Source organism: Aythya fuligula, chromosome 2 (assembly GCF_009819795.1).
Source record: "Aythya fuligula isolate bAytFul2 chromosome 2, bAytFul2.pri, whole genome shotgun sequence".
Taxonomy (NCBI): domain Eukaryota; kingdom Metazoa; phylum Chordata; class Aves; order Anseriformes; family Anatidae; genus Aythya; species Aythya fuligula.
In genome coordinates, this window is record NC_045560.1 from 1,416,029 (window position 1) to 1,695,484 (window position 279,456).

Here is a 279,456-nt window from a genome sequence, read left to right on the forward strand (position 1 = left end):
GCTGGGGAGGGCGGCGGGCGGCTCCCTGCACACCCACAGAAGCACTCGCACCGTTAATTCCCCCCAAAATAAAATAAAATTTGATCTTTCCAGAGCTTCAGTCCGAGAGCCGAGGGGGCAGGGGATGGTTTTGTCACCTCGTGTGTGGTTGCGAACGACGCCGGAGCACCCGGAGCCGCGCTTCTCTTCGCCCACCCCCCTCGGGGAAACCGTAATCCCGGGGATGGGGCAGCCCCAAAACCTCTCCTCTCTCCCCCCCCCCCTCCCCCAACCCCAAATCCCCAAATCTCCTTCAGATGGTGAGGAGGGGGATGCAGCCCACCCCCACCCCTCCCTCGTGGCACACCATGGGAGCCATGAACGTCCAGCGGTTGGTCTCCGGGTCGTACATCTCCACCGAGCTGAGGTTGGACTGGCCGTCGTAGCCCCCCACGGCGTAGAGGCGGCCGCAGTTGGCCACCAGGGAGACGCGGCTGCGCCGGGTGTTCATGGGGACGAGCAGGTACCACTGATCCGCCACCGAGCTGTACACCTCGGCCACGCTGAGGAAACCCGAGCCGTCGTAGCCCCCGCAGACGAACATCTTGCTGCCCAGCGAGGCGGCGCCGTGGCGGCAGCGCTTGTTCAGCATGCTGGCCACCGGGTGCCAGGTGGCCGTGTGCTGGTTGTAGTACTCCACCTGCAGGCACCAGGCACAAAGACAAAGGGACGGAGCTCAGGAAAAGCCAGCGGCCCCCAGAAGAAGCAGCCCTGCGACCGTTTTTAATTGTGCAACCCCCAGCGGGTCGGGATGCTCCCGGTTCGTTCCTTGGTTTCACCCCTTTGGGTGTTGTAATGTCTGTAATGAGCTGTTGCTGCACAGACCACAAAAAAACTGCCCCCCTAAACCTCCCCTCCCCTCTCCTCTGCTTCTGGGATGGGTTTTGAGGAGGTTTCTGAGCCTCCCAGGTGGGTTTTAGTGGCTGCAGTTGCCCACGGCCACACCTCGGCCTCTCCTGGTGCAGTCTGAGCTCCCTGTCCTGCACCTCAGCTCCGTGCCCTCCTGTGCAGGGAACTCCTCCACGTTTGGAAGTGGGTTTTTTTTGCCCTCAAGGCAAAACAAAACGACCCAAAAAGCAGAACACCAGCATTTTGTATCCCTTATCCTTCTGCAGGGACCATCAGAGAGACCCCTTCCGCAGGAACTCCACACGTGGCCAGCTCAGGGCTGAGCCCAGACGAGCAGAGCTGTCATTTTTGGCTCTGGGCTGCACTGCTGCAGACAAAAACCCACCCCTGAGTGAGGTGGAAGGGCAAATTGCTGCTCCCTGCAAACCCCTGAATTAAAATTTGCTTCCTGAGAGCAGCACATTAACACCAAATCCAATCTTGACACGGAAGGAGCCTTCCCTGTGCCCCACGAAATCCTGCCCTGGGGAACGTGCAGAGCCTTGCACCAGCAGCTCCCCCTGCTGCGAAGCTCATTTCTAAGAAAATCGTCCTGAAAATGAAGCCACCAAACAGGCAGGGAGGAAGCAGGGGAAGCGCCTGGCATCTGGGTCTCCAGAGCTCAAGGGAGGCCAGGATAAAAGTAGTTAAAAAAAAATAATAAAGGAAGCAGGGAGGCAACAAAATGCACGCACTCAATGCTTTTGTCCCCTTTTGTGGGGAACAGGAGACACTTTAGCTCCATTTTCTGCGGGTTCCTGGCTAGCTCCTTTCTTCCCGAGCTGGAATAAAAGGCTCTGGGAAGGCCAAAATCTGATGGTGCGAATGCTCGAGGCATTTTTGGTTTCGTGGGGAGAGGGCACGGAGCCATCCCCGACCTGAAGCTTCACCTCCCAGCTGCCTGCAGGAGACCGATTTCAGCACGAAGCCCTTGGGAAGCGACTTACACTGTTGAAGATCTGCAGCCCGTCGTGCCCTCCCGACACGTAGATCCTGCCCTCGAAGACCGTGACCCCGGCGGCGCTGCGGTTGGAGCTCATGGGGGTCACCACCGTCCACCTGGGAGGGAGAAAAGAGAGCTCAGGAGGGGCTCTCCACGAGCAGCCACCAGATTATTGCAGCTCTGTCAGCTTTTCCAGGACGGGGTTTTGGTAATTCCTCTTCCACTGCCCGTTTTATTTTGATTTGTATTGAAATCTTTGCTTTCACCTCCCTGCATCAAGGCGAAGCCCTGCGGGGAGGGACACCGCACAGCCTTAAACACCTCAACCACCTCACCACGGGGTTTTTTTGATCTCCCAGCGGTGCCACGTCGCTGGCAGCGGCAGGAGGAGAAGCTGAAGGGCGCAGAGAGCTCTTACTTGTTGGTTTCTGGAGAATAGGCCTCCACGGAGTTGAGGGAGGAGTTCCCGTCGTACCCGCCGCACACGTAGATCTGGCCGTCCAGCACCACCGTCCCCATCGCGCTGCAACGAGCAGAACCCCGTCAGGTGGCTTTAGGAGGGGGCCACGCGGCCTAAAACACAGCAAAATCTGCACGGCCTGCCTCGTTTGCTGCCTCCCGGGTGGATTGATTCACCCTGTGGGACCAGCGGGGTGATTTCAGCACGGGGAACAGCCCGCACGAGGCACCTGGAGAGCTGAGCAGCGTCCCCATCCCAAGCAGGATGGATCTGAAGGCAGCAGGACGCCAGATGTAGTGGTTGAACCCCTCTTTAACCTCACCTGGATCACCAGCACACCTCCCTTCTCCCCCTTTTCCCCGACTGGAGGAACTAAAACCAAACCCCGAGGAGTAATTCAGCCACGGGTCAAAAGCCCACTGGTCCTGGCTTCCCATAAAGACCTTGAAAACGAAGTCACAAAAAAATCTCCTGGAGAAGCTTGGCAACAACAGCGGAGCCCCAGCACCACAGCAAGAGCCAAGGGGTTTGTACAGTAACAGATTTGGGCAGATTTGGGCAGATTTTCCTCTGCACGAGGGCATCTGACCCCCAATTTGCTTGTCTTTGAGGCTCAGAAACCCCAACGTGGAAGAGTGACTGCCTCTCGCCGTGGGAAAAGCCCCCAGGAACCTCGCTGCTGGGGAAAAAGGGAGCTTTCCTGCCACAAATTAACCCCGCGGGCGATCTCCCTGGAAAGGATTCCAGGAATTTCGATGAGCTCTGCCTCCCAGCCAGCCCCAAAGCTCTGGATAAGAACCAGAAGGGTTCAGGGGGCTCGTTTCTGTGCTCCCCTGCAGGAGGGAGACAGCAGCAGCTGTAGGGATGCCGGGTGCCTGCCCACACTCAGCCTCTCGCAGCCCAAAAAAATAAAACATCCCGGACCACAGAAACCAAAGCAGGCAAACCACGCTGGTCAAGAAGTGCTGCAAAGCTCCCAGGGAGCAGCCACGAGGGGGAAAGAAAACCACAGCAAAAAGCCCTGGAAGCCAAGGAGGACGTCCAGCCACGGCAGCAGCCACGGTGTTGTGCTGGGGAGGACGGGCTGACCGAAATCGCATTTTACCCACATCTAGAATCAAAATCTGAAGAAACGGGGCTCTAAACTCATCCTTTGGCACTCCAGCTGAAGCCCTTACAGCCCTGATGAGCAGAACATCTCTGCTCTTTTGGTTTGGTTTCACTCCCTCGTGCTCCAAGAGCTCAGAGACCTCTGGAGATTACAGCTCGGTTACTGCTCAGCTGCTTTTAACCTAGCCAGGTATTAAAGGCTTTCCTGTGGATCCGTGCTGTGCTGCACAGGTGTCACTTTGTGGAGTTTTAATAAAAGCTTATAGAGCTGCTGACAGTTCTCCCCTCTTACCAGAAAGCAGAGCCCAGATTTCAGCACAAACGCCCCCAAAATGGTTAGGGGAATCTCACCTGCTCCCACATTGCTCCTCTCCCCTCCGTGTGTTTTTTTTTTTTTGCTGCTTCCCCACGCAGGAACCTCTCTCCCTTGGCACGCCAGCCTTCCCCAAACCCCATTTTCACCCCTCCAGCTCCCCATCTCCCCTTCTCACAGCCCGTACCTTCTCTTGCTGTTCATGCTTTCCACTTTGGACCAGGAATCCATCTCCGGGTTGTAAACCTCCACCGTGCTCAGCCTCAGCTGCCCGTCGTAGCCGCCGATGGCGTAGAGCAGCCCGTTGACCACGGCTACACCCACCCGGCTCCGAGCCGTCGTCATGGGCTGGCACTTCTCCCAGCGGTTGGCGATGGGGTCAAAGACTTCCACCACGTTCAGCGAGTCGCCTGCGTAAAAATTTGCTACTCAAATTAAAAGGGGGAGACCCATTCCTCGGGCTCTGCCGCGCCGTCGCCCAGCGGAGGGGCAAACCGTGGCTGCCGCGACCCCAACAGACAGGGCTGGCACGGGGACTGCGCCCGCTGGGCTCTTGGGAAAGCAGCCAGGCTCTCTCAAATCCTGTTGCAGCCCCCCTGCTCCCCCAAAATTAAGCCAGAGGCATTTCCCAGCCACGTTTCTGCTCGTTCACAAAGAGCCCGCTCGGAAAAATTCGTGTGAACTGCACCCTGCGATGCAAAGGGTTTGGAGAGGGTTGAAAATCTTGCACGTCCCCGGTGCAATTAGGGCTGCCAAGTCCCAGCCATGTGGAAGCGGGGCCTTTGATAGCCTCAAAGGGGCAGCAGAGACCTGCTCCCTCACAGCTGGTGGTGCTTCTGCTTTCTGGGAACGTTAACTTCCCTGGAAATCGCCCACGGGGTGAAGGCAGAGTGGAAATCCCACAAGGCAGAGCCCAGCACGGGCCCGCTGATCGGATCCTTCATCAGCGAGCTGTCTTTTGGCAGCTTTAAAAATCAAGTTTCCCAGGTTAACGAGGTTATCTGAGACGGGCAGATTATCTCATTAACATTTTCTGTCCCCTTTTTGTGCTCTGACACAGCAACCCTCACCAATTCAGCTTCACATCTCCAGGTTTTACATTGTTATAGGAGAGGATGCTCTGATTTACACAAGAGCTGTCCTAAATAAGCCTGACCTACACCGAATTCCTAGTGGGCAGATGTTAAACTACAGGCACGGCCACCTGCAGCACTTCAGTTCCTAATCCCACGGCCCTAACCAGCAAACCTGACAGCTCTCCTCGTCAGGGAGTGGATGTGCAAGGTACCTGCTGAGTTAAGTCCCCCGACAGCATAAATCAGGCCCGCGATCGACGTGCAGCACCGGGGACGGGTCTTGAACGCCGGGAGGTGCGGCCGGCGCTCTGGCATGAGGTGATAATCTTTGGCCTCGTCAACCAGATCCCTGAAATCCAAGAGAAATATTTCATTTGGTCAGCAGTGGCTTCCCCCGTGATGAGAGCTGACTGAAGTCGGATGCGGATTTAAGCCACTGACTTCCCAGCTATCATTTGTCCGGACAGAACGCCCTGCTGGCAGGTTAAAACCGGGGAGTTTTTCACTCTATCCACAAAGAGGATGAATTTCCCTCTCCAGGACAGCCACATCGTGCTCCTGCTACCTCCCCGTGGGCTCAAACCCCCCGCCAAGCCTCACCTGCACTTGTGGCAGCAGCGCACGAGGTCGTCCTGCTGCACGCGGTCGGCGAGGAACTGCGGCCGGCACAGGGGCAGGCGGATTTTGGCCAGCAGCTCGGGCAGGAAGGGCTCCCTCTGCTCCCGGTCGTAGCGGATCCAGGCTAAGGCAGCTTCAAACACCTGCCCAAAGAGAGGCGGGGGAAGGTGGATTTTATTTTGGGCTTGGTTTTCGCTTGTTTTTTGCTTTTCCCCCCGCCCCGAGTTCCTACTGCTGCGGGTTGTCATTTGCAGGAAGATGGGAGCTGGGAAGAGTTTTGTCAGGCAAAATGCAATTTATTTTTTATTTTTTTAAAGTGTTAAAATTCAGTAAACCTGCGAAGAAAGAAGAGAGCACGGTGCTGCTCTCTGAAAACCAGCAGGCAGTTTTGATGGAGACAGTTCTTCCAGCCTTAGTTAACCACGTGGTGGATGCCTACAGCCGAGCTGGGCTCTCTCAGCTCCCTCTGTGGTCCCTGGAGAGGGAGGCCACAGGTTCAGCTCAGCTGTCCTCTGAGCCAGACCACGCCACGTGCATGCACACAGCCCTGGGTGTCTTATATTGCAACCTGGGGCCGTGGAGAAAAGCCCACGGCAGCCCAGAACAGAATTATGAAGTTTTTCCCCGATGGAGCAGATCTGGAGCCTCCCACATCGCCTCTCAGCACAAAAAAAAACTTCTTCCCCAGGACCACGGGGAGCTCATCTCCCTACAGGGAGGCAGCGGCAGCGCTGCTTTTGGTTAGTCACCTCCTCGGAAAGGGCAGGACGGCTTTTTCTGGCTCGAGGACAGGTTCTGCTTCTCCTGCAGGCTGCCAGCCCCACACCGACAGGTTGGCGAGGCTGCCGACACGTCCTGAAGCGGCTCAGCCCTGCTTTCTGGCTGTTCTGGGAACACGCCTGTCCAGAGGCGCTTTTTGATGCCAAATTCATTCGTTAGAAAATCTTGGGAGACTCCTCGCACCTCCAGAACCTTCTGGGCTGGAGCAGGAGCTCTGCAGGGAAGGACTCCCTGCGCCCTCAGCTGAAGCAGCAGGGCATAGCTGCAGCTCCTCCTCTCTCAGAAGTGAACCAAAACACCTCGATGCAACTTTCTGCGAAGCCTACGCTCCAAGAAACCCTAGCAGGCATTTCCCAGAGCAAAAAAAAAAAACCTCTCCCAGCACAGACAAGAAGCCAGGCAGCACAGCTCTGCCTACCTCTCAGGGCTCCCACACTCCAGGGCAGCTTCCCAGCCCCGCTCAGCCCAGGAACGGGATATTTCTTATCATCCCATCCCTCCACCAAGCAACCAGAAACCCCCCCCCGAGGAGGATAACCACCACGCAGGTACCTGCTCCTCGGATTTCACGTTGAGCTCGTCCCTGGAAACGAGCTCCAGGACGTCTTCGAAGGGCAGCGCCAGGAACTCCTCGGACATGGACACCTCCACGAAGTGCTGGTGGATGAAGCTGTTGGCGGCGTCGTAGAGCACCGCGCACATCATGGTCTCCGCAAACTGCCGCACGCCCAGGCAGTTCTTGGGGTGAAGCCTGGGCAAAGGAGAGCAAAATTGAGTTGAATTTCACAGGAGGACGGATGGAATTGCTAAGGGGCTCAGCGAAGCACCGGAGGATACGCGGAGCTGTGTCCTCTGCCAAGAAGGGTTTAGAATAAAAGGTTGTGGCTCAGAATGAAGGCACCTGCACGGAGATTTGGAGCCAAAGGATGGAAACCACGACTTGAAATCTCCCCTTAGACCTGCCAAGGAGCCTCTGGGCAGCCTCTGCACTAAGAGAAGTTGTCAGTGGAGGGGAAACGTGAGGCTCGCAAAGCAATCCCTCTCTCCCGCTTCTCTGGGCTCCTGGCACCTTTGTAATTCCGGTGTTGGACGCAGCTGGGTGCAAGGACACAGCACAAATAACCCAGAAAGCAACAAATCTTTCCTGAGCGCTACAGAACAGCACCTGCTGCACCTCCCCGAAGCCGTTTCCTGCCATAAGGAAGCTTTTTCACCAAAGCTGCTTCTGCAACGAGGTTGGGCAGCGAGGAGCAGCGCTGCAGACCCCAGCTCTCCCCAGCACAGCCACTGCAAAGAGCTGCTCAGCGCCAAAAACGTCCTTCAAGGACACCCAGGAATGAATTTCAGGCACCCTGTGGCTCCTGGTGGATTTGGGCTAACTGCAGCAGCCAAACCGCAGAGAAACCAACTCACCTTGCTTAAGTCCAGGTATAAATATATAATAAATTATTATAAAATATAAATATAACCACCTACAGCTCGCTGGGACTCCTGAAGCAACACAAGCCACCTCCTCCCAGCTTGGTGTCACATCCAGCGCCCCAAATAAAATGTTTTGGCAGGAAAATTTAACACCCTGATCTTATATAACTCGATTTCAAACCTGCAGAAGCTCAGGATTCACCTGGGACTGTAAATTGAAGCATTTCGTACGCGGAGGAAATGCACTTTTTTCTCCCCAAACCGAAATTCTAGGACAGCTCTGTTTGGAAGTGAAATAACAGCTGGATGAGACGTTGCATTCGTTTGGGATTTGTGTTTAATGTCCCACGGACACACAGAGCAGCTGAGGGGAACCAGGCTGGGGAGCAAGGGAAGCGGGTCAGGTTCCTGGCGCTGCCTGAAGCGGCGTGCGGGATGTTCCCAAGGAATAACCCGGCTTTGTGCTTTCCAGATCACGCTGCTGGAATGAAACTGGAGGCAAACACCAGCCAGGGGACTGGAAAAACTGGAACCAGTTTAACGCTGCCAGAGATTCCCATCCAATGCCTCACTGAGTCCGTTCCTCCCCTTTGCTACGGGCGGCAGCAGGCAGGGGACGTGCTGCGATGGGTTTGTTAGGGGCACACACACATCGTGCTGGGCTAGGGTCCGAATTTTTGGGTACACCTGCGTGGTGCCAGGAGTCGATGATCCTCGTGGGTCCCTTCCAGCTCAGGATATTCTACGATTTCCGTGATTCTAACTCTAAAAAGGGAATTGTTCAGCCAGTTTTGCCCCTTACCTCTCTCTGAGGAAGGTGCAGCAAGCATCCTTGATGTTCTGCAGCTGGAGGAAGCTCGCCCCCATCAGCAGCGACTGGACGTTCTGCTGGTCTATGGCCAGGTGCCCGTTGTAGGCAAAGTTGATCAGAGCCTCGAGCGCGCTGGACAAAGGGGAGAAAAGGCAAAAAATAAATGATTTCAAGCCAATTCCACCAGCCGAGCACAGCACACTGCTGAGAGAAATCCCTCCTGGTGCAATTCACGGAGAGGGCAGGCTTCAAGCCTTGCAGGTACAATGCCAAGCCCTACAAAGCACTCACTCTGTCAGGATCAAACCCGCTGAGGTGCCCGGGAAGTTACCTGGGGTCCATCCCTTGCATGACAATCTCATCCTGCTTGCACTCCATCATGTCGTTGGTGAACATGGCATGGAAGTACGGGATAGAAGCCGCCAGCACGATCCGGTGAGCGCTGAACTTGTGGTCCCCAACCTAAAGGAGAATTAAAAAAAAAAGGGAAGGAGAAGATCAGCACCATCCACCACCAACCAAACGATCTGGATGAATCGCTGCAGCACAGCTCTGCCTGTCTAGCAGTAACCCAGGGCTGAAAGACAATTTCCAGAGTTTTTGTGGACAATTTTTCAAGGCAAGACAGCTGACAGTGTCTTCTAAACTCAGACTTTTGAATCTGGTTTTCCAGCCTTCTGGCAGCTCACCTGGGTGGGATGAAGCAGGGTCAGCTCCAGACTGCTCACAAAGAGCCACAACCACGGCACCCCGTGCTGATGTAAATCATTGTTCAGCTGCATGCACAAGCTCCAGATGCTGTGCAAGATTTTGTCCTCCTCACAGTAACACAGCTCTGATCATTACTCCTCTCCGTTGGCTCACAGTTTTTTCTTTTCCCCTCTAATTTCCAGGCTGACCTGACTCACACGAGTTGATACCTGAGCTTGTACCAAACTGCCCTTTTCTCCCGCTTCAGCGCTTCTCAGTTTTCCCACTTTCAGGAGTTTTCCTTTTTCAGCTTTGTTTGGCTGGGACAAACAAGCTGGCACAGCAGGTCCTCTGCTCTCCGGGCCATCCAAGCAGCCCTTCTCTTCTCTGCAAAAAGCTTCGCTGCCTTTTCATGTCTAGGCAGCACGTTAGCAAAAACGTTGCCTGTTTGGGGTTTTATGGTTACCTTGAAAACACAGCCCTGCCTCTTCCTTCAAGCCCAGAGCTACCACGCTCAGTAAATGTGATCCAGAAGCGAAGCTACGAGCCCAGCAGAGCACAACGCACACCACAACCACAGCTAAAAGCATCTCTGCTTCAGCATTCTCCTTGCATTTCATCCTAGGAGGGTGCAGGGGCTCCTCCTCGGGTCTCTGGCTGGCAGAAAGTTTTCCTATGCAGGTTTTCCTGGGCACAGCCACAGGCTGGATGACCGGGATATGGGGCTGGCTCCTCTGCTACTCATCTCCCTGCCTGTTGGTCCCAAACACCTGACCTGCTGGATAAAGCCAGAGGAATAAACACCCGAGACGTGTTTCTTTCACGTGGTTTTTGCTGAAAACATTTGGAATTAAGGCAAAAGACTAAGGTGCAGGGAGTCACTGAGCACAGGGCAGGATGAGAGCCCAGCGGGCACACGAGAGACACAGGAAAGCTCTCTTTTTGCTGCCCGTATTCACCAGGCTCAAGACATTAAAGAATAAAGTGTCTTATCTCTAAAACGTTGGAAGATGTCGTGGTGCCTGGCAAGAAGTCAGCCCCACAGCCGCGTTGCTTTGCTTTACCAGATAAGTACAAGATGTATTTGGGTGAGCCTTCCCGTCCAGGCAGCGCGGAATGTGGTTGAGCAACTACCGAAGTGGGCATGAAAAACAGAGCTGAATTTTGCTTCCACCCAGACACAAACTTGCCAAAAATCACAGCTACTCAAATGTCATTTCACCTTTTTTTTTTTTTTTTTAAATAACAAGTAGGATTAAAGCTGACTAGATGTGTATTAAACGCTACAGTTATACCTGCTTCAAATGCGAGCTGCTATCCTCTAGATATAGCTGGAGTTATAACCAAAGTTAACCAGCTGTTGCAACTGGTGTTACGTTTATTCAAAACAAGCCTACCATGCTAGCCAACGAGGAGAAAAGCCCTCTGCTTTGGAAAATAACCATAAAGCACAAAAGCAACACAGGCTTAAATTTATTTTTAAAACAGATCTGTGCCTTGGACATCACTTAAACCATGGTGCAAGCCCCCAGTTTGACAAAACGCCCCGTGCTGTCACCCTGAGCAGCACTGAAGGACCATGGCATGCAGGCAATCAGTGATAATATCCTAATTGAACCAGACCAACCCTTCTTACAAGCCATCATTTTTACAAGCCCGTCGCTGCGGCTCCAGACCTCCGCGTCCTGCTGGCAGCACAAGCCTTGATTTGCCTCAAATTTTACATCAAATTCTGTCTCCACTGCCTGCACCTCTCCCTAGGAAAGGCAGAAAGGCCACAAACGAGAGGTGTTTCACGCTCCAACCCCAATTACACAGGACATGAGCACATTTTCAAGTGTCTTTGTGGAGCCGTGCTCCATCCCCAAGGGCTGCACAGCTTCAGGGATGGACGTCCCTGGTCCCCCAAAAACAGCCTCGCTGTAAACAACACACCCAGTTATGACAAAAGCAATCATCTGCAGCCATTCAGCAGGATTCCAGGCGTGTTAATTAGGCTGTGTCATTAGAGGGAAGGAAAACCCCGTGTGGGCAGCACCGGGCAGCTCTGAGGGCCAGGCGTCCTCCACCCTTCTTCAAGGGGAGGATTTCACCTTGGGAAATGCCCCCTTTGGGGGCATCCCTGGTTATCTTGCCAAAGGGGGCATTTTTTTCTTGCCAAAGGCAGGGTTTGAACTAATCAGTGTGTTTTAATTCATTAAGAGCGTGTTTTAATTGCGACAGGAGGGACCTGGGCTCCCCACGCGGGGCTAGGCCTCGCGCAGGCCCCGGCCCCGATGCTTCCCACACGCTGCCCCTGCCTGACCTCGCAGATGGAGGAAATAAAACCGAAAGGAGCTGGGTGAAAAAGGGAATGGGTTTCTGCTGGCCTAGCAGGGGAAAGGAGGGGGACAGACACAGCCCCTGCCCACAGGGGCTGCATCAGCAAGAAGCTGGGCTGGCTCCACGCTGCCACCGCCACCAGCTGAGGCATCAGTGTCGTGGTACTGGGCACGATTAAACCTCTACTTCTATTCCTTTTATTTATTTTTTTTATTTTTTAACTTGCTCACGTAATGATAGAGGGCCCCGAGGGAGATTTCTAAATCGGGATCTCTGGTCAAGAAGCCAGCGTTACGTCCGTACCATCGCCGCTTCACGCCGAGTCCCGCAGGAAGGGCTGAATTTCTCGAGCCCTGGTTTTCCTGCCCAGGACGAGAAATACTCCAGAGGATGAGCAGACAGCACACATCCCCTCCGTTCAGCCTCACTTATGATTCAATAAATGCTCCTCGTCTCTGGAGCTAAACGATCTGCCTCCCTCCTGAGGGAACCAACATGCTTTCCTATGTCTGCCACATGTCTGACACTACAGCTCGTGCCCTTCTTGCCATCAGCTCCACAACAGGCTTCCATTTGCCCCAAACCCACCACAGACCTGCCCATTAGCTCCAGAAGTACCAGCAGAACACTAAAAAAGAAGTAGAAAAAGCTTTGTGGGGTTGAGTAACCCCGTTTTTGCCCTCCGAGCCCTCGCGCAGGCACAGGGACGGTCTGCTCAGTTCCTGTTTTGATTTTGCAGAGCAGCTCTCGCTCGGCAGCATGGCACTGGGAACCCACTGCCCTTCCTACATTCACCAGCTGCCTCAAAGGAACAATTTTCCTTTTGGTTTTGCGTTCCTACACAGCTGCATTTGCTCCAAGCGAGCGAGTCGGGGTCTCCTGCAGCAGCAGCTCCCTTCTGAGGTCTCAATCGCCTACCTAATGCCACAGGGCGAGCTGCTGAGGACCTGGGCTGCCTTTTGGGGTCCAGCCTCTCTCACATCACGACCAGAACCTCGGCTGGGGATGTCAGCCTTCAGCTGAAGCTCTCGGTTGCCCTACCAGACCATTTTGTGGCTGTGGTTTTACAGAAATCAGGCGCTGCTGTTGGGTTAAGCACAGCTCGGCGCGTTTACCTGTCACTCCGAGGGGCTGCAGCCCATCTCCAGGCCCAAACGAAACTGCTCAGATGCGATCGCATCCCCACCACGGAGCCGGGATCAGCAGAGCTGTTACAACTCTGTTTACACGAGTGTCAAAGAAGAGAAATACTCCAGGAGCTCCACGTCGGCAGGGGCGCTGCGAAAAGGCTGGAGGGCAGCTCCTCGGGGCAGCACTCCCACCCCTTCCCCAGCACGAGCAAAACAAAGGCTTCCCGAAGCCTGAAGGCTTCCTTTAAGGCACAAAAACCCGTTTACCAGAGGCACGAGCAGCACCGCTGCTCGCAGAGCATCTTTTCCCACCATGAAGGTGACAGAATTCCCTTCCTCACGCTGCTTAATAGGATGCAGGCTCTCCCTCACACTCCCACACCCCAAAAACCTTAGCAAGTCGCAGGGCACGCTGAAGCTCCCTCCACAGCAAAGTGGTGTAGGTGGCATGAAGGCATCTATTGTTCTCGTTACGCTGCAGAGCTGAGAAGTCTCTCGAGCTCTCTGCTGCAAAGAGATTTTTTTTTTTTTTTTAAGGAAATGTTCATCTTTCCTGACACGCCTCAGAGTGGGAATCCGAGGCATCGTGGCAAGATTTTGCGAGTCAGAGGGCACCGAGGAAAAGGCTCAGCACAGAAACGTGTGGGTTCTGCGAAGGCTTCAGGTTTAGTGCCTGCGTGAGGCTCTAAAAATACTCGTCTTCATATAAGGGAAGAGCAGCGAGAGCGGCTGGGACGTGGGGACGGAGGTGAGCGAAGAGCTCCAGCTGTAATCCAAAGCAGCTCCTTCCTCCTGGGCGACAAGATTTCAGTAAGGTCCTTAGCAGAGAGGCTTTGAGTACACCCCAGATTATCTGATTTTCACATCTGCCAGCTGCCCGAACGAAGCGACAGCCTCGTTGTGCTCGGGATCTCCCCAAAAACAGGCCCTCACGTCCACGGGGCAGCCAGGGACGGGCTTTTCAAGGACTGCTGAAGCCGCCGAAGCCGCCTGGAATTCCACTTCTCTGCCACGGCAGGACCAAGGGAGGCTCCTCCACCTCTGCTCTGCTTGGCAGCAGCTCTCCCGTGCATCTGCTGGAGCCTGGAGAGTTTCAAACCAGCAGCCTGCTTTGGAAAATTTGGTCCAAACAGTCTCTTTATGGGAAGCCAACGGGATTCTCACCTGTCAGGCCGATTCGGATGGTGTATAAAATAAATAATAACCCCCCTCTGCAGCTTGAAAGACCATTCACTTGCCAGGCTAGCGTTAATTTTTGAGACCTTTCTAATTAGTCAAGAGTTAATCGTGGAAATGCAGCACTCGAGCTGCTCCAAGGGAGCGCTCTCAGCTCCGTGCCGGCTTCCAGGAGCTCAAAAAACTTCTGCTTTCCCCGAATTTCTCCACGAGGAAACACCACGAGCGCTGCTTCCCCATTTTACGGAGCGTGAGAAGCAGAGGAGCGACCCCCAGCAAGCAGAGCCGTCCAAGCAGCTTTCACCCCTTGATTTGTGTACTCAAAACCGGTATTTGGGAAGGGCACAAACACCGAGGAGCTTCTCTCAGGCAACAAAACTGCAAATCCCTGCAAAATGAGGGGAAAAATCCTGCTGCACTATTGTTAGGTGCAGGAAACTGAGGTTATGAGAGCCTAAATCTTTAATGTGGAGCTCTTCTAGTGCAGCTAGCTTGGTAAAAAGCTCATTATTTCCACCAAAAAGGTAAAAATCAGCGGCAGTGCTGGCAGCAGAGGTGGCTGAACACTCACAAGCCTCATATTTAGAGGGGAGGCGATGCAACGTGTGAAGTGCCTGGGGAAAAAAGAGCTCCAGGGAGAGCAGAGGGAGCTCAAGAAGAGCTCAAGCAGCACTGCAGGCTGAAAATAACCCCCAGATCTGCTGGGGAACTGCTTGAAATTCAGCTCCCGGGGGAAAAGCCCCGACATGCAGCTATCTTGGAGGGGATTTCTCAAACCTTGTCGCCCCAACCAGCTGCACACGAAGGCTCCGGGTGGCTCCGTGCAGCCCCAGGGGAGAGGCATGGCTCGGCTGCAGCCTGGTGAGATGTGGTTTCCACGTGGGAGCAGGGCTGAAGGATTTCCCTGAGCTGAGGCAAATAAATAAGGGATGGACAGCGCCGGCAACATGCTCGTGGCTCGTAATCTCCTCGCCCCTGTGCTGCCACGTGCTGCCCAGGGGCAACGCGAGCAAAAAGGGGAAGGGATCCCAGATCCCAGCCCCTGCTGGATGAATTTCCAAGAGGAATAATTAAAAGAAGCCGGAACGACAACGCTGCCTCCTGATTTTGAGCCCGCGTGGGCCGAGGGAATCGCACAGCCATCGACCCCAGCAACCCGAAAGTGCCGCAGCATCTTCCAGGCGGGGTTTTTTAGTGCTTTTTCATCCTTTCCCTACCTAGCCGGCGCCCAGAAATCCCATTTCCAGAGGCAGAGAGGCAGGATGCTCAGACCTGAGGGCGAGGAGAGAAGCTAGAGGGGGATTTGGGGGCTGTGGCGTGCAAGGAAGGCGAGGCTGCTGGTTTAAATCGACGTGGGATGGGCTGTTTTGGGGATCTCTGCTAAATTATCCCGGTGGAGGAGAAAGCTAAGCCTCGTTTTAAGCAAACCAGACCAATTTTAAAACCGATTTTAAACCTCTGCAGAGCCGACAGGCTCCGCGCCCTCCCGGAGAGGGAGGAACAAAATATAACAGCAGGAGGGGAACAGCAAGCGGGGCCAAGGCTGCGCTGCTCCCGCTGCAGTTAGCGGCTCAAGGTGCCTCGTTTTGCCAGGATTTGGGACAAAAATCAGCAATCGGGCAGTTCCGGGGAGCGTTTTCCCCAGGGATTGCTCTGCAGGGGCAATTTGAGCTGAGTCGGCCGGGTGACACCTCCCTGAGCAATCCCACTGCGGGGTGAATGGCAGGGAGGACCCCAGCCCCCACTCAGGACCCCTCAGGACCCCTCCTGTAGCCCTAAGGACCCCCCAGGACTCTCCCTACAACCCTAGGGACCCCTCAGAGCTCCCCAAAACCCCAAATACCTCTCATAGCCCCCCCCAAAGACCCATCAGGACCCCCCCTCTCCATCCCCAGGGACCTCTCAGGGTCCTCCCACAACCTCAAGGACTCCCCAGGGCTCCTCTTGGAGCTCCTAGAACCTCCCCAGGACCCCTCAGATCCCCCAGAACCCCCTCAGGTACCCCCTAGGACTCCTCAGATCCCCTCCAGGACCCCCTCAGGACCCCTAACATCTCCCCTAAGACCCTTCAGACCCCCTCAGATCCCCCCTAAGTTCCCCCTCAGATCCCCCCTATGACCCCCTAGACACCCTCAGATCCCCTCTAAGGCCCCTCAGATCCCCCCTAGCACCCTTCAAAATCCCTTAAACCCCCTCCAGGGCCCTCCAGGACTCCTCAGACCCCCCCCAAGCCTCTTCAAAACCCCTTAAACCCCCCCCTAAGACCCCTTCAAAATCCCTTAATTCCCCCCAAGCCCCCCTAGGACCCCTCAGATCCCCCCTAAGACCCCTCAGACCCTCTGAGATCCCCCCCAGGACTCCTCAGACCCCCCCTAGGACCCCTCAGACCCCCCCCAGCCCCCCTCAAAACCCCTTAACTCCCCCCAAGCCCCCTCAGGACCCCTCACATCCCCCCCAAACCCCCTCAGATCCCTTTAAACCCCCCCCAAGCCCCCTCAGATCCCCCCCAGGCCCCCTCAAAACCCCTTAAACCCCCCCCAGGCCCCTTCAGATCCCCCCCAGGCCCCCTCAAAACCCTTTAACCCCCCCCAAGCCCCCCCAGGACCCCCCCAAACCCCCTCAGACCCCCCCCAAGTCCCCTCAGATCCCTCTCAGGACCCCCCAGGCCCCCTCAGATCCCCCCCAGGCCCCCTCAAAACCCCTTAAACCCCCCCCAGCCCCCCCCAGCACCTTGAGGGTCACGTCGCACAGCTTGCCCTGCCGCCGGATCTCGCCCATGACGCCGTAGCCGCGGCTGGGCAGGTCGCCCACCGAGAAATGCACCAGGTCCTCGGCGTCCAGCTCGGCCTCGGCCGCCTCCAGCATCCTCCCGGTGGCCCCCCAGGACCCCCCCGGGTCCCCCCCCAATTCCCTCAGCCGCCGCCGCCGCCCCTCAGCCTCAGCTTCGCCTCCCCCGCTCCTTGTCCCTTCCCGGCCTCCGTAGCGCCGCCCGCCCGCCCGCCCGGCCTCAAAGCCGCCCGACTTCCGCCCTCACCCCCCGCCGCGCCTTCACTTCCGCCCTCCCCGCGCTTCCGGCGCAGGCGCCGCGCGGGAAAGCGGCGGTTGCCATGGCAACGGGCCCGCGGCCTGGCCGGAGCTGAGGGGGCGCTGAGGTGGGGGGGGGGAGGAGGGGCCCGGTCACCCCCCCAAGGCTTTGTCACCCCCCCCAGGGTCCTGTCACCCCCCCAGGGTCCTGTCACCTCCCCCCAGGCTTTGTCACCCCCCCCCAAGGCCTTGTCACCCCCCCTAGGCTTTGTCACCCCCCATTTGGGCCCTGTCACCCCCCCTCCAGGGCCTTGTCCCCCCCCTCAGGGCCCTGTCACCCTCCCCCCCGGCTTTGTCACCCCCCCAGGGCTCTGTCCCTCCCCCCCCAGGGCCCTGTCACCCCCCCCTTGGGCTTTGTCACCACCCCCCCCCCCCGGGTCCTATAACCCCCCCCAGGCTTTGTCACCCCCCCCAGGCTTTGTCACTCCCCTCAGGGCCCTGTCACCCCCCCCTTCAGGCCCTGTCACCCCCCCCAGGCTCTGTCACCCCCCCCCCAGGGCCTTGTCACCCCCCAGGCTTTGTCACCCCCTTCCAGGGTCCTGTCACCCCCCCAGGCTTTGTCCCCAGTGCCACCTCCAGCCCCCAGCAGGTACCTGGGGGGGCGTGGGGGTGCCCTGCTCAGGGAGGTGCTGGGATACGGGGGGGGGCTTTTGGTGGGGGATTGGGGGTCCCAGCTGAATTCTGGAACATTCCTAATGGTTTCCCTGGTTCCTTCCAGAACAATTCCGCTTCGCCTCCCACCTCCGGACCTGGCCCAAGGCGTAGAGGTGAAGCTGCCCCCCCCACGTCTGATGTCCCCAGGAACTTTCTGGGCCACCCCCGACCCCAAATCCCCGCCTAATGCCTCCCTCAGGTCCTAATCTCGGTGTGGGCGCGCTGCTGCCTGCCCCCGCCGCGGGGCTTTGCTCTGCCCCCATCGCCTCCGAGCACAAATTGGCCCCGAGACCTCAATTAGGGGAGCCCCAGACGGGGCCAAATGAGCAGGGGAGCCCCAAATTAGCAGGGGAGCCCCAAAAGGAGCCTCAAATTAGCAGGGGAGCCCCAAACGGAGCCCCACGTTAGCAGGGGAGCCCCAAACAGAGCCCCAAAAGGAGCCCCAAATTAGCAGGGGAGCCCCAAAAGGAGCCAAATTAACAGGGGAGCCCCAAACAGAGCCCCAATTTAGCAGGGGAGCCCCAAACAGAGCCCCAAATTAGCAGGGCAGCCGCAAACGGAGCCCCAACAGGAGCCCCAGATTAGCAGGGGAGCCCCAAATGGAGCCAAATTAGCAGGGGAGCCCCAAACAGAGCCCCAAATGGAGCCCCAAATCAGCAGGAAAGCCCCAAACAGAGCCAAATTAGCAGGGGAACCCCAAATGGAGCCAAATTAGCAGGGGAGCCCCAAACAGAGCCAAATTAGCAGGGGAGCCCCAAATGGAGCCCCACATTAGGAGGGGAGCCCCAAATGGGGCCAAATTAGAAGGGGAGCCTCAAATGGAGTCCCAAATTAGCAGGGGACCCCCAAATTATCCGGGCTTTCGCTATCCTGGGAGGCACCAGATTAGGGATTTTTTGCCAGAATTTTCCCCTTGCTCCTTTCTCTCTGTTTTCCTTCTCGCTGTGGCCTTGGAGCAACAAGACACGAGTTCCTCCAATCCTTGGGTAGGGAAGAACACTCTCCTTCTCCATAAAAAACCCGAAATAAACCACCAGCAGCGTTCCCACGGGGGCTGCACCTCTCCCACTGTCTGAATTTGCTGATTTTGGACTCTGGGGACGATTTTGCTGCGAGAATCTGGGAAAAGGGCAAGGAGCCACATTTGGGTTCGTTAAACGCGACGTTTCCCTGGGTCTTTGTGTATTTATAATTAGTTAAACGGCGCGTGGGGCTTTGTCAGTCAGTCACTCACCTCTTATTCAAACAGAAATCTTGGTTCAGATCACATCTTTACATTTCAGGTGATGGAGAGCCTGGAAAAAAGCGGTTAATGCACGAGAGAGACCAAAAATCCTGTCCAAAAACAAAAGCTGGTGCTGGATCTCGCCTGCTGAGCACAGGCTGTAGGAAACAGTGAGAAAATACAGGACCTGTGTGCTCCAGGGATTAAAAAAGACTCACCCGTGTGCCTCAGGTGGGACTTTATGAACAGGGGATAACAACATAAAAAGGGGAAAACTGCATAAAAAGGGGATAACTGCATAAAAAGAGGTTAACAGTATAAAAAGGGGTTACAAAGACACGAGAAATACAGGTTCAGGTTGCTCAGAGTGCTGGATTTGCTGGCACCCCAAAGCCTGCAGGGCCTTTTGCCTCGCTTTTGGGGCATTTCGGCTTCGTTTCGCCTCAGGTTTCTTGCTCAGAGCCTCGGGAGCAGAGATTTGGGTGAGCTGAGGTCACAGCCGGTGCTTTTTCTTGGTCCTCTCCCTGCAGGATGGATGCAGCAGAGAAGAGGGTCCGTACGTTTGCACGAGTCAAACCAACGGCCGATTTTGCTCAAGACATGATCAAGTTTGGGCCAGACAACAAGGTAGAGAAAAAGAAATGGCGGGTGTGAAAGGTTTGGAGTTTGATTTCAGTTTTGCTGATAAAAACACAGAATTCCTCCGTTCCTTGGTGCTTTTTGGTTCACGGTTTCCTTGTTCCTCTGTGCTGACAGAGCCTCGGGGTTTTCTATCAGTACCTTTGGCAAACCCACTTCTTGTAGTGCAATCACTAAAGAAAATCCTATAAAGGACCAGGACCTTGATCCCTGAGGAATCCCAGCTCATCCTTAGGGGTCCCCTTGTGGTGGAGGCCGTTTCTCTTCCCCATCCACACCTTCCTGACTTCACCCCACAATCCTTGTGTTAACACCAACCCAAGAATTGCCCTGGCCCACCTCTGAAAGCCAAACGGATGAACCTTTCTTCCTTTTTTTGGGCCTCCTGCTGCCAGAAAATACCAGCAGGAGCAGTAAAAGCAGTCACAATATTTTGTGTTCCACCTTCTGCTTACCTGCAGCTCTCCAGTGGGTGGGTTTTTTTAGATGCTAACTGCTGGAACTCTTCACAACTGCTGAAATTAACCTTTTGTTTCTTGTTTTGGGGGGGTTCAGAGCATAGATATTTACATCAAAAAAGACGCCAGGAAAGGAGTTGTGAATAACAGACAGACCGACTGGTCCTTCAGGCTGGACGGGGTCCTCCACAACACCTCCCAGGAGCTGGCCTATGAGACTGTGGCCGAGAAGTTGGTGTCTGATGCCCTGCTGGGCTATAACGGTGATTTCTTCCTGTTTTGACTCTTTTGATGGCGAGGGGAGGGTTGGTCTGAGGGAGATTGAAAGATTCCCTCCTGGGTTTATTTCATTTTGATTCTTTTCCAGGCACGATCATGTGCTACGGGCAGACAGGGGCTGGTAAAACCTACACGATGACGGGAGCGACGGCCGAGTACAAGCATCGAGGAATCATACCCCGAGCTATCCAGCAGGTACTGAGCATCCTGACGGGAAAAGAGCCTAGAAGAAGTAATAAAAGCATCACTTCTGTCAGCTTTCTGCTGCTCATAAAACCGTTTTAACACTGGATATGTTTTATTTGGTTTCCACTGCTCCTTTTTTTTTTTAATTTTATCTCAGTGATGGTCATTAAGGAGCTAAAGGATCCCATAACACACAGTAGTGGTGGGATTTCAGAGCATCGGGAGCGTGTTGGGTAGCTCGCTGCTTCCTGAATGTCAGAAGAATGTAAGAAGAAACCTTCAAGGCTCTCAAAAAACATCATTCTGAGGAATCCTACTAAAAACATGGACTTGGCCCTGTCAGCCCGCAGGCAGCCACGGTTCAGAATTAGCCGTAGATGAGCTCAGAGCTGTTTGAGAAGTCCCAAACAGCTCCTCTGAAAAGCCATAAACATTTCTGCTCGTGAACGAGGCCTGCCACCGCCGTCCTTTCTTCTTTCTGCAGGTCTTCAAAGCGATTGCGCGCTCGGTCGACTCCTTCATCACCGTGCGGGTCTCCTACCTGGAGATCTACAACGAGACCTTGTGCGACCTGCTGGCCACCACCACAAACAGCGGGACCGGCGACGTGCAGATGGCTGTGGTGGACTGCCCGCGGGGTGTTTACGTCAAGGGTTTGTCTCTACACTCCGTCAGCCACGAGGAGGATGCTCTCAATCTCCTTTTCGAGGCAAGCCAAGCAAATATTTCAATTCTCTCGGTGGCTTGGCTGAGGGGAGAGGCAGTACAGCAAGGAGCGGGTGGCCAGGAGTGCCGGAGGGAGCTTCAGCCCTCTTTGTTCTCTCTCTGCTGTGTGGGAGAGCTGGTAACTCCTTGCAGTCCATGCTCTTGCAAGGAAATAATCCGTGGCAGAGAGATTCTGGAAGATCTCTGTGGAGAAACCCAGGTTTTAGGGTATGTGAGAACAAGACAGGTGATGGAGGAGATAAATTAGGGGTGAGGCCACGGAAAGCAGCAGCGCTGGGGATTCCAGGCAGCACTGAAATAGTTGTAGCCACAGATTTTGTCTTCATTTCGCAAGGTTTGCCTGAAATGCCAGCTGCCTCACCAGCCCCTTCAGCAGACCGAGGTGCTGAGCAGTTGAAACGACCTCTGTCCATTACCCTGGTCACCTCACGCTGCCTTAACACAAAGCGTGGGGTATTTGGGATCCGTTTCGACCCCCCCAGCCAACCTACACTGGAATTCCTTCCTGAAAAACTCCCCTACCTGTCCTGGCTAAGTCAGAGCTCCAAGAAAAGAGTCTTAGCACTGACATCTCTGGCAGATGGGGTGGTCACAGCACAGGCAGTGTGTGTCAGATTTTACAGCAGGGCTGCTCACACCGTGCTGTCTTTGTGAAGGAGGCTTATTCGGTTGTGGCTGCATCCTTCTTTTACCTGCGGGTGCTTTAATTTGTAAGGAAAACGTGAATAAATCGTTGGTGCTGTTGGCAGGAAGGGTGTCCTTACCAGGAGCCCTCTGGTGTCCTTAAAATCCTTGATTTGCCTTTTTACTGATGGGACTGGTGTCCTAAGCTAGCCCCTGTGACTCCCAGGAGCTCCCATTTTCCTCCTAAAGAGTAGCCGGATGGTGAAAATGAGCCTTGAAAGTGGAAATACAGAGAATACATCTGGTAAGAGGCACAATTATGGCACAATTATTATGATTATTAACCAACCGTGCTGTGAAATGCCTTTTGAGTGAGAAAGTGACACAAATACCCTGCGCTCCTGCACTGGAGGCTCTAACCACGTGAACAACAGTCTGCAGAATGAAGATTGAACCACTGTTTGTTTACCTGTGTGGATTTCCAATTTCCCTTTTGCAGGAGCTTTAAAATATTGTCTTCAATTCTGACTCCCTTTACAGGGTGAGACCAACCGAGTAATAGCAGAGCACTCACTGAGTAAGAATTCCTCCAGATCCCATTGCATCTTTACTATCTACATCGAGGTAAGAGCTCCAGCAGTTATTCCGGGGGCTCAAATGACTGAGGATCTTTGTGTGGCTGGTTTTTACTCTTCAGCTTTGCCTACAGCGAAGCACAGCCCATGCTCTTTTCCCCCTCAGTCTCGTTGCAGAGCTTTCTCAGACGTCAGATGCATTAATTCCAAGATCAACCTAATCGACCTGGCAGGCTCAGAGAGACTGAGCAAGACCGGGGTGAGTAGTGGAAGAAATATTTGGTGGACGTGGTGGAGAGGCTGGTAATCAACACGTTGGAGGTGAAATTTGAGGGTTTTCCACAACAGAATTCGGCCTGTGATAAATAGCAGAGGCTGTGACAAATTCTAAGTCACATTAATGCACGGGAGAGTGCCCAGATGTTGGCAGCTGCTGGATACCTTTGCCAAGTCCCCGTGGACGTGAGTCCCATCCTGCGTGTGCCTCCCAACCTGATCCAGGTTCAGTTGGTTTATCTGACCCTCAGTTTATCCATCTATCAGTTCTCCACCAAGGAAAAGGCCAGAGCCATTCGCTCTTAGGACAAAGAACTTGTGCTTTTCCTCTTCATTCCCTGAGTGTCAGTGCAAATCTCACTTCTGGTCACAGCAGGAAACTCTTGAAACTTTCTCCGAGCATTAGATCTCAACAGCTGAAACCTTCACAGGTCCCGTGTAGTGATCAGAGCAGGGTCCTGTGACAAATGCATACTCTCCTGTTGTGAAGGACAGCTAGCAGTCCTGGGAGACTCATAAGGGAAAACTGAAGTCTCTAAAAACTTGTTTTCAGGCTGAGGGGAGCTCTAGATGAGAAATGTTTGATCTGGATTAGATCCCTGTCCTCACGCTTTGGGTCTTGGTTCCAGTCTGAAGGGCAGGTTCTGAAGGAAGCCAGCTACATTAACAAGTCTCTGTCGTTCCTCGAGCAAATCGTCATCGCCCTGGCTGACCCGAAGAGGGACCACATCCCCTTCCGACAGAGCAAGCTCACTCACGTCCTCAAGGACTCGCTGGGTAAGAGCTGTGGGGTAAACAGCCCCAAAGAAAACCCGTAGAAAATCGTGTTTCAGGGAGCCTATCAGCTGTTCAAACCCTTCTAAACACATGGAACTAATCGTTGTTCAAAGGACGCCTGGTTTTCCTCATCAAAAAAAGCAGCAGGCACAGACAGTACAAAGGCCAGGCTGATCAGGCCAACAGAAATTCGCTGAACTTCCCTCAGCTGGAACGGTTGAAAAACTAGCCAGCACAAAAATGCAGCACGTTACAAACCTCTCCAGCTGCTGCTCCTTTAGCATCGGGCTCCAGATGAGAAACCCGAAGCTGAGGTGGGTCCGGAACGTGCAGGAAAGGCTGAGGAGAAAGCAGCTGAAGACAGGCTGCAGGCATTTGTGTGGAGGAACCGAAGTCATCAAAACTCAGAGGGATGTTTGATGTACTCATAGATCATTCTGTTCCACCAGATGGGAACTTCAGAGGGGCAGTTCCCGACTGGCCACGTTCTTTGTTGCTGCTTTTTCTGTTTTTCAGTCAGCACGTAACCTAATATTTTCCAGAAAAGGGAAGAACAGCAACCAAATGATATTCTTTGCCTTTTTTTTTTTTTTTCTTTTCTATTGTTCCAGGAGGGAAATGCAATACTGTCCTAGTGGCGAATATCTGCGGGGAAGCTTTGCACGTAGAAGAGACTGTAAGTTGAACTGATTTCTGCAGAATTACAGCCTTGTTCCTGCTGCTGCTGCAATTGCATCAGCCCTGACTGCGTTCAGAGAGTAGTCTCTGGAGGGCTGTGGCTGGAGTCCCGGAGAAACATCCTGTCTAATTCTTCAGAAACATTGGATAGAGCTCATCTTATCTCAGAGGCTCAGAGAACAGATTGATCTCACCAGTCTGCTTTGTGATGCGGAGTGGTGACCGGCCTGGTTTACAGCAGGCCCCAAAATTTGAGATCGAAGCACACTGGACAGTGTTAATTGTTATTGTTGGCTCAGATCTACAAGTGTGTTTTGAATGGTAAATTGTGTAATGAAATTGATGGAATTGTAGCAGGTCACATCAAATCGGAGCTGGCTTTCAGCTGGTTTGGGAGGCTGGAACCAGAGCCATGAAAGATTAAAATGGGTGAAAGCCTAAGTGGATCGTCTTAGCCATATTTGTGACACTGAGCAGGGAAACACCTTGCTCTATGCCAAGGAACTTTTGCATAGCCAAACAAATGCAAACACAGGCAGCTGCTACGCAGTGGTGTTCGAGGCAGTGTTGTGTTTGTCAGCTCCCACTTGTGATAGCATCTAGAAATGGGGAATTGCAAGGAAACGGGATGATTTTCAGGCTGCAGGGGCTTATTCCCGAGAGATCACATTGCAGGAACTAAGCCTGGAAGCCATCGATCCGTGATTTGGAGGTGTTAGGACGTGTTATTTTGCTCAGAACTGTGTGTGTGTGGGGGGATGTTTTCGAGATCACAGCTCTTTCACACAAAGAGCCGTCCACATGCAGGACAGAAAGCACAAGGAGATGGTCTGAAGCTGGCTCATCACACAGAAACCAGTGAGCACTGGAGGATACACTCCTGGAATCATGAACCCTGTAATTCCCCGTGTAGTTAAATGGTTTTGCTTTTCTGTGTGCTGGGATCTGATCTGATTTAATAGTAAGGGATTATGAAAATGAAATCCTCACCGATATCCCTTTCAGTTACTGTTTAACAAAAAAAAACAAACCACGTGTTTTTCAGTTGTCTTCTCTTCGTTTTGCTACCAGAATGAAATGGATCACGACAGAGCCAGTCATCAATGTGACGTGTGACCCGGAGGTATGGAGAGAGCAGCGTTATTCCTGCTCCTGCTGGTAAAATGATATTCCTGCCACAATTCCAGGCAAAAAAAAAAATAAAGCAATTGATGGCAGTGTTTTAGATGTCCTGAGTGCGCTTCCACAGCTGAAAGGGAGCTGGCAGCAGTCAAAGCTGAATGAATTACTGGTAGCCCCAAGAAGAAGTTTAGAATTATTGGATCCGTGACACGTGGGGTGTGTGAGAGCCCTGCTGCTCTTCACGGCCTGATCTCACTGGTGAGCAGCGAAGCAGCTGGGGAGTTTCCTCCAACAGCTTCCAGAAGAAGCTGGGAGCTGTGCAAAAAGCTGTCATTTCCTCTCCAGTCCCTTCGTTTTCGTTGGGAGGTGTGGAGTGGGAAAGAGAAACCAACATGTGTTTAAGGAAGCTGTTGTGCTTTGATGCTCCAACAGGCCCCTAAAGCAGCTCAGTGTCTGGTTTGCACCAGATCCCAACGGATTTGGGTACTCCCACCTTTCTGGACACACATTCTGAATCGCCAGCGCTTATTTTATTTTCAATAACAGCATTTAGTTACTCGCTCACCTTTTTTTGTTTTCCTGCTAGGAGACAGTGAGGGCTTTGGAGAAGGAGATCGTTCTTCTGAAGCAAGAACTGGCAATGCACAACAACCTGGTGAGGAACTGGCTGCACCATCTTACACGGCACCTAGTTAAGGCTTTGCCATAACCATCATTTTGCAGAGTCACCACCTCCTGTAGATGCCTGGTTTCTTTTTTTTTGACTTGTGAGGCCCTCCTCTTGTTTGGTTGAAACACGAGAGGGAACGCATTGCTTTCAGCATGCTCCCAAGTCCCATGTTTTATTAACTCTGATGACGAGAAGTTACAATCAGAAATTAAGCTCAAGGCTTCCCTGGGCACAGCAGGTGTTTGCCAGACTAGTACTTGCTGTGCTTTTTTTAAATTTATCAATACTTATTCACCTTTTCTCTCAGGCAAATCGATCTTTGGTGACTTACGACCCTCTGACTGATGTCCAGATAGCAGAGATTAAGTCTCAGATCCACAAATACCTGCAAGGAGCCATCGATGAAATTGAGGTAAATAGCTTTTTAAGCAGAGAAAGACTTGGATACTGCTTCCATCCCGTTTTATCCCAGGGCAGGATCAATGAAAATGTCTTCTGAAGAGCTGTCTTTAACCCCAAATCTTTGTTTTCATACAATTTTTGCTTTTTTTGGAAGCCTGTGATGGTTTTACTCAGGTAAAACCTTGCCGTGTAAACCCACTACAAAGCTCGAGGAGACTTTTCCTCTGTCATGAAACCCTTTGAATTGGTTTGTGCATTACTTCTATAAATAAGTAACGTCAAAAATTTGCCCTGTCAACATCATACGAAATCTTTTGCGAGGTGTGTTGCCAAAATACGTTCGATCTCTTAGGGACAGGTTTGTTAGGACAGTTTCACAGCCTGGAAGTACCAGTCGACAGCAAAATGATTGCCAAAAGAACCAGCTGAAGTCCCCCATGCACAAATATTTCTGTGGGGGCAAACAAGAAAACAACCCCATGCAGTACAGGCTTGGGGAAGGCTCTGGGTGCCCACAGAAAAGGCCCTGGGGTGCTGTCTGTGAGGTGATGGGACTTGGTAGGCCAAGTTGATGGTTGGACTTAATGATCTTGAAGGTTTTTTTCCCACCTAAATGATTTTGTGATTCGAAATGAAGCAGCTTGAGACCTTCCCTCTCATTTCATGTCATCGTTACCCTCTCCTGCTCAGTTACACCCTCCCCATTACTTGTCTGCCTGTGTCTTGGCTCCTGGTCTCTAAAGCAGAGACAGTGACAAGGCTCAACTGATTTGGTGTCGTGGCTGAGAGGGCTGCAGAGAGTGCTCTGGCAGTCCTAAGTAGACAGTCTTGGAGGGTAAAGAAAAGAGAAGTGACAGAATCTGCAAAGTCAGTGGATGCCATCTGTGTAATTTATAAAATTATTGTAAAAAATTAATTATCTGGCTGGCTGGGCACTCCGTGGAGCCTACCTATCTAGGTCTGGCTCTAAATCTAGGCCTATCAGCTTCCTCTCTCCCTAAAAACCTCCTCAGAGTGAGCAAGGTGTCAGCCTCCAGCCAAGTACAGGGTAAAGGTAACTCCCCGTGAGTGTTGATAGCCACCAGCTGGAAAGCAAAACCCTCATGGGCTGAAATATTTGAATCAGTAGCTGATCATGGCCTGGAAATGCTTACTTTTGTCTTCACTGTATGCATCTCTTCCTCAGATAACGAATGTCAGGCAAGTCCAGGAGGTATTTAAGCAATTCAAGCTGATTGTAAGGTAAGATATTCCCTCCCCACGCCAGCATCTAAAGGCCATCAGTGTGTATGTATTTATATTTAAAGGGGAGAAAGTGTGAAAGTGCCTGTTGGGAAATGTCACGGTGGGTGCTGAAAGCTGTGCTTTGGGCTGAACGAGGGAAGGTGAGTGGCAGGCTGGAAGAAAAAATGAGGACAGGCAGTTCCCATGATACGAAACACAAAAGGATGAAGAGGTATGAGGGTGTCATCAGACCGGGCAGTCAGGATTTTCAGGGACCCAGGAGCAAAATGGTAAAAATCTTGCCCAATAATTGTCATTTTTTAACTTGTGACTCCTTTTATTGTGCCAAAGCGCTGGCCTTTTTTTTTTTTTTTTTTTTCCTTTAACTCGCAGGTTCTCTAGCAATCTTCAATCTCTTATAGTGTGCTTCACCTGCTCTCTTTCAGTGGAGAAAAATCACCATTTAATAATAAGTAGATTAGAATAAGATTAGATATTAAAGTGATATAACTGAACAGATGCGATATTATTCGATCCGGACCATTGAGAGGTTAAGCTCAGTATTTAAACAGATATCAAAAAACTTCCATAGCTGTGAGGCCTGAAAGGACATAAGAGAAAAAAAAAAAAAAGGATGAGGGGAATGGAAAAGGTTCCAACACCACGGGAAGAGTGGAAAGAGCAGAATGGGGTGTTTGGAAGTGAGATCTCGGATAAAAGATGTTTTCTTTGGAGATGTGATGTTGGCAGGTATTGCAGGTTTTGCCATATGAAATAATCCTCTGGGAACACGAAGGTAAAGGGCTGCTTTCTCCCCTAGGGAACAGGAACACGAAGTGGAAGCCAGATTACGAAGCAAATATGCTCTGATAGACAAAAATGACTTTGCTACTATTGCTGCTGCTCAGAAGGTAATTCCCGGTGCTCGGGCCTTGCCCAGAACCCATTTCAGAATTACTTCTTTGCTGCTGAACCCCGAATTGCCTCAGGTTCTGACCTTCTCCCTGTTGAAATCTAAAGCTCAGAAATATTAACGTGATGAGCGGGCCAGGAAACTCACACAGAACAGAGGGGCACCAATTAACAGGGAGTTTAATTCCTGGCAGCAGGGCGTTAGGCCCGCTATCTGAACAGAATAATTGAGAACATGGTAATGAAGCAAATACAAATTAATAGAAGGAGGTGACCTGCCTGGCAGCCAGGTGGCTGTAAAAGGCAGGGTCAGATCCCTTGCCTGTGCTGAGCTCCTCCTTTTAATCCTTACAATTTCCGCAGCAAAGTGAACGCTAAAAACCAGAAATCTCTAAACCAGAAATGATGTGAACTCCGACCTGTGGTTATAACCTGTTTTTCCTTGCTCGTTTCCATCTGTGAAATATTTTCTCTCTGCAGTGGTCGTTTCCTCGCCTTGCTTTTCCCAGTCAAGCAGAGAAAAATAATCATTATCGGCTCCGCAGAGTCATGCACTCGTCCTGTGGTTCAACTGTAGATGCTTTGAATATTTTGGAAGACAGGCGAAAGGGAAAAGGCACGTTATTTGCATAACAGCAAAACAGATGGTCTCTAGCAGGCCTCTTCAAGTCTTTATTTAAAGACCTGGAAACCAAAACCAAACCCTAATACGAGCGGATTTTAATGCTCAGTGCCCCCTTCTGTATTATGGTTGAGGCAATTTGAGAGGTCCTGCAGGAAATGTGATTCTCTTCCGTGTCCCCCTTCCCTGAATGAAGACTTCTGAGGATGCTTTTCCTTTGCATTGACGCCGTGGTGCTGTAGGAGTTTGCTGTTTGTGTTTTAATCTGGGATGTTACCAGTCAAACCCTGGGAGCGCTGTCTGAATTACTCAGGGTTCAGAACTGTCTAAAATCGGGAGGGAAAATTTACAGTAAAAGCTTGAGCTTGGTTTTGTGACCCTGGACCCAAGCTATTCTCTCCCCGAGTAGCTGAAATACTCAGCATATTAATTTAAGGATAATTTAAGGATTTTTGTTCGTGCTTCATTTTTATAGAGGTGTTTCCCTGCAGTCCTTGGTAGTGAACAAAGATTTTGGGATTCGGTTGTGTGACAAGATGAAGGGGGTGTGGGCTGTACAGCGTGGTTTGGTCATCTACAAAGCTCACGCCTCCTGCTCTGTCTTTTATTTCTCCTCTTTCCAGGCAGGAGTGGTCGATGTGGATCGCCACTTCTTGGGGAAACAGCACAGACGGGAATTGGGGACTAGAACGACGCCGATTTCACCCAAACCTGATGGGAAGAAGAAGAAATCCGGGAAGGGCAGCGAGCACTCCAAGTGAGTGAAGCAGGCAGGCAGCTCTCCCTTTTCTTTGCCATCAGGAGCCGCGTTAAACCTGCAGGTTTCCTTTAAAGTGCTTGGTGCAGTGAGGTCCCCTGAGAGAGAAGGGGGAACGTGCAGCCGATGCAGAGCAGAGAAAGACCCTTGCTTTGATTCCAGTTCCCTGTTTAGGAAGAAATCACCCTGCCTCCTCTTTTTCCCCCCCATGTCAGGAAGGAAGAAACTAGGAGCTACGTTTCTGGGAGAGAGCTGGAAGCTCCTTTACTATCCAAAAGCCAGGTAACGATTCCCATCAAGGATTTGGACGTGAAGGAGAGAGCAAGGAGCGAGGATACAACCAATATTGACACGCAGCCCTCGAAGCCAGCCTCTGCAGAAGGTTCCCAGCGGCCCAGGTAAGCTGTCCCTGTGAAGGGAATGTAACTCATTTCCCAGTTTTTAGTGGGTGCATTGCATTTCCCCAGTACAATTCCCTTTTTCAAGGTAAAGAGGAGAGATTCAGAGAGCTTCCTTGCTTGGGTGGTGACACAGCAGGGTTTTTATGGACACCAGTGGACCAAAAATGCTGGTGGCTTCCCCACCTGCCCTGAGCTCTGCCAGTTGCTCTGTTAAGTGATCTCTGCTGACCAAGAGTCAGTTCCTCGTTCAAATGTGATTTTTTTTCCCCTCTCTCTGTATATTTTAGAGCCAATATTCCTGTATTTACACTCCAAGCATGCCTGCAGGTTTTACCTTCTGCCACTGAGCTATCCCAGTTCACTCCATCACCACCTGGTCCCCTGTGAAAGTCGCAGCACTCCTCACCCCTCGGGCAGAGGCGCCTCGTGAGCAGCCACAAAACCCCAGACACTCGTAAAAAAGGGTCAATATCCGCGTGAGGTCACGGCAGGAAATGCCGTAGCAAGAGAGAATTGTGGAGAGGGGCCCAAAATGCAGCAGCGTGCCGGTTATCTGCTGGTACAGCGACCAGAACTTAGCACAGGAGGGCAGCACTGAATTGCATTTCCTCCTGGATGGTGTAGACGGGGTAAAAAACACTCAGGGTGCCAAGACCACGGGCTCGATGCGCTCATCAGCGTGCTGCTGCTCAATCCCAGGAGCTCCACCAGGACCCACAGCACGGGACACCACTTTTCCCTTCATCATTTCCACCCCTCTGTCGTTGCTGAGCTCTCAGGCCATGAGTGAAGCAGCTCGGAAGTCTTACGAGCGCCTCCGTGGCCGTGCTGTACCCGAATTTACTCCTGAAGCACCTCGCTGTGGTACTGCCTTCCTCCGTGCCCTCTGCTCGCCTGGCAGTATTCCTCCCAAATCCAGCGGGACTGACACGTGCCAAGGGCTTTGTTTGGCAGACGTGGCCGCTCTGTGCTGGGAATCCAGCAGGAAAAGAGCAAAAAAAAAAAAAAAATCCTTAACACTATTAGCTATTTTTTCTGAAAATTCAAACCCTTAGAGATCCTCTTTCCAGGGAAAATTCAATTCTGAGACATCTCCTAAGGAATCCTTCCTTCTGGGAGCAATGCAGAGGGCAAAAAGGGGCAGGGGGCTGTCGTGGGGAGGGCACCAGGGTGCAGCCAGCACGGCACGAGCCCTCGCTCTTTGAATTTTTGTTGCAGCTCCCCTCCGTCGAAGCCGGCGGCGTTTGAGCAGTTCAAGGAGGAGTGTGGAAGGGAGATCAACCGGATCTTTAAGGAGAACAAAAGCATCCTCCTCGCCAGGAAGAAGAGGAGCTGTACGGTAGCCCGGAGGATCAACTTCATCAAGCAGGAGATGGAGGACATCAAAAAAGCTCTGGAGGCCCAGAGGCAGGAGCGGTGGCAGCAGGGTAAGTCGCTGCCCGGGAAGAGTCTGACACGAAGAAGGAGCCCCCGGTTGCAGCGCGGTTTTGCTGGAGGATAACTCGGTTCTGTGACACCACAGCCAAAACTGTGGCTGGGGAAACAAGGAGGAGGGAGAGAAAAGGGAATGGCCAACAGCAAGGAGGCCCTGCCTAGTGAATGACGGCCTGGGAGGCAGCCCCAAGGGATTGCAGAGCTGCTGGTTTCCATTTCCCTTCTCGAAGAGCAGCTTTGAGCACTGTGCTCTGTCCATAGCCCCTTCCCTCAGGGCCAGCAGGATGCGGAGCTCCTTTGGCTTCATGATGAGCAGCATCAGCTTGAATCCGTATCAGAGGGAGGCTTTTTCTTCTCACAGACTCACTGCTTTTTTTTTTTTGGGCCTCTTTCTGATGACATCTACCAACTGTGGGTGCTGGCAACCACAAGGACAAACTGATTTGAGGGAAGCTGACAACGCGAGATGTTTATCCTAGAGAAGCAGCGTTGGCTCAGTGGTCTTTTTAGCAGCCTTTTGTCCCCCAAACCCTCACCACAGCTGCCCAGGGTGGTTTTTTTCCAGCAGGAGCCAGGAAAGCCCTAAGCAATGCCCTATTTGTGCATCCTTCCGTGGGTCCCAATCCCTCCTCTTTGTCTGCACGTGTCCCATCTCACGTGGGACTGAACCCTGAGTGATTCCAAGCACAGCGACTGCTCCGTGGCCCTCTCCACCCGCGCGAGAAACCTTTGATTCCTTTCCCTACCCTCCAGGGGAGTACGTCGACGAGATGGGACACCTCATAATCGACGAGAAGGAGTTTTTACTCATCATGAAGATGAAGGACCTGAAGGAGGAGTACCGGGCGGCTTACGCTGAGCTGCAGGACCTGAAGGCAGAGATCCAGTACTGCCAGCACCTGGTGGACCAGTGTCGGAACAAACTCATCGCAGGTACGAGTTTCTGAGCAGCCTCGGGCTCAGCTGGGGTGTGTGAGGGCAGCTCGGCACCGAAACACTTCCCAGCCGTGCTGCCAAGCCCCCGTCGTGCTCTGTTGTGGTTTCCCTTTCTGCCTTCCAGCCTTTCTCTTTTTTTTTTTTTTATTGACGATTCTTGTGGTTTCTTTGTGGCGTAATCCTGAGCTTCGGCGGATTCTCTCTCGCAGATAACGCCACGCTGTCCCCTGCTCCCTGGGCACATCCCAACAGTGACCGTGCAGGAACTTGGCCACGGGTTTTTCTCTTAGCTCTGGCTTTGGCTTCTGCCAGCTGCCTGTGGCATCCCGGAGCAAAGAGATCTCGGAGCTGAAACCAGGGTGAAAAAATCAGCAATATTCATCGTGTCCACGGTGCCTGTGTTCCTGGCTCCCGTGCCACGACGCGTTAATCAGGACAAATTTCCTGCAGCACCTGCTGTGGGTTATCAGCAGCTATTACGGGCTGGAAAGCGCCTGTGCTCCTTTAGCATTTGGGATTGAAATGTGACCCCGAAACGTCCCGGCAGCTCCAAATCTCCTGCTCCAAGCTCCCAGCGGGTGGGGAGGATGGCTGCGGGACGCAGGAGCACTGCCATCTCGTGGCCGTTCCCCTCTCGGGTGCACAAGCCCAGGGGACTGTCCCCACGTCCTGGCCACCTCCTGGGTCTGCCGACCTCATTAACTGTCTTTATTGCCCCCCTGTCCTAATTAACGAATTTTTCCAGTAGATTGAAACAGAAGAGCTCGGAGCACCCATGGCCTTGCGTGATTTTGTGAGCAGGGAGCCCGAGGAAACCCAGCCTCGCCTCTGGTGGCTGCAAACTCGTTCACTGCCCCCTGTTTTTTTTTTGCCTTGCAGAGTTTGAGATCTGGTACAGCGAGTCCTTCCTCATCCCCAGCTACGTGCAGAAAGCTCTCAAGCCCGGTGGCAACATCAGGCCTGGGATGATTCCCATCGACAGAGTCACGCGCCTGGTGAGTCTCGCCGCGCGGCGAGGGCGCAGCTCAGCCCCCGGGAGGAGGAAAAGAGGAGGAGGAGGAGGGCATTTTGGGGCAGCTCTGCCTTTTTTCTCCGAGCAGAGTGGCTGGCAGCGAAACGCCGGCCGACGGGACGCAGAGAGCAGCTGGCTGCTTGCTCCCACCTTAGCTTTATTGCAAAGAGGCCAAAATAGGGCACGGTGCTCGCAGCGCCCGCTCGTCTGCTGACTCTCCGCGAGCAGGCACGGTGCCCAGAGGTGCTGGGGGTGCTCGGGAGGCTGGCAGTTGGGATCTGTGATGGTTACAGCCAGGCTTTTGTGCTTCGTGTTGTGGCAACTGGTGCGTGGCCAGCCCTCTGGTTAGCAACCGCCGCTTGGGGGAATCCATCAGCTCTTGTTCCTGACAGTGGGCGTTTCTCTCGAGTTTCTTACTTACCAGAGCTTCTTCTCTGCATTATTTCCCTCCAAAGTCCTTCCAGGTTTGTTAAATATCAGCCCCAGAGCCTTAATGCTGTTCCGTAGGGCTTCCACCCTGCTGGCACCAAGAAGGGGAGCGTGGCGAGGAGAGAAATCCCCTCCTGGCCGCGAGGGGCAAGTCCTCTGTGCCACACCACGTCTCCGTCACTGCTGCCTAGCCCCAGAAGCGTCGGGGTTGGGAAAAGAGAGGAGCAAAGAGGAGCAAAGAGCACCTGCAGGCGGGTTGGGAAGGAGTGGAAGGAGGGTGTGAGCTGCCTGACCCCTGCCCTAGGTGCACGGCCCCGTTTCTAACCCACGTGCGCTGCGGGACTGGAGCTCCCTAGAAAGAAAACCGAAACTGAGACCTTTCGTTTCTCGGTGTCTGATCGTTTGGACCCTAAATCTCGGTTCAGCATTTTCTTTCCTGCCTTTCTAGGAAGGCGCGTGAAGAGCTTCAAGGCTGGTGGCAGACAGGTTCTCCCTCTCCTCCGGAGCGAATTCCCTTGGGGCTACGACTAACAAACGTGACGTAGGAAAAAAAACAAAAGCAGAGTTTGGTTTTAAGCGGGATGCTGCGATGTGCCAGGCTGGAAGGCTGCAGACACTGACCCTATAAAGAGAACAGAAAAAAAAAATAAAAAAAAAAATAAAAAAACAACACCAACCCAAAACTGACCCCAACCCCGCTGGGTAATGGGGTCAGCAGATGACGTTACAGGCAGGAATCTTCAGGCAGGGAACCAACAGCGACCCTGTAGTGCTGCTCTGTGCAGGTTTCTCATTTTCCTTTCCCAGCTGCAGCCTCCCCCTCACCACCACTGACCCCATAGCGGGTCCGTGAGGGCACCAGCACCTTCCTCTGGGGGTTTCATTCCAACTCTGAGCCACTTTCTCCTTCTCCAGGCTGATTCTTCATTTATTTTCTAATGCACTGCTCCACGGTGCTCACCTTTTACTCTTGGCTCGAGTCCTTTACCTTTTATCACCCCAGATTTTCACTGTCACCTTCTCCAGGCTGCTCATTGAGGGAAGGTAACCAAAGGAAGCCAGAGCTATCCTCAAATCTGCCATGAAAACACCACCAGATAGCTGGCTGCCGTCTTAAAAACCCGTGTTTCCATCCCAGCTGAGCTCTGCTTCTCCACAACGTGTGGTTTTTGCATGGATCGGGGTCTCTCTTTCTCCCTGGCAGGAGGAGGACGAGCAGGAGAGATTTGAGCGGCTGCAGGAGCTGGAGCTGCCGGCCGGCCCGGAATCGGCCTCGTTCTACAAGGCAAAAATGAAGCAAGACCAGAGGGTGAGCTCAGCCGGGCCCAGCTCCTGCCCGGTTTGCTGGGATGCTGGATTAATTCTGCAGCTAATTCTAAGCTCCTGGAGACGTTTTTCCCCTCTGCTTGATGTAGAGACCCCATCCCGTGCTGGTCTCTTCTGCTTTAAAGCGATCCCAGCACTTCTCACCTCTCCTCCCTTCCTGGTGGCCAGGGCCGTGTCATGAATTTGGGTTTTTACTGGTAGCTCTGCTCTGAAAGCAGCATTTTGTTAATCACTTCTTGTTTTTTTTTTTTTTTCTCGCCAGCACACCTACGCCAGAGCCATGTCGTCCCTCGGGCAAATGCAGAAGAAGCCCGGGCACATCGCAGCTGCCAGGAGCAAAGCCCCGAGGTCTCTGCTTGTCACCTAGCTCGGCCTCGGGCTGGAAGCTGGCAGGCAGCTCAGAAAACCCCCCAAATTCCTCCCCGTGATCGGTTTCTCCAAAATAAACGGTGGGAGATCGAAACAAGCAGCTTGCTTTCGTGCTGCTCCAGTTACTGGAAACAAGGTGGGGTGTTCCACCAGCCCCTGCAGGACGAGGTTTCAGGGCAGAGAGGTTTCACAGCTCCTTCTGCCCTCCCTCCTGGTGTAGGGTGGCGTTTGCCCGGTGCTTTCCGGGGAGGCGATTCTGCTCCAGGGTGAGATCAGCTGGAAAGCTCGGGGAGTTTGTGCTGCTGTCATCTTTGAGGGCCCGCTGGGCGGAGGTCCTCCTGCTCGCGGCACCTCCTCGGGGTTTCCGCTGCTTAGGATAAGGAATAAAACTCAGTGAGCTGCTCCCCCCGTGGCCCCAAATCTGGGAGAAAAAATAAATAAATAGGGACATCTCCATTTTTAGGCATTGGGAAGGTTGTGAGGCTCCCACCCCCAATGATGCGGGGAGGTTTGCACCGCACCCCGAAGGCACGCGGGTGTCTCGGGGTGCTGCAGCAGCCTCATCTTTCCAGGAGCCCTCCCCAGGGTTTGTAAAATCAATGAAATAAAAGGATTTTTGAAAGGGCAAGACCGTTTGGGGGTAATTTTGAGGTGTTTATCTCTGGAATGTGGCCTGGCCGCCAGCAGGACCAGGGCCACGTGTCTCCCTTCAAGGAGGGGGCTCAGGGTGGGTATGGGGCGGGGGGTCTGGGGTTGCCAGGGTCCCGGGTGTGATCCTGGGGTCATTCTGGGCTCTGAATTTGGGGTTTCCAGATGTCCTTGGGAGTCCCAGTGTCCTGGAACTGATCCCAAGGGATGCTGCTTGTCCCAGGGGGTGCTGGTAATCCTGGGGAGGTGCCGGTGTCCCGGGGCTGATTTGGGGGATCCCAGATATCCCTGGGGACCCCAGTGTCCTGGTGCCAATCCCACGGGGTGCTGGTGATCTTGGGGGTCCCGATGATCCTGGGGGGCTCCCGGTCGTCCTTGGGGGTCCCAGCATCCCGGTATGGATCCTGGAAGATGCTGCTTGTCCCAGGGAGTGTTGGTGATCCTGGGGAGGTGCCGGTGTCCCGGGGCTGATTTGGGGGATCCCAGATATCCTTGGGGACCCCAGTGTCCTGGTAGCAATCCCAGGGGGTGCCAGTGATCCTGGGGGTCCTGATGATCCTGGGGGGGAGTCCCAGCTGTCCTTGGGGGTCCCAATGTCCTGGAACTGATCCCAAGGGATGCTGCTTGTCCCAGGGGGTGCTGGTGATCCTGGGGAGGTGCCGGTGTCCTGGGGCTGATTTTGGGGGATCCCAGATATCCTTGGGGACCCCAGTGTCCTGGTGCTGATCCCACAGGGTGCTGGTGATCCTGGGGGTCCCGGTTGTCCTTGGTGGTCCCAATGTCCTGGAACTGATCCCAAGGGGTGCTGGTGATCCTGGGGAGGTGCCGGTGTCCCGGGGCTGATTTTGGGGGATCCCAGATATCCTTGGGGACCCCAGCGTCCCGGTCCCAATCCCTGGGATCCCGCTGATCCTGGGGGGCTCCCGTTTTTCCTTGGGCACCCCAACATCCCGCTACGGATCCCTGGGATCGCGCTGCTCCCGGAGGGGGATTTAGGGGGGGGCTCCTCCCGCTTCTCCCCATCCCAGCACCTCTCGTAGCGCTCCGATGAGAACCAAAATCACCCCCAGTACCCCCAGTACCACCAGTACCCCCAGTACCACCAGCACCAGCGGCGTCGCGGCGGTGCTGGCGGCAGAGGAGAAGAAGGAGGAGGAGGAGGAGCCGGGGCGGACTCGGCGCTGTGCTGGGCGGGCAGGGCCAGGGCCAGGGGCTGCGAGCGGATGGCGGGGCCCCAACGGAGGCCGCTGAAGCTCGGGGCCCTGCGGACGATGTGAGGGGGGGGAAAGGAGGCGGCGGAGCCGAGCCCGAGCCCGAGCCTGAGCCTCCCCCCCCCAGGCCGGGCTCGGAGGGGGGCGGACAGCGGCCTCCCCGTCCGTCCCCCCCCCCCCTCCCCTTCTCCCTTCTTTCTCCTCTCAGCCCCGACGGCTTCAGCCCGACCATGGGGGACTTCTACGACCCGGAGCACCCCACCCCGGAGTAAGCGAGGGCAGCACCGGGGCTTGGGGGGGGGGAGCAGCACCGAGCCCCCCCCCCCTTTCCCCCTTGGGGCCGCCGCTTGCCGGCCCCGCGGCCCTGAGGCCTCGGCGGGCCCCGGGAGCGGTGGGGAAAGGGGAAAAAAACCAAAAAAACTCGAGGAAGGGAGGGGAGGAGGAAGGGAGAAGGGTGAAGGCTTCTTCTGCTTCGTCTCCCGGTGGTTGCTCGGTTCCCGGTGCTTTTTGTGCCCGCTTCGGAGCGGGGAAGGGGGGAGGCCGGGGTAGGCCGCGCATCCCCGGTCTTGCGTGAGCGCCGCGGCCGGGAGGCGGAGGGGGGAGGCCGGCAGCGGAGCGGAGCCCACGGAGGGGAGGAAGGGAAAAAAGGGGAAGGGCTCCGGCAACGCTGCCCTGCTCCCTACCGACCCCGGTTGGGCCGTGCGGGGGGTCCCAGGGTTTAGTTTGGTGGTGGAGGTGTGCCAGGGTGTTTTTATTTTTTGGCCCCTTTTTGGCTGTGGGTGTGTGGGGCAGCGCTTGGGATCCTCAGGGTGCTGCCCCTAAAGCTCTTTTCGCCCTCTCCTCGCTGTCTGGGGTTGTTTGGAGGTGAGGGGAGTGAGTCCCTGCCCCGTTTTCGGACAGAAAGGGCTCCGAAAGGAGGGGGAGCTCCTCATGGCCGGTGAATTGTGGCTCTCCCATCACGGGGCTTTCCCCTGACCCCCTCCACCACATCGTCCTGCTTTCCTTGCTGCCTGTGGAAGAGCTGCCCGTGGTGTTTTTCGCGTTGTATTATTATTATTTTTGTTGTTCTCGTTGCTTTGGACGCTGTCTTTGCATTTGTAGACGTCCCCCTCCCACCCCAAAGGATTCGGGGCTGCTCCGTAACCGGGACCGGCGGCCAGCTCGGGGCTGCGAGGAGGCAAACACCCGGCACGTAGCGGCCCCGTGCCGCTGCTGGAGCAGAATTGAAGCTAGAAACAGCCCCTTTGGAGCAAGGACAGCAGAGCAAACCTCCCGAGCGAGCGCCCCGAGCCGTGCGCTCGCCCGCCTGGAGCAGCCGGGGAGCTGTTTTCAGCTGCAGCGGGGCCTCGCGGAACGATGCCTGCGGTTTGAGCCTGCTAAAATTAGGGAGAGACGGAGGATTTGGTGCTGGGCCGGGCTAGGACTGCTGGCTGTAGTTGTTGAGGTTCTCTGGGATGTGTTTGCCTGCTGCGGGAGGGTTGTGTGGGACAAGGAGCGAGCCCTGGAGGTGGGCACCGTGCTCCTGCTTGTCCCGAGCTTTCCACCCCGTTGCTTTCAAATAGCTCCACTATCAGCCACCGAGTTCTAGCCTGGTGTAGGTATTTTGCGTTTTGGGCTAATTTAGAGTGAAATGAGTGCTGGTCCCCTGCCGAAACAGCCTCCGAGCGTGCAAACCGGGGCTGCGGGGAGAAGCCAGGGTGCTTTCTCCAACAGCTTTTATAAAAAAGCGCTCTGAACGAAACGGTCCCGCCGTGGTGGGACCTTGGTGAGGCCCCACGCTGAGGTGGATGGATCCAAAGAGCCCCAAATTCCTGTTTTCTGCTCGCGCCGTGGGCTTTTTGTCGCTTTGGGGCTTTTGTTTTTTGGCTTCCTGTAGGGATTTGGGTTCTGCCTGCTGCTTCTGCCCCCAGGATCGCTCTCGGTGCCTCCCAGCGCCTCGGCACAAGGCAGAAGGTGGGGATCGGAGCCTAAAATCCCAAACCCAGGTCCCCTGGTGTGTTGTCAGCAATGGGGGGATGTCAGCTTCTTTAAGGAAAAAGGCTTTTTAAGCCCCAAAACGCCTCTCTGATGAGCGAGGGCCTAACCCGGATTATTTTTCGGGTCTTGTTTCAGCTGGCAGGCCGGGCTCTGGGTTCGGAGCCCGAATTTGGGGCTTTTTATGGCTTTCCGGGCTCTTCTTCCCCAGGTTCTTCCGCAGCTTCCCCCCAGTGCTCTGCCGCTCCTCCCTCGGCCCAGCAGCAGCAGCTCCGCGGGATTCACAGCGTTCACCTTCGGAGGCGTTAGGAAAAGGGGAAAAAAAACCACCACCAGCACCAAAAAAAGGGCGTCGAGCAGTCGAGGGACCCGTGCCTTCACCAATTCGGAGCGGTTCGGGATGGAGTAATTAAGGCCGGAGCAATTAAGGCCGGAGAACAGAGCCGTCGGCGGCTGCAGGCTACCGGGCAGGAGCTTGTGATTTCCAAACAATTCCGGGAGCTTTAATCACCTGCGGGTAATTAATTGCTCCGTGCTGAGCCTGCAGGAACACCTAACACATAAACTCAGCGCCCCCAAGTCCTGGGGGCGAGGGGATGGCTCCAAAAAGAGGCCGAATACCCGGATTTTGGGTTGAGGAGGCTTTCAGAGAGCTTCCTCGCCGTGTTTTTTGCTTAATTCTCTCCCCGCGCGGCTCGACACTTGCCTTGGAGTGGCTCGGAGCGGGCTTCACGTGGCCACAGCACGAGGACGAGGACGTAACACGTGCCACCAGCCTTCGATCAACGCGGGCACGGAGCAAGCATCCAGGGCTCTGCTGTGTTTCTCTGCTGTCGCCGAGAAGTTTGGAGAAAACTGTTTTTTTTTGGTAGTTTTGGAGGGCGTTTGCTGGACCAGATTCGGTTTAATTCAATTTTTTCTCTTCCTCTGCCTCTCTGGAGGTGGTTTGGGCTCTCCAGAGGGTGCTCCTCTTCCTGCTGCTGCCTCTCCCCGGCACGTTTTACGCTTTTGGGATCGGCCCCAGGGCTCCAGGAGGAACGTGCCCGGAGGGCAGAGGCTGGGGCCGAAGAGAAACGCGGGTCAGGAGGCAAAAATTGATGGGAAATCCAGGTCAGGAGGCAAAAATTGATGGGAAATCGTAAAGGAGGAGGAGGAGGGGAGGAAGAGCCAAGCTTTGCAGCCGTGCCCGAGCAAACCCGCCGCGTGCTCCGTGCTCCAGAGCTTCCCACAGCAATTCCAGGAGTTTTTACGGGACGGAGAGCAGCAGGACACAGCTGCCTTAAAGCCTTGGGGCTCCAAATGCACCCGCAGAGGTTTCGCATCGAGATCCGAGCTCCAAAAAAACCCCGGAGCCTTGTGCTCCTGCTTCCTCTGGCAAAGAAGAGGAAGAGAAGGAGGAGGAGGAGGAGGAGGAGGAGGAGGGTGGGTGGAAGCCCCTGCTGGAGGAGCTGCCCCCAGGACCTGCCCCCCAGAGGAGGGGCCACCTTGCTTTTCCTTTTGTTGCTTTTTTTTTTTTTCCCCTTTTTCCCCTTTTCCCCTTCTTCCAGCACCCAGCCCCGAGTGCTGCCCAGGTGAGGTGGAGCCGCGATGACTGTAAGTGAGCGCAGGACTTTGCTGGGGGGTGGATTTTATTTTGTAATCCTGCCTTTTCCCAGCTTCTTCGCCTCCCTCGGGGGCGGCGGTGTCCTCCGAGCCTTGTGCTCGGGGGCCAGGAGCTGATATTTAAGCAGGATTTAGGCAGGATTTCCCCCCAAACTGCGGTTTTAATTCCTGGCGTTGAGCTCTTTATAACTCAGTGGGGGCAGTTGGTTTCAGCACTTGCTGAACCAGGCTTTATTGATGTGCAGGGATGGATTTTGAGCAAAAAAAGGGAAAAAAAGGTTGCTGCAGAGCCTCTTTCCCCCGTGCTGGGGGAGTTTGTGGTCAGGAAAGCCTGCCTGGCGCGATGAATTTGCTGTTTTTTTGTTTTTTTTTTTTCATATTTCAGGCCAGGAGAGGCGGTGTCTTCCCCTGCCCCGACCCCAGGCACCAGCACCCAAAGGTGCAGCCCCAAACCCGTCCCCAAAAGCGGGTGCTGGGCTGGGGATGTGATGGGGGCCACGGCCCCGCTCGCAGCTGCTCCCACCTCAGTTTTGGGAGCAATTCCCCGGATTTCCAGCTTCTGTTGGAGCCAAACGTTTGATTTCTCCCCCCTCCTGCCTTCCTGTGCCGTGTCCCTTCCTCTGCGGGGCTTCTCGGGGGAAGGAGCGGGGTCGCCCATTAACATCCCTGCCTTTTTTCCAGATTCCCCAAGCAAGCAGTGTGCTAGAGCTTCAGACCCGTAAGTTTTACAAACCCACTCGCTTTCGAGCACCAGCAGCAGAGTCGTAACCCGGCGCTGAAACCTGCAGAGATTTTCCCCAAATTTGTGTTGTTTTTATTTTTTTGCAGTCCCCAGGCTGCCATTTCCTCCGGGATTTTGGCTTTTGCCCTCGGTTTCCCTAAGAAAAGGAGGCGATTGCTGCCCAGGTAGCAGCGAGGCTTTCAGATGGACCTGTGCTAATGCCTGCATAATGCCAGGCTGAGGCTTTTTTTTTTTTTTTCCCCTCTGGCAGAGTCGTTAGCCCTGCAGGTCTTAGATAAAAAGAGTTGCAGGCTTGCAGAAAATAAAAAAAGAAAAGGAGCTAGGGGAGATGAGGCTCTGCTCAGCCCCCACTTTTGCCCTGATGCATGCCAGCGTTTGGCATTTAGGCTCCAGGAGCCCGAGGGCGTGCTCTTTGCTGGCTTTTTTAGCATAAGCAAAGCCCACAAAGCCCCACAAAGCCCCACAAAGCTGAGCTTGGGTTGTGGGTTCCGCCTGGAAAAGGAGAGAAGTCTACAAAGGAGAAAAGTCTCATTCACACCGATGAATCTCTAAGGGATGCTGAGCCTCGGGAGAAAAAATACACCTGTATTTTTCTTATTATTGTGCCCAGGACGAGCTGGGGAGGTGTAAACCGTGTGCAGGGCGTGGGGAATTTGGGATTTCCTCGCTCCGGGAGCAGTGCGGGTTCGTGGTGTGTTTGCAGACCCATCCGTTGCGTTTTATTTCGGGTTTTCGCCAGCCCTTCCTCTTGAAATTCGCAGAAAAACGCCGGTAAAAGCCCGAGCCCGTTGCTAATTTTAACAACGATTTGTTTTACGTGCCTGAGGATAGCAAAGAGCTGGGTGCTGGGACGGTGTCCCCGGCTCGGGGACAATCCTGCTTCGCTTCCTCTCTCTCTCTCTCCTATCGTGGAAAACCCGTGTGACTCCCAGCCCGGCGTGGGAGGAATTTTGGCAAAGCGTTCCCGGCGCCTTGCCTCATTTTGGCAACCCGATTTTTGTGTTCGAGGCTGGGGCAGAAAGGAAGAGGCTGCGGCCCCGGCTGCCTCCTGGCTGCTCCTCTCGGAAACCCCTTCCCGGCGATACAGAGGGGGAAAAAAAATAATTCTGGTTTGCCTAAAAGTGGCTGCTGGATGCTCTCGAGGAAATCTCCGTGGCTGAGAGCTGCGCCCGGGACCTGATTATTGATTGCATCTGGTTACCGGTGTGAACGTTTTGGGGTTGGGTCTCGGCCGTGCTTGACCTTGGTGCTGTTCTCACCCCCTCCAGTGCTCGCTTTTGAGCTTTTAACTCCTCCTTCCTGATGGCCGTGCGTTTTGGGCAAGTCTGGGACTCTACTTTTTGAGATCCTAAAAAGGGTTTGCTCCTTTTGGGCAGCAATTCGTGCCGAAATGCTGTTCCTAAAGGCTTCCGGCCGCCCCGTCGGCACGGCGCTGAATTACCGGTGTTCCCAACCCCATTAAATCACCTGTGGTGCCCTTTTTGTATCCACGGCTTGCTCAAGCTGCCGGGTCTTGTTTCCTCAATAAACACAAGCCCTGATATTGCTGCTGTAGGGGTGATTTATACCCCGTTAATAAGCTTTATCAGCCGGACCCGAGCCTCTGCCGTATTTTTACTGCTGGCGATCGGGCTTTCGAGCCGGTTGCTCCTAATTCTCCGTTGCTGATTGCTCAAATGGGGAAATACCCAGTTGGTTCCGTGCTGTCGCTGCGGAAACGTGCCTGAAACCTCTGCATCCCTTCGTGTAGTTTCCATTTAGGGGCCAAAATATTTCCCGAGGCTCTCCAGGTGTCGGGCACGGCGAGACCGGAGCAGCGCGGTTCGTCCTCCTCGCTCACGGAGGAGCTGCTTGGCTGTTGAGGCAGGATCCTGGCTGGCTTGCCGGCCGTCAGCATCCTTCAGGATGCTTGGTTTTGGGAGATTTGCTCTGGAAAAGCAAATTTCCTTGCAGAATTGTCCATGTTCAGATCCCCGAGGTGCCCTCCGAAGCTGCCGGTGGGCTGGGCGCAGGCTGGCGCGGCCACGCTTGGGGTGACAAAGGTCTAAGGGTGAGTTTTGTGGTTCTGCCTGATGTTCACCCCTTCTTTCTGTGTTTTCTTTTGCATGTTTTCCCGGCTGGATTGCAATAGAGAAGAAGAAAATGAGGTGAGTAAAATTAATTCCTTTCTTATGGCACTCCTGAAACAGACTTTAGCCCAGCGTGGTTGTTCGGAGTTAGGGATTTCCTGAGCCTTGGGGCCAGATAAACCAAAGGGCAAAACCCAACCCTGCCTGCTTGGACAGGGACGAGAGACACCTTCATGTTTTATCCTGTTTTTTCGGGGTGTTTTCAGGTCAATGGTCAGGTCTGGAGGGGCAGGGATTGCCCTCAGTGCCACCTCTGCATCTCTTTGCTCGTGGCCGCGGGCAGCAGAGCGCGGTGGTGCCTCTGAGTCACTGCTTTAGGTAGGTTCTGCTCTCTGCACCACGACAAGATGAATATTTAAGGACTTCATCCATGGAAAACGAAGCCTTCTGCTGCATTAATGTGTGGGGAAAGGAGGAAACTTTCCGGGACTGGAACTTTTTATGACACCCCAGCTGAGGGAAAGACCGCTGCTAATAATTTTTGATGCTTCAGGACCACGTCTGCTCTGGCTGAACGTGCTGTGCGTGCTTCTGCCTTCCCAGCGGCTGGAGAGCTGCAGGGGCACTGCCTCGTGCTGCTTCAGTCGTTCCTCAGCAGTCATTCATCTCCGTGGAGTACGCAGAGCGAGCTCCTGCCGCCTTCCCCCGCTGCACTACGCCCACAGCAGCGTGCTGGGGAGCGTTTGCTGTCTGTGAAACATGAAAGGCAGGAGAACTTTTCCACTACTCTGCCAGTAATTGCTCCCTCTTACATTTCAAAAGCTACCTGTGGAATGTATTTTACATTTATGTAAGGCATGTTTTTTAAACTTGGTGCTATTTAAGGAGAAAAAAATATCCCTGGAAGGGTGAGCATGTGAGGTTGAAACATTTGTTCTGAGATGCGTGATCTCTGCTGAAGAGATATGAAAAGCAGTGGAACGAAGCTCAGCAGCTCCTTTTTTTCCCTCCAGTCCTGTGTTTTGTGCAAAGGTGGCTGGATCCAAACCCTGTTATTCGTGTGCGAGCTCAGGTTTCAGCTCTGTTGTGCTTAGAGATAGAAAGGTTGTAATCAAAACAACTGGCATAGATTTCTGTAACTGAATTTTGGACATAAATAATTTCAGCAAAGTTCTACTAAGACAACTCCAGAATGCTGATGCACTGTATTTACTGTGATTTTATATATATATGTAGTGTATAATTGATATAACAGGTGAATCCAGTCCATGATAACAGTTTGGATTCAGATTTGTGGAGACTTTTTCCCTTAGACATCCAGATACGTGTGAAGATAGGAACCTGATTTCTTACTCTTAGGTTCTTCCGATGCATATGCCCAGGTCAGGGTAGAAAGGTGTCGATTTCTGGTCACGGAAGGAGAAGAAGTGACCCGACAAACTCACAAAATGATGTTCCCTTGCTCTCGGAGGACGGTCTCGGTAGCGTTCAGACACGTAGAAACTCCAACCGAGTGGGCTGAACTCTTGTTTTTGTCCTTTATGCTTCGTGAATTTGGTTGTGTGCACTTAGTCTGTTGTCTAGGTTCAAAAAATAGATAATTTCTAACGTGTTCATCCCTTTGAAAACAGTATTTTCAGCAGCCTTTCTAGAGATGAGTGTGGGGCAGTGTTGGTGAGGAAGACAAGCACGTGGACGTGCCTCTTTTCAAGAAAAGAGGCCCTTTCAGCATCTGAGCTCGTTTCAGAGCACCCGTGAGGTGGCACCAGTTGTAAAGGAGTCAGCTTTTTGCCCCCAAGGCGTGCGTGGTGCTAGGCTGGGTAGCCAAGACGATGTCATATGGAGGCCGTGACATGGTTCACACAATGAAAATAGTAAACCCACATGTTTCGTCGGATATGAGGTTATATTTGTTTAAATTACATCTAGGCATGCAAGCAAAATGGGATGGGGCTTCCGTTCCACCACCCTCCTTAATAATTTACCGCGGTGCCTTTAGCCTTAGCAGCTGTGCGTTGTGTTACAGAAGTTAAAGGATAACTAAGCACATCGTAAGTCACCGTGGGCAGCAGGAAACCTCTGCTGCTGCCAGCGATGTGTTCATGCAGTAGTTACGGGAGGGAAACCTCGCCGTGTACGGTGTTCCGACTGCTAGGACTGTTTGCTTTGGAGTCATGCTCCTCGCCCAGAGTGTGATTAGAATAATGCAGTTTGGGTTTATGGGGATGAGGGAGATGGAGAGGAGCAGCCCTTTAGCACAGCGTGACAGCATTCATCTTTGGGGATCGTGCTCTCGTTCCGCTGCGGTGGATGGCGATAGAGCTTCTGCGGGGACAAGCCCGGAGCTTTAAAATAAGTGGACAAACGCCAAGGCAAATAAACACGCTCTGCTTTTTGCTCTGAAAGCTGCTAATCTTGGGCTTTGATAACTGCGTTCTGTAAGGTGAGAGGTTCCTTACTCTGTGTTGACCTGCTTGTTAGCCCGAGACTTGTCGGGAAGGATGAATGCCCGAGATAAAGCAGCACATGGGAAAGGACGGGGCCTAAAGCTGTGGCTGTAGCTCTTGGTAGCCTGACTCACCCCGAAACCAAACGCATCCAGGTGCAGTCTGCCGGGGTGTGAAAGCAAACACACCTAAGGCTTAAAAGTGCAGGGTGTTGGGTGGTGTGAGACCATAGAAACAGAACAAATAAAGTAGCGCTCTCTCTTCGATTAACTTAGTGTGTCGAACCCCTTCTTTTTTTTTTTTTTAATAAGAATTAAAAAAGAACTTTCAGCTTGGTTATTAATAAGTCAGTTAAAAAGCCTCAGCCTGAATCCCAGAGGAGGTACTGTTCGAGACTCGAAATGAGCAGATAATTGATTTTGATCAAAAGAGAGGCAGGCTCAGAAAAGCAGCGTGGCTGTGCTGTCCCAGACTTCAGCCCAGGATATCAATTTCTATTTTATAATCATAAAAAATTCACCAGGTAGAAGAAAATTGCTCAGTGCTCCTGTAGAACAGAGTTGTTTTTTTTTTTTAAAAAAACCTTCTTCTAACAGCCTTTTTTTTTTTTTTTTTTGTCTTTTCCAGAGCAAGACTGAAACCGTGCAGAAAGCTGGCTTTATCAAAGGCCCAGTGTTCAAAGGTGTTGCTTCTAGTCGCTTTTTGCCCAAAGGCACCAAAACAAAGGTTAACCTTGAGGAGCAGGGAAGACAAAAAGTGTCTTTCAGCTTTAGTTTAACCAAGAAAACCTTACCGAACAGATTTCTGACCGGTCTCGGAAACGAGAAACAAAATGAAACTCAGAACTCCCCAGCAGTACCCCTTCAGACTGACTTTAACCCCAAAATTAAAATGGACCTTGGGGATGCTGCTGGTTCAGCTGAGGAGTCCTCGCCTCCAAAACCGAAGGTAGAACTGGGGAAGATCCATTTTAAGAAACATTTACTTAGCGTCACTACCAAACCACCGCCACCAGCTGCAGCAGCGACGTTGCCGCCGTCGGCTCTGGCACCGGTAACGGAACCGGTGGCAGCGGCCGCGGACTTCCCGTCGACACCGCCACCGCCTCCTCCACCTCCTCCAACAGCATCACCAGCAGCATCCATGCCAGTTCCCGCAGCAGCAGCCTTGCCACAACTGCCCGTAACGCTCATGTCGACGCTGCTGCTGTCGCCGCCTGTAGAAGCAGAAGTCCCGGCTTCGAAGGAGCCGTGTCGCGTGGTGCCGAAGGAGGCTTTGGAGCAGGACGTCAAGCAGGATGCAGTATCGCACGGTTTGGAAGAGCACGTAACCCTACACACGGCCGAGCAGGTGGAAATAACTCCACAGAAGGAAGATTCCCATATTGGGAAAGACGACGAGGTGTCAGACAGCTCGAAGGGTGCTTCTCTGGGCTCTAGGAAACAGGGTTCGAAGAGGAAGTTCTCCCAGTCCGACGGCACGTTGCTGGGCTCCGAGTCTGACGAAGACTCTGTGAGGACTTCTTCCAGCCAGCGCTCGCACGAACTGAAGATATCCAGTGCGGAAAAAGAGAGAGATCCCAGGAAAAGCTCTGCGTCGCTCAGGGGAGAAGATCTGGTGAAGTCCTCCTCGCGCTCCAAGTCGGACAGAGATGAGAAGTACTCTAGCTATTCCAAGTCGGAGCGAGATTCGCGGTACTCGTCCTCCCGGTCGAGGTCAGACAGGGACAGACGGCGAAGCCGGTCTCATTCTCGTTCCCGGTCCGATCGGGGCTCCCGAACCAGCTCTTCGTACTCGAGGTCGGAGCGCTCGCATTACTACGAGTCCGACCGCAGATACCACCGGAGCTCCCCTTACAGAGAAAGGACAAGATACTCTCGTTCGTACGCGGATTCGAGGGCGAGGGAGAGCTCTGATTCGGAAGACGAGTACAGGAGGACACATTCCAGATCTAGTGACTCGAGGCGCACGTCGTCCCACTCCTCTTCGTACAGAGATTCAAGGACTTCTTACTCTAAGTCGGACAGGGACAGCAAAATAGAGTCATCTCATGGTGACATGGAGAGGAGAGGAAAGTCTTCTTCAAAAGCAGATAGAGATTCAAAACGGACTTCAGAAAGTGAAGTAACCAAAAGGTGCTCTCCCCTTAATGAGCTCGGGTATCGAAAGGGGACATCCCATTCTAAGCCTGACAGTAATGTGAATTCCTCCCGTTATAAGTCCACCCCTTCAAAGACCCCTGCGCCAAAGCCTGATAAATTTAAAAGTTCTTTCTGTTGTACAGAATCGGTTGAAGAAATAAAGCAGCAGTCTAATTCTCTAGATTTAGAGACCTCTTGTCTAAAAAGCAATGAGATCCGAGTGTCCATTGCAAAAAGATTTGAAAGGGAAAAGACACTTTCTCCATTAAATCAGTTAAATGATTCACCCACTTTTAAAAAGACAGATGAATCAAAAGCTGGTTTTCCTCATTCAAGGTCTGAGGAACTTGCAGGAAATGAATGCCATGACAGTGTTAAGGAGCAAGAGACTTTAGTAAAGGTAAAGCACGAGCAGTTAAGAACGTGTTTCCCTATGGAAATGAATATAAATGGGTCCCCAGAGGGTAGGTCTGATGACTTGGCAACTCTCAGTGCCTCCAAAACAGAGGATGTCGCAGCGTCTTCTGACGATAGCCTGTGTAGGTCGGAAGTGTCACCCGTTGTAAAGACGAGTAAGTCATATCCATTGCCATCGAATGGATTTGAGAGCACGTATGCCTCTAAAGAGCACGAGCTAGGCGATTCTCGTGTGCAGTCCAGCGAGTGTAGCAGCCTGTTTAAGGAAACGGAGGCTCCGGTCCCAGAGCAGCAGTGCGAAGCTATGCCTTTGCCAGTCGTGAATGTAGATCACTCTAAAACGTTAATTAAGAAGCTGGATGATCAGGCGACTCCATGCGACAAAACCAAAGAATCAGTTTTTTGCTACATTTCCGATGATGCTACCCCTTCTTTGTACCATTCGGAGGTTGAAATCGAAGCAGAACCAGCAGAGCTAAAAGTTACCTCTGAGGCGTTTCTGGACGTGCACGTCGAACCGCAGACGGTGACGTGCGACTATGAAAGCCCAGAGGATCAAAATTCCAAGTCCGCCTGTGAAGACGATCAGTATCATATGAACCATGCCCATAAAACGAGCCTAGCTGTGGACAGCTCGAGCAGGGATTCCTCCCAGGACGGCTATTCCCCCCGAATCAGGTTGGACAATCCCGTGGTCGCGCAGCATCCCGAGGGCAACGTCCCCTCCAAGTGGGACAGGGCCCCGCCAAGCCAATGCGAGAGGCCAGCACACCATGTGGAAGCTGAGGAGATGCTGGAGGTGGACACCCGGCACGTCGACCTTCCTTTGGCGAAAGGCAAGCTGTCGTTCAAGGACGAGCATTCGTATTACTCCGAAGTGCCGCTGGAGCACCGCAGCAGAGAGGTCGCGGTGGAAGAAAGCGCGGTTTCTACCGAGGGACTTGGGTCTGATGACCTGAAAGAGCAAGGCCTCGGCACCTCAGTTGAGGACGCCGGGAACGGGCCCTTGGTGGCGTCGGCTTTTCCAGACGCTTTGTTTCCATCTTGTGACGTTGTGGTCACCGCTGAAGAAACGGAAACCCTAACGCAGGCCCCGACGTGTGACAGCAGCGGCGGCGCCTCCGACTTCGTTCCCGCTCGCCATGACGATTACTCGGACACGGCCGAGAGCGACAGCGAGGCGGGCAGCGACGACAGCGAGACGGAGGATTCCGATTCCGACGACGGCGTGCCGCGGAAACGGCTCCAGTCGGTTGTGGTGGTCCCCAAGAACTCCACCATCGCCATGGAGGAGAGCAGCCCGTGCTCCTCGCGGAGCAGCCAAGGCAACCGGCGCTACTCGGACCACTGGGACGACGAGAGGCCGGAGCCCAGCCGGCCTTACTACGAAGAGAGGCCGGAGAATATGGCAAGTAAGAACGGCCCGCAGGCAGAGAGCAGGTGCTCCCCTCGGGGCATGGAGAAGAGCCCGGCCTCTTCCACCGAGCTCAGCAGGAAGGAGCCCGAAGAGCTTCGTCCAGACGCTTGCCAGCCTCAGAGCGACGGCGTTGACAGCACGAGTCAGGCAGATCTGGCGGCAGATTCTGATGGCAAACCCAACCCGGACGAGAGGCTGAAGGAGCTGGTGTCCGCGGGTAGACCTGTTGGCCTGCAGGAGGAGCGGCCATTTTGTCTGCCCGAGAGCTTGGAAAGCGCCGATAACTCTCGACACCAAGCCAACGCTTCCCAGCCGGACAGCAGGCAGGGGAAGGGTGGGCTTAATCAGTCTGGCCTCGGGGAGTTCTCCAAAGTGGACGGTTTTCATACAGCGGAGGATTTGGGTGGTTTAGGCTGGGATTTCTCCCAGCCGGAGAAGCCCAGTAGCACCTACCAGCAGCCGGATAGCAGCTTCGGGGTCTACTCAGGCTACGTTTACCAGCCAGGTTCGGGAGCCTACAGCGGCTCTCAGAACTACTGGCAAGGCAACGGTTATTGGGACGCGAGGTCTGCTAGCAGGCCGTCTGGAATTAATTACGAACGGATTCAAGGGCAAGTGCCGGATTCTCTAACGGAGGATCACGAGGAGTACGAGGAGGATGACCGCTGGGATGATGAGTGCAAGGCTCGTTTTGCCAGCTCCCCGAGTAAATTCCACGCTCCTGAGCAGAAAGAGGCAGGTTCTGTGCAAGCCCACGAGATCAGCAGCAATTCCACCAAGGAGCCGGGGTCCGCCGGGGAGAAGAAGGAGGAGGTGAAGGCTTTGGAAAAAAACGACGTGAAGGAGCGAGGGCCGCCAAAAAAAAGGCGCCAGGAGTTGGAGAGTGACTCTGAGAGCGATGGCGACTCGAGGGAGAGGAAGAAGGTAAAGGCAGAGGGGGAGCAAGCGGAGGCAGCACCGCAGGACTCCTCCATGGTCGGTCGCTTGTGCATCATGGACGACTTCCGAGACCCGCAGCGCTGGAAGGAGTTTGCCAAGCAAGGCAAAATGCCCTGTTACTTTGACCTGATTGAGGAAAACGTGTACTTGACGGAAAGGTAACTGAGTTTTCTTTAATTTTATTTTTTTACCTTTACTTTCTTAATTTACTTTGAAAATTTTAAAATTTTCTTCAATTTTATTTTTTTTACTTCTAGATTTCAACTTGTATTTGATTCTGTGATAGCTTTTTTTTGATTTTTTTCTTCCTTTTTTTTTTTTCTGTGTTTTCTGCTGTCCACCATTCATATGACCCCCCCCTCCCAGTGGTGAGGCTGCAGTAGAGCCCAGAGCAGTGCAGCAGCATCACCCCCGGGCTTGTCAGATCTCATTTTTTTCAGGGTCCCCAAAGGACAACCCTCAAGACAAAGGGAAATCTGGGCATGGGAAAGGTTCTGGACACACGTTGGGTGTTTTCAAAGGCTTTGGGTGCTTGCACGTAATCATTTATCATCTCAAACAAGTTATTTTAGCTCTAACAGCTGCAATTTGAAATACCAGAAGTGAGCTGCTGATTGATGAGCCCTTCTGCATGGGAATATTGACCAGGATGTGGTCCCTTGGAAAAAAAAAATCTGTTTATGAGCTTTGGGCTTCAGTAAGTGTGTTGCTTCAGAGCTCAACAACCTTCATCCTTGCCCCAAAATATTAAATCCTGCTTTAATGGAGCTCTGTACCAGTTTGTAACCAGTCTTTATTTCTTGGGCAGCCTGGGGTAAGGCTTGCTCATCATACATGCCTGTTAAAGCTCCTTTCTCACCTCGGGATGCCTCCCTCTCATAGTCTGAGGCAGAATAAAGCAGGGCTGTTTTTCAAGCACCCAAACAAACACCAAACCCTTCTGCAGCGAGGGCACGGCAGCGGTGCGGGGGAGCTCCACGCGTGTGGATTTACACACGCGCTGGGTTTTTTGTAGCGGGTCTTGATACTCAAGTGTTTGTTGCTTCATTTGGCTGCTCTGAACTGTGTTGTTCGCCAAAATGCTTTAACACATTTATATAAAAAACATAATTCTTAATTCAGAGCCTGAATATAGACCACTTACGTGTAGACAAAACTTGCTGTTTATTTCAACCCAAGTTTTTTTTTTTTTCTTACGCCTTTTTTTTTTTTTTTGTCTTGCTGGGATCCTCACTCCAAAGCATTTCCCTTGCAAGGGCTAATTATCTTATGGCAACTAAAATATCACTTAGTAGATGCCTTTGGTGCCCTACCTTTGCTGTAACTCCAGTTTTCATATATATATATATTTAAGTCATCTTATTTGACAGTAAAGCAGAGGTTTAAGTAGCTAAACCCTTCAATTAATTACTTTTTTAAAAGAATGCTTTTTAAAAACGATACACGTGCTCACTAACGTTTTATGTGCTAATATTTTAGAACATAGGTTTTCTCCTGGCCTTTGAATCGGCGAAACCAAACGGAGCATTGCAGGATAGCTGAGCTTGGAGGGAGCTCTGGAGATTGTCTCCGGAGCATTACGTCCGATTACAGAATATAGGATTTCAAAAGAGGCCAATCAAAGCCTTTTATCCTCTTAATTTAAACCTTTTAACTTGTACTATGTGGTGAGAAGTCTTTTAGCTGTAAAATTTAGACGTTTCTCAAAATGGGCTTCCTTACTGGTACGACGAAATAAAGGGTTTTTAGTCCAGCCTCTGTGTGCAGGTACGTACGTGGGTGCACACAACTATCTCAGCTGTGTTTCAATGACTTGTCTTCCGCAGAAAGAAGAACAAATCTCACCGGGACATCAAGCGGATGCTGTGCGAGTGCCCTCCTCTCTCCAAGGAGGAACGAGCTCAGGGGGAGGTCGCTTGTGGAGAAGACTGTCTCAACCGCCTGCTCATGATCGAGTGGTGAGTCCTGCTTCTTGAGTGGCCACCGTTGTACGTGGGATGAGTGGGGAGCCCCTAAAAGTGTTCAAACCTTTCTGGTCGTTGGCAGCAAGTTGTCTTCACGCTCCCATTTCCAGTGGCTGCTGTGGATTGAGCGTCAGAGCCCGTGTACCAGCGTTTAGATCTGACCTTAGATCTTCTAAGCCAGTGCCTTCCTCAGTAACCTCCTGCTAAAAACTGACTGCAAAGGCCTGGAGTCCTCTGCTCGTGAGGTTTAATTCTGCTCTGTCGTAAACGTGGTTGAAGGGAGAGAGTGAGAAATGCAGGTGTAGCTCTGTGTGAGATCCTCATCTCCTTTCGCTTCTCCTTTGATGTCCCTGCTCTCCCCAGAGCCCTACCAGCCTTCTGCTCTTGTCTCCTCCTCTCCTGGAAGAGGTTTGGAGGCCAAGGAACCTGGCTTGGCATGAGCAGGAGGCAGGGCTAGGTGCATGTGGCTGGGACTGATGGTCACAGCAAGGGATTGACACCCTGGCATGCGGATCATTACCAGCTGGGGTGGAAGGAAAGGAATTACGTGGCAGAAGCATTGCCCTTTGGTTTTAATTTAGCCCAGGCAGCAGATGTAGGGAAGGGAGAGATCTCAGGGGAAGAACCCATAAAAACGTGGAGAGAATTGGCCACTTCAGCCCATTTGGATTATACGACGTGCGAGTGCAGTAGCATTTGGATTGAAAATGGTTTTTTATCTTCTTTCCAGAAATAAATTGTCTGCATTTGCATGTTGACAGTCAGATGGTTATGCTTTTTATAGCAAAACACATTTGAAAGTTTTACACTGAATTTATTATGGCTCCTCAGTATCTCTTCCCCATCTGAGCTGTTGCTGTTGCCGCTGTCGTCCTGCTGGGAATTGATTTGTTCCATTTCCTTCCCTTAGTTCTTCCAGGTGCCCAAACGGCGACTACTGTTCCAACAGGCGCTTCCAGAAGAAACAGCATGCAGATGTTGAAGTGATCCTCACTGAGAAGAAAGGTTGGGGACTCAGAGCTGCCAAAGATCTCCCATCGTAAGACTTTGCTCTTCGAATGACGTAGCTGTGCTGTGTTACTCCCTCGCGAGCGGAAAATAACGTGCTTGCAGTTCCTTAGCTTCGCCGCTGTTAGGAGATGTGCTGCATTTCCTCCAGTTTTCTGTGCTGTCCTTGCTCGCTGTCGTGTGTTCCCAGCAGTTACCTGCATGTACGTACCCTAACTGAGTATTAGATGGGGTTTTCCCCTCGTCCACCAACCTGTTCCCAGCAGGCTTTCTGGCAGACGTGCCTCTAGCTTCCTCTTGTGTTTAATCTGTGTTCCCTCCTCTCCGTGTTTGGCTCCGTCCCACCGCTTCAGAGGAGAGTCTGTTCTTTTTCTCTTCCCACCTCTGTGGAGCTTTTCCTCTTCTGGAGTCTTCCTCCTCCTGGCTGCACTGCACGGAGAACCTGTGGGGCTCCTTCCTCCCCCGTTAGCCTGTCGTTAGCCAACTGCTGTGCTTCGGAGTGCTGGTTCTCCATCAGTGATGCCTGCAGACCCAAGTCTGCTTTTGACTCATCTCTATTTAGCTAAACTTGGGTATTTCTTGCATTTTTTGCACCTGGATCGATGCCTTGGTGCACAGAGGAGCTGGTTGGACGTGAACACAAGTGTTGCCCTGCTCTTGAACCCATCAGCCTCCTCCTGAGGTGGCAGCAGGATGGGTGCCAGTGTTGGATAGACCGAGGAGTTGCTGGGAGCCTTCTGCCACACCAGTTGTTCTCATAATCACGAGAAGAAAAAGAGCTTCAAGTCCTCGGGAGAAGAAATAGGACTGCGTGGTTTCAAGGAACTGCTTGGGGCTGAAGCACAAAGGTGCAGCAGGGAGGAGCAGGACAAACAGGAGGCAAATCTAGGGGCTTGGTGGGAGCGTAGAGGCTTTGCCACGGGAGAGTGGCTGCATGAGGAGCGGTGCTCTTACAGGGCTGCGGGACATCTGGATGGTTTTTTTACCCCAGGTTCAGACAGCATCATTTGTCGTGCGTGTCATCCGGGTCTGGGTCCCCTCTCGGATCCTTGCAGGGCCTGCAGGAGTCAGCTGTGAAGCTCTGCAGATGAACAACAAAAGGCTTTGGAGGATAAATTGGTGGCGTGCCTTGCTGGGAGTTTCACCAGGCGCTGTGATTTACATTTCAAAAGGCTGCGGGATGGGCACGGGGAGTCTGCTCAGTCTCAAGTGCATGAGAGAGGCTGCGAGCTTGAAGTCTATCTGCCTGGAATTTAATTGTGCAAAGATTTTCTCTAACTCGGGGTATTTCAGTGAGTTTCCGTGGAAACTGATTTTTTTTTTTTTTTTTTTGCTTCTGTGGAAGACAAAGATTTGTGTTGAGGAATCCAGCGATGGGTTCTGACACTCCTAAGTATGCTGTAGGTCTTACAGCAGCATCTTTTAGTGCTACATCAAACACCCGAGGCTAATTCAGAGGGGAGATTTGGCTGCTTTAGGGGAATGCCAAGTTATCTAAGATGCACTGGAGACAATTCTGCTTATGCAGAAAACTCCTCCTTGCTTATGCAAAAACTCCTCCTGGGAGGAGACAGCCTTCTCCTGGAGGTCATCCCTGTCTCTTTGGGTGGAAAACTGCTTTTTTTGGTGAACAGGGAGATGGAGGAAGGTGGACGTAATTAATAAACGAGGGCTGGAGGGGAAGGGCTGCGAGGCCACCGTGGTTCTGCACAAAAGGTCCCTTCCCATCCAAACCATTTTCTGATTCTCCAGGCCGGGATGGAAATAGGATGGACACAAGGAAAGAGGCGATGGGTTCGGGCAGATACTAAACAAGGAAACTTGGGACAGGCAGCAGGAAAACCCAACAATTTTTTATAGCAGACTGGAGCATGCCGTGGAAATGGCAAGGAGTGCAGTGGGTGAGGGTTGAGCTGGCCCGTTGCTGTGTTGGGGTCAGGGTAATTGGTGCTTCTCCTCCATCTCTGCTTCCAGATTCACCTTTCCTAAGGCTAAAAAATAAAAAGTTTTATTTTTTATTGACCCTTCATTTCACTCACCGCATCAGCAAGGTGCAGGCAGGCTTTCCATCGCCATTTAGGAAGCCCATCTGCCTGCACCTTCTGGGAATCCTCCTCATTTTCCTCTTCACATCACTTACAAAGTCTCATTCTTGTAGAGAACCAGTTCTGCTCGAAGGGAAGCTTTGTTCTTGCGTCCGGGCCTTTCTCTGGGATGTTCCTACCCCACCACAGCCGTGCCATGGTGTCAAAAATAAATCAATCTGAAGTGCCTGAGACGAAAGCTGCAGTACGATCGTAGCTCTAACCAAAGGACTCGTCTCAGTGGCAATTATTTTCTGTTAATTGCTCGTGGCTGAGCGGAGTTGATGCTTCTCCCTCGTGTGCTTTGCAGGAACACCTTTGTGCTGGAGTACTGCGGGGAAGTGCTGGACCACAAGGAATTCAAGGCGCGTGTGAAGGAGTATGCCCGCAACAAGAACATTCACTACTACTTCATGGCCCTAAAAAACGATGAGGTGAGCGGTGAACCCACCAAAACTCTGCTCGGTGTTGCCTTAACCCTGCCTGCCTGCAGCCCTGGCTCAGTGTGAGCACACTGCCTGAACTCGGCGTTATTTTTCCAACACAAACCACTCCAGAAACCCCAAGAAACCAAATTTCCTCACTCCCCCAGCTCACAGAAATAGGCTAAACCGGGCCACTTTTAGCTGGCGGACTCCCTCCGTGCAGAATTACTGTCATTGCAATATTTAGATACCAGAAGTCCTTAATTATTTATCTTTGCTCCAGCTTATCAGCTATTTTAGACCCACGGAGCTGTGGAGCTGCAATGCAGGGAGCTGCAGCGCTGCTTACCTTGGGCGGTGGGCCCTGGCCTGCTGCGAGCGAGGTGTATAAATAGAAATTTAATACCCTATTCTGCTTGTCTCTCCTCTGAAGATATATATTTTTTTTTTTGGGTCTTGGTAGCTTTACAGTAAAGGAGCTAAAAATACACCCAAGTGCTTTTTTCTTTTCCCTCCACGTAAGCGATTTTGGAAGCTGCCACGGGATTGTTACGTGATCCCAAGGGAGCACAGGGATGTATTTTGCCCAGTTAGGGAGGGTGCAGTGATCCAGGAGGCAAATCTCCCATTAAAACACAATCTGCGTGGCAAAAACGTTCGGTTTCACCAGCCCAGATACTCGTTGTGCCACGTATCAGAGGGTCAGAAACCGATATTAAAAATTTAGGATCCCAACCACACCGAATTGCTCTGTATTAAGTCGTAATGAAAACTAAGAACCACAGACCGGTTGCGAAGTGTTCTTCTGGGGGGGGCTTTTATTATCCCTGTAAGATCCATTCTCTCCAAATCAAACAATTTTGATAGCTGAGGGAGGAAAGGTTGGTGACTTGTGCAGTTCTCCTTCATGGTGTGCACAAACATTCCTCGTTCCCGGGTACACTGCCCAACATTTCTGCCTAGAGCACGGGGAGGAGGGGCAGTTCTGCCATATTTGTTGTTTCTTTCTTTCCTTTTTAGATAATAGACGCTACCCAGAAAGGAAACTGCTCCCGTTTTATGAACCACAGCTGTGAACCAAACTGTGAGACACAAAAGGTAAACTGCTGGTTCGAAGCTGCTGCTGCTGGCTTCTCAGCTTCCCTGGCCTGCGACTTGGCAAGCTCAGAGTGACAAGCATTTCTCCTTTATCTTCGTGTCTTTTTTGTGTGTGTTGTTGTTGTAGCATCTCATTAGGCAAATGTAAACCTTTGAAACGGGCAAGTGCAGCTGATTCACTCAGCAGATTTAAAACTTATCACCCTTGCTTTGTGAAGGATTAGTCTTGCTAATTTAATAGGGAAAAGAAATCAAGCCTGGCTTTTGCGGTAATTGTTGTCATCTTGTTTTCTCCTTGCCTTAGTGGACTGTGAATGGGCAGCTCAGAGTTGGGTTTTTCACCACCAAACTCGTCCCATCGGGTTCGGAGCTGACGTTTGACTACCAGTTCCAGAGATACGGGTAGGTCTCCCCTCTCTCTACTTAAGCTGCTGCAAGTGGGTTTTGTGAGTGTTGAGGAAATCCTGCTACAAAACTGTTTGAAAGCCTCACCTAGCAGAGCGGTTGTAAATGAGCTGGAATTCAACTACATAAAAAATTACCTGGATAAATTTTCATCCATTACAAACAACAGATTTTAAGAGGAATTTTCTGTTTTATTTAATATTTATTTTCCAGTCTCGCTTTATTGGCTCTTTCTTACCCTTCATACCATCTCCCTGCAGTGGAAACTTCCCAGATAATTACCTGACTGTTTCTTTCTTCTGTCTATTAATTGGCCAAGCTCTAGGCTTTGCCATGCTCTTAAATAATGTTTCTTCTTTCTTCCCCACCCATTACTGTTTTACAACTTAGCAAAGCTTGCAGGGGCTGTAAAAGCCTAGCAGATAGCACGTTTCCTCTTCCTGCCTGGCTGCAGCTTGGGCTTTGCTCCCTTCTCTGCACTTGAGCTGGATATTTTCTGTTACTGCTCGTCCAGGTGAAACATTTCCCTCTCTTCAAAGTGATCAGCACAAAATAGCATCTGACAGTCGTGGAAGGACTTGCAATTAAGAGATTAATTGTGGATCCAATTTATAATCCCTAGGCATCTTTACCGAATATAGCAGTTTAATGAGTGCCTCTTCCTTTTTCCTTCTGGATCCTGCTTTCTCTAACAGCACGGCTCTTCCTGTAAGCAGAGGCTCAGAAATGCATTTTCAGTTGTGTTACACATGGATTCATGCTAAAATGTCAGACACTGTCATGTCGTGTTCTGTTCCAAGCATTAATCAGGCACGGATCTATGAAGATGAGGCAGTATTTGGCCTGGTAGCTCGTTAGAGCCCCTAGGTGGGATTCATCAGCCTGAATTTGCACGTCACAAAGTTAGTGCCTCGTACCCAGGCAGGTCAGCACAGAGCTGTCTCTAAAGCTGGGAAAGTCACTATTCAATACGCAGTCTGTAGGGCCATAATTTTATTCGTGCCTGTATTAATTTGGCATCGCCCAAACCACTAGGCTTGGTGTTACGCCTGGGCTCTGTCTCCAGGGAGTTTTTTAGCTCTGATCTTGTTCGTACCCTTCCTGATCTCAGCTTCTGCTTCACACGAGACCCCGCAGTTTGGCTTCTCCATTTACCATTGGTACTGCAGAGCCAACTTCCTCCACTCTGATTCTAAAAAAAAAACCAAACAAACCAAATAAAACCCTGCACACTCTCCCAAGCAGTTTTGACATATAGTTTAAAATTTATGGCATGTCAAGTAGAAAATACAGAGGCTTTGTAAACGTATTGGCTGAAGACAAAGCACCTTAAATCTCTTGTGCTGTCCATTGTTGTAAATCTCTGCAAAAAAATGTCTTCCACTTGAATCTTCCTACTTCCACGAACCTTCAGCCCGTTCTTTATTTCGTTTTGAGCAATAAAATGCAAGCCTTTTTCCTAAGGAACGTGTGATTTTGGTTGATGGCAAAATACGGTAAGAGGTTCAGACCCAACACCCCCACCTTCACCTTTCTGGTTCTTGGTTCTTGACCTAGGAACTGTACCAGGCTTTGGTTTCTTGTGGAAATGACAGGATCACAGCAGCTGTTTGAGGATTGAGGGGTTTGTTTGAATGTTTAGTGGCCAGAACGAAAAACCTGGGCATGCAGAAAGTCTCTGTCCCCTTTCTTCTGAGGGCAGCTGGTGAAAAACCCACGTTCGCTGCCCTGTCCTTGTGGTCTGGGCAGCCTTGCTTTGCAGCAGCGTTGCAGGGAGACTCCAAGACAGAAAAAAACACCCGAGAAAACAGGGATGTGATGGCTTTCCGTGTTTTCTTGTAGCTGCTTAGCAGGTATTTGAAAAACAACGGAGAGGAAAGAGAGAGAGAAGTGCCTGGGCAGTGCCGTAATGGCCTTTTCTCATCGCAGTAGCGGGATGCACTTAGGAGTAAGATGAAGCAACTGACTGGAAATGCCATCAATTCGTTCTTTAACTGGTGTGTTGCTTCTGCCCACGAACAGCAAAGAAGCTCAGAAATGCTTCTGCGGCTCGGCCAACTGCCGGGGTTACCTGGGGGGAGAGAACAGGGTCAGCATCCGAGCGGCAGGAGGGAAGATGAAAAAGGAACGCTCCCGGAAGAAGGATTCGGTGAGTGTCGTTCCCCTCTGGCTGTGAGTTTGTTGTTTGTTTTCTTTTGTTTTTCCCTCAAGAACAGCAGCAACAGAGGGTTGGCTGAGGGCATGATGCTCTCTTCGTGAGTCTTCGGGTCACCGTTATAGTAGAGCCTTCCTCTAGGGTCCGTGACTCACAGCAACCTCAAGGCTTGGTCTTCATGAATGTGTTTTTATCATTTTATTTCACATGGGGCACGTTGAACACCTTGGTGCTTTAGTTAAATCTTTATTTCCTTGCTCTGGAGAGAGACTCTTGCAGTCTTGAGTGCATCCAGCACCGTCGACACCGTACGCTTCCCGTTCCAGGACGAGGCTGCTAAATTCCACGTGGGTTTCACAATTTGTTGGGTTGCGTGATTTTTAAATTCTAGGGAAAGACAAAAACAGCTCTGGCTTCACTGTGTGGGACGTTACCTGCAATTTGACAGCTAAAATGGTGCAGATGTTTGCCATCCACGGGCTAGGATGTGAAATTGGAACCTCTAATTGCTTTGGCCTAGAGGCAAGTCAGCGTCGAGGAACTTGCATGGACGTGCGTTGTGTTTGCTTTGACTTCAGCTTCAGTTGTGTTTGCAGATGTATGGGAATGAAATGAAGTAAGCTAAATCCAGACTTTTTAAAGCCTTTTTATAGCTCCTCATGCATATAATCCTCTCCAAGTGGTTACGTGAGCCTTCAATTTACGTTGAGTTGCAGCGATGGATTTGTGTGGTAGGTGGAGGAGGAAAGTTTGCAGAAAAGTGGTCAAAAGGAGATTTTTTCCTGAGTGCAAAGACGTGATTTGCGCTCTTCTTACTCTCTACTAAATTGAATTTTTCTGTGCTTGAAGCAAAGCCCTATTCCTGTAAATAACGTTACCTCTTTTTTTGGGAGGTGCTGCCTTCGAAAAGGCCAGCTTCGTTTCCCTTTGCTGCGTCTGAGAGTCAGGGAGGCAGGAAATAAATCATCTGTAGGTGGGTTTGAAAGGCAAATTGGTGCCACCGAGCAGTAGGCTAATCGTGGAGGTTGATGTTTCGGTGTCTGCGCGGAGAGGAATGTGCCTCTGCTTGTAAAGGATGTAGATACGAGCTAGGAATTCGGAGAAGTAAATTTCTCTGCAATTAAAACGAGGATAATCTTCTCGTGCACATCTGTTTTTCCCTCCACGAACAGGTAAATTTCCAAGCAGAAAATATTTCGGGGGCATCCGCCTGGAATTTCCCCTGCAGAGCGTTCTGTGCGTGGCGTAGAGGCGTGCATCTCGAATGCTGGTGGCAACAGTGCAGCTCTGCGTGGCATTTAAGGCCTAAACGACGTGGAATGGAAACCACAACGCAGCAGATAAACGAAACCCAACCAAATTGGGGCAAATTAAAGCCAGACTTCGCCCTTTTGCTATGTGAGCAGTGGTCAGGAGGGGCTCTCGAAGCCAGGGAAAGGACTTCTCCTTAGCGTCGTGTAGGTAGGGTGGTGTTTTATCTGCCTGGCCTGCTCGGAGGATTAATTGCCTCGTCGTTTTCTTCCTCCTGGCAGGTGGACGGGGAGCTGGAAGCCCTGCTGGAGAACGGGGAGGGCCTCTCGGATAAGAACCAAGTTCTCAGCCTGTCCAGGCTGATGGTGCGCATCGAAACGCTGGAGCAGAAGCTCACCTGCCTCAAGCTCATACAGGTGGGAAGCTCCCAGGGAGGGATTGCTGATGAAGGGATGTCATTTTAGAGCTCGTTAGAGGAAGAGGGGGATAATAGAAAACGGTGTCTGAGTTGTGCCAGCACGCTGAGAGGGAGCTCGAGCAGTTCTGCTTGGTTTGTAGGCCATGTGTGGTGTAGCCCTTGCCTTGTGCTTGGTGGAATTGATGTGCCTGGGTCATGAAATGCCCATTTCTGGAAGCAAATTATGTTGTGGCTGTCTTATCTCTGAGCCTGCACGTTGCTTGCCGCCAGATTTCTGCGCAACGCCTGGTGCAATTCTATCCTGTAAAACGAGCCGTGCAGCAGGTAGTGGTTGTAAACCTCCTGCTGCGTGTGTTACTGCTCCGAGGGCAGCAGCCACGTCCCCTTCAATCACATCCGACGCGTGCTGGGCTCGGCAGGTGCCTCGCTCTGGCTCCCTGCTCCAGGCTTTTTCAGCAGCGAGGGTTTTGACGAGCAACACATGCCCGCTGCAGCATTTAGCCCTCGCGGCATGTGGAACCCGAATTCTTTTTGCCTGTGTGTCTCTGACCCTTCCCGTGGCCTCTCTGTGACTTTGGCCCATCCAGAACACGCACTCGCAGTCGTGCCTGAAGTCCTTCCTGGAGTGCCACGGGCTTTCTCTCCTCTGGATTTGGATGACGGAGCTGGGCGACGGCCGGGGGAGCACCGCCAACAACCTGAAGCTGCAGCTGGAGGTCAGTCCTTGCCTCAGGTCTGAGGCTTTCCTCGCCGACCCTGCTAATTGCTTTGGGTTTATTTTGATTGCAGCTGATTCTTTTATCGATAGGCATGCCGCATGCCAAGCCTCCGTGAAAACAAACTGCAGGTATCCGTGCAGCTACGGTCTAAAACTTCGGCTTTAAGGGGGAGTAAATACACGGAAAGAATTTGCCTCTGTGGTTTTCCTTAGATTTCGGAGTTAGTGACATGAGCCAGACTTGCACAGCAGCGGCAGCGATCTTTATTTCTTCCATACTGCACGACAGAGGGAATCTGAGGTATTGCTTTGACGGGCCCAAGTGGAGCTTTTAAGGTTTCTGTTTTCTGTACGCGCTTCGGCGTCGCACGCAAAAACCATCTGGGAGTTCCTTCCTTAAAGGGGCTTCTGCCAGCCCTTTTGCTGGGCCTTTTGAGAGGCTCACCCTGCCCCGAATCCAGCCAGAAAGCAGAAACTGCCCAAGCCTCAGGGCTTGAGGGTGCCTGTCCTGCTGCTGACCCCCTTTTTGTTTTCTGAGCCTGCTCCCGTAGCTCCACGCGGGTTTTCTCTTTTAGCCTTAGTGTTTGGGTCGTGCCACGCTCATCTCGCCCTGGCCCCAAGAGGAACGATGTTTGACGGCCCCGTAACCCAGTGATTTTTTAAAAGATGGCATGGCAGAAGGCAGCCCGGCCATCAGGGACTTCTCTTTCCTTCCCTAACTTCACCGACTCACAGGTTTTGATGAGAACGTAGCCGAAGTGTCCGGCACTGTGGGTTTAGATGCTCCCTCCACGAGGCAGCCACTTGCACGAAGTTCTGCCTGTAAATCCCTGGAAAACTTTTTTTAGGGGTCTCAGAGTGTACCAGGACTGAGTTAAGCGTGGCATCTCCTGGAGGAACCGCTCCTGCACTGAGTTTTCCCTTCCACGACCGCAGCGTTATCGTTTTAGGGCAGGCAGAGCCCCGCATAGGTTGCAGTTACTGCTCTGGGGGATGAGGCAAGACCTTTGGCCTCCAGCTTTGTCTGCATAACCCAGTGCTCAGGTTAGCATCTGCTTTTCCCCTGCTGCATCTGGAGTGGGTTCAGGCACTCGGCGTTGTTCTCAAAGCCAGAGCTGCTCCCCACGAGCACTTAGAGGGTCCCCGAGAGCGTTGACTTGCTGGGGCTGGGGCTTTGTCTCCACTCCTCATGCATCTGGTCACTACACCATTAACTTTGGTGTTTTTCTAGAAATCAAACACATTCTTTTAAAATCTAGATCATTCTTCACTGAGTTGCAAGTCAGGCTTGTCATAGGGGTCAGATCACACTTTATATTTTTTGCCTTTCCTCTTCGTTTTTTTTTTTTTTACAGTCATTGTTTTAAGAGTTGGCCTTTGGGCCATCAGATGGCAGAAATCAGCATAATGCCATAAAACCATCCCCTGTCCTTCCTTCCGGAAGGATTGGTTTTAAAAAAATCAGTAAGTTGAAGTGCTGCAACAGGACTTTCTGCCTCTCGCTTCAGAAAAAAAAAACTGTTCACTGGGGATCTGGGCTCTGTTTTTGGGCGAGGTTTTGCACCACCATGGGATTGGTTTTAATTTTTTTTATTCCGTGGGCTCTTAAACTCATGTGTACAATGATGGGAGCTCTAGGTAGACGCAGATTTTCTCTACTCCAGCGTGCCTGACTGCGTGCTGGTTTGAGAGGCTGGCTCCTGGGGCAGCGTGGATCATCCCAGAAGCGGCTGTGGCCACCTGTAGGTGTCTGAGCTCGTTGAACTTGATTTAATTGCAACCCACTGCTTATTTTTTCTCCTCTCGGGGTTTATTTGCCCTCTTTAGAAGCTCACCACTGCGGTTCAGCTGTGGCTGTCCCCTCGTGACCTGTCGCGCTCGTATTCACCTCGCTTTTCTCCCTGCAATTAGATCATGAAGACGCTGGAGCTGCTGCCTATTCCCACCAAGAACATGCTGGAGGAGAGCAAAGTGCTCCCCATCATTCAACGCTGGGCTCAGACCAAGACTGCTGTCCCGCAGCTCAGCGAGGGCGACGGCTACTCGAGCGAGAACACGTCGCGGGCTCACACGCCGCTCAACACGCCCGATCTATCCGCCAAGCAGAGCGTGGAAGGTGACACGGATACCCCCAAGAAGCTGGTGTTTCGGAGGCTCAAAATTATCAGTGAAAACAGCATGGACAGCGCCATCTCGGACACAACCAGCGAGCTGGAGGGGAAGGAAGGGAAGGAGGACCTGGACCAGCTGGAGGGAGCCCCGACGGAGGCGTCGGAGGAGCAGCAGCAGCAACAGCAGGAGATGAAACCCGCTGCCGACGTGCCGGTGGAGAGCAGCAAACCCCAGGTTGTGGAGCTGGAGGCCGAGCCTGAGGTGGAGGTGAAGGAGAGCAACGGGGCGAAGCTGGAGGAGCCCATCACGATGGAGACGCCCTCTCAGGACGAAGAGGAGGGCGTCTCCGACGTGGAGAGCGAGAGGAGCCAGGAGCAAACCGACAAAATCGTCGACGTCAGCGACTTGGCCACCAGGCTGCTCGACAGCTGGAAAGACCTGAAGGTAAGAGGCACCCCGGGGTACCCGCAGCCCCACCACCTCTGCCCCTGCGAAGGCCAACGCGGAGTTGTTGGCCTTAAACGCGGCGCAGCAGGGCTGAGACGTGGTCCTGCTGGTAAATCTTTGACACCTACGATTGCTTTTGGCTACTTAAAGGGCTTTTTGGGTGCTTTCTGTGTGCATCCTTTCACCGCAAGCTCCCCCGTCCGGGATTTCAAACAGATTTCCAGGTGGTTTTGGTCCAGGTGTTGTCCGGGTGGTGGTGTCCGGGGTTTTTGGTGTTGCACACCAAAAGGTGTGCGCCAAAGATGGTGCAGGCTGGCCACCACAAAAACACCTCAGTCATCTCATGGTGGTTTTGGGGTGGTTTTGGGGCTTTTCAGGGGGAGGGCAGCTGGACGTGGGTGAGAGCCACCTCCCAAACGATCAGGAAAAGGAACTAGCGACAGCGTGGGAAGCGTTTCTGGTTGGAATGCCCAGTGCCCAGCTCGATGCCCATTCAGCAGCCGTATCCTCTTAAATTAAGTTACGGGAAGCTCGTCAGCGTTTCCTGTTCCGTTACCACATGCTCCACATCTGCAACGTGCAGAGCCTCCAGAAAAACCCATCTGTTGGCAGCATTTTGGCCTCTCGATACCGCTTTTAATACTGGGATAACCTCTAGATGTGCGTAGCTTGCATATAAACCCATAAATACTCAGTTTTGGGGTGTTAATCTAAGCCTTTAAGGGCTGCTAGAACATCCATCTGCTCGCTGGTTCGCTTCCATCAAGATCTTCCTGGAGCAAATGATGTAAGAGTAGGGTTTGGGGGCTGCTGGTTGCCTTCTCTCCTCCCTGAGCAGCGCAGGTGGCCTTCTTGGCCACTTGATCTTTAGCTGACATCAATCTTTGATGAGATTTGGGGTGAAATTAGGTTCTGTAACCTGTTGCTCACCGCTTCAGGTATTTTCTGGGGGTTTCTTTAGGTCTTTGGAAACTCCTGGTGGGTCTGGTGCTCCGATAGGATTATATTCTGGGGAGAGCAAGGAAGGTGAGAGCCTTGCTTGGAAGTGTGAAAGCATTTATTGGGGATCCAGCAGAGCAAAGGCACTGCCCTGAGGCTGCGTCCACACCAACAGAACAGGAGGAGGGAGAAGAAAGGGACCTCTGCACGTCCCCGAGCATCCAGCTGAGACGGAGCTGGGTCCCTGCTGGCTCTGCAGAGCTTCCAAACGGGGCAGCTTTGGTGGAAAAGGTGGTGGAGGAGTTCTGCCCTTCTCCTAATCAAGCACCCGCCCGCTTTTAATTAGAGCTCTTTAAGCAAATTGACATTTTAGAGTGCATCACCTAGCCGAAGAGCTGCTTTATGCACTGAAATGGGTAGTGGAGAACAATTCGGAGGGGTGGTGGTGCCCGTGACGCTGTGCCACGCGCAGGTGGAGGAGGCCACAGGGAGCTTGGAGTCCCCAAACCCCTGCCTGTGTCCGTTCACTACCCTGGCTGCAAACATTATTTGATAAAACGTAGAGTTTTGTGTAAGAATTAAGGGAAATCTTGCCTTAATTGCTGAAATTTTCAGAAAAATCAGCTGCTCTTGAACAGAATTGTTTGGGCGTAATCATTTGTGCCATAAATCGTACCGGGAGAGGAGGCGAGACTTTACCAAACAGACCATGAGCTGAAGGGTCTTGCTGTAGAAAATCAGGCTGAGGTTCTTCTTCCTTCCCTTCTTTACCGTGTGGATGTGCCAAAAATTGCTCACCAGGTTTTAGTGTGCAGACTTTTTAGCTTTGCTTGGCTCTTACGGTTCCTTTCTGCGAGCGGCACTGCCAGGTTGGGGTTGGGGCGGGACTGGAAGCCCTTTTCCTTCCTGGAAAGGATTTTCCCTTCCAGGTGGAACTGGAAGTCCTGGATCCCTGGGGGTGTTTAAGCTGAAAACAACAAAAAAAAAGCGAGCTCCTGCTTTGGAGACGCGCTCGTGGGGATCCCCCAGCCCCGTGTTTGCAGCGCGAGGTTTTCACGTGCTGCAGGGCTGAAACCTGGAGCAGCACAGGGGAAACACGGAAAGGCACTAAGGAAAAAGTTGCCCAAAACGGGGCACTTCTCCAAAATTGCGCTGCGAGCCCGGATTTGGTCTGACACTTGCTGGTCCCAGGAGGTTTGGGGTTTTCTCCGGAGCTCGGAGGAGCTCAGGGTACCTGGGGAGCTCGTGCTGAAGCCCGTGGTGGAGCTCTGGAGCTGTCACCCGTGCGAGTTGGTAGCTGGGACGTGGCTTCACGTCCCCCTCGGTGATCTTTTAGGCGTGCTCAGGACTTTCCTCGTGCCGTGGCAGGGATGCAAAAAGCCCGTGGGGCACGGCCCGAACAGCAGAGCGCTCTTTTGGGGAAAGCCACCACCCCGTGGGTGCCTCCTGTGCCGCCCTCGGTCACGAGTTAACTGCTTCTGTCCGCCTTTCACCTCTCGGATGCTGGTTTCTGGTTAACTGCCCTCTGGTTAACTGGTTTCTGGTTAACAACAACCCAGCCCCAGGTGGCAGACGCCTGAAGGAAAAGAAACGGAGCTGGCAGGAGGGTGGCCGGGAGGGGGGGGCCTGCAACCTCGTGACTTTTAAGCTATGTCCTGCTCCGGTCGTGCTGATGACCCCCCTGGTAATTTCACCCATTTCCATCCAGCTTCTCAGGGCAGCAAGGAGCTTGTTAACATCACCAGCTGACCATGTGTCTCCTTGTCCCAACTCCGTGCTGAAGAAGGGAGCGAACGTAGCGTGCGCGCCGCGAAGAGACGGGAAGATGGTTGGGAAGCTGGATGGTGATGCATGAGCAAAGTGATTAGGTGGAAAGAGGACAGAGGTGTGGTTAACTCGGCGCTGCCGACGGTATTTTGCTGCGTCCGTTGCCGGGGGGAAAAAAAAACCAGCTCCTGGCATGAAAGGATTAAGTGAGCTCTCTCTTTTCTCTACCTCTACACACGGGGACGGCTGCCTTGGCTTACGGGGCTCGGCCACGCCGGCCCCGTAACCCCCAGGGAGCTGTGGCCGCTGCTACATCCCCCCCTCCAGCACCACACACACCCCTCACACCCCCCCCCCAAAAAGGGGGACGTTTTCAGCCTGGGCTCGTGCCCGCGGATCCCAAGCTCCGGGGCCGTGGTGCATTTTTCCCCCATGCTGAAAACGGACCCGACCACGGGGGCTGGAGAGCGCGCGGGGCTCTCCGGGTGCTTTTTCCCCCTCCAACCCCAGGATTGTGCTCCCGTCCCGTGGCAGGTAAGGTCCCCGTGGATATATGGCCAACGGCTCCGCTCTGCTCCCCTCTCTCCTCTCTCAGCATCTCGGCGTGTTCTGGCAGCACCCGCACCTTCTGCTGTAGGGTCGGCGCCGGAGGACGTGCAGCACCCCTCTGGTGCTTGGGATTTGCGGGTGTGAAGCCCTTAGGGAGCCACAGTGGTGGCTTTTTGCGGGGTGACCTCTCAGTGCTGAGGGGCATCGGGCGGGTTTGGGGCTGAGCGCGGCGTGCTTTCCTAATTCGGGCCCCCCAAAGCCAGCCTGCGGGTCCTACAGCTCCACTGCCCATCCCGTAAGCGTCCTGCAGCACTCTGCTACCCGTCACAGCTCAAATCCATCCCTTAGACAACCAGAGAGCTGCAGCTGGGAGGCTCCAAACCTTCTCCTTACTACCTGAAGCCTTCTTTTTTTCATAAATAGATTTATTTTCTTTTAAGAAACCCCTTTGGAACGAACCAAACGCCTTGGATTTGAAGGGTTTTACCCGAACACTTCTTCCCAAACAATTTACCAGCTCAGTGCCAAGGCGATGCCCAGGCTGTTTGATTTTATCAAGGTGGACTTGCCCTCCTTCAAAACCCCCTTTTGGGAGCTTAATCGTTTTCCTGATAGGAAACAGCAGAGCTTGGGTGGCCCCGAGGAGCCGAGCTTTGCATTTCCCCCCAGCTCACCTCTCCAAATCCCGTCTGACACATCTTCAGAGGGCAGCACGGGGAAGCTGCTCTCCCTCCTGCACGCTCTAATTAGGGCTCTTATAATTTGTCAGAACTTACAGCTCGTGGAAACAATGGGCGCTGGTGAGCGGCCAGGCTGTTGTTTTTTTTTATTTTTATTTTTTGGCCTTTATTTAAGGAAGTTTTGGGCTCAGTCCTTGCTCCCCTCCCTGCCTTAGCATCGTCCTGTAGCTTCTCGCACGTGCGCCGCGGGTGGGGACGCGCTCGGGACGCGCATCCTGCTGCACCCACCCCCCTCCTGGGCGTGCCTGCAGCCCGCCGGCCTCCTTTCGGGGCTTTTTTTTCTTTTCCTAAGCACGTAGCAGACCCGAATCGTGCAGCTAATTCTTGGTGTAACTCGTTAAAAGCTGTTCTCCAAGGTAGAGAACCGCCTGGGGGCTCCGCCGGCGGCCCTCCCGTCGGGTCAGCAGCTCCGGGCGCTCCAGCTCGCGCCTTCCCTTTCCCAAAATAACCCAGCCTTGCTCTGCAGCTCTCCCTGCCTCTGCTTTGGCCACCATCTGCTTTCCATACAGCCGATCCCAAACGCTGCTCTCTGCCCCTTTCAAAGGCTCTGCTGCCTCTGCTCCTCCCCGGAGCAGTGCTGACGGTTCTGCTGCGTGCAGAGCCGTGCTCCAGCCGTACCCAGCTCCAGTTCACCATCCTTTTGGACCATTCTTTCCCCTATTTTCACGTTGCGTGCCCTGCTGTTTATTTTTTTGGAGCTGGGAGGAGCCAGCACCTCCTCTCCTGCCCCTGCTGCTCTACCTCGGGGCTCATTCTTGGCACCTCGTGCCCCCGGTGGCTCCTCCGCAGTCGGTGTCGGTGGGAGCGTGGCGTGGGCTGCCCGAGGTGCTCTGCTCGGTTTTAGGGCGTGCTGCTCCCCTCTGCATCCGAGGAGGGGCTTTTAGGGGTGCTGGTGCAGGAGGGGGAGAAGAAAAGAGGAAAATCCAGCACCAGTGGGTGCTTTTGGGGCTGCAGGAGCAAGGCAGGAAGAGAAATCCTCCCGCATAACTTGGTCGCTTGTGCCTCCGGGATTCAGCGTGGAGAGGGCTTAAAGAATTGATTTTAAGGACAACTTGGGGCGCTGCTGTGCCACACCTCTAACCTTCCAGGGGAAGTCACCTCTGTCCCACGCAGGGTTTTTTGGCTTATAGGTTTAGAGCTGTGTAGGTTTTCCTATCCCAGGGGCGTCCCTCCCACCCCAAGCAGCGAGGTGCCGCTTTGTTTCCCTAGATTTAGTTCAAAACACGCCATAAACCTCAGTTTTTTTCACCCATAGCGAATGTGTGAGCAAGAAAGAACATTAAAAAGGGCGTATTTACAGATTATAAATGCCTCTCAGGGCTGAAAGAGGTTGGGGCAGGCGCTAAATTCATCCAGCAGGTGAAAATGGAAATGAAGCCAGGGGAGGGAGCAGGATCACGGCGGTGCGGGGAGCCTGGCAGAGCCCAGAGCAGGACAGAAGCGAGGTGTGCACCAGGCTTTGTTTAAAAAGGGGAGAATTGAGGGGAAAAAAAAGAAAAAGGGGAAAAATAAATAGGTGTTTGACCCTACTTTAAGACAAATCTCTGCCCCAATCCCTTCGTACAGCCTCCAGGAGCACTTTGGAAGGGGCTGTGACTTGCGACCAGCCCACAAGAGGATCCCTTATTCCTTCCTTTCTTTCACCGAAGGAAAATTCATGTTTTCAGCCCACGGGGCGCGTGCTGATTTCTGGAAAACAATAAAAAAGCAGGGCTCCCCAAGCCCGGGCTCCCTCCTTAACCACAGCCCTGGAGGTGGGCGCGTTGCTGAGGGCCGAGGTCAGCCGGGGCGACCCTCGAGTCATTCCCAACCACCTTTAAAAAAAAAAAAATCAGGGCTGAGAAGTCGATGTTTTTAAGGGAAAAGGTGGTGTTTGGCTCGGAGGGCTCCTCCTGCTGCCCTAAGCTGCTGCTAAAGCAGGCGAGGAGCCAGAGGGACCCCCCTGGCACCGAGGCACCGTGGCCTTCGTGCCCTAAACTTGGCAGGGTGAGCACAGCCCTCCTCCCGAGCTGCTTCAGCAGCAAATTTCTTAAAAATAATGAAGGTTACGTAAAGGTGAGGATCCTGCAGTCACGCTGAGCTGGAGCTCTGTGCTTTCTGAGTTCAGGATAGCTTTGAATCCCAAAGCTGAGGTAGGCAGCGCTCAGCACTGGTGGAATAACACAAGCAGCCTTCGTTCCCCCTGTAAATCCCCTTCAGCCTCATCCATCCCCTCAATTAAAGGATATTTTGGTGCTACACAAGCACGGTGTTTTCCCCCAGGGCATCGAGGTTGTGTTGATGCCTTTGCTGTTGCATTGAGGAGAATTAACTCCGCTCCGAGGCTCGTGGAGCAGGTTTTGCTCAGGTTTTGCCTCTTTTTGGTCTCTAACCCTAAGAAAACACCCCCGCTAATGAACTCAGAGGTCTGGGATCTCAGCACGTCGCACCACAGCACCCTCTTCCCTAGCCCTAATGCTGTCTTCTAGGAATTAGTCTCCTCTTCTGCGAATTCATCTCCGAGTGCTCCTCTTTTGGGCCACTTCTACATCTCTGTGGCCTCCCAGCCCTCTTGTCTTTGATCTTATTTCCTTTTACCTGGTTGTGCTCGGCCAGAAAAGAACAGTAGGTGCTGCTGAAACTGCTGCTGAGGAGGGCAGAGAGCAAGGGCACGATCCGAGGTGGAAATAAAATGAAAAGGAGCCGTGTCTTTTAGGAGATTGGGACTCGGACAGTCAGTTTTCCTATTTATATATGTAGTGTGGATGTGTATATGGTGTATGTGCACATGATATAGTGTCTGTACATCACACAGGTGGCACTGTTGGCATTCCTGGTAGGATACAACGTTATTTGCTCGCTGTGTTTCAGAATATTTCATGGAAAATCACAGCTGAGAGCACGGTGGGGCGTGAAGCGCTCGGTTCGTGGCCAGCAGGGACCCAGCTGGGTAACGTGCCCTCCGCTGACAAGCCCCACGTGTGCAAAACCAGGACTCTGAGAAGTTTTTCATCCTCCTTTCCAGGTCCTGCCCCGTTTTGCCGAGCTGATGGACGTGTTTTTAAGTCATTCCCACTCACGAGGGTGCTGTAGCTCGGCACCACGTGGCGCACACTCCACAAACGTGGGCTCTGCCTCCAAGCCTGAGGTCACAGAGAATTCCCCCCCAGCCTGGCACGGTGCACACCCTCTTGGCTCTTTCCTCGAGGCTCTTTTCCTTTTATTTCTGCCTTTATTTTTGTCTTTAAATGAAGGGCAGAGCCTGCTGGCTCCACCACCAGCACCCCCCGAGCCCGGGGGCAGGATGAGGACCGGGGGCTGTCGGCCGGTGCCAGCAGAGAGGGTTCAGAGCAGCGCCTGGAACCATCAGACAGGATGATTAAAGGGCAGGAGGTGGCCGGAGGATGTTCCAAAAACCTTTACAAGGCACGAAAATCCTCCCTAACAAAGCAGCCGTGTGCTGCAAGCTCCCCCCCAGCTCGGCAGAGCCTCCTGCTGCCTGTCTGAGGGCTACAACGGGTGGTGCGAGGAGCTGGGCAGCGTGACCTGCCTTGAAACACGTCCAGAAAAAACACGCAAAAAATATATTTATGAATTTTTTAAATCACAGAATCGTGCAGGTGGGAGAAGAGCTCTAAAATCACCTCGTCCAGCCTTTAAGTTGGCACTGCCAGCTCCACCACTGAACCGTGCTTGCATCACACGTGCACACCTCACTCTGCGTGCCTCTAAATAGATATTTTTTGCCTCCCAGTGCATCATTCAGCACTGGGAATGGCATCAACGCTCAGATATGGGTCAGGAAGGCTGCAGGCAGTGGGCAGCAGTGGGGGTGGACGGGTCGGGGGTGCTAAAATCGTTCTTTATTCCAACAGAGCTCCAAGCTCGTGGCGTGGGGGTGGGATGGCCAGCCCCGCTGGCACAAAAAGCCCACCAAACAGGGATTGCTGATGAAGGATAGCACACAGAAAGCACCACGATGGTTTGCTTAAAACCAGAACTTTGCTTCAAAAGACAGTTTTGCAGCCCTGCGGGCGCTGGGGGTGTTCTCCCGTGGCCAGCTGAAAATCTGACTCCGGCTTGTGGCTTGTTTTGCAGGAGGTGTACCGAATCCCGAAGAAGAGTCAAGCAGAAAAGGAGAGCAGCGGTACGTCCTGATGCTTTTTTTAATTAAAAAAAAATCCTAGAAAACAGATGGATGTTCACAGGGTATGGTGTCAAGAGCCCCGAGTCCAGCGAAACCAGCCCGAGATGCAAAGAAGCTCACTGAGCTTCTTTGTCGATGTGTTTGGGGAACTTTTTGCTTTATGAAGGAGTTTTTGGGTGTAAAAACTCCTCGGGAGACGCGTGCTGAGGGTTGGAGCCACCACGTTTCCACCCTGCAAGAGGTTTCCTGCTGGAAGAACGGGAGGAGGGGAAACTGGTGGGGTCTAAAAAGAAGCGTGATGCGTTTTCAGCCACTGGGTAACAGCTCAGGGGCCGGAGAAGTACCTAAAAATAGAAATTAAGATGGAAGTTTTCTTTTAACCACACTGCAGGCCCGAGGCTGATGCGAGGCAACCTGTAATTTGCTTGAATGGAGACTCTGTTGGCCGAGACAGAGGAGCCACTGAAACTCCCGGCAGCTCGAAACGCGCTGAATTGTAACAAAATTCTCTCTTTTCACCCCGTTTTCCCTAACAGCCGACCGTGGGAGAGAGGCGTCTGGCCACAGGGATCAGACTCCCACCCCGAAAAACCCCGTCCTGAGCCGGGAGCGGGATCCCGAGCGGCAGAGCCAGAGCAAGGAGAAGAAGAGGCGCAGGGACTCGCTGTCCCCGCCGTCCTCGGCGTACGAGCGCGGCACCAAGAGGCCAGAGGACAGGCAAGTGGTCCAGGGAAACCTCCGTGGCACGGCTGGCACAGGTTTTGGGTGCTTGGGAGCACTGCCAGGGCTAAACGCTGGGGAAATCAGCCCGGATGGTGTCCGAAAACACGCAGGGATGGGGAGAAAATCTCCTCTTGGGGGCACGGCGAGCTGTGCTCCCCGACCAGTCGTCGTTTTGGGGCTTGTGAGGCTCCTTGACCCTCTGGTGAGGCTCACCTTCATCTTCACAAGGTGTTTTGTACCTCTGGGGGATTGGGTGTTAAAGGGATTTACCCGTGGCTCTCAGTAAAGGGGTTTTCAGAGTCCCCCAAGCCTGTGCCCTGTGCCACCTATCCCCCCCCTGTACATTTTAATCGTAAAATTGAGCTTGCAGCAAGCCCACGCCTGCACGAGGACGTGCAGCACCCACGCCAAGCAGCATTTTGAGCACAAAACACCAAGAGGACATCCCCCAAAAGCCACGAGCCAGCTGAAAGGCACCAGGAGGAGGGACGTTGGGCACCACCACCCCCCTGCTCCTGTCCCCTTCCCCGTGGAGGAGCAGCAGGGTGGTTTTGGAGGCTTTGAGATGGGTTGGAGATGCTCGGGGTGAGGATGTGCCTCTGTCCCCAGGACACTTTAAGTGACCTGAAGAATTTCTAGGTTGGACTCGATGATCTTGAGGTCTCTTCCAACCTAGAAATTCTGTGATTCTGTGTGATTCTGTGATTCTGTGACCCCGCTGGCACTTCCACCCTCACTATTTTTGTTTCTCTTGCACCCGTTTTCCTTACCCGACAGCTCTTTATTCATTAAGAAAGGGAAAACACGACAGGCAGTGCCATTAGCAAAGGGATCTCCTTTACAGAAGGCGGGTTCCTCTTGTCCCTCTTCAACAGGATCTGAAGCAACCTCGTAATTACTGTGTCCCCTAATTAGGGAACAATCGCTGGTGAGTCAGCCAGGCGAGCCTACCAGGAGCTGCGCTGGGAGAGTTCGAAATGGCCGGGTAAAAAAAAAAAAAAAAAATCAACCCCAAAGCCACGATCCTGTGATTATCCCTGCGGGGCACGGAAACCCCGAAAACGCCCCATTTCTGCCCTCCAGCATTTTGTAGCCCCTTCACCCCCGCTCCCAGCGGACCCGACGTGAGCGGAGCTTTGGGGAGCTCTGCCCCCTTCCCTCTTCCCTCCGTGGTGCACGTGCCCCAGGTTTGATCCAATTTGGGGAAGGAAAGGCTCCAAATTCTCGGAGCACACCAACAGGAGCGCAAGAGGAAGAGGTGGAAAAGGAATAGGAAGGATTGGAGCAGAGAACAACCAGGGGAGAGGGTTTGCACTCCTCGCCGCCTCCCCAATTTTCTCCTGCCCTCCCCTTCACGCGAGCTGCCTCTCGTGTAAACTCCCGAGGCGGCGCCAGGAAGGGACTTGAATTCTTTAAAGGAAACTCTTCCTCTCAATGAGGTTCCCATTACCAGATGCTCGCAGCTACTCTGGGAAGGCGAGGAGACGAAGGAACATCTTAAAGGGGGGGGTGCGTTGGTAGCAATGTGCTTTTGATATGTGAACCCAGCGCATGAACACGGAGTTGGGATATTAAAGCATCGACGGGATGCTTTGTAGGATCCCTTCTCCTTATGGCTGCAAACCATTTTTGCTTGTAATCCCTGTTTTACCACACTCGTAACTTCTCAAAATATCTACCTTTGATCTGAAATTTTCCATGCTTGAGGTCTGATCAAAGTCCTTCGGCTTTTTTTTTTATTTTAGTTTTGTTTTGTTTTGTTTTCAACTCCTCGGAAAAATCCCTCCAGCTGCTCCGCGTCGCAGGACGAAAACTCTGAAGCCTTCCAAAAAAAAAAAAAAAAGAAAAAATTAAAAAAAATCCACACTTTATTATTTTTTTTTAAGCTAAAACCGCGGTCTAGTAAATAGCATAACCCCAACCAGCACCGTGCTGCTTGCCATTCCATTGTTCTTCGTAACGTCTGCATTTTGGGGCCTTGGGGGGGCTCGGTCTGCCAGCAGGAGGGATGGGGCACAGCTCGAAACGAGCCCCGCTCACGCCCTAAAAGCCAAAAAAAAAAAAAAAGGAATTGAGACGTGGGCAGCCCGCCGAGGGGATAGGAGTTTTGGGGTTTTTGGGGTCTGTGTTGTTGTCCGAGGTCCCTTGCTCGGTGGTGCCCACCCCGTGCGGAGGGCTCCTCGCTTCTCCGCTCCCCCCTGGGTTCCCTTTTGGCCCACGGGGTGGTGGATGTGGTCCCCCCTCTCTGCTGCTGGGTTCCCCAGGTTGGTTCTGCTCCAATTTTGGACCTCCTGCAGCAGGGTGTGGGCATCTTCCTCTTCTCTTCCTCCTCTCTTCCTCCTCTCCTCCTCCTCTCTTCCTCCTCTCCTCCTCCTCTCTTCCTCCTCTCCTCCTCCTCTCTTCCTCCTCTCTTCCTCCTCTTCCTCCTCTCCTCCTCCTCTCCTCCTCCTCTCTTCCTCCTCTCTTCCTCCTCTCTTCCTCCTCTCTTCCTCCTCTCCTCCTCCTCTCCTCCTCCTCTCTTCCTCCTCTCCTCCTCCTTTCTTCCTCCTCTCTTCCTCCTCTCTTCCTCCTCTCTTCCTCCTCTCCTCCTCCTCTCCTCCTCCTCTCTTCCTCCTCTCCTCCTCCTTTCTTCCTCCTCTCCTCCTCCTCTCTTCCTCCTCTCCTCCTCCTCTCCTCCTCCTCTCCTCCTCCTCTCCTCCTCCTCTCCTCCTCCTCTCCTCCTCCTCTCTTCCTCCTCTCCTCCTCCTCTCTTCCTCCTCTCCTCCTCCTCTCCTCCTCCTCTCTTCCTCCTCTCCTCCTCCTCTCCTCCTCCTCTCCTCCTCCTCTCCTCCTCCTCTCCTCCTCCTCTCCTCCTCCTCTCTTCCTCCTCTCTTCCTCCTCTTTTCCTCCTCTCCATGGCTCACCACGCGCAGTCAGGCAGCTAAAAACCAAAGAATCGGGGCAGCTGCTGCTGCCGGAGCACCTTTATTACCCACCACAAGCAGCAGCCCCTTCCTTTTTGCTCAGGACCCGCAGCCCGCTGAGACCTCACCCGCTTTCTCCCCTTCTCTCCCCCCTCCAGGTACGACACGCCGGCGTCGTCCAAGAAGAAAGTCCGGCTCAAGGACCGCAACAAGCTCTCCACCGAGGAGCGCAGGAAGCTTTTCGAGCAGGAGGTGGCCCAGCGGGAAGCCCAGAAACAGCAGCAGCAGCTCCAAAACCTGGGCATCGCTTCCCCCATTCCCTACGACTCCATGGGCTACGCCACCCCCCACCACAGCTTCCTCGGCTACCCGCCCGGCTACCCCATGCAGGCTTACGTCGACCCCAGCAACCCCAACGCCGGCAAGGTGCTGCTGCCCACCCCGAGCATGGACTCCATGTGCTCCCCGGCCCCCTACGAGCACCCTCAACCCCTGGTGGGCCACTCGGTGGACGCCGCCACCATGCCGGCCCCCCCGCAGCCCGTCCCAGTAGTCCAACATGTAGCGACCCCCCTGGAGGTCACGCCGCCGCCTCCGTACGTCCCGCAAGGGGACGGCGTGGTCCACCAAGAAGCCAACGTGGCCGTCCTGCCCGTGCCGACCCCGGGAACGGTGCAGGGCCAAAGTTACGGGGTTTGGGACTCGAGCCAGCAGGCCGTGGCGGTGCAGCAGCCATATTCGCCGGCCCAGTCGCAGCCGGCCATATATTACCAGGGACAGACCTGTCAGACTGTTTACGGGGTGACCTCCCCCTACTCGCAGACCACCCCGCCGATTGTACAGGTAATTAATTCCCCCCCCCCGGGGGGAAACGTCACTTTTTCGGGGGTGAAAACCTGGCTTGAAACGCCCCCAAAAGGAACTGGGCCAGCCTGAGAGGGGGAACACTTTGTCTGAACCCTTCGCTCGTGTTTTTTTGGGGCCATCCTGCCTCGCTCTGGTGTTCGGCTGCGTCGTGGAGATAAAATCCCATCCCAGGGGCTGAGAAAAAAACATTTATACAGCTCATTTTCTGTTCACAAACACTGTAGATCCTAGCCACCGGGGCCAGGCAGCAGTTCAGAGCTGGGCAGAGATGTTTCTTACCCCCTTTACACGAGCTCTAAGCTAGAAGCGGGGTCTGGAGCTGCCAGATCTTGATGGCTGGAGCCCCACAAGCCAACCTTTGCTTTCTGTTCCCTTTGAATTACGCGTTCCTTCACAGAATTACACATCCCCATCAGTCAGGCTCAGCCTGGGGCTGGGAAATGTGTCAAAATTTGCTCTCAGCCCTCTTCCTCTTCCTTTCCGAGGAAGTTTGCAGCTGCTCGGCACCTTGCCGATGCCTCCTTCTTCCCGAAGCTGACACCTGGGCCATTTTATGGCTGCAGACCTCATGATAAAAATAATAATTCGCTTGAATCCAGCCTCAGCCACTGGTTCCTACTGCTTGATTTTGGCGTGACCTTCCCCGAGTCCTTCGGGACACGAGATTTCTTCCCCTTAACCTCTCTTCCCTTCCTCCCATGGTGGAGGCAGTGAAGGGGCTGTGCCAAACTCCCCGTAACTTCTGGGTCTTGGTGCCTGGAGAGGAAAATGTCCGGGTTTTCAAGCACTTTTGGGGGCTTTCTTGGACCTTTCCTTCGCTGTCTTTTCCCATCTTTGGGGCTTTTTGCGTTTGGGCAGCGGGGAGCAGGCGGAGACGTGTCGCGGTGAGGCTGAAGAGCGCCCAAAACTTTTAGTTTCGAGTTCCTCCCGCCTTCCTCGCACACCTGACGACCTCAGAGATCCCTCGTTTGGGTCAGAATCGCCGTTTTTTTTTCCGTTGCACCTCCTTGCACGTTGGAAGCAGGGGGCAGATTTCATTTGCCTTCCACGATGGCATTTTCGGTGCGGGAAGCTGCTCCGTCCCCTTCACCCCCGACCTTCCCGGGACCGACGCTGACCCCAACTCCCTTTGTGTTTCGTTTCAGAGTTACGCACAGCCCGGCCTCCAGTACATCCAGGGGCAGCAGATCTACACGGCTCACCCCCAGGGTGTCATCGTGCAGCCCCCCACCGCCGTCACCACCATCGTGGCGGCCGGGCAGCCCCAGCCCATCCAGCAGGTAACGGCTCGAGGAGGGTCCGGGGGGGTTTCCACCCGCATTTGGTGACCCCGGGGTGCTGTGACATCTAAAAAAGCTCCCTCCAGCAGCTCCTCCTGCTCACCTCCAGCTGCTGCCCCTCTTTTTTTCCATCACTCCTGTGGTTTTTTTTTGTTTTTTTTTGTTTTTTTGTTTTTTAGCCAGAGCTTGTGGTGAGCAATAACCTCCTGGACTTGCCTCCGCCGTCCCCTCCGAAACCCAAAACCATCGTCCTGCCGCCCAACTGGAAAACAGCCCGGGATCCCGAGGGGAAGATCTACTACTACCACGTCGTAACGAGGTAAGGGATAATGAGGAAGGGGATAACGAGCTAAAAGATAATGAGGGAAGCGTTGTGCTGCTTCGGGGCTGAGCTCTCTCCAGCGATGGAGCCAGGTGGAAGAGAGGCAGCTGCGGTGGCACTGGGCAGCACACCACACGTGTCAGGGGCAGTGGGATGGTTACACTGACACATTACAAATCATTTCCTCGCAAACGATGCCTTCAGCCTCGAGTGTCTCAGAAAAAGGGGCAGGTTGGGGGCTTCTGAGCCCACCTGGGTCCTTCTGGGGTCACCACCCGGTGTAGATCCTGTTGTAGGACATGGTTGTGCAGATCCTTTACTGCAGGTCATTTATTTCTTTTCAAATCTTCTTTTCTTCCCATCACTGCCTTAAAAATATTCCCTTTTTCAGCTGCTCCATGTCCCTAAAATACCCGTGTGGCTTTGGTGGCAGTGCCAGGCAAAGAGCCCCTGCTCTGCGGAGCCTTTTCAAGCCCTTGGGAGCTGCGAAATCCTCCGAAGGGAGGATTTCTTCTCACCCTCACCTTTTCCATCTGATATCAGAGATTAATATCGTAAATGTTACACTTCGGAGCAAGTTTTTTTATTATTTTAATTTTTTATTTAAACCTCAAGTGAGGTCTTTGTGGGATCTCGCCTGCCTAAAGGGTTAAGGCTGAGCATTTCCCTGCAAGTCCTGACAGCGTCTCGACGTGCTGATGGCTCCGTGCAAGCATTTTCTCTGCATCAGGCTTCTCAGCCTCCTTCCTGCTCCCTTCAGCACCAAGAGCGGCGCCGGCAGCCCAACAGGAGCCCTTCCAAACCCAGGAAATAATAAAAAAAAAAAAAAGCAAAGTGTTTGTGCTGAGCTGTGGTTTGGAAGTGGAGGCACCACCGAGCCTTACCTGGCGGTGAGGAATTCTGCCTTCACCAGTCACACCAGAAACCACTCGTGGGGCACAGAGGAACACGTGCAGGAAGGTTTCTGCAAATCCTTCTCTGCTGGAGCTTCAGACAGGGCAAGGTCGGGAGAGGGAAGGAGATCTTCACTTGTCAGTGAGCTTTCTGAGTTGAATATTTCATTTTACTCAGCATCCAAGCGATAACTGCCTGCCATCAGGTGTATGAAGCCGCGTCTGAAACAGGCAGGCTTTGATGCTTCTCCCCAGCGTTTCCCTAAAAAGTAAAAGGCCTTAAAGCAGGGCAGGGTTTCTGAACGCAGCTCACACACCCCAAAAAGCTCAGATGAGCGGCTCGAAGCAGACCTCCACTTATTTTTTTTTTTTAATCCCTCGCAGAGGAGCCCACGGCCCGGCTCCACGCAGGCGCAGCTCGGAGCTGGAAAATAGTTGCTGCGTTAGGTCACCTCCGTGCCTAAGGAGGGCTGCTGGAGATCTCCCTCCTCTCATCCCTTTTGTTTAGTCTGCTTTTAAGTCATTTTCCCTACCTTCTGGGAGCCCCTGCGTGCCCTGCAGCACCACCCCGATCCGTCCTGCTGTCTCTGCTTCCTCCTGGCCTCCTTCCTCCCCCGATGTCCTTCTCGCCCCCTGGCACCATCCTCTCCTTGCTCCCACGTGCTCACGCCCCTCTCGAAGCCATCCTCGACGCCAGCACTGTAGCCCCGTTGCAGATTTTGCCCAACCTGGGGATATTCAGCCCGATTTTCTCCATCCATCCCGCGTGAGCACGGCCTCTATTCCCTTCTGGTTGGCCTGAGGAGCCGGAGCGAGCCGTGGTGCCTCGCCCGAGCTGCTCCTGCTGAGCTGCTGCGGGCAGGATTGGGTTCCCTGGGGGCTGACAGCTCTTTTCTTCCTTCTCCAGGCAGACCCAGTGGGATCCCCCGACGTGGGACAGCCCGGGGGATGACGCCAGCCTCGAGCACGAAGCCGAGATGGACCTGGGGACTCCGACGTACGACGAAAACCCCATGAAGGTGAGTGGGGGGTCCAAGGGGGGGAAAGCTCCCGCTTCCACCTCCTCACCTCCTGCGAGGAGAGCAGGGAAAACATGAGAGCCATGGCAGGAGTGCTTTTATCAGGCTGTAGCTCCAGGAGCAGCCCCAGCCCTCTCCAGTTTTGCAGCGGTCTTTATGCTGCCGGCTGATTTTCGCCTTCGATACCGGAGGCGACGTCTCCCTGTCCCTTTCCCCACACGTCCCGGTTGCCACCAGGATCCCAGGGGTTAACGAAATCCTCGGAGCGCTTGAGCTGGGATTCCCGGAGAGTCAGCTTTTAAACGACTTTATTTGCAAATATTTATCTGCCTGTAAAAAAAAAAAAAAAAGTTAATTAGGGAGTGAACGAAGACCTGGCACGCGGCTGCTCCGCCGCCGAGTGGTTTCTTCCTGCGACTCCGCGGAGGAATCCAAAAAAAACCTGGAAGGATTTTTGTCCTGGGTCTGCCTCTGGCATCCTGCTGCCGTTTTGGGAGCTCTCCGGGGTGTGACGGAGCCGACAGTGACCCCACAGGCTCGTGCCTTGAAGGATTTTTGGGTGCTCTCGGGGAACGCGTTCAATCCTGCGAGTTTCCAGCGTGGCTGCGGTGCCGTGGCTGTGCTCAGCGTCAAAAATTCATTTTGGGGAGCTGCAGGAACGCTCCAGATGGCTCTGGCTGCGAGGGCAAGCTGGGCTCTTGGGGGGAGAAATCCCCCCGGGCTTGTGCGTGGCAGCAGGGTGCAGACTTTAGGGTCTCTGCGGTGCCAGCCCGACGGCTCTTTTGGGATAACGCCCTCTGCTCGTCGCACAAGGAGCTTTTTAGGTTGTACTGAAGCTTGGATGAGCCACAGGGACATACAGCGATGTGTTCCTGCTCACTCTGGAGCTTTAACTCTTATTTTTTCTTCCTGGGCAGCACCATCTGTGGGCTTTGGGGTTTTTTTTGGTCACGGCCCCAGCGTCAGATCCCCGTGCGCTCAGCCTGGACGTGTCTCGCAGTCCAGCGCCTCCACAGAGACACTTTTCCTCAGCTTCCACCCCGTGTGCTGGAGCTGCAGCCTCATTCCTCGCATTTCTTTCCCCCCTTCTCCCCACCCCGCAGCTTTTCCGGGGTCCAACCTCCAGCCTGGAGGGCCGGCAGCTGCTGCTGCTGCTATTCGGGGCTTCCCCCGGCGGCTCCCGCGTGCTGGGAGGATTTAATTTCCTCGGGAGCACGCACAGCACGCCCCTCAGCATCATCTGTTGGCTTCTTCACCCCTGTTTTTGCCTCCTGGAGCTCATGGAGAGCCCGGCAGCGTTGGAGCATCTCCTGGCAGCATCTCCCCACCCCCTGCGTCGCGGGGAGGGCACCGCTGCAGGCTTCTCCTCTTGATTTCTCCGCATTTTCCCCAAAATGCACGTTGTGGTAGGCAGCAACGGGGCTCGGGGAGCTCTGGGAGCCTTCAATCCCAGGTCTTGATGCAGCAGCAGCGCCCAGCTCAGCTCCCAAACTCTGCTCCCCAAAAATTCGCCTCCCTTCGCTGCCGCCACCTCCGGCTCCACCTCACATCGTGCGCGGCGGCTCCAGGAGCTCCTCGCGTCCTCCAGGGTGCTCTGCAACCACTGCAGCGCCCTCTGCACCTTCCTCAGGGGCTCTGCTGAGTTTCAGAAGGCTGCTCGAAGGGCGCACGGCCCCTTTTTTGGGGACAAATCCCCTGCTCTGGCTTCTCCCCGGCCCTCGGCACCGCTGCGTCCGTGAGCGACGCGCGCTGGGGGGGGGAGCCGCTCCGGCACGCGCCCGCCGCGGCGAGCTGCCTCCCTCCCTCCCTCCCTTTTTCCACGGAAAAGGAAACGAATCCTGCCTCCGACCGGCGGAAAAAAAAGAAAAAAAAAAGCTGAAATTGGGAATTTCAGGAGCTGTGAGGCGGACGCGGGCGGGTTGGTGCCGGGCTGTGGCGCTCCCCGAGCCCGGGGAACGCGTGGGAGCCGGGGAAGGCAGCGGGGTCGCGGCTCTGCTGCTTGGTTTCCTGCTTTATTTTTTTTTTTTTTTAAATCAGGGTGTGCTCTCCTGGCTGCAGAGGCAGAGCCAGCCCCAACCCTTGCCGGGCGCTCCCCACCTCGCAGCAGGGAGCTCCAAGTGACCTCAAACATCCCCGGCACGGAGGGAGAGCGCGTGGGTTGACGCCGCTCGCTTCCAACCATCACCGGAGCTTGGGATCCGCACCCGAGGGCGCAAAGGGGAAGGAGAGGCGAGGCTGGGAGGGGGCTTTGCGTGCAGCTCTCCTCTTCTTTTCGGGGCCGGGCGGCCTCGCCTGGTCCCAAACACTCTTCACGGTGATTTTTTCGCTCCCAAAACCACCTCTCCTCCTCCCCACGCGCGGGCAGCTCGCTGCAGGTGCCCCCCAGCTCGCCCCTCTCCCGAAACGCCCCCGGTCACCTCGCTCCCGGCGTGCCACCCGGGTGATTTTGAGGTTATTTCTTTATTTCTGCTTGTTTTTCCCCCCCCCCAGAGAGGGAAACGCCGGGGCTGCTGCTCCCAGCTTGGTTTTCTGGCTTCCATCACGCTCTCCCTGCGTGCGGGGTGGCTGCGGCGGGGTTTTCCCGTGCCGTGCCAAGGGGGGGGCTGCTCTGGAAGTCGTCTGCGACCTCCCTGTGTGTCTGCTGCTGGCTGCGCTGGGATGATTGAAAGGAAAAAAAACCCAAAAGCCTCCCTAGGCTGATGTAAGAGTTGCTGGGGCTCGGGCTGTGTGTGGGACTCGCCTGCACCTCAATTCCTGCACCGGGCGTCCCCATGGGGAGGGAGTTTGGAGCCGTGCCGTGGGCACTGGGGAGCTCGTGGCCTCTCAATCCATGCTCACTCCCTCTGCAAATCCTCAAAGCCTGCGTGGAGACACTTTGCTTTCCTCTCCGACTCAAAGCTTTGGGGTTTTGCTGCCTTTTCCTGAAGCCTCCCCCTTTTCAGAGCCCGGGAGCTCCCGGCCGCCGCCGAGTCCTGTTGCGACTCGCGCCCCGAGCCCTCGGGGGAGCTGCTCCCTGCTCCCCGCCCTAAAAAGCCCTCAGCCAGCCAGAATAACCTCGGCTGCTAAAACGCTGCTGTAAGAGGAAAATTTGGGGCGCTTCCTTGCTCTTTGCTCCTTCCAGAGCATCAGCTGTGCTCCCGGAGCCACGCACAAAGCATTTTGGGGCTAGGCTGTGCTTTTTGGGGAGGGCACCGTCAGCAGGCGCCATGGGGCATCTCCCTGCTGCCCTCCAGGATCTGTGGGCTCCTCGTGAAGCCCCGCAGGACTCGGCGAGACGCTCGCCCTCCAGAAAACTGGGGGCTCGCAGGCAAACCTCGGCCAAAAGGCCGGCCAGGATCCTTCCCCTGCTCCCTCACAGCTCCCCAACAATTTTTTTTGGCGCTGGGGATATCCAGAGGCGACCCTGGCGCGCCATCGCCCCGTTCCTTAGGGCTCTTGGCCCCCTTTTCGTGGAGACGAATCCTCAGCACCCCCGCCACCACATCCTGCTGCTTCATGCCCCCTTCCAAAAAGCCAAAGCGACTCCGAGCAGCCAAAAACGGGACACGGGGGACACGGGGGACACGGGGGACGCGGGGACACGCGCCGTGGGCTGCGCCCTCGCTCCCCACTGCCTCTTGGTGCCCTCGGTGCCGAGCGGGGAGCCGGCGCGGGGCCATCTGCTCCCCATTAGGGGCCGTTTGATGTAGGTACCCGGGACGAGGGAGGGGAAGAGGGGCTTTGATGTGCGGCCAGCAGGGCCGGCCCTGCACTAATTCACTTCGCTCGGGAGAGCTCCCGGCCGTAAAAGCTGCCCCGGCGGCGTTTTAGTGAAGCCCCGCGCTGCTTTTACTGCCGGGGCTTTTTCGGCTCCTCCGAGGGCTGCTTCCTGCCAGCTGACACGGCATTCTTCGGGGTGAAGTTTCTGCTTTTTTTTCGGCGCTAAACACTTAAAAAAAAACAAAAAAAAAAACACACAAAACCAAGGGGTTGTGTTTGTGGGGCGGGTGTTGCTCGGTGGAGGGTGGCGCAGGGATGCCGGGCGGCACCAGCTCCGTCCCCAAACTCCGAAACTCCATTAAAGGGGCAGAAATTAAATCCGGGAGCTGCTGCCTTCGCTTTTGGGCTCGGTGCTCGGAAGGGAGGGCCAGAAATTCCTCCGGAGCTCCCTGCCTCCCGCCGCGGCCGCGGGTCATTTCCGAAAATGCCCTCTCCAAACCTGCTGCTCGCCGAGCCACGGCTCGGCCAGGGGCAGAAACCGGGGGTTTGGCGGGGCGAGATGGTGCCGGCGAGGGGAGGAGGAGGCTTCCTCCAGCGTTCCTGGGATGGCCGAGCGCCGCAGCCGAGCGCCTGGCTTTGATTACGGCGCCGAAGGAACTCGAGAGTTGCTCAAAGCAGCCCCGGGGGTGAGGAGGGACGGGGCGCAGCACGCGGGGCGCAGGCGGTGGCACCCCCGGCCTCTCCCCACAATTGGGCGTCTCGGGGCGCCGAATTTGGCCTCGTGCCACCCTTTTCCCAACGCGGGGCTCCTCTCCGGGCCGGAGGAGCAGCAGGGCTGGGACGCAGAGGGGATCCTACAGGCACCCAAACTCTTCCCACCCCGCATTACGAAGCGCCACGGAGCCACCCGCTCGGAGAAAGTCGCCGATTCCCCTCCCTCTCATTGCGCCTTCGCACGCACGAAATAAATAGGGGAGGGGGGAACCCCTCCGGATTCCTCCCCCCCCCCACCTCCTCGCCCGCAGCTAAACATATTTTAGGCTAATAACGGAGACCGCAGAGCTCAACCCCTCCCTCCCCGGGCCAGCCTGGGCTCCCAGAAGCCGCCCTCTCCGCGCAGCCATTTCCCAAAGCAAACAATAGGGGCGAGCCGGGCGGATTTGGGGAGGTGGGCGCCACCTCTGCTGGGGGGGATTTGTCCTCGGGAGCGCGGGTTTGGCTCCGGGGAAAGGGTTAAGGGACGCTGGGGACATGGGGTGGTGGGACGGGTGCCGCTGGGTGCAGGCTTGGTGGCGAAACCCCCGGTTTTGGTAACGCGGCGTGCCGCTGAACGAGCGCTTTTTGGCTGCCCTGTTGGTGTTGGAGCTCGTCCCAACCCCAAAAAACAAGGTCAGGGGAAGCTCGTCCCCCCGTGTGTAAGCTGGGAGCACATCAGAGGGTTCCCTTTTGGGGAGGGAGAGGTGGCCCCGTGGGCTGTGCCTCTCCGTCGGCTCGCCGCCGCCCGCCCGCGCGCGTCTGCGTCTGGAGCCGGCCCGGCAAAGCTTCGTTAATTATTTTAATTTTCCTCCTATCGTTTTATCTCCCTTTTTTCCCCTCCCCGTTCCAGTCTTCCAAGAAGCCCAAGACAGCCGAGGCAGACACGTCGAGCGAGCTGGCTAAGAAGAGCAAGGAAGTCTTCAGGAAAGAAGTGAGTTTCCCCAGAGCCCCGGGCGGGCGACGTGCCGCTGCGAGGCACTGGCACGGGGCCGAGTGGGCTGATTTGGGGCATCCCAGCACCAAAACGCCCAGCGTGGCACCTGGCCTGATGCCGTGGGATGGGGAACGGGTGGAAAGCTGGTGCTGAGCTGTTTCTCCCCACCTGCAGATGTCCCAGTTCATCGTGCAGTGCCTCAACCCCTACCGCAAACCCGACTGCAAGGTGGGCCGGATAACCACGACGGAGGACTTCAAGCACCTGGCACGCAAGGTAACGCGGCTCGGGGTTGCGGAGAGGTTTTTGGGACGAGGGAAGGAAGGGAAACGGGGGCTGTTTGTCCATGGGGAGCTTTAATAAAGGCGCTGGGGAGGGCAGCGAGCGTGGTGCTGGCGTGCGTGGTGCCGCTCCTTGACCCTCCTCTCCTCCCGCGCAGCTGACGCACGGCGTCATGAACAAGGAGCTGAAGTACTGCAAGAACCCGGAGGACCTGGAGTGCAACGAGAATGTGAAACACAAAACGAAGGAGTACATTAAGAAATACATGCAGAAATTCGGGGCCATTTACAAACCCAAAGAGGACACGGACTTGGAGTAACCCACCACCAAACCCCCCCCTCTCCGGGGCCGGGCGGGCGCGCGCCCCTCTCCGCCGCCGAATCCCCCTCCCCAGATTTGACACCGACCTGTGAATTTCTGCAGAAGCGGGGCTGTCCCCACGGCCCCCCGAGGAAGAGCGGGGTGGGAGCGCTCTTCCCAGCCCTTCCCCACCTCCTCTCCCCAGGCTGACCCGGGCGCCCACCCCGGCGGTGCTGTTCGGCGCGCTCCCCGCGCGCATCTCGTGTCACCAAGACCTGTATTATATTTTAACGTGTATGTGAATATATTGATAATTTTGTTCTGTTTTTATTTTTATTTTTATTTCTCGCTTTTAGCCCAACACGTGCTGATATCACGGGAACACTTTGTAAGGATAGTTTCGTTTTTTTTTTTGGTTTTTTTTTGTGTTTTGTTTTGTTTTGTTTTGTTTCCTCGTTTCGTTCTGCCAGGTTTAATCTGTTATCATGTAAATATTCAGGAACAGGCTGCCCCTGGATTTCCGGCCGGCCTCGTGCTATGTTGATAAAGATTGATTTTACTGCTTAAATCATTTTACTTTATTCAATTTTTACTGAACTTTTTATGTAAAAAAAATTAAAAAAAAAATAAAATAAAATGAAATCAACACCGTACCTGGCCTGGAAAAGGTGTCTGGGCGCGGCAGGAGGTGGCAAAGGGTGGTGGTGGCACTACAGGGTGACCTTCCTCAGCATCCCTCCCCATTTGGGGACGGGGACCCACCCCCATCACCCTTTTTGCACCCCCGTGAGCCCCAAAACGCAGGGGGTGGAGGGGTTTTGGTGTCCTGGAGCAGCTTGGGGTCCCTGGGTGCTCCTCACCCCGCTGGGTGCTGGGACAGCCGCCTCCAGCCCCTTGTGTACCCCCCCCAGGGCCCCAAGGGCAGGGGGACACGGGGACAAAGGGGACACGGGGATGGAGGGGACACGGGGACGAAGGGGACGCGTCACGGTGACAAAAGGAGCGACACCAAGGCACGTCTGGCTGTTTAATGCACCCCCTCTCCCCCAAAATACAAAAAAGACCTTCCCCCCCCACCCCACGCTCCTAAAAAAGTACAAAAACACCTTAAAAAAGAACACGCGGCGCCAGACCGCTGCCGGCACCCGGGGGCTCGCCCGTCCCCAGGGGACCGCGGGCGGCGTCCCCGAGGGGCTCGGCGCCCCCAAATCCTGGCGGTGGCCCCAAAAGCCCCTCGGGGCTGCGCTCACACCACGGAGCTGGCGTCCCCCGGCCCCGCCAGGCGCTCGGCCACGTCCTGGCGGCCCACGGCGGCCAGGGCCAGGCAGAGGGCTTCCAAGGTGGCCCCTTCGGTGGCCGCCCAGGCGGCGAGCAGGGTGCGGGCGGGCGCCTGGCCCCGGGCGAAGGTGCCGATGGCTTCGTCCCCGTAGCCCAAGCGGGCGGCCAGGCTGCGCCAGTCGCCCCCGGGACCCCCGGTTTCCAGCAGCTTCTCCACCTCCTCCTGCCGCTGCGGGGGCAGCGCGCCGTAGGGACGCCCCTCGGGACGGGGTGCTGAAAGGGAAGGAAGGGGTCAGCGTCGGCACCCCGAAATGCGCCGTGTCCCACCCCAAAACCAGCGTTGCTGCTCCTACGGCGTCTCCTGCAGCTGGGTGTGGGGGCTCCCCGATCGCACGTGGGGGCTGTCCCCCTGTGATGCTCCCCGGGGGGTTGGGTGTCCCCAAATCCCACCCCAGTGCTCCCCAGGGGGGCTCCCCAACCCTATCCGGGCGCTCCTCAGGGCACAGGCGCTGCACCGAGGTGCTGCCCCCCAAGGTGCGGGTGCTCCCCAACTCCAGGGGATGCTCCCTGACCCCATTTTTGTGCCCTTTATGCTGCACCCCAACCCCACACGGGTGGTCCCCGGATTATGGACGCTCCCAAACCCCCTCCAGATGCTCTCTGACCCCTCCCTGCGACCCCAAAACCCCCCTCCGGATGCCGCCAGCCTTAGGGTACTCCCCAACCCCATCCCGGGGTGGCCAAAACCACCTCGGGGGACAATCCCATCCCCAAAACCGGTGTCCCCCCGGGGGCGGGGAGGACGCTGCTCACCTTTGCCGTGCTGGTGGGGCTCCTGCAGGCTGTGGGTGTCCAGGAAGACGCCGCTGTCGCTGTGCAGCTTCTCGCCCTCGGGCACCGTCCCCAGCTCCCCGGCGCGCGCCTTGGCCAGCTGCTGCTTCTGCCTGCACGTGTGCCAGCTGCACGGGGGAAGGGGGTCACCCTGCGCCCCCCCCAAAAACCCCTCCACGTCCCCCCATTTGTCCACCGAAACCTTCAAACCTTACCACTTGAAGGCCACGTAGGCGAGGAGCCCCACCACCACGGCGGCCAGGATGGAGCAGTAGACGGGGATGATGTCCTTGCCCGTGTCCTCGGGGGGGGGCAGCATGAATTCGGAGGAGGCGGCCGAGGCGGTGGGGGCCGCGCTGGCCCCTGGGGCCGGCTGCCGCTGCCGGGGTTCCTTTTGGGGGTCCCCCTCCGCCCGCTTCAGGATCTGCAGGTCCTTCTCTGCAGGGATAAAGCCCCCCCCCCAGCCCACGGCAAAAATGAGGGGAGTCCCAATGATCCACCCCCCCCCTCCCACCCAGCTCTGCTGCCTCAGTTTCCCCTGGGAACGGGGGCAGGATGGGCAGGGGGGTCCCCAAAACAGCCCCCCAGGGATGCTCCACGGGGTTTTGGGGGGTTGGGAGGAAACCAGAGCCGGGGAATGGAACAGAGAGGCCCCCACCCCCCTACCCCAGCCCCCCCCAGGCCCTCCCCATCCCTTCCTGGCCACATCAAAGCCCCCGCGCCGGCGCTGCCGGGAGCATCTGCTCGGCGCGCGGGGCCGCGATGACAGCCGCGGGGCGGCAGCTGCCGGTGGCCCCCGTGAAGGGGGGGGGCGCAAATATAACTCTTGGGGGGGTGGGGGCTCAGAGGGGGCTCGGTGCCTCGGTGCCACCCCTTACAAACTCAGACATCCCACGCGAGCCCCAGGAGGGCGCGGGATTTTGGGGAAAAACCTCACCAGGGTTTTCCCTGCCGTGCGCCCTGGTGCGCACCGCGGGGCGCGCGCGGGCACCGTGGGGCTACGGACGGGTAAACCGAGGCACGGCGAGCTCGGCCGCGTCCCCACGGCTCTCACCCATGCAGAGGGTGTTGGAGAGGCGGCTGCAGGCGCGGATCATCACCTCGCCGGGCCCGCAGGCGGGCTGGCAGGGCAGGCAGGGCGCCTCGGCGCTGCGCTCCTCCGAGTAGAAACCTTGGGGACACGGCCGGCACTCGGCGTCCTGCGTGGGGGCGCAGGGGCGGACGGCGCCGTAGCCCTCGTGGCACAGCCGGCAGGGTTGGCACGGCCTCCCCGGGCCCGTCCCGTTGCCGGCGGGTGGTCGGTAATGCCCGCGGGCGCAGCGGGAGGCGCAGAGGGTGTCGTGGGTGGCCGTGCAGGGCTGGGCGAGGGGCTGCGACGGGGCGCAGGGGGTGCAGGGCCGGCAGGGCTCCAGCGCGCTGCTCACCGCCGAGAAGGTTTGGTCTGAGGAAAAAAGGGGCGAGGGGGGTGAGAGAGGGGGTGGTGGGGGGGTATGGGGACGGGGATGGGGATTGGGATGGTGGATGGGATTGGTATGGGGTCGGGGAAAGGGATGGGGATGGTGGGGATGGGGTTGGGAAAAGGATGGGGGTAAGGGATGGGGATGATGGGGATGGGGATGGTGACGATGGGGATGGGGATGATGGGGATGGGGTCGGGGAAAAGGATGGGGATAATGGGGACGGGGATGGGGATGGGGACATGGATGGGGATGGGAATGGGGACAAGGAGGATGGGGACTGGGATGGGGACAGGGACAATGGGGGCAGGGACGGGGATGGGGATGGGCACAGGGATGGGGACATGAATGAGGATGGGGATGGGGACAAGGAGGGGGATGGGAATGATGGGTATGGGGAGGATGGGGAGCAGGATGGGGACATGGATGGGGATGGGGATGATGGGGATGGGGACGGGGACATGGATGGGGATGGGGACGATGGGGATGGGGACATGGATGGGGATGGTAATGGGGACTGGGACGATGGGGACAGGGACATGGATGGGGATGGGGACAGGGATGGGGACAGGGACATGGATGGGGACAGGAATGGGGACGGGGAGGATGGGGACTGGGATAGGGACATGAATGGGGATGGGGACATGGAGGGGGATGACGGGGACAATGGGGGCAGGGACAGGGATAGGGACGGGCACGGGAATAGGGACAGGAATGGGGACATGGATGGGGATGGGGATGGGGACAGGGACAAGGATGGGGATGAGAATGGGGACGGGGACATGGATGGGGACAATGGGGATGGGGACGGGGACAGGGACTCACTCTCGGCGCAGGGCTCGCACTGGGTGTTGGTGCGGCCGCAGGGCACGGCCACCCCGAATCCGGGGGGGCAGGAGGCGCAGCACTCCCCGTCCTCCGTGTAGGTCCCGCTGGGGCACTGCTGGCTGCGCGCCGGCACCTGCGGGGAGAAGGATTAATTTTTTTTGGGGGGGGGGGTCAAAAAATCCGGGTGCCCCCCACGCCCTCCGTGCCTCAGTTTCCCCTTTATCTCCGCCCTGCGTTCAGGGACGGATCCTGCACCGCGGACCCCAAAATTCATTCGGGGCCCCCCCAAAAAATAATTTTGGGGTGCTCACACGGTGATGCCCCCCCCCATGAACAAAGGCGCTGATTGCGGCCCCCCCCCAGCGCCGGGTCCCGGCGGGTGGGGGCTGGGGGGGGGCGGTCCCGAGGGGCCCCCCCCGGGTCCCAGCTTGCGGCCAGATGGGGACGGGGAGGGGAGGGGAGGGGAAGGGGAAGGGGGGGGGAGGCCGCTCCCACGGGGGGAGAGGGGGGGGAAAAAGGGGGAGAAAAAAGGGAGAAATGGGGAGGAAAAAGGGAAAAGGGGAAGGGAAAAGGGGGAAAAAGGGAAAAGGGGAAGGGGGAAGGAAAAAGGGAAAAGGGGGGGTGAAAAAGGGGAAAGGGGGGGGAGGAAAAGGGGGAAAAGGGGGGAGGAAAAAGGGAAAAGGGGGAGGGAAAAGGGGGAAAAAGGAAGGGAAAAGGGGAATAGGGGGGAGAAAAAATGGGGAAAAAGGGGGAGGAAAAAGGGAAAAAGGGGGGTGAAAAAGGGGAAAGGGGGAGGAAAAAGGGAGAAGGGGGAGGAAAATGGGGGAAAAAGGGAAAAGGGGAAGGGGGAAGGAAAAAGGGGGAGGAAAAAGGGGAAAGGGGGGTGAAATAGGGAAAAAGGGGGAGGATAAAGGGAAAAAGGGGGAGGAAAAAGGGGAAAGGGGGGAGGAAAAAAAGAAAAAGGGGGAGGGAAACGGGGGAAAAAGAAATGGAAAAGGGGGAAAAAGGAAGGGAAAAAGGGGGAAAAAGGAAGGGAAAAGGGGGAAAAAGGAAGGGAAAAGGGGTGGCAGGAGCAGCCCAGCCCCGGCCCCCCCGGACCTGCGGCGGGCAGAGCTGCAGGGCCAGCAGGAGGCAGAGCGGGGCCCGGCCCCGCCGCATCGCGGCCACGGGCACGGGGCCGAGCCGGGCCGAGCCGCGCCCCCGCGGCCGCTGCTGAGCGGGGAGCGCCCGGAGCCGTCCCCGGGCACGGCTCGGCCCGGTTCGGGGCAATTCAGGCCGATTTATCCCGGTTCGGCTTGTCCCGGCTCGGTTCGTCCCGGTTCGGCTCGGTCTGTCCCGATTTGTCCCGGTTCGGCTCGCTTTGTCCCGGTTTATCCCGGTTTGTCCCGATTCGGCTCGGTTCGTCCCGGTTTGTCCCGATTTGGCTCGGTTTGTCCCGGTTCAGCTCGGTTCGTCCCGGTTTATCCCGGTTCGTCCCGGTTCGGCTCGGTTCGTCCCGGTTCGTCCCGATTTGTCCCGATTCGTCCCGGTTTGTCCCGGTTCGTCCCGGTTCAGCCCGGCTGGTCCCGGTGCTGCTCCCTTATCCCGGCTCGGCTCGGTTCAGCCCAGCCCGGCTCGGTTCAGCCCGGCTCGGCGCGGCCCCGCAGGGAGGGGCGAGGCGCCATGCCATTGGCTGCCGCCGGAGGGGGCGTGGCCGGGGGCGGGGCCACGCCCGGCACGGCTCGGCACGGCTCCGGCCTCGCTGGGTTTGGCCCGGGTGGGAGCCGAGGGGGTTGGGGTCAGCCCCTGGCCCTTGTGTGGGTGTAGGTACGGTGTGGGTAGGGGTAGGGGTAGGTATGGTGTAGGTAGGGATAGGTGTTGGTGTACGTATGGTGTGTGTAGGGGTAGGTAGAGGTGTACATATGGTGTGTGCAGGGCTAGGTGTAGGTGTACGTATGGTGTAGGTAGGGGTAGGTGTATGTATGGTGTGTGTAGGGGTAGGTGTAGGGGTAGTTATGGTGTGTGTAGGGGTAGGTGTAGGTGTATGTACAGTGTGTGTAGGGGTAGGTGTACATGTAGTTGTACATACGGCGTGTGTAGGGGTAGGTAGAGGTGTACATATGGTGTGTGTAGGGCTAGGTGTAGGTGTACGTATGGTGTAGGTAGGGGTAGGTGTATGTATGGTGTGTGCAGGGCTAGGTGTAGGTGTATGTATGTTGTGTGTAGGGGTAGGTGTACGTACAGTGTAGGTAGGTGTACGTGTAGGTGTACATACAGTGTGTGTAGGGGTAGGTAGAGGTGTACATATGGTGTGTGCAGTGATAGGTGTAGGTGTACGTACGGTGTGTGTAGGGGTAGGTGTATATGATAAGTGTATGTATGGTGTGTGCAGAGATAGGTGTATGTGTACATACAGCATGTGTAGGTGCATGTGTAGGTGTACATACAGTGTGTGTAGGTGTACATATGGGGCGTGCAGGGATAGGTGTAGGTGTACGTATGGTGTGTGTAGGGGTAGGGGTATGTGTAGGTGTACATACAGCATGTGTGGGGGTAGGTACAGGTATATGTGTTGTGTGTGCAGAGGTGGGTGTAGGTGTATGTGGTGTGTGTAGGGGTAGCTGTACGTATTGTGTATGCACAGATAGGTGTAGGTGTATGTATGGTGTGTGTAAGGGTAGGTGTATGCACAGTGTGTGTAGGTGCACGTGTAGTGTTTGTATGGTGTGTGTGTAGGAATAGGTACGGGTGTACATGTGGTATATGTAGGGCTAGGTATAGGTGTACGTGTAGGTATACGTATAGGTGTACGTGTGGTGTGCGTGTAGGTAGGCATAGGTGTGCGTATAGGTGTGCGTGTAGGGGTAAGCATGGGTGTACATAGGGTGTGCAAGTAGGTGTAGGTGTGTGTAGGTGTATATGAGGTGTAGGTATATGGTACATATGGTGTGGGTGTAGATGCACATATAGGTGTGCGTGTAGGTGTACGTATAGGTATAGGTGTACACAGGGTGTGCATGTAGGTGTAGGTATAGGTGTGTACATATGGTGTGGGTGTAGGTATACGTATAGGTATGTGTGTAGGTGTAGGTATAGGTGTATGTATAGGTGTAGGTATGTGTGTAGGGACAGGTACAGGTGCACACAGTGGTGTGTGTAGGGGTAGGTGTGTGTAGCTGTACAAATAGGGGTGTGTGTAGGTGTGTACAGGCATATATAGGGGTGCAGGTGTAAGTATAGGGGTGTGCGGGGTGTAGGGGTGTGTGTAGTTGTACCAATAGGGGTGTGTGTAGGTATAGGTGTGCATACAGGGATGTAGCTGTAGGGATAGGTGTGTATAGGGGTACATATAGGGGTGTGTAGGGCCGGGTGTGTGTAGGGCTGTGTGTGTAGGGCTGTGTGTAGGGCCGTGTGTGTATAGGGCCGTGTATAGGGGCGCGTGGCCACTCGGGCCGCCCCATTTCACCCACCCCACTCCCACCGTGTCCCCAGGACCCCGTCCCCACCCCAACCCCATCATCCCAGGCCGGGCAGTTCCCATAGGGCGGCCGCATTGGGATGAGCCGGCTGACATCACCCGGCCCCGGCTGTGCCCCAAAACCGCTGGGTTTCACCCCAAAGAGCCCAGAGTGCCTGCAGAGGGGGAGAGGAGCTTTATTGACCCCTCCTGGGTGGCGTGGGTGCGGGGCATGGGGGTGGGTGCAGGGTCTTGGGGTGGGTACGGGGGTCTTAGTGTGGGGTCTTAGTGTAGGTTTGGGGTCTTAGTGTGGGTACAGGGTCTTCGTGTGAGTATAGGGGTCTTAGTGTGGGGTCTTAGTGTAGGTTTGGGGTCTTAGTGTGGGGTCTTAGTGTAGGTTTGGGGTCTTGGTGTGGATATGGGGTCTTGGTGTGGGTACAGGGTCTTAGTGTGAGTATATGGGTCTTAGTGTGGGGTCTTAGTGTAGGTTTGGGGTCTTAGTGTAGGTTTGGGGTCTTAGTTTGGGGTCTTGGTGTAGGTTCAGGGTCTTGGTGTGGGTACAGGGTCTTAGTGTGAGTATAGGGGTCTTAGTGTGGGGTCTTAGTGTAGGTTCAGGGTCTTGGTGTGGATATGGGATCTTGGTGTGGGTACGGGGTCTTGGTGTGGGTGCGGGGTCTTGGTGTGGGTACGGGGTCTCAGCGTGGCTGCAGGACCTCGGGGTGGCTGCAGGACCTCGGGGTGGGCGCAGGAACCCCGCACGCTGCAGGACCTCGGCGTCAGGACGACCTCTACCAGCCGCGGACCGGGTGCCATAGGGCCACCACCTCGCCCTCCTCGTGCACGTAGTACACCGGGTGCATGGCAGCCGTGGCGCAGGCCTGCGGTGCGAGAGGAGGTGCCACACACACCCAGGGGGGGACAGCGGGGGGACAGGACAGCGGGGGGGACACCACTCACGTGGAAAGGGACGAGGGCCAGCACGGTGCCCACCGGGAACCTCCCGAAATCCACCTGCCCGCCGACGGGCTCCAGCAACCCGTGCTCCTGCGTCAGCCCCACCAGCCTGCGGGGACGCGCCGTCAGGTCCCCGTGCCGTGCCGTGCCGTCACCCCGATCCCTCCCCCGGTGTCCCCAAGGCTCACCGGAGCTGGGGGTGTCCCTCGACGGTGGCACAGCCGGCGGGGGACTGCGCCCACCCGTGCAGGCTGAGCGCCGTCCAGCCGCAGTCCAGCAGCAGCTGGTTGCGGTGCGGGTAGTGTCCGATCACCCGGGTGAGGACGCGGATGGCCACGTCCTGGGGCTGGCAGGAGCCCAGCAGCGTCTGCTGGAGGTCTGGGGAGAGGGCGCAGAAATGGGTAAAGGGGGTCCCAAAAAAGGGGGGACGCCGGGGGAGGTGGGGGGCGCGGTGGGACTCACCGTAGAAGATGTAGTTGCCCGGGTGCACCTCGGTGAGCTCGGACATCTCGGGCACCGGGTGGCTGCAGGATGGAGTGGAGCCGATGCTGGCTTGGGGGCACGGCACGCCGGCCTGGCGCAGCCTGGTGGCACGGGAGGGGCTGTCACCACCCCCGGGGATGGCCGAGAGGGATGTCAGCCCCCCGGGCACCGTGGGTTGGTGGTGGCTGTGTCACCCATGGGTGCCCCGGGGTGTGGCAAAATACGAGCGCAAAAGGGGACCTTGACGCATTTGGGGAGCCCCCCAGGACGTACAAAGGGGGCATCCAGATGTGCCCGGGCGCCCCCAAACTTTTATGGGACGCACCGGTGAGTTTTGGTGTGCCCCCCAAGATGTGCAAAAGCTGCCCAAATCAGGCAGGGTCCCCCCAAAATGCTCCATTTGGCCCCCCCCTTTTTTTTTTTGCCTTCTCCACCCCATGCGCCAGAGCCCCCCAAGTTGTGCCCAGGACCCCCTGGTCTCACTCTCCTGGGTTTGGAAAAGTGGGGGCACAACGGGTTCCCCAACGGGACCCCTCCCCACTCCCACACACCCCTGGAGGGCATTTTGGGGCATTTGGGGGCTTTTTGGGCTGCAGCACGTCCCCGTCGTCGTGCGCCTCGGGGACCCCGCTGACCTCCCGGGGCAGCGAGAGGCATCCGGCTGCAATTCGCTCCGGGATGCGAAATCCCCCTCATCCCTTCCCCGGGGACAATAGGGGGGGGGACACACAGAGCCCACTTCAAAGGGGGCCGGGGCATCCTCGTCCGGCTCCCCGGGGCGCCGGGGGCTTTGTGGGGTTTTGGTTTATGGCACCGGCAGGAAGAGGGCGATTTGCATTTACAGCCGGGGCCCTCTCGGGGATGGGGTTTTTATGGGATCGGAGCCGGCCAAGGGGGTGGGAGATTAGGGGATGTTTGGGGGGGGGGTTGGGACAAGGACTCACGCGGCCACAAAGTCGAGGACGGCGGCGGTGGTGGCCCTGGCGATGTCCTGGATGGCGGGCACGCCGCTGCAGCCGTAGGTGTTCCCGCAGTGAGCGTAGACCCCAACCAACGTCACCTCCTCCGGAGCCTCCTCCGCGATGGCCCGGGCCAGAGGGAGGGCACCGGGGTCCGTGGGGCGCACGCCGGCTGCCGGCAAGGGGATGGGGACGGGGATCCGGCTTAAAAATGTGGGGTTGGGGGGGTCCCATTGCCATGGGGAGGGGCTGAAAGGGGTTTTTGTGGGATATGGGGTGTGGGGGGACGCGAAGGGTGTGCCTGCCCCCATGGAGCATCCTTGTGGGGTGTGGAGAGAGGGGTTTGGGGTCGGGGTGTGATGCCCTGTGTTGGCTGAGCTGATGGGGTTTGGGGGTTTGGGGTTTGGGCATCTCGGCCCCGTGGAGCATCCTTGAGGTGGGTGGGTGTGAATGGGGTTTGGGGGGGGCTTAAATATCCCATGTTGGCTGAGATAGTGGGGCTGGGGGCTTTGGGCTCGCCCTGGAGCATTGTTGGGGTGGGTGGCTGCAAATGGGGTTTGGGGGCTAATGGCTGAGCTGCTGAGGATGGGGGCTTTGGGACTGGGGGCACCCGGAATCCCTCCCCCAGGGAGCAGCCTTGGGGTGGGTGAAAAGGGTTTTTTTTTGGGGGGGCTAATGGATGCGTAATGGCTGAGCTGCTGGGTTTGTGGGTTTAGGGACTTAGGGGACACGCCTGCCCTGAAGTGAGGGGTGAAAAGTGACTTTTGGGAAGCCTGAATGCTCCATTGGGGTCAAGGTGCTGGTGGTGTGGGCTGTGGGGTTGGGGCCCCACGGGACATCCAGGTGGCTGGAAACGGGGTCGGGGGCACACGGACCCACTTTGGGGCTTTGGGACATCCCCACAAGCGGGCTGGTAAGGAACGATGGGACGAGGAATTTTGGGGGCCACGACTCAACCACCCTATCCGTGCTGCTCCACGGGGACCGGCGGCACCCGGAACCCACCCCAAATCCCTCTCCCCCGTGCCCGTCCCCACCTCTGCCGTTGCCGCAATCGAGCTTGAGCCAGACGAGCCAGCGCTTGCCGCCGGCCAGCGGGCGCTGCCGCAGGCACTGCAGGGCCCCGGGGCTGTCCAAAAGCACCTGGAAGGCTTCGAGGCGCTGGGCCAGCTGGGCGCACTCCTCCAGGCGCCCCGTTGGCAGCGGGTACGCCAGCAGGATGTCATCGAAGCCCCCGTCGGCGAAAAAACGCGCCTCGGCCAGCGTGGAGACGGCGATGCCGCGCCGCGTGCCGCCCGTGGCCAGCGCGCCGCCCTCCCTGCCGGGAGGAGAAAAAAAAAAAAAAAAAAAAAAATAAAATAAATAAAGGGGTTTGGGGTGGGTCTAGGTGGAAAGAAGAAGGTTTTGGGGGTGGCGGCACTCACAGCGTCTTGTGGGTCTTGACGTGGGGACGCAGGCGGAGGCCGAGGGCTCGGCAGCGCTCCTGCATGCGCTCGGCGTTGCGGCGCGCCACGGCACGGTCGATGGCGAGCGCCGGGGTGGGCAGCGCGGCCAGGCGGGCGCCCAGCCACATGGTGGGACTTTTTTTTGGGGGAAGGGGGATGGTCCCGGCACCCCTCTGTGATCCTATGGGGGTGGGGGTGGGATTTGGGGGTGCTGGGAGGCGGGGGAGTGGTGTAAAATGGGCAGGGTGCATGGGATGGGGACACTGGGAACACTGGGATGGGGACATCTGGGGCAATGGGGACAGGGAGATTTGGGGCTGGGGAAGCTGGGGACAGGGACATATGGGGCACTGGGACAATTGGGACTGGGATTGGGACAGCTGGGACACTGGGACTGGGATTGGGACAGCTGGGGCTGGGGCATCTGGGATAGGGACGCCTGGGATTGGGACACCTGGAACATTGGGACACTGGGAAGACTGGGAACAGGGACACCTGGGACTGGGAAGACTGGGACTGGGACACCTGGGGCACCTGGAACAGGGACACTCAGGACTGGGACACCTGGGTTTGGGATAGCTGGAGCAATGGGAACAGGGAGAGCTGGGAAAGGGACACCTGCTACTGGGACACTGGGGGAATGGACCGGGACACTCGGGATTGGGATCTACGGCACGGGGACAGCTGGGCCCAGCCTTTGGGGTCGGGGACACGGGGACCACGGCCAGCGCGGGCTCTCCCCATCCCTCCAGCAGCCGTGTCAGAGACCAAGACCCCTCGGGGAGCGACGCAGGGGAGCTGTCGCGTGCCTCAGTTTCCCCCACCGCCTCCAGCCCTGCCTCCCTCCCTCCCTCCCCGTCCGTCCTTCTGTCTGTCCGTCCGTACCTCCGCCGCCGCGGCTGCTCCCGGCTCGGCTCCCGGCGGCCTCTGGCTGGTTGGGCTCCACGTGACGCCGTGGGCACCCGCGGCCAGCCCCGCTCGGGGACAGAGGTCGCTGCCAGCCGTGGGGCCCCGGAGGTGCCGGGGCAGGGGAGGACACGGGCGCCGCGGGGGGCCGGGCACGGGGACGGGGACAAGGTGGTGGTGGTGGCGTCTGTGGGGACAGCAGCCAGCCCCCCGTGGGGGTCCCGAGGCCGTGGGGACGAGGGGATGCGCGAGCCCCTCCCCGGGAGGTGGGGAAGGGTTTTTTTTTTTTTGTTTTTAGAGGGGTTGTGGGGACGGGGAGGGAGGGGGGGATGGTTGCGCTCGTGGCACCGCGGTGCTCGTGGGGACCCGGCTGAGACCCCACACGCTCGTGACACGTGTGCCTGCCGGGACGGGAGGTGGCTGCCGCGTGTCCCCGTGTGCCAGTTGGGGACACGCGGGGGCCGCTGGCCCCCTGCCCGGAGCACAGCCCGTGCCAGGCTGGCCCCGCTATGTAGGGCAGGAAGAAAAGGGCCCCGTGGCTCGCCGCATCCCAAAAACACAGCCTGGGGGGGGCGGGGGGGGTGAACGTCCCCAACAGAGACAGCTCGGGGCAGACAAGGGCCTTGTGCACGTTTATTTCTTATAGATAGATATATTATTAATCTTTCTTTTCTTTTTTTTTCATTTTTTTTTTTCATTTTTTTTTTTGTAAAAGAGCTAGAAATCGATAGAAAAAAAACAGTCGGGGAAAGGGGCAGCCGGCTCCTGGCCAGCGGGCTTGGTGGGGGGTGGGGGGGGACACACAGCACCCCCCTTCCCAGCGAGGGGTCCCCCCCGGGCACCTCCTCGCCCCCCTCACCCCACTGCTGTCCCCCCAGCCCAGAGGGGGGGCTGAATAAGGCCACGGCGAGGGGCCGAGCACGCAGCCCCGGCTGCGGGGAGCTCGGGGCTCACCCCTCCTCTCCTCGCCCCCCGGCTCGCCAGGGGCTCGGGGCGCTGATGTGGGGGGGTCGCGGGGTCCCCCCCCTTTGTCGCCGTGCCCCCCAGGAGGGGCCGGGAGCTGCGGGAAGCCCGGCGGGGCCGGGTGTGGGGTGGCAGCCTAGGACCTGGCCTCGTTGGGGTTGTACTCCGTCTCTCCGGCTGAGACCTGCGAGATGCGGCGCGTGGAGCGCCAGAGCCGCCGGTGGAACTGGCCCGGACGCACCTAGGGGAGAGGGGGGTGAGCACCCACCCCACGACCTGTCCCTTTCCATGTCCCCATCCCCGTCCCCTTCCATTTTCCCACCCCTATCCTCATGCACAGCTGCGTGCTCACGCCCTTTCTCAATTTCCATCCCCAGTCCCGTCTCCGTCCCGTTCCAATTCCCATCCTTATCCTTCCTGCATCCTCTTCCACATCCCCATCCCCACCTCCAATCCCTTCCTTATCCCTACCCACAACCCCTATCTGAATCCCCATTCCCATCCAAACCCCATCTCCTTCCGTATGTGAATCCCCATCCCATCCTGTCCCGCTCCATGACATTCATCCCGGCTGTCCCACCCTATCCCACCCTATCCCATCCCATCCCATCCCATCCCATCCCATCCCATCCCATCCCATCCCAACCCTCTCATCCCACCCCAATCCATCTATCCCATCCAAATCCAAATCATCCCATCTCAACCCACCCATCCCATTCCATCCCAATCCAACCCAGCCCATCCCAACCCAACCCAACCCACCTATTTCATCCCATTCCACCCCAATCCAACCCAGCCCAACCCACCCTTCCCATCCCAATCCAAGCCATCCCATCCCAATTCAACCTAATCCTCCCATCTCATCCCATCCCAATCCAACACACCCCAACCCAACAAAATCCACCCATCCCATCCCAATCCAAGCCATCCCATCCCAACCCAACCCACCCATCCCATTCCATCCCAATCCAACACACCCCAACCCAACTCAATCCATCCACCCCAACCTAATCCCATCCCAACCCACCCCAACCCACCCATCCATCCCATCCAAATCCAAGCCATCCCATCCTATCCCATCCCAACTCAACCCACCCATCCCATCCCATCCATCCCATCCCATCCCATCCCATCCCAATCCAACACACCCCAACCCAACTTAGCCCACCCATCCCATCCTAATCCATCCCGTCCCATCCCATCAGGACACGGGGACACAGCGACGTGACCTCCTCCCATCTCGCACTGCCACCCCCAGCCCCACAGCCAGGAGGGGCCGTGCTCACCTCGGCGGGCTGCCCGGCCCCCACCACGATCAGCTTGCCGTCCTCCAGCCCCACCAGGATGTGGCTCTTCTCCTTGGTCACCGACACGCTGTGCACGGGCACCCGCATGGGCACGGGGGGCATCGCCGCCCGGAGGCTGCAAAAGGGGGGAGAAGATTTGGGGGATGGCACCCCGCGAGCATCCCGAGGGGGTGCTGGTGGCACCAGCGGGGTGCCAGCCCTCACCTCTGGAGGTCACGGATCTCCAGCCCGCACTGCATGGTCCCCAGCACCACAAATTCCTCCGTCACACACATGGCTGTCACCTCCTGGTCCAGAGGGACGGAGGCGAGGTGCTTCCCGTTGACCGAGTAGAGGTGCAGGGCGAATTTGTCCTGCGGGAGGGAGTAGGGGGAAGGATGATGGATCAAAAGGACCCGGGGAAAAGGGGGAGGCGCAGCCCGGCTTTGTCACCTCACCTTGAGGGAGGCGCGCTCGCCCACGGCCGTCTGGGTGACGATTTGCCCCTCGGGCCCCACGGCCAGGTGGGTGACGGCGGCGGGCAGCGAGCTCTCCGCGGGCGGCCGCAGGGATTTCATGAAGAGGCCCCGGCGGATGGTGTGGATGATGATGGTGCCGTCCTAAAGAGGAAGAGGATGAGGGTGGCGCGATGGCCGGTGCCGTTTTCCCTGGGATGAGGCTCGCCACCCACCCACGGCTCACCTTGGAGCCCGACACGGCCATGTCCAGCTCGGTGCTGATGGCCACGCACGTCACCTCGTCGTCGTGGCCGTACAGGACCTGGACGGGCTTGGGGGACAAGCCACTGGAGAATCCGCCCTGGTAGAAGGGACACGGGGACATCAGGGACCTCGTTGTGCCACCGTAAGGCCCCAGAAATCAGCACCTTCACCCCGAGAGCCGGCACACGGCGCAGCCCCGTACCTGCTGCAGGACCTGCCACACCATGCAGGTGGTGTCCCGGGAGCCAGAAATGAGGTAGATGCCACACAGGTCGAGAGCCAGGCAGGTGACAACATCTGTGACACCCCGAGAGACACCCTGAGCTGCTGGGCCCCGTCCCCGTGTGTGTCTTGGCAGCCCAACCCCAGCAGGTGGCACCAAGAGGGATGCTTTGGGGCGCAGAGCTGCTGCTAGCCCCATCCTGGCCCTGGTGGAGCCTGGACGAGCCCTGAGGGCTTCAGAGATGTCCCCTGCGTGTTCCCAGGTCCCCTTGGCACCCCGAAGGAGGGTGACACCGTACCTATGTGCCGGGTGATGTGCCCAACGACCTTCCCTTTGCCCAGGGAGGTGACACGCAGGCTGTTGTCCCAGTGTCCCCCGCTGAAGAGCAGCTTCCCGTCGGGGGACACAGCCAGCGTGCGGGAGCACAGGTCCGCGCCGGGGGCGAAGGGGCCCTGCAGAAAACGCTGGGTCCTGGTGGGGAAGGACAACACGGGATGGAGGCAGGGACACGCTCCTGGCACCGCAGGGACCAGGAGAGCTCGCGCGGCCCCGAGGGACCCGGGGACGGGGACTCACTTGGCGTTGGAGACGGTGGGGTCTTTGGTGAAGCTGAAGTAGTTGGAGATGTTCTTGTCGTAGGGCAGCCAGTTGTGGGTCCCCAGCAGGCCGTTGGCACTCACGGTGACCTGGGCAGAGGGAGGTGACATTGGTGACGTGCCTGGAGGACCCCCAACACTGTCACCCTCTCGGTGAGGAGCACCCGTGCCTCAGTTTCCCTGCGCTCACCAGGACGTCGGGGGATCCCTGAGTGATGAAGGAGTGCGCCTGGTTTTTGGGGACCACAGCCTGCACCAAGGCCACGCCATCGCTGATGCCCTGCGGGGAAGACACAGCTGGTGGGTGCCCCGCTCGCCGCTGGCACCCCCAGCACCCCGTGTCCCTGTCCCCACCTCCACGAAGAAGGATTTGAGCTGGTCCAGGTTCTCGAAGACGTTGGGCGGGCGGGTGTCCAGGCGGGCCAGCCTGCGGGCTGCGCTCTCGGCCGACAGCCGGGCAGGATGGGGCTCCTGGAGGAAGGGAGAGGGTGAGAGCGATGAGAATGGGGGCAGAACCCCTTGAAACGAAGCTGGGGAGGCTCGGATTTTTGGGGGGACTGAGCCACCTTGAGCAGCTGGCAGGGCGTCTGCCCGAAGTTGCTGATGATGCCCTCCAAAGCCTTCCTCTGCGTCTCGTCGGCGATGGCGTCCAGGTCCACGGCGCCTGGGGATGGGAACGGGGGGGGATTTTTAATGAGGCCCCACCCGTTGGGTGCCCCCCACCCCCTGTCCCCGCAGCTCACCCTCGTAGGTGCAGTAGTAGAAGACGTTGAGGGCCTCCACGGCGGCTGGGCCTCGCTGCTTGTACCCGAAAATGAGGTCGATCCACTCGTGGAGGTGTGCCGAGACGTACTCCGACTCCTGCAGGGGCACGGGGTGTCACGGGGGGGCTGGGGACACCTGCTGCCCCCCCAAAAAGGACCTTTCCCCAGTGGGAAAGGAGATGGGGGCTGCACCATCTCACCAGGGCTTTGCGGTGCTGGTAGATGAAGTCCTCACGGGAGCGTGCCCACCGCGGCAGCACCACGTCGTTCACCTTCTCGTTGGACATCTGCAGGCAGCCCAAGTCGAAGCCTGGGGACAACAGGGAGGGGACAGAGGGTCAGGAAACCAGTTGTCCTGTCCCCATCCCTGTCCCCATTCCCCCCTGGTACCGTTCTGGTTCTCCAGGAACTCGGGGAAGTAGAAGAACTCGGGGATGAGCTCCTTGACGTCCACGGGGTTTTCCATGCGGGCCTGCCACGCCGCCGGCACCGAGTGGAACTGCCGGTCCGAGCAGTCGAACCTGGGGGCAACGGGGGGGACACCGTGGGACCCTGGCGGTGGTGGCGGTGGCTCTGTGTCCCCTCTTCCACCCCCCACCCTCCCCGGGGTGCTCACCGTCCGCTCTGCAGCTGGATGTGCAGCGTGGTGAAGGGCTCGGTGCGGATCAGGTAGTGCATGACGCCCGCCGCGTTGGAGTAGTGCGTGCCGTAGTGAAACTTGTCCACGGTGCCCGTGGGGTCCTCAAAACTCTCGTATCTGGTGTTGGGGGGAAAGCAGCAGGGTCAGGGAAGGTGCCCCAGTCCCTACACCCCCCACAGTCCCTGTTTTTTTTTTTTTTTTTGGGGCACTCACTTCTCCTTCACGTCCCGCGCGTGCCTCTCGTTGGCCACCCCGATGGGCTTGGAGAGATCCCGAAACACGGCCGGGTCGGTGAGGTCGAGGGTCTCCGAGACGTAATCCCGCAGGATCCAGGGGAACTGGGGGGGTCAGGATGGGGGTGGGTGAGGCTTTTGGGGGGAGACCTGGGGCCACCGGGCAGCCCGGGGTTGGGGGGACACGGGGAGCTCACCACCGGGTACTGCGAGAGGTCGTTGTAGGTGCGCCCCGCGATCGTGTTCAGCTGCATGAGGTACTCAAAGTTGGAGATCTCCCGCAGAACCCATTTCTGGAGCAAAAAGGGGGTGGCCGAGATGATTTTGGGGGCAGACGGTGGAGCGAACCCCACAGCTGGCTCCGCAGGGGGGCGCGTGGACACTCCCCTTTGCATGGGCACCCTCGGAGGGGACATGGGGAAGGGGGACACGGGTACCTGGGTGAGCCCCGAGGCTTTCAGCAGCTCCTGGGGCGAGCGGCTGCCGAAGTAGATCTGGCTGGGGGGCCTCAGGCCCAGGATGCAGGAGTAGACCTTATTCCTCACCTGCCGGGATGGAAGCGAGAGCCCTGCTGATGCTCGAGGTCCCCACGTGGACCCGACACGGTCCTGTGACTCCAGGGGGGCCCCGTCTGGAGCTTGGGGGGCTCGGGGGTAGAAAAGGGTGGCACCACCTTCTTCTTGAAGTTGAGGAAGTAGTTGGCCTGGTCGATGAAGAAGAGCTCGAGCGCAGAGCGGCGCAGGTTGTAGCGGCGCAGGTGGACCTCACGCAGGTGGGACAAGGGGCGCTTGAAGTCGTAGCCGATCCCTGGCGGGGGAGCACAGAGCCCAGGGGGGTTCAGCGAGCACCCAAAAGAGGGGAGAGGCAGGGGATGAAGGGCAGGGATTGGGGATGGAACCAGGGAGAGCACCCCAAAAGGTCGGCCTCACGGGAGGTGGGCTTTGGGGTGGGACAGGGGATGGATGGGGGCATCTTCACCCCGCTGCACCACAGGGACCCCCTTGAGGAGCTCCAGGCTGTCTGGGAGCAGGGGTTGGGCAGAGATTGTCCCCCCTCCCCGTGCTCTCCGGGGCACGTGCCCTTTTACCTCCCTCCGTCTCCTCCTTCTCGCTGCTGCCATCGTAGAAGTAGACGTGCTGGGTCGTCACCTCCAGGCGGCCGGGGACGACGGCCACCGTGGTGATGAGCTCGCAGTCCTCCGAGACCACCAGCTTCTCCCGCTGGTTCTGCTCCTTGGGCTCGGCCCTGGGGGGGCACAGGGAAAGGGTGAGGACACCCCCAAAGGGTGAGGACATCCCCAAGTGAGGAACTTTGGGTCACGGATGGGGATGGGGACACTCACTGCGTGTCCAGGACGGGGAGGTCCTCCTCGGCCAGCTGGTCGTCCTCCAGCTCGCTCACCTTGGCCTCCTTGGCCATGGCGAGCGGGAGGGATTCAGCGGGGTTGTGGAGGTTATCAGCTCCTGGAATGAGGGGGGAGATCAGCGGGCAGCCCCCCTGGGAACACGAGGACCCCTGGGTGCCCACCAGCCTCACCCAGGTTGTCCCGCAGAGCACTGGCCTCCAAGTGCTGGTCAAAATTCAGGTTGGGCACCAGCTTCAGCCTCATCCTCGAGTAGGTCTCGGCGCTTGAGAGCTTCCAGCGAACCTCTGGCGGGTTCCTGGGGGGCAGGTGAGGGTGAGAGACCCCCCAGATCCGCACCTGTACCCCAAACTGGAGCTGAGGTGGGGGTGTGGGTGCTCACCGGTCAGCCCAGGCGGAGCGGGGCGAGGTGAGGAGGCGGCAGAGGGAGCGCCACTGCTTCAGCACGGTGCTCTGGTGGTTGTTGGCTTGCTTCAGCATGTTGGCGTGCCGGGCGTTTTCGGCCTTGGCGCGTTTCGCCGCCGGCTCCAGAACCAGATCCTGGTGGAAAGGGGAGGTGACGGTGAAGGTTGGGGCTTGGGGACGGCCCTGGGGTGAGGAACGCGTCCATGGGGTGATGTCTGTGGTGTGAGAACATCCCCAGGGTGACATCCCTGGGATGAGGAGCATGGCCCCGGGGCAAGAAACCTGTCCCTAGCATGACAACCCAGGGTGAGGAGCACATCCCCAGGATGATGTCGCTTGGGTGAGGAGCATGTTCCTAAGGGTGAGGAGCGTGTCCCTAGGATGACATCCCCAAGGTGAGAAGTGTGTCCTTAGGATGACATCCCTAAGGTGAGGAGCACATCCCTGGGGTGAGGAGCATGTCCCTGGGGTGACATCCCTGGGATGAGGAGCACGTCCCTGGGGTGACATCCCTGGGATGAGGAACATGTCCTTAGGATGACATCCCCAAGTTAAGGAGCACATCCCTGGGATGAAGGCTCTGGGATCAAGAGGATATCTCCAGGGTAACATCCCCAAGGTGAGGAGCACATCCCTGGGGTGAGGAGCACGTCCTTTGGGTGACACCCCTGGGGTGAGGAGCACGGCCCCGGGGTGAGGAGAACATCCTTGGGGTGACGAGCACATCCCTGGGATGACATCCCTGGGGTGAGGAGCACATCCTTGGGGTGATGAGCACATCCCTGGGGTGAGGAGCACGGCCCCGGGACAAGGAGCACGTCCCCAGGGAGACGTCCCCGGGGCGAGGAGGAGGCAGTACCTGGAACATCTTCCTGCTGTCCGCCTTGTCCCGCTCCCGCCGCAGGGAGCTGCTCATCATGGCATCGTAGCAGGCGTTCCAGAAGTTGGACATGTGGTCGTGGCTCCTGGCGAACGTGTCCATCTCAAACTGGGCCATGGTGGGCTGCACCTGCAGGGGTGGAAGAGAGAAGACGTCTGTAGGGTGCTCAGCAGGGCACCAGCACCCTGGCATGGGTTTGGGATGTCCCAGCTTGGTGGCACTCCAACACGAGAGCCACCTCTAAACCCGAGAAGAGGGTCCCAAACAGATTTCCCCGCGCCACCCACCTGCTTCTCGATGAAGCTCCTCCACTCGGGGGTGGTGCAGAAGAGCTGGAAGTCCTCGTAGAAGGTGGGGCTGCCGTTGGTGGGGGGCAGCGAGGGCAGGAAGAGCTGCAGCTGCAGGGTCTCGTAGCACTGGTCCATCAGCGTGCGCACGATGGGCACCAGCCAGGAGAAGGTCTCCGATTTGGCGTCCAGCGAGCGCCGCAGCGGGGTCTCCAGCTTGCCCAAAAGGTAGCAAGCCTCGTCCTTTTTTGGGGCCGAGGCGGTCTGCAGCAGGCTGTGCAGCTTCACGTAGGCCAGCGAGTGCAGCTTGGTGGGGAGAGGGGACGCACGGGGGCGTGAGGTGAAGCCTCCTGCCCGGCCCTAAAAAGGTTGGGGTCATCCCCCTAGAGCCCCAGGGGACCCACCTGGGGGTCCTGCAGCATGATGTAGCCCACCAGGACGCGCAGCCCCGTCTGGGCCATCTCCTTCAGGTCGGAGGTGCCGTTGGCCAGGTGGTACCAGACGCCCAGCTTGTCCAGGAGGCCGCTCACCCCCTCGTAGATCTGGGGTTGGGGGGCACAGTGAGACCCCCGTCTGCAGCCCCAAAGATGGAGCCGGGTCCCCATCTCCCAGCCATCGCTCGACACCAGTTTGGGTTATGGGGAGGGGAAGGAATTAGGGGCAGGGGAAAGGTTTTAGGGTTGGGGTTTATGGGGATGGTGTAGGGTTAGGGTTAAAGGTTAGGATTGGGGTTGGGGTTGAGTCTTATAACAAGGATGTAGGGTTAAGGTTTAGGATTAGGGTTTAGGAGGTCTGGTTAGAGTTATAGGTTATAAATTAGGATTTAGAGTATAGAGCTAGGGTTTAGGGCTTGGGTTTATGGCAAGGGTGTAGGGTTAAGGTTAAAGGTCAGGATTAGGTTTAGGGTTAAGATTAGGATTAGGGTTAGGGTTGAGTCTTATAACAAGGATGTAGGGTTAAGGTTTAGGATTAGGGTTTAGGAGGTCTGGTTAGATTTATAGGTTATAAATTAGGGTTTAGATCGGGATAATGGCTTGGGTTTATGGCAAGGGCGTAGGTTTAAGGTTAAAGGTCAGGATTAGGAGCTAGGGGTAGGGTTTACAGCAAGGATGTAGGGTTAGGGTTGAGGTTCAGGGTTAGGTTTATATAAATCAGGGATAAAGATCTTAATGTATAGGATTATGGTATAGGGTTTGGGTTTAGGATAAGGGTGTAGGGTTAAGGGTTAGGGACTAGGGACAGACAGGCTATAGGATTAGGGCTCATAGCAAGAGAGTAAAGTTAAGGTTTAGGATTAGGTTTACAATTGAGGTTTAGAGGTCATGAGCCAGGGTGAGGTTTTAGGATTAGGGTTTGGGTTAGTTCCTAGAGTTAGGTTTATGGGCTACAGATTTAGGGCTAACATCAGGGTTAGCTGTTAGCAATAGGGTTGAGGATTAGGGTTAGGTTTACAGCAAAGGTGTACTATTAGGATTGGGGTTAAGGCTTAGGGTTGGGGTTAAGGCTTAGGGTTAGTGTTGGGGTTTATGGCAAGAGCGTAGGGCTGGAGCTAAGTTTTAGGGTTGGGCTTAGAGGTTAGGGTTAAATTTACAGGTTAATGGGTTAGGTTTTAGGATTAGGGCTTGGGTTAGTTTCTAGGGTTAGATTTACGGGCTATGGGTGTAGGGGCAGGGTTTGGGGGCAAGGCTAACCGCAGGCTTGGGGGGCAGCACAAGGGTTTAGAGTCGTCCTTGGGGTCAGGACCTTGCCCGTGGCCGCTCACCTTCTCGCTCCACAGGGCCTGGTTGTTGTGTCCCTCGGAGAACAAGAAATCCTGCAGCAGCCGCAGCAGCTTGAGAGCATTTTGGGTGAGGCCGGGCAGGGCGGCCGGCCCCGACTCCTTCAGATCCGTCAGCGCCGACTCCAGCATCATCTCCAGCAGGCTGCGGGACAGCGGGGAGCTCTGTAGGGTCCCCACCACCCCGTAGCCCCCACCCTGACCCTCCGTAAACCCCCACAAACCTGCGCTTGATCTCGTCGGGGGGCCTCACCAGCTCGCAGGCCGTGCCCAGCTTGGTGAGGACGGAGAAAACCTGCCCACGCTCCCTCCACGCCGCGTCGTCCCAGCCCTCCACCCCTCGCCACGTCACCGAGAAGACGATGTTGGTCAGGAGGTTGCACAGCTCCTCCTCGGGCGTTTGCTGCCGGAAAGGTGGAAAAAATGTTTAGGAAACCCAGCTGGAATTTCCCCAAAAGGAGGCGGGCGGCACGGCTCGGCGCTCACCTGGGGGTTGCTGGTGTTGGAGACGTTGTCGCTGGGCAGGGCGTCCTGGTAGCTGCTCTCGTCCAGGACGTTGGAGAGGCTGGAGCTCTTGCGGGTGCGCATCCCCGGGAAGGGTTTGAAGCTTTCCAGGGGTGAGGGGGTGCCGGGGCCGCTGGCGGGCGTCTGCGCGCCGCTCTCGGCCGTGGCGATGGAGCTGGTGCTGGCCAGGTCGAGCCCCAGGTCGAAGGGCGAGGTGGAGAAGGGCGAGAGCGGGTGGTAGACGCCGTCAAAGGGGACGTCGCCGGGGTTGGAGGACGAGCGGCTGGCGCGGTCGGAGGAGTCGAAGGACTTGAAGTTGTAGGAGTGGAAGGACTTGGCGCGGCCGCTCGGCGAGGTGGAGTGGTCGGAGAAGCCCTCGGAGAGCTCCTGGTCCGAGGCCTCGTAGCCCAGAGGTAGGAAGACGTCCAGCTCCTGCAGCTCGGCGGGCGGGGGGCTCGTGCTGCCCACCGCCTCCTTCCCTCCCGTCTCGGTGCCTCCGTCCCTGCCGGGGGGCTCGGAGAGGCGCAGGAGCTCCAGGCAGCCCCCGCTGCTCGAGTGGCTCAGGCTGTGCTGGCGGGACTCGTAGGATTCCTTGACGTAGAGCTTGGTGAGCGTGTCCTGCCAGCCCGCCAGCCTCGCCAGCTGCTTCACCATGTCCTGCTGCGCGTAGATCAAGTGGAAGAGCTGTGGGACGAGAGGGGGAGACACCCAGCGGGGTCACCTCAGCTCCAGGAAACCTCTCGGGGGGCTTGGAGCCCCCCAAAGGGCAGGAGCAGGGCGGTCAGGCTGGCTGGCAGTGGTTCTGAGCAACCCCAGGTCCCACTGTGGGGTGTTTTCGCTGTCCCCATGTCCCCGTGATCCCACGGGGGAGCTCAGCCCCGTGGTGACCCCATGGTGGCACCCCCTGCACCTCGCTCTGCTCACCTTGCGGCAGATATCGAGCCGGACGGTCAGCTCAGCCCGGTGGGACAGGTACACCACGGCCACCAGGTCCTTATAATTGGGAGGATCTGCAGGCAAGGAGAGAGTTTTGGTCCCCCAAAAGCCACCAAAGCTCCCCAGATCTACCTCCAGCCAGCCCCACTGAGCTGAGACAGGGCGGGAAGCCACCAGGATGGCCCTGTGGCGTGCCACCAGGACGGGACAAAAAGGGGACACGGCACCTGCCCCGAGGACCTGCTCCGAGAGGCAGCGGAAGAGCAGCATGGAGCCGGGGACGTCGCTGAGGCAGGCGATGAGCCCCTGGTAGCCGATGTCCTTCAGCTTCAGGCGGTTCTTGCAGCGCTCGGGGACCTTCTCGTACTTCAGCATCTTGTAGAGGATCTGGCGAGGCACAGAGGGGTGGCGGTGGCCCCGTGGAGAAGCCCCCACCCTCAGGGGATGACAACGGGGACCCCCTTCTCACCTTGAAGACCCTTTCCCGCACTTCATCCGAGAACTTCTTCTGCACCAGCAGCGAGAAGAGGACCTCCACGTGGCCCGGCTCGAAGAGGAAGGCGAAGAGCTGCTCCTGGGCGGGCGAGCCCTTCAGCAGGCTGTGGATCACCTCCAGCGCCCCGCAGACCTGCAGGCAAAGGGTGCAAACTGTCCTCCACGCACCCCACCGGGATCTCAGTGGCTTCTCCCCACCTGCTCGCTGAGCTACTCCCAAGAGCAAGGCCAGCCCTACGTGTTTGGGGACTCTTTTTGGGGCGGCGTGGTGGGATCTGGGCATCCAGGCGCCGTACCTGCTGCTCGTCCTGCGCCGCGGCCACGTAGTTGAGCAAGCTCTGCATCTCCTCCCCGGAGAAGCTCCGGCAGAAGAAGTCCTTCACCAGGCTGAAGAGGGAGGTCTGCACCGTCTTGATGTCGTCCGTCGTGGTGGACTTCTCCCTGGAGGCCCTGGGGAAGAGACACACGGGGATGTTCCCTCTGGGGATGCGGACAGCTGCCCTTTTGCCTCTCATCGCCAGCACAATCCCAAATCCCACCACGGAGCCTGAGGAGCTCCAGGACAGCGTGAGCATCCCCACAGGCACCCCAGGAAACACCCAGCCCACAGGTTTGGGTCTCTGCAGGGTGTGAGCATCCCGTTGCAGAAAGCCACGGGGTCAGGCAAGAAAAGAGCATCAGCTTGTCGCAGGAACCACAACGCCCCCAGTTACTGCTGGTGTGGATTTTGGGGCTAATCAGTGGCAGATCTGGGTGTTGGAGACCATGCAAAGCTTGGAGATGGGGCATGGGGAGCAGAAGGTCCTGTGCCCATCATAATGCTCCATCAGATTTTCCCCTGATGTGCTTGCAGAGGGGATACTACCGAAAATAAAAGGTGTCCATCCCAAATAAAAGGTGTCCACCCTAAATAAAAGGCGTCCACCCCAAATAAAAGGTGTCCACCCCAAATAAAAGGCGTCCACCCCAAACTGCACCTTCCAGGGCTCAAGCCCACCACAATAGCAGTGCCTGGGGGCCGGGCATCCCGTCTACAAGCAGCAGCTCACCCGTAGTAGGTCCGGATGGAGTCGAGGACGTACTGCACCCCGTACTTCTTGCGGATGCGCTGCTTGTGGTCCTTGACGACGTTGGCCAGGTACTGGATGTGACCTGCGTGGAGAGGGGGTGAGCGGCCACCACCGGGCCCCGGGGAGCCCCGCGGGTGCCCTTCCTGCCCCCACCTAGGCGGACGGCAAAGTCGCTGTTGCTCCAGATGCGGAAATCGAAGAGGAGGTGCTGGTAGAGGAGGTGCAGCAGGAGCCCGCTGCCCTCGGAGGCCACTTGCTCCATCAGGATCTGCGAGGCCATCAGCGTGCTCATGTCCAGCAGCGGGCCGGAGACCTGCTCGGGGTGATAAGGCGACAAGGAGGGGGGGTTTGTGGTTTGGGCAGCGATTTTGGGATGGAGCCTGGTGGATGCAGCAGCTCCCTACCTTCTGCAGGAGTGCCCCGATGATGGCCGGCCCGTGGCACTGCACCAGGCTCTCCTGGTTCACCGGGTGGTGCTGGATGAAGTTTTTCACCAGCAGCAGGAAGGCGGCCACGCTGTTCCTCTCCAGCCTGCTCTCTGCAAGGCATGGGGAGAGCTGGGAGCCACCAGCTCGCTCCCACCAGGGTCCTTCCCCCTTCTGCAGCCTGGTGACCCCACCACAAAATAGGCCCTTCACCTATTTCCCCCAAACTTAACCGAGCAGAAAGCTCAGGTTGCTCTGAGAAACCTCATTTTTCTGCCCGAAAATTAGCAGCTGGGTATTGGGAGGAATCTCATGTCACCAAGGCTTCTGCATGAACCCACGTCAGGTTCGTGCAGGACACCAGGGACCGCATGCAAAAGCAAAACCGGAGCCAGGCAGGCTCGAGCCACCCTCACCTTCCCAGAACCGCTCATTTATGACTAATTAGGTCGTAACAACCTCAAAAGACGTCAACGAGGGCGATGGTTTTTCCACTGCCCCATAAATCCTGGTGCCCCGGGCAAGGTTTTGCCCGTGGTAGACACCCAGCCCACGTGGCAGCGGGGTTACCTACGGCACTGCTCCTGCTTCACCCCACTCGGGGACCTCACCTGAGGACCTGCCCAGGGGGATCAGCATGCCCTGGGCGTTCCTGGAGGACGTCAGCTCTGGCCCCACCAGGTCGTTGGTCTCCTGCTCGTCCTCGGCTTCCTCCTTCTTGCTCACCACTTGCTCGAGCAGGGGCAGCAGGACGCCCATCCCGCCCACGCAGTTGACCACGTCCTGCCAGGGGGGGGGAGGCGAGAGATTTTTTGGGTGTCCCCCGGGGGCTGCGTGGTGATGGTGGTGTAGAGGAGGAGGTCGCACGTCCATCTGGGGCTGGGGACCCCAGGGATCATTCTGCCAGCTCACCCAAGCTGGGGAACACCCCAAAAGGTGCCCCAAAAGCACCTCTTCCCCTGCAGCAACCACCCATGGTGCCCAGCCTGGACACTGAGGACCTCCAGGGCTAACCCTGGTGGCCCAGGGGCCATCACCCTTGGTGGACCCATGGGTCCTTGATAGATCCCATACCACATATTCCCCTGATTCCCCCCCAAAGGGTCCAGGGGAACCACCAGGGCCATCCAGCACCCCCTGCCCCACATCCACGGTGGGGCCTGGCTGCCTCCAAGCTATGGGGTGGGTGAATCAGGCCGAGCCACCCTACACCCAGCATACCTTGACGTCCCAGTTGACCACCTTGTGCCCCGTCAGCCTCCCGTCCAGGCCGTGACTGGGAGAGAGGTCCAGGCAAATGTTGTTCCTGCAGGCCTGGAAGAGAGCACAGCACCCCGTGAGGACTCGGGGACACTTGGGTCCCCACCATCACCCCAAAAACATCACTGGGCGAAGATGAGGTGGGTTGGACCCCGAGGACCACTAGGGGAAGGTCCTGGTGAGGACAAGCACAACGGGAGCCCTCACCTGCGGGGTGTAGTAGAGCAGGAGCTTGCTGCTGAGCTCCACCAGGTCGCCCTCCAGCGTAAATGGGGATGCCACGTTTGGACCTGGGGGAGGAAAAAGGGCTGAGCGGCGAAGGGCTGGAGATGTGGACCCCCCCAGCACCCCCGTGGATGTCCCCCTGCCCCCACGTACCCGAGCAGAAGAGCGCCTTGACCTGGGTTTGCTGCAGCGCCTCGCAGAAGATGGCCACGGAGCCCAGGTGGCCCTCGAGGGACGTGGGGGTGCCCCACTCGGTGTCCTGGCTGCCGGCCGCCGTGGTGGCCACCACCCCTTCGGTGGGGGGCTGCAGAGGGGTCCAGGCGTGGGGTCCCAGGGCGGCGGGGAAGGATTGTGAGCGAGAGAGAGCGGGGTGTGGGGGGAAGGCCAGCTCCGGCCCGTGGGACGGCGGCGGGTGGCTGCTGCCGATGGCCGTGGTGGTGGTGCGGTGCCCCGCCGAGCCGATGCAGCAGGAGGTGAAGGACTGCAGGGGACAGGGAGCTGTGTTTAGTCCCCAAGGTGCCACCCAGAGCGGGGTGAGGTGCCGGGGAGGGGTCCCTGACCTCGTGCAGGGAGGGGAAGCGGAGCTGCGCCGTCTTCCGCAGGTGCCCGTCCGCATAGATGCTGACCACGTTCTGGCCGAAGGGCCGGCGGCCGGCGACGTGGACGATGTCGACGCAGTGCTGCGGGGTTGAGAAGAGGGCATCAGCCCGTCCCTGTCCCCACCACGGGGATGGAGACAAGGACAGGGATGTCACTCACCCAGGCCGAGTCGTTGAAGGCCACCTCTGGCAGCGCCACCGTCATGTAGTCCTTCTTGGTGCAGACGGCCACCACCAGCATGCCGTCGGCGGTGAAGAAAGCCTCGAAGCCCGTCCCGCTGGCCGTGAAGAAGCTGCAGAAAGGGAGGACAGCACGGTGGGGATGGCTGCACCTCACCCTCCTCACCCTCCTCTTGTCCCCTGGCCAGCCTCACCTGTAGAGCTGCCTCCTCTTCGGCCTCGCTGGCGGGCCGGGCTCCTCCTCGCTGAGGCAGATCCAAGCGTGGAAGGCGAAGGCGCCGCCGGGCCATTTTTGGACAGCGGGCACCATGATCCCGGCCATGCCAGGGGTCAGGTCGAAATATTGCAAAGCTCGAGGGGGTCCCTCAGCCCGTGCCATCCCCGAGAGCGCCCGCAGCACCGGCGCCGTGTAGGGATGCGCCCCCCGGCCCCGCTCGCGCCGCAGCAGCCGCAGCAGCTGCCGCAGCTCGCCGGGCCGAATGGAGAGGCCGCCCAGCTCCCGCAGCAGCTCCAGCAGATTTTCGGAGCAGGAGGGAGGCAGGGCGGGCTCGGCAGCCAGGGCGGCCAGCAGGCTGCCCACCATGCCCGCCTTGACGCAGGTGAGGCGGCCGGGCAGCGAGGCTTCGCAGAGGCGGCGCAGGCGCTCGGCAAGGAAGAGCTGGAGCTCGCGGCAGGACAGCGAGGGGAGCCAGGCCAGCAGCAGGAGCAGAGGCTGCTCGTTGCGGATGGGGAGCGCCGGGAAGGAGCTGTGGTCGCCTTCCACTGCCTGTTGAAATATAGGAGATGGTTGGTGAGGGCACGGGGAGAGGGATGGATGCTCCTCCCGACTGGCCTGGGTATGCGGTGGTGAGCCCTGTGCGCCGAGCGTCTTGGAGACTCCCGTGGACCAAGGGGTTTGGGAGACCCTCAGGAAGGAAGGGTCTTGGGGGACCCTCGTAAACCAAGGGCCTTGGGAGATCATAGAATCATAGAATCATAGAATATCCTGAGTTGGAAGGGACCCTTAAGGATCATCAAGTCCAACTCTTGACACCGCACAGGTCTACCCAAAAGTTCAGACCATGTGCCTAAGTTCACAGTCCAATCTCTTCTTAAATTCAGACAGGCTCGGTGCAGTGACCACTTCCCTGGGGAGCCTGTTCCAGTGTGCAACCACCCTCTCTGTGAAGAACCCCCTCCTGACGTCCAGCCTAAATTTCCCCTGCCTCAGCTTAACCCCGTTCCCGCGGGTCCTGTCACTAGTGTTAATGGAGAAAAGGTCTCCTGCCTCTCGACACCCCCTTACGAGGAAGTTGTATCCTCATAAACCAAGTCCCTTGCGAGACCCTTGTGATCCAAGCCCCTTGGGAGACCCCCATAAACCAAGTCCCTTGGGAGACTCTTGGGAAACCTCTCTTGGGAGACCCTTGTAAACCAAGAGCCTTGGGAGACCCTCGTGAATGAGGGGCCTTGGGGGACCCTCATGATCCAAACTCCTTGGGAGACCCTCGTGAATGAAGGGACTTTGGGAGACCCTTGTGAACCAAGACCCTTGGGAGACCCTTCATGAACCAAACCCCTTGGGAGACCCTCATAAATGAAGGGTCTTGGGAGACCCTTGTGAACCATGCCCCTTGGGGGATCCTCGTGAATGAAGGGTCTTGGGGGACCCTCATAAACCAAGGGCCTTGGGAGACCCTCATGAATGAAGGATCTTGGAAGCCCCTTGTGCTCCAAGCCTCTTGGGAGACCCTCTTGCACCAAGTGTTTCGGGAGACCCCCCACCAGACAAAAACTCTTGGAGACCTGCATGAACCAAGCCCCTGAGAGATCCCCACGCACCAAAACCCTTGGGAGACCCCCGTGCACCGAGCGTTTTGGGGAACCCTCCCAAGACCCCTCCCCAAAGGCTCAAATCTCCCCAAAGCTGAGCGCCACTCAAAGCTCGAGGCAGTGAGGCCACCTCGGGATGGGGACCACGGGGACCCAGCAGGGACTTGGGGGTGAAAGAAGGGGCTGCAGCAGGCAAAGACCAACCCCACTGTTCCCCTGTGGGATGCCAGCACTCAAAAAGGAGCCACGGGAGCACTCACCATGTTGAGGAGCTCCTGGAGCAGGCGCTGGGTGGGCTGGCCCTGGCTCCTCAGCACCTCGTAGAGGTGGGCATAGCCGATGCGTTCCTTGAACACCTCCTGCAAGCACCCGGGCACGTCGGGCTCTGCAGCAGCCCCCGGGACGAGCTGCTTTGTCCCAAAACACCTCGCAGCTTGAAAAAAAAAAAAACCCAACCCCAGCTGCGCCGGGTGCCGTCCACCCTCCTCACCCACCTTGGCCGAGGGCGAGTTGCTCATGATGGCCGTGAGCACCCCGATAGCGTGGACCGCGATGGCATCGGAGCTGACGTCAAAGACCTGCAGGACAGGGGGGTGGGTGGGCTGTGGGCATCTCCCCCGACCCCACCGGGCAGCTGTGCTGTGGGGCAGCCCCACAGAATACCTGCTGGAGCCCACCGCCCGTCGGCGGCTGCACGGGGAGCTTGTCCTGGGCTTCACCCGCCTCCTGCGTGCTGTTGAGGTAGAGCTGGGGCGAGGAAGGAAAGGCCAGGTCGGGGTGTAGGGGGAGAAAAAATAGGGTCATGCACCATCCCTGCCCCAGTTTGGGGTGAGGGCGAGGCGGGGAAGGTGCTGGGGTGGCTCCTGGAGCGTGGTCTGGCGTTTCGAGCCGTTTCGAGCCGGGGAGGATGAGGATGGAGGTGAGGACGCAAAAAAAAAACAAAAAAAAAACCCCGAAGCAGTGCAGCTACCTTGCTGTTCTGCAGCAGGCGGATGATGTGCTCGAAGCAGTTGTTGCTGAGGAAGACGGCTTGCAGGACCGGCCGGTCGTCGCAGCTCAGCATGGCCGGGATGGCATCTACAACAAAAACCCCTCTCAGCACCCTCCGCGACCCCAAACCCGCCTCCCCACCGCCCGAAACCCTCCCGTTTTTACCCAACATCTGCACCCGCAGGGCGAGGAGGCCTCCGGCCGGCGCCGCCGAGGCCGGGTTGGCGTTGAGCACCTTGAAGTAGCCGTCCAGCAGCGAGCGTAGGGGCACGGGGCCGGGGCTGCTGGCGTGCAGCGCGTGCACCGCCGCCACCACGCCGCGCAGCGTCAGCTCCAGCAGCCCCGGGCACGGCGCCGGCCCCGTGCCCGCTCGCCTCAGCACCCCCAGCAGCACCTCCAGCGCCGCCGGCGTGATGGCTTGCAGAGCGTTGGGCTGTCGGGAGCAAAGAGATTTTTATTTTATTCCTGTTTTTGGTTTTTTTTTCCCCCCCCCCTCCCCGCCACCAAGGTAAAACCCCGCGTCTAAGCCAGCCCCGGCGATGCGTGCAGCGCTCCAGGTCTCTACGTGATGCTTTCCTGCCCGGTGCTGGCAAATTAATTGAATAAAAAAAAAAAAAAAGCACGTTTTGGAACTGTTAATCAAGTCCTGCTATTTCTGAGCTCTGAGTTTATTACAGCCCACGTGTGCTTGGCACTGAGTTATCCACCCAAGGTGCTCTTATCTGCCCCGGAGCCGAGCGGCCAGGACTGCTCTTTATCTTCGCCCTCACTTTGTTTTTTTTTTTTTTAGGGTGAATTGAGGGCGTCACCCAGGCTGTGATTTCTAACCGTGACCCTGAAAGGCTTTTGGAAGTCAAGCTGTTTAATTCCAGTTCAATTCCAGCCCAGCATCGTGCTTGGAACAGATCAGGCTTGGGGCTGGGTCTTGGTTTCCCTCTCCCCAGCCCGTGCTGATGTACCCAGCCCCACCGGGGGGGCAGTGAGGGTTTGGCAGAGCCGTGGGGACCCCCCTGTGTCCCTCCTGTCGCCGTCCCCACCCCAAAAATACCTTGGACCCGGAGAGGATGGCCCCGAAGAGGTGGATGACCCGGAGCTGGAGCTCGTCGGGGAGCTGCCCGCCGGGCTGGAAGCTCTCTGCAAGGACAAGGGGCGATGGGGGCGCTTGGGGCAGGTGGCAAAAAAAAGGGCAAGAATTCCCTTTTCCACCCATCCCACCCCAAAACACACTCCGGAATCCATGGCACTGGACCCTGTTGGGGGAAATGGGGCACAAACACCTCGGATTTGGGCAGCTTTGGCTGCGGGGGGGGAGTTTTTTGTTCTAAAACCCCGGGGTTTTGTGCTAAAATCAAGCTCGGCGGGGATTCACAGCCGGCACGGGTAACAGCTTGCCGGGAGTTTTAGGTGCTTTCTGCAACCCCTTTGCCCGAGGGGGGGCTCCCCTTCACGGCTCATTTATGGGGTTTTTAGGGTTTCCCGGCCAGGCTGTATTTCTGTCAGCCCCGTGCACCACGACGGCCAAAAATTGGGTTAAAAAGACGCCGATCGCTCGGCTTCGGTGCCCTGAAGTCATCAGTCTTGTCCAAAAAATCCCATTTGCTTTGTTTCTCGGGGCTTTTGAAATAAGGTGAATGTGCTGAATGTGTGGAAAAGGAGGATTTTGCCCCAAAAAGGAGGGGGGGGGGGCGCATCCTGCAAGAACTGCCAGGCGGCGGACTGGTGGAGCGCACCTGCGTTCGCAGGGTTTCCCCTTCCAGTCAATTCTAGGCAATTGAAATCAAAAGAAATTAAATTTTAGCCTCGAAAGCTCAGGTTTTGGGGCTGTGGGGGGCTCCGAAAGCGACTCCCCCCCCCCCGGAAAGCCGCCTTGAGTTAATCCCCGTGAAATCCCTTTAAGTCCAGAGTACTCTGGGGGGGGTGTAAAAAAAAAATAAAGTGCAAAAAAAACACCAAAACCAGCTTCAGGTGGTGCCGATAGCACGGATAAAAAGATTTGGCCCCGGGACCCCCCCAAAAAAAAAGGGGGGGCGCAGATTTACCTTGGAAGAAGGCATCGAACTCGGGGGGCAAAGCGGCGGGGGCGAACTTGTACTTGCTCTTCTCCTGCGAGCTGACGACTTCCCTGGAAGGAGAGGAGTGAGGGGGGGAGATGAGAGGGGTGCAAATATATTTTTTTTTGGGGGGGGGACGTTGTTTTTTCACCCCCCCCCCGGGGGGCTCACCCGCTCAGCTGCCGCCGCCAGGTCTGGTAGGGGTCGAAGAGGCACTCGCAGAGGTGCAGGGCGTAGAGCATCACGCTCTCCAGCTGCGCCCCCTCCTCCTGCCCGCTTCTCAGCTGCGTGTGGGGGGGTGTGCAGAGCACGGTTAATCCCAAATAATTAATAATTAATAATTAACAACCCCCCCCACACACGCCCAGAGCCCCCCCAGCCCGCCTTCTCCCTGCTCCATCCCACCCGTGCGCCACGAAGGCGCAAAGCGGTCCCTCTCCTTTCCCCCATCCCTCTCCTTTTTCCCCCCAAAAAAAGATAAAATTTGGGGTCCCGCAGGTGCTCAGCGCCCCCCCACAGACCCTAAAACCCCTTTGGGGTGGGGGGGGTCATGGTTACGGTGCCCACCTTGCTCGCACAGCCCCGCAGCAGCGCCAGCACCTCGGGGATGAAGCCGGGCGTTTTGTCCGCCTGGACGTTCTCCAAATTCCTGCAAGGTGGAAAACGCCGTGAGGGGGGGGGACAACACACCCGGGGGGGGGGAAAATATACCCGGGGGGGGGGTTATAACACCCCCGGGGGGGAGATAATGGGCTGGGGGGGTGGGATAAGGCGCCACGTCCTCGGCTGACCCCGTGTCTTCCCGCACCACCCAGCCCCATTGTTTGGGATCTGGCCCCCCTCCAGCACTAAATATACCCGTGGCGAGGGGGGGGGGACCGTGCATTTTTTTGGGGGGGGGCACTATGAATTTGGGGGGGGCATGATGCATTTTGGGGGTGCACGATGCATTTTGGGGGGGCACGATGCATTTTGGGGTGCGGGATGAGGTTTTTGGGGAGACGGTGTGATGGACTTTGGGGGGGGGGCAATGAAATTCTTGGGGGGGGGCACAATTAAATTCTTTGGGGGGGCACAATGCACTTTTGGGGGGGCACAGTGCACTTTTGGGGGGGCACAATGCATTTTTTTGGGGGGGGCAACGTGATGCACTTGGGTGGGGACACGATGCGCTTGAGGGGGATGCACTTTTGGGGCGCAATCCACGCTTTGGGAGGGGGTAAAGATGCCCTGGGGGGGGCAAAATAAATATTTTTTTTGGGGGGGGGGGCATATATTTGTCTGGGGGAGGAACGAGCACCCAGGGAGCCACCACGGAGCTGTGGGACCCCTCCTCTCCCCCAACCCTGGGGGTCTATCCACTTGGGGAGGGGTCTGTCCTTTTGGGGTGGGGTCTGTCCATCCAGGGGGGGGTCTGTCCTTTTTGGGGGGGGGTCTGTTCGTCCAGGGGGGGGGTCACCCACCTGCAGATGATGATGAAGAACTTGAGCAGCAGCAGGGCTTGCCCGAGGCGGGGGCCCTGCCCCACGCACTGCGCCAGCCTCTGGCTCAGTACCTGCAGCACCTCCCGCGGCAGCACCGGGATCTCCGACGCCGAATCCTCCGGCCTGTGGCGGGGGGGGGGGGAAAGGAGACAAAAAAAAATTTAGGATGGGGCAGAAAGGGACCTCCCCCACCCAAAAAATAAATAAAACACCCCCCCCACCAGCCTCCCGCGGGGCCGGATGGCTGCAAACCACCGAGCGAGGCAGCGGATGAGCCGCCTCCGGCGCTGCAGCAAAAACCCCAAAACCCAGCCCCGGCTGCGAACCCAGGGCAGGGGGGGGGGGGATTTTTTTTTTAAGGGGGGGTTATTTTTTTAAGGGAAATATTATTTTTTTGGGGGGGCTGGGATGATTATTCTTTTTTTTGCGGGGTATTTTTTGGAGGGGAGGGTGTTTAAGGGGTATTTTTAGCGGCGTGGGTTATTTTTTTAGGGTGGGTTATTTATTTGGGGTGGGTTATTTTTTGGGGGAGGGGTTATTTTTTGGGGGGGGAGGTGTTATTTCTTTTATAAGGGGTTATATTTTTATGGGGGGTGGGTTATTTCTTTGGGAGGCGAGTTATTTTTTTGGGGGGGTGGCTATTTTTTTGGGAAAAGGGTATTTTTTGGGGGGAGAGTTGTATTTTTGGGGGGGGGCCTGTTTTTTTTTTTTGGGGGGGTGTATATTTTTTGGGGTGTGTATATTTTTGGGGGTGATGTATATTTTCGGGGGCAGTGTATTTTTATGGGGGGGTATTTTTTCTTGGAATAGGTTATTTTTTGGGGGGGGGATGGGTTATTTTTCTGGGGGATGGGTTATTTTTTTAGGGGGGTGGGTTGTTTATTTGGGAAGGGGGTATTCTTTTTGGGGGGAGCCTAACTTTTTGGAGTGGGTTATTTTTGGGGGGGGGGTGATTATTTTGTTTCGGAGTGGGTTATTTTTTGTTTTGCAGTGGGTTATTTCGTTTTGGTGTGGGTTATTTTTTTTTGGCGTGGGTTATTTCGTTTTGGTATGGGTTATTTTTTTGGGGGGGGGATAATTTTGTTTTGGAGTGGGTTATTTTTTTTTGGCGTGGGTTATTTCGTTTTGGCATGGGTTATTTCATTTTGGAGTGGGTTATTTCGATTTGGAGTGGGTTATTTCATTTTGGGGTGGGTTATTTCGTTTTGGGGTGGGTTATTTTTTGTTGGAGTGGGTTATTTTTTTGGGGGGGGTTGAGGTGGTGACCCCCTCACCTGCGGGGCTCCAGCGAGGGCACGGCGATGACCTTCTCGAAGTTCATGACGAAGGCCTCCAGCCACTGCTGCAGGTACGCCAGGTCCTTCTGCCGGGGGGGGGGCGGCCGTCAGGTCACGAATTTATTTTTATTTTTTACTTTTATTTCATTATTTTTGCCCTGGGGGCACCCCTGAAGTCCCAGGCTGGCTGCTGGCCAATCAGATCCCGCAGAGATCCCCCCCGCCAGAGCCACCGGCCAATCAGCGCGGTCCGAATCCAGTGCCTTGCAGACTGGCCAATCAGCACGCAGAGAGGCCGTGCCCCCCCAGGAACAGCTGGCCAATCAGCTCGGCAGGGAGCCACACACCCCTGGGGGCCACCAGCCAATGAGCAACCAGAGCAGAACAACCTGTAGAAGCACTGACCAATCAGGACAAAGAACAGAACAACCTGTAGAGGCACCGACCAATCAGCACACACAACAGAACCACCTGTAGAGGCGCCGACCAATCAGCACACAGAGCACAACAACCTGTAGAGGCGCCGACCAATCAGCACACAGAGCACAACAACCTGTAGAGGCACCGACCAATCAGCACACAGAGCACCTGTCCCCCACAGCACCTACCAGCCAATCAGCACCAGGCGCAGCTGCTCTAAGATGACCCCTGCCCAATCACCGCTCAGAGTGACCCAACCCCTCCACCTGCCAGCCAATCAGCACGCGGAGCACCTGGTTCTCCAGGCGGGCGCCAGCCAATCAGCGGGCAGAACGCCGGCCCCGCCCCCGGGGTTGTGCAAGGGGTGAGTCACCCAGCCCCCACCCCACGGAGCACCCTTGGGTGCTGTGCACCCCACAGAGCACCCTTGGGTGCCCGGGAACCCTATGGGGCACCCTAGGGTGCCCCTGACCCCCTGCACCCCATAGAGCACCCTTGGGTGCCCCATGCCCCTGTGCACCCCATGGAGCACCCTTGGGTGCCTGGGCACCCTATGGGGCACCCCAGGGTGCCCACATCCCCCTGCACCCCACAGAGCACCCTTGGGTGCCCCATGCCCCCCTGCACCCCACATAGCACCCTTGGGTGCCTGGGCACCCTATGGGGCACCCTTGGGTGCCCCTGACCCCCTGCACCCCACAGAGCACCCTTGGGTGCCCCATGCCCCCCTGTACCCCACAGAGCACCCTTGGGTGCCTGGGGACCCTATGGGGCACCTCAGGGTGCCCATGTTCCCCTGAGCCCCATGGAGCACCCTTGGGTGCTGTGCACCCCATGGAGCACCCTAGGGTGACCCTTGTCCCCATGCAGCACCCTGGGCCACTCATGTCCCCAGGCACCCCATGGAGCACCCTTGGGTGCCTGTGCACCCCAGGGGTCTCCATGGCCCCATGCACCCCACGCAGCACCCTGGGGTGCCCCATGACCCCGTGCAGCACCCTTGGGTGCCCCATGTCCCTTGTGCACCCTACAGAGCACCCTTAGGTGCCCATGTCCCTGTGGACCCCGTGCAGCACCCTTGGGATTCCGTACACCCCATGCAGCACCCTGGGGTGCCCCAATATCCCTGCTGTGTCACCCCAGGGTGCCCCATGCCCCTGCGCACCCCATAGAGCACCCTGGGGCGTCGGCAGACCCCACAGAGCACCCTTAGGTGCTCATGCCCCCGTGCAGCACCCTGGGGTGCCCACAACCCCCACGGAGCACCCTAGGGTGCCCCACGTCCTGGAGCACCCTGCGCAGCACCCCGGGGTGCCTACAATCCCCTAAGGGTGCCCCACTTCCCCTGCACCGCCTCGAGCCGTCCCCCCACGCAGCACCCTTGGGTGCCTTCCCCCCCCGGACCACCCCACGACCCCCCCCCCACCCCACGCAGCACCCTTGGGTGCCCACCTCCCCGCGCGGCACCCACCACCACCACCTCCCTCCCCTCGACCCCAAACCTCCTCGTCCCCCCTTTTCCTCTTCGCTCACCCCGCGGGTGCCACCCTTGGGTGTCCCCCACCCCCTCCAGCACCCTTGGGACCCCCACCCCCAGCACCCCGTTACCTCCGGGGGGGCCCCGCGAGCCTCCATGGCCCCCGGTGCCGCCGCGGGAAGGGGCGGTGGCGAGGCCGGGGAGCGGAAACGCGCGTGGGGACACCGGTGACGGTGACACCGCGCTCCCGTCCTCGCTCCTATTTTCTTGGTTTTTTTCACTTTTTTTTTTTAATATTTTTTTTTTCCTGTCCCCCCCCCTTTTTTTTTTTTGTTTTTTTTTTTTTTTTTGCTCCGTTCTTGTGTAAAACGAGTCAGGAAATGCCAAGTCACCCGCGGCCCCAACGACATTTCCTCCTGTCACCGCCGCTGTCACCGCCGCTGTCACCGCGCCGCGCGCCCCGCGGGGGGCCACCGGGGTCTCCGCGCCCCCGCCCCGTGCCACCAACCCCATAAGGACATCGGCACCGTCCCCAGTGTCCCCACCCCAATGTCCCCACCCCGATGTCACCACCCCAATGTCACCACCCCGGTGTCCCCACCCCGGTGTCACCTGTGCCACCGCCGCCACCTCTCCGTGCGCCCCCCCGAAGTTGTATGGGGCCCCGCTGGCACCTGGGCTCCTCGTCCGCCCCTTTTTGTCCCCAAAAAGCCACCCCCCGCTGGGGTCACCGCGTCCCCCGTGGGTGTACACCCCACTGGGGTGGCGTGTGGCCCTATAGGAGCGTGTGGCCGATGGCCCCATACAAGTGCCCACCTGCACAGCGTGACACGTCCCCACAGCGGTGTGCGCGCCCCGGTGGCACGGCCCCTGCCCCTATAAGCTCCTGCCCCTATAAGCTCTTGTCTCTATAACCCCTGACCCTATAAGCACCTGCCCCTATGGCCCCGGTCCCTATAACTCTGCCCCTATAAGCCCTGTCCCTATAAGCCCTGCCCCTATTACCCATGCCCCTATAGCTCCTGTCCCTATAACCCCTGTCCTTATAAGCACCTGTCCCTATAAGCACCTGTCCCTATAGCCCCCATCCCTATAAGCTCCCATCCCTATAAGCACCTGTCCCTATAGCCCCCGTCCCTATAAGCTCCTGTCCCTATAGCCCCCGTCCCTATAAGCTCCTGTCCCTATAGCCCCTGCCCCTATAAGCACCTGTCCCTATAAGCACCTGTCCCTATAGCCCCCGTCCCTATAACACCTGCCCCTATAACCCCCTGCCCCTATAACCCCGTCCCTATAGCCCCCGTCCCTATAGCCCCCGTCCCTATAAGCCCCTGCCCCTATAAGCCCCTGTCCCTATAAGCCCCCACACCCCCCGGCACCACAGATATCCCCATACAGGACGCCCCCCACACCCCACACACCTCCCCCTGCCCGCCCCCCAAGCGCATCCCAGTCCCCAAACTGGGAGCACCCCAGTAACCGGTATCCCGGCACCACCTCCTCCCCGACTCCAGATTCCCCCTTTTTTCCCCCAAAATACGCTTGGGGGGGGGGAACCCCAAACCAGGAAGGGGTCCGGAGCAGATTCCCCCCGTCCCCGACCCCAAAGTATGGGACCAACCCCACAAGTTGTGGGACCCCCCCCCCAAGATATGGGACCCCGCTCAAGATTTGGGACCCCCCCACAAGATGTGAGACCCCCCCCCAAAATATGGGACCCCCCACAAGATATGGGATCCCCCCCACAAGATATAGGACCCCCCCAAATTTATGGGATCCCCCCTCATTTTATGGGACCCCCCCCAAATTTCCCCCCTATAAGGGACATGGCTCCAATGTCACCGCACCTGCTGCTGGAGGGGGGGGGGGGGACACACAAAAAAATGGGGTTGGGGGGCACAGCTGGGGATAAAAGGGGGGCTGGTGGCTGTGGGGGGGCTTTTTAGGGTGTCCCAAACCCCCCCGGGCATTTAGGGGAGGGTCGCGGAGCCCCCACATTTGGGGGAAGAGGAGGGCGGGGGGGGGGGGAGGGCACCGAAGCCTTAAATTTAAAGGGATTTTGGGGTGGGAAGCCCTAAACTATGAGGGGGGGGGGATTTAGGGAGGGGGAGGGAATGGGAAGAGGGGGTCAAAAAACCCTATAAATTTAGGGGTGGGAAGCAAGGGGGGGGCAAGGAAACCTTAAATTTTGAGGGGGGGGGCGTGGGTTTGGGGGTTGTAAAGGGGGAAGGGGAGGGATTGGGGTGAAAGGGGGTGGAGGGGGGTTTAGGGGGGAGTGTGGGGGTCCCTAAATTTTAATTTTTGGGGTTTTTTTTTGGGGTGGGGGGGTCCGGGCTCACCTTGGCGAAGTAAAGCATCCAGAGCTCGTAGAGGCGCTCCCGGGAAGCCATGCCGAGCCGGGCCGAGCCGGGCTCAGCGCCCCGGGGGGGCCATAGCCCTGAGGGATGAAAGGGAGGGGGGGGGGTTGGGGTGAATTTTAGGGAAAAAAAAGGGAAAAGGGAAGGGGATTTAGGGTCCGGGGGGGGGCACGGTGCTGCCCCCGGCACGGCTCGGCACGGCTCGGCTCGGCTGCCAGCTCCGCCCCGCTGCCGGGCCCTCCCCCAGGTGCGTGCTTTAAAAAAAAAAAGGGGGGGGACACACACACGGGGAGGTGCCCCCCACCCCAAAAAATGCATAAAAATAAAAATTTTGGGGGTAGGTTTTTGTATAACCCCCCCCCCCCCCTTTCCTCCTCCTCAGCCTCCCCCGGTGCCCTCACGCAGCCCCTTATGGGGGGTGTAGGGGTGAAGGAGGAGTGGGGGGGGTGTGTGGGGAATGAAGGTGAGGCGTGACATAAACGGGATGCCGCCCACCCCCAAAAAAAAAAAAATTAAAAAAAATGAGGTGAAAAACCTTTATTTTGACCCCCCCATCCAGCCGCACCCCCTTTCCCCCCCCGCCCACCTTCCCACGAGGAGAGACACTCAACGATTCTTTATATATATTTTTAATTTATTAGCTTATCGTCAATTTTATTTATTTTTTTTTAAATTTTGGGGGGTGACACCCCCAAAAAAAAGAGATTCCCCCCCAAAAAAGAAGCCCCCATCGACGCGCTCGGCGCTCGGCTCGCCGCGGCTGAGGGGAGGGGGGGGGGGGGGAAAGGCGGCACAAAATGGCGGCGCCCAGCGGCGGGGCCAAGGAGGAGGAGGAGGAGGAGGAGGCGATGGCGGCGGCTGTGGTGGAGGAACCGGAGCTGGGGAGGCTGGAGGAGGAGGCGAGGAAGCGGCAGGAGAGGCTGCGAGCCCTGAGGCAGCGAGCCCTGCAGGTAGAGGGGCTGTGGGATGGGGTGCCGGGGGGGTGCGGGAGGATGGAGGGATGATGAGGGGGGGGTGGGTGCATAAAAGCGCCTCAGCGCCCCTAAAATCCTCTCAGCGCACCCAAAACCGCCTCAAAATTCCCAAAACCGCCTCAAAATCCCCTCATGGCTCCGTCCCGCCAGCCCAGGCTGCTCCCAACCCCATCCAGCCTGGCCCTGGGCACCGTCAGGGATGGGGCACCCGCAGCTCCTGCGCTGAAAATGAGCAATTTTCCCCTAATACCCGACCCAAATTCAATCTCTTTTGGCTTAAAACCGTTACTCTTTATCTTATTGCCGTGCTCTGTGATAAATATGTCGGGGAGATGTGATTCTGGGGGTGTAACGGTTCAGGAGGTGTTGAGGGGTGGTGGCTTTTGGGGTATGGGGTTGGACCTGAAGATATAGGGGAAAAGGGTTTTGGGGTGTAGGAACAGGGTTGTTTTTTTGGAAAGGGATTTTCTAGGATTATCTCTTCCAGCTGCGAGGCCTTTTTAGGGCTAACCAAAAATTTAGGGCGCGGAATGATTTGGATGGGAAGAGATTTGTCTTTTTTTTAGGTTAAATCCGTCAGCCCTTGTCCTGTTGCTGCAGCCCCATTTGGGAACTGGGAAGCTGTTGTAGGGTTTCCCTGAAGGATTCCCTATTCCAGGCTGAAGACCTTGGTGGGGTCTGGATCCACCAGGTTGGCGGGGCTGAGCATTTTGGGGTTCGGGTTATGGGATGCTGGGCACGGAGGACGGCTGGTATTTAGGGTGAAAAAGCGTGGTTTTTGGTGCAGGGGCTTGGCTAGGGGTGTAGGGGAGAGCCATGGGGTGAAGGGTGGTGGGCCGGGGCTGGGGAAGGGGATTTTAGGGCTGTAAGGTGAGGAGGGTGGCGATGGGGTGCGTTTGGGGCAGGAGAGGGGGTCTGAAGGGGTTTGGTTAAAAAAGGGTGCAAGAAAAGGAGAGGTGCAAGAGCTGGAGGAGGGAGCTGGGATTTGGGGTTTGCTGCAGGTAAATGAGGATTATTAGGGTTTTATGAGGGGCTGCAGGGGGAAATGAGGTGCTCTGGAGTTCAGTCCCGTGTCCCCATCTACAGGTTCTCGTCCATGGGATCTCCTGGATCCCTGAGCTGAGAGTGTTGAAATATTTTTATTTATTTCCCCCCGATTGGAGAGCTGAAAGAAGAACGGGTGTGAGAACCCGGCGGTGCCTCCCGAAAGCTGCCAGGCTCCGGCGTGTCTCGGCAGGTCCCGGCCTTGCTTCATTCACCCTTTTCGGGTTCCCGAGGCGGTTGCGAGCTCTTCCCCTCCTGCCACGTCAACCTCAAGCTGTTGGTGGAGGTTTGGATGGTCCGGGAAGGTGGGAAGGTGCCTGCCCCTATGCCGAGACCTTCCTGGGGTTTCTACACCTCCTGCTGCGTTCCTCGCCTTGAAACACCCGTCCTTATCCGTGCCGAGCTTTCAGGGAGGGGAAAAACCTTTCAGTTTTTCTTCTCAGCAAGAAAAAATGACGGAAAAAAGAGCTCCTGAATTTTTTTTTAGGCCAACATGAAGGGAGCGAGGCTTCCTGAGCCCAAAACCCGCACGCATTCCCTCGTGGCAGGGAGCAGGGACTTCGTGGGGCAAACCGAGGCGAGCCTGTGGGGCCGTGAAGTCTGTCCCTGCGCCTACATCCCTCCAGGATTATTGCTTTTAATTATTATTATTATTTTTTTTTGTTATCAGGCTCTGAATTTCACCCCTTGCCTTCTTGCTCGGTGACGCGTGGTCGTAAAAAAAACCCTCCCGCTGGATTTCCTTGTGAGTCACCCTCCAGCCGGGAGCTCCTGCTGTGGAACCAGTCGAGCCTTCCCCCGGCCTTCAGGGCGTGCTTGTGCCACCCCAAACCCTGGCAGAGGGCGCGGTTGGAGTTGTCTGACTCTAATCTCCGGTTTCCAAGCTTTCCTTTTATTTTTTTTTTGTCTTTTTAAAGCCGGATCGAAGCATTTTACAGCTGCTGCTCCCCAGCTCCGAGGCTCCTGCAGCTCCTGGCTTTTAGAGAAGCCCCTCCTGCAGCCTGTCCCTTCTCCCAGCACACCACATGCTTCGTTGTAGCTGCTCCTGTGGCACCAAAACCCTTTTTTTTGGGTGCTTTTTGGTGCTGGGATTCTTCCCTGCATTAACCAGACCAGTTTTATTCCCCTGCAGTGAGCGTGATCGGTGCTGGCTCAGCCAGCTCGGGCAGCACAACCTCTTTCTGTTCCGTCGCTGCTGCTTCTGTGCGAGCCCTGCTGATTGCAAGATCCCCGTTTTACACCCAAACAAACCCGAAACGGAGCTGGGGGAATAAAAAACCACAGCAGCCTCTTATCTGGCAGCCTTCGGAGAGCCGTGGGAGTAGCTGTGGAGCAAAAACTGCGCCGGGAAGAGGAAGCTCACGGGGAAACTGTGCAGCTTTTAACGGGGCTGCGCTCGTTTTCCACCAGCCTGGGACGTTGGGAAGCCTGTCTGAGGCCGGCTGGTTGTGTTTTTAACCCACGCTTCGCTCGTGTTTTTGCTGCCACCTTTAATTACCAGGAAACTCCCCCCCCCGGGTTCCTGCAGTGGAAGGATGGGGGCTAAAACCTGACAATCTGCTCCCTTCCTGCTTTTTTTTTTTTTTTTTTTCCTCGCCTAATGGCTGCAAATCAGATTAAAGCCTCCAGATTTTGTTTCTCAGGGAGACTTTTTATCTTTAGCGTCTTTTGAAGGGGATCTTTTTGCTCACTTTAAGCTTAGGCAGGGACACAAAACGCAGAGAGGGACACAAAATGCAATCACGAGCTTCGGCTAACTGCTCCTTTTTATTATTTAACGCCACATTTTGAGGTCCCAGGTGTCCTGGATCCGTTTGAAGCTCCTGCCAGGTGAGGGCTGTGCAGAACCACGAGCGCTTTCAGGCCGGGGACCTGACGCTTTCACGACCACTTTACGTTTTTCCAGGATTAAAAAAAAAAAGGAGCCCAGTGGCACGGAGAAGCAGAAAACCCTTTTGCTGCCAAATCCCCCGTGCTGAAGCCCCAGATAAAAAGCTGCCAGGGAGCCGTGCCGAGGGGTGCCAGCCTCTCCGAAGGGCTGGGTGTTGCTGCAGGTCCCCTGGGTGACTCCCGAGGAGCCGAATTTCCATAACCGCGCCGTTCTGCCGGGCGAGTTGATAATTAACTGCGGCTCCTCCTGCTTGGGGACGAGGTTGCCCTTGGAACAAGCTTTCTGAGGCCTTCAGTCTGCCCGTTTTGGGGTCAGATGGGCGTTGGGCTCAGGTTTACGTTGGTTCAAACCCCAAAAAATCGCCACAGCTCTTCCAGGTGACGTGATTTAAAGAAATTTGGGAGCTCTGTGCACGTCAGAGCTTCTCTTAAAAGCACTGGGGGCTTTGTGAAAGCGAAGCCCGTTTGGGGATTCACCCGTTCGGTGGAAAACTGCTTGGTTTTAGAAATAAAAGGGGGGTGTAGGGGGTCTCAGGCCTCTTTTTGGTATCCAGTGTGGTGTCTTCAAGGCTTTTCCTGAAGGAGGAACTTCTGTTGTAGTTAAAAATCCGTGTGTTTGCATAAATAAATGTATTTAGAAAGGGATTTGATGGGTTTTCTGTCTGGGGAGCAGCAGCAAAACGAAGCAGTAGGGACACAAAGAAGCACGCGCGTTATCTCCTTGCGAGGAGCCCGGTGCTTTTCCCACAGCTCCTTATTTTTAGCCCGAGATACGGGAGCAGCGGGGAGGAATTCTTGTCGCAGCTCTTGCTCGTAACCTGCCCTTGCCCCTCTGACTCAGCTCCGAAATAATTCGGGTGTGCGGCTGCTGCTGAGGTGAGAGGAAGCTCTCGTTGGCACTGGTGGCAGCTGAATGAAGCGTTGAGAGTTTTCCTCTACCTTTCCCTGCCAGTTTTTAGTTTTTTTTTTTTCCCCTCTGTGATGTAGCAGCCCCAAACTTAAATTGGGGGGTTAATCTTTGAGGAGGAGCTGGCAGAGTTTGAGATCTGCCTGCCCTGATGCTCCTTCATCCTGATTTCCTTTCGCATCGTGGTGATGGGCAGCGGGTTTTCACCTAATATTTCTCTTTCCAGCTCTACCCATAAGAAAAATAGATCGCTGCAGCTCGAGGGCCCTGAAAACATCACAAAAATAGGAGGTTTTGTCTGGAAAGAGACTCTTTTTCTTATTTTTAGGCCACTCTGCTGCAACATTTCGGTGTGAGCTCAGCTGCTGCTGCCTTGTTACGAAGTTTAAGTCAGAAAAACGTTTCGGGTAGAGCTCCTGCTTTATGAAACCCCGGAGAAAGCACCCACGAGCTGAGTCCAGAGGGAAAATCTGTAGGAAAACCGGCCTGCTGGCTTCTGCTGGTCACAACCCAAAGCAGCTCCTGCAGGAATTTCTCTTGGCACCTCGTCCTCAACCCACCTCGCTGGCAAGGCCGCCTCGGCGCGAGCTCTGTAAGCTGTGGTTAAAGCCGAGAGGCTGCTTGCTGAAGAGGAACCGTGTGGTTAAAGGTCACTTTGGAGCTCCTCTTCCCGTGTCAGCGCTCGATTCCCTTTCGGATGCTGGGTTTTGGTGTTTTTCAGAGGCTTTTCTTGCCTTTTGACGACTCGGGGTGTCTTTTTGGTGCTACCTGGCGCTCGATGCCTCTTTTCCGGAGGCGATCCAAGCAGCAGACTCCTTCCTCGATGCATTTAGGACAGAGATTGTTTGCAGAACTAAGAAAAACTGCTGTAAAAAAACATTTTTACCCATTTCTTGCAGCTGATGCAGGTGGCTCTCAGCTTTCTGAGCCCGTGCAGCACGTAGGACGAGACCTGCAGCTCTTCCCTTCCTCTGGCTCCGGTATTGTTCTCGCCTCTCTTGGGATCCGTGTGGCTTCGTGCCCAGCCCTCCCCTGCCTGGTGGCCTCGGGTTATTCCCTCTCCTCGAGTCCCCGATGGAAACAGGGGAGTGGGGAGTGCTGGTGGGGCTGTTTGGGATTTTTTTTTTGGGGGTAATTTCACGTTAAGACACAAAAAAGGCAGAAAGTGGCTGCCTTGTGCCGGGTTCCCCGTCAGGGAGAGATCAGCTGAAGGAGAAGGCTCCAAAAACCTTCAGTGCTCGTGTGGCCGGGCACAAAAATAACGGGAGAAAATAAGAAATAGAGCAAATAATGAGATCTCTGCTCCGAAATAGTGCAAAACCAGCACGGGGAGGCATCCTTCGTGTCCAGCGTGTGCGTGAATTTCCCTGGGTGTTTCCCTGTTGTGTTTAACACTTCGAGCCCTGGCTTTTTTTTTGCTTTTCCTGTTGCTTTTGGCTTTGTGGCTGTCAAATCCTCCCCGGGGGCGGCGTTTGGTTGTTGTCCTGGCTAAATAATGAGGCGATTCCCAGCAAAAAACCACCCCAAAACCTGGCTGTCCCTCTCCTTTTAGAGCAGGACCTGCGGTGCGGAGGCGCGAGGGGATGCTGCTCCTCTTCCAAAATCCTCCACCAGCGGACAGCGTCGCGGGGCTGACCCGAGCAGTCAAAGGTGCCTTTCTCCCACCCAGCCCTGGCAAACCCAGCGAGCAGAGCAGCCACGGAGCTGCTTTTTCCCTTCTTTTTCGCCCCAAAAAACCTCAAACCCAGCTTGGGAGGCAAGCGGGAGCCCACGGGGGTGGCGGGGCGGGCGGCCTCTCCGCCAGAGCTCTCGTGGCCGTGTCACGCCTCACGTCGGAAGCGGTGCCTTGGCTAAAACCCAGGCTTTTGTCTCGATTTAGCATCGCTTTTTTTTTTTAGGACCGAGGCAATTCCTGCCCTTCCCACCCCCTTTTCCTCCCAGTTTTTTTCCCCAGCCTGCGTGGCTCCACGCCTCCTCTTCTCGGGGCACGTTTTGGGAGCTTTTGTGAGCTGCCACCCCGTTGGGATTGCTGGTGTGGGGTCTGCCACAGCCCCGTTAGTGGGATCGGGAAAGGCTGGGGCTTTTATATGGGATTTTAAGGGGTTTTGGGGTGCTTGGCTGGGCAGGCTGCAGGCTCCAGTCCCCGCAAGGCGAGCTGTTAACAGCCAAACCCCAAAAAGCAAAAACCACCCCGAGCTCATCCCGTTAATCCCACAGCCCCGTGGATGCCCCGCCGTTATCCCGGGCGCCCGTTGTGTGACCTGTGGTGGTTTTTATCCCAAACTGAAAACCTTTTGGGACCTTTGTGGCTCTCCCAGAAACGAGGGGATCATCTGGAGCCCCCAAAAGCTTCTTTAGGGGCAGGCACAGCCCCGTACACCCCTTTGGGCTGCCGTGTGGCCACGTCCTGCCCCTGCTGCCACGCGTTTGACCCTGCTGCGAGCTGGTTCAGGAAGCTCGACGCCTTGCTTGCTTTTTTTTTCCCTTTTTTTTTTTTTTTCTCCCCTCCCCTCCTTTTGTTGGGTTTGTTTGCCTGGGGGAGGTTTCCCACGGGGCGAGGCGAGCGCCGCCGGGGACGGACGGGTGACGGGGACGGGGCGGTGGCACCAACACCCCGCAGGGGACGGGCTGTGGGGAAGATTTCTCCTCTACCTGCTCCAGTTGCAGGTAAAGGAGGAATTTTCCTCCCTTCCTGTGTAATTTTGGGTTATTTTCTCTCCCTTTCCCTTTTTTCCCCTCTTTTTTTTTATTTCACAGTCGATGCTCGCGCTAAATCTCCGCGCTATTTGCTTGGGTTCCCTGCTGCCCCTGCTGCTGCTGCTGTGCAGGAGGTGCTCCAGCATCCCCCGAGGGGTCTGCCTGGAAAATGAAACCTTCGGAGAGGTTCTCGGGCTCTTTAGAAATCCCTAAATAAATAAAATAGGGGCAGAATTACGCAGAGGAGCGCTTACTCCATGCGTTTTTGGGGAGCCACGGGAAAGGAAGGGCTCGGGAAGCTTCGTGCAGGGAGTTCCTTGGCTTTGCAATTAAATATTTTGTTTTCAGATGGGTTTTGTGCGTGGCTGGAAGTCCCCTTTGGCCGTGACCTTGCACGAAGCAGAAGAGAGCTGCAGGTATCGAAGCCTCGCCTCCTGGCAGTGCCCGATCACCTCGGTGCCGGGCTCTAAAGACCTGGCTCGCCCCTCCTAGGCAACAGCCGAGTTATTTCACAGGGCTGTGCTCGTTTCCCCTCGCAGCATCCCTCTGGGGTAGTTTTGAACCCCCCCAATTTCACGGATGGGGAATTAAAAGCTCATTGAAAGAACGTAAAAACCCAAAACGAGGGGCTGTGCGTTGCCGAGCTGTCTCCGAGCTACACAAACAGCTCGATAATGGCAACATCTCCTTTTAAATTCCCTTAAATCCCCTCGTAGCCTCCAAACAAAGGATTTATAACGCCAACGAAGACGTCTTGGTGCTCTCCAGGCCCCTCCAGCACCTTTCTCCCTGCAGGAATTGAGGCTGAGGAGAGCCTGTGGTGGGTACGGGCTGGTGGCACCGCAACCAGCGGGCTCTGGTTTAATTCATGGAGGTGAAAAATTAAAAAAAACAGCCTCCAGAAACCAGGTTAATCATCAGCTCCAGCAATGCAGAGCTAGGTTTGTCTTGCACCCAAGCGGCACCGCTTAATTAGCACTGCGGGGCTGTGATTTCAGTGTGAAACTCGGGTGTTTTAGCTAACTTTTTTTAAAAAATATATATAAATATAGGGCCAGGGAGATTCATGCACGGACCTTCTTCTTCTGCAAACGTTTCACCTTTCTTCAGGGTCCTGGTGTGTGAACGCAGAGCTGCTTGTAGTCTTTTTTTTTCCTGTTTTTTTTTCTTCTTTGGAGAAATGAAACCGGCCACGGGCAGCGTTTGGTTCTGTTTCCCCTTTTGTCCCACAACAGAGGTGGCATTAAGGCACCGAACCCCGAGCCAGCCTGCTTTCCCCTGCCCTCCCGCCCTGGAGAACACGGGTTTTGTCCCCCAAATATCCACAATACCATCCTGGGCAGCTAGGGCAGGGCTGGCTTCTCAGCTTAACATAAATTTTGGGGAGATTTTGATGATTTCTGAGTGTTCGGTGCTATAAATCAGTGACTTTTATTGGAGCAGACAGGGAGTGATGGGCACGTTGAGAGCAGCCAACCTCAGCCTGGTCGGTGGTGCTGTGGGTTATCGGGGGGGAAGAAATACCTGCGAGTGTTTGCTGTGTAAACAGCACGATTAAATCATAAAGCAATGAATTACGGGCGCCTTTCATCTCGGAAACGGATTATTTTGGGAGGCACTGGCACAAAGCGAGGGGTTGGATTAATTTTGTTCGGGGGAGGTTTTGTTCCTTTGCTCTCCTTTAACCATTTCCATAGTAACCAGCGGGGACTGAACCGGGATTATGGCTTCAAGAAGGAAAAAGCTGCAGGGCCGTAGCTCAGGCTCTTCTAAATCCCCTATTTATACGATTACCGCGAGGACTGCGACGAGCAACTGGCTTCTGAACAGCTCCTGATCGATTTTGGGGGGTCCCGAGGCATCTCTGACTCTCCCCACAGTGAGTACGTTCAGCACAGAGCTTGGAGAGATCAAGGAGAGCAGCCAACGTCACCAAAAAAAAACAACGACTGCTCCTTACCTGGATGAAACCTGCTTATATCAAGCAAAAAAATGGTGCTGTGGGACCTGGGAGCTTTTATTTTTTTATTTTTTTTCCCTTTAACACCAGCTCCTGCAGCCAGGAAGCAGGGAGAGCAGCTCCAGGGATGGAGCCTGCTTTTTTTTTTTTTTTTTTTCCCAGCCCTGACCCCTTTTAACTCCTCGAGAAGAGACGTTTATTTGCTGGAGAAGCACTTGACTGGTAACAAAACCGTCCTCCGAGCCTTAAATGAAAGATAAGGAGAGCTTCAGTATTCCGGTCACTCCCCGAGGAAAGCGAGCTGCTGTTAGCTCCCGGGAGGAGGAGAAGCTGTAGGGTCATTTTGTTGGCTTTTAGGGGATCCAGGGGATCACCAGCTGCATTTAATGCGGGCGCCCAGGCGATTTGGGGAGGGGATGGAAATGCAGCAGGACGGGCAAAATGGGAGATCCAAGCAGAAATTAAACCCCTGCAGTTTCCTTCCTGGGACTTTGCTCAGGGCTGGCCCTTCCCAGAGGGGGAAGCAGTTCTTCAGGCTGATTTTTAAGGCGATAGAGAGAAGGAAACAAATAAAAGATTTGGCTTTATGAAGCCTCCTTTGGGAAGGAGGTGAGAGCCACACTTGTGTCACGTGGGGACGACGAGCCGGCGGTGATGAGAGGATGTTAGGTACCGAGCAAAACCACTCCACATCAGCACTCGTGGGTAATTTGCACCTAGGAATCCTAAAATAATCAGCCCGAGAGGTCGTTAGCCTGCTGCGATTTGATTTTGATCTTTTTTTTTTTTGTTCCAAGCACTGGATAAATTCCAGGGGGCTGGTAAAACACCGCAGTTTGAGACTCCGGGCAAGAGGGGTGAGCTGGGTCAGCAAAGCGATTTATTTAGGGCCCTTTTTGGCCCTAAACCTTTGAAGGCAACCCGGCCTCTTCCCTTGTTGTTAGGGTGGAAGGAACCAGAGGGCTGCGCGGGGCTCCTGCCAGGAAGGAAAAGCGCCGAAGCCCAGGGGGATTTCTCATTTCTCACATTCCTGGGCACGGCGCCTGCATCGCCCGGCACCGGGGGCTGCGACCCGGCTCCCTGCAGCCACCGGGATGGGCAGGAGGGGTTTGTGTGCTGGAACAAGGAGTGGGAATCCCAAAATGCCAACCCAGAGCTCGGGAAGTGACAGAAATGTTTGCCACCTCGCTCTGATCGAGGCTCAGCTCCCCACAGACCCCTCTTTGCTCCCCTCGGGTAGGTGTGAGCGCCTTCCAGGTTGCTTTCACCGAGCTGGCCTGACTTTGGGACTGCCAAATGTGGTTTTTTTCCTTCCTCCTGGTGCAGCCTACGAGTCAGCGAGCTCTTTAATGCCAGCAGCTTATCTTTGAGCTGTCTCCTCGCAGGGGCTGAAGGATGGGAGTGACTTTTTTTTTGGTTGGCAGGCGCTTGGCAAGCAGCCTCGCCGAGCCCGGCTGCGTCTCCAGCCTCAGGAGCAGCTCGCCACGGGGTGCTAGAAAAGAGGAATCGGGCGAGGGTGGAAGGGCAGGGGGGTTATTTTCGGCTCCTTGCACGGCGGTGAGGTTTTAGGTAGGGGAAAGTGAAGTTCAGCTGAGAAATGGGGAGAGCCCAAGTGCTGCTGTGCGCCCGTGGGGCCGCCACCAAGCACGGGGAGAGATCAGACACCCGCGGGAGGCGATTTGGGGAGGAGCCCTTCCTGCCCTGAGCTGAAGAAACGAAAGTTGTGACCCAGCTGGCGAGCACGAGCACGTGAAGAGGACGGCAGAGGGGAAAATTCGGAGCCTGGCGGGGATCCCTGAAGATGCTGCTGCTGTGGCGAGCCATGGGGTAAATCCAGCGAGGGCGGAGAAGGAAAAAAGAGACGTGGCAGCGATGAAAGGAAGAGCTGTAAGATAAGATGTGTGTTCGAGCCTCTGCCTCTATCAATAAATGATCACGTAACGAGACCCAACTCTCCCAGCCCTTGATCCCACGCTCCATCCTCACCCCAAACCCCTGCTTGTGGGGGAATCTCCTCCGAGCAGCCGGCTGCGTGCGGGAGGAAGGAGATGTTTTAAAGCATGTGTGACCCCTCTGAGGCTACGGATGCTTTAATGGCATCTTTGCAGCTCTCTTTACACCCAGCCCTGCAAGCTCCAGCCTCCTGCGGGGTTTTTTTTTTGGGTGAGGAAGGGTGGAAAGCAGAGGAAGGAGCTTCTCCAAGGCTCAGCAGGGTGCTGCTGGCCGTGCACGCTGCTCGGTGCCTCGTGTGTGAACTCAAGGAGCGCTGCGAATCGGCTATGGGCTGGGACCCTGAGTCCCACAGAGTCCCACAAACACATTTAGGGACTTGTGACAGCTCCCCGCACGCAGCAGTGGGTGAAAAATGCTGTTCTCTCACAGCTCTGCCCCTTTTCAGTGTGAATTCCCGTGCTCAGAGGCAGCACCAGAAGCCCTGCGACTCGCTGCGGGGCTTTGGGCGCCGCGCGGACGAAACCGAAATCTCGCTTACAGCCTGCAAACAGCAAAGCGTGGGGAATTTCTCTTCCTGGGGCTCGAGACATCCATTTCGGACCTCGTTTGTGTTCTGCTTTCACACCCCTCTGCCCAATTTTCGGCGGGTGGTGGCGGGGAGCAGGGGCCCCGTGCGGTTGGAGACGCGGCGGCGCCTTGATCCTCGCTGCCATCCTCATCATCCTCACTATCCTGCTCTTTCTCCTGCTTGGCATCTCTAAAAAAATTCAGGAAATTAACAGGACTTTAGGAAATATTTGGGTGGCGATCGGGAATGGGTTGCAGCAGGTACCTGGAAGCGGGGGCTTTGGGCAGGCTGTAGGGGAGCGGTGGGATTTCAGTGCCAAATTATTTTGGTGTAGGGGGGGAAAAAGATGTGCGGCGGTGCAGGGCACGCAAGCCTGTGCTGGGAAATGAGCGTTTTCTCCCCAAATCTCTCGTCAGTGTTTCAGAACGTGCTCGAAACCCTCCCGGATCAAACTCCAGTGAGAGCGTGGGCTGGGAGAGCGTGCGCGGAGTGCGAGGAGACGAAAGGAATGAGAAAGTGAAAGAAGGGGCTTCCCCCGGCTCGCACAGCAGCAGAAAGCTGCTCGTGGGCTGCTTTCAGCCAGCCCAGCTCTGTGCTGGAGAAGAAACACGTGTGTGACAGCAGAAGGCTGCTTCTGAAAAACAAAACCCACGTTCGGAGGGGGTTAAAACAGCCAAATACTGGTTTTAGGAGTGATTGTTGTTTTTTTTTTCCCTTTATAAAGAGCACCTCCAGCCAGCGCCGGGCCTGAACCAGCAGCGAGCTGTTTGCACCCGAGCTGGTTTTTAACCCGGGATCCAAAATAACATTTTAAAGCTTACACATTCAAGGGTTTTTCTCGCAGTTTCGCCAGGGAAATCCTTCCTTCCTCGCCTTTTCCTGAGCGCTCCCGCTGCCTCGGAGGGCAGAATTGACTTTTCCGTGCCAGTTCTTAGAGCGCTAAGAGGAGAAAAAGGGAAAGGCAGCTTCATTTCCAGCTGTCAGAGCTCAGCAGTGCTTTCAAGCCCCCGTGGAAGGGCTCCGAGCTGGGCTGCCCTGCGTGGCTGCAGGGCCTGACGGAGTAAACTCTTTGTCTTTTCAGAACAAGAGCAGCGGCGAGCCTGAGAGCAAGCAGTTCAGAAGAGATGACGAAGAGGAGACCGTCAGGCACAAGTAATTATTTATTTATTCCCAATTCTCTCTTGTATGTACCGTTTGGGCACTGCCCTCGTGTTTGCTGATTAGGATCGCAGAATCACGGGGTGATTGGGGTTGGAAAGGACCTCAGCGACCACCTAATTCCCCCCGCTATGCCACCACCACCCCAGGTTGCTCTGAGCCCCATCTTTGGCTCCTGACACACAATTTGGGTTGGTTTTGGTGTGAATTTAACCTCCTGATCCGGGATGGGGGAACGCCGAGGAAAGCCCTCCAGCTATCTTAATGTATTTCTGGGGGCAGCAAGGGGAAGGCAATGCCCTCAGAGGCACCTGGAGTACAGATCGATTCCACATCGATCACCCCATCCCCATCACTCACACGTACATGGTTTAAAAGTGCATTTTTTTTCCGTGCACCGGGGCTTTGCAGCTCACTCGTGGCCCAGTGCTGTTTGCTCCCATCACCAAAAAACACGAGCGCGGGGAACTGCGGAGAAAACAGAGCGAGATCCCCGCTGCCCTGCCTGCTGCTGCTGGGGAATAACTCCTGGCAGGAGCTGCAAGCCTTCTCGAGAAGCACCAGGTGCTGTTTTTTTTTTGGTTTTGGGGCTGGGAGCGCTTCTCGAGAGCGATCTCAGAGGCTGAACTTTCATCCGGAGGCGCCGCCGGTGGGTTTCGTGCCGGCGGAGTCACGGGATCCGGGCTGAGGCTGACGCAGGAGTTTAAAGATCTCGGAAACGCTGATGAATAATGAACGAGCAGCTCTCGCTTTGCAGCCCTGCCACCTGATCTGCGGCGTGGCGAGGTGCTGCGGGGTGCTGCTGCCCTCAAACGAGGAGCATCGCGTCTCCTGCGCTCCTAAAAGCACCACCCGTCGGGCTAGCAGCGATGTGCGTCCCTACACCCAGCTAAAAATCCTGAAATAATCATTTTTGTCTCTTTTGACCGACTTTTAGGCCAGGGATTGCTTCTTTTTAGCCACCTGAAGCGTATCAGAGGTGACGTGGTTTTATATCAAACCTTCAGCATCACCCCCTGTTGATCCAGGAGGTCTTTTTTTAACATCAGGGAGCTCTCCTCGTGCAGCAGGTTCAGCAAATCCTTCCTCTGCCTGCAGCGATGCCCTTGAAACCTCACCGAGGTTAAGGGCAGAGCGAGCAGGAACCCCTGTGCAGTCACCAAGAAACTGCCCGTGGACGGAGGGCATCTCCTAAAATCCGTGGGAGTGATGCCTCCGGGCAGGGAGGCAGCTTTTGGGGCGAAAAGGTTTCCTTTCCAGCTCGCTTTCCCCGCAGGAGCCTGGAGCTCTTTGCCAGGATCCAAATGTGACTTTTGCAAGGCAAATTAGAGCAAGATCGGCTCGGCAGGAAACGTTTGAATCACAAATTTGGCCGAGGCGAGTCGTCGCTTCGCAGCTCAGCTCCAGCCCGTCCAGGGATTTCTGTTTGACTCGTCGAATGCCCTTTTTTTTTTCTTCTTCTTTTTTTCTTTTTTTCTTTTTTCTGCTGGCTGAAATCGGCCGTGTGCTTTGGACGAGACCAGCAAGCCGCTACCTCGCTTCTCGTCTCAGATTTTCATTTCCCGGCGAGCTCGGCTGAACTTTCTCAACCCTTCGAAAAGGGGGAACCGCTGAGCGCCAATGCCTCGCCGCCGGCTGGTGCTAAAAGGTTGAGCTGAGATGATTTGCTCCTGGTCTCGGGAGCTGAAGCCTGGTCCCTCAGCCCCAAAAACAAGAGCCTGGGTAGCTGGGCTGCTTCCTCAAGCTGCAAACCACCAAAAAAAACAGCGGAGGGAGGTGAAACCTGGTGGCTGAGGAAATAATCTTGCGGCCAGCGTGCAGCGTTCGGGCGCACCGTGTAACCGGGGAAGCTGCTCCTGCTTCGGGGGTGCCCTGCAGGAAGGCAGGAACAGCTTTGGCTGCTCTCTCACCCTTAGGGGCTGGGATTTAGGGCTGCTTTGGCTGCTCCTCGGGGTGGCTCTCAGGGCAGGACTGACCACCAGGCAGGCTTTAACCACAGCCTGCTGCCTCCTCCCATCCTCGGGGGCCAGGACTTTGCACCCTGCAGCAGAGCCAGGAGCCTGCTTTGCAGATATCTTCTAGCTGCCAGCGTGACGACACGATTTGGGGCAGCTTCCTGTTTTTTTTTCTGCTCAGCTCACAGCTCTCCCCCCTCTATTTCTTTTTTTTTGTGTGTGTGTTCCTTGTTATTATCTTTCACGCCGCGAGATACCGCGGCGGGAACAAGTGCTGACGAGGCCCTCGGTGCAAAATGCAGCAATTTAAGCTCGGGGGGGTTGATATTTCTAATAGTTTCAGCGCCTGGCTTTATTTGCTTCCCAGCTCTGCTGCCCAGGGGCGTCGGGGCGTTAAAAGCGTGAATTAAAACCCAAAGCAGGGCTTGCAAAAGGAAGGGGGATCAGAAGTCGTCGCCGTAGCTAGAAATCAAGCCTCGGTGAGCTGCTGCTCGTCAGCTGCTGCTGTTTCACCACTGAATCAGCCCTGAACGTTGCAGCTCGGCTGAGTGCTGGGCAGGAGCCGGGGGAAGAATGTCACGGGGCAGGGCAAAACCACTTGTTTTTCTTTTTTCTTTTCTTTTTTCTTTTTTTTTTTTTTTTCACACCTCCCCTCTGCACGAAGAACGCAGCAGCAAATCTGCTCCGCCAAGGCAGGAGCACGGTATCCGCCGTGCCGTTGTCCTCCCTCCCGTCCTGGAGAGGCTTGTGGAGGGCTCAAAAAAATATTAAATACGGGAAAAAACACATCACATCTCTACGGAGGTGGTGTTTTTTGATAGCCAACCCCCTGCCTTGCCCCCCCTCCCAGCAGTGCCCTCTTTATTTCAGTATTACGTCCCCCCCGTAACCAAACCGGAGCGTTTTGGGGGCTGAATTTTGGGTGTTTTTTTCCTCCCTGCGTCCTGCCTGCAGGCAGGGGGTTGGTGTGGTGCTCGGGACCCCCGAGCCTGCCCTGAACATCTTTTTATTCCCAGCTTGGCAGCTCTGTGCCGTGCGGGGATGCCAGGTGCTGCAGCGGGTGTGAGCGTGGTTTTCCAGGCGCGGCGCCGCAGGGGAGCTGCACTCGGGGCTCTTTGAGGAATATCAAGGCTGCTTGGAGGAATATCGAGGTCCTGAGGTCCTCCAGGTGCCACCAAGACACCTTCAGGTGCCACCAAGACACCTTAATTTGGCCGGACAGCCTCGTGGCACCCTCCTGGTGCATTTGGAGTCCTTCTCCTGCAGCGCCCGGAGATGCAGCTGCCCGCCCCGAGCCCCGTCTGCGCTCCCCGAGGAGCACGTCCTGAGACAAAAAAAACTCCGAAAAAAAAACCCCCAAAACCTCCTCAAAAATAAAAACAACACCTCCTCGGTGAGCTTGGGGGCTCGAGGTGGAAGAGAGGCGCCTGTTTTTTGGCATTCCTCGAGTGCCTCTGGGAGGAGGATGCGCTGCGACACGCTCGGCTCTGCGCCGAGATCCCTCTGCAGGGGCTGGGGGAGCTGCCGGGCTCTGCCCCTGCTTGTTGCTCCCTCCTCTCCTGCCCCGGGTGAGGAATCCAGGGACGGGTGAGGAATCCAGGAACGGTGGGAAAAGCTTCACCCCCTTGATCAAACAGCAAAAAAATAGGGTTGTGAAATGGAACCTGCACCGGGGCCGGGCGCGAAACAAATCTCGCAGTGCCCCCAGAGGGTGGTGGTGCTGCAGCAGCCCCTCAGCACCTCCCTCGTGTCTCCTACTTCTCTTGCGTGCCCAAATGCGGCTTCCCAGGGCCTCCCAGGAGCGAGTGAAGCTTGGGGAGGCAAAGAAAAACCCAAATTCTTGCCGTGGTTTCTCTCTGAAGGGCGACATGGAAAGTGTCACCAAGGAGATTCGGTTTCGAGCCGCTTGGAGCGGCCGTGCCAGAAAGTGGCCGGCTCTGAGAGCAGCTCGAGGAGGTGGAAGGGCAGCAAGTTCTCACACCAGACACCATTTCTCCACGCCTTCGGGAGAAGATTGCCCGAAACAGCTTGAGGTAAGGGTGTGAGAACACCCAGGACTTCCCTAAAAGAGCACAAAGTTTCCAACCTGGCACTCCGGAAATAATTCCTGAGGGTCTGGGTGCTAGGAACGACTTGGTTTGCATGCTGCCTTGCTTGCAGCATCCTCACGAGCGACAGGACATCATCATGGAGACCTCAAAAGTCCATTTATCACTTGAAGAATGATGTTTGCTCCGTGAAGCCCTCAGGGCCGGGGGAGTGAAGGTTTTTTTGGTTGGTTTTACAACCCCAAAAGCAGCGTTGAGCGTCCCGCGATGTGCACGGAGCCTCTCCTGCGTGCCGTGCCGCATCCAGCCCTCCTCCTTCCCCAGGAGGAAGCTCCGGGCCTGCGAGGGAAACTGGATTTGAGGCTTTTTTTTGTTGTTATCGTGGGCACTTGGCTAATCCACCACGTGTGCAGCAGGCCAGGCTGGCTTTCTGCAAAACAGCCTCAGAGGAACCGCTGACACCTGGGCTTTATTCAACCCACCCCTGCGGGAGACCCCTGGCTGTCTCGTTAGGTGGATATTTTGAACCCTTTTAATCCTTCCTGCTGTTTTTGGGGGCTTCCCTTCATCCGTCTGTCCTTATGGATGGATAAAAAATTGGGGAGAGCGAGGCAGCAGCTTCTGGTGAGCCGAGCACCGCGGGGTTCGCCTGCCGAAATCCCCCGCGGGTGCGCCGGGCGCCGCCGATTCCCGGAGGCAGGTGCAGGGAGCTCCCTCATCATCCAGCAGCTAATTAAAGGGATCCCTTTCTGATTTCTGCTTTGTTTTCCCCTCCCTCCTGCAGCTGTGTGCGGGTTTAACAAGGAGCCGAAAGCACCGGGGGGAACCGAGCTCGTGCCCTGCCCATGGCACGAGGGGAGCTGGGCGCAGCCCCGCGGCCGCTTCCCCTTCTGCAAGACCTCTGCTGGTGCTGCTCCCGTCCGTGCCAGCACCTGCTGGGTTGTGCAGTGCCTTTTTTTTTTTTTTTTTTCCTTCATTTTAATCTCGTGGAGAAATCTCCGGCGAGCACGGGCAGCGCCGGCTAGCAAGGCTTTTGTTTGCCAGCCCAGGTGGGGCTTTCTGTGGGCTAAGCGCGGAGCGAGCAGCTTGCCCCGGCAGCCCCTCTTCCCTGCTCGTTCCCCACGCGGTGCCGGCCTCCCGATGAGTTTGGGAAGGGGCTGAAGCTTGTGGGAACGTTGCTAAATCGTTTTCGGCTGGGGCTGAGCAGCCAGCGTTGCCGGCACAAGCTGCTGATGTCGAAATAGGGCTTGTCAGGGTGCAACGCTAACGTCTCGCTGGCCTGAAGGAAACAGCTTGCTCGGCTCCCAGCTCTCGTTTCAGCCCCTCTGACCTTAGGGCAGCCTGTGTTTGGTTTCTATTCGGCTGCGGGAGAATCCTAAACGTGAGTTAAACCCAGCAGAAAGCGGGGGAGAGGCTGAAAGTCGGCGTCCTGCGGGCTCTGGTGCTGCCTCTTGCTCCGATAAATCCTCTCCAGCGAGCAGGAGCAGGCTGGTGGCCAGATGTCCAGCATCACAGCCTGACACCCCGTTGCCTCCCGGGTGAATTAGCTGCCTCCCTCCCCTCCGCCTCCAAGGTGAGCAACAAAATTTGGCCGTCCCTAAGCTCCTGGTGTGCCGGGGAGAGCCGTGCCTGGCCGTGGCATCGCCTTCTGCCAAAAATAATCGCTTGATCATCCCAGATCAGGCTTCCCGAAAAGCCCTGCCTTGCTGGCTGGGGAGTGACGCTGCTGGGTCCGGGTTAATGCAATAAATTCCTCCTCCCGGGGCACGTGTGTGTAAAAAAAACCAAACCAACCCTGTAAAACCTCACAGCAGCTTGTCCTCGGGGATGGCTGCTTCCTGTGCCGGGCGCAGTCCAGGCGCGCCTGGCCGGGGGGAGGTATTGAAGCAATGGGCTAACCACGAGCTAATCATGCCCCTGAGTTTCTTTTAAGCATCCTTTCTTCAACGAGCTGGCTGAAACCAAAAGAAATGGCTCGTTTCTAGCCCGATTTGAGGCAGGAGAAGGGGGCAACCGGATGAATTTGCCAGGGATGGGGAGGGCAGGGTGCTGCGCCCCGGGGCTGTGCGCTTGTGCTCCGGGGTGGGTTTCTCCCTTGTGCTTCCCACCTCTCCCATCCTTCCCCTTCTCATCCTGGGCTGTAGCTCGTGTCCTTTTCTCCTCCCTTGCTTTGCTGCAAGCCCCAGGGATGAGCTGGATCTCACCACGGAGCCTGGCAAAGCTGGAGCAAAGCCCCTCGGCGCTGCCCGAGGCTGTGCTGAGAGCCCGGGGCAGGATCCGAGCCCGCAGCGAGTGCCTGGGTTTGTGCTCGAACCCATTCAACCCACCCAAAGCCTTTACGTGCACTTAATCGCCAGCGTGCCCGCCCCTCACTGCCCTCTGCTCTTCTCCTTCCTCCCCAGGGAGATCAAACTGCGAAACTACGACCCCGAAGATGAGGAGCTGAAGAAGAGGAAGGTGCCCCCGGCCAAGCCGGCCTCCGGTGAGCAAACCCCGGGAGCTGGGGTGAGGGGCGACCCAAGCAGAAGCAGAAGCAGCGGTGGTGCTGCTGCCAGATCAGGCAGAGCCCTTGCAGGGGTTTTATTAACTGCTGGGACGAGGCTGACAGCACCCTCACAGCACATTTCATCCTCTCCTGCTGCCAGGCAGCGTTCAGGGGGAACGAGGCAGCACTTAAAGCACAAAAAGTCCAGCACAGGACTCTGCATCCAACTGGAGGTGGAGACCTGGTCGGCAGGAATGCTGATGTTGTGCTTTCTTTATCATTTTTTTAAAGTTTTTGACTTCTTTCCACCCTTCCACTCTTCCCCTGTGCGTGGTTTGGGATCGGGAACAGCAATTTTTGAGTGTTCCCAGTAAAACCCAAGCTCCCTGCCACCCCCCTTTGGAGCCGCGGTGCCCGTCAGCTGCAGCTCCCGTGCCTGCAGCAACCAAACCCCCAGTCCTGGGGCACTTTGAGCAGGGGCTGGGGAGGGAGGAGGGCGGAGGAACCGGACTCAAAGCGGTTTCACACTGAATACACCTCGGGCACACGCGTTTCCTGGAGCAGGATTCGGTTCATCCCTGATGGATGTGCTCAAGCCTCGGTGCTTGCACTCCCTCCTTGCACCGACACCTCGATTAGCAGAGGGAAAGCTGCGTGGTGACCCCTTAGCTCCCCTTTTTTCCCTGATACCTGGAGCTCCCAGATACCTCACAGAAGGGCAGGGCTGGAGCTGGGTCCCTGCGAGGTGCCCCACGCTGCGCCCTCGGAGGTGAGTCACAAATTGCAGATTCGAACCCCGCAGACCTGCCGAGCAGCTCATCACTGCAGACCTTGCCAAAACAGGACTTGAACCCAGAAGACTTCCTGCTGCTGGGTGCTCTTTGTGGGGTTTGCCTCGCTTTCAGGTGGTTTTGAGGAGTTTCTTAAAGGATTTGGGTGGCGGAAGGGTGCGTGGACCCACGGGGATTCGCTCGTAGGTGATTCCTCCGAAGGCGACGCCGTTCAAACGGGCTTTAATAAGCTGCTCTGAAACAAGCCCGGGTTTTCTGGTGGTTTTTTCCCTGCTGTCCCCTTGCTGTGCCTTGTGCTGACGCTGGTCCTGTTCCCCCATCTAGTGGAAGACGTGGTGAAGGAGCAGCTGGAGGCTGCCAAGCCGGAGCCCATCATCGACGAAGTGGTACGTGCACCGAGAGCTGCTCCGTTTTGGGCACTCCTCTGCCTCCCTTCCAGCTCTCACTGCCTCTCTCCTCTTCCTCCTTAGGATCTGGCAAACCTGGCCCCCAGGAAGCCGGACTGGTGAGCGCTTGAGGTCCCGGTGTCACCGTCCCCTCGGGGTTGTCTGCTTTGGGTTAGATTTGCTAGAAATGGGAAACTCAGCTCGTCCTGCTAGGAAAACCACAATGTGGCCCCTGCCTTCACGTCTGCCCGGATTTGGGGATTTGTTCTCACCCTCTCCTCCTCCTCCTCCCCAGGGATTTGAAGCGAGACGTGGCCAAGAAACTGGAGAAGCTGGACAAGAGGACTCAGAGAGCCATTGCTGAACTGATACGTGCGTGAGGGTGCTGCGGGGTGCTGTGCGGGGTCACCCCACGCAGGGCACACGTGGGGAGCTCCCTGCCTTGCTGCTGGGCTGGGGAGGGACTGCTGGAGCTCGATCCCCTTTCCCAAAAGGGGAAGGCAGCCGTTTTGGGGTTGCTCAGCCTCTCCCTGTGGGTTTCCCAGTACGGGAGGCCGATTGCTAAGCAGCTGCTGCTTCTCTCTTGCAGGAGAGCGACTGAAAGGGCAAGAGGAGGAGCTGGCATCAGCAGTCGGGTCGGCAAAGCAGGATGGAAGCGACTCAGACTGAAGAAATCCATCCAGCAGCCTCGGGCACGGGCTCTGCCAGCAGCACCGAGCCCATCGCCGGGACACGCTGAAGCCCCCAAGTGCTGCCGTGCAGCTGCTGCGTGCTCAGGACCTGCTCTGTGCTGGGAAAAGCACCCAGCTGAGAGGCTAACACGTTTTTTTTTCTGCTCCTTGACATTCCCAGACCCTGCGGGCTGTGCAGCCTGTGCCCCTCCTCCTGATGTTTTCTAACGGACAGAGTTTGTTGGAAGAAATCTTTTCATAATAAAACAATCCCCCCGGGGAAGAAGCTGTCGCTTGTTCTGTCAAGGTTGAGGCAGCTCAATTAATCCTCGGGGACTTCAGCCCACTGGGTTTTCAGGTCCCTGTCCCCTTCGCGTCCCGTGGCAGCGGGGATGTTGCAGGTCGGGCACCTCGGCCAGCCACTGGGGTACCCGAATCCTGCGTTTGAGTGGAAAGCGGTTTTGTCCCGAGGTGAAACATCTGGTGCACACAACCCTGGCAGCGGGATTTAGAGCAGAGTTAACCTGTGATAAAAATAGCTGTTCCTGTTAACGCCCGCATCCCGCTGCTTTTAAAAGCCTGTTGAAAGAGCAGCTGGGAGGAGAGGTCCTTAACACAGCTCTGGAAGGGGCGCAGCAGCCTGTCTGGGCAAAGGGTGGCATTTCTGATCCAGGACGAGGTCCTTGCAACTACTCCTTGGTTGCAGCCACCCCAGAAACCAGCCCTAATGCCCCTCACCCTTCTTCCCAGGCTGTTTCTGGCCAGAAATCCCTCAAAGTCTCCACCAGAGACCGTGCCACATCGTTTGGCCGGGGTGCTCTTGGCCATCAGGTCCCCGTTTTGTCCGGGCGCCAGCAGCTGGACTTGGTGATCCTGGGGGGGGTCCCTTTTGATTTGGAGGATTCTGTGAGAAATGGGGGTGGGATCAGCTGGTGTGGGGACACCCTCGGCGTGGGGCAGAGCACGTGGGGATGCTCTGAGGGGCTCGACCTGCTTGAAAAAGAGCAGGACACACCGAGCTGTGGCACTGACGGCTTCTCCATCACCAAAGCAGAGCTGTCTGCTGAGCTGGCGGCCTTCCCTGCTGATGAATTCGAGAGTGTTTCACGATGGCTCCACCGTGTGGGTATTTTTGTGCTCATTTATTAATTATCTTGGCCATCACACGCCTTAACGTGCAGTTCCTTCACCGGGAAGGAGATTGGGGAACGCGATCCCACGTCCCCTGCGGAGCCACGGCCTCTCCTCCGTGAGATGCCCTGTAGATGTCAGCAAACCTCCGCACACAAAGGAGCACACCAAGGGATGCAAATTCCCCGAAAGCTCCTTTTTTCCCCAGTTTGGCTGCAGGCACAGCCCTTCCTGGAGCAGAGGTGCCCGTCTTGTCCCCCTGCTCGTGGCAGAGCAGCCGTTTGAAGTCGTATTTCCTCGCCACGACAAAACGAAAGCAATTAAAACCCGCTTTTCTGGACAAAGGGAGCATTCCTGAAAGATCTGTTTTCTCTTCCAGCCCTGCGTGATAATGCCACTTGGAAATGAAAAATCAAAAAGGATTTATTTCCAGACAAGCCCAAATGAAACGTCTCGGATTTGCCTCGCCCACGAGCTCTCTGCTTCTGTTCCAGGCTGAAAGGTCCCTGTATGGGGTGGGGGTCCCTGTGTGCGACCCCAAACTCTTTGTCCCATGGATTTCATTTATTCCTTGGCTGCGTGGCCACAGGGTGAGGGGTTTTGTCGCTTTTAAAGGTCTCTGCCCCGAGCTCATGTTTATCCTCAGGACCCTTCAGCATCCCAAACAAAGCTTCTGGTGGCCCAGGGGCAGTTTTAACTTAACCACAGGGTTTTTGGGATGCGTTGCGGTGTCCCAAGGACCCACCTGAAGCCCCCTTGGGGTGCTCAGTCCTATGCACGTGTCCTTGGGGTGCTGCTGTGATGGAAACACTCCGAAAAACATCACGGATTTGCTTCCCTTGGTTTCCCTGGAGGAAAAGAGCTCCTCTGAGCGCTGGGCTGGAAGAGGACGACCAGAAACGAGATCCCCAAAAACCAGGAGGCGACTTGGCTCGAGGTCCTTTGCGAGGTGGACAGCGGGACCAGAATTACCAATTTCCTCTCCTTTCTGCCTCCCTACCAGCGGAGAGCTCGGGGACACCCCTGGAGGTCACCGGGTCCAGCCCAAGCAGGGCCACCTGGAGCAGGTTGCCCACGGCCACTTCCAGAACGGGGACAGCCCTGAGGACGGCGCAGAGCTGGCTGTTAAAAAAGACCTCAGGATGGTCTCCCGATGGCTTTTGGGACCCAGTTTTGGGGCTGGGTTCCTCCCCTGGTGCCTGCCTCCTCCAGGAGGTGGAGGTTCAGCATCTCACGTGCATCATCCCCAGCGCATCTCTAAAAATCTGTGTCAGTCAGCATTTACTCAGGAAAAATTCATTTCTCAGCTGGGGATGGAGAAAGAGAAAGGGAAATCGCCTCCCCAGCATCCCAGATCTGGAACTGACATCCCCTAATGCAAGGAAATTCAGCCACTCAGGCTTTCTGCTAGCTTTCTCCTCCCTCTCCCCAGGTTTTCCTGTCCTCGCAGGGAGCTGGGTTTGCTTTCCAGCAGGGATTTTTGGCCGTCCAAGTTCACCACGCTGGAACGCGCCTCGGTGTTTATTATTTAGTTCCTGGTGGTTTGCTATATATGTAATTTTGTGTGTTTGTAAACGTATATATTTATATTTCCCCTTCTTATTTGCAGAGATAAGCTTCAGATTATAATTATGAGATTATAATTATCAGATTATCTCCAGCCAGGGTTTGGAAATGCTCACGCGCTGAGACCAAACACCTCGTATCCCCGTTAGGATGTGCCCAGGGTGCCAAACTTTCATACTTTTGGGACAAAATTTGCCATAGGGTCACCGTAGGAAGGCTTGGTGAGCCTTGCAGCGTGCCCTGCTGCAGGAGCCGCCCCCTCCCACGGGGACATTTTGGGGGTTTTGCTCTGCAAAGCCCTGCGTTCGCTGCGAAGCTTTGCCCACAAGGCGCTCGTGGGCAGTTTCGGATGTCCCTTTTCTGCCCCATTCTTTCAGCAAGGGCCGGTTTTCCAGTAAACTCTGAATATTCATGAGCAATTTTCCAAACGATGCGGGGATCCTTCAAAAGCAGCCTTTCACGGCTAAATAGCGCAAGCGGGTAAGGAGCGGGGTTTTGTTTCTGTTCTGTGGAAAAATCTCATGATTTGGGGTTCTTTTCTCCAAAAACCAAGCCGAATTCAAAGCTCTCCGCAACACAAAACAAAATTAAAGAAAAAACCCTGTTGGGCTACTCAAAATGCCACTCCGAAGCTGAGCCGCATGCTCCGGGATTTGCTAACGCCAGAACTCATCTCTATCAAAACGCTTCTTTATTTCTTTCCTTCTTCCAGAAGCCATTCAGCCACAACTGGGGAGTGTTGGAAAAACTGTGATTTCCAACCCAAAGGGCTTTATTTCTATTTTTTTTTTTTTAATTGAATCAAAACTCAGACCGCTCTCCCAGAGAGCTCAGCTCAGCCGGATCCCGCAGTGACCGAGAGCTTGTGCGCTGCACTTCTATCAGCTCGGAGCGGATGCTGAATACCAATTTCTCCCCATCCCCATCTCATTGTGGCTCCAGCCTTCACCCTGCGAGATGCAGGGCGAGGACGAGGAGCCCAATGACTCTGTGCATGCTGTGGAGTCGGCCCCGTGCTGATGGAGCCTGGTGCTAAGGCGCTTTTCCCCGTGGCGATGCCCTTGGGGCTGCAGTGCCCCAGCACCTGGGGCTTTCTTGGACGCCCTTTTCCCAGTGATTAGAGAAAACTGGTCCATGGTGGAGTAAAAAACATCAGCTTGCTGATTCACCCAGCAGGATTAGCCCTCCCATCCCTCCTTGTGCTCTCGGCTCCCTTCGGTCTTTCCATCTCTGCGCTGGAGACCAAAAATTCACCCCCAAATTCCAGCAATATTTGTGCCTGGCACCTGCTGGTGGGAGTTGCTATGGGTTTTGCCAAGCTGACATCTATTGGGCTGGACAAAACCCCAGCACGGTTCCCAGCATCCCAATCCCACCACTTTGGGTGCCTGAGGATGGATGTGAGCGATTATCACAGAACCACACAGGGGCTTGGGTGGGAAGGGACACCAAAGCCCACCCACTTCCAACCCTGCTTGCTGAAATTTAAGCGAATTATTTTCTATTCCAGAAGAGAACACATTTTTTTCCCCACCAAGTTTATTGTTTTTTCAAATATCTACATAAAGCAGAATTAATTTTCATTGTAGAAGTAGCAAATCTCAATGAAATGTAAGCGAATCGTTTTCTATTTCAAAAAAGAACACTTTTTTTTTTAATTTTAATTTTAATTTTTATTTTTTTTTCCATCCCCAGGTTTACAAATTTTTCAAGTATCTATATAAAGCAGAATTATTTTTAATTTTCGAAGGAGTAAATCTCAATGATGTCAGCTGGATATTAGAAAACAGATGTTATTTAGAAAATAGATGATATTAATAATACATAATATTAATAAAATGTAATAGGTAAGAAAGAGCAGTCAGGCTTTGGGATGGGTTGTCCAGGGAAGTGGTGGAGTCACCGTCCCTGGGGGTGCTTCAAAGACGTGTGGATGTGGTGCCTGGGGACACTGTGTAGTGGTGGACTTGGCACTGCCCCAATCCCCTTCCAACCTGACCCATTTTTCTGTTGTCTGGCCTGAGCCAAGGTCACAAACCCCTGCTCCAGACATCTGGTCCCACATGTTTGTGGGGTGTCCCTGTAGCATCAGCAGGAGCTGAAAACCCTCAACGCCCCCCTGGGCTGGCTGGCTCACCGCCCTTGTCACTTGCTTTCCGTTTTACTTGCTTTTCATCCTTAAAGTTCACAAAATAACAGAAAAGGATATATTGATTTATTTTTTTCAAGTCTCCTTACTTGTCTCGGCAGTAATATTTCTGTTTCCTCCACCACTGGGGAGCTGTATACCCCTGTAGGTAAGGGCACGCCATCTATCAAACGTTATTCTCCCAAATGGGGCATTTTTTCTTCAATAATTAAGTAGTTCTTGACTGATTTACTGTGTCATGACTTGCTTGGTACCATGTATTTTTTTTTTTTTTCTTGCCAGGTTACAAGCTCTGCCTCAAAAATCATTATAGAGACAGATGTAGATCCTTTTTATGACTTGAGGAACTCAGTTCTTGCTGCTCTGTCCTAAGAAACAGGGAAAAAAAAAAGGGGAAAAAAAAGTGGCTTTCTCCATAGTGGGCTCTGCTGTCCTGTGCTCTTTGCTTTCCTGGGGCATTTATTGAATTTTCTTGGCCTCCCCTCTGTGATTTTTTGGGGGCATCATCTTTTGGCGAAGGCCCTTGGGCTCTGGGCTGTGCAGAGCTCATTGCAGAGCCCTCCGAGGACATCAGGGCTCGCAGGGGCTGAAAAGGGGCATCAGGACCCCTGAGCTACCTACAACCTCATCTCAGGCCTTGGCTTCTCGGAGAACCTCCCCACAAGCCTTACAGCATCGCTGGTGTGCCATGTCCACAATTAAGTGCCTCTTGATTTAGTGCCCACGCAGTGCTTATGGGCTTTGGAAGTGAATTTAGCTAAATCAGATTAAGCCACTTCAGTTCTGACTAAGAATGTCCTCGCAGGGTTTTAATGCAGTTTAACTGATCTACGGCGGACGTTAACTCAGATGAATTTTCCCCAGTGTCTCTGGGTGGATGAGCCCTCGGAATCAAAGAGGCCTGAATTTGCCCTAAGTTAATTTGTTTTAGACATGAATTGCATGAATCAAATTATGGCCCCTTGGACTCACGGGCAGAAGTTGGACCCGATTTAGACTGGATCACTTTGAGAGCACACATGGAGTGAATCCGCACCGACTCCTGAGCTTGGACATGGGACATGGGTTACTGGTGACATTGGTGGTAGGGGGTGGTTGGACCTGATGATCTTGAAGGGATTTTCCAACCCTAATGACTCTGTGATTCTACAGGTGAGGTGGGAGGGGGCCCAGGAGAGGTGGGGACGGCCCTTCTGTCATCTGCTGGGGCTGGAGAGAGTCTGGGCCCGAGCGAGCCCCTTGCCTTGCCTTGGGTGAATGTCACCACCTTCCTTCCTTCCTTGCTTGGAGAAGGCAAGGGGAGAGGATGGATGTCCATTTATTGGATGTGAACTATGCTTTGAGCTGTTGCCGGGCTTTTTGCAGCCATGTGGTGGGACACTGCACTTTTTCTGGGTAAAAAAACAACGAGACAAAGCCAAACCAACCCATGCCTTGTCCGATTCCTGCTGTCTCCGCTTTCTCCATCCTCGCTCTGCCTTGTGTCAGTCAAGTCTGGCTCCTTTTTAGCAAATACCATCTGCTGCTGCCGCTGCTCTCCCGACCTTTTCTCTTTAATAGCTTGCATCTGCACAGCAGCCTGTTTTTCTTCGCTGATCTGGAGCGTGATTGCTTTGCTGCCTTGCACCAGCAAGTGTAGAAAGCGCTGATATGAGGCAAAATTGACAAAATTGTAAAACACATCCCCACAGGACTCTCCTGGTCACTTGGTCTGGTTCATCCCCAGCCAACATCATGTCCTCCTTCTGATTACGATGCTTCTCCCACTCGTTAGAAATGCCACCTCCTGCCTCTTTTTTGCTCGGGATAAAGTACGGTGGGGTAGGGAGACTTGGAAGGGACTGGTGGCTGTGTAACACAAAGCTGGAGGCACCTTGGGGTGCTGGATCAAGAAGCAGGGATCCAGCAGATCCCAGGGTCCCACCTGCTGGGATGGAGGCAGCCTTCATCCCACCGTCCTCCAGGCATCCTCTGCCATGGTCCACACCCAGGGACAAGGTCAGGCTGTCAGAAACGTGAAAGGAAAGGCCCAGATTGTGACAGCTACTGAAAATATCCCTTTGTGATGTCCCCAGCCTGACTTTTCCCAAGATGAGAGCTTCTGCTGGCTGCCCCATGAGCTGCCCCCACTGGAGAATCAGGACCATTGCTGCTTCTGGTAAACAAAAGAAAAAATAAAATCTCTTCTGGGCTACAGTCATGACTCTGCAAACTAAATACTTTTTTTTCAATATCATTGTACAGAACTGAGCAGAAACAGTAGGGCAGAATCCAGTTTCTTAAACATCTGACACGCTCGGGAAATGGCTGGATGCTGTCTGAGATGCTCTGAACATGGCCTGCAGATAGGACTTGGGACCCTGGGAGATCCGTGTGCCCTGTGCAATGGAGGTGGAGGTGTAGAGAGGTCTGAGAGGGCATTTTGGGAGGCCGAACCAAGTCCTTTGCCAAACCACGTCCTGCTGATTTCAGCTGACATCAGTGCTGGAGCACCAAGGCACCGGCGTGCCTTTGAGGAGCTGGGCCACAGCCATCAAGAGGAACACACCTCTTGTCTTGATTTCACTTTTTGTGGCAGAAATTCAAGCAAACACTTAAAAAAATTAGGAAAGGAGCCCCTTGGCTGCTGCAAAAATCAGGAGCAGTGCTGGTGTGAAGGTTTTATCCTGGGGGGAGCTGGCGGGCAGCTTCTCACCATCCTACAACGCATGAGGTCCCTAATTACAACTTACCACTCCCAGTCACTAATTGTGTGGCCATGAGCAGAGCAGAGGGCACAGCCCAGATGTAACTAATGATTTTCTCTAGGGTATTAATGGGGTGACCAGAGGCAGAGAAGCAGCAGAAGGGGGAGTAAAGGGGACCAGCAGCACATCCCAGATCTGTGCTTTAGTGCTGCAGCCTCCGATCTCAGCCGGGCTCTGTCCTCCCCTGCCCCAGCAAAGGAAAGGGGCAGAAAAAAAAGGGATGGCAAAGTCCTGACATAGCCTGCCTGTCTGAAATGTCATTTCAGGTGTGAGACGGTGATTTCAGGGTAAGACTTCTGGGTTTTGAACCTTGTGGTTATCCTTGAAGACAGCCGTGTTCAGTACGGTCACCCCCACCTCTCAGTGCACATAGAGAGCTGGGATGTGGGATGGGCACATAACATTGATATGCATGTCCTCTGATTTTTTTTTTTTTTTTGAATGGAGATTTTTCTTGTTGCCACACAAAAGTAAAGATGGACCTTTTAGAAAAAAAAGTGAAATAAGTTGCAGCTTGGAACAAAATATCATCAGATATTGATGCGCTGGATGGTACTTAGAGTCCCTTGGATGGTGGCTCACCCAAAAGTTTTCAGCTTGCCTGTTTGATCAAGAAATAAGTAAAAGCTTATCATCCACCCATCCTTTTATCCTTCTATCCATGGGTTGTCCATCATTCCCACTCTGTGGACCAAAGGACACAGGGTTACTAGAAGCTGAGAATGACCCAGTCTTCTCCTTTCTTCTCTCCTTGGCCTTTCCACAAGTCACTTTTCCATCCTGTGGGCTGAGAGCAGATGTGAAGTCTTTCCAAAAGCAAAGTCTGCAAGGGCCAAAGGGTTCCCTTAATCCCACATTTTTCCCTACCTTGCAGTGAAGCCCAAAGTGCTGTGGCAAGGAGGAGTTTGAGTGTGATCTGTTGATGCCGCAGTGTATGGACATAAATTTCTTGCTATGTGATAAATATGTAAATGTGTTTGTACGTCCATTTTCATTTTCTCCCACTAACTTGGAGGTAGGATAAAATTTGGGAACACCCCCAGGAGATATAACCTGCTCAGAGATTTGCTCTGGAGAGATTTTTTTCTGTAGTTCTTCAAGAGGAAAACTTGCTGACTTTGTCAAAAAGAGCAACTGGGGGCTGCTGCACAGCTAAAGAAGTGGTCAGTTGGCTTTCTCAGGGAAAAAATGAGGTCCAGCTGGAGGAGTTTCAGTCCAGAAGAGATGTATTTATTGTGATCTCTGCCCCAGATCCACATGTGGTGCCAGGCAGCCTTGATCTACTGAAAGGATGCTGCCAGGATTTGTGCCAGCTCGGTCTCTAAGATCTCCATTTTTTTGACATATAATTTAGGATGAGAAAGAAAACATCCAAGGGACTGGAGGAGACTGGCTTACTCTATCCTCTTGGTCACTCTTTCATACCCGTGGAGGACAATTTGGGACCTGGACGCTGTTTCTGCCTGGTTCCACATAATTCAGAAGTAAAATGATCCAAGAGATGATTTTCCTCCTCTGAGCTGTTGCACACCAGAATAACTGCAAAATATGACATCTGGGTCCTGCTGTTCTTTGGTAGGGCCCTCACACTCTCCTGCTGAGCACAGATGGGTCAGGACTTCTGAGCAGGACCAAGGAACAGCAGAGCTCGCTGGGTGGTGATGCTTTCTGTGACTTCAAAGTTTCCCAGCGCTGGCTGATGCATCAGAGAGTGGCTCCTCAGAGCTCCCCATGTTTCTCAAGTGTCTGGAGGACTTGAGAACATAAAAATGTCCCCATTTGGTCAGAAAGCAGCTCTTCCATTCAAGGATCCTCTTTCAACCAGTGGCAGACAGCTGATATTCAAGGATAAGTACAGGGTGGGTGAAAAACAAGGTAGTCTTTTACCCTCAAAGCAGCCAGGAAATGGTGAGAAACCTGGGTCTGAAGTTTTGTCTGGACCACTGTGCTTAAAGACATCATCACATCTCCGCCACGAACACACCTGGTCAGCAGGAGTGGAATTTCTTCAGACTTTTATGGCTTGGTGCGTTACAGATTGGGTGGAAACCAACGTTGCTTTGCCTTCAAGTCTTGGTACAACAATAAAAATAACCCCTGTGCCATCAAGTGCTGCAGAAGGGGGGAATAAACTAGCCCCATTCCCCCATGAGCTCTGAGGACAGGACTTTCAGGGTGCAGACAAGCCAGACACCCTCCAGTAACCCTCCTGAGGGTGCCATGTGGAGTCAAGGCTCCCTCCCCATTCCTCTTCCTTGGACCACCAAGACCTCATTCCGTCAACCTCATTTTCACTTACCCAAATCCTTACCTAGAAACACGTCCCACAAAGTCCATCAGCATGGAATAAAATCTTGGAAACATATGAAGGAAATAACCTCTCCAGCAAAAGAAGGTGATTTTCCTACAGAAGACAAACCCCACTTTTCTTGGCCCAGCGAGACCGTTCCTGAAGAGTGCTTGTCATCTTGTCGTCTCCGAGCAGCTCTCCCTCTCAAATATCTTGCTAAAACAAGAGAGCCAGGAAGCACTTCAAGCTTTCTGTGGATCTTCATTTCTTCATATTACGATATTTGAAAGAAAAATACCCCAAGTGTTCTAATAAGACTCCCGCTGAATTTATTACGTGATTGTTAGAGAGCAGAAAATGCCCAGTAAATGGCAGTTTTCAACAATGGGCTAACCTACCACAGCTCTTCAGAGGCTGTATCTGCAAGCCCTCATCTTGTAGGCATTTGGATACTGTAGCTAATAATAGCAAACCCATGCTATTATTAATTATTTTTTTCCTTTGGGGCACCTGAAGGGCTGAGAAGAACCGAAGGTCGGATGAGCTCATCCCACCTAAGCACCGCCAGCAAAGGTTTGACACGATTTTTTTGGTGAGGGCGTTTCGGTTGCAACTGCCTGGCTGCGGGCTTTTGACCTATTGTTCACTAAAATAATGACGAAGAAAAAGAGGAGAGAGGGACTTACTGTTCATCTGCATTTAATGGAGAATTATGGTTTGTAAGCTGAGGGTGGTTCGTGTCCTGGGAACGCTTGGCAAAAGTAACCGTGGCTTGATGTTTTGCAAAATGGTTGCTCGAGGCATTGGTGCTACTGGGGCTTTGTCCATCAGAAAACTGTAGAACAGCTAATGTGCAGAATTTCTTAAGGACCTGTCCCTCTCGCTGCGTGAAGCATAACGCTTTGGAGTGCCAAAAACTTCTGGCAAGCGTTTTGAATGGAGATGTAAGGATAGGGGTCTTCCCATGCCTGTCAACACTTTGGTTTCAGAAAGAGAAAAGCTTTTCAGCTGGTCTCCATTGGAGCTGCGATTAAATCATGTCAAATAAAGAGGCAGTCCAGAAAGTTTATAAATGGAAATGCATGAACGTCTCATGGAGGCCTGAAATAGTTTTACATGCTTTTTATTTATTTATTTATTTATTTATTCTCTGTGTTAACCAGAGACTTTTGGGGTGTGCAGCTACTCACAACTGGCAGAAGTCAGGCAGAAATTTGGTGTACGAGTCCTACGTTAATATAATCTGTATGGCTTCTCCGAATGCTGTGACAGTCAGACTGGAAGGCAACTTCACGCTCAGATCCTGTGAAGACGCTGCTCTTCTTTATGCATGTGCTGGCTACGTCTTGCTGAAGTCAGTAGGAGTTTGGCTGATGAAGGACCTTCAAGTTTGGCAGGAGGCGGCGTTTGAACATTCATACGCCCTGATGATCAAATGGAGATGGCTTTATTGCCTCCAGTGAGGATACGAATCTGTTTTCATTCTGTGGAAATAATAAACCCAGAAGGAATACTAACCTTCTTGCAGCTTTTTAAATTGCTATTGGCATTTCAGAGATGAAGGCTGTAGCCAAGCATCTTGCTGCAAAGTGATAAAGAGGCCAGAGTCAGAGCCTTTTGAAATTTGTGGAAAAAAACTTCCACTGTCTTTAATGAGCTTGAATTAAACTCTGAAATGTTATCCATCTGGATCCCATTTCCAAGCAGAGTGAGAGCTGGAGTGGAAGGTAAATTAACCTAATAGCAAACTTATTTTAATATACAGCTTAAGCAACATGGAATGAGGGGGGGAATGCTCATTTTTTTTTTTTTTAAATAAATAAGTATTACCACTTTCTTAGGTGATTGAGTAGCCAAGACTGGGAGAAATGGAGTTGCTGGAGCCTCCATAAATTCCAGTCACAGAAGTTACAGTCTTTTAGACTGTGGAGATATTTAGTTTATGTCTGAGTGTGATCTTTGAGCATGATGAAGACTGTGGCTCTACTTAAAAGGCCTCTTAAGGGTGTTTTCAAGAATATTAACTGTAATGAGCTACTGTAAGCAGGGGGCATCTAACCCTAACCTCTGCTCGATGTGAAGGCAGAAGGCTATCCCTTGTCATGCTCCAAGGTCATCTTCTAGTCTCTGTCTTAGGGTTATTTTGACATTTGTTGCATGGGGATCTCATTTCTGGGATTTTCCTTGAAACGAACCCAGCTAAACATCAACAAATGATGAGATTCAAGGGGACCTGATAGCACTTTCATGCCGGCATTGCCCAGGGGACAGAGCTCCATCAAACTTCATAAGACAGAGCTGCTTTCAGGAGGATGAGGCCTCCAGCACTCCAGAAATGCTGGACACTGAAGAGAGTTGACTTCTTTCCAGTTTATGCAAGAATACAAAATGGAAGTAAACCCCAAACTTTTTGTTTTATTATATACAATTTAAAAATAAATCATTTTCACAGCTAATAGATCATTGGAAGTCCTTCTTGGTGGGTGATGACATTTATGCTGGGTTTGGGTAAAGAAGGTGTAGATTTCCTTAACTTTAGTCCATCAGACAGCATAGCAGCTTTTTCAAACTCATTGTTTTGCAGAGGAGCAAAACAAAAACTAAAGAGTGAAAAAGTTTTATTTATGAAGATGACACAAGAAAGCAGTGAAAAAAAGTTGTTTCCCAAAGTTGTTTACTTTTGCAACCAGCATTTAAAATACTTTAATGCTTTTGCAGTACAGAAGTGCAAATACTGAAATGAGGAAGAGCCCCGTTCAGCATAACCTGCAGTGGGACTGGAGATGATACAGGGTGCGAGCCCTCACTGCCACCACAGCCGAAATGGCCATGAACCATTTTGGCTCCAGGCTGCTGCTTACAAGAGGTCTTATCTGTCCCTGCATTTTTCAGGGTGAGTTTTTTATGATTTCTTTTTTTTTTTTTTTGGTTGAAGACCAATTCTAAAGACAATATTCATTGCTCTCCTGGGCTCTTGTGGTTGTCTTTTTTGCTTCCCCAAACAACTCATCCCTTCTTCCAGTGAAGCCACCGTGTCCCCCGGCCAGCCTGACCCCTACAGCAGAGAGATTTTGCCCTGGTGTGATCTACAAAAGGAGGCTGGGGGCTTGTCCTTCTATCTCCCCCCACGGCATGCCAGTGGCCGCAGTGCAGAGCCCAGGAGCCCTGGCTTTTAGGCGTCTGCGTCAAGATTCTCCCCGTCCTGCAATAACTCCTTTAAGCAAGCTCTAGATAATAAATAAATCCCAAGTCCTCCATGCAGGCGTGCACATACGCACAAACACTCCCAGTTGCCAGCCAAAAAAGAGCCAGCTCCACTAATGTCATAACTGCTAATTTATGCAAAGTGCCTTGTTTTGCCATTGAAGGCTTTTCATTCTTGACTATCGTCCAAGCAAAATCCCATTAGGTCCTAAAAATTAATTTAAGGCACATTTCCCCAGTTGTTTACAATTACCCTCCACGCTAATTCAAGCAGCATGCCGATCCCCTCCTGCTGGCTTTAATTTATTTATTTCAGCCTAATTTCCCGCCTCCCCACAGCCACTTTGTGTGCACTGGAGAAGGAGAAGATTCCAGAGCTAGCTGCGTTGCAATGGACAGAAACTTTATGCCCGGCTTCCCCAAAGAGCTGTGGGACGAGCAGTGTGGGATGTGACTCCTGAATTGTGCCCAGCTCCCTGCTGGAGCTTAATCTTTGTACCACGAGAAGGTGAGAGCTGGGGAAGTCCTGGAGCAAGTCCTGCTTCACCTTGGTCCTGGGTACAAGGCAACCACGGGCGCAGAGTCCTCTTTCATGTCCATGTAGATCTGTGCTTCTGCCCCCATAGCTCACATTTGGGGCCAGGAGGAAACAACGGGAAGGAGCCTGGTCTGTAGGACAAGCGTGTGGTGCAAATTGGGGAGGGAACCTGCTGGGCTTGGAGGTTTTGGTGGAGGTGCTTGGGGTTGGTGAGGGTGAGGTGGGGTGGGGAGGAGAAGACAACTTTGCTGTTGTCCTTGCTGAGTCTCAGGAGCTGCCTGGTGGATGAGGTTTGGGGTTGGGTGCCAGGCTGTGACCCCAGTCACTGGGGTATGGATCTACCAACACATTGAGACATCTGGAGATGGGACGTGGGTGGAATACACTGGATCTCCATAGAATAACACAATCATAGAATCATTTAGGTTGGAGAAGATCCTTAAGATCATCAAGTCCAAGTGTCAACCTAACATGCCCAAGTCCAACACTAAAGCATGTCCTCAAGTGCCACGTCCACACATCTCTTAAATACCCCCAGGGATGGGGACTCCCCCACTTGTTTGGGCACCCCTTTCCCATGCCTGATCACTCTTTCCGTGAAGAAATCCTTCCCCATACCCAGTGGTACATCCACTCCAGCTTTATAAGAAGACTCACTGGTTGCCTGCAGCACTGCCTTGATCCTGCCACAGCTTGTCCCCTCATTAGTGCCATTTCATGAGGAATGGGACCCTCCTGGAGGCATTTCTCAGCCTCAGCAGCCCCATTCTCTTGGCATGACTGAAGTCCCTAACTTACCTCCCTGGCTCTGCATGGCTGAACTGCCTCGTGAGAGCATTTTCATCCAAAACCACAGCAGAACCTCTAGAGTGGAGACTTTGCTGAAGGCTCCTGGGAATGGACATTTAAATCCCAGCTTTGCTGGAAGTTCTCCCTTCCCTGTGGAGCTAAACCACCAGTCTGTGAGCTGCCAGGGGAGATGGAAATGTTCCTGCATTTGGTGCTCTGTCTCATTCCCAGTGTAAACTCTTTGGCATTGCTCAGGCAAAGCTGCTCCAACAGGAGATGCTGTGAGGTTTCAGAAGTGGTGGCATTTCTGTGATTGCCTTTTTTCAGGCAAAATAACATCTCCTGGAGTAGGGGGTACTCAGACCTTACCCAGGCTTCAGCAAAAAAAAACCTCTCTAATATTCTGGGTATCTATTTAGCTTTCTCCATAATAGGAGAAATGGGGAGAAAACTGAAAGGACTCATGGGTTGGGATAAGGACAGTGTAACTGTAAGGAAAAAAAAAAAAAGAAAGAAAACTAACCACCCCAAAAAAACACAACAGTAACAACACAAACAATAAACAAAGCAAGTGATGCACTGCCCAATTGCTCACTGCTTGCTGGCCAATGCCAAGGCAGTCCCCAATTAGCAGCAGCGCCCCTGGACAGCCTCCCCATATCTATTGTTCAGGATGATGCCACATGGTATGGGACATCCCTTTGGCCAGCCGAGGCCACCTGTCCTGGCCATGTCCTCTCCTAGCTCCTGGGCACCTCCAGGCTCCCTGCTTCCTTGGCTCTGTGTGAGTGCTGCTCTGCAACAACTGAACATCGGGGTGTGATCAGCATTATCCAAACCTAAATCCAAAGCACGGCACCGTGCCAGCCGCTAGGAGGAAAATTAACTCCAGCCCAGCCAAAACCAGGACACTCTTGAGCACTGACAGGCATAGGGCATCAATCACCTTGCTAGGAAGCCTGTTCCAGTGTCTGACCACCCTCATAGTAAAGATTTTCTTTCCTAAACCCCAGTCTGTGCCTCCCCTCGTGCAGCTCTATGCCTCCCATGTGTCCTGTCACAGGGAGTAGAGACCAGCACCTCCCTCTCCATACAATGCACCAGGCTACATGAGATGAAGCTGGAAAATCTCCATCTTCTCATGTGGTATGAAACCAAGAGCCACTCCTTGCACCAGCACCTCTGAGCAGTGTCCCAACAAGCCCCCTTCCCTTGTCTCCTTTTCTGTCACCAATTTTCCCCCGTGGATCTTCTTGTTTTGTGCAATGTCAGGTCCCCATGTGGCACGACGCCTCCCCGATGCTGGCTGCTGAGCTGACTTGATTTCCTATTTTTCTACCCCACTTAAACGATTTCTCTCTGCTCTCACCATGACCCTTTCGGATAACCCTCCTTAATTGGGGTGGCAACACCAAGTTTCCTATCAAATCAATATGAGTGCATTAAAAACGACCTTCAGTGAGAACACATTAGCCAACTGTAAAGTGCTCTGTAGGGCTGTAATGTATTTTTATTTTTTTTTTTTGTGGTATAAAGCTTTATACAAAGAAAATTTCCAGCGCCCTTGATGAGGGTGATTGAGTTGAGAATTATATTTCCATGTAGGTAATTGAACTGAGAGCACAGCAAGCTGGTACAAAGTCTATATAATCATGGATTTTTCTGGGGGAGCAGTGTTTTAGGGTGGGCTTTGTACCCATTCTTTCTTCTAGAATTTATTTGGACTCAGAAGTTTCAGCTATTCTTCATGCTGCTGAATGCTTTGGCAGGAGGATACGGGTTTAATCTTTATTTATTATTAATACAACGTAATGGCAGAATTCAAATCAACAAGGGTCAAGCCGCAGAGTCCTGCTTTTGAAATTAATTCCTTGTAAATCCCCACAGAGCCTATCAGGCACCCATAGACATATTAAACAATTAAGAGCTGTGCCCCGTATTCAAGATCTTGTCGGCCTAAGAGAGCCTGACCTAATGAAGTAGCTGAAATTCTCGTTCCGCTTCTGTCATTTTAATTAACATTAGCGGAAATAATCTTAATGAACTCAGCTATTAATCTTTCCTACCTGGCCTCAGACTCCTTGCTATTAATCAGCTCCACATTAGTCGTTACTGTTCCCGGTGTGTCGGACTAAGATAACTTGACCCCTTCTCCTTTTCTGTAGGAATTGAGGTCATCGGTGACGAGTCCCACGAGCCCTTGAACCAACCCTATCAAATCTTATCTTCAAGCCCATTATCTCCTTGTCCCCCCATCCAATCCCCCAGGAAATTCCCTCACTTCCCTGAAAGTTCAACCCCTTTTTTTTTTTTTCCTCTTCAGCCTAAAGCTTTCCATTGCTTCCCTTTGGGGGCAACCTTTTGGGACAATGTCCATGTATTCCCTCCCAGCCTTCATATGAGGTCCTGGAGATCCAGGGGACACCCAGCTTGGGGTTGGGAATGGCCAAAAATCAGTCCCCTGGTATTTTTGTTCCAATATGGGAAGGAAGCTCATGAAGAAGCCCAAAAAGTTGAACTGCACCACCTCTATATTCATACAAAAGCCTGTACCTCAAAATGGAAATTTTGATGGCATGCTTGTTTCTATACAATGGAGATTTTTTTTAGGCTGGACTTTTTTTTTTTTTTTTTTTTTTTTTTTTTTTTTTTTTTCCCTGAGCTGGCTGAAATCAAAAGAAATGGGTTTAAACTTGTATTTTAGTCTTCTTTCTAGCCATCTAAAGGAAAAAAAAAAAAAAAAAAAAAGTCACAGGTATATCAACTCACACATAGTTTTTACAACCAATTTCTTTGATAAAATACAGAAGCAAGAAATTCCATGAAAACCAAACCACTTCCACTTTCCCCCTCACTTTTTCATGTGAACAAAAGACCCGGCCAGGCTTTCTGCCTAGCACATCTTCCAGACTCGGAGCCTCCTCTCCTATAACAGAGCATCTGCTTGGGGCTGCAGAGACAGCTGAGGAGACGGTAGGGGAGGGAAAGCAATCTTTTTCAAAGTCTGATATAAATAACACAATCTTTTGGCTTTCCTGTGTTCAGAGGCTGTGGGGAGACTCGCAGACAGGCCGTGGTGTGTCAGAAATGATGTTGGTACAGAGAAGAAACGGGGTTTGAAGAACTTTCTGCCTTTAGTATATTACCCTCCCTCTGGAGCTTCTGTGTTCAATCATTTTTATTATTATTATTTTTTAACTCTAAGCAATGATTATGCAACAGCCAGAAAACAAATGCCTTTGCCTACCGACCTGCTGCTAGCTTGGATTTAGACCCACTCCATCACACTTCACCCCAGGTGTGAGCAATCAACAGCAGTCTACCAGTTTCTGTACGCTGCCACATCAAGATATGCTTCTGCAATATCCTGGTGACAAAAAAAAATCAGTGAAATTGCAGAAATCCTCTGGGTGCTTCACAGTCTGTAGTATCTCACTTCTGGATGGTGGATCCTGTTCAGGGGCTCAGCTTTAACGTGTAAAAGCCCCCTGTCTTGATGTCCTGTCCTGTCTTCTCCTGTCCTTTCCCCTACATCCATGATCGTTCACACATTTTCTTGCTCCCCCGTGGGACCTGTTGTGCCGTTGACCCACAGGAGGAGCTGCCTTTGAAGCTCAGATTCCTGTGCAAAAAAGCACTGAGAAAGCCGCATGTTGTCAAAAACCCTGCTGCTTTCCAAGGGGCCTGCTCACCTTGTGGCTGTTTCTCCATCAGTTTTGTGCCATATTCCCTCCCAGGGCTTTGAAATTTGGGTGCCTCTGCCAAGTCTAGGTTCTGTCTGCCCTCTCTTCGGAGCTGGTGAGCTGGCAGAGGTTGGCACCTCCTATCTCCGAGGATCTCTTGTCGCACAAGAGGGTTGGTGGCAGGGTGGTGAATCCAACGGAGGCCTCCCAAGTCCTGTCAATGCCCTGACATCCAGACCATTCCTCCTCCCATGGCCTGGGCTGCCAGCACCTGCATCTACCCCTGCTCCTTCCTACGGCTTGTTGGAAGTCACTGACTTGCTGATGAGCAAGGAGCCACACTGCTGGACCTCAATTAACTACATATGCACCTTCCACCACACCAGGACCTTTCATGGAGTCAGCACAACATGGCTTGGTGCATCTCCATTGATCTGGAGGCCACATCCTTCAGGAATTGGCAAAAGGACAGCAGGGACATCAGCTCTCAGGGACAGCCCCCACCATGAGCCCCTCTTGCTACCAGCTTGTGCTGCTCCTTGGACCTAGCTCCAGCTCGACAACAAGCACCTTGTCTGTTATTTCTTGTTAGCTGCTCTCAACAGCTAACACCTCATCTGTTATTTCTTGTTGGCCACAGGTCAACTTAATTTAGGGTCAATTGAATTGCATAATTAACTGATTAGCAGGTGTAGTAATTTGCATAGATCCAGATAAAGGGTTCATTAAGAGTTAGAAATTCAATGGGGGTCTGTTCCTTGCTTGTAGCTGCCACCAAATGATGGGTTTAGCACTGGTGTGATTGCTGCTGGGGATTGAACCAAGAAATGCAGTGAACACAACTGGCTCTTCCCTCATCCCTCTCCTCCTGGAGCCTGATTTCTCCCCCTGGCCATGGGGTGGAGCAGGGAGAATGGAAGAGCAGGATTTAGGGGAAACTCCACCAAATGCCTATGCACACTGAGCTAAAATTAGGAGAAACCTCGGGATAGTCTAGGACTGGAATCACTCCCTTTTCTTTCCCTCTTTCTCTTGAGGTCCTGTGAAAGGGGGTCCTTGCTCCCTCCTGCTTGGAAAGAGGGACAAAAGGGGCAGAGAAAGGAAAAATCATCTTCTGTAGTGAAAGAAACCCCTTCAGGAGGGCTGTCCTGGTTGTGGACACCTCTGATCACCCCATCCTCTTCCCCGTCCTGGAGATTTCAGATGCAGGAGGAAAACAGCTTGCTGGCAGCTGAGCTGAGCGTTTCGTGCGAGTAAATGAATGTAGGCAGCAAGCTGTAGAGGGCTGTCTCCACACGCCAACGGAGCCACGAGCTGTACTCAGCAACCCTGGCCTCGGGCCCAGGAATTCAGCAGGGTAAAATAAAGAAGGCTGGGGCCGTGATCAGCAGCTGGGGTTTTATGATCACGGGGTAATAAAATTTGAGGCATTAATATGCAAGTGAAACATTAGCGCTAAATATTGGAATATGCTTTAAAAGGGTCCACAAAAGATGTGCTGAGGCACAGACGTTAGCAATGAGCTGCCTGGGAGAAGGCAGGGCCAGGTCCCATGGCTCTGCCTGGCCCAGGGAAGGGCTGGGATGGGGTGATTGAAGCACTTTGGGCTGGCCTTGGGAAGGAAACTCCGTGGCTATATGAAGGCAAAGTTTATTAGAAGAATCGGGTTGTCTAGGAGGAAAATAAATTTCTTTACAACGAGACAGACTGCTTAGCACAAGCCCATGTGCTCCTGTTAAGTGCTGCTGTATTTTCACCAAGTCCACTGGAGAAAGAAGCCATCAGTCGCTGCTCCATGTGTAAAGGTGCTGGGCTGAGATGGAGAGAGATGGCTGGCTTGGCTTTCTCTGCTCTGCACAAAGAGGTTTTCTCCTCTCCTACCATTCCCTCTTGGAGTGATGAATCCCAGCACGAGGCAGCTCGTGCTGCTTTGTGCCCACGTGAAATTAAAGAGGCAACTTATGGCATAAATGAAGATAAGCAGAGTGTGTTTTTATATATATCTCTGCTGCTGTGTTGCCAAGCCCAGGAGACTGGAACTAAAAATATGAATATGTGTAGTAAATGATTGCTGCACGGATTTTTTTTTTTACTTTGCATTTAGTGTTGCTTGGACACATCCTCTCAACTGCTTCTGGGGACTGTGACAGCTGGCAGCACGTGCTATAGATCCAGATCTGAAATCCTATGTCGTGGGGGAATCCCTGGCACAGCCATGCCATGGGACACGGGGAAGCCACTGATGCTCACAGCAATGTCCCATCATTGTCCTTTGTGCTTTTGGGCTTCCCTCACTGCAGCTGGGATGTGTAATACTTTCAGCCCAATTTACAGCACGCTGAAGTTATTGAATTTTCCATCTTCGCCGTGGAATTAGCATCAGAGGATATTAAACGCTGCACTTTTCAGTCTGGTGGGGGGCAGCTTGGAGGGAAGGGATACCCACAAAATGCTGGATTATGAATCCCTGTCCATCTGCTGCCATCAAGAAGCTGTGGGCTGTGCTGGGCTGTGCAGGGGATCCAGTGCCACCTGAGCTTGCAGGTTCATTGCAACCCAGCCTCCCTGCACTGTCTGATAAAAAACCCTTGGGGAGCCAGGAGAGGAGCTGCCAGGGGCCCGTAATTGTATTTCTGGGACATTTGGAAACCTGGAAGGAGAGGAAAGGCAATGGGGAGACACTGTTGAGGCAGGACTGGTAAAGCACAGGAGAGGGAGAGTAAGACCATGCGGTAGGATCAGATCCAGCCTTCATCCTGCATGCAAACACCCCCTCCAAAAAAAGAAACCACCTTCACCAACCCAAACCCGGTAAAAATATCCTGTTTCCAGAGGGTTTTCTGTGCACTGAGGTCCCACCAGCCTCTGCCTGGTCACACGTGAGCATCCCCTGCATTAGGGATAACTGGATATGCAGCAATAATGGACCCTATTAAATAAATGTGGGTTATGAAACTCCTTGGTGATCTGGGGTAGGGCACAACAGACATTTCCTTTGGTTCTTAAAAGCTGAGATCAGGCAAGTGGTAATTGTGTTTGATGTTTCATACTTTCTGTAGCACTTCCTGATTCAGTCCCTGAAGCACACCAGCCCTTTTAGGATTTCTCTTCTAACGTCTTGACAGCACACTTACTAACATACACATATACATAAATGTGGTGCATTCAATAATAATCCTAATGCCCTTGGCTCCAGATTGTGTGCTGACTATAACTGAAGGGAGGTGTCTGAAATACATTTAGTGGATATGGAAACGAAGCTTCCTGTCCTGTGCCTGTGGATAGAAAGTGCTTTGACAGGGCAGAGCATTGATATTTCCTTGCAAGCAACATAAGGAGCTCACAAAGGACTGAGACTGGTCCTAACTGAGGAGACTGGGAGGATGCATCTTTGCTGACTCTCTGCCTTCTCAAATGAGCCTCACAAGGTTTCAATTGCCTCTTTCTTGGCTGAGCTGTCTCTCTCATCTCCTTGGATGCATCTTTGCTGCCCTTGGCACAACTCTTCCACCTCTTCACATGTTCTTGGCTCAGTTCTTGCTCCTGCTTGAGCAGCTGCCTCCTCTGCCTAGGCTCCAGCAGATCTTGCCCCATTTCCCCTCTGAGGACATTGCTGGTTTCCCCTTTCCTCTAACATCGAGGGTCTGTACATCTCCAGTTGCACCAGGGGATGTTCAGCTTGGACATTAGGAAAGATTTCCTCATGGAGATGGTGATCAAGAATTGTAATGAGTTGCCCAGGGAAGTGGTGGAGTCCCCATCCCTGGAGGTATTTAAGGGAAGTGTGGACGTGGCACTAAGGCACATGGCTTAGTGATGGACTTGGTGGGTCAGGCTGATGGCTGGACTTGATGATCTTGAAGGTCTTTTACAACCTAAACAATTCATGGAGTCATGAATTTATGACTCCATGACCTCCTCTTCATATCTGTTAGCTAGCTGTTGAACCTCCCCTCTCACCTTCTTCTCATCTCGTGCCACCATCCTCCTTTCACCACGACTTGGACCCCACCACCTCCGGCTATGATCTGTGACGTGGAGCCCATCGCTGCAGGGATGCTCAGGAAACCTGGTGCAAATTCACGGCAGGCATGTACGTGAAGTGATGAATTATTTAAACTACATCAGTTCACAGCCTGGATGGTCCCATTTAGAGTCAAAAACCCCCTTCATTTGGTTTAGCTCAATTTCACACTAGGAGTTAATTGGATTCAAGTTGCTTTTGGTCCTCAACAAATTCCACTTCGAAGATGGCATGCCCCATAGCGAGTCTGCTTTAGGAACTCATTTCCTTGGGTGCCTCTGAGTAATTCTGCCCTTCTGTTCCCCATTCACCAAAACAAGCCCTAAACAGGATTTTGGGTTGCCAGTCTTCATGAGAAGAAAGCTCATAAAGGACATGCAAGGCACTTTAAAAGGACATGATCGATCCCATAATGATTTCTCTGTGTCAGGAGTAGTGGATAATATCAACGAACCTCAGAGATACACTTGTATTTGGAACAACTTATTATTATCCCAGGGATGGTAAAAGTCTGTGAGTGTACCAGATTGCTGTTGGTACAGATGTCTGAAGACAGAAAATAAAACACGATGCCCATAAAACAGAAGGCAAAAAGTCCCCAGATGACCTCTGGTGAATTCAGAATTCCTCAGCTCTGTTCTGTTTGTTGTGTTTTTGACACATACCGCACCACTGGGAGATGGGCAAAAAGGGGACTGGAGCCAGACCATCAGGGTTTGTCTCCTAAGGAGAAAAAATGAGTTTAGCCAGCTGGCTGATTGTAACCAGACACATTCACAAGAATGATAATCTACTATTTGTTTGTTTGTTTGTTTTTAAAGATGGAAAGATTAAAGCTTTCAGCAAAGGTGATAACACTCAGCCAAGATGATAATGCTCAAGCTCTGCCCACACTGTGGTATTTATGCCCATTTCAAATCAAATTCAAGCATTTCACTTAGCCTGAAATAGCTAAAAACAAAAAAACAAAAACAACAACAACAAAAAATAACACAAGCAAAACAAACCAATCAACAAACAAATAAAAAAAAAGCTCAAAGTTATTAGTTTATTATTAATTCACCTTTGATAATTTATAGCTCACTTAAAATAATATAAGTACCATTTCAGAAACTGGAAAAAGAAAACTTTGTTTCAAAATCCTGTAAGCAGAAATTCCCTCCTCAGCCCCACTCTTTAGAAACAAGATATTCTGACATTTTTAGACTATTCCACACTGTTTTTTTTTTTTTAAAAGCTAAATCAATGAACAAATTAAAGCCACTCCACTAGAGTTTCCCCATTTTGGACAAATTCAGGACTCTCTGGAAAATATCACCCAAACCTCTTTGAAAGGGGCCTGGGGGGCTGCAGAAGAGGTTATTTCAGTGTGGGCTGCTCTTGCTGTCTATGGGTCAACACTTCATACAGCCATGCCAAGGGGGTTTCCTAATTATGCTTGCTGTTACAGCCCAGCAGAAGAAATGAGCTAGCTCCACACAGCAAGCAGGGCTTAAGCATCAGTCCTCTGTGTCTGGTTTAGAGGAAAAAAGTCCCGTACCCATGCAGGCATGACCAGCTCCTCCCCAGAATTTCTCTTCTTCTGTACTGCAGCTGAGATCAAGCTTTGCTTTGGGGTCTGCAGAAAGTATGGGAGAGGAACAGCTGCTTTCCTAAGCCCTTAAGGTCCCATTGCCCTGTTGCACTTTCGCTGCAAGGACTTGCACAGGTAGGAGGCTGAGATTTTCCCTGGGATACATGAAAGCCACTTGAAACCAAGAGAGGGCAGCAAGCAACTTCTCCGTGCTTGAGCCCAGCCGGTGCAGGAGAGAAGAAGAAAAGCCTCCTGGTGTTCCCCAGGCTGGCTCCCACTTCTATTAGGGAGAAAGAGACCATCCAAACAGTGTGTTTCGTTTGTTTGTGTAGCTTGTGATGAATGCAGCTGACAGCATTCAGCAGATAATGCCGTTTTCTTTCTGGCTGTATTTCTCCTGACCTCCCTCGTCGCATTGGAGAGCTGGTGGAGAGAAGGGTCCCAGCAAGCAGAGCTGCTGCAGGAGCTGGTTTCTTGTGCTGCTCCACGTTTCAGGGCCAGGAGAGGGCACAAGGTGATGCTAGCCCGGCCCTAACGATGCTCCCTGATGCCAGCCTTGGGTGCAAGCTGTGAAGGGAGAGGCAGGTGTGGATGGGCCTTGGGGCAGCAAGACCCAGCACAGAGCACTCAGGGCCTTTGCTGGTTTCGCAGTCAGCTCCTGATTACCTGTAGGGACCTCATCCAGGCTGGGGGTGATCAGGTTGCTCATGTGAACACCACCAAGGGGGGCTCCAGGTTTGTGATGGACCAGTTGGTCACAGGGTGCTGCAGGTATTTAGCCATGCCCTCTGCAGTGCGCCCTAAATATGTTTTTACCAGGATTTTTCACATAATTACAGATCCATAGAATGGCTTTGGTTGGAAGGGACCTTAAGGATCGTGTAATACCACCCTCCTGCTGTACCCAGGGGCCCCTGCCCCCAGCCCAGGCTTCCCCCAACCCCATCCAGCCTGGCCTTGGGCACTGCCAGGGATGGGGCACCCACAGCTCCTGGGGGCAGCCTGTGCCAGGCCCCACCGCCCACAGATGGATGGATTTCTTCCTCATATCTCATCTAAACCTACCCTTTTTTAGTTTAAAACCATTCCCACCAACATCAGCAAATACCTGTTTTTATTATCTTCATGTCCTGGAAAGGAGTAGCTCCTGCATTAGGACATCATCACATGCAGGAAGCATCATCGCTGCTCAGGCTGACCCTGCAGCAAGCAGAGCTGGAAAACAGCTTTTTAAGAGGTATGTTCCTGACTCTAATAACACCCTTGGTAGATCCCCGGTCTCCAAAATGCCTCACTTTTTATTGTCCCACATTGCAGGATTACTACAGTCAAATTGAGTATTGCTAAATGCTGGATTTCTTCCTTCTCTTTGCTTTGCTGCTCAGACTACTTGTTAAACTGAAATGTTGTGGGCAATCGTTCAGCACTGAGTTGTACCTCTGGGCATTTGGCAAATAAATGCAGTATTCCTCTTGGAGTAGAAATATATTTTCCAGGAATGCAGAAAAGGTTGATTAAATGGAAACCTGAGAACCTTTCACACAGAGTCTAGGCCTGGTGCTGCCACTAAAGTGTGAGGTCTTGTGTTTGGAGACCTGTGAAGTTTCAGATACTGTCATCCATGGTAAGTGGTCCTGCAGAGGTGGAAAACCAGAAGGAACCAGACCCATCGCATGTGCAAACCAGCTACGGCACTGGGCATTGTCAGGGTTTTTCCATCCTCTAGGTCAGCTCAGGGCTTTCAACATGAAGGACTTTGATTTACCTGGGATGAGAGGAACAAAATGTGTGGATCTGACCCAGGTTTTCAGGCTTCTGACAGGATATGAGGCACTGGAATTAAAAACAGCAAAATAATTTGCATCTTGGATTAAGTCTCATCCCGGCTTCCAAAAGTCAAAGACTGACGCAAGCTCTGAAGCACAAAGTATTATATCTCTTCCAACATGCTCATCATTAATTGGTGTGCCTCTCAGTCTAGCAGGGGAAAAAATAAAATATGGCTCTTCTGAAGGAAATGGTTTGTGTAAATCTTGTGTGACAGTCTGCGTGCAACTCGCATCACCACTGTGTAGATGCCCATGGGCAGATGTGTCCAGCTCAGCAGGCTACCCTGGGCTCTGTTTATATTCCACAAAGAAAAATAAGCAATTTTAAGGTGTGATTCATCTGACCTATTTTAGACATCAGTTTAAAGTGGGATGAGTTATTTCAGGAATGTCGCTGACTCTACTGGCTATGTCTCTGTTGACTGTAGAGAAGGCTGGAGGTACCGACAGTTTTTGGAGACATCTACCAAAGCTAAATCCCATTTTGATGCATGAAATGAGCCTAGGTTGGGCCAGCACAGAAATTAGCCTGAAAAAAATGTGAGGGCTGGTGACCTGTATGGAGGATCTTCCCACCTTGCAGCAGCAGAGTACTGTAAATGAAGGCTCTGATATGAAACCTCAAGGGCATCCCTCCATTCTCAGGCTAAAACTGATGTTGGACTGAATTTAGGTTGTCTTGGCCTGCAAGATTCCTGTCCTGGTGTTGTTGGAACAATACTATAGTCTGAATGCTTACAACTGACTCTAGGCAGCCTTGAACAGAACTGGTCTCTGCAGTGCTCAAGGTCATCAGGTTTCTGTCCCTCTGGCAGGTATTGCAGCCCTGTGTGGTCACATCAAGGTGAGATGTTTGCTGCAGGAAATAGAGAGATTTATTTTTGCTGGTGCATTGCTGGATGTGGTGGGGATTTGCCATCGCATTGGCCTAACAGGACCCTGACAGCAAGTGAATCTGAGCATCGATATGGGATGCAGCACAACGCTTCACTGGCCTCAGTAGATCATGCTGAGGTGCCCCACAAACCAGGAACCCTCACTGCCTTCTCACTGCAGTCTCACAGCTCCCAAATTTCTCCCTGATTCCGCATTTCATTGAGCCAGAGAGTGGGACAAACACTGGCTTAGTCCATTTTTCACTCACTGTATGCAACCTGTCCTTGTGGAGATCCTTGCAGGCTTTTTGAGCACTAAGAAATGGGTAAGGAGATGCAGCTGGACCCCAGAAGTGCCTCAGAAATGTTTTGAATCCAGCTTCATTTTACAAGGGATGTGAGGCTTAGATGACTTTTTTCTTTCCACCCGTGTCACTGACAAGACCCCATCCACACCTGATGAATATTTTAATGGTGGAACCCCATTTCTGCCTGTGTCAGCGTAGGTCCAGGTAGAGTCATTCTTTATTTTATGTTGGGATAAGCAAAATACATGTGGTTGGGCACTGATCTCCAGTGCCTGAACTTCATTTCCATCCACACTGAAGCTGGCAGTTCAGAAGGATATCTAGTGCTCCAAGGGCCCCCAAAATGGGTTCCAGACACCGCCACTGCCAGTGTGTCTCTGCACACATACCTCAGATATCTGCAAATTGAAGAATGCACGTGCTGGTATGTGACTGCACAGACAGGGACAGGCCCAAAATAATCTGACCTTCCCTCGTGCTTGCAGTGGACTGGTGACTCCAGCATAAAGCTGGCGGCTTCTCTTTCTATTTGGGGTTTGTCTTTACGACAGACAAGTTTGGAGCTGGAAAATGCAAGAAAACACTTATTATGCAGAGGTTTTAAATAGCTCCTGCCAGGTATGTTGGTGTCTCTAATCTCGTCGGTGGGAGTGTGGCTGCTCTCGGTGGATGGGAGGTGACAGCAACACCCAGGGAGGTTTCCCTTTTCAGTCCACAGGCTTGCTGAAGTTATTCATGGGAGTTTTTCTGTGGATTTTACTGCCTTTTGGATCAGGTCCTAAATCACGCACTGAACTATATGTTGGAAACCACATCCACCAAATAATATCCTTCAAGTAGCAGAGAAGATTGTAGATTAGGTTTCACTTGGAAAAGCAGAAAAGGCAAAGCACAGCTCGAGCACGAACCTTTGCCAGGAATGGCTTCCTGTGCTAAAACTCAGCTGCACTTCAGGACAAAAGGATGCTGAGCTTGGAGGGCTGTGACAGCTATACTGAGCAAGTGAGGAGAAGACAATATGCACTGAGAGTGCTGTTGGTAAAGCAAGCCCACTGGCTGGAGCTGAAGCACCAGCATGACTCAGCGTGTTGTTAAAATACTGTGAGAAACCCAAAAAATGGCATTTTGGCACAGTACTGCATGCCTTGCACAGCATACTATTATTTTAAGAATAATGGTGTAATATATAGTGGTGCATTAGGTTATATGATATTATTGTAAGAATATATATACCTCACCAGAGTTCCAGTTGGCAGGAGGGGTCTCCAAACAAGATCAGGGGTGTGGTTGCTGCAACACACAGCCTGAAGTGATGTAAAGTCTGAACATGAAAAAGGGAGTAACGGCAGGGAGAGAAACTGAGGCACAAGAGAAGTGACCTGAGCTTTTCACAGGGATGCAACAGGAGAACGTTAGATGCCTTGGGTTTCTCAGAGAATTGTCCTGGCTTCTGGACCTGATTTGTTCCTGGCTTATATTACAATCTTCAATCTCACGAGTGGCCAAATTGTCTATGTTTTGGGGTCGTTTTTACCTGTTAGAGAATGGCCTAAACTGGGAGGGAGATCCGATTCATTCAGGTGCCTCTTGTCCTCTGGATACCCATGCATGGTGGGGATGTTTTCCCTTCTTTTCCTGCTCCTGCTGAGCTTGGTGAGATAAAGAACAGCAGCTTAAACACAGGGAGCAGAGCTGAGTGTGGTCTTGGATGGTCCCACAGCCAGATGCAGGAGCAGCGGGGAGGTAAGAAGTATCTGTCACCTTCAGGTGATGACACCTGGCTTTGGCCACTACAGGTGATGGCTGTGAAAATCTTGCAGCAAGCAGGCAGTCTGAGCCTCAGGATTTCTGCAGAGGCACTGAAAATCCCTCCCCACACTGCAATACTTTCTGAATATTGATGAGGGCTAGCTGGTATTGATGGTGCTCAGGGAAGGATCCCAGCTAAAATACGTGAAGTTGGGGGCCTGAGAAGTGGCTTCTAGAGTTAATCAGCTCTAGGAGCTGCATGAACTACCATCAGCCTCAGTTTACTGGCTCCAAAAAGTTTGTCCATGAGTGATTAGCTTGTTCCCACTTTAAGTCAACGATTACCAGCAATTAAATCATCTAAACTCTTAAATCAGCTCTGCCTAAGTCTCTGGGCACACAAAAGGTTTTGCAATGATCTAAGAGTGGCTGAGAGGTCTCGGAGAGGAGGCAGTGATGCTTCACACCTCTGCTGCCCTGACTTCAAATGCCTGTGGGCAGCTGACGTGCAGAGCAGTCCTGTACACTGCAAAGGGAGTTGGGCTTCTTTCGCAGGTCATCTGCTTTTCAAGTGTAAATAGGATACATATATATTTTCTTTTCTGTTCTGTGACATTTGTTGTTGTCTATAACATGCTGGACCACTTGCAAGTATTATAAGGAGGGTTTCGGTTGCTGGCGTTGATCCATCAAGTTACTGGCATGTGGACATCTCTGCTTGGGTCTTATGAAATTTTGTTTGATCACTCGGTTTGGATTCCTCCAGAAATTCTGTTCCAGCTCTGAGCTGATTTAGAAACTGTGGCGATTTGCCTGGACAAGTGTTCTCCTTCATGCCATTTGTGACGTCTTTACAGGCGATGCGGGGCGAGTGCCGTATCACACTGCGAGGCAGGCGTTCAAAACAAGTCCTGTGACACATACCACAGCCGAATCTGTCTTTTTTTTTTTCTTTATATTTTTTTCTTTCCAGAGACTATAAAGGGAGTCTCAAAACACTGCAGACGCAGAGGTCTGCCCTACAGTCTGAATTCAGACAGAAATATCCTGTTTGGTATCTGTGGAAGGACTCTCTCATCACACGTCACTGCAGATGTTGCAAAGACCCAAACGCGTCCTGCAAACAATAGGTGAATAGAGGCAAACTGAATATTTGAAAGTCTTTAAGAGAACACTCTGCAGGCTTCTTCCTCAGCATGATTTACACCAAGCTTTGAGAGTCCTGTGCCTATTGAGAAAGAAAATAGGAAAGAAACAAAGAGACACAGAAAAATAGGAAAGTGTCAAACAATTACATCTATTAAAATGAATCCTCCCGAGCATGTACTCCAAATCCTACTAGTGTGATTTAAAATATTTTGTATTTTATCAGCTGCAAAGTCAGTTTTCCATCCTTGTCTTCAGATGAGATTTTACCTGAGCATTAATTGTTCTGCTCTGAGGCCCAGCTTCATCATTCAAAATTTTAGCCACAGAACAGTTTTGGGGTCTCTCTGTAGCCCATGGAGAGATTCACTTTGTACCTTTTTTTTTTTTTTTTTAATTTTGTACCTAATTTTTGTACCTTGCATCACCTTTTGAATGTGTCTGTCTCTATTGCCTAAACGGAGAAACATCTGGCTATAGCTGGGCCCTCGTTTTGCACCAGCAATTTTAGGTGGTCAGGCAGTAATAACAAGCAAGACCCCGGACCATTCCAGCCATGTAGGATACATGGATTTATTGCCACATTAAATAAAACCAAGTAATGAAATAATATACGTTGCACAGGGAGGGAGCAGTTTCTTGTTCATGACCCCGCTGGCCAGACTCCAGCTGCAAGACAAGGGGGACTATTGTAACCGGCTTAAAGGTTACTCAGTCTCCAGCTCCCACCTCGCTTGTTCTCAGCTTCTCTTTTTATTGCTTTTTTTGCTTCCAGATCTCGGCCTTAACATCCAATCGACTCTATTTAAATGCCCTTGTTGCTGGAGAATCCAAGAAAAATGTTGTGCCCAGTGCCTCTCGTGAGCTAACGGGACACAATCAGTCGTGTCTTTGCTCCATCCTGTCGTAAAGGCACAGGCTAAATGAGGTTGGGAGGCACCTCTGGATGTCAGCGGGTCTGGGTTCCTACTTGTCTCACACCTCTTTCTTTACAGTGTCCTGTCCACAGGGGTTAGAGGCCTGACCAAGTTTACAATCTATTTTTGGGTTATGTGAGGGCTACGAAGGAGGGAGACAATGCAGAAAGCTCACTGAAGTAAACCAGACTCTATACACACAAGAAGATACGACCCTGGCTATATTCAAGCTTAAAGAAATGATGTCTTTATATCAGCAACGTGGAGTTAGAGTGAAAGGGGAATTGAAATACCCAATAGCCAAGTCTGGTCTCTTTATTATCTCCTCTCCAGCCTCTCCAAGCCAGTGAATTGGGGAGGTTTGCCTGATGGTAATAACCCTGATCAGACAGCTGTGAGATGGCATCAAGGAAAACGGGAGCTTGCAAGCCTGTCTTGAGAAAAGGAAAAATCTAGTCCAGATATTCAGCACAGGTCAGTGTCTTTTTGGGGGGTGTCAGCTGGGCTGTCTTTACCCTGTTGCATTGGGACTTTTGAGCTCATTTTATCTGCTATATCATCGTGCATATGTGTACACGTATATGTGCACGCACACACATGGACTGATGGAGGATGTTAAGTGCATACGCTTCCTGAAAGCAGAGGACCTGCTTCGGATCTCATTTATGTTGCTGTAAATCAGGAATAATTCCCCTGAAATTGGTAGCTCTGGGCCACTCTGAGAAAAACCAAAATCAGGCTCATTGCCTGCATTTGTGCGGAGAGTTTCTCCAGCCAGCCTCCTTCAATGCTCTCTTGTCCACTTCCCATTTCAATTTATCCCCCAAATCCTCATTTCCTTCTGCTCCTTTCCCTTCGGGCAGCCCGTCATTCCCATGGGCAGGGGCTGCTACAAGCCCTGCAGCAAGAGCTGGAGGATTAACGCACTCCGGGTTGGACACTGGACAAAGAGTCCACACACGCTCCAGGAGAGCCTGGGACAGAGATACAGGCATAAAAGCATTCCCCAGCACTGCCTGACACGAGGAGGGTCTTCTCTGCCGAAGAGACTTGCCCTGTGGCTTCTAGCACGCGTATAATTTTTGATGAACGAGGCCCCAGGGCATTGGCTGCAGACGGAGGGCTGTTTTGATTGTAACAGGCTTTGATTCAGAGGAGCCAGAAATTATTTATTTTCGTTCAGCTTCCCTCCTCCCCTTCGTTCCGGGTCGGGATTGAGAAACTCTGTTTGCCAGCCTCGGGGGCTCCAGCCACCTCGCTGTCGGCCTCAGATAGTGGCGAGCTCCTGGTGGAATGGGCACCGAGCACCTGGATGGTGAATTCCCTGAAAATTTTCCCCATCTCCAGTTCCCCAATGATCTGTGCAGGCAGAGAGGAGATGGCAGATCAGTCCCATTGATAGACATCTCCTTGCAAGGAGTGATTCCCTTCATATTCACTGCAGAAGGGGCAGGAGAGGAGGTGTGTGTGGCCCCTCTCTTCTTGTCCTGTTTTGGAAGAAGATGAGCCTCCTTCACAGTGCTCAGAGCATTTTTGGCTAATATCAGGAGGGAGAGAGAAATAACCTGGGATACCTTCACAGCTCTCCTTTGCAAACTCCCGTTCCCTAGCAGGTCCAGATCCTTAACACATCGCTTGGGTAGAGACTGAAGGATCCATCTAATATGTCCTGGTTACTCTGCTTAAAAAGCAAAGCCCCTCACCTTTCTAACGTGATGTGGGAATTACAATAAAGGATCACAGCACCGTATCTCCAGTCCTGGAGGCTGGTGTCTTGTCCGAGCAAGGAAATACACCTGAGCAAGGAAAAACAGTGCAGTGCTGCTCAGATGCTGGTGTTACCTCTGCAGGGTGCCCCACCATCACCTGATGTACTACACGGACAGACACCCTGCAGGAAAGCAAGGGCTGTAATTCACATGCTATACCCCAAGAAATGAGAGAAACGGGTTTCCTGGTCTGTAATGCCAGCTGTCGGTGCTGACAGCAGTATCACCTAGCAGCTTAAGACCACCGGGGAACTATGCCAAGATGTCTCAGTTCTATTTCCAGCCAAAATTTTTGACTGACAAATGAAACACTTGGCCTGAGATCAGCCAGGAAGCCTCTGGCAGAGCTGGGATCTGGGCTGGCACCTTGGGTTCTCTCTCCTATGTAATGCAAATTGCCAGTGCTCCAGGCTTGTATAAAAAGAAAGACAAGTTGGGGATGAATGGGCATTTATCATCCAATGCAGTGCAAACCAGTCTCCTCCCCAGGTGAGGTTCCTGGTGAGGCCCAAGCTCTTCTCCCATGGAGACAACTTTTTGCACATGTGAGTCTTGGCTAAAGTATTGTGGAAGTTACTTTGCAACACTATTTTTTTTTTTAGTTACTTTTATTTCTTTTTTTTTTTTTTTCCAGACATCTACATTTTCCTTTTCTGTGCTGGAGTAAGAAAACATAGGGGTAAGCTTTCAGCTTAGGGACAGAAAAGAACTACTGGGTTTTCACCAGATAAATTAGAGGGATGTGCTGGAGCAGGCCAATTACATTCAGGAAAAGGTGGGCTCTGTCTTCTGAACAGGTCAACAGCCTGGGATCTCCAGACTCGAACTACAAAGCAATCATTTTTTCATCAGTTTTTGGTCCACAATTGACCCTGGAAAGTGCTGTGATTTGGGGAGGTGTGTGGGAATCTTCCTTAACTGTAGATATCTTTTTGGTCCTCTGATTCTGTTTCCATGAAGCTGGTTTCCTATACACCCCCCAGTACTTTGTTTTATTTAGTGAGGAGGAACTGGGGCATTAAAGAGCTATTAATTTGACTTGAGTCTTAGTTTAAGGTAAGTGGAGTTGCACTGAGGTCTTTGCAATCAGTGAATAACCTGCTCTGTTGAAGACATCTACTTTTTACCCGGGGAACAGCATCCCATGCCTGGTGTTTTCCTTCTGGGAAGTCCAGAGACCAGAAGGCAGAGAGGGCTGGATGCAAGTAGCATCACTGCTCCCTCCCATGTGTCCCCTGCTTTCACTGCTGCCCACGGCTTTGCTTTCTTCCAGGGCTGCAGCTGGGACCACACCACATCCTTGACTTCATGCTCCAGGCTAGGTGCAGCTCTGAAAAACTTCTGGACATGAACCTGTGGATTCAGATCACTCAGAAGGTTGGACAGAAGAAGAAGGGAAGCGTCTGGGGATAGCATGGTTTGTTTGCATAAGTTTGGTTTCCTGGTCTGTTTTTCTCATCCAAAAAAACAAATACATGAGCAAAAGTTGTTCCTACTCGGTACTAAATTTCTGGCTACTTTTTACATGACCACAGCATAATTAGGATGACCAAGACTGTTTTCGACTGTTGGCTCATAGTTTGTTCAACACCAGAACTGAAGCTTTGGACTTGCATTTAATTGGCCTTCAGTAGGCAATGACAAGCATTTTGGGCCTTTCTGAACCCCAGTGCTGGGACAAGTGTCTGCATAGACACTGCCACTTAAACACAAACACTAGATGTCTTCTATCCAAGCATATTCTGATGAAACAATGCCTTCTCCAGATCCCCCTGCCTCTTCCAAATCCTCTCCATGAAGCAAAGTGACACAGTTTTGGGTCAATCTGCACTGACGTTTCTTGGAGCTGTCACTTCCATGGCTCATCCCCCATTCTTTTGGATGGGCCCTGACTAGACTACATCAGTTGTGATGCACTTCTCCCTGGATGAGACGCTGTAATTCACGACTGGAATGACAATGACAGAAAACCGAGCCAACCTGAGCTCCCTGGTCCTTGGGGGAGCTGCCAGGATTCGTGAAGTACAAGACCCATCTGATGATCCACGAGTTCAGGCTGATCCAGATCAGTATAGTTTTCCCCTTAAAATAACACATCTCAGATGTCTCAGCAGAGATTTTTGACCTCTTCAAGCATGGAAACTCCAGTATTTCAGCTCTTCTTCCTGCTGAGACAGGAACAAACGTGGTAAGAGCTGATTTTGGCTATTCTGATTTCCATGGCCATAGCTCAACAGCTCAGGGAGAGCAGTCTGGGAGGCACCGTGCACTGTCTCTAGCCCTGTTTTTCCAGATGGGTGAGGACTTGGAGAGGATCCTGGCAAGGCAGCTTTGGACCTGCATCCTTCAGTGTCCATGCTGAGACAGCATGCAATTAAACCTCTTAGCAACTCAACACCATGTTCCCCTTATCTACACTACAAAGTGACTGAGGAGTAGGTGGTGATCTACTGTGCTACTACCTTCCAAACCTCCCACCAACTGCACACGCATTAAAAACACTGAAATCTCACTGGTGGCTTATTTTTTTTCACTTTCCAAAGTGGGCTTCATTCCAGCACATTGTAAATGCCTATAATCTTGAGATCCTTTCAAATCCAGTCAGCATGCAGGCTTTGCATGATATTTTAATGATTGGCAGTGAATTTCAATGGCAAATTAACAAGGTTACAAAGGAAAACAGAGCCCCTTCTGAATTTTGGTAAACGGAAAAGGAAGAACATATTTACTAAGCTGTCAGGACAGTGGTTTTTTTGGCTACTCCTGATCTTAGCGGATCTCAAAACTCATCGATGAAAAAATATTGTGGATTCATTGCTCTTTCCATTGAGACCAAGGCTGGCATTCTTGAATGATTTATTTACCCAGTTTTATAGATCATACGTTGTGAGTTAATTTGGGATTGTGACAGCTACTTAAAAATCATCCATTTGGAAAAAATTACTTGCTGTCAGAGGAATAAAAATAAAATGATCTCTGCTTCTTGTATACATTCAGAATGACAAAGACTCTCATAAGCTTCAAATGTTTTTTCTGATTCTGATTCAGCTCTTGGGTCATTTTTCTTGGGTTTCATTGGTGGAGGCATAAATGCAGTAAAGCAGAGGTGTTTAACTGATGGTCTTGAGCTGGATGTCTTGCATTTACATGACTGAGAGTGGGAGGGTGCAACTACAGGGGCTTGGGCTGCTCCCAAGCCACTGTATTGTCTACGGGACCACTGCTGACCCATCCCAACCCCACAGGTGGCTGCTGGCCATATGAGGATTTTGGGATGGAGCTGGGGATATGGTCACTCATGGTACAAGCTCTGAGCATTTCCACAGAGCTGCTCTGCTGAGGGCAGGTTTGCTGACTGCAAGGAAGCATGAACTATCTTTGCACCCTCTCTTTTGTGATGTGGTCTGTGTTCAGCCATGGGCCATGCTGTTGCCTTTGCCACCTTTGTTTTGTGAGATTTCTCTTCTTTTTCTCTCCCAGTCCATGGTTTCTGATATGCAGAAGTATTTTTTTTTTTTTTTTTTTTGCTGGTTACCTTCATGACTTGGCTGGCTAGTCTTTAAATTTTGCTCGCAGCCTGTTTTCAGTTGATACCTTATCTGCTTTCCCTTGACATTTGCTTGGCTAACCTGGACACTGTAGGATAGCCCTTTGGCTTGAATGGATACTCTGGATATGCTATTTAAATGCTCTGACCATGTATTTATTTACCTCTTAGCTTTCTTTTCGTTTAGGGTTCTGCAAATCTTCAATGACAGCAGGTTTGGCTGTACTCTAACAACCTCCCAATGGAGGCTACAGGAATGTTTTTTGTTACTATATATTTTTTTTTTTATTACCCGTGTCTTCTTTCCAGCTTTCTTTTTCCCCGTTGAGACTCTCTGAAGACTGGGATCATCATGTATTCCTTTGTTCCTCTTGCTTAGACTTTCTTCCTTTCGGGCCAGTGTCTTTGGGTGCTGCAGACCTGGAGGACCAAGCACCACCCTGATGTGCTCTCGCACCCCATGGTGAGTGCCATGGAGGCTGGATGGTGAACGTGGCTCACATCAGGGCAGGGCATCACAGTGTGGGGCAACATGCTGAATACTACAGCATAAAAAATATCTGCTTCAAAACGTGGTCTACAGGCAGCGGGGCTCTGCTTAGGGCCATGATAATGCTTTTGGAACTGGCCCAGGATTCAGTGATTGCCTTTGAACACCAGAGCCGTTGCTCTCACCTTTCTGCTTTGAGCTATTTAGAAGCTGGTTATCTGTGTATTCTCAGCCTACATCATGGGAATGATAGTTCTGGTGCACATTCCTGCAGTATCTTGTCTCTGTCAGTACAGGAGATTCCCCAGATACCTTGGTCTCCCTGCTTGGGCAATTTGGGAACCAGCTCCGTGTGGCTCAGGCTCTGAGTGGTGCTGTCAGCATCTTTTCAGATCCTGCAGAGCTGTCATTGGTCCCCCGGGTTGTGAAGTGCTCTAGAAAGCAGAAATGCCAGATGAGGTGGTGTGTGATTTATTAGATACTGCATTACAATACCATGTAAGCCATAAAATCCAGGGGAATTTTGGAGTTCATATATGCGTCAACACTGTGGAGCAAGGAGTCTCACCAGGCAGATCCATGGTAGGAAAAAAAGTATCTGGACATCTTGATACCAGCAAAGTGTCAGTGATTTGGAAGGAAACCATGGAAAAAAGTACTGGAGGAATTGCCGAAAGGGCTCCCTCGGCCCTTAGGAAAAATGAAAATAACAAAGCCTGTTCAGTTTATTAAACAACACTGTAGATGCCTTCTTGCGATTTTTCATAACCATATGAAATATATTAAGAGGAAAATATATGTCAATAAGGTTGGTAATCAGTATCAAGTAGCAGATGACATTTCAATTTCTGATCTCACTTTCATGAGCGTGCAACTAATAAAAATAGCCCAGAGATCTGCCATGGAACACGCACATGCAAATTACTTCTCAAGTGATATTGGAAGTGCATCTGCTTGTCTGAAACTCATGGATTGTTTAAGTTGCACATAAACCTTAAGCGAGACATGGGTGGTACCTGGATCTTATGAGAAGCCTCTGGTCCAGCGTTGCAAGAACAACCTTTAAACAACTAGATCTCGTTCTGAATGGCATCACTTTATTTATGATTTTTGGTTCTGGAAAAGGGAAAATTTTCCATAGTTAGGTAATCTTTCTCCCTGCTCCAATGTGGACTGGATCCTGAAAGTGGGGTCAGGAAGGTTTTGTTGGAAATCTGTCTGGAATAGCTCAAGTGATCCAGCTTTTACCTCATGCTCCTTCATTGGTCTTTGGGCAAGAGGGATGACATCTGGGCCCCATGACAGGCCGAATTCCCAGCTGGTGCTGAATGATGGGACTCCAGTAACTGCTGGACCTAAAAACCACAGCACGTGGCAACATGGCCTTATGATTTCACTGAGCTCTCTCTTCGGTTTTCTTTCTGGTTGTTTCTAGCATTTTGTAGAATCCCATTGTATCAATGGACATCCAGTTTCTATTTTGATGGTGTTTTGTGCAATCTGAAAAAATGCACCATTCATTACAACAGGAAGTCACGGGCTTCCCTGCAACAAGAGACTTGGAGTCGAACACTGATACCTCCATCCTAAAAGGGTTTTCCTGCCAAAAAGGCAGTAAAGCACTGGGTAGGTGCCTTGTTCTGGAAGAGACAAAGAGCAGGCACACTTTATGTGGCACTCAGCTTTTGTAAACACATTTGTATCTCCTGTAAATCATCACTTTTGCAAGATGAACAGTGCCAGCTTGTGCAATTGTGGGATCCACTTCATGCCATGGACCTCACCCTCATGGCCCTGCTCTGAACTTCAGAGCCCGGCTCTGCTGAAACCAGGATTTGGCACTTGCAGAATAGGTGACAGCAGGACGAATTGGCAGAACCTTTCAAAGGCTCCCCAGAAAGGACTGGATATGGGATACGGGAAGTTTTCATGCTTATGAGTTTAACAAGGCAAGTTCCTTGAAGTTTTTTAGCAAAGTCCCTTGCAGGCACCACCTTGTCATGATGGTTAATAGGAATTGTGCACTGGGAGGCAGATGCTGCTGCTGCACATTCAGGTGCAAATATTCTATCTGTATGAGAAGGTCTCTGGTGGGGAGGGAGAACTGCTTTCAAACTGCACATAAGGCATGAAAAATAGCTTGGGCATCTCATTGACATAACTTGTAGCTGCAAGCGTGTTGCACAAATTTTTAATCTTGAATGAGGAAACTGAGGGATGAGGCCAAGATGTGGCAGGTCTACAGGCACTGTGAAGAGGAATCGTGTCCCAGGATCAGGCTTGCTGGGACAGGATGCTTTCCCCACCTTGGTATTTTGCTGCCTTCTACGATTCCTGTAGTTACCAGACTGAACCCACCAACTTTTTTTTTTCAGGTGTTCTCTGCTGCAGGCTGAATTTAAACCTTTGCTCTCAACAGAAGCCATCAGCCACCCCAGCACTTGGACCATAAAGGGGGTAGTGCTGCAGAGTGGTTATTACACTTAGGTGGCTCTCAGAAACATGTTGGAAGTAGGCACCAGCACCCAAAACTCTTTTCAGGCAAGTGCTGTAACCGTCAGATTTATACGTGGTCTCTGTTGCATGAAGGTACAACATCAGCACACGGGAATACAATGATCTCCTATTTTGCTTCTCTGGGACCTCTGAAAAGGTGGCTAGACTGAGGAGAAAATTTAGATTATTAGTGTTGACCTTAACTTTAGGCAGCCTTAGTCGGGCCGACAGCTTTTACCTCTCTAAAGCCTTGGCTGGCTTGCCCAGCCCTGGTCTCCTGGGTGCCCTTGCTGCTATAATTGTAGTGCTAATAATATTTGCATGTCTGAAAATGTAGCAGAGACATTTAGGGGGATGCCTCTGACATTCCTGCCCTGTGTCACAGAGACGCTTTCAGCTATTCAAGCAGAAACATAAGCCTCACTATTGTGGCTTGTGGGGCGTGCACCGGCATTGCTGCCTAGCTATGTTATTGGCCATTAAATTCTCCGCTCCCTTTCTAAATCTGGCCACAGGACTCGACTTTGCAGGCTTTGGCAAGGGTGAATTCCACAGGATGTGGGTCTATTTCCTCCAATTTCTTTTAAATGTGTCCACTAGTTAACTTTACTGACTGTTTTCCTGTTCTCATTTCAAGGAGCAGGGGTGAAGTGTGGAGGGACGGAGCTGTGGCTGTGACACTTTTGGTCCCTCCTGCTGCAGTTGGATATTCACCTCCCGGCTGCCTTGTTTGGCCCTAAAATCTTATTGGAGATGCCCAAGTAAGAAACCTCCTTACTGCAGTCAGGACAGAGGATCCAGCTACTCCAAAGAGGCTGATTCCACTTGACCTAAAATCTGATTCATCCCCATCTGTGTATTTCTGCATAAACCATAGGCAGAGCCAGGCAGGGATGTACTGGAGGGGGTAGAAGTTTTGGTGCCCTCTTTTTTCTTCCTTCCTTGCCCTTGTCCCTGGTCAGCACTGAGATTTATGCATGCCCAGTTCAGGACCACCTTTTTCTCTGCAGATCTCCAGTTTCACTGGGGACATGGTGGGAAAAGACTATGATGTGCAGAGCTGGAGGATCATCACATCTTCCAGATCTTCACCTGGTGCTGGGTCTGGCTCTGCCCTTCCCCTGGGGCTGACCCAACTATGGGGAAGGCAGGGGAAGGAGAAAGGATCCCCCCAGCACAGGGGCTCCTTTCCTGTCCCTGCAGAGACCCGCAGTCAGGCACAGCCCAAGCTAAATGCTCCAATCTGGTATTTTGTTTTGTTGGGGGTGAAGATTATGGCATTATTGGGGTCCTTAAAAACAAACAGCTAAGGTGAAGCTCAACTCTTATTGACTGCAACACTTAAATATCTCCTGAATTTGAGGTATTAATGGAAATTGAAACCATTTGGTAGTTTTCCTACTCCCCTTCCCTCCCCCCCCCACCTTGTGCTACTGTGAATTACTCTGTGTTCCCCCAAATTATCATTAGTTATTTAGTAGGCCTAAGTGAGAATGAGAATGTTGTATTTATTGGGTATTTAAATATTTTTATCACTGGTTTCTGCTCCAAAGGGTAACATTTTTTACAGGAAAAGAATTACAAAATGCTGATATCCCAGACTATCTAAGTATTTCATTTTGATAGTGCTGACCTAGTCGGTTATGAGAATGTTGAATTGCTTCTCTTTGGTAATAGAGAATGGTTTTGTTTTGAAAATGCCACAACAATATAATTCATCTTAAAGTGAAATATATTTTAAGAAATGTAGAGTGATTTTGAAAGCAGCAGCTTGTAAAATACGAGTCAAAGATGAATGAATAAAAGTGATAAAGGGAATGGATGCATTTTCTTTATCAAAAGCAAGTATTTAAACACCATTGAAGCAAAATGGGAAAATAGACTCAATCTGTTTCAGCATTTTCCCAGTGATGTTTTCTGGCATTCCCAGAAAATGCTGCGATTTCAATTAAATTGCTGCTCTAGCTGTAAAATTGTTATCTAAAACTTCCTTACTGCTCAGCTCTAGCACTTATCTCTGGAGGGTGGCACACTGTGGGGGTGTAATTCATTTAACTTGGGATTTCGTTTTCCTTTCATTGTCTAAAATGTAGATATCTATTTCCAAGGAAAGATCTGGGCACTCTCAATCATCTGGGCAAAGAGCCAGGATCCTCCACGGATTCCCTTCATCCTCACAAGGTGACTGGGTACCCGGGATGAATTGCCTGATCTGACTTTCCTGCAGCTGCCTCAGTTTGCCTGGGTGCACTTGTCCTACTGTCATTCATTGGGATGGAGATGTGACCATAGTAGAAGAATATATCAGTAGTGGCCTACAGGTCCTTTGGAAGAACATCAATACAACATGCTCCATAGATGAAACTGTAAATGCTCATTTTTTGCTCTGAGGTTTTTTCTTAATTTCTTCTTCTTCTGAGAAAGAATCCCTTGGACACTGGTTCCCCATCAGTGGAAGGAGTGACAGATCTTTAGGCACTGCAGTGCTGTGAAGTAACAGCCTTCATAAAATTCAGATGCTGCAAGGGGACTGAAGGAAAAACACTCTGCAAAGGTTACCGGGCCAAAGCCCTGGGGCAACTGAAAGCTAAATTAAAAGGGGAAAAAAATGAATATCCCATACTAAACCGAAAACCAAAACCCTAATGAAAACACTAAAAGCAATGATTAATATGACAACTGGGCAGCTTTCCCCGAAGACATGAATTCCCATCAGAGTAATCAAATTTGTCTTAAAAATGATAAATAGTGCTACCACTAACCTAAAAATGTACCTTGATCCCACCAAGCTCAATCTCTTCAAACACTAGCTGCTTCATTGAAAAAAAAAAAAGTATTTAAATAAACAAATAATATAAAACAAAACCCACAGTCCCAACACGGATTTTTTCAAAGTTACCTCAGTCTTTTTTGGCTGTTCAATCCACTCCCTGGTGTCCAGGTGTAAACAATTCCCAAAAAGAGACGTCTGTATCCCTGAATTCCAGAAAAGGTAGCGCTTTGTCTTTCTTTCCCAAAAAGCTGTCTTTATGTGAATTTCTCAACCAAACCGGGGATGTTTAGGCCTTTTGATTATTTTTTCCCTCCTTTTTTTTTTTTTTTTTTTTTAAACATTCCCCTCTGCTCCCATTGGTGGCCCTTCATTTCTTAATGATATTCTTCTTCCTCCTGCGCAGGGCTATCTCATCTCCTTTTCCACTGCCTGCTCCCCCCAAATCCCACACTCCTTGGCAAACCTTTGTGCTTCATACCGATGCTCGCTGCCCGCCCTGCCCCTTGGAGATGGACTGGCCCTAGCATGGCTTTCCAGGCCAGGATGAAAGGAGATATTTGTGAGGACGGTCATACAAGACGGGTCAAATGCCACGTATGTCCTCGATGTGAAAGCTCTGAGCCTGTGGTTGTTGGTTCTTGCTCTTCGTCTTGAATCCTCTTGCCTGCAGCTCCCTCCTTGTGGCAGTTTGTGGCTTTTGGAGGGTGAGCAGGGCTGGAGGATGTGATGTGGGGAGAGGCAACATTCACCTGGACCTCCTGACTCCCTGGGAAGCCTAGCGAATAGCTTCACCTTTGCTACAGCTTTGCATTGATTACTCATTGGGAGTAAGGCTAGGTGATGCTACTTTGAACTAGAATCAGTTTTATTTAAGTTGATCTTAAAGCCCTTTCTTTTCCTGTCTCTCCTCTGGTATCTTTTCCAGCCAGGAGCCCTTATCTCAACACTATTAAGGTTTGTATTTGTCAGGAGTGTTGTTGTACAGTGACTTTGTTGCACAAGAGATAGCTGAGTGTAGTCTTCCATAGTTTTTCACCAGTTCTCTCCTTTATTTAGCTAGACAACTACTTAAACCTCCCCTAGGCTTCAGAAACACCTTTATAGCAGAGATGACAGTAATTCAGCTTTCCCAGGCAGGATGCGGTGGCTTTGCACTAAAGAAAATCAATTCCAGGAGAATCAGGCTGCAATACGTCAATTCGAAATAAAAGTGGCTTTTGTGTTCTCTGCTTCCCCATTTCATCACTGATTCTCAGCAGCAAAACCGAAGTCATTGTCCTCCACTGTCCCCATAGCCTTCCAGTCATTTAAAAACTCCTAAGTGGCATGTTTTACCTTTTCCTGCTAAAAATTAACACCAGTTTGTCATTTAAAATCTGTCATGGTAGCAGGGAGGAATATATTAGCAGGTGTTGTCCATTGGTCTCAGTCTCCATGCTCTTGAAGAGGGTCTAATGGCAGCTAAAGAACATTTCCCAATTTTCATCAGAGTGCTGACTGAGAATTATCCTCAGGATGCTGGATTCAGAGGAGACTGGCCAGGACTTTGGACCTCTTAGTGCCATTCTCTGATTTTATTCACTTGGTTTTGAGGCAAGCATAAATTCAGTTCTATTGTTCTTCCTTGCTTTTATCTTCCCTTCTGACGTTTTCAGATTTACTTTATTGGTCAACTTTGGAGCTCTTGAGTACGTCCTCTACCTGTGAAGTCTACAAAGGGTTTACAATTTGCAGGCTCTGGCAGCTTAGTCAACCATCACTTGGCTGTCATCTCTTAAACTGGGACAACGATAACATTTACAGAGATGGAGCTGTGGTCCATAGCTGGTGCTTTGGATTGCTATGATACCTGTATCACTGCCTACAGTAAGATCTTCATCACTTAGCTTTGCATACCAGCAAATATTCGTACTGTGGCTTCAAGTGCAGCAGGAAAAGTCATTTTGGTTGATATTGGTTGTGTCCTCCTGGAAAAATATTTTGCTCTTTCTGTATTTGGTCTTTTACTGCTGTGACCATTTCATTAAAAAAATAACATAAAACAAAACAAAAATAAAATAAAATAAAATAAAATAAAATAAAATAAAATAAAATAAAATAAAATAAAATAAAATAAAATAAAAGTAGGTCTGGGCTTCATGAAAGTAAGTAGGCATCTATAAATATTGAAGCATGAGAGGCTCGTGAGATGCACTTTGCACTTGGGGAGAGGATCCACAGGATGGCAGGACTTCTGTTGTGCACCTGCCCTCTTTTGTGCCTCGGTGGAGACAAAGAGCTGTGGATAATGATAAAAAAGCAGTTGTCAGCAGTGCTACATCACCTTGCTTGGACCAGCTGAGCTCCAGGGGTCTCTTCCAAACTACACCTTTCTGTGCTTCTGTGATTCCTGAAAAAGCATAAGTAGACAGAAAAAAAAAAAAACAACAAACAACTCTTTTCTTCCAGTGTCTTCATTCACAGCAGAAATTTTGCTGGTGTACCCCTTTGGGGTGGAGTTATCTTTCCACATCTTGCCAAGCAAAGCAACGCTGGCAAGAGTCCTGGGATGCAGGGCTGGCTGTAGTAAGTCCCAGGTGCCTTGCTGGTTTCTGAAGCGTGAGCTGAACTTCAGTATGATTTTGAGAAGTTCCCTGCAGAAAGAAAAAGAATGTGGGACACTTTGTGTTTGTTGGAGTATATCTCTGAGATTCAGGCTTGGAGAGTGATGAATTCCTGCCTTAAGGGTACTTTCGATGGCTTGTTGATGCCAAGTTGGACTCATCTGACTGAACAGGTGCATCTACATGATACACATCAGCCTCTTAACCACTCACCCCGTGCTCTTCATGTCAGTGAGTCTGGCTGATATCACCAGCAGAGGTTAGTCTACAGCCTGTCCCAGCCTGAAGTGGGTGCCCATGACCTGCCAGCTGAGTCATGCCCTGCTTGTTTCTTTCCTGCTGCTGTAAGAGGGTCTAGGATGATGGTTCCAGCCTGAAGGCTCTTCTAGAAGACATGTCAGGAATAAAGAGACATGAATCACACCCCACCTCTGAAGCCAGATACAACAATCAACAGCATTTTCTCACTTGCAAAACTTGTATCTCAGATGCCTCCTGTCCACGTCCATGTCTGAGAACTGGACTTTTCCAGTTCTTCTCCCTTGTTGAGTACTGTATAAATCATGTTTTCTGGCTGCACAGTGTCAGTGCATGACATTTTATTGAACACAAGTGGCAGTACATCACACTACAATCTGTATAACATTTTTATAGGAGCAATAACATTTGAAAGATTTTACTCAGAACTATGCCCCATGTTCAGGGAGATGAGACATATGTTGGTAGTAATAATATTGTCCAGAGCCACAAATAGCTCTGAATGAAGCTCTGACCCAAATGATTGAGTTTCCTTTGCCTCTTATTGCAGAAGCGAGAGCAAATAAGATTTTGGAGTGATGGCTGACCGAGGGTAAGGCTGCAGAGGATAAGGTTTGTAATAACCCCTGAATTTGATGGAGTAGCTACCAGCCAAGGTGAATGAACTGCCAATTGACTGCCTGATAACACTCATTTCCACCCCACTTTGCTTGCAGTTCTTTTCTCTCTTGTTTTCCAAGTCATTAAAATAATTAGGTCAAACAAGAAGCAATTGTTTATCACCTACATTTCCTGTTGAATCTTTGACTTCATTGTCAGACCTGAAAAGGGGATTATGTGCTTGGAGGCTTGTTATATCATTAACTCCAATTAAAGAAATTACTTCTCCCAATAAGTGTTAGATCTCTAAATATATGTGATGTTGTTACCTATGGTGGATCTACTGGGATATTTGAGTATCCAGTGGAGGCACATGTGGATTTAATTTATGATCAGGGACGTACCATGCAAGCAGCAGGTAAATAACCTGCTGGCAAACATGGCAGGACTAATGAAGAGCCACAATCTGCAGTCCTGCCTAGGAAGCTGGTAGGTATCTACTGAACTCAGAAGTCTCATTTTTTTATTTTATTTTTTATTTTATTATTTTTTTTTCCCAGCAAAGTTGGGATTCAGAGATGAGAAAGGAAAAAAGACCTTTGGATTTCACCCTACAGTTTTCTATATTTCAGTCAAGCAATGGAACGGGTTGCCAAGAGAAGTTGTGTAGTCTCTGGAGGTTCTCAAGTTCCCACCATCCCTGGAAGTTTTCAGGACCCAAATGTACAAAAAACAGGTAACCTGGTCTGGTCCCACACCTGACCCCACTTGGAACAGGAGGTCATACTAGAGACCTCCTGAGGTCCCTTCCAACCTGAATTTTTCTGTGGTGCTATGGTTTTCAACTCTACAACTTGGAACTGGGCCACAGCACATATTGAAGAAAGCACCTGGTCCTGATTTAGATAATGTAAGTGAGGCCATGTTTCACATAGCAGCCGAACCAGCCTGTAACTAGTCTCCCATCGTATGACAAGGACCATATGTCGTTCCATGTGGTGCTAACTGGTTGGGAGTGAGAGAGATTATTACATCCTCTTTCATCTCTGGGATAAATCTTCCTAGATGGAGAATCTATTTCCTTAGTGAAGCTGTTCCATTGATTGAATCATGCTTGCAATAATTTTGTGCATAATTACTAGTTCGGATCTTTCTGGTTTTCACTGCCATTAAGGGCGTTCTCTGTCTCTGCCTCTCACATGAAAGAGTCTCTGAAACACCAGATACCTTCCATCCTTGTAGACCTTTCTCATCTGGGATGTAATCATCTCTTAGTCTTCTCTGTAATATGTTCGAAGTCCTTAATGTGTTCAGCATGAGATTTGGCAGGTATCCAAATCCCAATAGGGCGGGAAAGACTGTCTTGTTGCAGAGCCCTGGTCGGTCAAAGTGGTCCGTTATGATTCACAAATGATTCAAGCAAGCCAGTGCCCAGCACTAAGTGTTCCTCACTTGATTTATAGGTTTGCCTTCAACAAAAAAATGAAAGAGAAGGCAGTATGACTGCATCTTGCAGTTATGACCTCAAAGCAAAAGCAGCTGAGACAAGACCAAAGTGAGTTCTCTGTTATTCAGAAGGGATAAAGTTCAGGGGAAAACTTCAGGGCACAATGAGTCACAGAGACAAGTTATCGTGCCATGGAGTTGAGGTACCAAAGAATGGAAGAAGTTTAATAAAGAATGTACATTTGTCTGTTTTCTGCAAAAATTTTGGATGTCTCAGTACAAGCTGAAATGATAACACTGGCTAAACAATTTTCCCCAATGTCAGCCCCTCTAGTCCAAGGAGAGACCCGGAGAGATATGGCCATGAGTTACTACCTGGGGATGCCTTTCCCTTTCTACTCAGTGCACAGGAAGAGGAAAAGCTTAGATCTTCCCAGCTTAGATCTTCATCTGTTGGGGTGAAGCCAGGCTCTACATCTGTGGATCTTTTTGGATCCCATGGACTTAAGAGCAGGATTCAGCAAAATTCACTGATGGCTTTTTGACAGCTAAAGGGGAGCCAGAAGTCTTTACACCCTTTGAGGCCTCTGGGCAGAAGTGAGGACTTCTAAAACACTTCACTCATGGTAAGTAGTGGTGAGTAGTATGTGTCTGTGGTAGGTCAGACCTGCTTCTCTCCAGAGTCAGCAGTGGCTGTAAAAATGCTCGTTTTGCTCAGAAGTCAGTGCCAAGCTTCCAGATATGCAGTGCATGGAGAAGACAAGTCCTACCTTTGAAAGCAGTGGGACATGGGGTCTCCAAGACTTCATTGACTCTGTGGCTAAGCTGCTAAAAACAGGAATCCAACTCTCACCCTCTCTAGCTACCCCTCCATAACTACTGGTTGACTCAGTGTCTTGACAACAAGGCACCTTCCTGGGTATGGACGCTGAAACTTCCTCTTTCTGTAGGAAATCCCTTTTGAGAAGCTTGTATGTTGTTCCCTGCCCTGGCTGTGTACATGACATAGCTTGGTTAGTACAGGCATGTGGGTTGGAGTGAAGGGTTTTGGGAAGACTGTCTCCAAGTATCTAGCAAGTCATGGGGCATCAACCACATCACTAGGAAGCTTGTTTCAGTGTTTGATCACCCTCAGGGTAAAGACAATTTTCCCAAAGTCTGTTCTGAACCTCCTCTGGCACATCTCTGTGCTGTTCTCATGTATCCTGTCATTGGTGACCAGAGAGAAGAGATCAGCACCTCCTTTTCCATTTCCCCATCTGAAGGAGTCTTTCCATGGTCTTGCTCCAACTACTTTTCGTTCTCCAATCCAATCATAACTGGGACAATTTACTTTGCCTTCCTCACTGCCAAAACCACCAAAAGAATTTTCCCCAAATGAGACCAGCACCCCCAAGCCCCAGAACAAAGAGAAGGCTGCAGCCACTGGAAGAAATGGGACCAAGAAATGAGAAGAGACAACCTTCTCCTCTGGTCTCCCAGCTAAGCTCAGCCACTCAGATATGTTCTGTTGGAGCTCAGGGAAAGCTTCTTGTCCAACCTGCTGGATTCAGGATTGGACCCTTCTGGACAAGTTGTGGGGGTTTCTTCCTCAAGGTGCTTCAAGGGTTAAGCCAGCAGGACTGGGCTGCGAAGGGAAGATTGATTTTTCTGCCTGTGCTGTGGATGGCATGGCATGAAAGTGTTTGCAACGTGAGCTGGTGCATGGATGTTATCGCAGAGAACCCTGCCAGAGAGCCCAGGGCTGTGCTCAGCACTGGATGCCATCCTCTGCTGAACACCAAATGCACACGTGTCCTAGTTATTCCTTCCCAAACCTCCTTGATCTCCTCCAGGATGGATGGAGCCCGGATCTTCTGATGCTCTGTGTGTAAAGAACTCACTGTTCAAGGATGCTGCGTGCCCCCAGAGATCTTAAAAATGCAGAGTTGGCTTTGACAGGCCTCCTGCCCTGCTATTTTATTTACCTGCCTGCTATTTAGGGAGCACAGCCTCTAAATAACTGCACCAGGACAGGGGTTGTTTACTACAGCCGTGTCCCTGTGATTGATGCTGACTTCACGTCAAAGAGAACAAAACAACACAAAACAAAATAACACCACCAACAATAAACACAAAAATCAATCAAACAAAGAGAATTCAGCTTCTTCCCACTTTGTAGGGATTTGGGTGCACTTCGGGATGGACTGTTTAGATGACAGATGATGTGATAGGCACTCTAAGACAGCTTCGCCCTACTAGGAGATTTCAGCTTTTTGAATCAGCCATAAATGTCAGCAGTTCTCTTTCCTGAGCTGTTTTTCAGCACTGGGTTTATATCTTGCTTTGCACCCCCTTCTCCTCCAGGTGGAGAGGAGCTCAATTCTTTTTCAAAGCTGCTCTCGTTGGATTTCTGAGCTGCATTTCAGATTCTCCCAGAGCAGGAGACATGCTGATGACAGGCAAACCACGGCTGACAGCTGATAGTCGTGTTGCCTGACCCTCCAGTGGAAGGCAACGGGATGTTGCAGAGTAGCATAAAACCCAGAATCAATCAGAATTGCTTAATTTTTCCACAGTTGGATCTGAAGCAGCTTTGGGCTTGGTTTGCCCAGGGGAGCTGGACCGAGTCAGAGCATCACAGCAGGTTTTGGTCAGATCCTCAAGCATCCATCCTACACAAACCCCAGCCCTGCTCAGGGTGGCTGCCTGACCCCCATCTCCCCCCAGCATCCCTCACCTCCCTCCCATCAGCACCCGAAGGAGCAAATCTGGGAGCAGACATCAGTCACAAGATGGCTTTGCCGTGACCAACCTGCCAAATGCTGACATCTTCATTAAAGGGTTTTCTGCTTCCTTACACTCTTTTCTCTGACAAAACCTTCTGCTTCACTCTACAACTGCTCACAGCTCCTCGTGCGGTTTGCCCTAAATAATCTCTGGGGAACCTTTCTGCCTTCCACAGACACGACTTCCCTTTCCACATTATTTCAGCACAGCAATGAGCAGCTCTTATCTAATTAGGGTATCTACTTAGCGATTTCCTCCCGCTGCCACTCGCTTTTAGCTCTGCGTGGCTTTTGCGAGGTTGGTGGTTTGCTGGTCAAGCTGCACGTGTGAACCTGCTCCAAAAAGAGTGCTCAGCCAGAAATACGGGTGTCAGACAGAGCAGGGTGGCCAATCTGTTTCAAAAAAAAATGCTCAATCAGAAATACAGGTATCAGCTAGAGCAGAGTGGGCAGCGCAACCCCATGCAAACCTGCACAGGCTGTCCCAGCCTTTTCCCTTCATTTCCCCACCTCTGTGTTGGCATCTTGGCCAAAATTGCTCCCTGCCAGTGTCAGAAATCTCTTTGAATCTTAGCTGGAGATGTTTCTGTAAGGCGTCTCCTGCATGGCCACTTGCTGTTGTTGGCCATTTGCTGTTGTCTTTTCCCTTTCTTTTTCTCTTTAAAGTAAATAGCTCTCCCAACTGCAAAACCCAAACTGCCTGGCTTGTTGTGGATTAAAGAGTGTGTTTAAAATCTCTTCCCTCTGATGTTTAATCAGGGCTGAGCCCCACGGCAGACTTTCCTTCCAGAGAGCTGTAATTTTCTTTCTCCCTGACCTGACCACTTGTCTTCAGAAATGTTGCAGGAACCTGATATTTCTGAGAGCATCAGCCCTCTTCTTGAAAGCAGCTGGAGCTGGCCAGTGGGCAGGACAATTATGACAGAAATGAGCACAGCCGGTGATAATACAAGGTTAATTTCCTTAAGAGCCAGCGAAAACATATCCCTCTGAGATGCACTGTTACAGCCTAGATTGTTCCATCAGGCCCCATAACTCCAACATTTGGAGACTGGAGGCTAAATTTAGGCATGTTACCATTTCTATTTTAATATCCTGGAAATGGCTTAGAGTCCGGTGCTGGATGTCAGTCTGGGAGGGCAATTTTGCATTCTTCCCACCGAGCCCCCCGCCGCAGGCTCTGGTTATTACACGCCTGCCAATCCCTCCCCGGTCTGCTGCGCTTGGGGAGGTTCGATAAAATGATGAAAATTAGAAGTGAAACTGGTGCATGGTGTTCAGCAGGGGATGGCTTTAAGGTGGTAAGAGGAAGATTTCTTCCCTCTTGTCACAATGCCCAGATTAGTGGCTTCGCTTCTTTCAGCTTGGGAAGACAAGGTGGGATCATACTCACTGCAGGTCCCCTCTGTGGGTGATGGAGAAGGTGCTTCTCCTCCTGCTTCTGCCCTGACACTTGAGAGTGACCAGTGCTGTAGGATGGTGCCATGGGAAGGTGCTGAAGGGAGTTGGAAAAAATTTATCCCCACCTGGCAAAGAGCAGCACTGGCCTGGTCCCCATGGTGGGGTTTGCAGGATGGGATTGGGGCTGTGGTTCTGCATCGTGCCTTAAGAGATGCCTGCTTGTGGGGTGGGCATTACAGCCATCGTCCCTCTCCTGGGCTGCTGCTCCTTGCACAGGACCAAAGTGGCTGGTGGACAGCAGATTTGGCTCATCAGCCCTGCAAGACCCTCTCAAGCTGGGTAGGAAAAGGCAAGACTGCCTGAGGTTTGTGGCCGTGCTGCTTTAGAAACAGCAACAATAACCCAGGCCACGACATTTCCTGAGTTTTCAGTGTTTAGCCAAGCAAACTGGCTTTTCAGACAGAGTACCTTTGTAAAAACCTCTATCTATAGTATCCTAAGGAGGCTGTTGGTATGTGGTGGCTCCTCATAAAACAAGAGTTAGTGCACCGTGGCATGGAACCATTACACCACAGACAACAACACCCTGCACTTAGAATAAGAAATGGCTGGTGTTTCTCATTTTAAGAGTGTCACGGAGAGAAAACACATTTATTTTTATTTCTTTCTCTCTTTCCCGGTCAGAATAAAGCCCCCGTTGTATTTCTGTGCACATTGCCATCAGGAGCCAGGGCAGAGCTGCCTGTTCCTAAGCCATCCCCAGCCTAACTCCATCCTCTCCACAGTGGAAGGTCCCTGTTCGGCTTTGATCAGTGGCTGTGTCCTCCTAGTGACCCTCCCCAGGCTCCTACTGCCCTCTCTCATTGATCCTCACCATTTCTGTCCTCCTGACCTTTATCTGATGGCTCTGTTTGTTTCTGCTTCATTCCCCAGGTGCTGGGCTGCAGCAGAGCATTTCTTGGTGGAATTTTTCCACGGGAAGAAGGGAGCTCAGTGGTGATGCTATCGGGACAGCTCAGAGCCCTGACTCATGCAGTTGCACTTAAAAAGCAATTGAAAGGCACTGGTTTCTTGCTTTGTGGCCTACGAGGTAAGTATTGATTCGCTTTTATTTTAGGTCTCTTTCTTCCCGGATCAAGATTGAAATTAGTTTCTGGAAGGAAGGCTTGGCTTTATTGAAGATCCTTGTTTTACGATGAAGGTATTTGTGTGTTGATTAAGTCATAACAAGCCTATTTTACGCTCTCTTATGACCTTTCCTTTTGAAGATCTCAAGACGCTTTGAATGCATCAAAAGGACCTTACCCTCTACTACAAAGTCTTTTGACTTTGACCCAAACTAGGGAAACATTGCCCTGTGTGACAATTTCTTCTCCTGTTCTTGCTGGACAGACAGATCAGTGAAGTTAAGGGACAGGACCTTGGCTTGCAGAGGTGGGGGCTGCACCTTGGTAATTTTGGGGATCATGTACTGAAACTAACATCCGTCAGACATCTCTGGGCTAAGTCGCCATCAGAGGTAGTTCCTCCAAAGCTCTGGAAGAAAAAACCTTACAGGGGGATGTCCAGGAGCGGGTGGAGAGGACAATATTTTTGAGCAGCAAAGCAAACCCATTTGGGGTCTTTCGGGAGTAAAAACTGATCTCAACCCAGAGCATCCATGATGCTAAGCATGACATCCTCCTGCTTCACACCCAACACTAGCACTGAGGAAAAGCAGGGTGAAATTTCCTCAAGGTTGGGTCATCTCTGTATGGTCTGGTGTTTTCTAAGGCAACAGCCATCCTAGAGACCCTGTCCCAAGCTCAAGAGCCCTCTCAGGAAGAGGGATGGGGTCCTGAGCAGGCAGCACCGCGTGCCTGCATGTGAGATGGTGCAGCTATCTAATTACACAGGGGAGTAATTACTGATGGTGTCAGGTTGTGCTTCACAGTCTTCCATGCAACCTGATTTTGTGGCAAGACTAGAAGCTATTTCCATTACCTACCTAACCTTACTTTTGTAGGTGATTTTACAGACTTAATCTAAATGGGTTTAAAATTATTTTTTTTTTCTCAAAAAAATTTGTTGATTTTCCCTTTTGTTAGTTACAGCAGAAATGCGAAATATTCAATGTCCAGAAACAAGCAAAACAAAAAGAGAAAGGAAAGCAAAATGAGGGATGCAATTAAAACATCACTGTTCTGTCAGTCCTTCACCACATAAAGTCTGGAACTGCAACAGGAAATGTAAACAGAAAAGAAAATAATAAAAAAGGAAAGTAGCAGTAAAACATGGAGAGCAAAGACAGCTTTTGGTGGGCTGGCACATGTTTTAAATGGAGCATGCTATTGTTGCCAAAGAGTTTCATATGCAGAGCCACTGGGAGGATTTTAGCAGGGAAAATTGAAAACCACCTTCTTCAAACTTCAGTATAGTCACATTTTTCTCTTCCTTAATGAAGATATAACATGTGCTTTGAGTGCTGCCAGCAGGGGAGTTGGTTCCAGCAGGATTCCACTCTTCCTTAGATTAAAAAGAAAGGATAAAATAAGGAGTCAGAATGGGTGCTGTTTGCTGAATCCTTTGTAGACTCGCAGAAAACAGGGCTGGGAGGGATCTTCAGCTGTCTGAGCCCACTTCTGACCTGAAGGCAGGCTGTGATCCCCGTGCACCAGTCCCGACACATGGCCCCTGACATGGTCCTGAGACCTCCAGCAATGAGACCATGAACTCCATGGGCCATCAACAAGCTCAGCTCTGTTGTTATTAAATATAGGAACTTAGTGAAACTGTTTAGGTCTTTATGGAAAGGACCTGAAATTATTGTTTGCATCCTGTATGTTTATTTGCAACACTTTGGGCATTTGTTTCTATTAATATTTGTGTCATGGGGCAGGAGCGGTGGTTTTAACAGCTGGGATGTCATATGTGCATCACAGATGGCTGAGGTATAGGCACAGACCAGCAGAGACTCAGTGTACCATGTTAGAGTAAAAAGTTCTGTTCAGAAATGTGGTTTACATTTGGTGCTTCATCTGAAATTAGACATGAAAAGCAACTCAGACCGTTGACACACAAACAAAGGAGTAAGGGATTTGGCTATGGGCTAGCAATGCACAGAAAGACTTTGTGCATGGTTTAAAGACCTCAAAATGAAAGAGTCCTGCCCCACTGATGTTAATAGTCTTTGGGGCAGCCCTTGAACTTCTTCTCAAGGCAAAGCACGGACGTGGCTCCTAAATAGGTTCTAGAAGGTTCTAGAATAGGTTCTAGACATATGATTGTATTTGTCCCTCTTCATTTACTGGGTCATTGATGGGAACACCCTTTGTGCTCAGAAATGGCTGAGATTTGAGTGCTGGCTGAAATGGTGTGTGTGCTTCAACTCTTCCCCTCCAGAATCATGCTGGTACCCAAACATTTATTTGTGTTGAAACCCTGCTTGTGCAGGATTTAATCTTGTTGCTATCTCCCTTGATCCCATGCAGACTCCAGCACATCTGGGAACTGAGCACTCACGTCCAGATCCCAAACTTGCTATGCAGCAAATGTTTCTCTGCAGAAGGTCCTTCCAGCCTTCAAGAGATGTTTGGCACCTGGAAGTGGTGAGAATGCAGGAGCTGAATTGCTGAGCAATACATCACTGCAGAGCACACCATCCTTTCTGCAGCCCCTGCCAACACCTCTCAGTCCTAATTATCCCTTGGAGGGTGACATGAGCCAGTGCTGAGCCTGGGAAGGTTTCTTCTTTGAGGGAAATGTTCAAAACACACTCCAAAGCCCATACAAAATCTCACAGAACTCCACGGTGATCCTAATCTAGGTACGCTTATGTATTTCCCCAGCTCAACACCTTTTTTTTTTTTTTTTTTTTTTCATCTGATTCCTCCTTGGTCTCTTTAGAGGACATTTTCATCAACTCCGGAGGCTAAGCAAGCCACAGTATTTTTCATTACTTCTTGGAGACTCTAAAAGGGAAGGTTTGGGGAAATATAAACAAAGGATTAGCACTAAAATTGAAGAAATGTCTTCAATCACCTTTGGCTTGCAGCAGGTTACAGACTGAGGACTTAAACTTGGGTTCTGCAGTTTTGTTCTTCTTGGTGGAAAGACATTCTTCTATCATCTCTATCCTTTTAATATTTTGCCACATTTTCTTCTGAAGTTTTATTCCTGCAGCTTCTTCCTCTTTTCTCCTAGCCTTTTTTTCACGTGTTCAACAGTCAGTGCTGATGACCTTCTTCAGTGTGCATTGGTCGACCTCTTGGCTTAGCAGGGGTCCGAGGTCTGACTCAGTCCTTTTCCTTTCCCTGCTTGCCATGTTATAGCTGTGCATGCTCATCTTGTTTGCAATTTTTTTGGAAAAGGCCCCAGTGGGAAGCTTGAGTCTTGTGGCACATGGCAGGCATTTCAACTCTGCAATTATCTATTGGTGCTGCTAATCTGCTTCAAGTGGAGCTGGCCGTGCTCAGAATGTGCTTGTGGCTTTCCTCATCTTTGGCTCTTTGCTGTGGTTTAGGCCCTTTCTGAATCCCCCAGTGTTCAGGAAGAGCTGGAGCAGTTCCCACACTGTTTCTTCTTCTCCTTTACCCTTTCCCTGGTTCCTTGGCATTCTCTGGGTTTTTACTTGCAGCCCATGTTGTTTTTTAAATGCACGTTGAAAACCTTTGGTTCCCCATGTTTACTTTGCATTGGATGTGAAAGGAAGATTTGTCTCTATTTTTAATCTGTTCCCCATTCTTTCTCTTCTTCCCATCTCCTTTACCCCTTCCTGCAGATCTGATGTTTCCAGACTTCTCTGCTCCTGTCAACTTCCCAATGATTTTCAGCTGCAAGGCAAATATGCATTGGGGTTAGATACCACAAAGAACTTTCCAGTGGAGACATGAGCCCCTTTAGGAAACCTGCCGGTGTGAAATACTGCATATGAAGCACTGCCTGAGGGAGCTTGGTTATGGAGCAGAGAGGCAGCACAGCCTCCACTAGATTTGATTCTCTGCTCTGTATAATCATTCGTGTTTTTGAAAAGGGAGAAGAAAATGTACCATGCTAGGGGAAGAAACATCTTTCATCTTCTCTGAGCACACATTAAACAGGAGATAATCAAGACTTTGTATATGTCAGCTCTGGTTAGAAAAGTAGGAAATGATTGATAAGATGATCTGATGCAGAATATAAACTAGAGGCTTCATCCAGTGAGCCCAGCACTGGACTGTACAATGCAGGGACTCTTGAGATCAGGAGCCTAATTCTCTTTCTGTGGATCTCTTTCCTGGAAGTAATATTTAAAAAAGGACTCAGAAGAAGTGAGGAATCATACCCAAATCTCACATTTCCAGGGATAACTTGCCACGTTCCCAGCGGGTTATTTACCTTCATTATTTAAAAGCTGCACTGAGTAGCTACTTTGTATGCATCTAAATTCATCTTTCACTTTCACACACTGCTGGAGCTTACCTCTGTCTTTTTATCATAACCCTTTTTCCTGTTGCAGATTTGTGTAAACTATGATTGAATTGCTTCTCCAGGAGTCTTGCCCATGTCCAGAGAAGTATGTGACCCAAGAGGGCTGTTTTGTTTTCAGCACTGCGTGGTCCTCCACAGAGATTCACATCGCCTTTTGTCTCAGCTTCCATCATGCCAAGCCTGAGCAATTTGCCTGCTTTCTACAAGATTTTGCTTTCTTATTTGCAATCTCTATTTGGGCACCATTGTATTCAAATCAATGAAGTCATCTGCTTGATGACTATAAAAAATAAAGTAGGAGCTGGCAGAGGGTTATTTTGAGATCAGACACATTTGTGCTAGCTTGGCTGTTGGCCAGAAGGTTATAAACGTAAAAAGGGACAGTATAGTCTTCCTTTGACTATTACACCCTGGTTTTATCTTCAAAACAACACAGCAAAAATAGAAAAGGTCTAGACGTGAAGCTAAAGAAAAACTATACCATTCCTGTAGCAAGGGACTACAGAAATGATCCTAATCAGGCACCAAGAGCTTCCCCTAGCTGTGTCTTTGTCGAAATTCCCTGAAATTACACTTGAATTTCAGCAAAAAGTGGCCAGCAAGGCCCAGTAATTGGAGGTGGGACCAATGTGATAACCAATAGCATGAGCATGGCATATGTACAGTCTCTCTGCTCTGAGTTATGCCATTTTGCACAGCAGCAACCCTGGCTGGTTGGTAACAAAAACAAGGGCAAGAGGCTCCTGTTTGAGGACAAAACACCTGCTACCTGCACTGACTGGAGGGTTCACACATCTCCATCTCACATCCATAGGCTCATTTCCTCTTAGGTCCTGATTTGTTAAGGTTTCCTACATTTTTGACATTGTGTCGGTGAAGGAGATGGTGATGCTCATTTACTCAACCTCATACACACAGCAGGGATCAGACATTTCCAATGGAAAACTGGGGGCTTTGTGCGTAATGCTTTCTAAAATGTGTCCGCTTTTCACTCTGATGTCTACTTTGCAAGAAAAAAAACACCACAATAATCTTCCTTTTGATATGTTTCTCACGTAATTCACTGAATTGTTAATGTGATTGTCTTGTTACTGTGCTTCCTTGCAAACTAGCTTCTCTGGTAAGGCTGCATCTCCCAGGGCTCTTCCTTGATCTCAGAAGGGAGGAAGCAGATATTTCTGCAGAAAGTTTTCTCTGGTCATATTCCCCCATGTTACCTTGTGCCAATGGGATGAAGATTGTGGTGCATCAAAATTTACATGTGGGCATATACATGTATATGTGTTTGTGATTATATATACATGTCTTTGTGAATGCACATGTGTTTCCCTAGGGTGCTGCCAAAGCATGGCACAGCTCTCACCCATGCTGCTGGACTGTCCCCACACTCCTTTCCCGGTCCTCTTTAATATCTTCATCGATGATCTGGACGAGGGCATCGAGTGCACCCTCAGTAAGTTCGCAGATGACACCAAGTTAGGTGCGTGTGTCGATCTGCTCGAGGGTAGGAAAGCTCTGCAGGAGGATCTGGATAGGCTGCACCGATGGGCTGAGGTCAACTGCATGAAGTTTAACAAGGCCAAGTGCCGGGTCCTGCACCTGGGGCGCAATAACCCCAAGCAGAGCTACAGGCTGGGAGAGGAATGGTTGGAAAGCTGCCAGGCAGAGAAGGACCTGGGAGTGATGGTGGACAGTCGGCTGAATATGAGCCAGCAGTGTGCTCAGGTGGCCAAGAAGGCCAACGGCATCCTGGCTTGTATTAGGAACAGTGTGGCCAGCAGGGCTAGGGAGGTGATCGTCCCCCTGTACTCAGCTCTGGTGAGGCCGCACCTCGAGTACTGTGTTCAGTTTTGGGCCCCTCGCTACAAGAAGGACATGGAGGTGCTTGAGCGGGTGCAGAGAAGGGCGACGAAGCTGGTGAGGGGCCTGGAGAACAAGTCCTACGAGGAGCGGCTGAGGGAGCTGGGCTTGTTCAGCCTGGAGAAGAGGAGGCTCAGGGGCGACCTTATCGCTCTTTTTAGGTACCTCAAGGGAGGCTGTAGCGAGGTGGGGGTTGGCCTGTTCTCCCACGTGCCTGGTGACAGGACGAGGGGGAATGGGTTTAAGTTGAGCCAGGGGAGTTTTAGGCTGGATGTTAGGAAGAACTTCTTCACTGAAAGGGTTGTGAGGCATTGGAACAGGCTGCCCAGGGAAGTGGTGGAGTCACCATCCTTGGAAGTCTTCAAAAGACGTTTAGATGTAGAGCTTAGGGATATGGTTTAGTGGAGGGCTGTTAGAGTTAGGTCAGAGGTTGGACTCGATGACCTTGAGGTCTCTTCCAACCTAGAAAATTCTGTGATTCTGTGAAAACGCACACCCAGTCAAGGTGGTCTTCTTCAAGATGTTCTACTGGACACAGTTTCTACTCCTAAAATGTATTTTTTCCTGGGGCCTTTATTAGCACGGCCAGGGAACTTGTTAGCAATTAAATGGACTAGACATCTATGGGATATAAGCCCTTTGTGACCCCCAGTGTGATAGAGAGTGCTGTGTTTAAGCCTGATTAGGAAAGCAGTGGAGAAGGACTCACTCCTACCAAGGGAGCCATTTATGAGGAAGAGAACAGCAGTGCCAGGTGGCAAAGGTCATTGAAAGTTGCTTTAAACCATCACTTTAGGACCTCTCAGTGACTTCAGTCACAGCAGGTTCTGCTGAGCTAGACCAAAGCAGACCCAGTGCAGTTATATCCCACTCTGCACAAAAGGATAATAAAGTAAGCCCATTCTGATACCATTAATAAGGCTTTTTTTTTATTATTATTTATATATATATATATATTTATTTTAAAAGGAGACTCTTGTTTTGTTCATCTTTTCCTTGCTTTACTCACTTGGTAAATAGCTAAATCCCTCTATGGACTTTACTTTCTAAATCTGTACAAAGGGGCCCAAAATTCTTTGCCTGCCTGCATAGACCACACCTGTGGGATAATGAAATGTGCTCCCCTTTCCCTTCCACCTGCTTATCTTGACCTGGGACCCAGGTGCTCCCAAAATATAAACTGTGCTTTCGGCAAGGCCAGCCAGCTGCTCCTGAAACAGAAACCACCCCTGAGGCCTCGTAGAGCTCACAGCCATGGCCAAGGCCCCAGACATCTGGGCCTCTTCTCTCCTCTGCCCTCTGCTAGTTGCACAGTCATGTTCACCGGCTTTCCAAAGGTGAGGCACGGTGAAGAGCTGCAGGAATTTTTGCCAGAAAAAATTAAGCCTGTTCCTATAGAAGGGCTTTGTCTGCCCCAAACCGACTGGCTCATTCTTTGGCTCGAGGAGGCATGCCTCTTCCCAGGTCTGACTTTACTTTGGAAGTGTTCATCTCTGAAGATAGGGGAACAGAATGTGTTCCCACTGCCAACGTAGCTGGACCTCTGCTGCCAAGAGTGAAAGGTTGCAGGAATGGTTTGCAAAGAGCCTGTGTAATTGTCTGCAGCCCTAGGTAAGACGAAACCAGCGCTATTTCAAACGGGGCTTGTTGCTTCAACACAGGATAACCTCCACACCTTCTCCAGCCCAGACTGGCATAAAGGCTCCTTGAGGTGAGTAAAAGCAGATGCACATATAGCCTGAATATCATAAATACACTCCCTGAGGATACATCATCCCAGAGGCTACAGAGATGCTTTGTCAGCATGCTGATGGCTCAAGAAGAGCTATGGCCAAGAACAGCACATGTTTAGTCCTAGATGCAGACAGGACAGTGCTTTCATTCTGTTCCTCTTCCTCTGCCCTTGTCTTTCGGGATTTCTGAGCAGCAGCCCCCACCCAAAGGATGCTGTCCTCCTTTGAGATCTCCTCTGTTTGCTCCTGTGGGGCTTGGGCTGGGCTGTGTGGGGTGATGGACAAGCCACTGAGGTTATTCCCCCTCTCCCTCCTTTTTTCATGCTCTGCAGGCTAAGCAAAGGAACCAGAGGAAAATGCTAGGCTCAGATTTCGGATAGTCCAGCCCATGCAGAGCATGACCTGACTTTGCCCTGTGGGGTGATCTTGTGGCACTGCAGGCTTTGTAGCCACGTGCCAGCCCCCCGTGGCCCTGCTATTCTCTGGCTCCCCAGCAAGGAGCTGCCTCCAGCCACGACACGGGGCTGTGTCCGTGACTGCAGAGCAGCCGGGGAAGAGGGCTCAGCAGAACTGGTGATTGAGCCTGGAGAAGGAACCGGCCAGTTGGTCTCTCGGGGTGGGATTTCTCTCCATTGACTGCAGCTGCCCACACGTGGGGCATCCAGTCAACAACAGCTCTTTAGGCTCCCTTTGAAGTCAATGGGGAGAGATCTGGGCCTCCACGGGGAGCCTCATTCTGCCATTAGACTGGTGTGCAGCAGAGACAGCCTGAATTGCCTTCTGAAGGCAGTTTCTTATTCACAGAGGGGCACTAGGAAACGAGCTGAGACAAGATGCTGGCTTTTGGTGGCTAAAAGGGCCTGGGATGAACCCCCTGCCTTTTAAATCCAGACTCCATATGTGGCTGCAAATGTTGATTACCAGTCCTACCACCAGTTTTACCCTTGTTAGTAGAGTTGATCTAGTAGTGAGGGAGAAGGGTGGACATTTCTCCCCAAATTGGCCTCTTCGGTGGCAACATGTGACACATTTTTTCTCCTATGCCTTTGCAAAATATGGTAATATTTCAAAGATTTTTTTTTCTTCTTCTCTAAATTCAAAGAGCCTAGACACAAAACTCAAAACACACAGCAATATACCATGAGCATAGTCTGTCTTTGACATTTGTTGACTTCTTTGGCTTTAGACCCTGTAAGAAACCCCAGGGAATTCACTACTCCTATTCACATAATGAAGTGTAAAATCTTTTGGTAGCAAAAGCTTCTAGCAAATACTTGTAAACTAAACAAAACCAAGGCATAGGCTCAAGAACTGGAACTCCCTGTCAATGCTGTTTAATAGTTAGCATGCTCTGCAGCACAGCTTTGACCCATGCCAACTTGTGGTCTCTTAGACGTGTCCTGGTAATTGTATGCAGATGGAGAAGGACATAGCATGAACCAGGAACACCCCCTCCTATGCAGTACAGAGCAAGCCTCCATTTCTGGGGCAGGGGGGAAGAGTATTAGCTGTACAGATGTGAGCCATACTGCATCACTTGCCATCAGGACCAGAACTGTCTGTACTGCGTAATTGTCACAGAGGCCTGGTTTGGGTTCAGGTCAAGCAGAGTTTTCCCAGGGGAATCCCAGACATGGTTTGGTTCACACTGACCGAGAGCAGCTTTCAGTGGGTGGTCTGGGTGTGACCACCATGCTCTGGAGTTGGGGAGCAGAATGTGTTGGACCAGCCGACCACCATGGCACACAGAGAGGGCACAAAGGACCAAGGGTCGCCCGGCACATCTCATTTCCTAGTGCAGATACCTCCACGGGCATCTCGACCTCTTGGTTCCAGCTGAGTAGAGCACTTAAGCCAGAGCTTTCCAACTGCTGGTGGTATGTGAAGCACTTCCAAATGCATAGAGAAGAATCCAGTGGTATGCATCATTTTTCCTTTCCAGGCACACGGGTTCATGTCCAGTGCAGTGTGTCTGGTGGGTCTTCAGTTCAGAGCCCACAGATGACTTCTCTGACTAATTGGGTGCATCGATACAGTTCAGGAGCATCCAAAGCAGCAGCAAAGCAGTGACAGTAAGCCTGGAAATAATTTTCCACTGCTGCTTTCCCAACCTCTTTGAATGGATATCCTTCATGCTTGAGCAACTTTATAAGCTAAATATTCACACCTCATTGATCGCCGCCTGGATGTTTATAGGGCCTGGGCAAAGCTGCTGTAATAGAGGGAAGGATAAGAAAGTGGAGGAATAACAGCAGATGCCTCAGCGAGGATTCATGTGCAGACTTGGACTCGGGGAATTATCTGCCTCTGTCTCAGCCAGGAAAGTGGTTGTTCAAAATGACATCATGGGATGCCCTGTTAATTTTGTCTCTGTGCGTGCTCCCAGATCAGATTTCACTTTGCAAGTTTCTCAGCTGTTATTTAAATCTGCCAAGAAACACGCACTGAGAGTGAGACCAGCTTGTTTCTTGCCTCCTTGTGCCACTGAACCTGCATCTCATGGGAAAATCCCTAGAAAGAGTCTGGTGTTGTTTTTTCTGCTCTATCATGCCAATAGACATGGCAGCTAATCCTCACTATCAAATTCATGCAAATGAGTTTGCATGAATTTATCAAATTCAATGACCCCACTACCATATTGATACAGTGAGAGCAAGAGACACTAGCAAAGAACAGTAACACAGAGTCCAACTCTCTCAATAGCTCTGGATACACAGATCTCCACTGGCACAACTTGACTGACCATGGGAACGTCCCCAGGGAGCTTCATCTCACTGAAATTTAGACATTTATAAAGCAGACATCTGCACTGGTGCTGATCAGCCTTTGTCCACTGCACTGTCTGTGCTGTGGCTGGTTTCATTCCAGAGCAGAAGTGTAAAATGGAGTGGACAGATTGCACCTCAGCAGTGCCAGTGTCTCTCCATGGGTTATAATCAGATGCTGGCATGTCTTGTTGCAACGTGGAAGACAGCAGTGATATGAGCTGAATCCTATTTGCTCCCCCTATTCCTCTTCCCATCCCCTATCTTCCCTGTTTATTCAAGTCAACTCAGAAATGTCATTTTTTTGGGGTATACTCCTTCTCCTGAGCATTGCTTTCCCATGCACCATCACAGAGCAAAGCATTGGGTAGACAATGGTCATTCCTAGAGATGTATTGTGCCTCTTTCCCTCCCCACTGGCTCTAGAGGGATCCCCTCAACTAATAAACAAGATATTTGGCATACAGTCATAGGTTTGGTCATGGAGATGGCTCACAGAGGGTAAGGTGAACCCCATCCTCATGATGATTTTCCTTCCTAGCTTAAGAAAAGGTAGAATGAACACACAATGCTTCTTTGGGGAAACATCCTACAGTGATGAAGACCAATAGAAATAATAGTAATGAAACCAAACCTATTAAAATTTCCCAAATCCAGCTTTTCGGAGAGATGCAGAATAGTAGCTAAAACAAAAATCACCAAACTTCTCAGAAGGTGCCATTGACTTCTCTGTAGTTCCTAAGGCATAAATTATCATTAAGTTCAATTAATTAATATTTGTGAATAGGGTTAGCTGCATGAAGTCACTGTGCAGCGATGTGATTGATTACCTTCCAAGAGCAGCTGAACATGGTGATGGGCTTTTCTGCCCCACAAAAAGGCTTTGTGTTATTTTGAGGGTTTTATTCCTATCCATGGGATTTCCTGCCTAACATTCAGTTTGAGAAATAGGAGTTGGAAACACAGAAGGACACGGGATACAACAGTGCTAAATCTGCACACATATCCGAGGGAAGAGCCTCAGCTGTGGGACATGCTGTGATTTCTTTTATCTCCCAACCCCCCTCCTCACAGAGATGTCAATTTGCAGTAAAGTTTATTGATCTATTCATTGCTGAAATTTGCTGCACAATGTGCAAAAGCCACAAGTCTGTATTAGCTGTTGAAGGATCTTTGTGTGGCAACGGGAATATTGCTAGGACACGGAGATGATATTTTTGTTTCCTCTCGCCTGGCAGATTACATACTTTCCAGCCTATCTGCTGGAGTTGACATTAGTGTATCTGGGGGCTGACCCATTCACCTGGCTGACCTGCTCAACGGCTTTTCTTTGTCTTTTTTCCTTAATTGTCTCCCAAATCAACTAGGTGAGCAGACTCATTTTTGACTGCAGGATAGCTAGATCCAGCACAAGGACTTGATAGGAGAAGGGGAAGGTGGGGAGAGGGAACATGAGCTTGGCTTTGGTGGATTGTTAGATTTGGCTGCTGTGAAACCTCATCCTTGTCCATCTAGCTTAAAGTGGACAGACTTATCCTCTAGAAGTGCTTATGTGTTGTCCCTGAAGTCTTCCCCATGTAGGCTGACAAATGTCTCTGCTGCTTACCAAGCAATTCTTTATGGCTGGAGCACATAAAGCAGTGTGTCAAACTGACCAGCCACCCTTTTTTGTCCCTAAAAGATGACTTGTTCTTGGTGAAAACTGGTTGGTGAGCGGTCTGGGCATCCACAGTCACCTCACTAACTGCATGTCCTTACTCTTATCACTCTTTTCACTACCACTCGTTCCTATCTTTTGGAATATTAAAAACAAACAAAAAATTTTAGTTGCATTTCTGGTCATGGTAAACTGGTTTGGGATGTGCTCTGTCCACCACAAATTTGCATGAGACCTGCCTGTTATTATAACTGATGGGCAACGGGAGCCCCTAATTGTTAGCATTCAAATAAATTGTCACAGCGAATTGGGATATGAACGATTGCCACTTGTGTCTCAGATTCTCTTAACAACACCGTGCCATTTTAGACTTTATTGATAATAGCATTATTGTTCCCATTATCTTCCACAATGATATTATTTGAATCCGCTCTTGCTCTCTATTACCTCCAGTGACATTAAATAGGGAAGATGCATTAAACACACCAATCGATGCTTCCTGGCCATTAGCACAACTCCTGCTGGTAGAATCGCTCCTGTCCATTCCCCTCTTTCTCCCACTAGCATCATAACAATTCAATTCTCCTCACTATAATCAGAAACAGCCTCATACTGAAGAGCACATGAAAATGATTCTGGGCATTAGATGTGATTTAGGAGATGCTGTATAGCCTTGTTGTCAAGTCAAAGCTAAGTTACTTCTCTTTTGGCAGCCTCCAGGACTTCTGATGGAGTTCCCAAGGCAGATGGTGCAAATCTGCCTCACCCTGACCCTGTCAATAGAGTTGTATTGTTTAAACACACTATGAATCTGGCTCACCCCGTTTGCACATTAATTTTCTTTTCCTGTGTAAAACATTTCTTTTTTTCTTTGCCTGTCTCTCATCCTCTTTTCTGTGCATACCCGGCAGAGGACAGTAATCTGTCAGAGCAAAAAGCGAGGTTCACCCATGGTTTGAGCTATCAGCCTCCTATCTTGTGAATGCTGCTTAGCAACCCAACCCCTAGGTGGAGAAACGTAAAGGCAAAATCCCCATATTTTCTCCTGTGATTGCTACATTGAAGTAACACTGACTTATGGTCAACAGTAATAAGAAAGGCAAGTACAAATAACCTTGTAATCAATGACATTAATTTCTCTTAAAGGACCATTGTAAACATCTGTTCTCAACAGGATGAATCATCACCTGAAGGTGCAAATACCACTTCCCAGTGTCCAGAGGGCTGAACAAGATATCTGCTCTCCAACCACCTGAGTCACACAGGATGGTCAAAGAATCACGGGTGGATCGTGCTTCTGTCTGCTGGTCTCCATCTAATTACAGAACCTGTAGGACTGGCTGAGACAAGCTTCCCCGCTGTTTGTCATCCAAAATTAGGGAGGAAGGATACAGGTTCAGACGTGCCATTTGCTTTCATGCTGGAGTCTATTTGTTCTTTCTGATGCCACTACACAGTGTTTCCCCGGAGGGGCAATCACTGAAATGGGGCTGGGAAGATCCTTGAGAAATTCGGTCATCTATCCATGGTCCCAAGTTGTTCCACTTAAATCATTTCTGACAGAAGTTAAACCAATCTGTTCTTAAAAACCTTCAGTAAATAGAACTGTAGAAGACATAGGCACCACTACTTTGTTTGCCTATGCCCTAATATCTGGTAGTACCATTGTCATCATCTTTGTCATATTTTTGTGATGCTTTGGAAACCTCTTGAGATCGAACCAATGCACATTGTGTCATATTGTGTATCAGTGTTGGGCACTCTTGGGTTGTGCTTGTCACTGCAGGTGGGTTTTGGGTGTATGTGTGCACAGTTTCATCTCCATTTTTCTCTTTCTCCCTTTCTGTGGTATTTTGAGGTCTATCCATTGTCTATCACACTGGGATGCCGACCAATTTCCAGGAACAAATAAGCCTTTGTGAAGACACTGATTGCAAACTGTAATTGTTTCAGCAGTTCTCAGTTTTCCAGGAATTTTCAGGCCTTTTCTCACATCATTGTCTCTACCTTTCATAGTGGACTCTTATTTGTCTAGAATTTGTCATTTCAACTTGTGTCAAAGCTTTTTTTTTTTTTTTTTTCAACCAAGATACATTGTGTCCTATGCAGTGCTGGTATGCTTTATTTCCTGAGTTTCTGTCTAAGTTTGACAGTTAACCGCCTCTGTTTGGGTTCAGTAAAAGTACTGAAAGCATCAAGTGCTTCAATGTCATTTATTTCTAGAAATAAATAAGAGTTTTTGTCTTTCGCCTTAGCTACAAAATGGAGACTTCTGCTCCAGAAGGAAGGCTGTAATCATGAACAATAGTGGCGAAGTAAAATTAATTTCATAATTTGACACAGACGTTTTCCCTAAGATTGTTGCAGTGATGACAGAAATATTAGCAATTCAGCTGCTAACTCACAAAATCTGCTCTAAGAAAGATAAACTTTTTTCCTGAAGCAGCTTGAAAGGAATGCCTTTTTTGTATAACTTAGCATTTTTTTTTTTTTCATGAAATCATTAGGGCTTTCTTAAAATGTGTTTGTGAATTTTAGAAGAGAATTTAACCCCTTTCTCCAAATATGTTTGGAGAAAAATGTGTTCATTTTCTTTCACTGGCAGAAGACAGGGCAAGTGTTCATCCAGCAGAGCAAAAAATGCAGCTTTTGCTTTAAATTTTTTTTTTTTTTGAAATCCTGGAATTTACATTAAAAAGGAAAATATTTTAAAAAGTCCATTTTAGTAAAGATCATTAGAAAATCAGAAGAAACATCTATGGAGCTCTTGAGAAAATAAACCTGCTACCAGAGACCCTATATCTGAGGTCAGTGATACAAGTGAATGGCTTGAGGGATTCTCCATGAACCTTTCTCATTACAGGCTTTTATTCCTCCTGCTCTCCACTCTGCCTTGCAAAACTTCATCCCTTTGGTTGTGGTTGTATGTTATGCATGGAGCTTCAATTCCTTCATTACACCTTGCTGAGCTATGAGCCTCTCTGGCCTTTGGTATCACCAGTGTAGGCATCTCCAAAACTGCCCAGAGTAATTATTAACAAATTAATTGGGGAAAAGCTTCTTTGTAGAACCTGACAACATACCTTCATCACATTGACTTTAAAGTCCAGGAATGTCACGTTAGTGGATGCCAACAGCCCTGATTAGTCAAAGGGGTCACTGAAGCTGGGAGATATCCAACCCTCAACTAAGCAGAGAGGAAAATAATATCTTGTGGCGTAGAAGTCTCCAAGTGCTGTTTGCCAGGATGGTGAAAGTGACTGCACTACAGAAGGTGAAACAATGTTGTGACACTGCTTTGATGGCACTTTAGCATTATTAATATCACTCTTTTTTTTTTTTTTTTTTTTTTTTTTTTTCCAGAGCATGCAATTAGCTTGGGGAAAACAGCCAAATTTCACGAAGAATGGCAGCTTGATCAGATGCAGAAATGCTGCTGAAATGGAAATGATGACTGTTTCTCCACCTTTGACAGAGGAGATCAAATTAAGTGGCCAGAAAGATAATTTCCTTTTTACAATCAGTTCAAGTTCTTGAACTCTTCACAGGCAGACAGGCTAATTATGGAAAAAGGTGGATGACGTTATTTGAATTTTGCATATCAGGGCTTGCTGGATGATATTAGAGCAATAGCTTTCTCACCCTAAAAATGCATTCACGTTTGAGTCAAAAAGTGACCTGTTTCTGGGGAGGAAACAATCTGCATAATACAACAACAGAAAAAATCAGTAAAGTCATTCCTGGCAGGCAGTGTAAAGGTCTGTCTGTGGTGACTCATGACTTAATTCCTTGTCCTGTGGAGATTGTTCAATCCTGTTAGGCACTGAGCTGAGCTTCTTCCTATGATTTTTGTGCTAAAGTCATAAAAATCCTTACTTCTCTGGTCTTTGGGCTGGCAGGGGAGAGGGGTGGTCCATCCCTGTCCTATGTTATAAGCCTATGTTATAAGCGCAATTATTTTACTAAATACTCATCATCTTTGTTGATACCTACACACTCAGTTAATATATTTAGTAAAATTATATTTTATATAGACTTGTGTGGCATTAAGGGTGCTTTCTGGGGGATTATTAGGGAGCTTATTGGATAAAAATGAACATAATTGAATTATCTTGAATCTAAGACATGCCAAATGGATCTGGAAAGTGGCAGGTATGTTGGTAGAGCAGAGTCCATCTCCTCTCACACTCGCGTGTTTTTCAAAGACTCTGTAGCTGTAGGAGTAGCAACCCTCAGAGACCCTGCTCACATGCTGGGTTATTATTACAGCGATGGGAAATCACACAGCATTACAGTCTGGCAAAACCTGAAAGGACTTGGCCTGTGCCTCAACGGGAAGTGAGGCTTGGACCGGTCTCTGGGTTATTTTGGACCCATGGTGGTTTGATAGAGGCAGTTGCAAAGATTGTATCATTGCTTGCTTTGAAGAGCAAGCAGATTCAGGCAGATTGTGCCCCATATAAACTTGGAATAAACAATCCATTGGGCTGATTCAAGCAGGCCAGCCAACGCCCCCCCCCCCCCCCCCCCCCCTTTTTTTTTTTCTTTGTACTTTGGCTGTGTTTTCTTCTCCTATCCATCGCTCAGTCAATTAATCTGCCATGGGGACATTTGCCCAACTGTGTTAGACAAGCAACAGTCTTTGTCAAAGCACTTCCACGGTTCAGCACAAACATCTGTGGACAATGTGTGGTGCTGCTGCTAACAGGGAGATGGACAAAGCACACGTCCTCCTGCAAGCCCGGCTTCAGGAGGCAGATACGGTGTTTAAAACCTTCATGCTTCTCCCTTCATGCTTTTCAAATTAGTCCTGTTTTCTCCCTCTCTCTTCCTGTTGCTATTCTTTGAATGACAGACTGACAGACTAAACCCAAAGTCTTGCTTTTGCCTGTGGATCTAAAGAGATGATGGAGATTCCATCTATTTATTTATCTATTTATTTATTTACTTATTTACCCATCTATTTATTTATTTATTTATTCTGTGCAGCAATCTCAACTATGTCCCATAAGTAGCAACGCTGAAAAGGTGCGTAGCTGTCCCACCAGCCGTCTCTACTAGATAAGTTCTTACTGTTTTCCCAGCTAGAAGCTGGGTGTGCAGTCTGAGCAGGCTCATCCTCCAGTCAATGGCTGGAAAGGGAGGCACCTCTCTATTCCAGGGAGTTGGAAGGGTTTGTGTCAAATCACATCAAATCTTCCCTTGGCCAGGACCCTCAATGGCCAGTCCACTTTCCAGCAGGTGCTGTGGGAAGATGGAAGATCAGGGCAGATGATCTGGGACCATTTCAGACTCACCTCCTCCTGTCATTCTGCAGCTCAAGGCATCCCAGAGCTGACACGGATTTTTGGGTTTGTCCCTGCTTGCACCACCCGCCCAACATCAGTGAGATGTCTCGCCTTCTGACTCACCTTCTGGTTCTCCTGGCCGTGAAGGGGGATTATGAGAGTAGCTTAGATGAGATGTCTAAGATGGGACTCTTCCCACTCAATATGCTCAACAGGCACTTGCTTTGGATACTAGCATGAGATGGTCCATGTCTGAAAAGTGCTTTTGATACCTGCTAACCAAAAGGAGAGTTTAAACAAGGTCAGCTGGAAACATCCACATTTTGAAAATCTCCCCATTGCTACAGGAGTTTCACCTTTAGTGTTTGGATAACCTGTCACCTAAACTCAGCTGAAGGAGAAAGAAAGTCTGATGCAGATAGCAATGAAACCACCTAAGCATGTGGTGGCCCTGGTAGACTTGCATCTGCCTCTTTAGGTATCTGTAATTTGAAAATAAGCACTCAAAAACTTGTCCGAAGCCATGTGGAAAAGCTCTAGTGGAAATGAGAACCAGAGAAAGGGTTTGGTTATGAAACTTCCCATCAAGCCAACTAAAGCCAGAGGATTATAAGGAAGTACATGGAAGGAGGGGAACCATGGTTTGTCTTTATGAGGGATGACCTGCCTGAAACATTTCAGTTGTGCTTATTCAAGTGATATCAATCAGTAAGTGTGAAGGTACTAAATTTAACATTATTTGTTTGGTTGATGCTTGCTTGCCAAAGCTGGATAACTGCAAATGAGCAGGTGCAAGACCATATGCAACATAGCTGAAAAGCCTATGCCAGTGCCTGCATTGCTGGGTCGTGGTGTGGTACCCATTCATCCCTGTCCCTCCTTTGAAGGCATGGTATTTTGAATGGAACAGCTCTGATGCCATCTGTGCCAGTGACCTTGCCAATTGCCTTTGTCAACCACAAAGAAATCAGTGGGAGAGGGAAAAACACGGTTCTGGATCCTTTGCATTTCGTCTCAGATCCTGCTTATATCCAAAATTAAAAAAAAAAGAAAAGAAAAGAAAAGAGGAATTTGAGTCCGATAATAGACACAGGCTGCAAGAGAGAGCAGAATCCTCCAACCGCAGCAGATTCTCGTTGCTGAAAAGACATCTGCATTGGATGTGATGTACACGGGTTCTAACAAAAAATTTGGAGGCAAGATGTGTTCCCTACTTGTTGTGCTATGACTTGCAGCGATGGGAAGTGATGAGTGTGTGTGAGTGATAACTGGCTGGTGATTGCCTCCTGCGTGACAAACTCGGCGTACTGTTGGAACGGGACCGCATGGGTGGTGCTCGGGACAGCTCTGCTTTCCCTGTCTCGACGACCCCTCCTCCTCACAGATGCCAGATGGGAGGAATGTCTGCACCACAAAGTAAATGTCAGGCTGGAGAGTGGGTATAGGCTTGCTGAGTGCCGCAGCCTATATGCTTACTGCCTGGCTCTGGAGCTCAGACACCATGGGTGGGATCCATGCTCCAATGCTGGATGTTGGCAAAACAGACATCTCTGCCTGAGCTAGCTCCATGGCATCTATTTACTGAAATTTGATCAACGTATTCAAAGGAGCCAAGGGTGTGATTTGCTTCATCCCAACACAGGCACTTGAAGTATGACAAATGACTCCTCCCCTAAAATTTCCTGCTTCTCTCCACCTGAGCTATGGGGAGAGCATCTACAAAGCTCCTACCCTGGAGACTTCTGGAGCTGAATGCCCACTATGTGCTCAGGTGGTAGACGAGGAGGGTAAGTTCTTCCTATAAGTGACTCATCCTGACTGAGCTGAGCTTTTTTTTTGGAGAACTAGGCTTTTATCAGGGTGATGGGAAAGTTCTTGCTCCCTCCAAGCCAGAGGGTTCAAGCTAATGTTATGCCTGACATTGAGCACCTGTATAAACAACAGATAATTGAGTGAACTCAAATCTGGACCCGATTTGCTTCTTTAGAGAGCTCCTGGAAGGACATGCAATTTGGAATCATAGATTTGCATAGAATTGTAGTTTACTGAATGGGATTCCAGGAAGGCTGGTCTAAATGACTTTGAGAAAAGATGAAATGCCTGCCCTAGGTGTATCTTTCAAGAATATGGTGCTAGCAGAGAAGGAAGATGCTGGGAAGGCTGGAGCATCATCCCCAGACAAATTTATCACCAGCAGAGCTCTACTGAGTCATTGATGCTTCAGCTGAGCTCATTCCCCTGCCCTGCTCGGATGTTCACAAGTTCCAATCAGCTCTCACAACCCTTCAGAGAAAGCTGCTATGGGTCACCGGAGCCTCCTCCTCCCTGCCCTCAGTCTCTTCCTCGCAGCTGACAGAAGTTACAGCCAGGAAAAGGCACGCAGGAGGATGGGTGTTCAAAAAGACGGGCCTCACAGCTTCTTGAGGCAGCTGGGCCATTGTGAGCAGATGTGGCGAGAAGCGGAGAGCTGGCACAGGGCACAGCAATTAGTTCTGTGGGGCACACTACAAGCTGCATATATTAAGAGCAGACCTGCTTGGAAAGCTTTTAGACAGAAACGAAACATCCCTCTTTGGCAAGATGTTCAGCGGAAAATTTCAAGTTGTCTGTTAGACCCTCTCCTTTCCCCCATCCTTTTTTTTTTTTTTTTTTTTTTTTTCCCTCTGCTTTTGGCTAAAAACCTTTTGGTTTCCAGCTACTTCAATGAGAAGATTTCACTTGTTAAGCTTTTGGTGGAAAAGAAATAAAAGCCAGTACTGATGGGAATGGATATGCTCCATGGCATTTTTCACCAAGTTGGAGAGAAACATTCGTGGGTAGGGAAGCTTACCTGACCTGCCTAACAAAAGGAACCACCTTGCTGCTTAAAATCTGCCGTGATCAGCATTTCTAGATCATCACGGCTGGAACAATGCCGCTAATCAAAACATCAACAGGAAATCTGTGCCTGGTTTTAATTAAAAATGCGATATTCATAAGCAATCACTACTGGTTGAATTCTGCCTCAGCAAAGTCAACCACTTACCCCGGAGGGCAGAGAATTGACTATTTCCAGGCTGTGTGGTCTTGGGCAAGCTGCTTTCCCACCCCGTGCCTTGGTGGCGTGGTCTCTCACACACTGCACGTCTTCCTCTGGACCGCTCCGTCGATTGAACAAAGCCCTACAGAGTTAATGGTTATTATTAACACATGGCTGCTCTGCTCATCTGCATTGTGAAACCCTCCGTGCTGCTCAACATGACAGCCGCTCTCCCAAAATAAGTGCTGTTGTTTTTAAACATAGCTATATTTTCACCCGCATATTTCTGAGTCATTTGGGGTCAGAGTATTGATTCCATTTGTCACCCAGCTTTATCTTGGCCAGAAAATGTGTTTGCAAATAAATAATCAGCAAGAAGGAATTCATGGGATGTGATGTAATTACTCCGCTTTCCTGCAGGGCCAAAACATCTTGTGAATTGTAATAATACGGCTCCTTCTCTCTCTCTCTTTCTTTCATCTGGCTCCCTCACTTGTATTGCTTCTGAGTTAATATCTGAGGATTTCACAGTGGGTCTGTTAATCTCTCCCCCTCTTTTCACCTCCTTCCAGGAGAACTCAAGGCAGAAGGTAGTCAAAGTGCTGAGGGCTACACAATTTGGCAGCGGGGTTTTGTTGGGTGCCCCTGGGCAGGGAGCCCATGCCCCCAGGCTGCCCAGAGGATCCCAGCCTGGAGAGAGCAACCCATGAGATTCTCTGGAAATGGGGAAAAAGTCCCAAAACCAGGACTGCGACCCAGATGCAGGTTCTCTCTTTAACTTCTGTGCCTTTGTATTTCTAGCTGGGAATGATGTTTCTCTGTCCAGGTGGGTGGCTGTACTACATGAATGGATTCATGACACCCTCCTTGAACCTTGTGGTTACTGCTTGCTCTACTGACACCACTGGCTTTATAAACAAAGGCTAGAATTGCAGTGCTGCATCCAACTAGACGCACATCTCCAGAGCTCCTTTGGACATGCATTTTTAATTTTTTTATTTTTACTATTTATTTTATTTTATTGCAACACGTCTGGAAGAAGGATATCAAGGTCTTGCCTGGGTCCATAACAAGGTATTCCCTTGGGACTGAATAACTACAGAGGCTCGTGCCCTGAAATGAAGGATGCCTTCAGCATACCTTGAGCTGGCACGACTCAGCTGCCCTCTGGATGGCCTCCCTACAGGCTGCCCTGCCCTCCCAAGCACCGCTCTGACCCCAGGGCATCTTGTGGGTGTGTAATGCGTGGGACGAGCCCAGAGCTGGGAGAGGTGAGGATGTCATGGCAGGAAACCTGGCTCCTGGTCCTCTCCCAGGATCAGCAGATTGCTCTGTGTTCACACAGGAGGGAAACGGAGATCAGCCAGAGTTAAAGGCTTCACCTCACCCCTCACCTACCTCCATCACCCCCTCTGGAAAGCAGACCCCTCTGCTGCCCTCTGGCAAACCAAAGTCCATACCAGGCTGGTGCTTGACACTTTTTTCTCATGAGCTCATCCCCTGGGCTTCCTTACGCCACATGGGTGTACTGGATGAAGGGTGGCTCGGTGCACTAATTGTTGTCTGAGATAACGCCCCATCACAATGGGTGTCAGGAAGCTGATGCTTCCCCTGCTGAAGACATTGCAAAAGGAAACAGGTCCATGAAAGAGGCATTTCGCTGTCTGCTGAAGTGTGAAGTGTGTGGGAGGTGAGTGGTCCACGCCAGGGCCATCAGCAGGCTGATAAATACAGCATTCCTATCCCCACCCTTCCTTGTAAAGCAAAAAATAAGTTTAATAGCAAACAGACAATCAAGCTGTCCTCAGCTCTCTGGTTATGAGGTGTCTCTAGTTCCAGATGGCTCACAGGATTGCCAGGAAATATTATTAAACATGCTAAAAATGAGGGAATCGTTGCAAGGTGTAGCATTTCGCTCGGTCCTAGGTTTAAATTGAAATGCTTGGGGGAAGTGGAAGCAGGTGGGGGACCCAGAATTCCCAGGACGAGAAGAGAGGATGAGGAAGGCTGGGGTGTGATAGGAGGTCCAGGACACCTCAGACCAAAGGATGGATCTGAGTTGCTGCTGGTGATTGATCCCAATTGCTCCTTTCAGGTGTGCGAGCTGCATGCTCGCCGCAGGGTGCTCTCACCAGCAAAGAAATGTGCAAAATCAAAGACCCCTGGAGTATTCATGCACTGAACCCATGGAGAGTGAGAAAAACCCAGTTCCCATGAACTAAAACAGATGCCTTCACACAGCACTGAGCTATTGTTTCCATGTGATAGAGAGCATCATTTTTTGGGTCGGAAAGGCTCATTCCCTCCCAATGAGTGACGTCTTAGTGTGCACTGCCCCGGCTCTTTCATGATGAAAGGTCTTTTTTCCAGACTGAGACCTCATGGCCCTGCCTCCCTTTGACCTTTTGTTCTTTAAAAAGATGACTATTTGCTTGTTTGGGTCTGCTCAGATGATCACATAGCCTCTTCTTGTTGGAGTCATTCAATGCATTGTAGCTGTAAAAACATTTATGACCCTGGTGGTCCAGGCCTGGGAGGAAATCCCTTCCCCCAGAGGATGAATTTCATTCAGATAGTGATGTCAGCTTTCTGATGGCCTTATTCAAGTCATGCTGTAGGGGAAGGACCTCCTGAAAGGTCACCAGCTCCCACCAATGTTAAGGAGTGGAATCACCCAAATCTATTCTACCTTTTTGAGGACCCCACTTGGAGTATTGCACCAAGGTCTGTGCCCCCAGCACCAGAAGGATGTGGATCTGTTAGAGTGGGTCCAGAGGGAGCCACAAAGATGCTCAGAGGGGCCAAACCCCAAGTCCTAATGATCATATAAATGGCACAGTGCTGTGGTTTCAGGAGACAGAATGGTGATGTGAAGCCAGCACTTCTTGGGAGCACATGTGGTGACAAGCAGGGAGATAAGCTTGGTGACAGAGCAGACTCCATCAGGAGCGATGGTAACAAGCCACTACCTTTGAGAAAACATTTCCCATGCAAGAATGCATGGACTCTGATCACAGTCCTGGGCTTTGAGGTAAAACACCTTCTCATGAGGAATACGGACGCAGAACCTTGAAATTTGACATGCAATCTCCTTCATCAAACCTTTTGCTCCAAGTGTGATGAATTTCTGGTGTCTTCCTTCCTCCTGGAAGATAAGCAGCCATCACCTCTCTATACCATGCTCCCTGCCCTCCTTCTTTCTGGTTCTCTCTGTTCCGTCAGATGGTCTGAGTGATCCACAGCTCATTAAACTGAGCTGTCAGCTTGAATTTAACTGTGACTTTTGGTGTTGCTCTTCCAGATCTGAAAAATGGTTCATGCATCTGTAAATTCACCTTCTTTTTTCCAGCTATATTATTAAGTCTAATAAAATGCATTACTTTTACCTACAGAGCTGTCCTTGCATGTATAATGAAAGACAGGCAGTTCTGGCTTTATTCCAGCCTTGTTTTTCCTGCACAAGAAATGGAGAATTTTGTAGCTAAGTTGTGTTGCCATTGCCCCTCCAGATGAGCAGAGGCAGAGGCACCAGATGAGCAGAGTCACCTGGAGGCAGGTAATGGTGTTCCTCTGTCTGGTGCTGCTCCATGTATAGGGTAGAATACCTCCTTTCCCTCAGCTGTTTACAGGATGCAGTCTTTGGAGCAAGAACTTTACATGAAATGTCTTTGTTGGCATGCTCTGGGCACGGGTTGTTTAGATGATCTCCACATCTCCTTTCCAATTTAAATGATTCTGTGATGCTAGGCTATACGTTGACATATTCTTCTCTGTGGTGACCAGCAACAGAACCTGAGGGAATGGTACGCATCTGGGACAGGGGAGGGTCCCTTTCAACTCAGGGTATTACTATGAAGGCAGTGAGACCCTGGTGCAGGTTGCCCCTGTGGGTCCCTGTCCCTGGCAGTGCCCAAGGCCAGGCTGGATGGGGCTGGGGGCAGCCTGGGCTGGGGGCAGGGGGCCATGGACATGGCGGGGGGGGGGGGGGGTGGAATTATGTGATCTTTAAGGTTTTTTCCAAGCCAAACCATTCTATGATTCTGTGATTCTATAACATCTCTTAATGCTAGAGACTCTGGTCTTACCATTGACGAAGGATAGATCAACAAGGGTATGACAAAACCGTGACCTAAACTGATGCTTATGTGCATGTGCACATAAATATATGCATATACATTTAATAGGCTTATGAATTTAAGTTTCCAGGCTCATTTTAAGGAAATCTTTATAGGTGCCCCTTAGAGATCAAGGCACGGAAGTGAGAGAGAAAAAAAAACACAAACAACCATCCATAACTAAAGGCAAGAAAAGCCATGGATTCAAGTGCCGGTCACTTTGTAAAGGCCTGGAAGGAGCTTTGCCTTCCCTGAGCTCAACATTTGAGCCTTTAAGCCTCAAATTTGAGCCTGTAAGGGCTGACTTAATGTAGACTTCTAATTTTAAGTTAAATTTCAGCTGGAGACAGCCTTTCTGAAGCATCTGCAGATCTCTGTTTCATGTCTCCCGAAATTGAGCAGATACTCCAGAGCTACTATATTGACATGGGCTTTGTTGGATGCTGTGGTGACACCCCTATTGAGATGATGGATTCCTGTTTTGAAAGTGCCCACACACCAGTGAGTGCTGCAGGGAAGCCATGAAAAACAAAGTGTTCAGTCTGCAGAGAAGGGCTTGGCCAGTGACAAAAATATGGGTCGGAGCAGCAAAAAAGGAAAAAAGCAGAATTTTGACAGTTTATTTTCTAGCAAGCTCCATCTATCCTAAGCAAAAAATATGCGATGAGCATCAAATATTGGATCAGAGGAACATGCAATCATCTCATTGATTTAAGCTGTGATGGAAAATTGCACAGAAGACAAATGATGGCAATTAAAACCATACGGTTTTGGGGTGTAAATAGCAAACTAGTTGGAAACTGCAGTCTGTGTGTGTGCATATGAGTGAATGGAAGAGGGACACGGAATGCACCGAATAAATAAATAAATAAATAAATAAATAAATCTGAAGATTTTTCAGCCATTTCAAATAAAAAAATGTCAGGAGGAAGCAATGTCTCTGGTTCAAAGCTGAATCTAGACATCATTTTTAGAGGATTCAATAACTCTGCAACATGTTCATTTCTGTTTCAAGCTGATCCCAAATGAAGTCTTTAGGACTTTTATTTTTAATCTCATTAATCCTTTTCATTCCAAGGGATTGATTTCAATCCCTTTCCCCAGTCAAACGAATAATCTGTTTTCATTTGGGCCTAAATATTTTTTTAGCTTTGGCAAACAAACAAACAAAACAAAAAAGTATTGAAAAAAATCCAACAGTATTGCACAGCTACCCGAATTCTGGCATTTCCTAAATTTTAAGTGTTTGATCCTGAAGCTCTAATGCTTTTTGAAGGCAGGTGTCTAAATGTAATTAGAATGGCTTACGGGTTTCCACAACAGGCTGCTGTCCCACGAGCCCAACCTGTGATTCTGCCCAGCTCTGTTTCATAAAACGAAACCAGGAAGCCTCCCAAACACGGCGTTTATCCTAAGATTTATGTAACAAATTAATTGCCCTTTGAGCTCCAGCTAAAGATTTGTGGGCCTGCAAAAGTGTTTATGAAACCCAGCCGCCTTAGCTTCCCCCGCACGGAGCTGTGCTTGCTCTTGTGACAGAATGAATCAGGGAGGTATGGCAATCCAGAGAGCAGGACGACAAAGCCCTGGCCAGTGCCAATGGGAAGGATGCGAGGCTTTGTGAAAATAATTAACTTCTTGTAAAGGGGAATGTCATCCTTTGGCCACATGGGGATTGAAAACGACTCCTCTCCGTTTATCTTCTCTCTATATATTTTTAAAAAGACTTTTCTGTTACCTGCTTGGATGAAAATAAAGTTGTTGGGTTCCTTATTCTGGCTTGCAGCAGGTGAACCTGATGCCTCCCCTCCAAGCTCCCCCCTCCACAATTACGTTCCTGAGGTCCTCAGAGATCAGAGCTGCTTTCAAGTGAGCTTGGGCCAAAACCACAGCTGGCCAGGGCCAATTTGTGCACTTCCAGATTAATCTGCTTGAGCCCTGGGCAGGACTGGATTGTATTTAAACAGACCTGGGTTGGTCTGGAGTGAACCTCAGCTGAATTTCTGTGCAGGCATGACACGAAGGCAAGCCAAGTTTCAAATGAACCTGGGCTGATTTTTATTGCTCTAGTCAATCACAGACATTTTTTCTCTCTCCATCTCCTTATTCCTTTTTTTTTTTTTTTTTTTTTTTTTTTTTTTTTCACTTTTAATTTTGCTTTTATTCTAAATTTCGATACTGAGAGCAACACCCTCTCTGCCAAAAGGAATGTGAGCCAAAGCTCTCTCATTTCTGCTTCATCTTCAGAGATGGAAGTAAAGTAGTAATTTCTAGTTTCAGCTTCAGCCTTGTTCCTTATGCCATGCCTTTGATGCTGGAATGTAACTGGTTCTGCAGAGGGCACATGGATGGTAAGCACAGAGCAATGCCGCTGAGAAGGAAAACCTCCTGAGTGAGCCCTGCAGAGACTGGTGCTCACACCCCATCTGAAAGCCTGAAGATCCAGGCTATGTTTAAACCATCTACCATATCATCCTTTGTCATGGGTTTTAACAATTTCTTGTCCCCAGATGGACACCTGCCTGTTAAGTACTCACAGCTGTAGGGCACGAAAGGTATCTCTGCTGGAGACATCTTGCTCAACTTCATTTCCTTTACTCCTCTCATTTTCAGGGTTTTCAGTACCAAGGTGTTTCACTGGGAAGGAAAGGAGGAGCATTTCATGACACCTCAAGTTTGCAGCTCCAAGGTGATGGAACATGGGCAATGTCAGCTCCGTGTGCCACTAACAACCCAAAGCATAGACATGAGGCTTGCTTTAAGCCAAAGCACTGGACTCTATTTGTATTTATCATCCCTTCACACCCCCAGTCTTCATTCTGGTAAAATGTCCAACCTTTGCTCTTCCATGTGTCCAAACCACAGAGCGGTATCACCTGGTGAGACTGCTCTGTGCTGATGCAGGCAAGATATGCAATGCTCCTTCCCCATGCTAAAACCTGCAGTCACCCTCCTGGAATCATAGAGGAATTCAGAATAAAGTGATTATTGCTGGAGTTTCAAATAACCCTTTTCAAGATGGTTGTTCCTCTCTGGACTAATCAGTTCCACAAGTGCAATAAATTGGACAAGGGCTGCTTAGAGGGAGCTGAAGGAAAGCCAAGGTTTGCAGGCTAAAGCACAACCTCTAGCTCCAATTTCTACTCTGGGGAAAGAGTGGTTGGGGCTCTCGGGAGAAATTTTAATTGATCAAATTTCACCTTCCTTCCCCAAGTCTCCCTTTCCTTCCTGCTCCATCTTTCTCTCCTTTCTTTCCCTATTGTCATATTTTATTTTTTTGGGGTATTTTCCCTGCTTCCTGAGAAACTAAGTTCATGACCATCTTTCTGCACATAACTTCACACTTTATGTGAATTAAGGTCCAGCATGCTGCAAAGATCAGCTTGATTTCCTCTGCAGTCTGGATGTGATTTTCATTGCTGCAGTAGCTGAGAAAGCTGATAGCATAAGGGCAGGGGAACACTAACTCCCTCTGAAACATGCTGAAACTGTCTTCCCCTGATTTTCTTTCCAAACACCACTCTGTGTAGTATAATAACACCTTTGCATTCAAAGACCTATAAATCCTTCTAGCATCCAGCTTAGACACCCATCTGAACAGACACACACCAGTGGGTCCATATACTCCCCACATCAAAATCCAGACTAATTTAACAAGCAAAATAAATACAAATTTAATCTCCCTTTCCCCCTATTCTTCATGTATAATGTGAAGGGGATGTTACAGCCTCTCCACCAGCTGGATGGAGACTGTCTTTTGCTCTTAGTGGGGAGAAATTCCAAGCAGAATTTTACATCAGAAGCTGAAAATTGGTTGAAATGTGTCTAAGGAAAGGGTTAGGATGTGGAGGAATTTGCCCAAAGGGAAAGATTAATTGAAACATCTCTTTAATTTCTCAGCAACTCTTCTCTTTCCAGAACTGCAAGAATTTGGTTGGCCTGACTCTGTGATGTTTTGCTGTTTGTTTTGCTGTTTTGTTTTGTTTTGTTTTGTTTTGTTTTGTTTTATTTTATTTTATTTTATTTTATTTTATTTTATTTTATTTTATTTTATTTTTCTGTTTTGATGTTTGCAGGACCTCACTGCTGGTGTTCCTGAGTGCCTGCACTGGATTTCAGATATATTGGCAGTCTCATTGTGCTGGGCAGCTTAAGCCTTATGCATACAAATATAAGGATAGAATCATAGAATCATAGAATATCCTGAGTTGGAAGGGACCCTTAAGGATCATCAAGTCCAACTCTCGACACCGCACAGGTCTACCCAAAAGTTCAGACCATGTGCCTAAGTTCACAGTCCAATCTCTTCTTAGGATGTTAGCATAAAAGTGGAAAACAAAAAGGGACGAGAGAGAAAAGCCATTTTGCCGACTGAGTGGCGATGTCCTGAACTCTGTGCACATTTGCTGTGAGCTTCCTTCGATGAGGCTGTGCTGGTGATTCAGCCTTGGAAGTGTGCTGTCCATCTTTTCATCCTCACCAGGCATTTCTCCTCTCCCTCACACACTTCTTAGCAATGCATTGTATTTATATGCTAGTTCTTAGTTTCAAAATCACCATTGAAGCATCATGTCACTAACACAGGGTGACAGAACAGACAACTGAGTCCCCTTTCCAGAGTCATCACTTGCTTAGAAGGACAGACATGAACGAACCGAGTTGTAAGTCTTGATGCTTAAAGACTCTTCATTCAGGTCTTCCCTCTTCCCTTAGTATTGAAACATTTCTGAGGGATGTTAATCTATCTGATGGATATTACTCTTGTGGATGGATATTACTCTTGTGGGATGCCTACTTTAAGCTTTTAGCATGGGAATGAGGATAAAAAAAACGCCCTCTGTTTTTTATGCAAAAGAGAAAAGGAAGGGGAGAAATCAGAAAAACCTAAAAAGCGAAGAGGGAGCGGATTGCAACAGGGAGAAATCCTGGTGGAATGGGCAGAAGGAGCTGAGACAGCAGAAAGGATGGAGGGAAGAGCCAAAACACATGGCTGTGGCATGTTTATCCAATTATGTGATAGTGTCTCTCTGTGATTGCATTAGCCTATCTGTAACCGGACGAGCTCCTATAGCTTCAGGGAGGAAGGACAGATGGCTGCCTTGACATGCTAGATTAAAAATGTTGCTGCTCTGGATGCCACAGATAGCTACATAATTAATTGGAGAGGAAGAAAACAATTTGGGAGCTCATCAGAATGCCCCAAGGACATCTCCAGCAGTGGGAATGTTGGGAGCTCCACTATCAGCTACCGGCAGACGGACGGGCTGATGACAACCCTCAAACATCTTCCCTCACCACAGCAGCCTGGGTTGGCTGGACTCCGTGCTCATCCCCATCCCTCCAGTGGTGGACCAGATGGGAACTGGGGTGGAGAAAAGCACTTCTTTTTGTTGTGTTGGTGCATTTATAAGAGCACAGGTATGCCACTGACCCCCACCCAAGACATCTTAAAATAGGACTTAGAGACAGTGGGCAGAATTGTGTTATTTTTTTGCTGTGGATTTTATGCACTAGAATGTATACCCTTGGATATTTTTCCTCATGTTCTTGTTCCATGAGAGAAACCTTTCATTTTTACCTCTGGATGAGGGTGTCTTCACCACTTTTCTAGGAACCTGCTTGGTAATTAAACTAATTTCTAAGAGGTGGTCACTCTGCAGCCCTGTGCTCTGATAGAGCCGTGCTTCACAGCTTTGCAAAATGCCTCTGTCATGGGGATTCAAGTGGCTGAATTCAGTTCTACATCAGTGAGGAAATGACCACTTTACTTCTTGAACCTCAGCATCTGCATCTATAAAGGAAGATGTAAGAAACAGAGATAAGAAGTAATTGCATTCAGATCTAATGGTGCAAAAAAAAAAAAAAAAAAAAAAAAAAAAAGCTAATTCCAATCTTTTGCTTGCACAGCATGAAAGTTTTTAGCATGAAAGCACCCAGGAGACCCCAAAGCTAAAATCTGACTATCTCCAGAGTAAGTAAATTTGTGGCAGCTTCCAATACTCTCTATTATACCATTATGCTCTTGTTTAAATATTTTTGCCTATGTTTTCTTTCTAGACTGTGATTCTGCCACAGGCAGAACAAGTTCACAATCCAAACAGCTAATCACAGGGTACATCCTAAGGAACAAATCCAATATGGAGTCACACTAATAACTCTTTTTAATGGGAAAGGCAATGACAGATGAAGAAACACCAGAAATAAAAGTATGTTATTTATCTGGGTCCATTTAGAGAGCAGGCAGCAGCTGTTTCCATTGATTATTTATCTCCGATGACTTATTGAACACGAGTGAAACATGAGTGATGAACACGAGTACAATGAGATAGGGAGGAATAAGATGATTTTTAAGGTCCCTTCCCACCCAAATATTTCTATAATTCTGTGATTCTACATTGCTGTTCCCATGGTACTAAAAAATAACTCCTGACCTGGGGTGGCCCATACTTTGAAATTGTTAATATTCTTCTAAATAACGTGCCCCTGTATGGTTTTACTGGTATGGTTTTATTTAGCTAACATTTTCCCAGGCAATTCCCAGGCATCATCTGGGGTCTCAGGGATCCTGACGGGTCTCAGGGTAGAAAGCTAAGCAGTGCAGAGGTGTGTGAGACAGCAGTCAAGCCTGTGCCTTGCTCTGTTTGTTGTTGCAGACACACCTGGTGTGCATGCAACACTGGGGAATCAGGTTGTAGCTGCATTTTCTGCTCTGGTCCTTCCCCTCGTCTACAGCTGAGGGCATAAAGAGCAGATCCAGCGACCACATGAGGGGCATGAGGTAATCAAGATCAGCTTGGAAAATTCAGCATTCAGACACTGAGATTTCATGCAAGTTGTGTTTTTCCAGCTTGCCCCTGTCCCAGGCAAGATCTCATCCACTCCTTGTGTGAGGGAATTAATCCTTCATGGTCATCCCTGGAAGGCCCAGATCTCTGTGCAGGGCTTTTGGCTGTTTGCTTCGTGCAAGTGCCAATGGCATTTACGAGTTCACTGCAGTGAAAGCAGACCCTTCTCTTACTGACTTTTGTGGGTGCAGGGGTGCTAGATGGAGAAAATACACCCTAGTATGGTAAATAGATAGCCAGCGGTGGTGTTACATTGCAAGGTGCAAGACTGCGTTGATTTATGTGGGTATTTTTAAAATCGTCTTTTTTTTTTTTTAATTTATTTAATGTTTTTATGAAGTTTTGTTTTATCTGAATGGATTTGAGAATGTGCCCCAAAGATACATATCTACCTGTCATCAACCTTTGCTATCTCCCACAATTGCAAGGACATTTGGACCAAAGAATGAGAGGAAAGAGTGCGAAATTCTGGGTCTGTTCAGAGCAGCCTGGACATGCACTGGGGAGGACTAACATACTTTTGTCCAAACTTGATTGACCTGATTTATTTTTTTTTCTTTAACTGCAGTATTACTATAATTGCCTGTAGAGAATGAAGTCAGTGCTTGGAACAAGAGAAGTAATTTCTCAGAGGGTCCCGAGCCCAAAAGAAAATTGTTCATTTTATGAATGAGTGAAAATGTTCAGTGGTTTCCCCATCAAGGCAGATTTTGAAAGATTTTTGGCTTGTGTGTAGAGGAATGCAGCAACTTCAAGTTAAGCTCTGTTCAATGCATTCACTATTTGCTCCGTCACTTTCTTTCAGGCAAAACATTTTTTAGAACAGCTGCTACATATTACAGATGTTGCCTGGCCAGGTCTTCCTCTACATGCAGAGCCTAGTCGAGGACTTGCTTATCTCTGAAATAATGGTGCTGACTTTCCTCTGGGCTGAGTATTGTTCATTGTGAATATAACTGATTTTATGACTCCCTCCAAAACAAACTGCACTGAGTTCAGTGGGCCACCACCACAAAAAAGACGCTATTGTCAGTGAAGAAACATGTTAAAGCCTGAGTTTTTCATCTAGGCTTCTGCTTAAATGGTGGAGGTTGCGACATGGTAGAAAACACGCTCAAAATACGGCAGCCTGAACTCAGGGCAATAAATAGTTCAAACACAAATATTTTTCTGTAGTTTCTTTACAATACTGACAGGACAGAGCCTTAAGTGGTTGCTAAGGTTTAAGGAACAACCATTACAACCTCATCAGAGTCTAAACATTGCTGTTCTCATATTGCAAGAGCAGGTTTGATAGGATGTGGTCAATAATGTCAGTCAAAACAGGTCAAATGCTGAATACTTCTCATGAAGTGGCAATAAAAAGCACACTGTAGATGAAAGTCCTGTTCTCACAAATTATTTGATGAATAACAGGTGAACTAGTAGAGATTTTGATGTGCTGTCTGACAGTTTGTCAATGGGGAAAGAAATTAAATCTTCCAAATAAATAATCTATCTTTGCTCAGTTGGGTATATATATCTATTTCAGACAAGGAATCATTTGTTATGGTTAGTATTTATTACAGACACTGTGTGCCTGGACCTTTATTTATATGCAGAGCCCAGCACTTGTGTCATCTTTGAAGAGCTCTGAGCTCTGATGAGAGCTGATGGCAGCAGCCGTCAAGTAATTCAAGGCTCCTACAAACTGTGCTTAAACTGATAATTATTGTAACAAATCTGTGGTCACCTTGGACCTTGCAGCTGTCATTGCACTGATTTTATTGATGTATCAAAGCAACCATGGCAGGGAAAGGAGAGCTGAGCCCAGTGCTCAGGGAATTACAATTGACTATGGCTCGATATGGAGGATCTTCTCATCCACTGGCCCTGGTGCATGACTGAGCCCTTCTCCAGCCCTCCAGCAGATGATGAGACACATAAGACCTCTTTTTATTTGAAAGCTATTACAAAACACATCAACACCCCACCTTTTTTTTTAGTTGCTTAAGTTTGTTCTTAGTTGCTTAGGTGTCCCTGCTCTATCGGCTCAGTCATTATTAATTATTTTTTTTGTAATTACAGGAAAATAGGAATTGCTATAAACATGCAAAATGGCGGGATAAAAAGCTGGGACAGAATAAAGACAGATGATTTATTATGGTACCTTCCTTTGGAAGAAAACAGAGGACTTTTCTATTTTCTTCTCCAGGAAGGGTATTTCTCTGTGTTGGCCACCTAAAGATCTGAACAAAATTTCTCAGGTGTAGGGGTGGAAACCTCAATCTCAGCAAAGCACAGAGCAAGGACTTCTTCCTGCTCTTAGCCACACTCCTTGTGTCCCTTATATCATCTAAATGCCGTGCGAGGTCACGTCCCCAGCACTCCTTCTAACATCCTGGCAGCTGTCCTGCAGCTCTGCAGGTGCATGCATACAGCCTCGTGCACGCAGCCCCCTGACTCACAGAGCTCCTCCAGACCCACATCAACCAGGCAAGGGGTTTGGAGGGGAAACAACCCCCCCGAGCCCAGCAAGGAACTGGCACAGAAGAGCAGATTTGCTGTAAAAGCTGCCGCCAGCGGTACTTCCAACCTGCTGAGAGAACAAGCACTTCCACCTCCCACCAGCAGCACCTGCTCTTGGAAGGACTTTTTGGGTTGACTTCACCCTGCAATCACAACAGCCCACCCTGACGAGGGTGGGTCATGCTCATCAGCTGTGTGGGGCTCACACAGGTGCTTTTGAGGCTGCCTCGGTGTGGAGCAGAAATGCTCCTCGCCATGGGTGATGTTGGTGCTGCAGCTTGGAGAGACAGCCCTGGTTTTGTGAGCTGGCAGCGACGCAAAAAGCTCTAGGACATTGCACCCTTCCATAAGACGTGCTGGTCTCGCTTTGTTTATTTAAAAGCTGCATGCAGATCCTTACTCGCTGCCAAGTGCCTTATTTGTAAGATAAAAAATTAAATGCGTCAGAAAACTGCTAGCCTTAAAGCAGCTTGAAAGAAAATAAATTATTATTGTTGTCGTGCATTCATCAGGAGAGGAGGGAGACTCAACAGGGAGGCGATGGGAAAACACTCCCAAAGTCTGAAGATGAAGGGAAGAGGCGGGTTATTTTCTTTCTGAAGTCAGCAGATGCTGAAATAATGACAAATCATTAGCCTCTGCCATTTTCCTGGTCCTGTGGTCTAATCTGCAAAGTCCTTCTCTCAGCTGGGCTGATGCTTTTGGCTGCCTTGGTCTTGCAGGTGGTGGGGTGGGGTGCTGTGGGTGACATGGTGTTTCGGTGTTTCCTGCATGTGGTGTTACTGAAGGGCCTGGGACTGAAGATTTCTGATGGAGAGATGGAGCCTGCAGCAACAAAAATGCTGTCTTGAACACAGCACTCAAGGCTGAGCTCCTTAAGTTTCCTCCTGCCCTGTGGTTTCCTCATTGGTGTATCAATCCCCGCTCTTCTGAAAAGCATGGGGAAAGATTATTTATTTGCATTATTTTACTTACTTATTCCATTTTTAACTTGGGGCAAGTGAACACAAAATGCAAAGCTACACAGAAGTTGGCAACACATAGAAGCAAAGCTGGGAAGTGTCCTGCTTTAGGAAAGACTCCAAAGAAGAAAAAACTTGGTGCAGGATTAAAAGCAGAGGGGTTGGTTTGTATAGAATGGATAACATGGGGAAGAGACATAGAAATGGTCTTCAAATATCTAGGAGGCAGCTGCAGAGATGGAAGAAGGAATTGCTACTCCTGTCTCCTGGTAAGTGATGGTCCAAAGCTCCAGAGGAGGAGATATCAGGCAGGCTCTGGGAAACATTTCACAGCAATAAGTTGTTGAAAACTTAAATTGTGCAGCTGGAGAAACAGAGAAATTTCCATCAGTGGAGGATTCCATGACAGTGTTGGAGAGCTGACATAAGAATGTCAGAAATGAGCCTGAACTCTTCAGAAGGTGCATTAGATATCCTCAATTACTGCTACGAGGTCTCCTGCCATGGTTACTGGGCACAGTTCTGGTCTCCACAGGTGGACCAGACCATACCTACACATACTGGAGTTAGAAGAACAGAGAAAAGAGTCATCAAGAGGATGGATGCATTTCTTCATGAGGAGAACATAACAAGTCTAGGACTCTTCAATCCGCAGAGGAGAAGAGAGGGGAATGCACTCTGGGTTTCCAGCATCACAAAGGCAGTGGATAAGGTGAAAGCAGAACTGCTAAGAAATCCTGCAATGCCACAGCTGAATTTGGAGGAGGATTGGTTAAAAACTGATGAAAAAATGTTCTCTGCAAAGTAGGGAGTGAAGTGCGGGTACTTACTGCCTCAAGATGCTGTAGAGACAGGTGGGATCAGCAGGTCAAGAAGGGACAGGAGACAGGCGGCAGCCAGGCTCATGTGTACCCCTGGAAAGCCTCTCTTCTTTTCTTTTTTTTTTCCTCTTTTTTTTTTTTTTTTTTTCCTGTTTTGTTTCTTCTCTGCGCAACTATTTGCCAGAAAAAAAATCTGTTGTAGGCTGAGATTATTTTCCTTTGGCAGGAGAGAGTAAAAGTTTTCCTGCTTTTAATTGTTTTCCATCTCCCGAGAAGCCTGCTCTGTTTTCTGGTGGTACAGCAGCCTCTACTGTGAAGCTGACATTTGAGAAGTTTTGGATTATTTTTTTTTTTCCTCTATTTTTTATTAACAGAAGAAAAATAAAATCTCTTCATGCACATTCCTGGCAACAAACTTTTCTGCCACAGCACCAGATATGCCAGCCATTGATTTCAGGATAAAACGCCAGACAGAACAGGCTACACAAGCTTCTCACTCTGCTAGAGAACTCCTTGGGTTGCAGATGTTTTCAGCTGGACAGGTGTCTCACCTTAACCTAAATTGAGAATTTCTCATGACAAAAACAAACAAACAAAAAAATAAACAGCATCTTAAACCTGCCTTTCTCTCATTCGTTCTCAGTGGCAATCAACCCTGACCAAATCAAACCAAACCAAACTATATTCTTCTACCTAAAATTATGACATTTGGGATGATTGCAAAATAAAAACAAGATGGTTAGTTTTCTTTGGAGCTTTTCAAAGGAGGAGGTTTTCAAATCAATGGCAAATGGGGTCATCCTGAAGCACTTGGTTTGGGAAATCAGGGGTGGTATTTGCTAGAGAAAAGCTGGTTTTATGCAGTAGGGACATCTTCATCTGCACTGGTGAGCCCTGCTCCCTTTCTAGTTACGAGGGCTGGGTCAGTACGGTCATAACACAGAGAGAATGAATTGTCTCTAATGTCATCCTACTGTCAATGTTTAAAATAGGACTAATTAGCCACACTCTGAAAGTGCCTATTTCCTTCCCCTGATTTTAGGGTGAGGCCAGCTTGACTGGCAGAGAGAGATGTTACCCCACAGACAAGCAGTGCTTGATTCAGTTGCCAAAACGAGACACTCACTTTCTATGTCTGAAGGTACAAGATGTGTTCTGGGTAGGGATGAGCTACTGACATTTGGGATGGGCAGCATCCTCTGGGTGAGGGGAGCATTGTGTAGCACCCCAGGATACAAAGCCATGGTGATCCACCAACAGCAAGTGTGGTCCCTGTGGGATTTTTCCTCACCTCTTTGGCTGTAGCAGAAACTCCTGCCTGGACAATAGGTGCTGGGGATGCCATAAGCAGGAACAGGCAGAAATGGGATGTGCGAATTTATGGGATCTCCAGAGAAAACCAACAAGGGTTGAAGAGGGACTCCCAAGTCAGGCACAGGGCATTCAATGGAGGAAGCAGTATGTGGAGAGAGGATACAGAGCAGAGTGCCTCGGGCAATGATCATATATCCCAACATGATTGCTGAATCTGTGGGCTTGGGGAAAGGGGAGGCAGAACAAGCTGCTGAGTTAAGCTGCTGAGCAGCCTGTGTATTTTCTTCACGCTTAGCATATCATGTGCTTTTTCTGGTGGTTAGCATATGTGATGATTTAGTAGAATATGTTAATAAATGTGCAAGGTTGTGGCAGTACAGTCTTTGATAAGGACTCTTTGAGCCTCCTCCACTAGGCTACACCGGGCTTCCTTCTTCTCCTGCCTTCCCTGGCCTAAAATCTGGTTGTTCCCCTGGGCCTTGTGCACCTTCCTCCTTCCCGTGCCCTGGGAGGCAGACTGGGATCCCAAAACCCAGCACACCAGCCCAAGAGTCCTCTGTAGGTCCCAGACCACTGTCCTGTTGGGTGGCAGGCTCCCAGTCACCGTTCTCGTGTCTGGGACGCGGGCCAAGGCCTGCAGGGCGAGGCCTGTTTTCAAGTGAATCCCTCTGAGACCGTGTAACTCCTTCTTCAGTATTTATTTATTTTCCAGTTTCAATTATTTCCCCCTTTGACAGAGAGAACAATATATGGGCACGGGTGACAGATAGCTTACAGAGCTGACGGGAAATTAGTGCAGCCTTAAAATCTACATGTGTGGCTTTCAGTCAGAGTGAAAAGAAAGAGCCTGGTATTGACTGATCTCCCCTCTCCCTCCGATGACAAGCTATACATTTCTCACTGCCACATGATGTGATGCGAAAGGAAAAGAAGGAAAAGAAATGTCAAAGCAGGAGGAAGCTGCAAGGGCTGCAGTGAGCTCCTGTTGCTTTACAACCTTTTGGGGAGGCAGCCTGGGAGCATGAGGGCTCACTGGAAGGAAGATATGAAGCACAAAGAACACGATGAAGGAATAGCTCCAGGTATTAACATGATGAGCATCACAGGACATGGATTATGCATGCAGATGGGTGGCTTAAAGAGGCTTTAGTGACTTCTGATCCTGTTCCTCTTGCCTTGTGAGATCTGAGATGTGGGCTTAGCTGGCCTTTAGGCACTGACTACAGAGAGGGTGCATCAAGAGAAGAGGTTTTGCTCAGACCAGCACATAGCTAGCAGTAAAACAAGCCATGCAACAGGTGAGATACAAAATAGGCTGCACTGCTCCTAGTTTTGGGGGGGGGGGGGGGGGTTTCACAGGGCCACCCTGCTGCAGAAGGGGAGCTGAGTCCTCAGAAAATCTGAATACCAGGCAAGCCATCAGTGTTTTAGACAAAGAAAGCCAAAATGGAAAGGAACACACATCAAAACCCTGATGTGACAGAACGCTGTGAGTGGTCTGGCTTGTGGTTAGATCTGATGCTGCTGCAGTTTGTCTGTTGCTCGTGCAGATGCCAGCTAGCATGGCACAGCACAGAATCAGGAGGGCATCCCACCACCCTGCCTCCGTGCTTTGCAACCAGTAAGTCCCTGAAATTACCTCTCCCAGTCTATGGAGAGGTGGTCTCATCACTCAGCACAACAAGAGATGGTGATGGAGCTGGCTATGGAAACCACACTTGGTGTTCAGACCTTGCAGGATGTTGCTGAGGTTTGAGTCAGCCCCAGGGACATACTGTGCAGGGGAGGGTGAATTGCTGCAGCCCATGGCATGCTTCACAGGTTTTCTTTCAATTCAAGTTCCTCACCTCGCTGCTCCTGAGTAATGTGCCTGCTTTCCCCGGGATGCTGGCTGTTGTGTGCAGCATGTTGGTGCACCCCCACCTCCAAGAAGGAAGCATGCGAGTTGCACCATTGCCTTTTTCTGAACCTAATCAGTACCACTGCTGTAATAAATCCCATCCACCCAGGACATAAATTCAGCTGGCATATGTATTCACCACAGAGGCTTCAACAGCTTCCTGCAGGGTCTGTGATTTCCCAAAGCTTGGCAGCTTTTCCTCCTATCGGTTACTTTGTCCTATAGGAAGGACCACCCAGAATCTCTCTTGCTATTGTTCCACTTGGGCGCAGCATGGTGGCGTGCGAGATGCTGATTCTGCAGGTAGATGTGGCCCTGGCTGATTGATCTTTAATAACCTATTAAAGGTTTTACAGCCAACCTCATGGACAGCTGATGAACTGACCCCATGGTTGCTGAGCAGTTTCAGGAAGCCTGTTACATATTTTGCAGTGGAAATGAGGCATTAGGAAAATGTCCTTGCTTTGAAGCTCCCACCTGTGCTTAAGGTTAACCCTGGAAGATGAGCACAGGGGCAGGAGGGACCTCAGGAGGGTGTCTGCTCTCTCCTCCTGCATCAAAGCTGGCTGCTGGGCTCTTTGCCCCTCAGATGTGCTGCTCTTGCATGGGGGAGAGAAAGGAGAAAGCGAGGTCAGGAGTTGTTGGGACAGGAGAATGGATGGAGGTTGCTCCAGAGGAGCATCCATAAAACAAGGCTGGGCTTTGTCTAGGTGGGTCTTGACATGCTCCAAGGATGGAGACTGCACAGTTCCTCTGGGCACCTTTTTCCAATGCCTCTCTGTCCTAATGGTCAAAACCACACCACTGAAAGGAGAGAGCACTGATGGGGAATGGCTAGAATTCACAGTTTTTAATATTTTAATGGAAATAGAAGAAAGTATCTACAATTCTAAGGAAGAATAGCAGTCCACATGATAAAATGGATTTGCTCTTCTGAAGATGTGAGCTTGGCTGTGCTGTCTGACTCCTCTGTTACTATGAATGAGTTCATTACCCCTTGTAGAAAGAAATTCCCAAACTGAAAGCAACTGCAGTGAAAGCAAGCTAATGCATAGTCTGCAGTGGCTGATAAAGCAGCCAGTGCAAGCCTGGGAAGGAAAAAGCCTGAGACATTAAAGAGTGACAAACACAACTTGAGATAATCAAAATGCGGCCTGGAGACTGGTTAGCCCAAGCTCACAACTCCAGCTGCAATTTGAAGGTATCTGATTTACCATCTGCAGCAAGCAGATAGGTTTCCACAGGGCTTCCACTCTGTCGTCTCACAGAAGCATCAAAGAGGAGACAGCAGGAGGAAAAAACAATTCCCAGTTGGCTCTGCTGCTGCTGACAGTGGTTGAAGATTTTGTCTCTGGCTGGAGCAAAACATGTGACTTTTTTTTTTTTTTTTTTTTTTTTTTTTTTTTTCCCCCACGACTATGACAGCTTAATTGGAGCGGCATGAAATTGCTTTCCTTTCACAGTAAATAACATCACATTTGACTGTGCCCTCCCCTGTTCTGTGTCAGAGCTCTCAGTGACTGGTTTTATTAGGGGTATGCATCCTCTGAGCAACAGTGGAGGCAGTAGACCAACTTCTGTGCTTAGTCACAGCAGCATGGAAGTAGACAAATCTCTAATTGAGTCTCTTGCTGTCGGATATTCAAGGCTCACTCAGTTGTCCACAGGAGGCATTTGAGATGTCCTGAGGTATCTTAAGCATCCATACAGCCCCAGCAAATATGACATAGCACTTATGAGAAGTCTTACACTTATATGTTGGCTGGAGGACAAAGAGGACACATCGAGGTGTCAAATGGTGCAAGATGCATGTCTGGTAAATGAAGACAGTTTGACGTGCTGTAGAGCAACCACAAGGCTTTGATTTTGCAAAGCTGTCATATTTTACATCCTGCACATCAGACCCAGCACCCAGAGATCGCAGCATCCCCACACATTTTTGCAAGTGTCTGAAATTGAGGCTTCAGAGACAGAGAGGACAAGCAGAAATACATTTGGAAGTGTGCACGCAGGTTGGCTCAGGTTTATGGTTTAAAATAGCCAGTTGGGGAGGCAAGGAGAGAGAAAAACTCATTGCTAGACCAAGAGTCATACAGGATTTTTCCTGTAACACACACAGATGTGACTGGTAGTAACCAGGGCTTGATCTGGATCTGTGCATTCATCCTCAGGAGCTCTGAGAGCCCACCCACTGGGGGACTGAGTCAGTACGCATATGTGTGTGAGTGTAGGTGGATGCAAATTGAAGAGAGGCCAGCCCACACTCACACCAAAGCATTAGCAGCTCATCCAGAAGGATCTGTGAGTCCCAATGTAAAAGCCAGATTTGCTGTAGAAGGATGCACTGAATTCTTGTTTGCAAGAGAGGAAAATAGCTTACTAAGCACTGAAACTATTAACTTAATTTTCATCTTGCTCCATCAGGTAATTTTTAGTGATCCCTTTAAGTTTAAAATGAATCCTTTATGCAACAGGCAGAAGCTCCCAGCCGTGGATCCAGCTTGCCTTTGGGGTTCTGGAAACCACCCAGCAGCTGCTGAGCATCCTCATGCCTGCAGACTTCACAACCTCTACATGTGCATAGAAATTTGGTGAAAAACATCTCCCTCTCACCTCATGCATCCACATTAAGGCAACACAGAGCGAGAAGTGTAACAGAGAACATTGCAATTACAAGCAATTAGCTTAAGAAGAAGCCTGTTCCCGGGTGGCAGCTAGTGTGTGATGAGGTTGGCAGAGTAATGAATTTTGACTGCAGGGATGTCTCTTTCTTCTGAAGGGTCTTGGTTGGTTTTTGTGACCTTAAAGTTTGTCTCTGCTGACATTCACTGCAGGTGTGGAAGTGTGGGGAGTAGAGGGGAACTGCTTTCCCTGTGACCAGCCTGGCTCTGGAAGCAGTGCTGCATCCCTGATGGTCCTCATCCAGAGGCTCTGCTGTGTCCCAGCTGCTGGGGTCTCGCTTTGCTCCCTGCGTGGACGTGCTGCTAGCTTGTCCTTCTGTCTCAGAGGCTCCCCTGCTTTCAGAAAGGACTTTTCCACCTCTGTGCCAAGCGTTTCTGTGCATTCAGTTGTGTGTGTGCACACTTGGGCATGCCAGGCTCTCCCCACTATAAGTTCAGAATAATTTCAGAATAATTTCAGGAGTGACACTGGCCATGTGGGGAGCACCAGACCTTTGCACTGCATGGACAAACAAAAGTTTCAGCTGCCTTGTGCAGTTTGGTGACCACGGACATGGGAATTCCCAAAGCCATCTAAATAACCAAGCTGGGGAAGAAGCAATCAGACTTGAAAGGGGTGGCAGGGGCTCCACTCATGTGAGCATTACCATCATGAACCTCTTATACTCCACTCTCCTTAGCTGTGTTACTAATTACACACTGTGTTATTAAACTATATCTCCACTCTGGGGAAGAGGCAGGGGGAAGAAAGCAAACAAAACAAAGCATTCAGTGGGGGCTTGGTACTTTAAATCTGTGTCCCATCTGTCCTGGAGACTGAGAGCACTGCCTCTTCCAACCACAAACGCCTGGGTCTGGTGCAGCACTGACTGGGAACAACCCTCCAGCATGCGTTGCCTGAACATTTAAAGATGATTCAGAAAGCAGGACACCTCGTGAAATCAAGGGACACGTCTCTCCGACAAAAGAATACCACAAACATATGCACTTTCATAGCTGCTTTTATGGTTCTGTATATACCGCCTTAATAAAGTAAAGATCTGAGAGACAGCTGGCTCTTTACTCAGTGGTGGGGAAGAGAGATTGATGGATGCTGCTGAGAAGACCGAGGAGCCCTTTTTGTGCAGTCTTTCCTAGAAATATCAGCTGTGACCAGAGGACAGTGCTAATACCAGGGATAAGGGAGTGACATCTCAGTCTAGAACAGGCAAGGTGCCAGTTTCAACACTCAGACACTCAAATGCATTTCAGATGGGCTGCCCTCACTTCATTCTTAAATATTTTAAGAGACAGCCCGTGGAACTGCAGAGCTCATAATGACTGTTCTTCTGAGTACATGGAAGATGGATGAGGCGCTTGAAGACAAGGAATGGAAAAAATGCAGTACCAGCCTTTAAAAAGGGAGAGAAAGAGGAATGAAGGAATTATTGATGAGTCAATTTAACTAAAATTTCTGAGAAAAAGCTGGAATAAGTAACTGTACCATTTGTAAAACCAAAAAGCATAGCCTGGGTGCCAGGTGAGCTCAAGAACAGATTTATGAAGAAGGATGAGGGTCTTGTGGTGGAAAAGGAGGTGAAAGTGATTCGGTTGTGCTTTTATAGAGAAGTTTAGCTTCATACTGTGCTGCACCAGCAAAACCACAGCCAGCAGCTGTAGGGAAGGTGGTCCTTACTCTTTTAGGCACTTGTAAGACCCCATCTGCAGCACTGCCCAGGCTGGGGCTCTCAGTCTTGAGCAACCTGCTCTCCTCTGAGCAGGATTTGTGCCATGGGAATCCACAGATCCCTTCCAGCCTATATTACTGTATGGATCTACAAATTTCAAGTCCCCAGAGCATCGGATAGTTGGGATTTGTTGAGCAATGATATTAAGTCACTGCATCTGGAGAGGCTGAGTCCCCTCTGCTGCGAGCAGTGGAGCTTTCACAGCAAATCCCAATGCATTTAGCACAGATGCAAAACGAGATGCAGCATACCTGTTTCAAGCTGCTGGCAACAACTGTGAAAGCTGGACTGCAAATGCCCTGAGAGGTTTATAAATGATGTAGTCATGGTTTTGTCTGGTGGAAATAGCAGCTCAAGAATAGAGACATGCAGCAGCACAGGATGAGCCAAGAATACATGTTCTAGCTATGGAGAAATGAGGCAGCTGACCGTGAGGCTCTGGACTTCCATGCAGAAAAGGGAGAGTTTGATTCCTGTTGTTTCTATTTGGATCTATCTTAGTTTACTTTATTATTCAGCAAGCCCAGTCAGGTGCCAGTTTTCTTACAAATATCATAGTCCTAATTGCAACCTCCTTGTCCAAGTAGCTCTGCTCTTCATCTCCGAGATAAAAGAACTCTTGCACATGAAGTGGACGAGACTCAATTCCTATGAGATATTGATTGTGGGGGAGCTCCATCATTTATAATATAATGAATTGACTTAATAAGGCCCATTATAGAAGGAAACAAAACAAAACAAAACACAACAGGCTGGCTGGAGGATGCTGAATGTCTCAAAGGGTATTTTCACCTAAGCTGTGTCAGCGTGTAGCAATTACATTAGCTGTTTGTGGCTACTCGATTGACGGCACACTGAGCTGACTAATCTGTTCTGATGACAGGGGACATGCTGCTGAAGAGAAAAGCCCACAGTAAAATTACAGAAACGTGGCCTGAGCAGGCCTTGAGAATTTTTCTAATCCAGGTCCTTAAGTGTGCTTAAATATGTGCATGTAAGCTGCATCTATACCGAAAACTAAATGGGACCTACTCATGGCTCTGGGGGCTGTAGCACAGTGTAAATCCTGTTTGGACAGCCAATATCCCAACATCTTCTCTCTCATCAAACAAGACAGCTTCATCCTCACTGCCCACTGCCACTGTCCTTGGCCTGTGCTATCTTGTGCTCATCAGTTTGGTCAAAAATGACAGCAAGGACAGTGCTAATACTCATGTGGGGTGGTTGTGGGACTGACCTCGAGCCACTGCTCTGCCCAATTTGCTGGTGGTGGCACAGCCACGTGATCCCAGTTTGTCCCACTTACTTCTACACACACCTGACACGGGCAGATTTGGGGTCACCACATGAAAAAAGGGTGACTGGAAGATAACTGAGGCTGTGGGAGGATTGATTGAGTCAGTTTTCCCATTTTTGACAGAAAGGCTCTACTTTGGGTGCCCTGACTATGTGCTTTAGGGACCTGACCCTGGGTGGGATGACCCTGGGTTATGATGTGATGCTGAAAAATGTCAGAGGGCTCAGGAGGTGCATTTACAGACTGAGGACAACTGATGAACTTGAGCTGTTTTTTTTTTTTTTTTTTTTTTTTTTTTTTTTTTTTTCAGTGTAAAATGAACAGGTGGGAATTCCCAAGGCCTAGTTTCACATCTGGAAGTAACTTTGTGTGGATCTGGCAAATTTACTTAATTGACAAGCATCAGGAAAAACATTAAGAAGAGATAAAGTAGGGCTCAGGAATAATTTACAGGCCAGTTTTTCTGCCCTTCCTGTCTGTAAATAATTTTCTTGCAAGTCCTCCTCTTATTCCACTGAGTGGGCTGGTAATTACTTACATGCAGATCTCCTTCACTGGAGCATTAAACGGATTCAGTAGCAGCCATTCAATTTAAGCTGCACTTCTTAGAAAAGCAGGTCAGCAAAACGTGGACGACAGCTCTTCCTCCAGATTGCTGATGCATTAGTTTTGGCTGATATTTTTTTTCTGCAAAAATAAGTTTGCTGGTGGATGGGTTGGCTTTGCTGTTCATCTTTGCACCCACTGTCTTTAGGGTCTGTAGAGCTGCTGGCTATACAAAGTCCTCTAAAACTAGGTTCTCATTTTGCAGCAGATTTATAGATTTGGAGATTTTTATCCAACAGAGGTGCTGCAATTCAGAAATCGCAGTATTTCCTGGAAAGCAGAATGATGGTTGGGTTATTTTTCCCACTTTCATGTGTGTCCCTCCACTTTTTTTGGTCACATGGGCAAATCTGTTGAGTGTTGTGCTCTGTGGCTGCAACCCTTTGTGGGACATGATGGCTGCTGAATGGAAAAGTGAGATTTTAGTGGTGACCCTATCCTATACAATATGCATCTGATTAATATGCATACAAGGTCAACCTCCTTTCATGTTTATGCATGGGGACTGACAGCAAACCTTTGGAGAAAATTTTGATCATTGCAGGGCACCTTCCCCTCTCCAGGCTGCAGCTCCACGGATGACTTCTGCAGGGAGGCAGTCTGATAGGAATTGATTTTTCTGTCCCTCCCTGCCATCATGTAGTGCCTCCAAAGCCCTCCTAGAGTTGTCCTCCCTGGCAGAAGGGAGGAGGGAAGGGGAAGACAGAAGACAGAGTCTTTGCTGTTTATGTGTAGGAGTGGGCCAGATTGCCATCAATGCAGGTATTTGGGAAGATTTTAATGAGCCTTCCCTCCTAATTAAAAGGTCCCTGGAGGGATCTCCCATCCCATTAATCTTGGCTGTTCTTGTATAAATCCACAGCAACAGGGTTTTAACTCCAGGGAGGAAGATTTTGCTAGAACGAAAAAGCCTTCTCTCCTTCAACTGGTTAGAAAATTCATGTCAACTCTGGGAGAAGGTCTCAGGCCAGGCTCTCATTTGACATATTCCTGCTCAAATGTCTCTGAGGGAAACGTCAGATATGTGAGAGGTCCGGAGGTGTGAGGTCTTTCCCAGTTTTGGTTATTCCATACAGCAATGAAAATAAGAATTTGCTTTATCTTCAAAGGCCTTGGAGGAATCAAATCAAAAAAACACCTTGTTGCAAGAGACAGTTTGGGGTGATCTCCTGGAATCTGGATGTTTTCTCTGGAAGATCTCAAGGTAGGTGAGACAAGCTCCTCTTTAACAAATTTCAGGCTGGAAGGGACCATTCTGAGTGCCCAGTCTCATTGCATAGGAATGAGGTCCTTACTCAGGAAGATGGATAGGAAAGATGAGGCAAAAGAGGCAGGGTGTGGAGCAAAAGAGGCAGGGTTTGGAGACAGTGAGAGTGGGCAAAAGGGGGAAATGAAGGAGGGAGGCTAAGGACTGGGTATGGAGGGTTGGTGGGAAGGGAGATTGAGTGTGAGGTGAGGGCTGGGTATGGATAAATATAGGTTGCAATGTGGGTAGTGGAGTATGGACCACGTAAATGCCACCTGCCTCTAAATACAGGAGTGTGGGATAGGTGGGAAGCAAGGTGGGGCTGGAAGGGCCTGTGGGAGGTGGCACAAACGAGCTGATTGAGAACAGCATCAGTGGCCCTGTGGTGCTTGTCACTGGCCCCAGCAACAACAAGATGGACTCAACAGTCCTAGGCTCCTCTCACTTGGGAACCTGTGCTTCAGCCCCGTCCTGAGAAAGTCTCTCGTCACAGGCTCTGCTAACAGCTGCAGCAACCTTGCCTCCAGCTGTGGATGCAGCCACAAACCATCTGCTTTTTCTTTCTTTTTACACCATACAGATAAGGCTGTGGAGCAGGTGGTAATCTGTAATTGTAACAGATCACAGGATACACCTCGTACTGAGGTTTAATTGTTAGTCCTGGCTAAACTCTAGGAAAGGAAACTACTTTCTGACTCATTAATTTGCAGAACTGCCCTCCTTCCGTGACTCTAATTCGCAGTGCTGTCCTCCTTTTTTTCTTTGCCAGAAGCAAACATTTTAACCACTGATGTTTTGGGAAGGTAGCAGAAAATCCTTGCCCCGCCAGTTTCTGAAAGTGTATTATTATTATTATTATTATTATTAATTGTATGAGGTCACTAGAAGAAAACTTAAGCCCCATGTTTTAATGAGCAGGGAAGGTTATTCTTACCCAGCTACTGCGGGCACAGGGTGCCCATACATTGTGGGTCTCTGGGCATCTGTCTCATTCCCTCTGAAGAGAAAAGGTCCCAAACTATTCCCTGAACCTCAGTGCTGGGCCAGAGAGATCATGGTCTAAATCTATTGACCTGTAAGTCTGACCATTGCTGCCTGTGAACCAATCTGGTTTTGCTCATTTTAGAAGACAGAGGCAGCAGGTCTGGTTAGCTTTCCTCCCAAAAGTGTGAGCAGCTTTCCCTTGCTGGTCAGACAGAGCAACCAGGGACAAAATTCCATGAGCACACATGCTTCTTTTCAGACAGATGCAATATTCTGCTTCATATGGGACATCATTCAGTGAAAGGGAGTGGATTAGAGGCTCCCTGGGTTTCTTGGCTTGAGTATAGAAGCCCACCATGGAAGCTCCTCTGTTTGTGTCCCAGATTTTCCTCTGGACCATGGACACCATGAATCAATCCAATTTGTGTCTGCAATTCTTTTCATCCCAAAGTTGATGTCCGTCATTTGTTGAGCAACCTCAATAGCACTTGCTTTTTTCCATCAGTCATTAAGTGAACCTTGGTGACCACTGGAGCTTTTCTGTGATTCTGTGACCAGCTCAGCTGGGGACTGCTGTACTGGCTGCATATCTATATATCTATGTATCTATATATCTGACACATTCCAACATTTCTGCCCCAATTCCCTGTCTGTATGAGTGGGATAACAGCATCTCCTCACTTCATCTACATGTGTATGTAGGGCAGGGATGTCACAGACACAGAAGTTGGTCGAAGATGATGAGGCCCTTCCCAGATTATGAGTTCCAGAGGAACAGTTGAAATGGAAGATCTGCCTCCAAGTAGCATGACAAATGCAATTGCTGTTTCTGATACGCTTTCCATTCCTTGCCTCAGGGTTCAAGGCCTTGTATTATTGATGACAGCGCATGTATTTAAGGAGAATCTAAAAGGTTTTATTTCCCCCCACTTTTTCAGCCTTTTATAGGCTTTGGCTTTCAAACAGAAGGAGAAAATTAAAATTTTAATATGTGCCAGGGACCCTTGAGGGAGGTCATGTTATTTTAATATTTCATATTCCCCTCTTTTTTTTTTTTTTTTTGCTATGAAAGTCAGGCACAATCCTGCTGTTTCTGCTGACTGTGAAGGGTCTTTAGCCTTGGTGCCACCAAGGACAGGCCAAAGGTGGCTCTGAACCACCTCTTGTGTCCCTGGCCAACTGCCCAACACCAGTATGACTGCCAGACGGAGCTGCTTTACAAAGGGATGCCCTAGTCTGTTTTATTGCCCCTTTTTCTCCTTTCCTCATTCAAGAAGCCTTGCCGTAGACCTGCAAATCAGCATCTTTGACCAGTGTTAGGAAGGGGAATGACTGGCAGAGGGATCCAACCTGGATTTCTAAGCAGAGACTGCTCAGTTTACCGGGCTGTAAATTAAACATTTACAGGGATACGAGCAAAAGGAAAATGAGTAATAAAATGTAAAAAAAAATGCCAGCCTTTATTTTTCCTTCATTTCAACAACCTGCTGAGATATTCTCTCAGGGAACAGTTTGGCTGTATCCCCTGAGGCCAGCATGGGGCTGGTATGGGGAGGGGAGAGGAAATGTTGTGGTTACAAACCCCAAGGGGCTCATAAGGAAAGTCACAGCATTTGCTTGCAAAGCAGCCGATGGTTTTCTTCCTCAGCCCTCACCTTACCAAGGGATGGAGCTAACTTTAGCCTGACCTCAAACAATAGGAAACCCATTGCGGGGGTGCACCCATTGCAGGGGTGGCTTTTGTGCACGTGTGAGCTCCGTGGCATCACTGAAAGCTTCAGTTTGCCACCACAAAGGGGTTTCTCGTGCTGGGGAGGATGTGCTGGCAATGCGTGGAAAGTTTCACTCTGCTCGAGCTGAAATGTTCCATTTCCACCTTGTTTCAAGTGTTTTGTCCTGTAAAAGCTATATCCGTTGTGAAACAGCAGTTAAAACAAACATTTGCACATTAATGGAATGGAATATTTCCAGCATATTCCCCTTTCTGAAGTGAATTATTGGCTTTTTCTTCCCACTTCGAGCCAAAAGCAGAAAATAAAGCCTTGAATTTTTTTTCTCCAGATAAGGATGAGGGATGTCATGCAGCTCTTGTGTCATAACACATGGTCAGATGTCCTCTTGGCCACCCAGATGGAATAGCTCCATGCCTAGCTGTGTCTCCTGGTGGGTGCTGCCCCAGAGCTGGGTGATGTTTGTGGGCCACGTGAGCCCTCCTCACACCTTCGGTGCAGTCAGGCAGCTTGGCTTAAATGCCCAGAAAGGCAGCTTAAGCCAACACAGCTGACTTTGGACCAAAGAACAGCACGTGGCACACGAAACACCTCCTGGAAGTACCTTTCCATCTTTGCTGACTCTGCAGGAAGCCCAAAGGGCTGGTGTTGAGCAGGGTGGGATTCAGCTCCAGTTGCAGACACCTGACTTCAGATGTCAGCAGCCCAAGTGTCTGCTTGTGCTTGGGATATCAGTGACACTTAGTGACAGTTTCAGCGATATCAGTGACAGTTAATGATTCAGATCCTACGTGTTGCTGACTGATGCCATCTGAGATGCTTTAGAGCATCTATATCCCCCCTTACATATAAAAGAGAAGGAGAGATTTAAACAGCATGAATGAAGTTGCTCAAGCTGGAACCTGTCCAGCAGAGTGAGGTTAACACCTCTTCTCCTACAGAAAAATGCTGGAGGATTTCTAAAGTGGCGAATCCCTCTGTATTCCAAGTCCTTTGAAAGACATGGGAGAAGAAACAAAGGACACCTCTTGAAGAAACGCACACAATAAAACGTCTTGGCTTGGATCAGCTGTGAGATGGAAAACACTCAGCTGGTCAGATAGCAGGCTTGCCAGTAACATTTTTCTTTTATGCTCCATTAAATCTTGTTGATCCTTGGCTTAATACCTTATCTTCATGGTCCTTGGCTTTATGCTTACCCTCTGATTTTTGATCTGACTTTCTTCCAAGTGCCATTAACAGTCAAAAGCAAATTCCCAGGAGACTGGATGGTGTCTGAGAATGTCGCCTATGACATGATAGAAAGCTACATGTATCGGCTTTACCTTGGGGTTAAGACATTGCCACACATTGGGGACCATTCTACTAACACGTATGTTGAAGATGAGTTAGTTTCTCACTCTGTCTGCAGGAGAGATGCTGCTCAGGTAGATGCTGTGGAACAAGCTCACATTTGCAAGACATCTGGCAACAGCAGGCTTGTTTGCTCCGTGCCTGGACTCCCTGTCCTAGCAATATTCTGCAACTATTTCATTGAATACATTCTGAAAATCCTCCTTTGCCTTGGTGCAGTAGAAAGACAGCAACTGGCCAGTTGTTATCAGAGTAGAGAGTGCCTCTGATGCAGACTGATAACTTCTCGTAGTTTCTTTGGATCATCTGCCTTTAGCAGAGCCCATCCTATATTTGCATCCTGCCAAGCTCACTGGAAGTTCAGTTCAGCAGAAGCTTTGCAAAAGCCTCCTTGGCCTGCGTCCTTCCTGCTTTCACACGGCTTTATTTCAGCTCGTTCACTGGGCGTTTGATTTCCGTTTTTCCTTCACACATGTGCAGCTCCTCACATGCATGCTTCCCACCAGCCCTTCCATGGAAAGGTTTTTAAGTTCCAGGCTGAAGTGTTAACGATGCTGGAGGAGAGGGTCAGCATTTTCTGGAGTGTTTTGGGAAAGGAGACATTGTTGATTCCTAGCGAGGAAACGTGCAGGCCATTTTCTAGACCTGGAAATAGGAAAACTGGAGTTGCTGTGTCTCCAGCTAGCATGTTGGACTTGCAATTACAATGCCAGCAGCAAGATGAGGTGTGAACTTAGTTTCTATGGATGATTTAGTGGTTGGCAAAGGCTTGAGGTGGTAATTGGTACCATTTGTGTTAATTTTGTCAGCATTTCCCCCCTGACTTATTGGCTTGTGTCAGCTTTTTATTTTTTATTTTTTGTCTTGTTTTTGCTTTTTCATTTTTGGGGAACGGAGTTGTGGTTTCACATTCTTGTTAAAGACTGGGGCTGTGATTTATTCTGGGTGGGGCTTGAGGGAGAGCACAGGGAAGGAGTTTATAATTGGACTTGGTTTCATATTGGGTTTTAAAAAAAATAAACTGGCCGGAACAGCAGTAGAGCCAAGTAATTCTATTTCACTTCACACTAAATTTAGTAAGATGAGGAAAAAAATAAAAAGCCTCAATTTCATGAAACCGTGGCAATTCCTGCTTTTCACCTAAAGTTTTCCTCCCTTTCCTTCAGTTTGTGTCTACCAAGAAGAGGCACACATAAACGTCAGCTTCCCTAGGCTCCAGCTTTAAAAACTATAATCTTTATATAGCATTGTAGAGTTTGTGGCAACAGTAATGGGTCTTTTTTCCTGCTAGATCAGGGTTATAAACCTCCCTTCCAACACTGCTAGCAAAAGCCCCCCAGCCTTATAAAGACTTCTTCTTGCAGGAACGATCTCCAGAGGTCAGGAGGTGTTTGTGCCACCAGGTTTATTTGCTATGTTTAGGAATTTTAACAAGAAGGTCCTTTTATCTCCCAGATTCCCTTATACTTGATAGGAAAAGGACTGGGTGCTGGCAGTTTGCTTTGCTTCAAAAGCTGCCCCATGGGAATGAGTTTTAGTAAGTCCGAACTGACCTGCAAACCTGGAGTGGAGGATGGATTTTCCTTCAGCTGGCACAGCGCAAAAGCTCTCAAAGGCGTGAGGTTGTGAAGATCTCAGCAGCTCTGAGACCTCTACAGCTGCCTCCAGGATACAGCCTACACAAGCCGAGGTGCTGGTGGAGGTTTAACACTGAGATTTAGGCTGAAATCATCTCACTCGGGATATTTCCAGATGAGCTTGCCAATTGGGACACCTATAGACAATAAAGAAATGCAGAAAATATTAAGACACAATATATTTAACCTGGTTTTAATATTTTTTACTTTTAATTAAAATTTATTAAAATTAATTTAATTAATTTTAATTTAATGTATTTAATCTGTTTTCAATGTCTACTTTGGATGAGATGAATCACACTCATGACTGAGTAACCATCCTTTCAGTAAAGAGGGAGCCCGAGGCAAGCAGGTGTCATAGAGAAACCTACATTTGATTAGGAGAACTCTGCCTTCTTTATCGGGGCAATGCTTTTCTTGGCAAAAAGATAGGAAGAACCCCCACCACCAGAAAGAAGTGGTAGGGCAGTTTTCTGCCCAGAAAGCCATTTGCACTCTTCCAATGGTTCCTCAGGCTGTAGAAGAGGTAAGTTTATTTTACATCTTGATTTAATTTAAGAAAACCTTGAAGAAAACTTTGTCTCCAGGGTTGGAGCCCCAAGTTACCAGGCCAAGGAGAGAGGAGACCCCAGCCCCAAGGCAGAAGTGGATTTGAGAAGGTAACTGAGTTGGGCTGAAAGCCCAGGATGGCTCTGCCCTGCTGCAGGCTGGGCTGCTGGGATGGAGCTGGGGGCACAGCGGGGCTGTTGTAGTTGGATCCTGGACAGCACTGAAAGTCATTTAGTTTTAATTTTATTTTTCATTTATTTATTTATTTATTTTGGAGGAGAATAACACTACGCTTCTTTCGATGGATTTTACATAGATATAGTTGCAAATCTACAAACATACCTATAAAATTGGGCCTTTTAGGCGAAATCACTGCACAAACAAAAGTGTTTACAGAGGAATTAACCTGGCTGAACTGCCGTCTGTCTGGGTCAGGAGCCCACGTCTACCTCCCCCTGCACTGGTGCACGTCATCGGGGGAGCATCGAGTACTGTCTGCTCTTTCCTCATCAGCTCACATTGCTCAGGACAGGGCAGCCAACATGGGGAAAAAGGGTTTTTCAGAGGAGATGGGTGGAGAAAGAGCAGTGAAGTCAACAGCAAGGGTGGGCAACCCTTTGTCTACCTTCCCTGGTGACTAGAGATTCAGGATGCTGGGGCAGAAGGCAGTTAATACCGTCAAGAATGGGGGCTGCCTTGTCTATGGGAAGATGTTCTGGATGTTTTGTTTTTTTCCCAGGGACTCATGGATGATCTTGAACTTGTGGCTCGTAAGGAACCATGAGCAAAGAGCTGTGAACTCACAGGATTTGCACCATTTACAGCCATGAGGTGTGATGACTAATTAACCATTATTTTAGCACAAGGGTCTCTGATGAACTGGACCAATCATGATGACCCATCCTCATCCCAAAAGGCAAGACAGCACAGGAGTGCCTTGGTTTTCCTTGACAGATTCTCTTCCATGGATTGAACAAATGTGAAATTACTGGGTGAATGTAAGTGTCCTGATTTACTGCTGGTGTCCAGGTGATAGAGCCCCATGGTGCTAGCTGTTTTGAGGGAACAGTGGTGCTGGGAGGACTCGTTCAGTGTGATCAGGGAAGGACCTGACCCAGGTGTGAGGACCTGTGGGGATTTGGGCTGTGCATGTTATCAGGGGCGAGCTCATCAAGCTGGTGGCTGGGATTCAGGATTGGTGGTTTTTTACCTTCCTGCAAGCTTTTTCCCAATTTTCCTGGCCTGTGGACTTGTGTCCTGGGAGCCTGCTTTGGAGTTCACTGAAATCAAAGGCAACATTTGCTCTGCTGGCAGCAAGGGTTGGATTGGGCCTTTTGGGGGTTCTGCCTGCAACCCAAGCCAAGCTCTAAAAAGGGACTTTCTGAGTGCTTGCCTCAGTCCTTTTATTGTGCTTGGCCAGTGCCACAGATGAATTTAGGTTATTTTTGTGCTCTCCTTCTTTTTCGCCCCAACCCGTGCACCCCTTCTTCCCCTTATTCTTCATGGACATGCATCAAAGCCCACAGGGGACATCACGGCGACCATAGGAAAAAAAAAAAACCCTGAGCACACATGTCCAGCATTAGTCAGACTGGTGCTCGCGCTGTGCAGGAGGAATTTAACAGATCCCTCAAGATTTTAAAGCAGAATAACAAGCATGTTTGTTTATATTTTTATTTATTTATATATTTTGCTGGAGAGGGCGGGGGTGGGAAGTTGGGAGGGGACCAGTGACCCATTTTTAAAAGAGCTCTTTCGACATTCCACCCCCTGAAAAAAGAAATCCCCTGAACACGCTCAAAATAGCAAGATAAATAAATAAGTAAACAAACAAATGTGGCTCGCTGCAGGCACCTCCAAAGCAGAGGGACATGAAGTCACATTCCTACTCCTGTTTTACCACCACAGCATTTTTTTTTTTTTTAATTTTTATTTATTTTTAAAGAAGAATGGGATGTTCAGGCTTTGAAATGGCCAGACAAACTTTAATAGGGGATCAGGTAGTGTGGTGTCTGTGCAGGACATACATGTGGATGTATGTGTGTACACTATTTGCAGAGAAGTATTTGCACATAGATATGTCTGCATGTATGTCCATCTGCCTTCTAGACCTAACAGTGTGTCTTTAAAATAGAGTACGACTGAGAAAGGGTCTGGTCTGCTCCTGCAAAGATGTCACCCTTAAAAACAAAGTGGGAGGAGTAATTTTATGTGCAAAAGCTGTGTGCAAAGCACTTGTCCACGTTGTCCATGGGGGACATGGAGGCATCTAACCCTGCCACATTTGTCGCTGCTGGCTGTATGGCCAAGGACAGCGCAGAGCAATGGAGCTCAGCACCCACCCTGCTGCTGAGAGCCTCCAGCACAGAGATGGTCACCACGACTGGACATCACTCTTAGCCAAAAAGGAGCAGAAAATGGGAAGGGTCTATGTTGAGAAGTGGTAATTCCTACATAGGAATGTGCAAAAAAGGAGTAACAGCACAGTCAGAAACAAGAGGCATCCCACCACATTTTGTGACACAGAATGTGTAAAAACTAACCTAAAACAAGCTGTGAGTATGACCAACCTAAGGAAACAAGTCTGTAATTCTGTTGCAACAGATGCCAGGTTGGAGCCCTGGGTTAGTGACATGATCCCTATTATTCATGGTCGTGAAAGGCCACAGAACATTGCCCTTAGCTTCCAAGACCTGAAAGCTGCTGAAAGTAACAGCTGGAACATGAGAAAAATGACAGGGCTGAGTCCTTCGGATTTCACCCCTTTCTTCCTCTTGCATATCTCCCTTCTTCTGACCAGGAACATGACCCTCAGCATTGCCCTTGTAAGACTTGGTTCTGTCCTGTTCTTGCCTAATCACGTACTGAGTTCGGAGATCGTGAACAGCACCTCCCCTTCACAGAACTGCAACATCCTCAGTTTTGCAGGAATAAACTCTGGGGCTCCAGAAGCCTGGGAAAATTGGGAAGCAGAGGGGTGGCAATCCATCCGCAAGGATTACCAAGGAGATGAGTTATGTCAAGTACTAGGAAAAAAGAGTACTCCCAGGAAGCATTAAGCAGTGCCTCTGATGAGAAACGGATAGGAGGGAGCCAAGTGATTGCCGAAGGAAAGCCCCGTGTTGTGACACTGTGTTATATGGGAAATCGATCTCAAATGACCTAATGGTCCCTTGTTGCCTTAGGAAAAAAAAAAAAAGATCTGTTAATTTGTTCCTGTTAGTTTTTCATGAAAGAGAAGCTGTGAAGGAAAATGAGCTAGCAGAAAGAGCGGACTGCTGAAAAGAATTTGCTTCCTGTAAAGTAAGCAGTTTTAAACGAGGGCCTTGGAGCAAGTCCTAGTAAGGACAAACCCCACACTCTCACAAATGGGGACTTTTTATTACTGAAAATTTGCCTGCATGACCTCACGTAAACAGGAATATCTAGAGGAGAGTTGAGGTGCTGTAGATACCCAGATGCCCTTTTAGCATAGTAAGGGAGAGGAGAGCTGATCATATGGATTCTGATCAGCACCTACGAGTGACTTCTGCCCGTGTACAGCTGGGAAATGTATTGGGGCACATTAGCACACAGAGCTTGCTGTCTGTGTGTGAAGAAGACTTTGCTGAGAAATGGGAGAGAGGCAAAAGTCAGGTCTGGGAGTGTCACAGGCAAAGTGTCAAAGTGGCAAACTGCTTGCCAAGTCCTGCCTGTACTGAGGAATCGCGATAAACATGGTTTAGTGTGTGACATTGGTGGTAGGGTGCTGGTTGGACCAGATGAGCTTGAAGATCTCTTCCAACCTTAATGAATCTAGGATTATATGCCGTGCTTTAAAGACGAGCATCCTGAGCAACCCAAGCAGCAAAGCACATGCCGAGCACAGTGTGTGCCGAGCTGAATTGGGGCCCGCTGCCTACATCCACAAGACCTCTGTGGGGAAGCTCTTTGGCTCTTCCTGCCTCTGTTGCCTTTGTATCCCTCACAGCCGACCTCCAGCGCGTGCTGAAATCTCCCCAGCCACAGTGCGCATCCCCAGTGAATTCGAAGACAATGCTGCTTTCAAGGAGCAAAAGGGGTAATTACAAGATTAACAATTGACCTTCCCTCATGTGTTTTTGTGTGCATATGGGCCTCCAAGGACAGGATTTGTACTTTCTGTCCTGTTTAGAAAAACATGCTTGACCATATTTATTTTTATGAAGTGGTGTAAGTTTGGCCAAGAGAAAAGCATGAAGCAGAGTGTCCTTGAAGCTGTAAACAGGGGAGGAGCAGATGCTTTTTCCCTTCTGCAGAGATCATGAAACAAAGGAAAAGAAGGAAAGCAGAGCTGCCCAGGAGGAAGGAATGAAATGTGCAGTTACCTGGTTTGCAAGGGGCTGAGAAGATCCCTCCTGCTTAAATTTAAATACAGCTTGATAGAACTTGCATAGGCCTGTGTTTTGTGGGGGACTGATGGGCTGGATAGAGACCTAGCAAATCTAGTAAGACAGAAAAAGGGAAATAAAACCTGAAAAGGATACATTCCCCAGAATGAAGGTGTCCTGACTGATGTGACCTTCACAACCCTAGCAGTGCATCCACCATCAGCAGTCCATGCTTGGCCTCAGGAAGGTGGATATGGGCTGAAACACCCATGAGTGGCAGGGCTGAGGGAGCAGCACAGGCACTGTTGGAAGTCTCTGTGTGGATGTGCTTGCTGGTATTTTCCACCCAGAGCTAGATGGTGAGCCATGAATAAATGTGGGATTTTCTAATCTGAGTCCCCTACAAGCCATAATTGTCACTGGGAGGCCTTCTGGGAGCCATAGCCTGGGATTGGCATGGTGAGATTGTGCTCAGATCACCTCTGCTTTTTGTGTCTTGATGGTGGGACATAAAAGACTGAGGTGAACCTGGTTGTGTCTGGTTCTCAGAGGTTTTGAGGCAATTTACCTTATCTAGTAAATGCTGGATTGCATGTGTCAAAGACATGTATGACAAAGAAGAGAAGCCACCTGGCTTTCTTGTGTCTTGTCCTCATTGTCTTGTGGGCAAGAAAGTTGCTTTTGAAGTAGGAATGATGCCAAGAGTTGACAATGTAAGAACTGGCAATGGAGGAGAGGTCAAAACTGGGGAAGACATCAGTTTTGACTAGCAAAAACAGTGCAGAACGGGGATATAACTGCTGTGGTTTTTAATACGAAGGTCAGTAAGAAAGAAGAATTGTTTAATCTCAAGCAGAATGTCAAAACAAGGGCAAATGAAGATAAAGTGTGCAGGGATCAATTCAGAGGGGAAATTAGAAGGTCTCTAAAAGGTAGAAAATGGACATTTTGGAACAGGTTCAGCAAGAAACAACCAAGGACAGATCCTGGACATTTTTCACATGGTGCTCAATCATTCTGGGGAAGGATGGTGAGTATTTCTGCTTAGGACAGGAGGGACTGGGCCTCTTGGGCTGCTTAGTCCTTCCAGGTCCCTGGTGCCTCTGCAGAAGGGTCAAGTTCCAGGGCAGACACTTCTTGGGTGATGCTGGTTTTGCACACTGAATGACAGTGTTTAGCAAATGACATCCATGTAGAAGTCCACTTCTGTCTGTGTTACCTGAAGTTACACCAACCCCTTCAGTCTTTCCACACCTGCTTGCTTAAATGGCTGCTCTTCAGATCAACACCTGGCAAATGAGGTGTTGCCAGCACTGTGAGATGCTATTTACCGGCTTACTGCTGAAACAATGAGTAGGAGAGTGAAAAATCCCTTTGACTAAGACAGGAATAAATAAATCCCTGCCATAAACACTGGCAAAGAGCTAAAGAGTTCAGGAACCTCAAAAGGAAAGGCATCTAGAAACAGAATGAATTCAAAAATACACCCTGAAAATGCAAACAGAAAGAGCTTGAATACTTCATTAGTATAAACAAGGTACAGAGAAAGCTGAATTCTCCCAGCTCATTTATTCCAACAAATCCATCTGAAAGCAGGAGTTTTATTTCCCCCCGAGTGCAATTTCCTCTTACATTTTTGGTCAGTATTTCACAGCTTGTCACTTCATTTTCTCCCCCACCCAAAGCTCTGAGAGATCTTGTTTGCAGGTGATTGAACGAGTTTTATTTTTCTCCTTCCAGATGTGGCTGCCTCTCAGATGCATATGATACGACAATGGCATGGCCGTGGAAACAACCTTTTATTCCTCCAGCCTGGGCTGGATTCCTCTCTTGGCAGAGAGGCACCTGGATAGGACTCTTCAGAAGACAAACTAGAACATGAAAGCCTGGTTCTCTCCCTGAATTTCTCCCTGGAGGTGTTTGGACAGCAAGTTCAGGGGAATTCATGGGGCAAATCAGGCACCTCTTTGTATAGGTGTCACAACACCAACGTGGCGTGGGCGCCACCAGAACCTGGGGTGTCTCCAGCAATAAATGGGAGTGAGGAAACGTGCTTCTTAAACACTCATCACCTGGGCTTCTCTCTGTGGCCTCAGGAAGGACTTTTTTTTTTTTTTTTTTTTTTTTCTCTTATGAGTTCCATTACTAAAGAACAACAACTCTTAAATCAGCATAAGGTTAACGGAGATCTAATGTCTCTGTAATGGTCTGGATGCTGAAATGCAGATATATAACTCAGCATGTTCATTTAATACCAAAGGCAGATGGTTTCACTATTACAGCTTGTTGCTAGAGAGGAATTTGTCTGGTAATCCAATAATCGTAATTGTATTATTTTGATAATAAACAATGAGGCAAATTCAAGGGAGGCAAAGGCTAAATGCAGCAGCGGCTGTCCAATCAGCCTCTGGTTTGTTATTTATCATATGATCTTTAATCCTGTTACCATACCAGAAATGGATTTTCAGCCCAGTATAAACCAATGCACCTTTACTGAAGTCAGTTTAACCTGGTCAATTTTTGGTGCTTTGAGTATGGAGATACTTGAGTGATTGATGCTGTTTAGCTTGCAGTACTCATTTTAAGTGTGAGTCATAAAGGCTGCGATTCCAGTAAAAGACTAGGTCTGCCTCATATCTAATCAAGTAATTGTATGTAATTGAAGATAATCAGAAGTCTTAGATCTAGAACACATAGCAACAAGGAAGCACGCATTTTAAAAAGGCTCCCACTTACATGAGCAGTGAAAGCAAGTATGTTCACCCCCCCCAGCGCCATGCAAGGCTTATTGCGGGAAAGGAACTCATTCCTAAAGGAGATTGTTTTGTATATTCAATATTGCTTTTAATTGATCAGAAAATGTCCATTCTCCATCATAAAAAAAATTCTGCATGTGAGATTTTTCTAGAAGAGATATGGCGTGCTATATTTTTGAATTTCCTTAGTCCACATCTACGCGCAAACATCAACAAACTGAACCAGAAAGAGGCACTCTCATTTCAAAGCAATCATAGTGAGGGCAGTGCTGGAAATTGGAGACTACCATGGAAATGGCCACATGTTCTGAACAAAGTTCTCTCTTTTAATTTGAAGCCCTAAAGAAGACGAGACTTTGCTTTTCACCTCACTGTGTCTGGGGTGAAATTGCCAGAGGCTGGACAGTGAAAAGCTGCAATAACTCGCCTCCACTAGATTTTTACATCAAACAGGTTCCCTTCAATTTCACAAGGCATGTTTTCACCCTGAACACGCAACCAGAATCTAATAAAATAAAGTGGTTTTGTTCTGGTTTGTTTTGTACAGGAGCAATGTTTCTGCCATATACCGCTGTAGCTGGAAGCCTCTTGCACAGAGAGGTTCCATCAAATCTTAAGTGACATCACTGATACAATTTGCAGCAGAGACACAGAGTTTTTGGAGGATGAAAGTCTTAAATCTTAAGAGATTACTGACCCACGAAGACCTCTCCTGGATTACTGTGCCTGTAGGAATTTAGCCAGGATGCCAATTGAACCAACAGCCAAAGCATCTCAGGTCTTTGCTTAATCCATTAGATGAGCTCTTATTAAGGTGCCAGGCTGGAGGAGGAGTGGTGGGGCACAGGCACATTGGTGTCTTGCAAAGGCATGGAAACAGAGACTTTACTTCAAAATCAGAGAGAATGAGACCTCAGAAAGTTGGTATGCTTCCTACAAATTCATTTCTGCACCTCCCTTTCTTCCAAGCTCCCTTGCACTTTATGAATGCATGCTTTTTTTAATGATTTTTTTTTAAGCTTCCCCTCAGAGACATGTTTTCCAGCTTAATCCCCATAGCCCTCAGCTGCATGTTCCTCCCTTGATCCTGAGGTCTGACTTTCCCCCACTCCCTGCCAAGGTGACTAAAGCTCCCTAGTGTGCAGGAGGAGGATGATTTAATGGTCATTGTCAAACCCTCAAAGCTCCCTCTCTCTGATTATTTGACTGTCTTCCATGGTGCTTTGTTGTGCTGGGAAAGGCCTTCACAGCACCCTTGACCACATCTGTCTTTCTTCTTTCCCTCAACAAAACATCACTTGCTTTCTTCAGTCCTCCAATAGCCAGTTCAGTCTGTCCTAATCCAGATAAATTATTCCTGTAATGGTTAAGGGACTGGTGGGACAGAGGTATTTATGCTCACCAAGTATCCTGGGACACTGTGGGATGCCCCATCCTGTTTCTAACCACATCCCTTCCCACCACCCTGGGTAGTGCTCCAAGAGAAGTTCAAGAGCTTGAGATCCTGAAGCCAGGGACGTGTGAAAAATAAAATAAAATCTGGAGCTTTTCAGCCAAGCCTGGCTCCACTGAGCACAGCTGAACAAGTCCCCTAGGACAACCTATGGGTTGTCCTCAGATGAGAGGCAGACCCATCAGGAGAACACCCCGGAGGTCAGCAGAGTCCAGCACCAGCTCTGCATGGTGCCATTTTTGAGCCATGGTCCAGGCAGTGTGTCCTGGTTCTTGTGGCTGATGCTGAGCCACCGTCTCACATGGCTTGCAGTGCTCGAGCACCCAAAATTCTTGAGGTGAAGGTGCTTGAGCACCACAACTTTCTCCTGAGGGGGTCAGCCTGCTGCCTGAGCCAGATTTTTGAAAAACTACACTTTTTTCTTTTTTTTTTGGGTGGGGGAGGGAATTATGGTGTTTCACAGTGTAAAGCAACAACAGCAACAAACTACTGTGAAATGGGAACTGAGAGCATGTGATATAACTTCACCTTTGGGGCCATTTTGTGTTGTTAATAAAAAAGCTAGAATAAAGGCAGGATAGCGATTCTTGCAACAAAATAAAAAAGAAATACTTGTAAAGGCTTTAATAGCTAGAAACTCTGTTTTATAGCTACACCAAAAGAAAGATCCACTCAACTTCATATCTTTTTACCCTTCCATGATTATTAATCCAGAGGGGATTTAAAGGAAAGGGATTATTCTCCCTGGATTTGTAACACTACGCTTCCCAAATCGTGACACTTAAATCCACGTGGATGCTTACAGCATGATCAAAGCAGAGGAAATTCAGCTGTGAAGGTGAGGTTTGCAAGTGAAAATGTCAATCTGAGTGAGCCTCACTCAGTGCCCCCATCTACCTGTCCTGTATGTTACTGGGGGTGGGTGTTGGGCTGGAGGTGGGCTGCAGAATGTAACCAGCCCCCCCCCCCCTCCCATTTTGGGGGTCTGAATGGCTTGCCAAGGGTCTGAAGAAATGCAAACGACTTTCCTGCATATAGCCTCTTATGTGGGGATGTCTGGGCAGGTTATATACCCTGCACACAAACGGAGCAGAATCGGGATTTGCAGCAAATAAGCATGAAATTTGCTTTCCTTGATATTCAGCTATTTTTTCCATGGAAGCTCTCAGCTTGGTGCATGCCTTTGCCACTATAATTACTCAGTGAGTACATTAGATTCCTGCTTTTCATTTTCATTCATTCTCTTTTGTTTCAATGCTCTTTTTTTTTTTTTTTTCTTTTTTCTTTTTTTTTTTTCCTTTTCACTGAGAAAGGGGCATTCTTTTCTTGCTGCCGGTCTTACATCTAACAACTCATGCTTGTCACTTTGGGGTGCTCCTTGCTGGGAGGGTAACAAATGTTTGCAGGAAGCACTGCTGCTTTAGCAGTCTCTGGCAACGTGTCAAGGAGGGAGAGCTGACTGTCAGGAAAGAAGCACATCAACTGCTGACGGGCATTATACTTGAGTCCAGGCCAAGTGTCTGAGTCCAGTTAGTCTTCTGATTAAATGAGGGAACGTGCCTGTGGGGCTTCATGCAATTTGTCAGCATGGAAGGGGCCTGGGAAAGTGTAATTTACTGGGAGAAGAAATGCATACACTTGCAAAGATACAAGAGTTCTTTTTGTAGGGGTATATCAATAGGGTGGAAAAATGAGAGGCTGGTGGTCACAATACCCACATTCCTACTTAAAGTAATTGCATTGTCACCAGTGCATTAGGCTGTTGGAGGCCAGCATCTCTGGGTGAAGCAGTATCTTTTTTTTTTTTTTTTCCCCTGGGTTTATACAGCTTCTGGTACAGTATGTATGGGAGAACAGGAAGGATACAGACTATGCCTGGGGATTTGGGACAAAAGCAAATCAAAACAAAACAAAACACACAAAACCACACATACAGACGAAAAAACAACAACAAAAGAGTTAAAGGATAGCACTTTTGCTCTTTGAAGAACAGTGTGGAGACTGAATGGGCTCAGGCAGAAGGGCTGTCTTGGAGGTGATACATATAAGAACATTGATATACAGAACATATCGATGGGCATATGATGGAGACAGATGGAGATGATAGATGTCTCTGCCTTTGGCAGGGATGTTGGAACTAGATGATCTTTAATGTCCCTTCCAACCCAAAGCATTCTGTATTCTCTGTAAGAATAAGCTGTAAGAACATTGGATGGCTGCACTTTAAAGGTATTTCTATGCCACCATCCCGTCTTTGGCAGGGATCACAGACAAGTGCCCAAGACATTGTACAGAAACAAGACACACATACATAATTTTCCCCTCAGATACTCTTTCAACCTCTGACCAGCTAAGTCCAGGTAGTTTCTGACTGGTAATTTCTGTGTATTTTACAACCCTTAGCAGACTACTTTGAGCAGCTGCACTACCCTATGGCAAGGCGTTACACAGCTTAGACAAGGGAACAAGGACTGGCATTTAGGCACGAGCTGGACATCCCAAGACACTGCTGTGGGCAGTGGAGAGTAATCAGCAGTCCTGCCAGGCAGTTCATCTGTCCCAGGAGAGCAGCTGAAGTGGAGTCAGAAGAATCACTGTTAACTTCCACTTAAATCCAGCAAATGATGTCCAGAGCACTATTCACCTTTTTCTGTAGAGGTTTAAAATAGATAAGATGAATTACACGGCACTGGGTGCTGCTCACCTAGGACCTTCCCTGTGGCTGTAAGGAAGGCTTGGATTTTTTAGGGACAATTTCCTTCTGTCTGGCTCTGTGTGCAGGTGAGAATTCAACCCCAGGGTGAGTCTTAGGCTCTCAGTGGGAGACTGCCTGTACTTAATGAACCAGCCTTCTTTCCTTTGCCTCCTGATGGATAGCAAGGTGAACGTAGGGCTACAAACCTGTGATCTCTCCTCCTGCAGAGTAATGCAAAATGCATGAGGTTTAGACAAAGGGAAGTTAATCTGCTTACATTTATGAGAAATAGTCCCAGGCTTCCCTTGCAATAACATCCCCCCAGGTGCTCAGCAGGGTTTGCTAAATGATACAAACAAATTAGTCAGTAATTGACTCTTCATTTGCACTGAACGTTTCTCCCTATTCTTTATTTGAAACGTCCCCAACTACACCGAGTCCTGTAATTATTCCTTTTTTTTTTTTTTTTTTTTTTTTGGCCCAGATATGTTTTGTAATGAAAGAGTATTAAGAGCTCTCCCTTTGAGGGAAAAATATTGTTATTCCTGCCTGTGATAAGCTGAGATATTATTAAGCTTCCTGTGCGAGTTTGTAAGCTATTCTGCATCAGACTTAAAGGGTGGCTGCAAATTAAACGAGGATATGAATCCTAACCTACTGCTCTGGTCAGCACAGACACAGTTGGTGGTGGGGGTCAGTTTTTGCTGCAGGCTGGAGGCTGTGGGAGGATTTTCTTCCTCCCCAGTTCCACCTAGAAAGATAGGACAGAAGGGGGGCACCTACAAGATAAATCCTTTCCCTTCAGTTATTGCCAGGATAGAGGAAGTCACTCCTAAATGAATGTGGAGCCATGACAGATGTGGCCCTTGGGGCTGAGTACCCCCAGGGTGATAGTAAAGGCTTTGCAGGCAGCATAAAAACCCTGCTGGGCATTGCTACTGTATGGACAATTGCTCCTTTAGGTCCACCAGAACACTGGGCTTGATTCAACCCTTAGGAGTTCTCCTCTGGCCTTGGTCTCTCAGCTCTTGTTTCCTTGGTCATGGCACATGGGCAGCTTCCAGAAGGAGTTTGGGTCAAAATGAGCTAGAGGAACAAAGACTCTTCAACCTCTGTCTTGTAGAGCTAAGACCCAGGGCTTTTCGAGAGTTCGGTTCCTTGAAAAGAAGAAATAATAATGTAAACTTGGATTGGGTTTGCCTCACCAGTTTAAGCTAATCTGGCATGTCCCGATGGAAAGAGTAGTTGGTGCTCATGCAAGCAGCTTGGCTGGTTGCTGCATGTGGGGAGAAAGAGGACTTGGGGGAAAGCCATCAGGGAAAACTTATCTGGGGAAATTTCAACAGTGCAAAGCAAGTACTAGGGCTTTCATGGGAATTTAGGGCTTTAACTGCTTCCAGGTTTTTGGAAATCTCCTCTATGGAATAGGCTTGATGTAAACACGCCAGGGACAGAGAAATGCAATCATTAGCAAAAGAACAAGGAGAGACATAGGGAGCTGTTTAGAAATATCTTTGGGTATACAAAGCATTAAGAACGATGACAAAATCATTTCACTTTGCTGCAGAGAGCAATCCCTTGGCATCTGCTTAAATCTGGAAGGTGGACAAGTGTCTTTTGGCCTGTGCAAGGCTAATGAGGTCAAAGATGTATATAAATACATACTATTTACCAGGAAAGAGGACGTTAGTTGAGGAAATGAATAATTTCAGAGAGTATAAACTAATCAGAGATGTTTGGAGAAGGAAGATGCTCATGTAATTAGATTTGAACCAAAGGGTAATGCAATAAAATGATAATGAAGGCCGGTTGTTTATCACCTGTTGTAAAAGAGTTGTCTAGGCAGAGAATAAAGAAAGAAATAGAGTTATGTCTCTCTAAAAACAAAACAAAACTTCAAATAGCCTCTTATAGATTTGTAGGGTTTAAAGCAAAATAGGATAATGAGATCTTCAAATCTGACCTCATGTATGTCATTGTTCTCCCCACTTCGCAGTCATCTCTGCGCTGATCCTATTACCTTGTGTTTGATGATAATAAATCTTCTGGAAGAGTATCAAGTCCTATTAAAATCTGTGAGTCAATTTTGTAGCTGCAATTCTCAGAATTGCATGGATTTAGAGTCACGGAGAGTTTGACGGCATACTTAAATTAATAATAATGATAATAATAAAAAAATGTTTCTTAGTTTTTTATAGTACGCTATGAAATCATTAAAATTGAAACTCTGTTAGGAATCATCTTGGCTTTTAACTAAGTGCACTGTCTGTGGTCAGTTTAGAGGCTGGAAGAAACACAAGCTTCATTTTGTGATCAAATTGCTTTAGCACACCACTGGGGCTTGCAGTTGTTTGCAGTTTTTTTGCATCCTGAAAAAAAACACACCTCTTTTGTGATACTCCCTGGGATTCTGAAAACCTTGAGAAGCCTTCTTCCAGACAGCAGCACACAAAAGGGCTGGATCTTCATCCGACTTCCATTAACTCCTAAGCCCAAGCTGGATGCATTCAGCAAAGCTGCTAGTTTTTTTATTGCAATGCTGAGGTCTATTGAATTCTTTCTGTTTCCTGGACCTGGCACCTCTAGTGGGTGAGTGGTATCATAAAATACACCCTTGGTCTGCAGTGCTGCACAGGTCGGTGGCATTCAGCATCTTAACCTAGACTTAACTCACAGACAGGCTGAGGATGGAGTTACTGAATTACACATGGATGCAGTTGCCTTGGCAGTAGGCCCCGTGGTTGTAGCTTTGAATCACAGCTCATCCTTTTGAGGTAAATCAAGTTCATTACTCTGCAAAGATCATTTAGAAGAAACTTAAAGCATGGGGGCCTGCTTTGTTGCTTTCTGCAAGAGATTAGGACCAGTTTATCTTCTCTCTCCTGGCACCTATCAGGGTTGGGTTTGACAGGTGCCAAGTGCCCGATAAACTGAGCAACCCCAGTCCCCTGGGGTTCACCTTCTTATCCAGCAGCTCAATATATTCCAAAAGTGAGTAGTTCTCTTGAACTAATGCAAGAAAGATAAGCATTTCCTCATCTTGAAGCTCATTCTATTTAGAGAGAACATAAAACAATAGTACTCTAGGCCAAAAACAGAAAACCAAAACAAGCAAGCAAAAAAAAAAAAAAAAACAACAACCTGTCATCAGTGGAATAATTTGATTTATTTGAAGTAATTTAACCATCAGTATTGAAAGAGACTTTTCTGGGTGTTGAACTGTTTAACAAATGCTTTTGAGATCTCCTGAAGAATGAGCAAACCGTCTGGGCTGTGCTCTCTGAAAGGGATGTTTGAGGGTGTGGAAATTCATTTTTCAGTGGCGAGATGTTTCTCTGCCCAGGGGTCACTATTATTGTGGAAGCATTTTTTGTCGGGAATATGAGGTCCATCTAAAGGCTAAAGAAATGAGACGTGAATGTCCAAAGGGAGGAGACTTGAATGATAAGGGTGAAGGGAGTAACATAAGAAAGTAGGGAATTTTCAAGAAGCCGGGGCATTGCAATGTGTGCCCATTGCAGTGTGTGCTATCCAAAGTCTGTGGGCAGTCTCCCAAAACTGTCTGTTCTGTGCAGACAACAGCTTTGATTCTGGTACATCCTAGTACTTCCCACTTACTCTGGTATACAAATGAGTAAATCTATGTAAAATTAATGACTGCCATCTCTAAACTCCATACTGCGCACCAAAGTCTGTGAACAGCATATAGGGAAGTGAACTTTTATTAGTTCACCCTACTAGAGAAAAGGTTCATGGACAGGGGGACTGGATTTGGGTTTTCTTACTTTCTATTTTTTTCTTGTTACCTCTTTGGGGTTGTGTGATATGTGTGTGCTGTCACATAGAGATGGATACACTGGAGAACTGGAGTCATGGGGATGAAAAACAGAAGTTACACTGGGATGAGTCACAGGGCAGTGCAGAACCAAATGGCAAAGACGGGTGGTTTTCTGTAGTCCCACCAACTCCTGGGCTTGGACAGTTAGGGGAAGGGGGTAATTAATGGCTCTTTGAGCTGAACCCAGGGCAAGGCTGGAATTCTGAGTCCCTGAGCTCACAATGAGACCCACAGAGTTGAATTCCCAGCAGACAGGATGTCCAGAGGCCAGCCTCACCACTGCTCCAAGTGGGTGCAGCCTTGATGGTGTGTCATGGGCTACCCGTGTGTGTCTGAGTCTGGTCTGTACAGACAATTAAGTGCACTACCTACACCTTCAGCCACCACAGACCACTTTCTGGAAAATATTTTGCATTCGCAGGAGACATGGAACATGTCACTGTGTCTCTGCTCTATATGTGTTACGTGTTTTGCAAAGTGCCAGGTTTGGGACCATGCTGCAGTGCTGTCTCAGCAGGCATTGCATGCCCACGCAACCTTGTGCTGTCTTTGCAAGTCATGAAACACCCACCCAAAAGCTGACACTATGAACATGCTGCTCTAGCAGGTGGTGGGACAGCCCTCCCACTTCGGTACGCACCCTGAACAGAAAAAAAAAACACACAATGCACCCATGAAAACATTTCTTAGAGCCACAGGGACACCACATGGGTTGAGGACAAAATGCTGTGTAGTTCTGACATTCAGAAATAAATCTTTTTAACATTTGTCATTATAAGATGACCCTAAATTCAAAGTTTCAATTCTAGCTCAACTTTAAGCACCATCATCAGGGCTAAATTAGTCATGGGTAAAATGAAAGATTGAATTTTGGGTCAAACAAAATTTCTCAGGTTCAACCAAAATGGAAAGTCCAAAATTATTTAAGTAACAAAAAGTTATTATTTTTTTTTTTTAATATTTTTTTGCTGAATCCCTCTTTCTGCTTTTCCCTTTTCAGCTCGGTCACTGAAGCAAAACTCCCATTATTCATCCATCTCCACGCCAGCATCTGCAGAGGGATTGCGACAGAAATGTAGCGAGGGCCAGCCCACACCATTTGTCTTACAAAAATGTTAATGTAAGTCTGGGGTGATAATGCATGTGTCAGTGGGGTAAACTCTTTCTTCAGCTGCTCAAAGGTAGTGTGGAGATGGGAGGATTATGTTTGAGAGGTCTGCACTGCATATCTGGAGTGACAACACTCTTTATTTCAATATCATGAGAGATGTTTTTGAAAACTCATCCCACACAGAGCTGTGGGCAAAAACGTAGAGAGCATGAAGAATAAAACAGCATTTTTAAGTCAAATGCAGCTGAAAACCAGACTCAGCAGAGGCATGGAAACCAAGAGCAACGCAACTGAGATAGGAGCATGTAACTGCAAAGATAGCAGAGATATGAGCAGGGGCTGTAACGTCGTGTACAGGGGGAATGTGGTCAGCCAGGAACAACCGCAAGAGAGGGTTAGCGTGGTCTGAGTCAAAAGAAGTAACGGATGTTGTCTGAAAAACTTGCCTATGAAGAGAAACGGCCTTACCCCAGGGACAGCACTTAGTAAAGCTGGCTGACCTAAAATCGTTGGCCCTGTGAGCTCGGCTGATTCTCGCATTTGCATTTGCATGGGAGGAACCAGAGACAGGATGCTCTCTGCTGAGCAAAGCCAGCATTTATAATCATGCTGTGCTTCAAGGGCAAAAGTAAGCTATGACTTGGGTCTCCATGGCTGTCTTCTGACCCAGGTACCCTCAGTAAATTAAAACACCAAATATTCTGGGATCTGACTTGCCCCACAAAGAAAAGATACACTTAGAAATCTAGCAAAATCTTCCAAGCCACCTGAACTTGCAGGTACCCGGATCCCACTGGGAGTCAGAAATAAAGCCCTTTGTGATGGGGCTGAGGGTCCCATTTTGGGTGGCATCTCCTTCTGCTGACTCCCAATCCACTGTGTTCTCTGCTTTCCTTGTCTCCTATTTAAAATTCTCCTAAAAAATCCTCATCTGGCCTTGTTTTCCTGTCTTCATCTATGTCAGATTGCTCCTCTCACATCTTTACTGTAACACAAAGATTTCACAATAATAATAGTAATTCTACCCAGTCTTAAGTAGCATCATGGTGAGAAAATTTTAAGCACTTTAAGACCCCTCCAATCATTTATACTGGATATGGATGTCCTAGCATGCTGAAGACATCTCATGTAATTTACTCCTAACAGACAATGTCTGTTCTTAGCTCTTCCCCATCAAAATCACAGAATTGTGATGGAAATGAATGAGAGAGGCTGAAAACTGAAGGGAGATGAAGGGTGAGGTGAAATTAAGTTGCATGGAATTTCCAATTGGATACCAAAAAATAAAAAATAAAAAAATACATACTGTGAGAATGGCCAGAAAATGAAACAAAGGTGCAGTGAGGTTGTAGAATATTTATTACTGGAGATATTCAAAATCCAAGAGGACGTGGCCCTGAACATCCTTTGGGGTTGGTTATGATGTTAAAGCTGGCCCTGCCTCAGGCAGGGTGTGAGACCAGATGACCTCTGGAGGATCTTCCTGGCTTAAATTATCATACAGGAATGTGACAAACCTAGTTAAGGTTTCTTCCAGACTTGCCAACATGTGTTTTGCTGTCCTGCTCTCTTGGTTGTCCTGGCTGGGGTCCTCTTGGAGAAGACTGTTGTGTTGGAGAACAGGGGGGACTGCTGCACACCTAAATGTCACTGCTGTGGGAAGTAATCCCAAGGCCAACAACATGAGCATATGCAGAATGCAAAGCCTAAGAGGATATATGGAGGGATGTGTATATACATGTGTTCTTATATAAATGTGTATACATGTATATACACACAAATGCACAAAAATATTTATATATGCATGTGTTGGGAGTAGAGCTGGGAAGGAAGATATATAGAGGGAAAACACAGAGGGATGCTTCTCATTTGGCCTAGTGTTACTGGACAAATAAATGCCCTGGCCAAGATTTTGGCCATAATGATGCCTAATTTATACCTAATTTATACCTAAGGGATTCATTTTATGCTAGAATGCTTTTCAGATACTCTCAGTCCTGCAGTTTCATTCAATCCCATTGCAGGTCTTTTGAATGTGGAATTGATTGTGACCCTTTGAGGGAGAGGAATGGGGAGAGAAAGAAAATTCCAAACTGAAGCCATTTTGCTTTAGCCTCACATTCCTATAAAACAACTAGTTTGTTTTCTCAGTGAATGAGACCACCTAATCTCATTACACACGTATAAATCACCCTTTTCCCCATGCTGGCCATTTATCTTAATCTGTGGCACATGAATGCAAGGGTACAGCCTACATGGTGTATTAATCAGACATGAGAGTCACATTGAAACTTCCAGACACAACTCTTTTTTGAAAAGGTATTCCCTATGCAAAACATGAGGGCTAAAAATAAGCATAGCAGGGTCATGGTGACCTCTTGCTTTGCAGGGCAAAGTCTTTTTGACAGCTTGTTAAGAAGTTACCCAGCCCTGTACTCTGGGAGTGTTGGTACTCCATCCTACTCAAAATTTCCACTAGTGTCAAGGGATGATTTAGTCACAAAGTGTGGGGACTCTGAATGCATTCTGAGCAGCTGTGTTGCTTTCTAACCTTTCAGCCTTCACGCTTTTGTCTAGCCAAAATTTACCTTTGCCCTGACCTATCAGTTTTATGGAAACACTTGGGATAAAGTAGACCTTTAGTGCAACTGAGGACCACTGCTTATTTGTCAGTTTTGAATGAATTTTGAATGAATTTGGTGTCTACTTTTAGGCTTCAAGCAAGGAAGATTTCAGATGCATATAGAAATTTATGAAATCATCTTTCTCCCATACCCATAGCAAGATAAGGGGAGATGATGGAGCTATGAACAAACAAGGCAGGACTGAGCTAAATCCAAGAGAAGACAAAACCTCCAGCTATTGATGTAATTAGCCGAGGGACTGAGGGAAAGCAGGCTTTTTGCAGCATTCCAGATGTTTAACAGTTTATGTCTTTGCAGAAACTTAAGAACTCATTTCCAAAACAGCCTGATACTTTTCTCTAGGGAAGTGATTCAGAAAGCAACAAGGACATGTTTTCCTAACTGTGAAGATTAGGACTTGGTGGCATCAAGCCGGCAGATAGTAGCTGACCAGAAAAATGTGCACAATAATAAACATGAATAATTGTGCTGGGTTGGTTGGATCCCTCTGGATTAGACTCGTGTCTGCTTTTCCTTCAGCTTTTTCTTGCCAGACACTCCCCCAAATAACTCTTGCTCCCCACCAGACTGCATTGCTAGTTCTCGTAAGTTTATTGCAAGTTTCCCAAGAGCTGGCATTTTCCTTTCATGACTCCATTCCTATAGTTACCAGAGAAGTCAGCTTTCTTTCAAAACCAAAATTAAATTTCCAGTCCTCGTGGCTGCAGAGAAAAACTAAACATGTCCAAAGTCTAACCTGAAGTCACATAAAATAGGACTTTTTTTTCTCTTTGTCTTCCCAAAAGTAAAATAGGAGACCATGTTTTATAGATTTGACTTTGTATTATTGATTCAAAGTAGTTATCAAGAGCACAGGCAAGATGTCTAGTTCTTAAACAGTGTTTGATGAGCATCTAAGTGAGCTTACACACCAGGATCACCTACAGCAACCCTGGAGATACTCTACATTCTGTGTTTTTTTGCATACATGTATAGTGAACTGGGGTTTTTCCTCTCCCACATTTCCCTTCTGGAGTTCCATGACGGCAGTCAATACTGCTTTTGTATAAGTAACCAGAAACAGCAGCATCCTGCATTTAGGAAAGCAAGGTTTTACAATGGATGTATCAATATGGGAAGTACAGACAGCATCGATATCCAGATATGCCTGTATATATCTTGGAAGAGTTAAGAAGAAAAATATCATTAAAAACTGAAATACCAGCTGTTATTTTATTAGTGCAAAAAAAGTAATGTGCTGTTTATTACTCCAAACACTCCTTTGCTTACAGCAGGCAGTGTACACCACCTTTGCCTTTTTCATTCAGAAGAGTGAGAAGGAGATATGGGATTTTGCTAGGGAGGGGAACAAGGTGGACCCCATGGCAAGCCCACAGGCATGAAGGAACACATGGGAGACCTGCAACAGTCTATCCTGGTACTAAGGCTGCAGGAGATCAAATGGCATTTAAAAAGTTCAGGGACAAACGTGAAAGAAAACCCCTCTGAGGACCATGAAACTCACTGATTCAGCCTGTGAAATGGGGAGCTCAGATACCCCACCAGCCTCACGGGAGTGCCTTCGCTTCCTTAATCTCCAGGTAAATGTGCCCCACTGGGATCTTCCTTTGTGGGCAGCAGGAGGGCTTTGGGGCAGGGAGGCACAGTTTTAAAAATAAGGGAAAGATCTCTGGAGTGTGTTTGGGAGCTGATGCTGTGCTGACCCCAACACAGCAAAAAGGGGAGGGAAGTGTTTCAACAAGACTACTTTACCCTCTTCATCCTGATTGCATGCTTTGTGTCAGAGACCTTTTCCACCCCAAGGTCTCCTTTAAATCTCTCTCTTTTCCTGTCCCATACCCTGGCTGGCAGCCTAAGTACCTCCCTACAATCTGCAGCTGTGATGTGCCTGTGTAAATCGACATGATCCCTTGGAGTTCAGTGGCATTATGCTGATTTACTTGCGTGCAGGGTCTGGCTCTGCTGTTGTGTGCGATTTAAACAAGATGTTCCTCAGGCTTAGGCATAAGTGAATAAATGATACTTGACATTTTGGAGAAGCTCATGTTCGCTAAAAAGCATTTCTTGTTCCAGCAGACTCACTCTGGTCGTTTATTCACTTAGCTCCTCTGCATGCTTTCTCCTTTCTCGTGATCTCAGCTCAGCACTATATTGCTTGCAGGACCCACGTGTTCAGAGATTTAACTTCCCAGGTGAGCTAAATGTTTCTTGGTGCCATCTCAGGTTCCTTCAGCACTTTCTCTGCAGATATCAGTGCTGATAAAATCTCCCAACTGCACTCTCAGTGTATCTGCAATGCTCTACTCCCAGGTGGGACCAAGCCACGAGGAAGGGCTGGGTTTGCATCTGGACTACAACGTCTCTCCTGCTCAGTCACGGCTCTCTCCTGTCTATTCATAAGACCGGTATCTTGTGTGTTTTCAGCATCATCGTTCCTTTCCTAGCGTCTCATGGAAATCATTGAATTCACTCTAGACTGGAAAGTCATGGTGTGGGAAAAAGGCAATGGATTGGCCTGGTTGTGTTCTGATTGGAGATGTCACTGGTAGAAAATAATTCCTCGTAGTATTTCCCAGCTGCAGCCTACTCCTGGGCTCTGCCATGGGGAGGGTTCTAATGTGCCAGCTGAGCCTTCCAGCTCACGGCCCCTAAAGGGGTTGGTCAGTCCATTGATCCTATCGTCAATTAAGTGATTGGTTTTGTACCTGGAAGGATGCCATGGCTCCTCCAAAGAGGATAACCATAGCACGAGGGCTGGTTTGTTCAACTTCTGGTGAAGTAAGGTGTCCTCCAGGCTTGTTTATTTCTTCAGGAGAGAGGGGGAACCACACAAACATTGAGGGAGACAGGGAAAGGGGCAGAGACCTTGTAAAACCAGGCTTGAAATTTAAGGTTGGAAGGGACCATCCTTTTAATTCCTTCTCAAACAAGTAAGAACTGGGTTTCAAGTAGGTAAGAGCAGCCTTTAAAAATGTGAGTTTCAGGTTCCTGCTTTACAATGGTGATTTTAATAGTTTGCTTTCTCCCAGTCAGGAGAAAAGCACGTTCACCAACTACAACACGAGCTATTTTGATGCTGGAGCTGGTAGATATACTCCAGATAGGCTGACTGAACAGCCCAGTTGGCTCACAGCACAGCCTACATCCCACTGCATAGGTGGCCGTGATCTACCACTTGAAGCTCTCCTCTCTCACCACACACATGCACAAAACAGCTTGAAATGCCGTTTGGGATACACCTGCTGCTTCAGATAAATCATTCACCATTGTTGCATCCAGTGTTCCTCCTACAGAAAATTTATATAGTACTGCATATAAAACCCAGCTGTTAGCACTTTAGCAGATATCAATCCTTCCCTTCTCCAAAGGGGTATTGCTTCCAAACAGACATAGTTTGGGTTTGACTTCTTTTTTCTTGCTCAGAGTTTTGGCTGCTTGGACGTCCTCTATTTTCCATGAGCAGACGAAGGTAGTTCAGCAGAGCTAATATTACTTGTTAATCTTTGTGGCATTCAGCAGAGCACGGAGAAATGGAAAAATCTTTGCAGGGTTTTTGTTCTTCGAGAGAGAACTGAAGAGATTTGGAGCTGCCAAATTGCTCAGCCAGCAGCAAACTGAGACTTCTGCTTCTCACAAGGAAAAAATATTCATGTTTTTATGTTGATCTAGGTCTGACTTGTTTATCTCTCTTTGATTCAATATCCCTAACTTCTTTTCCAGGTTTACCTAGATTGCACCTGAGGCTGTTCAGGTCTAATCTCCTCTTGTTTGAGCTATTGGTGCAAAGTGCAGAAAAGAACAGAAGGAGAGAAACCATCTCAGCAGTGTGACTTCTGGCAACATGGGTGGGAGTGGAGTGGTTAGTGCCTAGGGATATGCTTAGGTTCTCAGGAGGAAAAGGGGACATTTGCAGCTTGGTACAACGCCAGCAGAATGCACCCAGCCCACCTCTGCTCTGCCAGCTCTTGGCACCACCCGTCCACTGCAGGAAAACTTCCCACTGTGTTGGTTGTCTTCCTTTTTGCTTCATGGGCAAAATCCAATTTAACGACTGCTCATGATCAACATAGTGTTCTCAGCCTCCTGTTCTGCTTCACTTCTGACCATTAGTGGCCAGTGTAGTGAACCTGCTGCACTGGCTATCCCCAAAGCCTTTGGGATGGTGCATGAAGTCACGCTTTCTTTGAGTGGTGGTGTCTGGGAAGAAAGATGGGAGCTGCAAAACCAGCAATGCAGAGCAGCATTTGCTCATGCCCAGTTACAGTCTTAGCTCTGCAAGGGCAGGGAACCACCCTGCATTGTTTGTGCTGGGCTGGATGAAGGCATCACATAGCTGTGAATGGAATGAGGCACCCCTCATGACACTGATACTGTGAATGTATCAGGTGGCATGAGAGCATCCTTCAAAATAACCACTGCAACCACATAAGGCAAAAAACAGAACCAAGAGGACACTATGCTGTGGGAGTGGGGAGGAAAGTCTGGCTTGTCCAGTTTTCCTTTTGCCATCATTTTATTTATTTTCTCTGCAATTTTGTACTACTTTCTCCACTTGATGATTAGGGACATAACCAGAGAGATGTCATGCACCCTCTTACTCCACTGAAAGTTGCTAATGGTGTGGGAAACAGTCTTAATGTGAGATGAGGGACAAGCTTAGAATGCATCTCCCAGGCAACAGTTATCCATGTGATTGTTTTTTTACCAGCTTGTGTTGGGTCTGAAGCCATCCATGCTGTGTTTGGGAAGAGCTGGAGGTGGATGGACTACTGTGTGCTCTGTCCTGTTCCTTTCCATTCAGATGAAAGAAAGCCTGACTGAAAACAAAGATTTGGGTATAGCTGTCCCAAGCTCCAATGTTCCATTTTGAAACTGTGATACTTGCATGTAAACAGTAGGAATGGGACAGGAGCTGAATGTACTGCTGAACTACACCAAAGTGGCATTGTAGGCACCCCTTGGGATATGTGTGAAGAGGCGTGTAAGGGTGAACATCTTTTTCAATGTGATTATTCTTCCCAAGGGAACCTTGTGCTTAAGGAAACGTGGGCCACCAGGTTACTGTCATTTGTGTGCAAGTCAGAGAGCACACAGGACAAAATTTGCTGTCCTGTTTCTCTCTCCTGGATGTTATCTGATACTGATGTCAAAGTCCGTGAATGGGATGAAGACACTATATCCATCACATTTGCAGCCAAAACCCATGAAGCTCCATCTGGAACAAGTGTTTGTGGGACTGCCTTTGGTCAGCAGTGTTCCCATTCCCTGCTGCTGGGACCCTAGTGCTTTTTGAAATCTGGCCAGTCACTCAATGCTTATCATTCAGAAGAGGAGAAAAAGGTTACTCCTTGTTTCCACTCATAGTCTCTGGCTGGTTAGCCAGGCAAGGAATGTAGCATGCCTGTACAAACACCATTACATTTTCCTGAAACTACTACTGGAATTTGATTGCTGCTGGGGTGGTGATACACACGCTATGCTAAATGTCAGGGCCAGGAGCATTTTTTGACCAGCTCTTCCTCCTGTGCAAAGCATGCTTGCATCAGAAGAAATGCCATGACTTCACACTGAACAAGAAGAATGCCCTTAAAATTCATGTATGATAAACCAAATTTCTTCTTTTGAAGGTCTTAGATCTAAAGTGTGCATAGGAGAGGGTTTTCAGCAGGTAAATTAGCATTTCTCTAGAAGATGCTGCCCAGCAGGAAAATAAGATTGGAGTTGACCAGATTTGTTCTTTGCTCGTCTGAAAATCACAAGCTTAAGGATTGTGAAGCTACCCTGTGCAAGGTCTTCCCAAAGGGTTTCCACAGACATAACTCATTCCCATCTTTCTGCATCCACATTGAACTAGAGGATCTCAGGAAGGTCCCTCCTCATAAACACAGAGGAATATCTAGCCCACATCCATCTGAGTGTGCTCCTGAAGGATTTTAGGGGCTCTGAGGCCCATAAACAGGCAAAGACACAAAAGAGATATTTTATGAGAATCAATAAAGATTTCTTTTTATTTTAATTCCCTTTTTACATACACCTGTGGTTTGTCATTTTCCGCTCATTACTTTGGTCCATACAGAAAGCAGAAGTGGAGGAATGTAAACCAAATGTCTGCCTGACGACACACACAAGGCAATGTCCTCGTAACACATACAAAGAAATCACAGTTTTGTCCTTTAGCTTTTCAGTCTTGTCCCTCTTCTGAAGTGAAACAAGGTCTTACAAAACCACTTCAGTGAAATTACTTGTGTGTGGGGAGGAAGAAAACACCCAAATTTTTTCCCTCCTGCTGACACTAGAAGAAAAGGAGCCAATATTCCCCAAACAGACGTATCGGACAGAGCTTGGCTGACTGCTAGGAATGGCCGAGTCCTTTTTCTAATGCCCACACCCCATCGCCACCATGGCTTGGTCACCCTGAAGTTGCTGAGAAGAAGCAAGGAGTTTTAGCAGCAGGTCTGTCTCTTCATGCATGCCCCAGCTCATGCAGATGGCAAGAGATTGACGTTGTGTTTCTGAACATGGGGATGGAAGATGATGCTTGGATACACCCGTCCTTCCTCTTCTGCCACCAAATGCCTTTCTCTGCCACCAGCTCTACCTGACACAACCTGTCCTTTAAAACATTTCACCTCCAACAGCAAATGGCTTCTTACTTATCCTTCCCTGCAGCCCTCAAGGAAGAGTGATTAATTTAGACAGAGGAAAATTAAAAGGTAAAAGCTCAGCCTGGCAGGAAGCATCCAGCTCTATATTTAGAAGGGCCC

At 51.1% G+C, this 279,456-nt stretch overlaps 7 protein-coding genes across 10 annotated transcripts; 3 read left to right on the top strand and 4 right to left on the bottom strand.

Annotated features, from left to right (window-relative positions):
* Positions 1-286: 286 nt before the first annotated feature.
* On the bottom strand, positions 287-16,654 carry KLHL18 (kelch like family member 18). 2 transcript variants are annotated; one of them, XM_032183261.1, is made up of 10 exons: positions 16,509-16,654; positions 8,792-8,922; positions 8,452-8,592; positions 6,780-6,978; positions 5,430-5,590; positions 5,042-5,178; positions 3,941-4,163; positions 2,289-2,393; positions 1,875-1,986; positions 287-679 (listed from the first exon to the last, which is right to left on the bottom strand). In XM_032183261.1, the coding sequence occupies exons 1-10, from the start codon at positions 16,641-16,643 to the stop codon at positions 293-295; spliced, it is 1,731 nt and encodes a 576-aa protein (XP_032039152.1). In that variant the 5' UTR covers positions 16,644-16,654; the 3' UTR covers positions 287-292. The 2 variants fall into 2 exon arrangements, with proteins under 2 accessions (XP_032039152.1, XP_032039151.1); XM_032183260.1 differs by having other exon boundaries at positions 3,941-4,178.
* A 219-nt stretch (positions 16,655-16,873) lies between these two features.
* Positions 16,874-35,706, top strand: KIF9 (kinesin family member 9). 2 transcript variants are annotated; one of them, XM_032181990.1, is made up of 23 exons: positions 16,874-16,930; positions 17,581-17,629; positions 18,800-18,972; positions 19,272-19,368; positions 19,936-20,101; positions 20,206-20,312; positions 20,788-21,012; positions 22,194-22,277; positions 22,395-22,487; positions 23,134-23,281; positions 23,893-23,957; positions 25,005-25,082; positions 25,668-25,736; positions 26,059-26,163; positions 27,340-27,395; positions 28,198-28,288; positions 29,535-29,668; positions 29,884-30,066; positions 31,288-31,496; positions 32,257-32,436; positions 33,319-33,434; positions 35,085-35,189; positions 35,469-35,706. In XM_032181990.1, exons 4-23 carry the CDS (start codon positions 19,273-19,275, stop codon positions 35,571-35,573), a joined length of 2,415 nt encoding a protein of 804 aa, XP_032037881.1. In that variant the 5' UTR covers positions 16,874-16,930; positions 17,581-17,629; positions 18,800-18,972; position 19,272; the 3' UTR covers positions 35,574-35,706. The 2 variants fall into 2 exon arrangements, with proteins under 2 accessions (XP_032037881.1, XP_032037882.1); XM_032181991.1 differs by lacking the exons at positions 16,874-16,930; positions 17,581-17,629 and adding an exon at positions 18,631-18,664.
* Positions 35,707-37,441: 1,735 nt separating this feature from the next.
* SETD2 (SET domain containing 2, histone lysine methyltransferase) lies at positions 37,442-87,755 on the top strand. 2 transcript variants are annotated; one of them, XM_032181940.1, is made up of 21 exons: positions 37,442-37,702; positions 43,884-43,899; positions 46,896-51,340; positions 53,009-53,140; positions 54,057-54,185; positions 56,549-56,672; positions 57,684-57,761; positions 58,066-58,163; positions 60,189-60,315; positions 61,854-61,988; positions 62,578-62,706; positions 64,620-65,264; positions 73,340-73,388; positions 73,925-74,105; positions 77,173-77,857; positions 79,027-79,161; positions 79,341-79,480; positions 81,284-81,395; positions 86,701-86,781; positions 86,959-87,060; positions 87,224-87,755. In XM_032181940.1, the coding sequence occupies exons 1-21, from the start codon at positions 37,665-37,667 to the stop codon at positions 87,383-87,385; spliced, it is 7,743 nt and encodes a 2,580-aa protein (XP_032037831.1). In that variant the 5' UTR covers positions 37,442-37,664; the 3' UTR covers positions 87,386-87,755. The 2 variants fall into 2 exon arrangements, 1 of the variants encoding a protein (XP_032037831.1); XR_004252924.1 differs by lacking the exons at positions 77,173-77,857; positions 79,027-79,161; positions 79,341-79,480; ... (2 more) ...; positions 86,959-87,060; positions 87,224-87,755 and adding an exon at positions 67,915-68,091 and having other exon boundaries at positions 73,925-73,934.
* Positions 87,756-88,453: 698 nt separating this feature from the next.
* On the bottom strand, positions 88,454-93,826 carry LOC116486809 (tumor necrosis factor receptor superfamily member 16-like). Its single transcript, XM_032183290.1, has 6 exons — positions 93,693-93,826; positions 91,758-91,909; positions 90,530-90,916; positions 89,691-89,913; positions 89,458-89,603; positions 88,454-88,917 (listed from the first exon to the last, which is right to left on the bottom strand). The coding sequence occupies exons 1-6, from the start codon at positions 93,824-93,826 to the stop codon at positions 88,613-88,615; spliced, it is 1,347 nt and encodes a 448-aa protein (XP_032039181.1). The 3' UTR covers positions 88,454-88,612.
* A 1,633-nt stretch (positions 93,827-95,459) lies between these two features.
* Positions 95,460-99,165, bottom strand: LOC116486379 (D-threo-3-hydroxyaspartate dehydratase-like). The gene is made up of 7 exons (XM_032182564.1): positions 99,017-99,165; positions 98,630-98,910; positions 97,578-97,764; positions 96,613-96,734; positions 96,339-96,528; positions 96,154-96,259; positions 95,460-96,074 (listed from the first exon to the last, which is right to left on the bottom strand). The coding sequence occupies exons 1-7, from the start codon at positions 99,163-99,165 to the stop codon at positions 95,985-95,987; spliced, it is 1,125 nt and encodes a 374-aa protein (XP_032038455.1). The 3' UTR covers positions 95,460-95,984.
* Positions 99,166-101,042: 1,877 nt separating this feature from the next.
* On the bottom strand, positions 101,043-127,677 carry NBEAL2 (neurobeachin like 2). The gene is made up of 54 exons (XM_032183291.1): positions 127,627-127,677; positions 123,388-123,476; positions 122,093-122,236; positions 121,197-121,278; positions 120,801-120,913; positions 120,618-120,700; positions 119,627-119,712; positions 118,744-119,011; positions 118,559-118,665; positions 118,083-118,166; positions 117,849-117,947; positions 115,971-116,542; positions 115,757-115,889; positions 115,558-115,677; positions 115,151-115,478; positions 114,980-115,062; positions 114,734-114,826; positions 114,124-114,295; positions 113,492-113,625; positions 113,241-113,400; positions 113,067-113,169; positions 112,314-112,467; positions 111,992-112,150; positions 111,750-111,909; positions 111,511-111,596; positions 110,569-111,270; positions 110,307-110,485; positions 110,068-110,227; positions 108,710-108,847; positions 108,306-108,611; positions 107,998-108,147; positions 107,116-107,273; positions 106,898-107,031; positions 106,713-106,830; positions 106,458-106,615; positions 105,975-106,177; positions 105,808-105,915; positions 105,568-105,663; positions 105,351-105,475; positions 105,114-105,254; positions 104,888-105,018; positions 104,698-104,807; positions 104,477-104,594; positions 104,300-104,397; positions 104,088-104,204; positions 103,924-104,013; positions 103,714-103,823; positions 103,436-103,608; positions 103,117-103,211; positions 102,895-103,011; positions 102,651-102,812; positions 102,418-102,566; positions 102,193-102,328; positions 101,043-101,147 (listed from the first exon to the last, which is right to left on the bottom strand). The coding sequence occupies exons 1-54, from the start codon at positions 127,675-127,677 to the stop codon at positions 101,043-101,045; spliced, it is 8,250 nt and encodes a 2,749-aa protein (XP_032039182.1).
* An 814-nt stretch (positions 127,678-128,491) lies between these two features.
* On the top strand, positions 128,492-149,414 carry CCDC12 (coiled-coil domain containing 12). Its single transcript, XM_032181994.1, has 7 exons — positions 128,492-128,594; positions 140,719-140,789; positions 147,201-147,280; positions 148,399-148,460; positions 148,545-148,579; positions 148,756-148,832; positions 149,050-149,414. Exons 1-7 carry the CDS (start codon positions 128,493-128,495, stop codon positions 149,127-149,129), a joined length of 507 nt encoding a protein of 168 aa, XP_032037885.1. The 5' UTR covers position 128,492; the 3' UTR covers positions 149,130-149,414.
* The last annotated feature ends 130,042 nt before the right edge of the window (positions 149,415-279,456 follow it).

Excerpts from the sequence above, each read along its gene's own strand:
- KLHL18 (XM_032183260.1), bottom strand. The coding sequence starts at position 16,643 with ATGCTGGAGGCGGCCGAGGCCGAGCTGGACGCCGAGGACCTGGTGCAT. Across the intron at positions 8,593-8,791 it reads ATGCAAGGGATGGACCCCAG|CGCGCTCGAGGCTCTGATCA; the intron begins GTAACTTCCCGG and ends CCCTTTGTCCAG. Across the intron at positions 5,591-6,779 it reads ACGTGAAATCCGAGGAGCAG|GTGTTTGAAGCTGCCTTAGC; the intron begins GTACCTGCGTGG and ends CTCTTTGGGCAG.
- KIF9 (XM_032181990.1), top strand. The coding sequence starts at position 19,273 with ATGGATGCAGCAGAGAAGAGGGTCCGTACGTTTGCACGAGTCAAACCA. Across the intron at positions 20,102-20,205 it reads TGCCCTGCTGGGCTATAACG|GCACGATCATGTGCTACGGG; the intron begins GTGATTTCTTCC and ends ATTCTTTTCCAG. Across the intron at positions 32,437-33,318 it reads TCGGAACAAACTCATCGCAG|AGTTTGAGATCTGGTACAGC; the intron begins GTACGAGTTTCT and ends TTTGCCTTGCAG.
- SETD2 (XM_032181940.1), top strand. The coding sequence starts at position 37,665 with ATGGGGGACTTCTACGACCCGGAGCACCCCACCCCGGA. Across the intron at positions 57,762-58,065 it reads CAAACTGTGAGACACAAAAG|TGGACTGTGAATGGGCAGCT; the intron begins GTAAACTGCTGG and ends TCCTTGCCTTAG. Across the intron at positions 61,989-62,577 it reads CCTGCCTCAAGCTCATACAG|AACACGCACTCGCAGTCGTG; the intron begins GTGGGAAGCTCC and ends TGGCCCATCCAG.
- LOC116486809 (XM_032183290.1), bottom strand. The coding sequence starts at position 93,826 with ATGTACAACTACATGTACACCTACCCCTACACACACTGTACATACACC. Across the intron at positions 90,917-91,757 it reads GTGCGAGCCCTGCGCCGAGA|ACCAAACCTTCTCGGCGGTG; the intron begins GTGAGTCCCTGT and ends TTTTTTCCTCAG. Across the intron at positions 88,918-89,457 it reads GCCCCACCAGCACGGCAAAG|CACCCCGTCCCGAGGGGCGT; the intron begins GTGAGCAGCGTC and ends CTTCCCTTTCAG.
- LOC116486379 (XM_032182564.1), bottom strand. The coding sequence starts at position 99,165 with ATGTGGCTGGGCGCCCGCCTGGCCGCGCTGCCCACCCCGGCGCTCGCC. Across the intron at positions 96,735-97,577 it reads GTCCTCGACTTTGTGGCCGC|GCTGCGCCAGGCCGGCGTGC; the intron begins GTGAGTCCTTGT and ends CCGTGCCACCAG. Across the intron at positions 96,075-96,153 it reads TGGCCCTCGTCCCTTTCCAC|GCCTGCGCCACGGCTGCCAT; the intron begins GTGAGTGGTGTC and ends CTCGCACCGCAG.
- NBEAL2 (XM_032183291.1), bottom strand. The coding sequence starts at position 127,677 with ATGGCTTCCCGGGAGCGCCTCTACGAGCTCTGGATGCTTTACTTCGCC. Across the intron at positions 105,019-105,113 it reads ATCCAGCTGCAGAGCGGACG|GTTCGACTGCTCGGACCGGC; the intron begins GTGAGCACCCCG and ends CGTTGCCCCCAG. Across the intron at positions 102,329-102,417 it reads GAGATCCGTGACCTCCAGAG|CCTCCGGGCGGCGATGCCCC; the intron begins GTGAGGGCTGGC and ends CCCCTTTTGCAG.
- CCDC12 (XM_032181994.1), top strand. The coding sequence starts at position 128,493 with ATGGCGGCGGCTGTGGTGGAGGAACCGGAGCTGGGGAGGCTGGAGGAG. Across the intron at positions 128,595-140,718 it reads TGAGGCAGCGAGCCCTGCAG|AACAAGAGCAGCGGCGAGCC; the intron begins GTAGAGGGGCTG and ends TTGTCTTTTCAG. Across the intron at positions 148,461-148,544 it reads AGCCCATCATCGACGAAGTG|GATCTGGCAAACCTGGCCCC; the intron begins GTACGTGCACCG and ends CTTCCTCCTTAG.